The sequence below is a fragment of the Mesocricetus auratus genome, unplaced genomic scaffold, assembly GCF_017639785.1.
Source record: "Mesocricetus auratus isolate SY011 unplaced genomic scaffold, BCM_Maur_2.0 Super-Scaffold_100025, whole genome shotgun sequence".
NCBI lineage: Eukaryota > Metazoa > Chordata > Mammalia > Rodentia > Cricetidae > Mesocricetus > Mesocricetus auratus.
The window spans coordinates 2,160,001-2,403,673 of record NW_024429206.1 but is presented as its reverse complement, the minus strand read 5'-3'; the positions used below and the strand labels follow the sequence as shown (position 1 = coordinate 2,403,673).

The 243,673-nt window shown below is 47.1% G+C and overlaps 6 protein-coding genes, 1 non-coding gene and 1 pseudogene across 24 annotated transcripts in view; 5 read left to right on the top strand and 3 right to left on the bottom strand.

Annotated features, from left to right (window-relative positions):
• The first annotated feature begins 10,412 nt into the window (after positions 1-10,412).
• Ulk1 (unc-51 like autophagy activating kinase 1) lies at positions 10,413-35,560 on the top strand. Of its 3 annotated transcripts, none has more exons than XM_040731217.1 (28): positions 10,413-10,910; positions 11,285-11,377; positions 11,458-11,499; positions 20,790-20,822; positions 21,028-21,064; positions 23,560-23,733; positions 23,834-23,907; positions 24,206-24,307; positions 25,133-25,191; positions 25,272-25,354; positions 25,692-25,742; positions 26,055-26,143; positions 26,946-27,093; positions 27,547-27,607; positions 27,816-27,902; positions 28,263-28,388; positions 28,677-28,822; positions 28,950-29,036; positions 29,420-29,688; positions 30,148-30,341; positions 30,605-30,714; positions 30,789-30,932; positions 31,431-31,621; positions 31,775-31,947; positions 32,031-32,149; positions 32,402-32,559; positions 33,509-33,644; positions 33,724-35,560. In XM_040731217.1, the coding sequence occupies exons 1-28, from the start codon at positions 10,800-10,802 to the stop codon at positions 33,777-33,779; spliced, it is 3,153 nt and encodes a 1,050-aa protein (XP_040587151.1). In that variant the 5' UTR covers positions 10,413-10,799; the 3' UTR covers positions 33,780-35,560. The 3 variants fall into 3 exon arrangements, with proteins under 3 accessions (XP_040587151.1, XP_005085372.1, XP_040587152.1); XM_005085315.3 differs by having other exon boundaries at positions 27,813-27,902; XM_040731218.1 differs by lacking the exon at positions 27,816-27,902.
• Positions 35,561-45,354: 9,794 nt separating this feature from the next.
• Positions 45,355-54,912, top strand: Pus1 (pseudouridine synthase 1). 3 transcript variants are annotated; one of them, XM_005085313.4, is made up of 6 exons: positions 45,355-45,451; positions 46,090-46,300; positions 49,398-49,535; positions 51,764-51,866; positions 53,479-54,170; positions 54,602-54,912. In XM_005085313.4, exons 2-6 carry the CDS (start codon positions 46,100-46,102, stop codon positions 54,647-54,649), a joined length of 1,182 nt encoding a protein of 393 aa, XP_005085370.1. In that variant the 5' UTR covers positions 45,355-45,451; positions 46,090-46,099; the 3' UTR covers positions 54,650-54,912. The 3 variants fall into 3 exon arrangements, with proteins under 3 accessions (XP_005085370.1, XP_005085369.1, XP_040587397.1); XM_005085312.3 differs by lacking the exon at positions 45,355-45,451 and adding an exon at positions 45,458-45,770; XM_040731463.1 differs by lacking the exons at positions 45,355-45,451; positions 49,398-49,535 and adding an exon at positions 45,458-45,770.
• Positions 54,913-58,862: 3,950 nt separating this feature from the next.
• On the top strand, positions 58,863-165,978 carry Ep400 (E1A binding protein p400). 13 transcript variants are annotated; one of them, XR_005871087.1, is made up of 54 exons: positions 58,863-59,011; positions 74,779-76,145; positions 77,636-77,746; positions 90,728-90,818; positions 92,454-92,561; positions 93,075-93,460; positions 96,856-97,152; positions 98,373-98,558; positions 102,804-102,944; positions 103,455-103,533; positions 105,175-105,224; positions 105,706-105,763; positions 107,766-107,855; positions 110,089-110,196; positions 111,121-111,311; positions 111,503-111,680; positions 115,355-115,491; positions 117,232-117,401; positions 117,821-117,995; positions 118,102-118,238; positions 121,247-121,433; positions 123,171-123,337; positions 124,604-124,773; positions 125,601-125,843; positions 127,443-127,607; positions 129,138-129,296; positions 130,392-130,486; positions 130,935-131,206; positions 132,972-133,174; positions 133,268-133,437; positions 134,926-135,122; positions 139,125-139,236; positions 139,540-139,683; positions 143,222-143,380; positions 143,739-143,822; positions 144,241-144,375; positions 144,598-144,642; positions 144,734-144,887; positions 145,442-145,683; positions 145,825-145,998; positions 147,115-147,162; positions 148,431-148,567; positions 148,690-148,746; positions 151,552-151,630; positions 151,743-152,000; positions 153,411-153,456; positions 153,532-153,641; positions 154,559-154,766; positions 154,879-155,084; positions 156,888-157,109; positions 159,148-159,344; positions 160,031-160,155; positions 160,638-160,784; positions 163,647-163,724. XR_005871087.1 is itself a non-coding variant. In XM_040731688.1 (53 exons), exons 2-53 carry the CDS (start codon positions 74,814-74,816, stop codon positions 164,451-164,453), a joined length of 9,333 nt encoding a protein of 3,110 aa, XP_040587622.1. In that variant the 5' UTR covers positions 58,865-59,011; positions 74,779-74,813; the 3' UTR covers positions 164,454-165,978. The 13 variants fall into 13 exon arrangements, 1 of the variants encoding a protein (XP_040587622.1); XR_005871085.1 differs by having other exon boundaries at positions 58,864-59,011; positions 144,238-144,375; XR_005871086.1 differs by lacking the exon at positions 58,863-59,011 and adding an exon at positions 59,231-59,452 and having other exon boundaries at positions 144,238-144,375.
• Positions 134,571-134,703, top strand: LOC121134097. The gene has a single exon (XR_005871124.1). It is a non-coding gene; the product is annotated as a small nucleolar RNA SNORA49 (small nucleolar RNA).
• A 5,558-nt stretch (positions 165,979-171,536) lies between the features above and the next one.
• On the bottom strand, positions 171,537-176,186 carry Ddx51 (DEAD-box helicase 51). Its single transcript, XM_013124603.3, has 15 exons — positions 175,860-176,186; positions 175,625-175,764; positions 174,788-174,938; positions 174,388-174,533; positions 174,233-174,304; positions 173,956-174,062; positions 173,692-173,800; positions 173,456-173,601; positions 173,141-173,333; positions 172,945-173,060; positions 172,750-172,866; positions 172,534-172,635; positions 172,318-172,381; positions 172,085-172,219; positions 171,537-171,867 (listed from the first exon to the last, which is right to left on the bottom strand). Exons 1-15 carry the CDS (start codon positions 176,146-176,148, stop codon positions 171,841-171,843), a joined length of 1,914 nt encoding a protein of 637 aa, XP_012980057.1. The 5' UTR covers positions 176,149-176,186; the 3' UTR covers positions 171,537-171,840.
• A 36-nt stretch (positions 176,187-176,222) lies between these two features.
• Noc4l (nucleolar complex associated 4 homolog) lies at positions 176,223-181,079 on the top strand. The gene is made up of 15 exons (XM_005085309.4): positions 176,223-176,399; positions 176,480-176,600; positions 177,095-177,201; positions 177,889-177,996; positions 178,277-178,426; positions 178,512-178,611; positions 178,752-178,786; positions 179,092-179,142; positions 179,233-179,344; positions 179,572-179,632; positions 179,809-179,919; positions 180,029-180,189; positions 180,296-180,378; positions 180,589-180,702; positions 180,786-181,079. The coding sequence occupies exons 1-15, from the start codon at positions 176,283-176,285 to the stop codon at positions 180,903-180,905; spliced, it is 1,551 nt and encodes a 516-aa protein (XP_005085366.1). The 5' UTR covers positions 176,223-176,282; the 3' UTR covers positions 180,906-181,079.
• A 1,965-nt stretch (positions 181,080-183,044) lies between these two features.
• LOC101843720 lies at positions 183,045-183,511 on the bottom strand (annotated as a pseudogene).
• Positions 183,512-203,168: 19,657 nt separating this feature from the next.
• Galnt9 (polypeptide N-acetylgalactosaminyltransferase 9) overlaps positions 203,169-243,673 on the bottom strand; it is a 72,842-nt gene continuing 32,337 nt past the window's right edge. For both annotated transcript variants that reach the window (XM_005085308.4, XM_021236083.2), the window contains exons 3-11: positions 235,185-235,351; positions 232,893-233,067; positions 229,670-229,867; positions 223,880-223,997; positions 211,162-211,347; positions 209,357-209,494; positions 206,695-206,790; positions 205,426-205,593; positions 203,169-204,046 (exon numbers count right to left, since the gene is read on the bottom strand). In XM_005085308.4, coding sequence (XP_005085365.1) covers positions 203,900-204,046; positions 205,426-205,593; positions 206,695-206,790; positions 209,357-209,494; positions 211,162-211,347; positions 223,880-223,997; positions 229,670-229,867; positions 232,893-233,067; positions 235,185-235,351 — 1,393 coding nt within the window. In that variant the 3' untranslated portion in view covers positions 203,169-203,899. The remainder of the gene's footprint in view (positions 204,047-205,425; positions 205,594-206,694; positions 206,791-209,356; positions 209,495-211,161; positions 211,348-223,879; positions 223,998-229,669; positions 229,868-232,892; positions 233,068-235,184; positions 235,352-243,673) is intronic.

Below are 243,673 nucleotides of genomic sequence, written 5' to 3'. Positions count from 1 at the left end.
CGTCACTACTGGCTTCCTAAGAAGCCTTATTCAGAAAGTTTCCTTGATTTTTTTAAAGATTTATTTATTATGTATACAGCATTCTGTCTGCCCGACTACAACCATAAAATTAACCAAAGATCTAACAGAAAACCCAGGTCTAAAAGCAGCCTTAAACCTAACCCCAGCTAGAACGCTAACCCTGATTTAAATTCAACTCTAACCTAATCTAGAGCTTTAAGACTAACTCTAACCCTAAATAACCTTAGACTCCATATAATCCTAGCTAACCTATAACTCTTAAACCTAAATTGAGCCAAACCCAAACCTTAATCCTATCAACAAATGTAGTCTTAGCCATAATAAAACCTAAACCTAATCCCATTCTAACCTAAATCTGCCCTGTACCTAAATCAATGTTTCTCAATCTGTGGGTCATGACCTCTAAAGGGGGTCAAATGACCCTTTCACAGGGGTCACATATCAGATATCCTGCATATCAGATATTTACATTGCAGTTCATAACAGCAAAATTACAGAAATGAAGTAGCAACAAACAGCATTTTATGGCCAGGTGGTGGTGGTGCACACCTTTAATCCCAGCACTCGGGAGACAGAGGTAGGATGATCTCTGTGAGTTCAGGGCCAGCCTGGCCTACAGAGCAAGTGCCAGTATAGGCTCCAAAGTTACACAGAGAAACCCTATCTCAGAAAAAAAATTTATGGCTGGGGGTCACCACAATATGAACTGTGTTAATGGGTCACACCATCAGAAAAGTTGAGAACCAATGCCCTAAATAAAAACATAACCATAGCCGGGCGGTGGTGGCACACACCTTTAATTCCAGCACTCGGGAGGCAGAGGCAGGAGGATCTCTGTGAGTTCGAGGCCAGGCCGGACTGACAGCCTCGAAAACAATACAGAGAAACCCTGTCTCGTAAAAAACAAAAAAAACAAAAAAAAAAAAACCATAAATATAACCCAATAGCCGGGCGTTGGTGGCGCACGCCTTTAATCCCAGCACTCGGGAGGCAGAGGCAGGTGGATCTCTGTGAGTTCGAGACCAGCCTGGCCTACAAAAGATAGTTCCAGAACAGCCTCCAAAGCCACAGGGAAACCCTGTCTCGAAAAAAAAAAAACAAAACAAAAAATATATATATAACCCAATAACTAAATCTCGTCCTAATCCAAACACTAGCCTAGTCCTAGCGCTAACATCCCTACCCTCACCATAAACCAAACATTAGCACAAACCTTAACCTTATACCCAGCCATGAACTTAAGATTGATTTATTTTTTATGTATACAGTGTTCTGCCTCCATGTATACCTTCAGGCCAGAAGAGGGCACCAGATCTCATTATGGATGGTTGTGAGCCACCATGTGGTTGCTGGGAATTGAACTCAGTGCTCTTAACCTCTGATCCATCTCTCCAGCTGCCTTAGAACAAATTTTAACATTAATATTAAACCTGAATCTATGCATAATTATGTGTGGGGGTGGTCCCTGCAGGTGTCATACAGGGAAGGAAACCACATGAAGAGATAAGAGTGAAAACTTGGTGCAGATTGGCTTCATCAACCTGGATCAGACTTGGAGGAATCTAATAACAGATAGTTTATTCCCAATGTATTTAAGAACAGTATAGCTAGCCGGACGGTGGTGGCACACACCTTTAATCCCAGCACTCAGGAGGCAGAGGCAGGTGGATCTCTGTGAGTTCAAGACCAGCCTGGACTACCAAGCAAGTTCCAGGACAGCCTCCAAAGCCACAGAGAAACCCTGTCTCGGAAAAAAAAAAAAAGAACACTATAGCTTGGGGAAAAGTTTCCTGGTGTAATACAATTCTTGGTGCACAAAGAAGCATAATCACAATGAAACTCAACTCAGGTACAACTCATTTCTACATAGAAGATGGGTTCTAGAGATAGGCTACCTGTACATACTTAAGGGCCTAAGAATCTGGTCTGGTCTAGGTCACACAGATAGCATAGAGGTCATTTGGGCTGTTAGCCACCTCTGGTCCTGGTTGTAAGAGCTCAATATGACCTGATCCAACAGATAATGCAGATCACCAGGCTGTTAATCACTACCAACTCTCAGCTTTCTAGAGGGAAGAACAGGTTTTTCACCTTTCCCAGTGGAAAGACAATCCTGTGTGCTTAACATTCCTGGTTTCTCTGGAGATTTATAGATGCAAGGCTCTTCATGCTATGCTCCCAATACAATCTTTTTTTTCTTTCTTTTTCTCTTTCTTTTTTTATTTTGTTTTTTCAAGACAGGGTTTCTCTGTATTGCTTTGGAGGTTGTCCTGGAACTCCATCTGTAGACCAGGCTGTCCTGGAACTCACAGAGATCTGCCAGCCTCTGCCTCCCAAGTGCTGGGATTAAAGGTGTGCTCCACCAACGCCTGGCAAGAAGAAAGTTTTTTAAAAAACACCGGAGGCTGAAGCCAGGCAGTTGGTGGCGCATGCCTTTAATCCCAGCACTCAGGAGGCAGAGGCAGGCGGATCTCTGTGAGTTTGAAACCGGCCTGGTCTACAAAAGCTAGTTCCAGGACAGCCTCCAAAGCTACAGAGAAACCCTGTCTTGGAAAAACCAAAACAAACAACAACAACAAAAAAAAAAACCTTTCTTCTCACCTCTAACCAGTTAGAAGGGCCCTGTGATTTCTGTTGCAACAATCTAACACCACCTCTGTTTCCCTGAACAACACCTTAAATCCAGGATAGAACCTAAGCATAATCATAACCCTAAGATGAGGCACTGCCATCACACTTAGTCATCAAACTAACACTAACACTAGGCCTACTCGTAATGACAAACCTAGTCAACATCTTCAAATAATAATAACCATAACTTGGACAGTAATTTTATCCCCAGCAATGATCCTAAGCCTATACCAAGTTATATACCTAACCTTAATTTCGGTCCTGATCATAAGCATGTCTGAACATAATTGTAGCAAACTTTCTTGTCAGAATATCTTTGGATCACCAGCCCCCAAATAATGACATGGAGACTTCTTATTAATTATGAAGTTAGGCTCATTCTCAACTAGCTCTTATAAGTTCTATGTTCTGCCACGTGGCTGTTTCACCTCTCTTCCACTCTATGTGTCCAACTTGTTCTGAGTCTCGCCAGTTTCTCATGCAAGCATAGATTTATCTCCTGGGTTCCTCTCTGCCTGGAAGTCCAACCTATTCTCTCCTGCCGAGCAATTGGTCACTCAGCTCTTTATTGAACTAATAACCACCATGTATTAGTTCACACAGTGTAAACAAATATTCTTCAATGCATAAGTAATCCTAACCATAACTCAAGTACCAACCATAACTATAGTACTAGCAATCATAAACCAAAAATAACCATAAGCCTAATGATAGTCCTAACCCTAACAGAAGCCATAACATTAACCTTAGGACCAGCTCTAACCCTAACCAATATTAAGTCTAACCATAATACAAGTCCCAGCCATAAGCCTAGAAATAGGTCTAAACCGAAAACCAGCTGTAATCATAACACTAACACTAAACCTACCTCTAACCCAAACCACATCCCTAATCTTTACTCTCACCCTACCGATAGCCATAACACTGATCTTTGGCACTGGCCTAATCCTTAACATATCCCTAATTCTAACTGTAGCCCAAGTCCTAACCCAGACCTCAATGAAGTCCCGGTCAAACCTAACAATATTCCTAACACTGACTGTCTCACCCCAGCCTATACCTAACCCTAGAAAAACCCCTAATCCTAACCATAGGCCAAAAGGTAAAACTATTCCCAACCATAACACTTAACCTTAGAATTACCCATAACCCAAACCCTAACCTTAGATGTAACCCAAACACCAGCCAAAGCTCCAACAGGAACATAAGCATAAGCCACAGCCTAAACTAAATCCTACCCCTTAATCTAACCCTACCCATAGTCTTTTTTTTTTTTTTTTGGTTTTTCGAGACAGGGTTTCTCTGTGGCTTTGGAGGCTGTCCTGGAACTCACTTGGTAGTCCAGGCTGGTCTCGAACTCACAGAGATCCGCCTGCCTCTGCCTCCCGAGTGCTGGGATTAAAGGCGTGTGCCACCAACGCCCGGCTCCTACCCATAGTCTTAACCCTAAACACTGACTTAGTCCTAATCCTAAACCTCTAACAAAACCCTAAATGTTTTCCTTACTCTAATTAGTGCCCCAGCACTAATGCTAAATATAACCAAAGATCTGGCCAGAAACATTTCCCTAATCCTATCCTAAATATTACCCATAATCCCCACAATAGGGTTAACCCTAACCCAATCCCTAACATTTTTTTGTTTTTGTTTTTGTTTTTCGAGACAGGGTTTCTCTGTATTGCTTTGGAAGCTGTCCTGGAATGCGCACTGTAGACCAGGCTGGCCTCAAACTCACAGAGATCCACCTGCCTCTGCCTCCGAGTGCTGGGATTAAAGGCGTGCATCACCAATGCCCGACTCCCAATCCCTAACATTAACCCTAGCCCCAGTCTTTAACCTAACCCTATACACAGCCCTATATATAAATCCAACTGTAAACAAAGCTATTAACTATAACACTAACATTTGACAGAACCCCAACTGCAATCTATATTGTAACATAAGCCATAGCCTTAGCACTAAGCTTACCCTAAAACAAATTTAGGCCCTAATCATAGCCTGAAACCTAACCCAAACCATAACTCTAACCCCACACTTAAACATAACTGTAACCTTGAATCTAAAAGTACACAGAATCTTAACTATGCCTAATAATACAAACCCTAGCCTAAGCATTAACATTCACCCTAACCATAGTCCTAACCCTAAAACAAGTCTGCTCATACAGCTAATCCTAGTTATATGCCTAAATATCACAAAGCTCATCCTAATCATGGCCTAAACCTAAAATTGCTCCCAGTTTTATATTACAAACTCTAGACCCACTATAACCATAATCCTAACCGTTGACTAAAAACCAAATGCTAACACTTAGCCTAACTCAAATGCTAACCCCTAACTCTATCCCAAACTCAACCACTAATCCTAACCCTAGTCCTAAACCTAAACCTAGATTTAAACATATTTCTTGATCTAATGCTAATTCCAAAACCTAAACTCCTAACTCTAAATCTCTACTGCTAACACTAACCTTCTAACTGTAACTGTCTACAATTATACAACACTAACCCTACTTCCAACCCTTTGTCTAACCTGGTAATACAAATCCTAACACCATAACCCTAACTCTAATCCTAGTAACCCTAACCCTGAGCATTTAACTCTAACCTTAACACTACGTATGACAGAGATAGGAAATACATGCTTATGATCTTATACATATATACCTACATATAACCAAGCTGAAAAATACAAGTATGTGAACATGCATATATTATACACTAATATATTATGGATTTAGGAAATGAGCCAACACATATAAACCCACCCATGACAGAGTTGGAAAATTTGTGTGTCAACATGGACATACACATCTACATGCTTGTATACCTACATATGCCTGGTCTATGAAAAATATGTGTGTGGACAAGAACATGTTCATCCATGTATGACAGAATTAGGAAATACAAGTGTGTGAATATGCATATAAACACATAACAAAAAAGTTAGGAAAGGCAACCAGGTGTTGGTGGCTCATGCCTTTAGTCCCAGCACTTGGGAGGCAGAGGCAGGTGATTTCTGTGAATTCGAGGCCAGATTAGTCTACAGAGTGAGTTCCAGGACAGGCTTCAAAGCTACCCAGATTAACCCTGTCTCAGAAAAAAAAAGTTAGTAAAGGCATATGTGTGAATGTATGTGTGCATGTTCACAATGCGCTTCTTAGTTTTTCTCATATATAGCAAATATGCTCATGTTTTTATACATGTATGTATTCTGTCATATGTAGGTATAAATGTAAGTTCACACACATGTATTCCCCTGTCTCTGTCATATGTAGGTGTATATGGTCACATAAATGTATTTCCTTTTTCTTTCATATATAGGAGTATATGACCAGTTTTGTAGAACAGTCTTTTTGTACACTGTGTGAAGATGTATTGTTGTGATTGGTTTAATAAAGAGCTGGATGGCCAATAGCTAGGCAGGAGAGAACAGGCAGGGCTTCTGGGGAGAAAGAGGAATTTAGGATGAAATCTAGGGATGTGGATTCACCAGCAAGACAAGGAGGAAGTCAGACATGCATTATGGAGGAGAGGTAATGATTCAGGTGGCAAAACTTAGATTAATAGAAACAAATTAATTTAAGTTATAAGAGCTAGTTTGAAACAAGCCTAAGCTAAGGTCAAACTTTCACAATTAGGAAGTCTTTGTGTTATTATTTGGGGGCTGGTTGTACAAAGAAAGTCTGACAAGAAAGCCCAGCTACAAGCCAGTCAGTGATGGCATGTGCCTTTAATCCCAGTACTTGGGAAGCAGAGGTAGGCAATGAATCCCAGGCCAGCTTGGTCTACAGAGAGAGTCCCAGGACACAGAGAAACCCTGTCTCCAAAAACAAAAAACCAACAAAAATGTTTGTTGTATAAGCCTGATAACCTGAATCCAATCCCCAGAACAACAATGAAAGGAGAGAGAACATAGTTCTGGAAGTTGTCCTCTGATTATACACATGTGCACACTGTCACACAAATGCAATAGTAATTAAACATCAAAAACAAGTCAGGGAATGAGTGAGCATGAACAACTGTGGCCATCTGCCCTGCACTTTCCATTAACAAAACACAAGGGCCAGTCCAGTAGACGTCTGTCCCTCCCACTCTGTCCTCTGTCCTCCACCCAGATTCGAAGGCCTGTATCCTGAGACCCAGGAAATGGACTGGACGAGATCACTTCTGGGAGTGACCCACAAGGTTCCCTCTGCTCCGAGCATCAGGCCAACTGGGTTGTCTCAAGGGAAGCCCTGGCCCTGGAACCCATGGTCATGTCACTGAAGGCTGTCCTGATACATAGTCACCCACTGGTGAAAGGAACTATTTTATTTCATTCCTAAGTAAGCTCTTTCTCCTGCTGGCTGTGTGACCTTAGGGACTATTACTTACCTTCTCTGGGCCTCAATTATTCTCATCTGTAAAATGGGGATATTATAGCAAGTTTCCCAATGCAGTGGTTAATGATGCCAACTTGAGGGGATCTGGAATCAAGCAGGAGACATTTCTCTGGTCATACCCGAGAGGGTTTTTTTCCTACACTGGATTAGCTCAGGAAGTCAAATGTAGAAAGCACCATTCCATGAGCTCCAGTTCCTTCTGGACCGAATCAGAAAGAAAAAGTGAGCCCGGAAGTGGTAGCACATGCTTTTAGTCCCAGCCCTCGGGAGGCAGAGGTAGGTGGATCTCTGTGAGTTCAAGGCCAGCCTGGTCTAGAGTGAGTTCCAGGACGACCAGGGCTACACAGAGAAACCCTGTCTCGAAAACCAAAAAAAAGGTGAACCGAGCACCAGCATGCACCTCTCTCTGCTGAGGGTAGATGCAACGCGACCAGCTGCCGTAAGCTTATGTTGCCATGCTTTCCCCTTCACGATGGACAGCCTTCAGTTGTTCGTCAAAAGAAACTGTTCTTTCCTTAACATTATGTGTAAGGATTCAGGCATTATGCGGGCATGCCCCTGTCACCTGGCAGAATGCACTCAGGCAGTACTCTGGTCAGCCCAGGATGAATACTAGTCTGCACAGCACGTAAGGTGCAAAGGACCCTTTAAAACAAAGTCCCCTACTCTCTTTCCGGCTCTTCTCCCCGCCCCCTGCCCCCCCCTTCCCGGTTCTCTTGGGGCAGACATCTGCCTCTCTCTCCTGTCCTCTCCCTTTACCTCTTGTTTCTTTACCTCCCCCTTCCTCCCCTTTTTAATAAAACTTCTCACTTAAGCTCTGTCTGCCTGGTGTGTTTGTGTCCCCCCCTCCTCCCCTTCCCCCCATACTCTCCTGCCATGGAATCCACCATGGTCCCCCACTCAAGGTCCGCCTCGAGCTTTATCCTAACATTGTGTTTGTCAGATATTTTGTTATAGTAATATATATATATATATATATACATACATATATGTATATATAGTTTGTTTTGTTTTTTTTTCGAGACAGGGTTTCTCTGTATTGTTTTGGGGGCTGTCCTGGAACTCGCTTGGTAGACCAGGCTGGCCTCGAACTCACAGAGATCCTCCTGCCTCTGCCTCCCGAGTGCTGGGATTAAAGGCACGCACCACCAACGCCCGGCTTATAGTAATATATATTACAATAACAATGTACATAGTATAAAGTATATAGTTAAAGTCAGGAATACATTCTAACTGGAAAGAACACTGCTCGACTAATGGGAAGGGATGGGCTCATGCAGGTAGGTTCCAGTGGGTGTTAGGAGAGCACAGGCTCTTCCACTGGCCACAACATCAAGGATACTAACAATGGGATAGCCTGCATCTCGATTGCATTTAAAGTGGAGAGTGTTTTTTACATTTGAACATGTGAATATTTTACTTTATTAGCTGTGTCTTTATTCCTCCACGAGACAACCTATTCAACGATGTCTGGTAAAATTTCTGGTCTTTCTGAGGTTTTATTTATTTATTTATTTTCGAGACAGGGTTTCTCTGTGGCTTTGGAGGCTGTCCTGGAACTCGCTCTGTAGACCAGGCTGGCCTCGAACTCACAGAGATCCGCCTGCCTCTGCCTCCCGAGTGCTGGGATTAAAGGCGTGCACCACCAACGCCCGGCTCTTTCTGAGGTTTTAGATTAACTATTTTGGCTTATGATTTGGCACCATGGACCCGAATCTTTATTTTTTTTTATTTTTTATTTATTTTGGTTTTTCGACAGGGTTTGTCAGTAGTTATGGAGCCAGTCCTGAAACTTGCTTTGTATACCAGGTTGGCCTGAAACTCACAGAGATCTTCTGCCTGCCTAGGCCTCCAGAGTGCTGGGATTAAAGGCATGAACCACCACCACCCTGTGTGGACCGTAATCTTTAGTCTTTCTTTTGGTACTGGAAACAGAACCCAGGGCCTCAAAACCCAGGAACTAACTATTTTTGCTGGGTGGGGTTGGGGACACACTCTTACTACTGTGTGGCCATGGTTGGCCTGGAATTCACTACATGGACCATGCTTGCCTTTAACTCACAGAGATCCCTTGTTGATGGGATTAAAGGGGTGTGTACCACTATGTCTTTGTAAAGACAAGGTCCCCTGAGGCCTGGGCTGATGTCAATTTACTTATGTAACTGAATATGACCTTGGAATTCTGATTCTCCACCAACAAAGTACTGGGAGTAAAGATAGGATACCACTCTAGGCTCAGGGAAACTTTGGAGGGTCAGACAGGCAAGAACACCTGAGGTGAACTGAATGGTCACACCTATAATCCCAGGACCTGTGAAATGGAGATAGGAGAATCAGAACTTTATAAGTATCGTTAGTTACATGATGAGCTCCAGGATAACCTGGATTACATGAGCCCCTGCCTCAAAAGTCTCCCTAACAGCAAAAATTAAGTAAAATTAAAAACAATGAAAGCAAACTGGGCATGGGATGATGGGCTCCACGGGCAAAGGACATTTGCCGCCAAACTTGACAGCCTGAGTTCAATACTGAGAACCACAAGGTAGACAGAACCAACTGCTTGCAAGTCATCCCTCTGACCTCCACACAAACACGTTCCCAAGTCTCTCTTTCCACATACAAAATAGATGAATGTTAACATTAGAGAAGACCCTGTTTAAAAAACGGGAACTAGGGAGGGTATGGGGTGGGTGCTGGAGAGATGGCTCGGCGACTAAAGTGCGTTTTTCTACTGTCTCGAAGGGGACCAAGTTTGGTTCCCAGTTCCCACACACCAGTTCATAACTGCCTGTGATTCCAATTCCAGGATCCAACTTCCTCTGCTCTCCTACACACACACACACAAACATGCGCGCGCGCTGTACACATAAACTTATGTAGGCACACACATATACACGTGAATAAAAAAATAAATGAGCCGGGCGTTGGTGGCGCACGCCTTTAATCCCAGCACTCGGGAGGCAGAGGCAGGCGGATCACTGTGAGTTCGAGACCAGCCTGGTCTACCGAGCGAGTTCCAGGACAGCCTCCAAAGCCACAGGGAAACCCTGTCCCAAAAAAATAAATAAATAAAAAATAAATGAAGCAAAACAATAGGAAAAAAGCCCCCCAACCAACAAATAAACAAGAACAGCCTAGGGCAGAAGAAGTGGATAACCAAGACCTTCGCACTCCCTATCCGCTCCGGCTCCGCCCATTCCTCTGCTCCTATTCCCAGAAAGTCTCGCCCACTATTGGGCGTGCTCCCGTCCAGGCCCCGCCTTCACTAGGCCCCGCCCCACCACCCACGAGGTGTCTTCCATTCCAGGACCCGCCCCTTGCCAGCTCCACCACCTAGGAGGTCCCGCCTCCGCAGGCCCCACCCCTTGTCCCGCCTCCGCTCAGTGCGGCTGCGCGGGCGTCTCAGGCTCCCAGGCCCCGGTGCCGCGGATCTTTTGTTTCCCCCGCGGGGCTCCGAACCGCGTCGTCTGTCAGTGCGGAGTCGGAGCCGTAGTGTGACTGAGGCGAGGCCCGAGTCGGAGTGTGTCACGGCTGTCAGCGCCGGGAGGGTGCCGCGGGGGACGCTGAAGGCGCTCGCCGCTCCGTCCGCCGGCCTGTGGGACTGGGACCCGGCCCAGGCCTGCCCGATGGGGCGCGCGGCCCCGGCAATGAACCCGCGCCTCCAGCCTCGCGTACACGGCCCTCCTGCCTCCCACGCCTCCGCCTGAGGACAGCGCACCCCGGAGCACCACCCCCGGGCCCGCGCCCCCGGTCCGTGCGCGCCATGGAGCCGGGCCGCGGCGGCGTCGAGACCGTGGGCAAGTTCGAGTTCTCGCGCAAGGACCTGATTGGACACGGCGCCTTCGCGGTGGTCTTCAAGGGTCGCCACCGCGAGGTGGGTGAGGCTCCCGGGGGCCCCTACGCAGTCCGGGACCCTAGTCCAACACCTTACCTCCGGAAATCCGTAAAGGGACCCAGTTCAGGACCCCAGCCCCGGAAACCCACCTGCTACTCCAGCTACAGAAACCAGGAGACTCCAGCCCAGGATTCTCTAGCTCTGAAGAGTCAGACCAGTCCTGGGAACCTAGCCTGGGACTCCATCCTCTTAGCTTCCAGGCCCAGCTGAGAGAGCCTACCTGCCTGCCTCTGGCATCCCATCCATCCCACGACCCTTGGAACAGCCAACCTAGGCCATCAGTGTGTTCCCAACTTGGGGGGCAGAGGGAAGGGATGTTCTCAGCCCTGAAGTTCTACGTTTGGCTTTTTCAGAAGCACGACTTGGAGGTGGCCGTCAAATGCATTAACAAGAAGAACCTCGCCAAGTCCCAGACACTGCTGGGAAAGGAAATAAAAATCCTGAAGGTGAGCCAGCGCCTCGGGGGAGGGGGAGAGGGTGGGCCAGCTCTTGTCTCGCTCATGAGAAACTTGGATTTATGTCCTAGGAACTAAAGCACGAAAACATTGTGGCGCTGTATGACTTCCAGGTAAGGCCCGGAGTTTGCTGCTGTGGGGTTTGGGGGAGGGGCGGTGTCATTCTTGCTGGTGACCCATTCACCGCCTCGGGCTCTGGGTTGCCCGGGGCTGGAGCCTCCAGTGGACAGTTGATGGCTCTAGACTAGTATTGTGTAGGTGAAAGGAGCTGGGGTTCTGTGTTTGGTGTCTCTGCCTTGCCCAGCTCAAGCCCTACAGGGTCCTGGAGACCCCACCTCGGCTTCAACTTTGTCCTGGCTTTTACTACTTCTTGCAGACCATCCGCCAGCTTGCCGGCTGCCTGAGTGGGGAAAGAAGGCGGCCATAAACACTAGTTTTGGATCTCTGGCGATTGTATTGCCCTGATCGTGTGTGGTTTGGGTTTTGTGTGCCTTGGTGCTGACCCAGTGGCCCTTACTGCATCTGGTGTCCCTGGCATGCCCACCTGTCTGGGCTGGCGGGTTTGTTTGTTGACATTGCTTCAGCGGCCTGGCATTGGCCAGCCCACTCCTGCGTCAGAGACCAGGAGGGGGAGGGGCTGCTGGAGATTCCTTCTTGCCGGCAGTTGGGGCTGGGCCCACAGGATTCAGCAGCAAGATGCCGTTGTCTCAGGACTGGTAGCCTCAGCAAACAAACCATCTGACCAGTCAGTGCTGCCCTCCAGGTCCTCAGCCCAGTGGTGGCAGGGGCTGGAGGCCCTGGATGCCGCGTGTGGGCACCAGGAACCCTAGGTGCTGGTCCCTGAGCAAAATGCTGACTAATGATTTTGAAACCTGTTTACTAGGGCCACGGGACCAGCCCTTGCCGAGGGAAGTTCCCAGCAGGCAGCTGTGTTTTGGTGGCCTCCTACCCTCCCTTCCTTCCCTCCCCTGCTCCTCTTCCAGCTTTACCTTGGGGACTGTGACATGTCATGAGGTGACCTGTGGGCAGGGCCTAGGTCCAGTGTGACAGGGAGTACCTGGCAACAGCTGGAGACATTGTGTTCTGGGTCCAGAAGGTTGTCCTTGTGTGTCTGCCTTACATCCCTTCCCCAGGCTTCTCCCCCGTCCCTGGTGCTCTAGGCAGGGCCACATCAGTACAGTTGATGTGCTTGTTGGAGGCTTCAGGACTGTGTAGATGACATGACCTTCATAGGGACACACTCTGGCCCTCATTCCACCTTGTAATCCCATCCAGGTTCCCACGGTTTCATGCCTGGTCATTTCATGGCTGTCTCTCTAGAACTGAACAGATAGCTCGTTAGGTCCACTGCAGACTTGAAGCCTGTCCCACTCTGGTTCTGCTTCATCTGGTCAAGCCACCTGGTTGAGGACCTCTGCTACTTATCCCTCCAGTGTTGGCAAGGCTGTGGCTCTTTCTCTGCCCAAAGCAAGTGCTGAGAAATGTCAGTCCCTGCCCTGTCCCCAGGTTCCAGGGCCTTTCACCCCATGGCCTGGGGGTTGTTGCTATGTATCCTTGATATTTGTTTAAGATACACACTTGGGCCAGAGAAGAAGATGATTTGGCCAAGAAAGCTCTCCAATACTGTAGAAGGAACTGAACAAAATACAACAGTCTTTCTTCAGTCCCTGAGCAAATGGAGGCCTGATGCCCTTTCTCCTCCTAGGCATCCCCGCAGGTTTGGGCTGTTCCCTGGAGATGTGTACCTTTCTTACTCTATGACCACCCACACTGTCCTCTGTGGTCTCTCGGTGAAGGCCAGAAGCCTTAGTTTCTTGTCACACACTGTCTCACCTTCCCTGAAGAATCACACGTGGCTCCTTATTGGAATGACAGCTTGCAGCCAGCTCAGTGCTCAGAGCTGGCCTGCAAGGAGGCAGTTACCTGGGTGGTAGCTCTGTCAGGGCATAGGTTGAAGCACTGGGAGAACACGTGGGATTTGCTGCTGCCTCTGTTTGGTGGTTATGTAAGGCCATGTAGTGCCCAGGCCTTAGCTGCCTGTCGCTCATTTTACTAGCCTAACCCTCCTGAGGGACAGAGCTATTCTGGGATTCTGGCAAGTCAAAAATGTGGTCATGACTGTCCTTGAGCTCTTTGGCTCGGATAGATATGTAGATGGATTCCTAGAAGTTGGAGCCTGGGCAACAGTGTACATACTGTAGTTTGAGTGACTGTTGTCAAATTGCCCCCAGAGAGACAATGCCAGTCAGTGGCCATCTAAGGTTGTATTGGTTCAGACCTCATCTTCTCAATAATTCTTACTAGTGTTTTTTTGTTTTGTTTTTTTTAAGATTTCTGTATATATGTGTGAGTGTATGTCACATGTGTGCTGGTGCCTTCAGAGGGCAAAAGAGGACATCACAGCTCTTGTAGCTGGAGTTACAGGCAATTGTGAGTTGCCTGAGGAGGGTGCTGTGTCTTCTGCAAGAGCAAAATATGCCCCTCCCTTTTTTTTTTTTTTTTTGGTTTTACGAGACAGGGTTTCTCTGTATTGTTTTGGAGGCTGTCAGTCCAGCCTGGCCTCAAACTCAGAGATCCGCCTGCCTCTGCCTCCCGAGTGCTGGGATTAAAGGCGTGCGCCACCACCGGCAGCCTTGGCTGTCTTAAAAATTAGCTCTGAAGACTTGGCTAGCCTCACAGAGATTTACCTGCCTCTGCCTCTTGAGTGCTGACTGGGACTAAAGGTATACCACCATCACCCTGTTTATGCAAATGCTTTTTATGTATATGGACTTTTTTTAAAAGAAAGGAGTTCTGTGATAGGTTACACATAGGTGTGTCCTTTCCCCTTGTTTATTTTCTTTTGTTCCTTTGAGCAGAGGACCCATTCTAGCATTGGGATAGCCTGGTACTCATTGTGCATTCAGTCTGACCTCAAACACTTGGCAGAATCAGGTTAAGGGGGAAGTTTATTTTGGCTACAGGTTCATCATAGCAAGGAAGGCAGGGTGAAATTCATGGCGGTGGGAAGATGATTGAGCTCAGAGACTACAGTGTCCTGGCTATAACCTCCTCCAGCCATGCTTTTGGGGGGGGTTCTACAATACCACCAGTTGGGGACCAAGTGTACAAACATGTGAAACTATAACACCTGGCCAGATATAGGGAACACTCATCTAATCTCAGCACTTGGGAGGCAGAGACGGGCAGATCTCATGAGTTCCAGACCAGCCTGGTCTACATAGTGTATTTCAGGACAGTCAGAGCTACATAGTGAGTCAATGTCTCAAATATAAAACAAAACAAAACGCCTTAACACTGGCTTCTTTATTCTTGGTAGTTGAACCTAGGGTCCTCACACTCCCTGCACTTCTGAGTCCACCAGAAGTTTGAGGGGGTGGCTGGATGGAACACATGGTCCTCACCAAGGGTGGAATGGGCTCCTCATCCAGCATTCGATGTCTGGACTTGTTCTTGCTGTGGCAGAGTGGGCACTGCCAGAATCATAATGTCAGACCATAGAGGTAGGCCCAGTCCTTGCCCGCTTGCCAGCTTTACTATTGATGACTCCCTGGAGGCTAGTACGCTGTCTGGCAGGTTCTCTGAAGCCCTACGCCTTGCCATGTTGCCCAGAGGTGACTCACCTGGACCTTGTAGACATACCAGCTCGCTGGGTTCTTCTGTCTGGGTTAGGGGAGTGTCTGTATTCATCATTGGCCTGTGATGTGGGTTTGGTCATGACCTTCCCACCCAGAGTGGCGAGATAGTGTTTGTCATGTGGACCCAGTCAGAGATAGGCCAGGAATCAGATAAGTCTGTATCCTGTATACCTACAAAATAGAATGATCTCTCTCTCTCTCTCCCCCCCCTTTTCCTTTTGAGACAGATATCCTTGACTGGCCTGGAGCTCACTGTAAAACTAGGCTAGCCCGGAATTCACAGAATCCCAGTGCAGGGGTCAAAGACAAGTACTACCACACCCACCAGCCACCACACCCAACTCTTTGTGTTTTGAATGAGGGTCTCTTATAGCCCAAGGCTAGCTTTAAACTCCTTGCATTTTTATCTCCATCCTCTGCAAGATTAAAGGCCCAGTCTTTTCAGGTTGTAAAGACTTTTAAAGGCTTTCAGACTGGGTTTTGATATATAGCTTTAGCTGGCATTGAACTTGTCCTCCTACCTCATCCTACTAGGTGCTGGGATTACAAGTGTGCACATTATTGCCTAGCTTGTTTTTTCTATTTTAAATTATTTTATTTTCATTTCTATGGATGTTTGCCTGTGTGTATATCTGTGTACTACTTGCATGTCTGGTGACCATGATGGCCAGAAGAGGGGATTAGAGCCCCTGGAACTGGAATTACAGGTGGTTGTGATGTGGGTGTTGGAAATCAAACCCTGGTCCTCTGGAAGAGCAGCCAGTGCTCATATTAAACACTAAGCCCATCTCTCCAGTCTCATCTCTTTATTTAACACTTTTTTTGTTTTTCGAGACAGGGTTTCTCTGTGGCTTTGGAGGCTGTCCTGAAACTTGTTCTGTAGACCAGGCTGGTCTCCAAAGATCCACCTGCCTCTGTCTCCCAAGTGCTGGGATTAAAGGTGTGCACCACCACCTCCTGGCCTATTGTGTTTGTTAATGGGATGGGACATGCACATGTCACAGTGCCTATGAAGAGGTCAGAGGACAACTTTGTGGAGGTGATTCGTTCCTTCTGCTATGGTTCTGGGTACTCTGAACTTCAGATCTTCAGGCCTGGTGTAGGAAGCTTTACTCACAGGGCCATCTTGCTGAGCTCCTGCTTTATTTTTTAATTTTTATCCCCACCCAGGGTTTCTCTGTGTGCTGTCCTGGAACCAGCTCTACACCAGGCTATCCTGGAACTCACAGATATCTGGCTGCCTCTGCCTCCCAGGTGCTAGGATTAAAGGCGTGCACCACCACAGACTTTTTAAATTTTCTTTTAAAGATTTGTTTTTAGCCAGGTGTAGTGGCACACACCTTTAATCCCAGTACCCAGGAGGCAGAGGTGGGTGGATCTCTGAGTTTAAGACCAGCCTGCTCTACTTAGAGAGTTCTAAGACAACCAAGGCTACACATAAAATCCCTGTCTTGAAAGCCAAAAGGAAGAGGAAATAAAGATTTGTTTTTCTTTTGTGTGTTTTCCCTGCACGTATGTGTATGTTATGTGCATGCAGTGCCATAAGAGGGTTAGATTCCTGGAGCTGGAGTTAGAGGTGGTTTGAGTCATCAAGTACTCCAGTGTTGGAATCAAACCCTGGTCCTCTGCAAGAGCAACCAGTGATCTTAACAGATGAGCCATCTCTCTAGGTCCCTAACCCCCTCCCTACTTTATCTTTTTAAGTCCTGAATAGGGGGTTAATGTTGAACCAAGAATTGAAGAAGGCAAGACTGGAATCTTGCATTTTTATTTATTTTGTATATTGGGCAGACATGTTCACCATGTGGAAGTTAGAGGATAATTTGGCAGAAGTTGGTGTCCATTAGAATGATTGGTTGTCAGGCATGGTGACCATAAAGCCCATGGCTGTGTAAGATAAATGGCGTGTTCTAGAGGCTGCCTGCCTTCCTCTCCTTGCTCTGTGTGGCTCTAGCCTCCTGTCTGACTGGCTGGCCTATGGACTTCCTACAAGTAAGTAGATTGACTTTCTGTCTTTTGCAGGGGAGTTAGCATCACTTTTCTATGTACTATCTGTGGTGGTCAAAATTACTGTGCATAGATTACAGGAGTATGGCTTCTCAGAGAGGGGTCTGACTGTCCACAGCAGAAGTTGGTATGGCAGTAGTCATGGAAACCCACATGGACACATGGATGCCTCCTCCAAGAGGCCGTTCTAGGTTTGGAGCCTGGAACAAAGGGTGACTGCTGCAGCCCAGTGGGGTAGAGTGGACCTTCCTTATACCCTGGTACAACGAGCTGGCCTTCTTCTGTCAGCTGTTTGGAAGAGCCCAGCATTTGCTGTGGCTATAGCCCTGCTGCCTTCTACAGTCCAGAAGCCTGGCTCCTTGGGAGTTAATTGGGTCAGTGCATGTCACCCGCCTGCCAGACCCAGCTTGAGATCACCAGACCAGAGTAGAGCAGGCAGAGAGGGTGGAGAGCTGGGATCCTATTAAGCAAAATATCTCAGTGTCTGGGGCGGGGCAGCTTCCTACGTGCCCAGATGCCCGTGCAGCTTTCTTCCAAGGATGCTGGATTCCTGGGCCAGCAGTCAAGCCCGAGAGTAGCAGAACCCAGCTCCTGCAGGAGTGCTGATTCTGTTCTCCCTCTTAAGTTTTCTCTTGCCTTTCTCCCGAGTTTTTGTGCACAGGGAAGGCAGCTCAGCAAAGGGTGTCTGTCTCCATGACTTGCTTTGCCCTGTTGTCAGCTGTGACTTGTCCACTGGCCACTGTCTGCAACCTTCCTCTCTTCACTGGGTTATGGAACCTGACTGACAGAGTGGCAATATTGGGAGCCTAGGGCATTCCCCATCATGGTGAAGACTGTCTGCCACCCTGTGTGGGAGACTGTGATGGGAAAGCCATTCCTAAGAAGGGCTTCTGTCTGTTCATATCCTGGAGGGTGTACTAGGAAAAGTCTTGGCCCTTGAGGTTCCTGAGGGTCTTGAGAGGCTCCTAGAGTTTGTAGAAAAGAATTGAGCAGAGCAGAAGCTAGAGAGGTGGTTCTGGGTGAGGTCAAGGTGGGTTGGGCAGCTCTGACTGCTACAGCTGTGCTTTGGCCTCTATTCCTAGGGAGGGTAGCCTCATCTTAATGGAGGGGGACAAGTTTGGGTGGGCTGTTTCCCTTTAAAAGCTCTTGCCTGGAGGCCCTTCTTGCTTTGTGGTTTACCTCAGCTCCCTCCAGGCTAGAGACAGCATGGCTCAGCTCGGTAGGCAGGCAGTAGAGTTTCCACTTGATTGGGACTGGTTTGGGTATTGGTTTAGACGGGGAGATGGAAGATGGTATGAAAGTCAGCCTGCCTGGGCGAGCCCTGCTGCTCCACAGAGCTGGGCATGTCTCCTGGTTTCTAGGGTCTTGGCTTGCACATTTGTGAAACTGGCTTGGGAACATCCTGTGCCTGGTATCCTGTGGGGTCAGGGAAGTTGAGCACAGAGGCAGGGGAGAGTACAAGGAGCAGGTTTGAGGGCTTACCAGTGGGGGCTGAGGCCACAGCGCAGGCCTGGTGGGGGCACTCTCACTCTCAGATGGAAGCTTGCTTGTTATCTTGACAGTAGCAGATCAGAGTGGGGCAACAAGCTGGCTGTTACAAGTGGAAGTTAACCCCTCTCTACTTCTGGGTCACTTTTGGAACCCCTTCTGGGAAGGGCTGAACAGGGTCTAGCCAGGGACTGTGGTTCACTGGCAGCTCTGCCTCTAGAGAGACAGGAGGCATGGTGCTGTTTGTCAGAGAGGATAGGCTTAGAGGTGCTGACAGCAATCAGTAACCTTGGTTGGGAATTCTGGGTTAGTAGCTCTGAGGGAGGTATCCCACGTTTGTCTTTCCAGATCTTCTGTCTGTCCTTGTCACTGTCCCTGCTTGTCCTGAGTGGGTGAATGAGTTTGGGGGTCTGGACAGATCATGCCCCAGGGAGCAGAGTAATGATAAGGGCAGGCCTGAGTCTCTGCTTGCCACCCTCTGGTGTGTGAACCACAGAAAGTGGCCCCAACAGCCTCCCTTGCTTGGGCTGCAGGCTGTGTGTGTTCTTTCTTTTGGGTCTGTAGCTCTGCCACCTTTGCTGTGCCCTGAGCCCCCTCTAGCTCTTACTTCAGTCAAGCTGAAGGGGTCGCAGGCTATTCCTTCATTTTGGTTTCCATCTTACCTAGACGTTAGCCCTATTTCCTGGTCCCTGTCTCTCCATCCTGGGCCCCTAACTTCCTTCCTAGTTGTTCTCCGAGCCTCCTTTTGTGGCTCAGACTGAGGATTGTACTTCCAGAGCATCATCACCTGCCCCAGAGTATCTCTCTCCTGCAGCTGGCCTGGAAGGCAGAGGGGTGGGAATGGAGCCAAATGGGGATCAGCCAAGGCTCCTCATCTAGGACAAGGCAAGTGAGTTCAGGCAGGGACTTGGGGTCTTGGGCATACAGGCCTTGGTGAACAGCCTCCCACCTGAGCCACACCCACTTTGTCAATCTTGGAAGCACTGGAGTGAGACAGCCAGGTTGCCTGAACACACTTCTTAGCAGCCCAACTTTTCTGATGCAGTTCTGGGGCACATGGGTGGGCTCTTCACACATTCAAATCCCAGGTAGGTGTTCAGATGTTTGGTGTCTGTCACTCGTGGGGTGTTCATGTGTAAGCATTAGTCATGGGGACTGGGAGGCTGAGTAGGAATGGAGAGTCCTTGGAGTCTGAGTGCATGTTTGGGGTAGGTTGGCTCCTGTGGTGGGGTCATCTGGGGTTTAGAGTGTTTGTCCATCCAGCTCTTACAGGCTAGCAGAAGGGCAGTCTCTTCTCTGTCCAGGCCCTGGAAGAGATTTGAGGAACCTCCTAAATCTCTCCATCAGCAGCTGAGTCCCTGAGGATCAGGGAGTGCTATGGGAATGGGGCGGGGCCTTTGCTTTTTGCTGTGAGCTATCGGAGGGAGGGCCTTTTCCCTGTGCTTCCTAAGGCCTGCTCCACCCAGCTGGCAGCTGCACTACAGGAATCATGCTGCCTGCAGAAAATTGCAGGATGCTTGGACCCAGCCTGACTGGCCTGATATCCCTAGGTCCTATGTTTCTTGTTATTGAAACAGTTGGGAATGGTGGTTGTTACAGCTTTGAGGAGTGATTTGCCATGGGAGGCACCACAGTTTGGGACTCTGCACTGTCAGATATGTGGTCCCTGTTCACCCCAGGCTGAGTTATCCTTGGGGACTTGATTACACAAGGGAACATACTGGTACCCAGGTGAGGGTCTGTTTGAGCTTGAGAGAGGTCAGTGGAGGGAGGAGACTAGGATGCCTCCTGCTGAAAGAGTCTGCTGGCCTCATCAGAACAGCTGGAGGCCTCCTTGTTGCTGACTCAGCCTGAAAGTACCAGTCTGTAATCTGCTGGCATTGTGGATTCCAGAGCTGGGCATTCTTGGGCCTAAGAGTCACTGGACAGGAGTCACCTTTATAGGTAATGGTCCACGTGCACATCAACCTTTTCCTACCGGAACCTTAGGGAGATCCTCAGACCTGGGGTCTAAGACACTGAGGCCATGAAACAAGTACCCATCTCATCTCCCAAGCCACTTTCCACAGATGTCCTGACCCCTAGACTGAGTCTTGGCCACAGAAGATGTCTAGGCCTGGCCATGTTCATTTTACTTCAAGCCTTGTAGGTAGATGACATGTTGAGGGTGCCTGTTGTGGTCCCAAGTGTCCAGGCCTCTTCCAGGTAATGTCCAATGAAAGAATATGCAAGGTACCCTCCCATCTCAGATGGCTTGTTCTGTCTTACAGGAAATGGCCAATTCTGTCTACCTGGTCATGGAGGTGAGTTACCATGGGACGAGGACAAGCACAAGGCCCAGAGGGATGGGCAGAGGGACAGGGGTGGGTGAATATAACCATGCACTATTGACATTCCTAGCTGAGATTTGGGGATACCTGTATTGGACAGGTCCAAGGAACAGGTATGCAGTTAAGGAGCTGGAGTGTCTTTGGCCATGTCTGATGGTGTGTTCCTGGTCTTTTGCAGTATTGTAATGGTGGAGACCTGGCTGACTATCTGCACAGTGAGTAGGCACACCCTAACTGGGCACTGACTGCTGCTAGCATAAGATGCTGCCAGCTTGCTTTGCCCCCTGCTTGATTGTGGCATTGATCCTTCTCATATTCTCTTTGGGGCTGTGTAGAAGGGAGCCCAGCTCTTTGAGGTCCTTAGGCCTCACCACCCTCAGCTATTTATGGAGTGTCTCCCACATGCTGGGTGGGTGGCTTAAGCAGAATAGAAAGGTGCTGCTATTTTGGGGGATGAGGACACAAGCAGGGTAGGTGGGTTGGAGCAAGCACAGGGAAGGGTGTACCTTTTTCATGGTAGGGCAGTGGGGCATCTTAGTGTATGTGTGGATCTCTGGGTGCAGACTAATGAGAGGTGCTTCCAGCAGAGCAAGGAAGCTTCAGGCAGCAAGAGAGCTCAGGACTCACTGAAAGAGAGCAGGTGGGTGGGTTTTGATGAACAGAGTGAAGGGACATTGTATCTCTCCCATGGAGGGTGCTGGGGGCCTGAGAGACTCAAGTGGTGACAATGCAGGGGCATTGGCCCAAGGCCTGGAAGGATGCAGTGGCTACCCATGATTGTAGTTCAGCATGTTTCACTTTGGCAAACACAAAGCAGGAAACAGGGATTGATGGCTCAAAGCAGCCTGTCTCAGATATATATGCCTTCTGCCTCAGACCGTAAAAGAAGTGACAGCACTCACTTGGTCTTCCTTTCAGAGTGGGGTCTCCAGGACCTGAGCACCTCCTGAGCATTCCCCAGAGGGATAGAGGCATTTAGAACAGACTTCTGTCCTTTGCAAAGGTCCTCCTTCTGCTGGAGCCTCTGGACAAGAAAGACCCTAAACTGGGATGCCAGCTTCTTGTTGAGCCATCAGAACAGACCCTGGGTCTAGGAGGGCTCTGGGAGGTCTGCTGGGATGAGTCAGCTGTGGAGTAGGTGTGGGGGTGCTCCTGGCCTTAGACGCAGTGGCCTGTCAGCTCACTGCATGCTCAAGTTCACGTGGCTGAGCCGTGCTTGGCTTTGCCTGCCCAATATTTGCTCTTGTCTCCTGGGGCAGCCTGCTGTACCCGTGACCTTCAGGAGTTGAGTGGTTCCTGGCAAGTTTCCAGGCTCCACAGGTGTTAGGTTGGCCCCAAATCAGCCTCAGATGTCACCTGTCTGTGGAGGAGGAAAGGGTGAGCCGGCCAGCACAGGGCTGACTTGTAACTTTGAGTGCCTCGGGTGCTCATAGACCCCTATGCATGTGTGTGTTTGAACTTGTGTAGGCTCCCTAACTAGCCACCTGTCATGTGACTGGGCTGTGGTGAACTGCTGTCCCAACAAAAGAGGTTGTATGGTCCAGGCTGGATCTGAAGTGAATGTTCTGTTGGTATGTGCCAAGTGTGTATGTCTAAGGTGTACATGTTTCGGTGTCTGCCTGCCGGGCTCTAGATGGGTGGTCCTTGCACTCTCCCTTTTCAGACCTGGTTACCAGCGATGTCCTGCCTGCTATGGTTCCTACTGAGATGGCTCAGTGGCTAAAAGCACTGACTGCTCTTCCATGGGACCCAGGTTCAATTCCCAGCACCCACATGGCAGTAACAGTCTGTAACTCCAAGATCTGACACTCTAAGACATACAGGCAAAGCACCAATGCACAAATAAAAGAACAGCAGAGTCAAGGTTTCAGGGCTGGAGAGCACAGAGCACTTATAAGTACAATGGATAAAGCCTGAAGGGAGTAGGGTAGGAGTCAATTGACATGAAAAAGAAAAACAAAACAAAACAAAAAAAAATAGCCAAATGGTGATGGTGCACACCTATAATCCCAGCGCTCTTGGAAGGCAGAGGCATACTTATCTCTGTGAGTTCAAAGTCAGCCTCTCTACAGACAGCCAGTGCTACACAGAGAAACCCTTTCTTGAGAACCAAAACAACAAACAAAACTTTGAATTTATTTTTATGTGTGTGAATGTTGTTTCGTATGTATGTATGTGAACCACATACATACCTCACAGGTTTCCAGAGCCCCCTGGGTGGGACTGGAGTTACAGGTGGTTGTGAGCAACAATGTGGGTAATGGGGACCAAACCCAGGTTCTCTGCAAGAACAGCAAGCGCTCTTAACTGCTGAGCCATCTCTCCAGTCCATGTCCCAGCATTTACTTTTTGGAGGCTACTGTGGACTAGGAGGCAAAAGATCTATCCCAGAACTAGGGACAAAAACCTAGCATAGTAGTTGCTTGCCTGCCACAGGGAGGTGTCAGTGGAGAAGTAGAAACCAAGAAGAGCAGAGTGCCTTCAGAAGCACCAAGAGCTAGCGGTTAGGCGTTGATGTGGAGGGGCTCCTGCAAGGATGTGTGCTAAGAGGGGTAGGTGGGCATTAATTAGGGTTTAAATAAGAAAGGTTGCAAGACAAGTTGGCCATGGTGCCCAGTGGCTTGCATGCAGAATGGGTTGGTCCTGTGTGCTGGAGGGTCTGGGGAGTGGAGTGGTATTGTTGCTAGGCTGAGCTTGTCTTTCCACACAGCCATGCGCACATTGAGTGAAGACACCGTCAGGCTGTTCCTACAGCAGATTGCTGGCGCCATGCAGCTGTTACACAGCAAGGGCATCATCCACCGCGATTTGAAGCCCCAGAACATTCTGCTGTCCAATCCCGGGGGTCGCCGGGCCAACCCTAGTAACATCCGAGTCAAGATTGGTGAGACTTGTTGGGGTGGTGGCTCCCCAAGAGACTGCAGCAGGGAACCCTGCCCAGAGCAATATCAGCTCAGGCCATCTGGGTGCTTTTTTTCCTGCAGCTGACTTTGGATTTGCCCGATACCTCCAGAGCAACATGATGGCAGCCACACTCTGTGGTTCTCCTATGTACATGGTACGTGCCCATTCATGATCCAGGACTGCTGGGCTGGGCTGGGCTGGTGTCAGCCTCCAACTGAGACTCTTTGCAAGAATGTCAGAATCCCTAAGGATTAGCTATGGCCTCATCTTGGATTGTAGACAGTAGCAATACCATTTTGCCATATGAAAACTGGTTGGTTGTTGCTTTGGTGGGTGGTGTTGGTTGCTTGGTACCAGGCAGATATCTGTTCCAATTGACTGATGCCTGACACCTGTTATTGGTTATTGCATACTACTGTATAGTAGTGCTGATCTGCATTGTCACCCTGTAGGCACCTGAGGTCATCATGTCCCAGCACTACGATGGGAAGGCTGACCTTTGGAGTATAGGCACCATTGTCTACCAGTGTCTGACAGGGAAGGCCCCCTTTCAGGTAAGTGAGCTCCATGACATTAAGGTCTTAGTGACTCCCCAAAGCCCTAGAGGGTAGGTGTCCATTTGGGCAGTATTCAGAGTGGTGTCCCCAGCGTGGAAGAGTACAAGGTCACCAGATAGGGAATCAGTTTGAGGTTACAGGTCTGGAGCTTGGTGGCTATCCTCTAGGTGAAAGCTCTTTCCATACACTGTCCCAGGGGTCACTGAAGTATTTTCTTGAGTCAAGTAGCCTTAGGCCCTACCTAGTCACCTCTGATCTCTGCCACACAGAGCAGTCCTCTTATCTAGGGCTTAGGTCATACCTCTCTGCTATGACCCCATCAGAGGTTAGATCATGTCTCAATATGGACCTTCCACCCACCCTTGCTTCTAAAGCAGCCAAGTGTAGGTAGTCCAAACCTGGAAGTAAAATATTCATCAAGGGGAATTTGAGAACCCAAGGTTGTGTCTGCCTTGACAAGACATGGTATTGATGCCTGCAGTGACCCCAAGCTGATAAGCCTGGCATAGTTCCTACTTGCCAACATTGACTATTTAGGTTAGGAGCTGACCCATGAGGCTGCCAGCTGTGTCCCCGACAGGTGCTCAGTATACCTTGATCAGCCTGGAATATGTACCCATCCCTGCCACCCCTTTCTCATCTGGAGGGCCTGGTAACCCCCTCTTTCCCACCTGCCTTCCCCTTGTCCTTGTGTGCACATGAGCTGCCCAGTGGTCCTCACCATGGGGTGGCTGGGGACCAAGGCTAGGCAGTGGTAGGTGGCAGGGCTCAGAAGTAGTAAGTACTCCACAGCACTGAACTTTTTCATCGTTATCCCAACAGGCCAGCAGCCCTCAGGACCTGCGGCTGTTTTATGAGAAAAACAAGACACTAGTTCCTGCGTAAGCAACTCTCCATATTCCCCAGAGCAGGTCCACCCTGGCACCCCACAATTTTTGCTCAAACCCATCCTCTCTTCCAGTATCCCTCGGGAGACATCAGCTCCCCTGAGGCAGCTGCTCCTGGCTCTGTTGCAGCGCAACCACAAGGACCGCATGGACTTTGGTGAGCACAGCCACTTGGCACCTGCCCCCTTAGCCACCCTGCTTGGTCTAGGGTGTTATCTCTGGCTACCCTTATGTTAGCTGTAGTGAGCACCCAGGCACCCATGGCCTGCCATCTGCTGTCAGCCTCCAGGCCACAATGCACTGGGCTCCTCCTTAACCTCAGGTAGGCCAGCAGATTGAATCCCCCTGAAACAAGGGTCGGATGTCCTCAGGAAGCACCATCTGGGGGTACTGACACTGCCTAGGTTGCTGGGGCCTGGCTTTGACACCCAGGGCTCTGTAGTCAGGCTGCTGGGTCAGGGGCATGAAGATTAATTCACTCCTTTTATCCACAGATGAATTTTTCCACCACCCTTTTTTAGATGCCAGCACCACCATCAAGAAGTGTGAGTCTCTGAGGGTCCTGGGCACAGACAGGGCTTGTGACATGTTCTTCAATTGCTAATTTGGGGAACACCTTGGGAAGGTGGGATACCCAGTTCTGTCCTGGCTTCAGGGCATGCATACCTGGATGGCTTTGGTGTCAAATGTCAAAGGCTTGGGGGCCCCAGAGGGACCAGTGCCGAGTGGTGTAGCCTGATGCTGGCTGCTTGTCACTGGTGAGAACTGGAGTACCTGGCCAGTCAAAGGCAGCGTGTCCTCAGAGCTGTAGTGGGCTCCAGCGGTGTGTGTGCAAACTGACCGCATTCCTCTTGCAGCCCCACCTGTGCCTGTGCCCTCGTATCCAAGCTCAGGGTCTGGCAGCAGCTCTAGCAGCAGCTCTGCGTCACACCTGGCCTCCCCGCCGGTGAGTTGACTTCGTGAGTTTCTGTAAGGCCATGCAATGCAGAGTGATGGGTGTGCAAAAGTAGATCTAGCTGCCTCTGTAGCCTGTGTCCTGCATGACTAGGGACACAGTGACGGTGCTAGGTCTGTTGTTGGTCATGCCCTAGGGGCTTGAGCCCCATCTGAATGTTCACAAGTGTTCGGTCAAACAGTAATGAGCTAGTGTCTGGATTTGGCCCCACCCTTTAGGCTCTGCCATAACGGGGAGCAGATTCTGTGGTATGTGTCTGGTGGTGGGTACTCCCCTCTGGGAGTGCTCATTTCATGAAAAGTATGCCTAAGCTGTGCCAAGGGACACTGCCTCTATGTCCCCTGGTTTGTTACTGTATAGAAATGAAGAGGAGGGGTGAAGAGGAATGGATGGTAAACACTGTCCTAAAGGTAGATTCTTCATGAATGGCTAGGAGCTGCAGATTCTCAAGCAATGTGTGTATACACTCCTGACACTAACCCTAAGTAGGGGCTTGCCTTTAATATTTGAAAGAGAGTGCTGGAGAGATGGCTCAGAGGTTAAGAGCACTGGCTGCTCTTCCAGAGGCCCTGAGTTCAATTCCCAGCAACCACATAGTGGCTCACAAAGCATCCATAGTGAGATCTGGTGCCCTCTTCTGGCCTGCAGGCATACATACAGGCAGAACACTGTACATGTGATAAGCCCAGCACCTTTAGCTTAGCACCATGGGCCTGAGCTTCACTGTGGCCAGCACCATTCTTGGGGAGGTTGATTGCCTGTGGGCACTGTTAATCCCTGATCTGTCCTTCAGTCCCTGGGGGAGATGCCACAGCTGCAGAAGACCCTTACTTCCCCAGCCGATGCTGCTGGCTTTCTGCAGGGCTCCCGGGACTCTGGTGGCAGCAGCAAAGACTCCTGTGACACAGACGACTTTGTCATGGTTCCAGCCCAGTTTCCAGGTCAGGTCCCACTATACCGACAGGCAACCTCACAGTATTTGTTGGGAGTATAGGCGTGTGTCAGGCAACTGGGTACATACATGTGGGCAAGGGGTTCAGATCTGACTCCATAGGGGCAATTGGAATTGGATGGGTTTCTAGAGCCTGAGCTTGCTGGGGAGGATGTCATCATCACAGGTGTGTCTGGAGACCTGTGCCCGTTCCAGAGTATAAAAAAGGGGGGGCATGGGTGGTTCATGGGGCATATATACAACACAAAGGTGGTTCAGAAGGGCTGCCACCCCAGTATCCACTTTTGTCTTAAGAGTAGACTGTCCTTGCATGGGACCCCACAATGCCAATGTATTAGCAAATAACTGCACTGCCCAGACTGCACTCTCTGGGGGAGAAAATGGACATTGGACAGAGCACAGAGAGGGTCAAGTGAACCAAGGATGCTTTCTTCTTCCACAGGTGACCTAGTAGCTGAGGCAGCCAGTCCCAAACCCCCTCCTGACAGCCTGCTGTGTAGTGGGTGAGTCAGTCTCTCTTGACCTTTGTTCAGGGATAAATTGGGCCTTTGGTGTAGCCATTGCTATCCTGCCTGGTCCAGTCTTGGCCTGGAATAGGCTATTTGGGAAGGACGAAGGCTACTGGGCCCCCATAGGGAAGCCTGGTAAGGGAGTTTAGGGGGTCTGGATGCATCAATCTGACAGGTTTCTGCCTGTCCCTTCTACCAGAAGCTCGCTGGTGGCCTCTGCTGGCCTAGAGAGCCATGGACGCACCCCATCTCCCTCTCCCACCTGCAGCAGTTCTCCCAGCCCCTCTGGGTAAGCACACATGGGACTGAGTGTCGCTCAGCTTCACTGCCACCCTTCTTGGCAGACCTGTTGTGTCTAAAAGTCCTGTGTTCGAGCAGATCCGGCCCCGACATGGCAGTGTGGGTATCCCACTGAAGGGCTGTTGTTGATGTGTGTCTGGACCAATAAGGGGACCGACTGAGGATACTACCTAGAGTACCTTCTAGATAAGGTTAAATAAAGCAACACACGTGTGGGAGGTGTCGCACAGTGGATGGGTACAGTGTGAAAGCCAGCCTTTAGGCCTGGGCAAGGCTGAGACCCTCTTCCCTGAATCTGAGCCTGAGTCTCTTCCCAGTGCTGTCTACAGTGGTTACCTTCTCTCCACAGCCGGCCTGGCTCCTTCTCCAGCAACAGGTATGGTGCCTCGGTCCCCATTCCTGTCCCCACTCAGGTGCACAACTACCAGCGCATCGAGCAGAATTTGCAATCACCCACTCAGCACCAGACAGCCCGGTTAGTGTCTCTGACTTTAGTGACAGCCCTGTGGACAGTCATGGAGTTTGTAGAGTTGTTGTAACTACTGGGGGCTCCTGAGCTCATAAAACCCATCTTGTTGGCAAGCTATATTTGGTTGACTAAAGTAAATGTTAGGGGTTGTATGAGTATTTCATGTAACCCAAGAAGGCAACATGGGTTAGCAGTTACAATGCCTGTAAGCCAGAATAGCCACGAAACATCTGAGTCAGGTTAAGGGACCCTCATTGATGTCAATTAGACCTCATGTACCCTTGCTCTGTGCAGGTCCTCTGCCATCCGAAGGTCAGGTAGCACTAGCCCCCTGGGCTTTGCTCGGGCCAGCCCTTCACCCCCCTCCCACACTGATGGAGCCATGCTGGCCAGGAAGCTGTCATTAGGAGGTGGCCGTCCCTACACGCCCTCTCCCCAAGGTAAGTCTATATGGGGATGAGAACTAACTGGTGGGCATTCCTTTCTCATCTGTGAGTGGTTGGGGTGTGCATGATGACTGCCTTGTTTATTTGCTGTGGTCTGATCTAGCCACCCTTTTCCTACCAGTGGGAACCATCCCTGAGCGGCCTGGCTGGAGCAGAGTGCCCTCCCCACAAGGAGCTGACATGCGAGCTGGCAGGTCACCACGACCAGGTAGGTGAGGGCACAGCCAACGGCCTGAGCATCTGTACAACCGGCTTGCTTGGGGTCTCCTTCCTGTTGTTGAGGCCCCTGCTGTTAGGGAGAAAGAAGGAAGTACTGTGAAATAGTCTAGCATCAACCTTTGGGCCACAGAGGATGCTTCCTGCCACTCAATTACTTGGTGGCTTTTAACAGACTAAGCCCTTCTTCTGCTCCCATGGAGACTTCCTGAGTAAGGTAGCTGTAAGGGTTCTTGTGTTTATGGAGTGAGGTGTACAGAATGTTTGTTATGGAGACCTAGATCAGGGACGTTCCTTGTTTGGTACTTAGCCAGTGTGCTTGGTTGAGGGACCTGAGGGTATAGTATAGCAGACTATCCCTGTCCCTGCCCCCAGGCTCCTCTGTGCCTGAGCAGTCTCCACGGACCACTGGGCTGGGTTGCCGCCTGCACAGCGCCCCCAACCTGTCCGACTTCCATGTTGTGCGCCCCAAGCTGCCCAAGCCCCCAACAGACCCACTGGGAGCTACCTTCAGCCCACCGCAGGCCAGCGCACCCCAGCCATGCCCAGGACTACAGTCTTTCCGGCCACTGCGTGGTTCACCTAAGCTGCCTGACTTCCTACAGCGGAGTCCCCTTCCCCCCATCCTAGGCTCTCCCACCAAGGTAATGACTGGGCTAACTTCTAAGAACTGAGCTCTGGTAGAGGAGATGGGGTGGAGAAGGACCTGGTCTCTTGGCTGCCTGTTAGGCTTACATGGGGTTAGGGAAGGGAAATTAGAGGAGGTGGTTCTTGAAGGGATGGGTTTTCACCTTTGTTTTGTAAGACCTCACAGAATGGGGCTGCTGACTTTCCTGATAGGCCGTGTACTTCATCCTTGGGAAAAAAGCCTACCCCATCTCTCTTTACTAAGCTGACTCCTTCCCTGTGGTAGTGTGGCACCACAAGGTGCTTCCTGAGATGAGTAGGTCTGGTTCGAGTATAAGAAATACATCTCAGACTAGGCTTGGTGGCTTGGTTCTTGATTTGGAGGGATGGGTTTCCTCAGTGGGCCCCATCTTGGGCTGTGGGTTCTGAGATCAACCAGTCTGTTGGACCTTCTCAGTGCTGTCCTTCCCTCCTAGGCTGGGCCCTCATTTGACCTCCCTAAAGTCCCCAGCTCTCAGAATTTGCTGACCCTGTTGGCTCGGCAGGGTGTAGTAATGGCACCCCCTCGGAACCGAACATTGCCTGACCTCTCAGAGGCGGGTCCTTTTCAGGGCCAGCAGCTGGGCCCTGGCCTGCGGCCTGCTGAAGACACCAGGGGCCCCTTTGGCCGGTAAGTGGGGTGGGGGCGCTGTGCTCAGGAACTGTCCTCCCTACCATGTCTGACCAAAATTGTCTTGTGCCCTGGCTGCCCAATGTGGCAGGTGTTAGGAATTTGTAGTGGGCCCTTGTTTTCCTTGTGTGAAAGATAAAGTGAGTTAAAGAACTCGGCTCCTTAGGCCTGACCGAGGGGTGGTTGTGTACAGGAATAGGACCCCAGTTTCTGAGCCATAGGCCCTCCCAGCACATACTGCCTCCCCATTCCTGCCCCCTCAGGTCCTTCAGCACCAGCCGTCTAACGGATCTGCTGCTTAAGGCTGCATTTGGGACGCAGGCCTCCGACTCAGGCAGCACTGATAGCTTACAGGAGAAACCTATGGAGATTGGTATGTGAGGGGTCTCTGGGGGTGTTGTGGGAGTCTGACCCCAGCCTGGTCCCTGAGCCTGTCTTGTTCACTAGCTCCCTCTGCTGGTTTTGGAGGGACTCTGCATCCAGGAGCCCGTGCTGGAGGGGCTAGCAGCCCAGCACCTGTGGTGTTCACTGTGGGCTCCCCACCTAGTGGTACCACACCACCCCAGGGCACCCGCACCAGAATGTTCTCAGGTGAGGACTATGCCAAGTAAGAGCAACACCTGGAATGGGGATTGGGATTCTAGAATGCAAACCCTTGTTCTGTGTAGCATAGTCCTGAAGGTCTATTTATGTAAGGTCTGTAGCATAACAGCTTGTACATGGGGCAGGGATGGTACTGCCCTGAAAGACCAACCTGTGCTGGCTGGGAGTCCTGGCTAAAGAGCAGGTCCGTGAGGGTCTTGTCACTTAAGTGATGGCAGTGGTTGCCTTGTCTTACCTATCCCGCCCAGTGTTGCACGTGGCTTCACTGTCTTCTCTGAACACATGTGGGTTGAAGTATTGGGACCTAGAGTACTGGAGCCCTAGGGGTACTGGCACCTTTGACTTGTTGTGTTCCCTATTAAAGCATCAGGATGAGGAATGTGAAGTGAGGCACATCTGAACTCTAGATACGGAGTTCAGAGGGCCAGAGATTGCAGGCTGGAAAGCAGGCCTGCTGCCTATCCCTTACCAGCCATCTGCCTACAGTGGGCTCTTCCAGCTCCCTGGGCTCTGCCGGCTCCTCTTCTGCCCGCCACTTAGTACCTGGGGCCTGTGGTGAGGCCCCTGAGCTTTCTGCTCCAGGCCACTGCTGTAGCTTTGCTGACCCCCTTGCTGCCAACTTGGAGGGGGCTGTGACCTTCGAGGCTCCTGACCTCCCAGAAGAGACCCTCATGGAGGTGAGGCTTGTGGGGAAGTGGCAAAGGTGGGTGCTCCCTTCTGACTTGCCTGCTTAAACACTTGGGGGAGAGGTACCCTTCTGGCAGGTCAGCCTTTCAGCCCTGCTACACACACTTGTGTGTCCCAGGCTCTGACCTTTATTGCTTCCTCAGCAAGAGCACACGGAGACCCTACACAGTCTGCGCTTCACACTTGCGTTTGCCCAGCAAGTTCTGGAGATTGCAGCCCTGAAGGGTAGTGCCAGTGAGGCGACCGGGGGACCTGAGTACCAGCTCCAGGAAAGTGTGGTGGCCGACCAGATTAGTCAGTTGAGCCGCGAGTGGGGGTAGGTGTTGCCTAGGGCTTGAGAAGGCAGCTCCTGGGCATTGCTGGCCCTGACTTGCCTCTGACCTGTTTGTTGACCTCTAGCTTTGCAGAACAGCTGGTACTGTACTTGAAGGTGGCTGAGCTTCTGTCCGCAGGCCTACAGACGGCCATTGACCAGATCCGAGCTGGCAAGCTCTGTCTTTCGTCTACTGTGAAACAGGGTGAGCATGTGGGTTCAGGGTGGGGCTGGGGTGAGAGTGAGCAAGCCAGCCTGAGGGGGGACACCTGGGTGGGCCTGGCTTCTTGCTCAGAACGCAGAGGAGGTACGTGGGTTTACCCAGGGCAGAGCTGCTTGGGACTGATGTTGACCTTGCTACATAGGTCTGGGGAAAGCTGGGGGCTGTGCTCCAGTCTAGCCCTCTTGGGGGTGCTCTGCTCCTATGGACCTGAAATGACTGACACTTCTACCCTAGTGGTGCGCAGACTAAATGATCTGTATAAGGCCAGCGTGGTATCCTGTCAGGGCCTCAGTTTGAGGCTTCAGCGCTTCTTTTTGGACAAACAACGACTGCTGGATGGGATCCATGGTGTCACTGCTGAGCGGCTTATTCTCAGCCACGCCGTGCAGATGGTATGGGGAAGTCTGGTCTGTGTGCTTTGTCTGGTGGGGCTTGGGATATAGTTCCTAGGGTGCTGTAGGTCATTGACATAAGGCAATGCTCTACTCAGCAAGCAGCAGGGGCTTCCCATAACCTGGAATAGTGACCTTATCAGTTCAGGTAGCATCCCAGACATCCTGAGATTCAGTTTCCTGGGCTAACATGAAAGGCTACATGGGAAGACCACACCCTGAAGCAGGGCCTCTGCTCTGAGACTATTCACATATGAGGAACACATCTGCCAAAGGAAGGAACTAAGAATAAGTTGGCCTCCCTTATCTGTACTTCTTTCTAAGGTGGCAGTGACCTCACAGAAAGACACATTGCCCACAGTGCCACTCTGATTGTCCTGGGGTGGGGATTTTCTCCAGCCCAAGTAAATAGGATAGTTGCCACCATGCAGGCAGATCAGCTGGCTCTATGAGCATCTCTAACTAATTCCCTTAATTCCTTTTTGGTTTTTTGAGACAGGGTTTCTCTGTGATTTTTGCAGGCCATCCTGGAACTAGCTCTGTAGACCAGGCTGTCCTGGAACTCACAGAGATCTGCCTGCCTCTGCCTCCCAAGTGCTGGGATTAAAGGCGTGCACCACCAATGCCCGGCCCCTTAATTCCTTAGTCATCCCTAATACATTATTAGATTATTAGCATTGTTTTTTTAAAGACAAGGTTTCTTTGAAGCCCTGGTTGTCCTTGAACTTGCTCTGTAAACCAAGCTGGCCATAAACTGAGAGATCCACCTGCTTAGCCTCTTGAGTGCTGGAATTAAAGGTGTGCACCACCATCGCCTGGGGCTAATAATTAGCCATTCTTTTAATGCTCACTACAAATGAACTTGGGCCAATCCAAAGTGTGCAGTGTGCTGAATATCAGGCCATTCCTGCCTGGCCCTGGCCCTGCACAGCTCTGCCTTTGTCTATAGGTGCAGTCCGCTGCCCTGGATGAGATGTTCCAGCACCGAGAGGGCTGTGTCCCACGCTATCACAAAGCCCTGTTACTGCTGGAGGGGCTACAGCACACCCTCACGGACCAGACGGACATTGAGAACATTGCCAAGTGTGAGTGCCTTTCCCTGGCAGCCCGAGTGGGGTGGGGTGGTAGGTGTAGCCTCCCCACCTCATGTTCCCTCTTCCACAGGCAAACTGTGCATTGAGCGGAGACTCTCGGCCCTGCTGAGTGGCATCTGTGCCTGACTGCCTGCTACCAGCCTGCTGTGCCCTTGGAGCCAGTCCCCTCTGCTGCCCTGCAGGGTAGGGTCTGAGACCTGGCAGACTGTCTGTCTTGTCACTGATGTGATGGTGCTGAGACTGCTGCCAGCCAGTTCCAGCAAGGATGCTTCATGGTGGACCTGTGCAGACTGGTGCAACTCTTGCTTCCTAGGCTGCCAGTCTCTGCTAGTAGGTGGAGGTCAAAGTGCCAGGGCAGCTTCCTTGCCCACTGGGGAAGGAGTTTCTGAGCATATCCTTCCCAGCTGGTTCCCTTGGCAGGCATGTGTGGCACTGAGAGGTGGTAGTCTGGTGAGTGTGGGCACCTGCCACCTGCAGAGCCCCAGCAGCCCCATGGACAGGCAGGCAAGCCCTGAGACTGTTGCTGACTTCAAGCCAAAGCGAGCTTTCTCTCACAGCTCACTTGCCCCATTGCTCGTCCAGGAAAAAAGGGTGTGGCCTTTTGGCCTCCTGATCTCTCTCTAGGAACCTCTCCCTCTGAGGCAACCCACCCAGCTTTGTAAGTCACCGGAGCACTTTATGCAGACAGAGACTGGAGAACCTCAGCCAGCAGTTCAGACTGCTGGGAACCCATCTCCCCTTCCTGGCTCTTGCTCTCCAAGATGCTGTACAGATGCAGACCATGTCTACATGTATAAATAGCCCAGTGTGCACCTCCACCTGTGTCTGGTCTTTGGAGGAAAACACAGGCTTGCCTCCTGGGGGAGAAACAGTCCTGTTCATTAGGGACAGTCATTGTGAAGCACCATGCTTTTTAAACTCAGAACTTCCACACTTTACTCCTAAAATGTGTCACCTCAACCCCCAAACTCAGTTTTTCTTTAAAAAAGGAAAGTGCAGATGTTTAAGAATTGTAAGGGTGAGGATGGGGAAGGTAGAGAGCATTGTTACTGTTCTGGATGTTTCCCATGGAGGAAATGGCTCCAGTTGTGTTGTGTGGCTGAGGGTGAGGTGAAGCTGCCTGCTGTAATGTAGTGTGCATGTGTGAGAGTGTGGCTGGCAATCTCTACCAACTTTCCTTGTTAGATGGCAGAAAGGGCAGTGCCCAGACGCCATCCTCCCTGTGCAGTGGGCAGGTGTGGGTGGAAAGTAACATATGCAAAAATGTCCCCCGTGGAGCGCTCCTGTCAGTCTGACCTCCAGTGCTTGATGGCCTTCAGGGTCTGTGCTGAAGCTTGTCTTCCAGGCTCCAGGGTGGACACAAGCTAATACCTTCCTAACCTCCCAGGTCTGCTAGTCCTTTGTCACTGCTCTGTCCATGTGTACTTGAAAGTATCTGAGTGTCCACGAGGCAGATGTGGGGTTGCTATCCCCCAACAACATTCACAGTTATAGACCACACACACACAACACTTTTTTTAGTTTTGTGTTTGTTTATTTTTGCAATACTTGAAATATTGCCACTGTGCTTGGACAAACAAGAAAAGCAGATCTCTAAGACTAGCCTCTTCCCTAGTCAACCTAGTATCTCCCTTGCATGTTACATGTTGTATTTATTGCTTTGTGGCCAACTGGAATCCAGAGCCACCAGGGAGGCTGGTGCAGGGGTTCCTACCTACCACCTGGTTCCAAATGGCTCCTGGGTGGCTGTGTATGTGTGTGGCTGGCTGTGTATGGCGTGAGCCAAACCTGCTGTGCAAAGCAGGGCTCAGCCCCTGTCAATTTTAAGATGAGTTTTGTGTGAGTCAACCCCTTTTGCGTTTCACTGTGTTATATCAGTTTAAGGAAATAAAATTTGCAATTATTGATATGGTGTCATTGTTTGTCCTGGCCCTGCCTTTGGGGCCATCTTTGCAGGCTGCCTTTGTCATGTAGGGCTTCGCAGTGCTGATGTTGGCCTACTCAGCCCTAGGAACAAACCCCAGCTTGATCCAGGGATTATTGGGTAGATTCATTGTATATCCTAGTTAAAAAGCAGTTCACACTAGGCCAGGAGAGGGTTCAGAGAAGGTAGGTCAATTCTCCAGGCCATTTGAGATCACCAGCTTTTGGTTCCTTTGGAGATGCACCAAGTTGAAGAGTTTACATTAGGTGAGTCTCATGTTTCCTTTGAGAGACAGGGTATTAAATTCCCAGGTTCAAATGGTCTTCCACGGTCTCAGATTTAGGAATAACTGGGACTGTGGCCACTTTGTATGCCTTATTTGGAGGAATGTTCAAATCCTTTGTGCTCCCTCTACCCCCCATACTCTTATTTTAAAGCAGGGTCTCACATAACCCAGGCTGGCCTCAGACATGGTATACATCCAAAGATAACTGAATTACCAACCATCTTAAGTATATCACTATACCTAGTTTCCTTAGCCCATGTCAAACTTCAATTTTTTTTTTCTTCTCAGAAAACTAGGTTTGCTCCTATGCAGATCTACCTGGGGTTCCCTTTACCTGCCGTGGCATTGGGGTCTGTCTGTGGTTCCCTTTACCTGCTCTCCAGCTTTGGGATCTACTGGGGTTCCCTTTGTTCTGCACTGGGATCTGTCTGGGGTTCCTACTACCTACTCTGGCCTTTTTGCTGCTTGTAAGGAAGGCCTGCACTTTATTGGGTTACTAAAAAGGTTAACCACAATACTGAAAATGAAATTTCATTAAGAAGGCAGAGTTCCAGAGGAAGTGGAATGTGGAGACCTTGCTGGTTTGAGCAGGAGGGACTCAAGAGGAAAGGAGGTCTGCCTAGGAGTGGGGGTGGGGTGGTGCTGCTGCCCACAGGAATAACCAAAGGCATGACATCACATGCTCATAGAGTCCTGCAGGAGCCAATTGACAATTTTTATGCCCTTTTGAGACATTATCTCTCTGAGAAATAAATGTGGACATTTCATAAGGCATGGAGAATCTTAACTGACAAATGTCATGTGTGTATAAAATGACATTTGACATCAGAAAAACTAGAAGCACTAGAACACCTGGTATAGGAGCCTGGAAAACCCTTGCCTTTTCTATTACCTAAGGGATTTTTTACTTTACAAGAACAGGATAGAGAAAAATACACCTTTACACCTGCCACCACCGCCCGGCTCATTCTTTAGGTTTTTTTTTTTGTTTTGTTTTTTGTTTTTCAAGACAGGGTTTCTCTGTGGCTTTGGAGGCTGTCCTGGAACTCACTTTGTAGACCAGGCTGGCCTCAAATTCACAGAGATCCGCCTGCCTCTGCCTCCCGAGTGCTGGGATTAAAGGTGTGTGCCACCACCGCCCGGCTCATTCTTTGGTTTTAAAGACATATTTTTATGTGCATTAGTGTTTTGCCCGCCTGCATGTATGTGCAAGGGTGCTAGATAACCTGGAATTTGAGTTACAGACAGTTGTGAGCTGCCACGTGGGTGCTGGGAATTGAACTCAGGTCCTCAAGAAGAGCAGCCTAATTTGGGAAAGGAGGTCTGGGATGAAGTCAGGCTTATTCAATCCACTCACGATGGTACAGAAGAGAATCAGTGACACTGCTTCTGATGCAGTTGTCACTGTCTCTTCTTTCCCAAAGGAGATGAGGAAGGTCCAGAGAAGGTCACCAAGCTGTGGCTTCAGCAAGCCCCACAGTCCAAGAGAGAGTATGCAAGTCCTCACCCCAAAGTCATATCAGGTCACATATCTCCAGAGAAGAGCACAACCATTGGGCCAAGCTCCCCATACAATTGGCTATTGGATAAAATTCCCACAGTACAACCAGTGCTCTCAACCTCTGAGCCATCTTTCCAGCGCCTAACTCTCTCATCCTTGATGTTTTCCTTCTCCTGCTATCTTTATTCCTGATGTTTTCTTTCTAACTCATTTTAACTCTACCTTTATTTTTTCTCTTACAGCTTATATACCCCAGCAAAATCTTTCAGGCAATACAAAAATTACAATGTGGTTACACTCTATCTTTCAAGTGATTACAATCAATACAAGTAAAAAACCCCACGTTTTCCATATCCCTTACATGATTAAGCATTTTACTTATTACCAGTGAAAAACAAATTATTTCAAAAACTCATGTATATTCATACCCAAACAACTAGTTATGTAAACAGAATGCAACAAGCAAGGTATTCTTTCCTTTTGTTTTTGTTGTTTGCTTTTTTTTTTTTTGGTTTTTCGAGACAGGGTTTCTCTGTGGCTTTGGAGGCTGTCCTGGAACTCGCTCTGTAGACCAGGCTGGCCTCGAACTCACAGAGATCCACCTGCCTCTGCCTCCCGAGTGCTGGGCATTAATGGCTTTTTATATCAAGAGATAGAGGGCAACATGGGTATAAGGAATTAATCATCACCTTTGGTCATCAAACCAATCCTAGCAAGAAAGGCGTGTCAGTTAATGATAATCGGACTGCTTTGTTCTTGTTCCCAACCTTAACGAGTTCCTCATTCAACTATGTTCATTTCTAAAACTTCAGACTGTCTTCTTGGTTTTTCACCTCAAAACTATTTAACAAAAACATCTTAGTCTAAGTTATTTTCAAAACATTGTTTCAGCTATGATGCACTCCGAAACCATGTGAATACATCTCCCAACATTAAGATTAAAAGAATTTAAACTAGTTGGGCTACTGGGACCTAATTGTTTTTCTTTTTGGTTTTTTTGAGACAGGGTTTCTCTGTAGCTTTGGAGGCTGTTCTGGAACTTGCTCTGTAGACCAGGGTGGACTCGAACTCACAGAGTGCTGGGATTAAAGGCTTGTGCCACTACCGCCGTCCATAATTGTTTTTCTTTCTTTCTTTCTTTCTTTCTTTCTTTCTTTCTTTCTTTCTTTCTTTCTTTCTTTCTTTCTTTTTTGGTTTTTTTCAAGACAGGGTTTCTCTGTATTGTTTTGGAGGCTGTCCTGGTACTCGCTTTGTAGACCAGGCTGGCTTCGAAGTCACAGAGATCCGCCTGCCTCTGCCTCCTGAGTGCTGGGATTAAAGGCGTGTGCCACCAACGCCCGGCAATTGTTTTTCTTAATCATTAACCTAACCCACGGTCTATAAGGCTCCTAGAAACTCTAGTGTTCTAGCTGTGTGATACTTCCTTGTTTTATTTTTTATCACCAAAACTCTACTTAAAGCTGGACAGTGGTGGCACATGTCTTTCATTCCAGCACTCGGGAGGCAGAGGCATGTGGATCTCTGTGAGTTCAAGGCCAGCCTGGTCTACAAAAGCTAGTTCCAGGACAGGCTTCAAAGCTACACAGAGAAACAAAAACAATAACAAAAAACCCTTTATTTAAACTAACATTATTATTAATTAGACAGTATAGCTTAGGAAGAAATCACCGTCATAATAATCTACAGGTAAAAATGCCCAGTAGAATAGGATGTTCCATGAGATAAACACACTATATTATAGGCAGAAGGGGTCTCCCCACACCCATCCACACCATGTCAGATACCAGAGAAAGATGGCAGTGGCAAACATGTAAGGGGACATCTCCAACTTCAACTGCCACCCGCTGCTCCTCTGACATGACCACTGCCATTAAATGCTAACGAGTAAGGAACAACAGCTGTGGAGAGACCTTGGATAGTAGGAAAAATAACTGCTGAATTAAATCAGCCTGTATAGTTTAAAGATGTGTTGACCTCAGAAAAGAAACTGGGATGTGTGTTATGTTGAGGAAGACGTTTTGCCTTTGTTTTCACAGGAGAAGAAAAGCTGTGGATACTATCAAGACTGATAAAGATTATATTTGAGCAGGAAAGACCTCTTGATTAGAAGAGGTGACGGTTCATCAGATAACTTGGTCATTTAACCGAAGCCAACTTACAAAGACTAACAAATGCTGTCCATTTGACTGGGCATGAAAAAAATAAAATAATAGTAATATTTTTGAGTGATAATTTATTTACCAAAGGCATGCTTGCCTTACTGGCATGAAATGAAAAATGAGTTTTCTAAAACCATGTGTCTTAATTCCATGTTAGAATGCTAGATTGTAAATTGCCCTGTGGCCCACGCCATCTTGAACATTAGCTTTTGAGTTTTCTTCTTAAATAGAAAGGATATTTTTTTGCCTGGTATTAAAAACACAGCTAAGAGAAATTACTACAGTTCAAATTTGTTTTCTAAATCTCTAAGAGTTGGGGTGGTTTGGAGTTAAGATAAAATATTTGAGCAGGGCCAATGCCTTTAAACCCAGCAGAGACAGGCAAATCTCTATAAATTAGCTGTTTTCTAAATTCTAGAGTTACAGCAAACTAAGTGGAGGTGGTACAAGCCTTTAGTCTCACCACCCAGGGACAACACTCAGATATAGCTCCTAATTGGTGTGTGTGCACAGCAGAGAAATCAAATACCATATTTGCAGATTATTATAAAAAAAAAAAAACCTCTACAGGGTTACTAGAAAGACAAGTAATCTCCAATGGGGACAGGCACAATGGGCAGCTTTTGCGAGTGCCATTAAGCTCTTCTCCATGCATGCAACCCCGACCAGTAATGAACGAGATGATACCGTAATTACAGACATCATATTTACTGGTGAATTGGCAACTGGGGGACTCTTCATAAAGCAAAAAGGAGTCCACCAACATTTACCTGTTGGCTTCTATAGCAAAAAGTTTCCATATACAGAGAATAAATACTCTCTCTTTGAGAAACAAATATGGACATTTTATGAGGCATGGAGAATCTTATATTCAGTCATTGCAAACTATCCTATCGTCATAAGAGCGCCCCTTGCAGGCTGGAGAGATGGCTCAGCAGTTAAGAGCACTGGCTGCTCTTCTAGAGGACCTGAACTCAATTTCCAGCACCCACATGGCCACTCACAACTGTCTGTAACTCCAGTACCAGGGAACCTAACAGCCATAACAAAACACTAATGCACATAAAACAAAAATAAAGAAAAACAGCTAGGCATTGGTGGTGCACGCCTTTAATCCCAGCATTCGGGAGGCAGAGGCAGGCGAATCTTTGTGAGTTTGAGACCAGCCTGGTCTACAAGAGCTAGTTCCAGGACAGCCTCCAAAGCCACAGAGAAACCCTGTCTCGAAAAACAAAACAAAACAAAACAAAAAAACAAAAAAAAATAAATAAAGTTAAAAAAAAAAAAAAAGAAAAGAAAACCCAGAGACTGGACAAGTGAAACATCTGAAGAGAAAGGACAAAACATCAAGAGAAAATGTCCCAAGGAAAACAATAAATTGGCCAAGTGGTATTGCACACCTCCAACTGACCAGCCTGAAATCCTGGCTGGGAGCCCCAGAATAGCGTCAGCATCCATGTCACCATCGTCCTTAGAAGCTACCTACCCCTTCTTGCAGGAGAGCCACCTGATGTGGGTCAGGGGGCAAGATAACTCCCTTCTTTCTTCCTGTCTTGTGTCTGGCTGGCCAATGATGAATTCTCAAATGTTTGTCTCTGCTGCCCTCTATAGACATAAGTGGCAAGTGGTCTTTATGCAGTTCCAATTTAATTAAAAATTAAAGCTGGCTTTGGCGTTGGATCGTAACTCTCTCCTTCTCTAAACCCACGCATGCATGTTAAAGGAAAACCCAAAATCTCTTTCTCATATCAGAAGAGCCATAGGGTATGGGACAGAGGAAAACAGAAAAAAGGGACAATTCTATTGCCATTAATCTCATAATCTTTTGGTTTTCATTGACTATTTAGACAAAAGAGGGGAATGTAGGGTACTTGATCATACTCTGAACCCCAAGATTGCAATATTTACTGAAAAAAAACCTGTTTCTAGTTGTGGTGTGGCTCAGCCCTAGCACACACCTTTAATACAAGAGCTCTGTGTTTAATGTAAACAGGATTAAATAAAGTCAACCTCGGTCTATCAAGAGGCAAAGCAAGCAGTCAGTTGACAAGAAAAAAAAAGCATAGAACTAGAAAGAGTCAGGAGGATGGAGAGAGAGACACACAGGAAGTAGAAGGGACATTGAGTTGGAGGAGTCTTGTTTGAGACAGTGTAGGAGAAAGGTGTTTTCTGGGATCTCAACAGAGGAGGAAGGTTGGCTGGGTGCTTTTTCTGCCTCTCTGAGCTAGCAGGCTTTCACCCTAGCATCTGAATCCCAAGTCTTTGTTGGTAAATAGAATGATTGGATTTTAGTAAAAACAGCTTGGTGTCATAACAAAGCAGGAGCTCTGGTCGTCCTACCAAAGCCCTCTTCTACCTGAGACTCCATTACAGAGCACTGAATTTTGAGATTCATGTGGCTGGGCTTGTAGATGCCTGTGCTGAGTCGGAGACTAGCATAGCTCTAGCTGAAGGACTGAGACCATCTGTCCAGATATGATGGTCGCTGTGATCTCCACATCCAGCAGAGTGACTGTCCATGGGAGGCAAGAAGACAGTTGGGTTCAACACGACTCAGTAGCTGGTGTTGGTTCAAAAGCCTGCTCTGGATAATTTATTTTAGGCTTTTTTTTCCTGAGACAGGGTTTCTCTGTATTGTTTTGGAGGCTGTCCTGGAACCCCCTCTGTAGACCAGATTGGCCTAGAACTCACAGAGATCCTCCTGCCTCTGCCTCTCGAGTGCTGGGATTAAAGGCATACACCACCAACGCCTGGCTATTTTAGGTTTATTTATTTATTTATTTATTTTTTGGTTTTTCGAGACAGGGTTTCTCTGTGGCTTTGGAGGCTGTCCTGGAACTCGCTTGGTAGTCCAGTCTGGTCTCGAACTCACAGAGATCCGCCTGCCTCTGCCTCTCGAGTGCTGGGATTAAAGGCATACACCACCAACGCCTGGCTATTTTAGGTTTATTTATTTATTTATTTTTTTTTTGGTTTTTCGAGACAGGGTTTCTCTGTGGCTTTGGAGGCTGTCCTGGAACTCGCTTGGTAGTCCAGTCTGGTCTCGAACTCACAGAGATCCGCCTGCCTCTGCCTCCCGAGTGCTGGGATTAAAGGCGTGCGCCACCAACGCCCGGCTATTTTAGGTATATTTAAGCACGGCACAATTTGGTGAAAATTATTCTAGAGATACTTCAATCACATGTGCACAACCAAGCATACATAAGTCTCTTTGAGGAGCAAAGCAAACTAAATGCAGATCAGACGTGACTACAACAAAATTCTTTGGAAAGTCCATAAAGATAGATTCCATAGTTTGAGAAAAACAAGTTTATGATTGACAGAGAAAAACAAGTTTATGACACGGGTCTGGAGGAAGGTCCAGGGCCAGAGAAGTCTCTAGCCACACATATAGCACAAAGGTCACTGAGCCTTCTGGGCTGAAAACAGGTTTTGCATTCCTTCCCGTGAAGGAACAACCTGGTGTGTTTAACATTCTGGGTTTCTCTAGTGCTTATCTGTAAGCACAAAGACCTCCATGCATCCTATACCTAGGGACCTCTATAGTTGCTTCCATGGCATGCTCATATCAAAGGGTGAAGCCACACCTAAACAGCAGAGACAGCAAGGCTTTCTGTAGCAAGACAGGTGAGGCCGGGCGTGGTGGCACAAACCTTTAATCCCAGCACTCAGGAGGCAGAGGCAAATGGATCTCTGTGAGTTCGAGACCAGCCTGGTCTACAAAAGATAGTTCCAGGACAGCCTCCAAAGCCACAGAGAAATCCTGTCTCGAAAAACAAAAACAAAACAAAACAAAAAGATTGGTGAGGAGACACTGGGGTGGCCAAGTCCTGAGAAGGACTTTCTTGGGGTCCCTTCCTCAATACATGGAAGCAGGGCAAGGTGAACTATCTGGAAGTCTTCAGCATAAGACGCTGCCTCTTGCTGTTAGCCATTCTTCCCCAGATCCGCCTTGTCCCAACAGCCCAGTGGACTACCACTTTAGCGGTACAGTCAATAAGGCCGCTTACTCCTTTGGCTTTGTTTTTACCGTTTCCTACTACTACAAGTCATCCTTGTGGTATCTCTAAACGCAGATTCTGGAAGTGACCCTGCTGGCCCCTCCCACTCTATCTGTAGGAAGGCACAGGCGCTGAGGACAGTGTGCTACATTGTGGCACACTGCTGTCCCAGGGCCTTTGGACTGGTCCCTAGTCACCTGGAATATGTTTTACCCCTGCATACACATGGCTCCCTGACTGTCCCATTTCAAGCGGTGGTCACTTGAGTCATGGTCCTTGGCGGTGTCCAGTCCAGTTCCCCATATCACTGTGTGTGCTTTTTTTTTTTTTAAGGTTTATTTATTTATTACAGTGTTCTGTTTGCATGTATCCTTGCAGGCCAGAAGAGGGCACCAGATCTCATCACAGATGGTTGTGAGCCACCATGTGGTTGCTGGGAACTGAATTCAGGACCTCTGGAAGAGCAGCTGATGTTCTTAACCACTGAGCTACCTCACCAGGCCCTGTGTGGCTTTATATATCTGATGAAACCAAGAGTGTGAGTAAGGATGTATCCTGGGTCAGCCAGGCGGGTGAAAGAGTGACAAAGGATGCAAGTTGAGGATGGGAATGCTCAGGACGAATGTGATGGCCAGAAAATGGGGGACCAAGTCAAAGAGAAGGAACCGGGGCCTATGCACCAGGGGCTGCTTGTTCAGTATCATGTTAGCTGTGTGTCAGTCCTTGGCAAAATTAGAAAAAAATGAGAGTGATGTGCATGTGAAGCTAGACGTGGAAATTCGTGCTTGTAATCCCAGCCTTGGGAGGCTGATGTAGGAGGGTTGCCAAGTTCGGGGACAGGACCTGGGTGGGCATGGGTGTGCTTACCTTAGTCCTTGCATACATACGTACATACATACATACATACTGTTCCCAAGACAGGGTTTCTCTGTGTAGACCTAGTCCTGGAACTCACTCTATAGACCAGGATGGCCTCGAACTCACAGAGATCCGCCTGCCTCTGCCTCCCCGAGTACTGAGATTAAAGGTGTGCGCCACCATTGCCTGGCTTATATAGTTGTCTGGCTGTCCTTCCTTCCCATCTACCTATCTACCTACCTATCTATCTATCTATCTATCTATCTATCTATCTATCTATCTATCCATCCATCTACCCATCCACCTACCTATCTATGTGAGTTGCAGGCTGGTCAGGGATACATAATATCAGACTGACCTTGAACTCACAGAGATCTGCCTGCCTCTGACTCCCAAGTGTTGGGATTAAAGGCATGCGCCCCCCCATCTATCTGTGTGAGTTCCAGGCTGATAAGACTCTCAAAGGAAAAGGAAATGGAACTGAATGTAGACACCTGGCTAGATACTATTTATGTGACCCAGGACCAGAACCTGTGCCCAGCTTCATCAGTAACATGGAGACAACATGATACCCGTGGATTCATGCCATTAAACACATCAGTGTCTGGCAACTGGAGCATTTTCTGGAAACGACAAATGCTGGCATGCTTGATGGTCGGCATACCGCAAAACCAGTGGTGAAAACTGCAAGAGCAGGTGTGATCTCTCAATCAACGCCAGGGTTGATACGTTGGGCGTTCACGCAAGGGCCCACTCCGAACCACTGAGATAGTGCTGGGGTTATCTGGGCTTTAACAGTTATTGCCTGGTGATTGGCTCCCTGGTGCATTCCTAACCTGCACATTTTAATGAAGCGGTTTCACTTTTCAAGACACAGCAGCGGCCAGCCTTTAGATTCTAGGGAGAGCCGCATCTAGGCTAGCTTTGATCCTGATTGGGAAGCCCCACCCACTGGGTCCACCCCACTAGGCGCGTCCCAGAAAGACTTTTTGTCCGCCTTCGGCCGCCTTCCAACGCTGGCCCGCTTCCGCCTTCGTCCACGTGGTCGGCTCCGGGGGTCCGCGGCGCCGTGAGTGGGGCTGGCGGGACATTCCTCGCTCCGCACACGCGCCGGCTGCGCCGTCTCTGGGGAGGCGGCGGGCTGGCGGGCGGAGGGCAGGGGATCTGGGGGTGACAGGTCAACCTAGGATCAGGAGCGCCACAGGGCCGGAGCTAAGAATTCAGGAAGACAGGGCAAGGGTGTCCAGGGGTGCAGAGTTCGTCAGGGATCCGTGAGGTCGAGGGTCGCTGCTCGCCACCCTGCCGCGCATGGGCTTCCCCCGCCTGTGGGCTGCATTGCTGAGAGCCTGGGGACGGTGGACGGCGTGCCCTGGTCCGCGCGTGCCCGGGTAAAGACCCCGCGACCGGCGCCTCTGCCCTGAGTTCCCACTGCTTGCCTGCCTGCCTCTGCATGCTTACCCGTGTCTTACCTCTGCCTCGTATTGCCCTGAGTTGTCTGCCTCTGGCCTGCTTGTGTCCAACTGAGCCTCTAACTCCACCCCCGAGTTGCCACTGTTTCCCCACCCCAGCTCTGCTCTTGTCATTGATGAGCCGAGCTGATCTGTCATTCTTCAGAGACCATTGAGGCTGGAAGAGCTGGGGCCTCCCATAAGCCTCTATTCTTGGTATCCTTTACCACCTTGGTCACTCATGCCTGTTTTTTTTCAGCCTGCCCCCTATGGCTGCAAACAAGGTGCCACCAGCGCTGGCCTCACACCAACCAGACCGGAAGGTCCGAGGTGGCTGGGTCTGGGAGGAGACGCAGCATCCTCCCAAGAGGATCAAGGGCGGCGAGGATGAAGAGGCTCCACGCAAACTGCCAAAGCGCAAAATTGTGCTGCTCATGGCCTACTCCGGCAAAGGCTACCACGGCATGCAGGTGAGGAGGGCTGCGCCCGGTCGGCACCTACCTGGGCCAGCTCCGGGTTCCCTGATGTTACGTAGAGCAAGGTTGTCCCAGGAAATAGTAAACACTGAGAGTCCTCCAGACTTGGGTGGTTGTCTTCCACTGTGGATAGGCCCGCTCTGTGGCCCATATACGTGACCTTGGGAGCTGTGAGTCCTAATCATTAGGATGGCATCTGCACAGAACTTCGTGACATGGGGCAGGTTTACTGATGCCAAGAGTGGAGACCAGAGAGCTGGCAGGCGCTACCTGTCTAGCATCCTGAGGAGCAGATGCACCCTGCTGAAGAGCACTAGGGGCCCTGGGGCAAGCTGGCACCTAGGCTCTCTGTCTCTAACCCGCCAAGTTAACCTTCTGAAAGGGGCGCTGACCAGTGTGGAAGAATCTTGTTCCTTGTTGTCACTTCTGCTGTTAACAGTGTTCCCATTTCTAATTTTTCTTTTTCTTCTTTTTATTTTATTTTTATTTTTTTTGTTTTTTTCGAGACAGGGCTTCTCTGTATTGTTTTGGAGGCTGTCCTGGAACTCCACTCTGTAGACCAGGCTGGTTTTGAACTCACAACACACAGAGAGATCTGCCTCCCGAGTGCTGGGATTAAAGGGTTTGGGCGTAATTTTTCTTTTTCTTCTTTTGTTTTACGAGATTTTTCTTTTTCTTTTTTTGTTTTGGAGGCTGTCAGTCCAGCCCGGCCTCGAACTCACAGAGATCCACCTGCCTCTGCCTCCCGAGTGCTGGAATTAAAGGCATTGGGCCACCAACACCCGGCCCCGGTGTAATTTTTCTTAAAACAATTTTTTTGTTTTGTTTTTCGAGACGGGGTTTCTCTGTGTAGCCCTCTGGCTGTCCTGAAACTTGCTCTGTAGACCAGGCTGGCCTAAAACTCAAAGGGATCCGCCTGCTTCTGTATCCAGAGCACTGGGAATAAATGTGCCACCACACACCAGGGGTTGAAACAAATTTTAACTTTTATTTTTATTTTGTGTCTCTGGGTGTTTTGCCTGCTTGTATGTCTGTGTGCCATGTGCATGCATTACCTATAGAGATTAGAAGAGGGTGTAAGATCCCCTGGGATTGGAGTGACAGGCAATTGTGAGCTGTCATCTGGGAGCTGAGAATCCAACCCAGTCCTCCAGAGCTCTTAACCACTGAGTCAACTGAGTCATCGCCAGACGGTGGTGGTGTACAACATTAATCCCAGCCAGGGCTATGCAGAAAGACCCTGTCTCAAAAAAAAGAAAAGAAAAGAAAAAGAGGACGGGTGGTGGCTGCGAATTCCTTTAATCCCAGCACTGGGGAGGGCAGAGGCAGGAGGATGTCTGTGACTCAAGTCCAGCCTGGTCTACAAAGTGAATTCCAGGACAGCCAAGGCTGTTCATAGAGAAACTGTCTTGAAAAACAAAAACAAAATAAAACCCACTAACAACAAAATACCTCAGTCTTGATCCACAGGATGGAATTCATTGCTGTGATGTGTTCAACCAAAACAGTGGCTTTCAGTCATGATAATAATTTTAAGAATGGATGACAAGCAGTGCCACAGTCATGTTCTGTTTTACTTTAAAAAACATAGACAAAGCCGGGCGTTGGTGGTACGTCTTTAATCCCAGCACTCAGGAGGCAGAGGCAGGCGGATCTCTGTGAGTTCGAGGCCAGCCTGGTCTACAAGAGCTAGTTCCAGGACAGCCTCCAAAGCCACAGAGAAACCCTGTCTTGAAAAACCAAAAAAAAAAAAAAAAATCATAGACTGACTGGTATGGTGACACATGGCCTGCCATCCAGGCATTCATGAAGTTGATGCAGGAGGCTTGCAAATTCAAAATAGTCTGGGCTTCAGAGTCAGACCTTCCCCTCTCCAGTTTAAGAAAGAAAGAAAAAAAAATATATATATATTATATATAGGCTTCACAGTGAAACTCATTTTGTGAGTGGATAGTAGTGGTGACTTAAGGCTACTTTGCTGCTTTTGATCTGTACAGACTGTGACATTGGTGAGAACACAGAGTGTTCACTACTCCTGGGGTGGCTCCTCTGCTTTTTGGAGGGCAGTTCTGATTATGGGAAGTTTTTGGTTTTTTTTGGTTTTTTGAGACAGGGTTTCTCTGTAGCTTTGGAGGCTGTCCTGGAACTCACTTTGTAGACCAGGCTGGCCTCGAAGTCACAGAGATCCGCCTGCCTCTGCCTCCCGAGTGCTGGGATTAAAGGCGTGCGCCACCAACGCCCGGCAAAGTTTTTGTTTTTTAAGATTTATTTATTATGTATATAGTGTTCTATCTGTATGTGTCTCTGCAGGCCAGGAGAGGGCACTGGATTTCACTACATATGATTGTGAACTACCATGTGGTTACTGGGAATTGAACTCAGGACCTCTGGAAGAGCAGCCAGTGTTCTTAACCTCTGAGCCGTATCTCCAGTCTGGAAAGTTTTTACTGTAGGCTGTCTGAAGAATTTTGTGCCTTCCCAGTAAGATCCTGTTTGCCTCAGTTTACCCATTAGGGAAATGACAAAGTTGCCTGGCTCACAGCACTGAGTGAGGGTTGTGGTCACTTTTTTTTTTTTTTTTTGGTTTTTTTGAGACAGGGTTTCTCTGTATTGTTTTGGAGGCTGTCCTGGAATTTGCTCTGTAGACCAGGCTGGTCTCTAACTCACAGATACCCGCCTGCCTCTGGCTCCCGAGTGCTGGGATTAAAGGCATGTGCCACCAAAGCCTGGCTTACAACCTTTTTATGTGATTTGGGAAGCGTCCCTGACTTTATGGTGCCTTTTGGGGTGAACTTCAGTGGCAATGAAGGCAGACCTTGGAAAGATGTTCTTACACACTTGGCTGAGGTGCTCATAGGCCTGTTTCCCTTGGGAAGGTTTTCTCTGCGAAGCATGGATCCATTCTTTTTTTGGGAACTGGTAGGATGTATCTGATGTGTCTGAGCTTGTATGGTCCCACACACCCTGGACCACGGTTAGCGCAGGCTGAGAGGTGTAGCATTGGAGCTGATTCCAGAAATGACGCTCAGCTTCCTGGCATGCATATATTCCCAAGAGCTCATGAAAACAGGATGTCCATTTTTTTCTTTAGAGGAATCTGGGGTCCTCTCAGTTCAGGACCATTGAAGATGATTTGGTATCTGCCCTAGTCCAGGCAGGTTGTATCCCTGAAAACCATGGCACAGACATGAGGAAGATGTCCTTTCAGCGATGTGCTCGCACAGACAAGGTATGTGCCCCATTTGCCTGCAGCTTTCACTTGTCCTGTCCCCTCAGGGTCCGCCTGTCAGAAGGGATCCTAGCCAGAGGCTATGCCTGATGAGGCATGATAGCAATTTTGATAATAGTGACATGGTTTGTGATCTGTTTTACTTAGAAAATACAAAATAACATAGGTTGACTGAGTTGGTGGTGCTTGTCTATCATGCTAGTATTTATTTGGGGGAAAGAACACTTTGTTTTGTTGTAGGGAGGGCCAGGAGCGTGGACTGCTAAGCTGGTGCTGGGTCCCAGATGGGCTGCATAAGACTCTGTCTTTACTGGCCTTTGCTATTTTGGACAGCTCTATCTCAGGCCAAAGGCAGCAAATGGTGGTACATCTTTGTCTTACAGCCATGTACAATAGCCCCCCCCCAAAGTGGATATGATTATTAGGGTGACTGCATTGTTTAGGTGGGTGGATTTTTTTTTTTTTTTTTTTTTTTTTTTTGCTTTTTCGAGACAGGGATTCTCTGTATTGTTTTTTGGACCATGTCCTGGAACTCGCTCGGTAGACCAGGCTGGTCTCGAACTCACAGAGATCCGCCTGCCTCTGCCTCCCGAGTGCTAGTGCTGGGATTAAAGGTGTGCACTACCACCGCCCGGCAGATGGGTGGATTTTTTTCCCCCCTTAATTTTGGTTTTGATTTTTTTTTTTAAATCTGAAACAACAAAAGAGATGATTATTGGGTTAGAGAGAAGATTTAGCATTTAAGAGCATTTACTGTTCTTCTAGAGGACTAGAATTTGGTTCCTACATCTGGTGGCTTATACCTCCCATAACTCCAGGGCAAAGACCAACACAGGCTGGTTTGGTTCTAAACAAGGCAGGTCTCATAGGCTGTCTTTGTGATTGGATGGTGATGGGATTTCAGTCTTCAAAAGAAACAAATTATGAACAGTTGCCTGCAGTGCAACAACTTATACCATTTATGCCATCTGCACAGCCAAGATGTGTTCATTGCAACATACAGTCTGTGAGCATCTACCAGTGGGACATGTCTTCCCCTCCCTATGTGGGTACTAGGACTTTTTATTATTGTTATTGTGTGTGAGTATGGGTGTGTACATGTGGAAGTCTGGACAACTTCTGAGTAGTCATTTCTAGCATGGGCTCACTCTGGGAATCAGGTAGTCAGACTTGCATAGCAATTGCTATCACTACTCAGCCATCTCTCCTGCCCAGGTGAGAGGTCTTGAACAACATTGTGTACCCATGTGATAAGCATATTGCCACAGTGGCTCATCCCACAGAAGAGGCTGAATGTAGCTATGGCCTAGCTTTTGTACTGCAAATCACAAGGTTAAATACTGCTGTCTCTGATTGGCTTGGAATCAATTCCTGGTTGATGGTGGCACTTGAGGGCATACCTTGATAGGCTGCATCACATTCCCAGGCCTGGGACATATAAACACATGGCTGGGCCTAGGTCTTTATGATTGGATTGACCTCCAGAGGAACCTGCTGTGTGTAGGTTGGGTTGGTAGGGCTTGAAAGCATTTATGTGTTCTATAACACAACCAGGCTATACATATACATATACATACACACACATATACATACATATATATGGTCCTAGAAGTTGTGAGGCTAAGGCAGAAGGATTTTTTTTCTTTTTGTTTTTTTGAGACAGGGTTTCTCTGTATTGTTTTGGAGGCTGTTCTGTAACTAGCTCTGTAGACCAGACTGTTCTCAAACTCAGAGAGATCTGCCTGCCTCTGTCTCCTGAGTGCTGGGATTAAAGGCATGGGCCACCAACGCCCGGCTGGTAGAAGGATTTCAAGTTCAGAGATAGCCTAGGCTACAGAGTTGAAGGCTTTATAGCAGGACTCTGTCTCAAAACAAACAAGAGAACTCTTGGTCTACTTATACACATTTGTCATCCCAGCAGAGGAGGAGGCATTGCGGGAAGACTGTTACAAGTTTGAGGTCAGCTTGGTGTACCTAGTGAGTTACAGGCCAGCTAGGATTACTTGGGGAGACCCATTCCCCAAAGCGTCCCCCAAACAAACAACAAGAACAAGCACAGTGAGAACAAGATGCTGCTATAACTGCTTGTCGCCTGTGCAGGACCAGAATGGGGTGCTGCTGGCTGAGCTGGAGTGTTGGCTGCTTCTGCCTCAGGACCAGGGTACAAGGGTTGTGCTGGAGGACAAGACCCCCTAACCCACCTCTCCTCTGCTCTGCTTTCTTTGCAGGGTGTTTCTGCAGCTGGGCAGGTAGTATCCCTAAAGGTGTGGCTAATTGATGACATTCTGGACAAGATCAACAGCCACCTTCCATCCAACATTCGGATTCTAGGTAAGCTTCCCTCCCTGTGCAAGCACCTGAGTGGCCCGCCTCATGTGGATAGAGGCTGTGCTTGCCCTGCCACTTCTGGCCAAGCCCTTTGGGAATGAAATGGAGAATCTTGCAGGTGCTCGGCAGGTGGTGGGGTGCTGTGAATGTTCATTGTTACTCCCTTAGGGTTAGCTAGTTGAGTGCACAGTTCCTTTCTCATGATGGTTGTGGCCATGTAGGCAGATGGTTAAAACAAGGCCAGCTGTGCTCTTTTATAATGGGATCGGCAAATGAACTTTTAGAATCTGGAGCCTTATGCTTGTTCCAACCCATATTTCTAGCCCCTTTTAAGTTTTTTTAAAATTGTTTATTTTATTTCACATGCATTGTTGTTTTGCCTGTGTGTATGTCTGTGTTAGGGTATCAGGTCCTCTAGAACTGTGAGATACAGAGAGCTGTAATCTGACATGTGGGTGCTAGGAAATGAACCCAAGTTCTCAGGAAAAACAGCCAGTGCTCTTAACCATTGAGCCATTTCTCCTGTCCCAACCCCCTTTAACTTCTTTAATTTTTTTTGTTTGTTTGTTTGTTTTTTTTGAGACAGAGTTTCTCTTTGTAACAGCCCCAGCTGTCCTGGAACTCTGTAGACCAGGCTGGTCTCAAAGTCACAAAGATCCACCTGCCTCTGTCTCCAAAGTGCTAAGATTAAAGGAGAGTACCACTACCTCCCAGCTTTGCTTTGTTTCTTGAAACAGAGTCTCAGTATGTAGCCTTGGCTATCCTGGAACTCACTATATAGACCAGGCCGGCCTCCACCTCCTGAGTGTGGGGGAAGGCATTTGCCATTGTGTTCAGCCCAGGCATTTTTTTTTTTAATGGTTAGAGAATTTCTTACGTGTTTTGATCAAAATCTACCCCCATTCCCTCCCTTCCAATTCTTGTCTCCTCTCCTCCCTAGTGCCTTTCCCTCCTACTTACCACTGCTTGTATGTGCATTGGTGTAGGACCATCTACTGGAGCACAGGTAACCTCTTAGGGGCTGTACACTGAAGAAAAACAACTTTCTTTGCAGCCGTAAGTTTGCCAAAGCTCCTCAGCTAGGGGTGAGAACCTCAGTTTTGCCCAATAGTTGGCATTTTCTTGCTATTGAAATCTCCTGCTGTACTGTAGAAAGACTTCGCTTTCTAGGGTCTAGCTGCCCCCTTCAGGTGGCTCATGACCCAAGGTCTGGTCAAAAGCTGCTGCAGAGCCGGCGGTGGTGGCGCACGCCTTTAATCCCAGCACTCGGGAGGCAGAGGCAGGCGGATCTCTGTGAGTTCGAGGCCAGGCTAAACCGACAGCCTCCAAAACAATACAGAGAAACCCTGTCTCGTAAAAACCAAAAAAAAAAAAAACAAAAAAATTCTGGTTTATAGCCTGGGCTTGGCATGTTTGCCAGCTCCAGTCCCAGCAGAACCTTAAGTTTTTGTCATCTGTGTTTATTTCAATCTGGGTTTCAGCACTGTGTGGATTCTGAGTTCAGAGTCAGAACTGGGTACCTGTCCTGGGCAAGTGGTGCCAGAATCATGCTGTCAGGATGTCCCACCCTGGAAGTGTTCCTACTCACCTGGGTTTCTTACGTGCTGCCCTGTAGGATTGAAGAGGGTCACGGGTGGCTTCAATTCCAAGAACAAGTGTGATGCCAGGACCTACTGCTACATGCTGCCCACCTTTGCCTTTGCCCACAAAGACCGGGATGTACAGGATGAGAGTTATCGCTTAAGTGCGGAGACCCTGCAGCAGGTCAACCGGCTTCTGGCCTGCTACAAGGGCACCCATAACTTCCACAACTTCACCTCACAGAAGGGGCCAAAAGAGCCCAGTGCACGGCGCTACATTCTGGAAATGTACTGTGAAGAGCCCTTTGTACGGGAGGGCCTGGAGTTTGCTGTGATCAAGGTGAAGGGCCAGAGCTTCATGATGCACCAGATCCGGAAGATGGTTGGCCTGGTGGTAGCCATTGTGAAGGGTTATGCCCCTGAGAGTGTGCTGGAACGCAGCTGGGGCGAGGAGAAGGTGGATGTGCCCAAGGCTCCGGGGCTTGGCCTAGTCCTGGAGAGGGTGCACTTTGAGAAGTACAATCAGCGTTTTGGTAGCGATGGGCTCCATGAACCCCTGGACTGGGCGCAGGAGGAAGGGAAGGTGGCTGCTTTCAAGGAGCAACACATCTATCCTACCATCGTCAGCACCGAGCGGGATGAGCGATCCATGGCCCAGTGGCTCAGCACTCTGCCTATCCACAACTTCAATGCCACTGCCCGTGGAGCAGCCGGCACAGGTGCCAAGGTGGGAGCCTGGTCTACAGGGTGCTCGTGTGTACATACTGGGGCTGGGTGGGCTGGGTAAACACTTGTCTTCAGCCCCAGTTGTAGAGAGTAAGCTGAGTCACAGGGAATCCCCAGTCACACAGCCCCTGGAGCAATGGGTTGTGTGGTCCCTGGACTACCTCCTGTTCCTGCCCCACTCTGTGACCTCTAGGCAAGGCTTGCTCATGGGCTGGCATTGGGCTGAAGCTGCTGAGTAGTCTGTCTGGTCACCATTAAAGGTGTAGGCTGCCTGTGCCTACCTGTTCAGTTGTAGTCGGTTTCTGTCCCTCTGGTGGCTTAGCTCAGGCACTTGGCACTATGCCCAGGATTCCATTGTTTCCCCCATGCCCCACACATGGCAGTGCCTACAAGTTGGGTCTCACAGTCCTTTTCTTGTCTCCCTTCCTACAGGTCCCCAGTTCCCTGGAGGGCAGCGAAGGGGACGGAGACACTGACTGAAACTACAGCTGCTGGCCACTGCTGTGAGGGTTGAGGCTGGAGTCTCTGCACTTGCCTGTCTCTCGGGACACGGAAGCCAAGAATTTTGGGACCAGCTTGTGGATGTAGCCTGGCTTCACAACCTCAGGATATTACATTTCTCATCCCAGGAATCAGTTGCCTCTTTCGGCCCATGCATTGTGTGTATACACCTTAGCATGAAAGGACACTTTTTTAAAAAAAGAAGTGATTTTTTTCCTATTAAATATGTTTTGCTTAGTGAATTATTCTTCCCGTTTCCGTGTCTGGCTGTGAGATGGCTGGGGACGCCGCTGTGTGAGGGGTCGCTGACGGGCACAAAGGGTCAGCGTGAGGGTGTGACTGACAGGCGGGCAGGCAGGCAGTAGATGTAGGTGGGTGCAGTGGTGTGTTCTGCATGTCCTGCTGCATGCCACCCACCTGTGCCTTTGCTCACTCACTGCTCAGCTGGGAGCTGCCTGAGGGTGCTCCCAACAGCTACCTGTACCCCCTGTCTTCCATCCTGGCCTGCTCTTTGTGTCCAGTCCCATTTTCTTTGAGGTGGCTACCTTGGTAATCTGAGCTCTTGGCTGTGACTTCATGCTACTTTGGAGAGACCTCAAGTGGGGTGCTCCCATGTCCTGGTGTTCTTTACCTCTTTTGGGTCTCCTTTTTAAAACTGCATGATTGTTCATGCCCTTCGGCAGGTGGCGGCTCCCACCTGAGCAGTGGAGCCGTGAAATGGAACTTTGGTTTTTTTCATTTTCTGGTCTTAGGACATTCCCCCTGTCCATTCTGTCCCTGAGACACCAACACAAATTTGGAAGCCTGACTTCCACCTGCCTGCACAGAGCTTGGGTTTGAAGCTTACCCCTCAATGCACACCCACTGTCACTAAACTACCTCAGCAATAGACCTGGAACGCCCCCTTCAGTCCAGTGTTATCCTCCCAGAACCTCCCTTGCCTTTTATGGGTGAGGCATACTCAAATTTCTAGCACATTCAGCCTTTAGGCCTGCACAGATGTCTTCATCCCACAACCTGAGTTTTTTAGTTTGTTTAGAATGGCAAGTAAGTACTTATAGTCCAGGGCCTGGTGAGAGGAGACGTCTTAACAGCTAAGAGCATTTTGCTTAAAGAGGATCTGGGTTTGATTTCCAGCATCTATATGGTGGTTCACAACTATATGCAACTTCGGATCCAACAGGCTGCAGGCAGGCAGGAAGGCAAAACATTTATACGCAAGATGTAAAATAGATAAGTCAAAAAAATTTTTTTTAATTTTATTTTTTTTTTAATTTTTTTTTTTTTTTGGTTTTACGAGACAGGTTTCTCTGTATTGTTTTGGAGGCTGTTGGTCCAGCCTGGCCTCGAACTCACAGAGATCCGCTTGCCTCTGCCTCCCGAGTGCTGGGATTGAAGGTGTGTGCCACCACCGCCCGGCTTAAATTTTATTTTAAGGGTTGGTGAGATGACTCAGTAGATACGAGTTCCTGCCACTCTTGCTGAGGACCCATGTTCAATTCCCAGGACCCCTACTGGGCAGTTTATATATGACTATACCTCTAGCTCCAGAGGGTTCAGTCCCCTCTTCTGGTCTCTGAGGGCACTGCATTCATGTGCACATACCCACACATAAGACACACATACACACACCTAATTAACAAATAAAATCTTGACAGTAAAGAATGGAAATCTCGCAGGGCGTTGGTGGCGCACGCCTTTAATCCCAGCACTCAGGAGGCAGAGGCAGGTGGATCTCTGTGAGTTTGAGGCCAGCCTGGTCTACAAAGTGAGTTCCAGGACAGCCTCCAAAGCTACAGAGAAACCCTGTCTCAAAAAAAAAAAAAAAAAAAAGAATGGAAATCTCAGGTCAGCAGTGGTGGCACACAACTTTAATCCCAGCACCCAGGAGAGAAAGGCAAGTAGATCTCTGGAAGTGAGGCCAGCCTGGTCTACAAAGCAAGTAGGACTGTCAGGACTGTTACACTGAGAAACCCTGTCTCAAAAAACAAACAAACCAACAAAAAACAACAAAATAAAATCTTTAATCCCAGCACTGAGGAGGCAGAAGGCAGATCTCTGTGAGTTTGAGGCCATTGTGGTCTACAGAGTGAATTCCAGAATAGCCAAGGTTGAACCTCTATCTGGAAAAAATGTGTGTGTACAGGTAAGCTCCCTGATGTGGGTGCTACGAACCTAACTCTGGTCTTCTGTTAGAGCAGTAGTGCCCAGTCCCTCTTGTTTTGTTTTTGTTTTTTTAAATTATTCTACTATTTACTTGTGTGTGTAAATGCCTTTGGAAGCCAGAAGAAAGTGCCAGATTTTCTGGAGCTAGTTACAAATGGTTGTGGACCACCTGATTGTGGGTTCTGGGAACTGAATTCAGGACCTTCTGAAGATCCCTAAATGCTCTTAAGAGCTAAACCATCTTTCCAGCTGCCCCAACTCCTTGTTGGGTTTTAAAAAGATAATTTATTATTTGACTGTTTCATGCAGGTTTATTTTGATCACATTCACCTTCCCTTTCCTTTATCTTGTACACCTTCCTCTGGACCCTTCTTCCTAACACATTTCCTTCCTGTTTTTGTGAGACAGAGTCTCGAGTATTCCAGGACACCCTTGAACATGCTTTGTGGATGAGGCTAGCCCTGAATCCCAGATCTTCTTCCTTCAGGCTCTTAAGTGCTGGTATTAACACTGCAGTGCTTTTCAACCTTCCTAACTGCAACCCTTTTATATAGTTCCTCATGTTGTGGTGACCCCCCCAACCATAAATTATTTTGTCCCTACTTTGTAACTAACTTGTTGCTGTTAGAAATCATAAATTAAACATTTGCTATACAAAATATCTTACATGTGACTCCAAAGGAGTCACCGGTTTGTGCCACCATGCTTGGCTAATTTTCTTTTTTAAAATGTGTTTTAGCTGGCAATGCTGGGTGGCTATGCTCTTTTAATCTTAGCAGCGGAGGCAGAGGCAGGAGGATCTCTGTGAGTTCGAGGCCAGACTGATCTGCAAAGCGAGTTCCAAGACAGCAGGATTGTTACATAGAGAAACCCTGTCCAAACAAACAAACAAACAAACAAACAAACAAACAAACAAACAAGTCTCACTCTCCAGTCCAGGTTGGCCCCAAACTTGCACAGCAATGAATCCTACCTCAGCCTTCGTCTCGGTTTTCACTTGCATTTCTCTGCTGCTTAATGATGACCCTGGATGTGTTTTCACACTTCTGCTCACCTCACCGCCTCCTCTCTGTGAAACCCAGCGATACTGGGGCTAGTCCCTTAGTCCCCAGGAAGACAACGCTACTACCCAGAGGACGCGATCAGGTCCGCCGAGCTTTTCCTAACTAGTCTTGGGCTCCCAGAATGGTGAGTCCCCGCCCTCCAGAATGCGTAACGGAGGGAAACATCAGGCTCCACCTCGTACTGACGAGGCCACGCCCGAGCTTGCCAGAACGTCCCCAAACTTTGAGGCTCCGCCTTGTACTGGTGACATCACGCCCCGAGCTTGCCTGAACTTCCCCTAGCGTTGAGGCTCCTCGTACTGACGGGGTCGCCCCTAGCGGCCACCTGCTGAGCCAACGGCTCTTCCCTGCTTCCGCGCTGACGCCCTCCGTATTGACCGAAACAGTCTTTTTTGCTTTTGTTTTGCTTTTCGAGACAGGGTTTCTCTGTGTAGCTTTGGAGCCCATCCTGGCACTCACTCTGTAGACCAGGCTGGCTTCGAACTCACAGAGATCCGTCTGCCTCTGCCTCTCGAGTGCTGGGATTAAAGGCGTGCGCCACCAATGCCGGGCGCGGACCGAAACAGTCTTTTTTTTTTTTTTTTTTTTTTTTGGTTTTTCGAGACAGGGTTTCTCTGTATTGTTTTGGAGGCTGTCCTGGAACTAGCTCTTGTCGACCAGGCTGGCTTCGAACTCACAGAGATCCGCCTGCCTCTGCCTCCCGAGTGCTGGGATTCGGGATTAAAGGCGTGCTCCACCAACGCCCGGCCGAAACAGTCTTAACTCGCTTCGCTCGCTGAGGCCTTTCAGAGGCGACTCTGAGGTAGCCCTCAGCGCTCTGGATCCCGCCCGGACCGCCCAACGCGCCGCCTATATGTAGCCCCGCCCCTTGCCTCCCCGCCCCTTGCCTCTGCCATCTGGAGCCGGCGACCTCGCGCGGCTGTGACCAGCGTTGCAGGACTTGTAGCCGTTAGTCCCTCGCCGCTTGCCGTAACCCCGGCGCTGCTGTTTCGTGCGCCCGTGGACCCGGATGCGCCGAGCGGCGGCGGCGGCGGCGCGCTCGGGCCTCCCGGCTGTCCTGACGAGCGGAGCGCGGTTCGAGGTGTAGGGTGACTGGAACGGCGACAGCGGGGTGAGAGGCCGGGTTGGTAGGCAGCTGGCGGCGGTGGCGTGCCGGGCGGGTCGCCTTCGGCGGTGCTGCCGCCCGCGTCGCGTCAGGCCCAGGCCGCGGCGGCGCTTTGTCGTGGGCGGGCGGGGCCGAGGGGCCGGGCGGCGCGGAGAGGGACCGGCGGCCGGGCTTGGCGCGTGGTCCGGCCTCGGGAAGGCCCTTCCCTCGTCTGCACTCCCGCGAGCCGCGTTCTCGGCAGGCGCGCGGCTGCCAGTTCGGAGCGGCCGGGAAGGCGGGGCTCTCAACGCCCCCGGCACCGTTGGTCGGCGGTGGGTGCGCGGCTTCCTTCTCGGCGTAGAGCTGGGAGCTGAGGTAGAGCGAGCGGCAAGGACGCCGGGCACCCGGGACCTCCCCGGGCCGGCGCCCCGAGGTGCACTGTCAGCTTCCGAGCCGCTGTCCCCGCAGGTCTGTCCCCAGGTCTAGCACCTGGGAGCCCCGCGACTTTGACGAATTGGGGGTTGCGCTCATCCCTGGCAGGATGTTTGCATTCTCTGTGTTTTGGGATTTTGACGTGTGAGAAAAACGGTTCTTGTTTTGTTTCGGGTTTTGTTTTTAAAGACAGGGTATCACCCCGGAGCCCGGGCTGGTCTTTTAACTTGCTGTTTAGACCAGGCTGGCCTTGATCTTACAAGAATCCGTGATTCTTGTACATTTTGCGTGTGTGTGGTATCTGTATAGTATGAATGGCCAGGAAAGGCAAACTACGTGTTAACTTTAAAATGTCTGTTCACTTATGTAGGTTTTTCTGAAACGAAGTCCGAGTCAGTCTGTGTGGAACTAAGTACCCCCAGCTGGCCTGTAGTTCGTAGTAATACAGCTGCCTCAGCCACCGTTCTGGGGTTAGGAGTCATTACACCTGGCTGTTTCATTTACTTGTTTTTCAGGTGAACCCTTACTTTGTGTCCCAGGATGGCCTGGGTTCAGGTTATCCTCTTACCTCAGTGTCCTTCCGTCCGTCCCCCACTTCCTCCCTCCCTCCCCTCCATCCCTCCCTCCCTCTTCCCTCTCCCTACCCCCCCCCCAGTTGTTTTCTGGCCACCTTATCCACACCTACAATAGTAATCTTTTCAGTTGACCCTGTCACGTCTCAGCTACCTTGTATACCGGGGTGGGAGAGAAATTTTGTGTGCTTCCTTTATTTTTCTCTGTAGCAATTTTTCTTGGGCTTTTGATCATCTTCCCTCTCATCTGATTAGGCTCCACCGTTTGTGAAGTCTTTGTTCTGGTTGTTCAAGAAACTTTTTGTTTATTTGTTTTTTGAGACAGGGTTTCTCTGTGATTTTTGCAGGCCATCCTGGAACTCACTCTGTAGACCAGGCTGTCCTGGAACTCACAGTCACAGAGATCCGCCTGCCTCTGCCTCCCGAGTGCTGGGATTAAAGGCGTGCGCCACCATTGCCCGACAGCTTTTATTTGTGTGTGTTCATGTGTTTGTCTCCTTGTGTGAGTAACTGCAGAGACAAGAGGTTGTCCGATCTACTGGTGGTTGTGAGCTACCCAACGTGGGTGCTGGAATTCAGACCCTGGTCCTCTGGAAGAGCAGCAGCATCCCTTTTTTATTTTAGGTGTATAGGTGTTTTGCTTTCTCTGTACCACTTGATTGCCTGATTCCAACAGAGGCCAGAGGAGGGAATCAGATACCTGGGAACTGAAGTTACAGAGGATAGTTAGTCACTGTGTGGGTGATGGGAATTGAACCTAGGTCTTCTGGAAGAGCAGCCAGTGTGCTCAACTGCTGAGCCCTCTCTAGCTCCTCCTGCTGATGAGTTTTTTGAGACTGTTAAAAAGAAACAGTGAAAGCACTGTCTTCTTTATTTTAATTTTTTATTATTTGGTCACTTAGCCATGGCTGGCCTTGAATACTTTGTAGATCTGTCTGGGCTTGAACTTGTGATACTCATGCTTCTGTCTTCTGAGTGCTTCCATTGCAGGCATGTGCCACCATACTTTGCTGAAAGCATCATTTTTCATACGTTTAATCTCTCTGTGAATGTATATGGTACTGGGGATCAAATTCAGGGTCTTGCTTATGCTAAGGAAGCACTTAACCATTGAGTTACATCCCTACCCCTTATGCTTCTGAAACATTTAGTGTTGTTTTTAACACCCTCTGCTTCTGGGATTTGATCCCATCTGGGTCCTGGCTCTCACTGAGTTGTCTTCATATAAGATAGAGACCAGTTAACCAGTACCAACGGCTAACTCCTCAAACCTGCTCTTTATGGACCAGTGGCTACTTAGTAGGACCATGTCTCAAGAAAATAAATAAAAGTAAAATTAGAGTTTAAACTGAGTTAAAATATCTCATTGGGGACATGTGAATTTAAATCATAGTTAGATGTAGTCTTATCCCAGTTAGTTAAAGTGGCAGTTAACAAAAAGACATAACATGTTGGTGAGGTTGTGGAAAAGGGAACTGTGGTATGTAGTTGGGGGGAATGTAAATTAATACTGCCAAAATGGACCCAGAATGTGAGAACCTCAATAACTAAAAAATGGGACTATTTATGACTCAGTAGTCCCACACCTGGGTATGTATCTAAATGAATTTGCAGTCAGCATACAGAAGAGACACCTGCACAGCCATGTTTCTTGTAGTACTGTTCATAACAGCCAAGATAGAGAATCAGTTCAGGTGCCTGTCTGGGAATGAGTAGGAAAGAATGTGATACACACACACACACACACACACACACACACACACACACACACACACACACACAGGGGTTCTGGGAATGAGTAGAAAAGAAAGTGTAGTTGGATGTTTTCTGTCCTGCCTGTTAGTTCCCATAGACACTTATTAAATAATCACTCAAAGGCTAATATTAAATACAATTGCTTGACCAATGGCTCAGGCATATCTCCGACTAGCTCTTACAATTAAATCAATCCATTTCTTTTTTTTTTTTTTTTTTTTTTTTTGGTTTTTCGAGACAGGGTTTCTCTGTGGCTTTGGAGGCTGTCCTGGAACTCACTTTGTAGACCAGGCTGGCCTCGAACTCACAGAGATCCGCCTGCCTCTGCCTCCCGAGTGCTGGGATTAAAGGCGTGCGCCACCACCGCCCGGCTAATCCATTTCTTTCTTAAAAAACTAATTGATTTAACTTTATTTTATGTGCATTGGTGTGAGGGTGTCAGATACCCTGGAACTGGAGTTACAGACACTTGTGAGCTGCCATGTGGGTGCTGGGTATTGAACCTACGTCCTTTGGAAGAACAGCCAGTCCTCTTAACCACTGAGCCATCTTTCCTGCCCAAATTAAACCATTTCTTTTTACTTTTTCTATTTTTTGGGGGGTGATGGGGGAGTTTGAGACAGGGTTTCTCTGTAGCTTTGGAGCCTGTCCTGGAACTCTCTGTAAATCAGGCTGGCCTCGAACTCACAGAGATCCACCTGCGTCTGCCTCCTGAGTGCTGGGATTAAAGGCGTGCACCACCACCGTCTGGCAAATAAACCCATTTCTAATACTTTGTATTTTACCACTAAGCTTGTGGCTTGTTACCTCACATCTTGCTTCTCTGGTGGCTACGTGGCATCTTCCTGATTCTGCCTTCTTTTATTCTTCTCTGTTTAGATTTTCCTCCTGGAAGCTATATTCTGCTTGGCTATTGGTCAGGCCAGCTTTATTTTCAACCAATAAAAGAAACACATATTTGCAGCATACAGAAGAATATCCCAAATCAAGAATGTGATGTATAGCTGGGTGTTGGTGGCGCACACCTTTAATCCCAGCACTCGGGAGGCAGAGGCAGGTGGATCTCTGTGAGTTCGAGACCAAGCCTGGTCTATTGAGCGAGTTCCAGGACAGGCTTCAAAACAATACAGAGAGACCCTGTCTCGAAAAAAACCAAAACCAAAACCAAACCAAGCAAAAAAACATTAGCTGGTCTTTCAGAGGTCCTGAGTTGAATTCCCAGCAACCATAGGTGGCTCACAACCATCTGTAATGAGATCTGATGCCCTCTTCTGGCTTACAGGGACACATGCAGACAAAACACTATATACATAATAAATAAATTTTAAAAATGTGATGTATATACACAATGGAGGATTCTGAGAATAAGTGGGGAAGAATGTGATATGTACACATTATACACATTGTGCACAGTGGAGGACTGGGTTCTAAAGAGAATGAAGTCACATCATTTACCACACATTTTATGGAATTAGAGACATTATGTAAAGTGAAACAAGCCAACATACAGTACACTGGTTACTTTTGTGGTTGCTGTGAGAAAATATCTGAGAGAAGTAACTTGAGAAGAAAATTTTATCTCGATTCACAGTTTAGAAGATACAGTCATGGTGACTGTGAGGGCTTGGTCTCTGATGGTTGGAGCACATGGTATACATAGTTCACATCTCAGTGCATTAGGTACAAAGCTTGGGCTGTAATTAGAAGTGGAGATACCACCTTCAAGCCCGACTCCAGCAACCTACTGCTAGCTAAGTCATACTTCCTGAAGATCCTATAACAGTGCCACCAGTTGGAGATGAAATATTCATCAAACATATGAGGGTGGAGGATATTTTAATAAACAGTAATATTCTGCCATTGTTCCCCAAAGACTTAGGACATTTCATAGTGCAGGATGTATTCACTCTGACTGTACAAGCCCATGGTCTTAACCATCTCAATACTGTTCAGAGTTCAAAGAGTATTTTGAGACTTAAGGCAAGGTCATAGCTGTGAACCCTTGTTAAAAACAAAACAAAAAATGATTAAGTACGCCAGCCGATGGTGGCGCACGCCTTTAATCCCAGCACTCGGGAGGCAGAGGCAGGTGGATCTCTGTGAGTTCGAGACCAGTCTGGACTACCAAGAGAGTTCCAGGACAGCCTCCAAAGCCACAGAGAAACCCTGTCTGGAAAAACCAAAAAAAAAAAAAAAAAAAAAAACAAAAAAACAAAAAAAACCCCAAAACCCAAAAAAACAAAATGATTAAGTACTTTCCCAATATACACTGAGTAAACATTGCTATTCTAAAATGGAAGAATGTGAGATAGCAAAGAAAGACCAGACTAAAGCAAGTCTGAAGCCCAGCAGAGCAAATACCAAACCTGTAACTTCGTATCCAGCATCTGGGACTCGTGGTATCATGTGATTCAACAGCCTTGGTCAGCCTTATGTATTCTATGGATTCTTTCTTGAGACAGCTCCTTTTGGTGCCTGCTATTTTCCTTGGAAAATGCTCCATATTCTGGGCATCTCCAACATCCTGGAATTGCTTTTTCAGCTTAGGCTTCACCTTCAGTTCTTAACCCCAAACCTATCCCGTGTGTTATACACATTGCTTTTTCTTTTCTGCTTCCCCCCTGGAACCTTGGATTAAACTTCTGTGACTCTTTAGCTTTTTTTTTTTTTTTTTAACCCCCTGGTTTCAAGACAGGGTTTCTCTGTGTAGCCCTGGCCATCTCAGAACTCACTCTGTAGACAAGGCTGGCTTCGAACTCAGAGATCTACCTGCTTCTGCCTCCCAAGTGCTAGGATTAAAGGCATGCACCACCACTGCCTAACTGACCCTTAACACTCTTTTACCTTATTTCTGCATGCCTACAAAATTTGCAGGGTCTTAGCCCAAGCTCATAAGGCTGAGCTGGGTCCAAGGAAGGGTAAGTGCACTGAGAGCCGGTTCCCTGGCCTCTCAGGATCCAGGAGACAATCAGATGCAGCTGGGAGTCTAGTCAAGCAGGAACTCATTTATTGTCCCACAGCAAGCATTTTTTTAAAGCAAAAAACTGCAGAGCAGGACAACAGCTAGCCAGTGGTTTTAAAGATCAGCCTATCATGCGCCTAGGTGCCCTATGCTTTACGTAGTGAACACAGCCAGTGATCTCATGTGGTTCGATCTTGGCGACCAATCACCTTTTTTTTTGTAAACATCTCAGGACTCACCCTCCTGACTTCCCCTCTGCACAGTCTTTAACTGGCTCGTGTGCCATTGACAAAACTAACAGTGCACAGGAGGATTGTGAGTTCAAGGCCTTTCTGAGATACATAGGTCAGCCTGGGCTACATAATTAGACTGTCTCCTAAAAACAAAACGCTGAGTCAAAATTCGAAATACAAAGCTGGGTGATAGTGACTTACTCCTTCAATTATAGCACTAGGGAGGCAGGCAGGTGGATCTCTGAATTCATGACCAGCCTGGTGTACAGAGTGAGTACAGGACAGCCAGGACAGAAACTCTATCTCCAAAAGCAAAACAAGATAAAACAACACCAAAAAAGAAAAGAAACACAGGCAGTTTTGCTGTTGGTGGTCCCTGCTGTCTGTTGGGGTATCTATACTTTATTTTGCGAGGCACTTTATTTTTCATTTAAAAATGTTTTGTGGCTGGGCGTTGGTGGCGCACGCCTTTAATCCCAGCACTCGGGAGGCAGAGGCAGGCGGATCTCTGTGAGTTCGAGGCCAGCCTGGTCTACAAGAGCTAGTTCCAGGACAGCCTCCAAAGCCACAGAGAAACCCTGTCTCGAAAAACCAAAAAAAAAAAAAAATTAAAATAAAAAATAAAAAATTGTGGACTCTGGGGATCTGACCTCAGTTTTGTGTTATATTTCCCTTTTTTTTTTTTTTTTTTGGTTTTACGAGACAGGGTTTCTCTGTTTTGGAGGCTGTCGGTCCAGCCTGGCCTCGAACTCACAGAGATCCGCCTGCCTCTGCCTCCCGAGTGCTGGGATTAAAGGCGTGTGCCACCACCGCCCGGCTTATATTTCCCATTTTTTAATATGTTCTCCATCTACAACTTGAACATTGTTTTTGTTTGCGTTTTACCTTTTTGGTATTATGTGATAATTATTATTTTTTAAATTACATTTAAAAATTTAATGTCCGTGTGTATGTTATGTGTCAAAGTAACTTTTGGGAGTTAGTTCTCTCCTTTTGCTATGTGGGTCCTGTTTGTTGAACTCAGGTTGTCAAGCTGATAGATTTGCTTACCTGGTAAATAATCTTGTGGGCTAATTTTTTTTAAAAGACTTATTTTTATTTTATTTGTATGGATGTTTTGTCTGCATGTATGTTTATATGCCATGTGCATGCTGGAGGAGGCCAGAAGAGGACACCAGAGTTCGTGGAACTGGAGTTACACATGGTTGTGAGCCACTATATGGATTCTGGGAATCGAATCTTGGTCCTCTGGAGGAACAGCCACTGCCCTTAAAACCATTAAGCCATATCTTGAAGCCTGTGGGTCAGATTTTTAAGCAGAAATGTTAAATTAATAGGTCAGTTTTCTTAAGACAAATTCTAGAAATAAGACTCACTTCCAAGCCCTTTCCACTTTGACACTGCCCTGTAAATTCACTCCCATGGGGGCGTTTTGTGGGTTAAGGACCATCTGAGATCTTCTGTCCTCCCACTTTACTTCACAGACCCCTTTCAGCACTATGTGTAGTTGTCTGCCACTTGCGTGGTTTAGGGCTTGCTGCAGGCTTGTTTTAGTTTATCTTGCTTTTGTAAGTGGTAAGTTGTTAAGCAGATGTTCAATTTTCTCTTTAGTGGCTCTGTTGTCTTTCATAAGTATATTTTGTAGTGCTGGTCATAGCCCTTTGTAGTAGTATACTCAGATGTCCTTTCTGAGATGCACTGTTTCCAGGGCCTTGTGCATGATAGGCAAGTGCTGCTGTTACCCAGCTGTATCTTTGAGACCCTACTTTTGATTTTTTAACACTTTCTTACTTATCTTCTAACCTCTACTTTTGAGTTTTTAACGTTTTTATTGTTTACTTAGTTGTTTTTATTTGTTTTTTTTTTTGAGACGGAGTCTCTCTGTGTAGCCTTAACTATCCTAGAACTCACTCTGTAGACCAGGCTAGCCTTAAACTCACAGAGATTTGCCTGCCTCTGCCTCCTGAGTGTTGGGATTAAAGGCATGCACCACCACCAACTATCCTTATTTATTTTTGAGAAGGGTCTCATCATATATGTGTGGATGGCTTGAAACTTGCTCTGTAGACCAGGCTGGCCATGAATTTACAGAGATCCACCTGCCTTTGCCTGTTGAGTGTTGGGATTAAAGGTGTGTACCTCTATTCCTGGTATTTAACATTTTAAAATTGTATAGGGGTGTGTGTGTGTGTGTGTGTGTGTGTGTGTGTGTGTGTGTTGTTGTTGTTGTTGTTGTTGTGTGTGTTGTTGTTGTTGTTGTTGTTGTTGATGATGATGATGATGATGATGATGGAAGTTTCTGTCCCTCTGGTCCTGCAGTCATTCAGTCCCAAATAAACACACAGAGGCTTATATTAATTATAAACTATTTAGCCAATGGTTCAGGCTTCTTGTTGGCTAGCTCTCTCTTAATTATTAACCCATTTATATTAATCTGTGTATCTCCACATGGTCTTGGCTTACCAGTGAAGTCCAGGTCTCTTTCTTCCTTGGCAGCTACATGGCATCTCACTGGCAACTCACTCTCTGCCACTCTTCCCAGCATTCTTCTTGTCTGGTAGCCCTGTCTATACTTCCTGCCTGGCTACATCCTGCTTGTCCATTGGTCAAAACAGCTTTATTCATCAACCAATAAGAGAAACATATTCACGACATACAGGACATCATTCCCCATCAGTGTGTGGTGTGTATGATGTGTGCTCTCTTTTGTATATGTGCATGTTTGAATGTGGATGCTATGTGGTGGTCAGAAGACAATATCTAGTGTTCATTTTTGCCTTCCACTTTGTTTGAGATAGGGTGTCTTCAAACCTATATATACCAGGTTAGGTGGCTAGTGGCCTTCTGGGCATTTTCCTGTCTCTTGTTTCCCGTTTCAGTGTAGGAGCCTAGGGATTACAGACATGCTCTACTGTGTCCTGGTTTTACATAGGTCCTGAGAATTGACAGTCAGGTCCTCTTACTTGTGCAGCAAACACTTTTAACAACTAAACTATCTCCCTAGCCTGCAATCCTCTCAAATCCTGCTATTGCTCCAGCTAAAACTTTATTACTTAGGGGATTACGATTACAAAATTGAATTACCTTCAGGGATTAATACATTTTTTAGATTTCTGTTTTATGTCTTTTACATTTAATGTAAAACTGAGTGTTAGCTGATAAAAATGCTTAATTATTTGATACATGCTTTTTGATGAGTTTGTGTTGACCTTTCTCATTGTGTCATTATAACTTTTTATTCCTGTCTCTTTCTCTGGTTTTGTGTCTTGTTTTATTTGATATTGTTTCTGAAGCTAGGGCACCGTCTCTTTGTAGCTGCCTTGAATTCATAGCCCCTTTGCCCTGAACTCTGGATAGTGGTGGGATCATGGCCACTATGTCCAGATTATGAATTCCTGTAAGTGGAGGAACTTTCTGCTCCTCTGTTTTGTTACCTTGACATTCTGGGATTTTGTTTTGTTCTTTTATTTTTATTTTTTATTTTTTTGAGACAGGGTTTCTCTGTATTGCTTTGGAGGTCCTGGAATCACTTTGTAGACCAGGCTGGCCTTGAACTCACAGAGATCCACTTGCCTCTGCCCCCTGAGTGCTGGGATTATAAGGTAAGCGCCACCAACACTTTTGTTTTGATCTTTTTTGCTTTTCTTTATTTTTGTTTTATGTGCATTGGTGGTTTGCTGTGGTTGTTGGCTTCCCTGGTACTGGAGTTACAGACAGTTGTGAGCTGCCATGTGGGTGCTGGATATTGAACCCTGGTCGTCTGGAAGAGCAGTCAGTGTTCTTAACCGCTGAGCCATCTGTCCAGCCCTGTTTGTTTGTTTGTTCGTTTTACAAGACAGTGTTTCTTTATGTAGCCCTGGTTGTACTGGAACTGGCTCCATAGATCAGGCTGTCCCCAATTCATTGGAGATCTGTAGTTGGAGTTTTCCTGTGCTGGCAGCCACTCTCAAATAATAGCTCAGAAACCTAATATTAACCGTAAGTGCTTGGTCTATAGCTCAGGCTTATTACTATCTCTTACAAGTTAAATTCTATTAATCTATGTATTGCCGTTTGGCTCATGGCTTTACATGTCCTCCCGCATGTCTTCCTCCCTCTGTGTCTCTTGGTGACTCCACTGACTCTGCTCTTCTTCCTTCTAGCATTCTTAGTTTGGTTGTCCTGCCTATACTTCCTGCCCAGCTACTGACCAGTCAATTAGTTACTAACTGATGAGAGTAATACATATTCACAGTGTGCAGAAGAATTATTCCACAGCAGATATCTGCCTACTTCTGCCTTCTAAGTGCTGGGGTTAAAGGAATGGGTTACCACCACCCAGCTGACTTTCTAGGGTTTTTCTAGGAAGATCATCCTTATATACTTTGTATATATATTTGCTTTTGTACCCCCATAATACTTGTCCAAAAAATCATAAACCCTTACTAGCTTTCTGTTACTCTGAAACAAATTAACTGAAAAGTGGAAAGTTTGATTTTTGGCTCATGTTTCAGGTACAGTTCATGGTTCATGAGTCCATTGTTTTTGGGTGGTGGTGAAGCAGAGCAGAGCAGCAGGGAGGGTGTGCAGAAACAAACTGCTCATTTCTTTGGCTATCAGGAACAGATGAATAAGGCAAGAAGGGACTTGGGATAAGACATTCTCTTGTATCTTTAGTCCCAACACTCAAGAGGCAAAGTTCTAGAATAGCCAGGGCTATACAGGGAAACCTCGTCTTGGAGGAAAAGGGAGACATATCCTCAAACCACACTCTCGGTGACCTACTTCCTCTATTTAGGTCCCATCTTTGGGTTTCCACTAGCTCTTAACTGTGCCACCAGCTGGGGACTAAGTCCTTCTTAGTACATGACCTTTGGAGAACTTTTCATAGTCAAACAGTTGCAGTTATCATAGCTTGTTTTGAAAGTACATTGTGGCTCGAAGCTCCCCCTGTATATTCATAAGTGATTCATATTCTCATTCTCACTTCATTTCTTTTCCTTCTCTTTTCCCCCCATTTTTTTGTTTTTCAAGACAGGATTGCAATATAATATACTTTTTTGTTGGAACCACTAGCCCACAAATAACAATATGGAGAGTTATTATGAAAGCTTGGCCTTTAGTTTAGGATTGTTTCAACTAGCTTTTATAACTTAAATTAACCCATGTTTTTAATCTACTTTTTGCCACATGGCATTACCTCTCTTCCATCTAGCACCTCCTGTCTCCTTTCCATATTTGGCTGGTGACTCCTGGGTGCCTAGATTCCTCTTTCTCTTTCTCTCCCTGAAGATTCTGCCTATACTGCCTGCCTAGCTATTGGTCGTTGAGCTTTTTATTGCACCAATCACAGCAATACACCTTCACACTGTATACAAAAATGTCTCAACACAGGGGTTTTCCGTGTAGCCCTGGCTATCTTGGAACTTAGTCTACAGACTAGATGGGCCTGAATTTAGAGATTTTCCTGCCTCTGCCTCTGCCTCTGCCTCTGCCTCTGCCTCTGCCTCTGCCTCTGCCTCTGCCTCTGCCTCTGCCTCTGCCTCTGCCTCTGCCTCTGCCTCTGCCTCTGCCTCTGCCTCTGCCTCTGCCTCTGCCTCTGCCTCTGCCTCTGCCTCTGCCTCTGCCTCTGCCTCTGCCTCTGCCTCTGCCTCTGCCTCTGCCTCTGCCTCTGCCTCTGCCTCTGCCTCTGCCTCTGCCTCTGCCTCTGCCTCTGCCTCTGCCTCTGCCTCTGCCTCTGCCTCTGCCTCTGCCTCTGCCTCTGCCTCTGCCTCTGCCTCTGCCTCTGCCTCTGCCTCTGCCTCTGCCTCTGCCTCTGCCTCTGCCTCTGCCTCTGCCTCTGCCTCTGCCTCTGCCTCTGCCTCTGCCTCTGCCTCTGCCTCTGCCTCTGCCTCTGCCTCTGCCTCTGCCTCTGCCTCTGCCTCTGCCTCTGCCTCTGCCTCTGCCTCTGCCTCTGCCTCTGCCTCTGCCTCTGCCTCTGCCTCTGCCTCTGCCTCTGCCTCTGCCTCTGCCTCTGCCTCTGCCTCTGCCTCTGCCTCTGCCTCTGCCTCTGCCTCTGCCTCTGCCTCTGCCTCTGCCTCTGCCTCTGCCTCTGCCTCTGCCTCTGCCTCTGCCTCTGCCTCTGCCTCTGCCTCTGCCTCTGCCTCTGCCTCTGCCTCTGCCTCTGCCTCTGCCTCTGCCTCTGCCTCTGCCTCTGCCTCTGCCTCTGCCTCTGCCTCTGCCTCTGCCTCTGCCTCTGCCTCTGCCTCTGCCTCTGCCTCTGCCTCTGCCTCCTGCCTCTGCCTCTGCCTCTGCCTCTGCCTCTGCCTCTGCCTCTGCCTCTGCCTCTGCCTCTGCCTCTGCCTCTGCCTCTGCCTCTGCCTCTGCCTCTGCCTCTGCCTCTGCCTCTGCCTCTGCCTCTGCCTCTGCCTCTGCCTCTGCCTCTGCCTCTGCCTCTGCCTCTGCCTCTGCCTCTGCCTCTGCCTCTGCCTCTGCCTCTGCCTCTGCCTCTGCCTCTGCCTCTGCCTCTGCCTCTGCCTCTGCCTCTGCCTCTGCCTCTGCCTCTGCCTCTGCCTCTGCCTCTGCCTCTGCCTCTGCCTCTGCCTCTGCCTCTGCCTCTGCCTCTGCCTCTGCCTCTGCCTCTGCCTCTGCCTCTGCCTCTGCCTCTGCCTCTGCCTCTGCCTCTGCCTCTGCCTCTGCCTCTGCCTCTGCCTCTGCCTCTGCCTCTGCCTCTGCCTCTGCCTCTGCCTCTGCTCCTCTGCCTCTGCCTCTGCCTCTGCCTCTGCCTCTGCCTCTGCCTCTGCCTCTGCCTCTGCCTCTGCCTCTGCCTCTGCCTCTGCCTCTGCCTCTGCCTCTGCCTCTGCCTCTGCCTCTGCCTCTGCCTCTGCCTCTGCCTCTGCCTCTGCCTCTGCCTCTGCCTCTGCCTCTGCCTCTGCCTCTGCCTCTGCCTCTGCCTCTGCCTCTGCCTCTGCCTCTGCCTCTGCCTCTGCCTCTGCCTCTGCCTCTGCCTCTGCCTCTGCCTCCTGCCTCTGCCTCTGCCTCTGCCTCTGCCTCTGCCTCTGCCTCTGCCTCTGCCTCTGCCTCTGCCTCTGCCTCTGCCTCTGCCTCTGCCTCTCTGCCTCTGCCTCTGCCTCTGCCTCTGCCTCTGCCTCTGCCTCTGCCTCTGCCTCTGCCTCTGCCTCTGCCTCTGCCTCTGCCTCTGCCTCTGCCTCTGCCTCTGCCTCTGCCTCTGCCTCTGCCTCTGCCTCTGCCTCTGCCTCTGCCTCTGCCTCTGCCTCTGCCTCTGCCTCTGCCTCTGCCTCTGCCTCTGCCTCTGCCTCTGCCTCTGCCTCTGCCTCTGCCTCTGCCTCTGCCTCTGCCTCTGCCTCTGCCTCTGCCTCTGCCTCTGCCTCTGCCTCTGCCTCTGCCTCTGCCTCTGCCTCTGCCTCTGCCTCTGCCTCTGCCTCTGCCTCTGCCTCCTGCCTCTGCCTCTGCCTCTGCCTCTGCCTCTGCCTCTGCCTCTGCCTCTGCCTCTGCCTCTGCCTCTGCCTCTGCCTCTGCCTCTGCCTCTGCCTCTGCCTCTGCCTCTGCCTCTGCCTCTGCCTCTGCCTCTGCCTCTGCCTCTGCCTCTGCCTCTGCCTCTGCCTCTGCCTCTGCCTCTGCCTCTGCCTCTGCCTCTGCCTCTGCCTCTGCCTCTGCCTCTGCCTCTGCCTCTGCCTCTGCCTCTGCCTCTGCCTCTGCCTCTGCCTCTGCCTCTGCCTCTGCCTCTGCCTCTGCCTCTGCCTCTGCCTCTGCCTCTGCCTCTGCCTCTGCCTCTGCCTCTGCCTCTGCCTCTGCCTCTGCCTCTGCCTCTGCCTCTGCCTCTGCCTCTGCCTCTGCCTCTGCCTCTGCCTCTGCCTCTGCCTCTGCCTCTGCCTCTGCCTCTGCCTCTGCCTCTGCCTCTGCCTCTGCCTCTGCCTCTGCCTCTGCCTCTGCCTCTGCCTCTGCCTCTGCCTCTGCCTCTGCCTCTGCCTCTGCCTCTGCCTCTGCCTCTGCCTCTGCCTCTGCCTCTGCCTCTGCCTCTGCCTCCTCTGCCTTTGCCTCCTCTGCCTTTGCCTCTCAGGTGCTGCAATTTAAAGGCATGTGCCACCACTGCCTGGCTTTTTTCTTTTTTTCTGGTCCCATTTCTTTTTTGAGATAGGGTCTTGCTATGTAGTTACTGCGTAGCCTTGAACTTGCAGCAGCACTCCTGATTCAGCCTCTGGTGGGCTGGGGTTGAGTGTGTGCTACCACTCTGGCTTGGTGATATATTTTTTATTTGAAAGTTGTATAAATTTTGTAAGTTTTTCAGGTTCATGGCATAGCTTCTTTTTCATTTTCTGATAGAGATTAGCAGTGATAGCCTTGATGAGACTGTTGCTTATCTTGGTAGCAAAATTATGCCCTTAAGTTAATTAGATACTTGTATGTGTATACATTCATGTGCTGTGATGTGTGTGTATAGATGGTAAGAGGACAATTTGGGCCTCTCCTTCCACCACATGTGACCTGGGGATTGAACTCAGATTCTGAGGCTTGGTAGCAGGTGTACCTTTACTCTCATTGCCATGACTTGGGGGCACTGTCCTGTGGTTCCTCTTATAACCTATCTTGAGCTGAATGTCAGGTGCTATGGATTTGCACCATTGTTTTTCTGAGTAAGAAGATATTCTGTGTTTGCAGTGCACCATGGTAGAAAATAGGCAGACTGAGAGGCTGAGCTGACACCTGAATTGTGCTTCTCTGTTTAGTCTTCTCTTTCCTTCTAAAGCCTGCATTCCTCCCCAAGTCTCCTGCTGTTTCATCACTGTCTGTAGCCAGCTCAGCTTAGCCTTCCTTTTTTTTTTTTTGGTTTTTCGAGACAGGGTTTCTCTGTAGCTTTGGAGGCTGTCCTGGAACTCACTTTGTAGACCAGGCTGGCCTCGAACTCACAGAGACCCCCCTGCCTCTGCCTCCCGAGTGCTGGGATTAAAGGCGTGCGCCACCAACGCCCAGCTGCCTTCCTTTTGGTTATGCCATCGGGGGACCCTTTTGTTGCCGTACATGATTGGCAGGAAGACTGCCACACATTGGGATCCATGTATAATCATCACCAGTTGAGCTCTCCTCACAGTGATGACACTGTTGACTTGTGGTCTCTTAATGGGAACATACTTTTTGCTCCCAGCTTCCTTCTTTGGATCAGTAGTGTAACTACTCTGGTCTGTTCTTGGGAGGCAGATGTAGCTGTTTGGCATATAAGGCCTGGCTAAACTAGTGAATCCTAAGAGCCACTTATAGAGTGTTTTGGCACTATGGCCAATTACAGGGTCATTTACAAAGTAGCCACTGTCTCTTTGGGCTGAATCTGCTGTGTAGTGTCATAGTTCTTAGTTCTTTCTTTCTTTCTTTCTTTCTTTCTTTCTTTCTTTCTTTCTTTCTTTCTTTTTTTTTTTTTTTTTTGGTGTTTACGAGACAGGGTTTCTCTGTATTGTTTTGGAGGCTATCGGTCCAGCCCGGCCTCGAACTCACAGAGATCCGCCTGCCTCTGCCTCCTGAGTGCTGGGATTAAAGGCGTGTGCCACCACTGCCCGGCTCTTAGTTCTTTCTTAATGGACTTCTACTTCTATATGATGGCAGGGCCTAGGGAGACCCTTCTTCCCTTTGTCTTCTTTCCTTTGGAATCTTAGGTGGAGGAAAAGAGATGGGGAAGGGAGTTATAGGTAACATGTAAGTGGCCACCTATTCTTTTATGTAAAGTAATGAAAAGAGCTCTTGTTTGAATCAGACCAGTGGGAACCTATGTTGAAGTATCATTTCAGTGCTACTAAGTGGTAACTATATTAAGTGGTAATCAAATGATGGTATTTGCCTTCCAATGTCTTGATTTTAATTTTGATTTTCTAGGGGAATATTACATTGGATAGAAAAGGGAGGTGATAATGCACCATGGCAGTGGTCCTCAGAATGTCCAGCATCAGCTGCAGAGGTCTAGGTCCTTCACTGGAAGTGAAGAGGAGCAGCCAACCCATCCCAACTTACCCCCATCGCCTGCAGCGCCTTTTGCTCCATCAGCCAGCCCATCTGCACCCCAGTCCCCTGGGTACCAGATACAGCAGCTAATGAGCAGAAGTCCTGTGGCTGGGCAGAATGTGAACATCACACTACAGAATGTTGGCCCTGTTGTGGGAGGAAACCAGCAGATCACACTGGCCCCTCTGCCACTGCCCAACCCCACCTCTCCAGGTTTTCAGTTTGGTGCACAGCAGAGGCGCTTTGAACATGGCTCTCCATCGTACATTCAAGTTACTTCTCCCCTGTCGCAGCAGGTCCAGACTCAAAGCCCTACACAGCCTAGCCCTGGGCCAGGGCAGGCTCTGCAGAATGTTCGTGCAGGTGCCCCAGGTCCTGGGCTGGGCATCTGCAGCAGCAGCCCCACTGGAGGCTTTGTGGATGCCAGTGTGCTTGTGAGGCAAATCAGCTTAAGCCCCTCAAGTGGTGGTCACTTTGTATTTCAGGAGGCACCAGGCCTGACGCAGATGGCCCAGGGAGCTCAGGTTCAACTCCAGCATTCAGGAGCCCCCATCGCTGTCCGAGAACGGAGACTCTCCCAACCTCATGCACAGTCGGGAGGCACTATCCACCATCTAGGGCCTCAGAGTCCTGCAGCTGCAGGAGGCACTGGATTGCAACCTTTGGCCAGCCCAAACCACATCACCACGGCCAGCCTGCCACCCCAAATCAGCAGCATTATTCAGGGCCAGTTGATACAGCAACAGCAGCAGGTGCTTCAGGGACAGCCACTGAACAGATCTCTGGGATTTGAGAGGCCACCAGGTGTGCTGCTCCCTGGCGTTGGGGGGCCTTCAGCATTTGGGATGACATCCCCACCAACACCTACCAGTCCATCCAGAACCACCATGCCTCCAGGCCTTTCTAGTGTGCCTCTCACATCTTTGGGAAGCTCAGGAATGAAGAAGGCTCCCAAGAAGTTGGAGGAGATCCCTCCAGCTTCCCAGGAGATGGCACAGATGAGGAAGCAGTGCCTGGACTACCACTACAAGGAGATGGAGGCACTTAAGGAAGTCTTCAAGGAGTACCTGATCGAACTGTTCTTCTTGCAACATCTTCAGGGGAACATGATGGATTTCTTGGCTTTTAAAAAGAAGCACTATGCCCCTTTACAAGCATATCTTAGGCAGAATGATTTGGATATTGAAGAGGAGGAGGAGGAAGAGGAGGAAGAAGAGAAATCTGAAGTTATCAATGATGAGGTAAGAAACAGCAGTTCAGTACTCTAGAAAGGCTATGTAAAGCAAAGTAAATGGTGTGCAACAGTAGACGGAAAATGCGTGAGCTCGGGGTAATTTAGGGTTTGGGTGTCATAGGATCCAAACAGGAATAAAGTGTGTGATTTCCTTCTTTCTTCATGTAGAGGAAGAACTGTTCAGTGTAGCTGTCTGGTGAGGAAGATGAAGGACTGGAATTGTGACTGATCCCTTTTCAGAGCTAGGTGTTGTCACTGAGAACCAGAACCCATCCTGGGCAGAGAGCTCAGCTAGTGCTATCTAGGCTTCTCACTTCTGTCTGTGTATGTGGTCCTTAGCCAACATGACACTGTTGCCTGTCCTTTGGCAGCCCCCAGGAAAGCTTAACTCTTTCCCCCGGCTTCTGATTTCACGATATGTTTGTGTAGATCTGTTCATAAAAACAAGGTTTTTAAACAAGGGATTTAAATCACTAGCTGTATTTTTGTGTGGGATGTTCACAATTATAGTGTCAAACAACTATAAGAAATTTAATTTTTTTTTAGGTTTTAGATGTAGTGTTAGATGTGAAATTGTATTTTAAGCTCACACTTTGCAAATACCTATGGGGTAATATTTGAGGCAGAAGCTTTTGTAGACTTTTTTTTTTGGGGTCCTAGAATGCTGCACAGTAAGTACTCATAACAGCATAGCAGTTCTGCAGTTCTCTGAGGTATACTGGGATCTTAGCGGCCTGTACTGTGATGCACTGTCTTTTGTGCTTTTGTCTTGTGTAGTGTTTATTATGTTGGTGGAGCTTATTTTGTTCTATGATAGAGCTAAAATAATTTAAACTGCTGTCAGCCTTTTGGCAATGAAACCTGCTTTTGATGAGCAAAAGTTTGCCTTTGCTCCAGAGTCCCACTAGCATCTGTGGATGTCTCTGTGTGGCTTGGCCATCTGTGTCTTCTTCAACACTGGACCTAGGCTGTACCATCTTTGTTATTCAGAAGGTCTCAATGACTTTGAAGACCACCACTAGTGCCCTGGAACAGTGAAACTGAGTTTTCTTTGTGTCTGTAACCAATGTTGTCTGTATGCTGAGCCTCCTTATCTGTACTTTTGAAGAAACATACATCCTCTCACAGCTTCTACTAAAAACAGTTTTGCTGTGTGACCCATGTGGTAGGCAATAGAACATTATTGCAGTGCAGATCTTTCAAGAAACCAGTTGTGGAACACTGATTCCTGAGTGTCTGCCACTCTCATTTTACAGTTGGATGTTGCAGAATCTAAAATGTTGCCTGTGATCTAGACTGGAGTTCTGAAGATTGGCAGCTGTGAGATTGTTATGCTATGAACCTGTCAGTTAGCTCAGTGTCCCTTTACAGGTTTCGATGCAAAAAACATTCTGTTTTTAAGCACCTAAATTAGTGAGCTGTCAGCAATGAAATTCTAATAATTTTGAGCAGTCTTAAAAATTATGTTACCTTTTTTTCTCAAAATATTTCTCTCAGGTAAAGGTTGTGACAGGCAAGGATGGGCAGACTGGGACTCCCGTTGCTATAGCAACCCAGCTTCCGCCAAATGTTTCTGCTGCTTTTTCATCCCAGCAGCAACTGTTTCAGGTACTTTTTGATGGTTCTAAATTGTAGTCTCATCCCAAACGTTTCTTTCATCCAGATATTTTAACCTTCAATTTACTATTTGCTCTTCGGCATTTTTTTTTCCAGAGCCCATTTCTTATTTTAAACAGTAAAAGTCTTTCTGCATATACAGTTCTGAAATTCAGTTGCATGAATGAATGACAACACGGACCTTACTGCATTGTTTTCTGTGACTTGCAATGTGGTGGTAGCTTGTAGTGTGCATGTCCTTTAACATTCAAAGTCCTGTTATTGTATGCTTAGGGTTCCTTGTGTGCTGTGTTTAATGTTTGTTCTTGTGTCTTTTATCTGTATTTTGAAAACAGTGCAAAACAGAGCAAGTGGAAAGACATAGTAGGTATTTTCCTTAGCTGGAAGAAATATTGGTGTGAGTCACCTATAGGTAGGTCATCAGGACTAACATTTCTTAATAGAGGAGAGCAGAATGCATTCGTGACTCTGGGATTCACACACATGCTAAATTCTAGGAGCTTTGGAGAGAGTGTGCTGGTTTTTGAAAGCAGTTTTGTCCTTGGTGATATTTTTGTTTTTGTTTTTAATTTTAATATAATTTCAAACATGAAAGTTGCTGTAGTCATAGAAGAAGACCCTGTACCTTTTCTGATCCACTGCTGTTATCTTTTGCTCAGTTGCATGCCATTCTACGATTATATAGTACCATATGGTATCATGACCCTTGTCCCTAAAAACTTCAACTGGTAGAAAAGGGCAGGTCCTTCAAGTCAGGAAATGCCACAGTAACCTGGTGCTGCTTTATGAGTGGCAACTGAAATTCAGATTCCATCTCTGGTACTACAGAGGTCCTTTGCAGTTTTTCCCCTAGCCCCGGACTTCATCCAGGATATCCATATTCCTTACTTGTAATGCCTCTCTGACTTTCTTTAATCTAGACTGGTTTATTGGTCTTTCGTGATGTTTCTGAAGCATACAGACCAGTTATTTTGTAGAGTGTTCTGTTGTATGGGTTGGTTTGACATACCGTAGTATCATATTCAAATCAGGTAGATTTTAGAGGAATGTCACAGAAATAGCAGTGTGTTCATCTCAGTGTCTTGTGTCACCAGGTCATGGTGTTGCCTAGTCCCAACTGGTGATGTTAATTTGAAGCATCTGAGGTGGTGTCCACCAGGCCTGTTCAGTGGACATTAATTTTCCTTCCATAAATGAGGATGTAAGTTATGGAAATGTCCTCAAACCCACTATTTCAAACATCTATTGATGAATCACTCTAAATCGGTTACTATTATAAAGCTCCACAGTGGATTACCTCCCTGTCTCTTCATTTTCTTCCTTTCCCTTATTTTTATTTATTTTAAATCATCTTTTGGTTTTTCGAGACAGGGTTTTTTTGTGTGACAGCCCTGACTGTCTGGGAATTCACTCTGTAGACCAGGTTGGCCTCAAACTCACAAAGATTCTTCCGACTCTGCCTCCTGAGTGCTGGGATTAAAGACTTGTACCACCATGTCTGGCCTTAATCCTCTCGATTTATTATTTATTTATTTATTTGTTTATGCCTTTCCCTTCTTATCTTTTTGAGGCAGATTTTTAGTCTACCCCAGACTAACTTGGAATTTATTCTGTAGCTTAGGCCAACCTCAAATTTACAGCATTTCTCCTACCTTTCTCCCCAAGTGCTGGTAGGATTATAGTTATGAATCACTAAGACTTGCTTTTTTTTTTTTGTTTGTTTGTTTTTTGAATCAGGGTTTTTTTCTGTAGTTTTTGGAGACTGTCCTGGAACTATTTGAAGACCAGGCTGTCCTAGAACTCAGAGACCCGCCTGCCTCTGCCTCCCTCCTGAGTGCTGGGATTAAAGGCATGTGCCACCAATGCTGGGCATAAAGACAGGATCTTAGTCTCAGACTCATTACATAGCCTAAGAAGACCTTGAACTCCTCTGGTCCTCCCTCTTCTTCCTATAACACCTCCGAAGTGGGGTTTCTTTTTCTTAATGTTTTTGTTTGTTTTTTATTTTTTGTTTCGAGACAGTATTTCTCTATGTAGCTTGGCTGTCCTGGAACTCTCTCTGTAGACTTGCCTGGCCTCAAATTCCCAGAGATCCACCTGCGTCTTCCTCCAGAGTGCTGGGATTAAAGGCGTGTGCCACCACCGCCCGGCCCAAATGAGGTTTCTATTTCCTATATTCCTTCTGCATTAGCTAATCACTGTTACATTCATTCATATGTAGATAGATACCCATTTTAATCAGTGAGTTACATGACACTTTAAGTACTTCTTTGGTTTTGTTTATTTAATATTCACTGATACTCACTTTTCTTTGGGCTATAGTTGTGTGAATGTTGACAACCATAGAGTTGTACACTTCACAACACAGTTTAAAAAAAGGTTTTGTTTCCACTAAACAGTCCTTTATGCATTCTTGTATGTTCTGACCTTTCATGTCCTCTGGCCAAGTGCTCTTGGAGTTGCCGAAGAATACTGTTACTGCTTCCTAATACTTGGGACCATATCTTGTCATCACAGGTTCCCTGTATTCCAAAAGAAATTAGGAAATAGAAATTGGTAAAGGGAAGCAGATTTGTTTACAGTTTGGCCAAACTGGAGAAAGAACCTAATTTTTCTTCATCAAGACTGTGTCAGTCTTCATACTTTATTGAAACAAAGGCCACAAAGCTTATAGATTGAGATGGTCTAACCCATTCTTTCTTAGAAGGAAGGCAGCATACCCAGGTTGCTTTTCCTATCTGTCTCCCTTCGTGGCAGGCATCCTTAGTATGGAGAATCTGGTATGTTTACAATTTTTTATTAGTTTTATTTTATGTGTTCCAATTGTGCCTGATGCCTGTGGAAATCAGAAGAGGGCATCAGATCTTTTGGAACTGGAGTTAGACAGTTGTGAGCAGGTACTTGGAATAAAACCCATGTTCTCTGCAAAACCTTTAAGACACTAAGTCTGTGTAGCCTCATGTTTTTACAAGGTAGACTGTTGTCTCATGGTGTTCTCAGAGAGCAGTTTTACCTTTTTATTTTGGTGGGATGTTGACTATTTCTGTTTTAGGGAGTCACAAAGAAAACTGCTCTAATTCTTACAGATAACATTTTGTATGTACATGGGTGCTCATTTCATCTACACGAATACTTACTAGTTAGAGTCAAATTACTGAGTCTTATGTGGAGTGTATGCTTAGCTTTATAGGAGAGGACTATATTTTTTTTTCCTGTGCTTTTGTGTTCCCCACTCCCCACTTCATCACAATCTAAGCCATAGCCCTTTTTCCAGGTAGTGATAGGTATGAGGCAATTTTCAGCCTGATGATCTTGAGTATTTTTTCTGTGTTTTTTGGCAGATCATTTTGGTGAAGTGTTGATCTGACTCATTTTTTTCATTTAGTTGTTGGTTTGTTGTTGAATTTAGAAGTTTTTTTTTTTTTGCATGATATAGATACCAAATTTTTGGTACAAGAGTACTGTGCTAGTTGCAGTTTTTTTCTTCTTGACTATCATTTACAGAGAAAGTATTTAAAATTTTGATGAAGTATAGTTTTTTTTTAATAGATTGTGCTTGTACTTGGTCGTAGCCAAAGACTGAAAAATGATGTACTGTACTTCTGATATCATTCCTAAGAATTCTGTTCAAGTCACAGAGATCTGTGTTTCTGTCTGGAAGTTCAGTAATGTGATATTTAGGCCTATGATCCATTTCCAGTGAAGTTCTGTATGGTGTGACAGATGTTTGTGGGTGCTAGTTTATTACATATTGGTGTTTGATTGTGCTGGTGCCAGGGCAGTCTCTGTCTCTGTCTCTCTCTGTTTCTCTCTGTCTCTCTCTGTCTCTGTCTGTCTGTCTGTCTGTCTGTCTGTCTGTCTGTCTGTCTGTCTGTCTCTCTCTCCCCCCTCTCCCTCTCCCTTTCTCCCTCTTCCACCCTCAGTATAGGCGTGTGTGTATGTGTGTGTATTTCTGTTCAGGCATGTGCATATCATGATGGATGTCAGAGGATTACTTGCAAGGGTCTGTTCTTTCCTTCCACCATGATCCTGAAGTTTAGTTTAAGTGATCAGTATTGGTCATCAGGCTTTACCCACTGAGCCATCTCACTGGCCCAGGTACCATACATTCTCACCTTGGTTCTATTTTCTTTGTTGTTTTGTTTTGGTTCTTCTGTTTTCTATCCTGTTTCAGAATAGACTTGATATTTTGCTTGGGTTTGACAGGGATTGCATTGCATCTGTTAAAACCAGTTAGGGGAGAACTGGTAGCCCTGCTGTACTGTCTGTCCTTCAGTTCTTGAATATGACTCTTCTCCCTGCATTAGGTCTTTGGTTTCTTTGATTGGTGCTTTGTAATTTTCAGAATGCTAATGCTGTGTTCTAACTTGTTAGATTTATGTTAAAGTGTATCATTTTTTTGTTGTCGTTGTTATAAATTGTATTTAAAAACAGTTCCTAGCTGTTGATTGCAGACACATAGAAATACATTTGGCTATTTTTAAGCTATATTCTGCACCCTTGCTGAACGCATTAATTCATTTTTGGAGCTTTGTTACAGATGTCATGGGGTTTTCTGCATAGAGAATCATTTCTTTTTCAAGATTTTATTTATTTATTACGTATACAATGTTCTACATGTATGCTTGCACACCAGAAGAGGGCACCAGATCTCATTATAGATGGTTGTGAGCCACCATGTGGTTGCTGGGAATTGAACTCAGGACCTCTGGAAGAGCAGTCAATACTGTTAACCACTGAGCCATCTCTCAAGCCCAGAGAATCATTTCTACAAATAGAAAGTCCTACTTTTTCTAATTTTGTTTTAGATTTATTTTTATTTTATGTGTTTTGCCTGCATGTATGTCTGAGCACTATGTGCAATCAGTGCTCAGGGAGATCAGAAGAGGGCATCAGATCCCCCTGGAACTAGAGTTCAGATGGTTATGAACTACTACTCGGAATTGAACCCCAGTCCTCTAGAAGAGCAATCAGTGCTCTTAGCCGCTTCATCATCTCTCTATCCATTGCTCTGCTATGCTGTATAGGTCAAGACTTCAGTGTGATAGTGTTTTATAGTGATGGAAACCCTGAAAATCTTGTTCTTTGGACCTTTCTCTGCAGGATGAGGGTGGGAGCCATCAGTTTATAGACGTCTTTTTTTCAGGTTGGAGGAAATTCCCTTCATCAGTGGATACTGAATTTTTTTCAAGTGATGCTTCTATGTCTAATAATGTGATTTTTGATTTCTCTTGAGTCTAAATATGGTGTTTTACCTTAAATTGTAGAATATTTTATAACATTTATAACAGGGAGCATATCATTGGCAGTCTGAAATGTTTAACAGGCTCACACTCTGGTATAACCCACATGTTGGTCACTGTGTCCACTTTTTTCACCCTAAGTTTCTCTTTCTTTCTTTCTTTCTTTCTTTCTTTCTTTCTTTCTTTCTTCCTTCCTTCCTTCCTTCCTTCCTTCCTTTCTTTCTTTTTTTTTTTGCCAAGCAACTACCCAGCCCCTTTCTACAGCTCTCACTTTTTTTTTCCAATTCTCAGGATGTTTGTAATTGGCTGCCTGAGGCCTCTTTAAGTTGACTCTAGTGTACGTTTGATACGTCCCTACAGAATGTTTAAAATTCATCTATTGTGCTGTAATTTCATTTCTGTAATTTCAGTGCTTAGGAATCAAGAGGCAGGGAAATTGTTGCAAATTTGAGACTAGCTTAGTCTACACAGTGAGTTCTAAGTCAGGCAGAGCTACCTAGTGAGAACCTGCACCATAAATAGAATACATCTCTTTTGTTCCTTGATCCAGCCTTGAGGTCAGCCATTTTCTCAGAGAGCATGATCATTTTTGTGGGGAGCAGTAACCTGATTCTGCTATTTGTGAATACATTATAATGAGCTCAGAAATAGATAAATCTTGTTTTTAAAGGTTTTAATTTCATCACATTTATTTATTTATTTATTTATTTATGTGTGTATGCACGCGCGCACACACACACACGCACGTATGTGTATTGCATTGATACAGAGGCTGTCTGATCCTTTGGAACTGGAGTTACAGGTGATTATGAGCTACCTGGTGTGGGTACTGGGAATTGTGTTCTTAAGTGCAGAGCCATCTCTCCAGGCACTGAAGATGAATCTTAAACTAGAAAGTTTCAAACAATTCAGTTAGGTGTAGTGGCACATGCCTTTAATCACAGCACTCTGGAGACAGGCAGGCAGATCTCTGAGTTCCAGAACAGTCGGAGCTACATAGTAACACTCTGTCTTGAAACATACAACAGCAACAAAACAAAAAGAAAATTTATGGGTGGAATCCTCGTCTGTATTTGCAGAAATGCGATGTATTAATGCATTTGTATGTCATACAGAGGCCTGTCTATGTAAGAGCAGTGGGACTGTGGAAGGTACAGAGTACCTACAAATATATGAAAATGTGTTCAGTATAGATTAAGCCATTCAGATTCACAATTAAACATACTTGATGACCCTAGATGAAATTGGATGGCATGCGTTCATAAGAGTGTGTGTGATTCTCACCCTCTTTTGGAGAAGTGAGCTTGATCTAGGCATATGGAAACATTTTTGTTTCAGCTGGAAAAGGTTGGGTGATGATCACATCCCAGACCCAGCAATGTATGCCTGAGAATTTTTTTAAATTTTGTGCATACCATAACATAGGTATAGTAGTAATGTTCTTAAGTAGAATTGTGGGTAACTGCCCTTGGAAAGAACCAACGATGCTTTGATAGCAGCATGGGCAATGGCTATGTGTATCCATGCAGAAGAGTATCAACCAGAGTGCTCTGTGGCTAAGTGAGGGCTGTGCCACAAATATAAAACTCAGCAGAAAGCAGAACTCTGGAGATAGACAAAAGTGTGTCTTCAAAAGTGAGGACCTTGGTAAGGAAGGAGAAGTATTCAAAATTTTCATAAATGTGTGGTCAGTGCTTGATTATTGGTCTTTTATTATTAATTTTTAGACAGAGTTTTGCCATGTAGTCCTGACTAGCCTGGAATTTTTTATGTAGATCAGGTTGGTTTCAAACTCCTTTGCCTCCTGAGTGCTGGGATTAAAGGTGTGAACACCATGCCAGCCTAGCCCATTAAAAATATTTGTTTAGTGTGTGTGTGTGTGGGGGGGTGGTCAGAGGACAACTTTTGAGAGTCACTACTTTTTTTGTTTGTTTGTTTGTTTTTTGAGACTGTATAGTCCTGTTTAGCCTGAAACTTGTTGTATAGACTGGCTGGCTTGGAGTTCTGCTTCTGCTTCCCAAGTACTGGGATTAAAGGTGTGTACCACTGTGTCTGGTGGGAGTCATTGTTTTATGTTCACCTACCATCTCACCATAGAAATGCTGGGATTATAGATGGACATCACTATATACAACTTTTTCTGTGGATTGTGGGGATCAGGCTCAGGCCATTTAGGCTTGCACACTATTTTTTTTAGTCATTGAACCATGTCTTGAGTACTATTAATGGTATTTTAAATGCAATGCAATGACTTTCTCTATTTTTCTTTTCAATGGTTTATTGTGAAAAAGAATTCAGATGTACAGAATTAGAATGGGTTATTCAATATTTGATACCTATTTAAATATATGATTAGTTAAAGTTACATGTACATATGGGGATCAAAGAACAACTGACCTTGAACTGCAGCAGTCCTCCTGTCTCTGCTTCCAAACTGCTAGCATTACAGTGTGGCTTGCTTCTTTATGTTAGTGCTTATAACTCTGCTTATAGCGGCTGCTCATATTTATCAGTTTGAGAGCTGTAGTCTATTCAGCTGGTGTTCGGGTTTGGGCTTTTGGTCCCCGCTAGGAAAGTACTCTTAGGGGTGTAGAATTTGTGAGTCAGAAGAGGTTAGCTTATAGAGCCTGACATGTGTTATATCATGTTTAGCCAAGAATATTGATGGATATATCTGAATGTTCCAGCCTTCCTGTTCTCATATATATTGTCCTGACAGCTACACTAAGCTGTTGGTGGACTTTCTGTCCTACCAGGTCCTAAAGCCCTTTAGTCCCAAGTAAATACTTAGAGGCTTTTATTAATTATAAAATGTTTGGCTGATGGCTCAGGCTATTTACTGGCTAGCTCTCTCATAATTATTAAACCATTTCTATTAAACTGTGTATTGCCACGAGGCTGTGGCTTACCTGTAATGTTCTAGCATGTTACTCCTTTGGCGGCTACATGATATCTCCCTCTGCTGACTGCTTCCCCGCCTTTCCCATCCCCAGAATCTGGTAGCCCTGCCTATACTTCCTACCTGACTACTGGTCAGTCAGCATTTATTCATCAACCAATAAGAGAAACATATAGTCACAGCATAAAGAAGGACATCCCCCATCACTAAGCATTCTAAAAAGAATTTCAGGGTGGATTTTTGTTGTTTGCAGCTAATGTTTGTGCTAGTCAGAATACAGAGCTTTCTGTGAATCAGCTGTTTCCCAGAGCTGCTGAGGAGGGTCTTCCTGCAACCCCCCATTTTGTTTTTTTGTTTTTGAGACAGGGTTTCTCTTTAGCTTTGAAGCCTGTCCTATAACTTGCTTTGTAGACCAGGATGGCCTTGAACTCACAAAAATGAACCTGTCTCTGCTTCCCAAGTGCTGGGATTAAATGCGTGTGCTGCCATCATCTAACTATGGGCAAAACTCTATCTATCTATCTATCTATCTATCTATCTATCTATCTATCTATCTATCATCTATATGTATAGTGTTCTGCCTGCATGTATTCCTGCAAGCCAGAAGAGGGCGCCAGAATCCCATTACTGATGGTTATGAGCCACCATGTAGGTGCTTGGAATTGAACTCAGGTCCTCTGGAAGAGTATTATTTTGCCTTTTTCTTTTTGGGGGGGGGAAGAGGGGAGAGTGGCCTCACTATATAAAACCTCCCTGACCTCAAACTTGTGCTGGGATTTTTAAAGGTGTGCTCCACCAAGTCTGGCTTTTTATGTTTTTGTTTTTCTTAAGATTTTTATTTTATGCAAATGAGTGTTTCACTTGCATGTATGTATGTGTACCACATTCATTTGGTGCCTTTGAGACCAGAAAAGAGCATTGGAATCACTAGAACCAGAGTTACAGAAGCTTGTTAGCCATCATGTGGGTGCTGGGAACAAAACTCTGGTCTACAAGAGCAGAAAATTCTTTTAACCATGGATTCACCCCTCCGGTCCCACTGTATATACTTTTGAAAAGAAGGTTCAGGTAGGTTTTGTATTTGTGTTGTCTATACCAAATCCTGGTGTCAGAAAGACTGAATTAAGAGATGAAAGGTGGCCGGGCGTTGGTGATGCACGCCTTTAATCCCAGCACTCGGGAGGCAGAGGCAGGCGGATCTCTGTGAGTTCGAGGCCGGGCTGGACCGATAGCCTCCGAAACAATACAGAGAAACCCTGTCTTGTAAAATCCAAAAAAAAAAAAAAAAAAAGATGAAAGGTTAGTGAGTCTCTTCCTCTAACAGGAAGGTTTTTTTCATCTCCCTTGACCCCATTCTACCTTTAATTACAATGCCAGTCTTAGAAACTGTGGTCTAGCCATTTAGCCATTTTATTACTTATTTAAAGAGCTGCAGGTTCCTGATGATGTAAGTCTTTCTCCAGAATGAGGTGAGTGCATTCTTGAATAGACAGCAGTCGTTTTGAGTTAGATTCTCTGTAAGCTACTTTGTTTATTTTAAAGAGTTATTTATTATGTATGCAGTGTTCTGCCTGCGTGTATGTGTACATGGATATGTGTGTAGGTCAGAGAACGACTTAGGGAACTTAATTTCTCTCCTTCTTCCATGTATTTATCAGGTTATCAGGCATGGTGGCAAACATCATTACCTGCTGAGACGTCTTACTGTTCCCTAGGTAACAGGGTTTCCAGCTGGTCTACAAACTTAGTTCCAGGACAGCCAAGGCTACATAGAAACCCTGTCTAGAAAAACAACAACAACAACAGACAAGATTTTCTTATGCAGTCCAGGCTGGACTTGTATTTGCATTCCCCTGCCTTAGTTTCCTGAGTGTTAGGAATGTGGCCTACCATGGTTGGCTACTGTGTTCCAGCTGCATATTTTTCTCTCCCTTAAGGCAGGTAGCACTTAACTTTTTAGTTTCTTATGTTGACCTCTGTATGCTGCCTGAGTGTCTTTCTGCATGTGGTTGAGGTCAGCCAGACTCCTAATATCTGCCAGTCAGACCTAGGTAGGGGAGACAGGGCCTCTTCTTTCCAGCAGTCTCTGCTTTCTCTGTCTTCCTTCCACAGATTGTAGTTTGGGGACTGCCCTCATGCCACCTGGCAGCTTTGGGAAACTTGCTAGGCTCCTTTCTCTTCTGTATCACCTGCTACCTCTTCTTTGTTCTGATGTTTCACCTAGAACTTATGGTTATTTGGAGTATGTTTCATCTAATACATAGTACTTTGTCACTCCTGGATGCAAGCTACTTAACTTTTCACTAAAAAAATAACTGTCTTGGATATATAAGTGACACCCATTTATTTCAGAGTATTTGGAAAACTGAGAAAAGTACACATACATGAATTAAAAGTTATCTATAATCCCATTCACAGAAAAGCCACTGTTAACATGTTTTGATTTTTCAGACCATTCCTTTATTTCCTCCCTCTCTGTCTTAGTTTAGGGTTTCTATTGCTGCCATGAAACACCATGACCAAAATGCAAATTGGTGAGGAAGGAGTTTATTTGGCTTACACTTCCACATTGCAGTCCATCACTGAAGGAAGTCAGGACAGGAACTCAAACAGGACAGGAACCTGGAGGCAGGGGCTGATGCAGAGGTCATGGAGGGTGCTGCTTACCTGCTTGCTCCTCCTGACTTGCTTGCTCAGCCTGTTTTCTTATAGAATGCAGGTCAAGCAATCCAGGGCTGGGCCCTTCCCCATCAATCACTAAGAAAAGAACCTTACAGCTGGATCTTTTTTCAAAAATTATTTTTCTTTCTTTTTCTTTTTTTTTTTTTAGGTTACAACTGGATTTTACAAAGGCTTTTTGTGTTTGTTTTGTTTCCTTGAGACAAGGTTTCTTTATAACAGCACTGGCTGTCCCGGAGCTCTTTGTAGACCAGGCTGACCCTGAATTCATGAGCTCCAACTACCTCTGCCTCCCAAGTGCTGAGATTAAAGGTGTGTGCCGCCACAGCCTGGCTACAGAAGCATTTCTTAATTGAGGTTCCCTCTTTTCAGATAGCTCTAGCTTGTGTTAAGCTGACATAAGACCAGCCAGCCCACTCTTCTTTGTTTCCTGCTCTCTCCTATCTTCCTCTTGTCTTTGTTAAATATGAACAGGACACGTCTGTGTTCACTGTGCCACCTGCTATTGGTGAGCCTGTACTTCGTGGTGTGGGTTGCGGGGCTAAACTCTGTGTCTTTCTAGGCCTCGAGGTACTTAGTTCATTAGCCATGTATGTGACATAGTCTTTTGATTAGTGCCAGTAACTTTGGTGTTTAAAGTGCCCGACCAAGGAGATTGGAAGAGTCAAGTCCTTGAGATTAATTTCATATACCTACTGGGCAGCATTGCTGTTAGGGACCTGCCAAGATGGCAGGGACAGTGCTCAGATGGAGAAGTCTTTACTGACCAAAATTCAGTTAATTGCTCTTTTTGTAAAGTGACATGTCAGTAGCTTTTTAGGTAATTATGCTTTTATGGTTTTTGATTTTTATTTATTTTTTTGAGGGTCTTACTGTGTACCCCTAGCAGGCCTCCAATTCAGAGATCCTTTTGCTTCTGCTTCTTGAGTGCTTGGATTATAGGCAAAAGTTGCTCCACCCAACTTAAAGGTCTTCTAAAAATTTATTTTTATTTTTATTTTTTGCTTTTGTTTTTTGAGGCAGGTTTTCTCTGTGTAGCCCTAGCTGTCCTAGAACTTGCTCTGTAGACCAGGCTGCCTTCAAACTCACAGAGATCTGCCTGCCTCTCACTCCTGAGTGCTGGAATTAAAGGCGTCCACACAAATAATTTTAGTGCAGCTTTTGGTGTATAGCAGAGCAGAAATAAGGTACCAAGATTATCTAAATCCCCGTTCCCTGTCTTTGTATATGTGTAGCCTTACTCCTGTTGACACTGCCCACATCGGTTCACTTGTTTAACTGATCCTACATGGATATGATTGTCATACAGGGTTTATAGTATATACCAGGGCTCCCTCTTGTTGCTGTGCTTATTATAGGTTTAGACTGCCATGACGATCATATTCCCCCAACCCCACCCCTTCCACCCACTTCTTTTAATTGCTGACCATCTTCTGTACTCATAGTTCTACCTTTTCTAGACTGTCAAATGCAGCTAGTTGAAACCATGTAGCTCATACAGATTGAGTTCCTCTGCTTTATTTAAACCTTATTTAAGTAACATACGTATTTCATTTACATATAGACACATATATGTCTACATACATATATGTGTGTGTATATATGTATATATAGACACACACATATGGAGAGAGGAAGGGAGGGGCGGTAATAAAAAAATATCATCTTGAAGATTCCAGATAGATTGTTGTTAATTAGGGTTTTCATATTGTTCCCCAGTAGGAAGGCATCTATATTTTTCCTTTTGTTACTGAGTTTTTGGTTTGAAATTGGGCTATAGCCTCAGAACTAAAGTAAGGTTTTCCAGTTCAGCCCTTTTGTTGTCATTCAGTAGTTAAGATAGTTTTTGAAGCTTGTAGATTGGGGATGATTTAAAATTCCATTTAAAACCAGAATAATAGGTCTTTACTAGTCCTTTTTTTTTTTCTCCTAAGAGGTAAGTTAGAATCTCACAATATTTCTGATACATAAATGTGCATTGTGTGTGTGTGTGTGTGTGAGAGAGAGAGAGAAGACATTGGGTAGGTAGTAGCAGCCTCATTACTAAAAGGAGAGAGGTCAATGTTTAGAATAGGTATGGTAGTTGTAGTATGTGTCATTCTTCTGATTGCTGTAACAATAAGAATCTTATTGCTTTTCATTTTTTTTTAGCACCAAGCCCTGACTGGGAGTCTAGTGGTGGGGGCTGGCAGTGCCACAGAAGCCGACCCCTTTAAGAGGCAGCAGGTGATGCCACCTACAGGTATGCCCAACATGGCCAACAGTGCAACGCTGGTTTAGTTTCCACATGTTACTAAAGAACTTAATTTCTGCTTTCTAAGTTAATTTTTCTTTTGGTTATTATCAACTCAAATATTTGCATAAGTTTTTATCTGTATTGAAGCTGATTCTGTACATTTCATCTGCTTTTCCACGAGCAACCACTAGGGTATGATTTACTGTTAGCACTGTGTAGTCACCTTTGGAAGCTGTTTTTTAAACTGCCATACCACCCACCACCCCCAATAATTTGATGACACTTTTTTTGTTTGTTTGTTTTTCAAGACAGGGTTTCTCTGTGTATCACTGGCTGACCTGGAACTCACAGAAATCCTCCTGCCTCTGCCTCCCCAGTGCTGGGATTAATAGTGGGTACCACCACTGTCCACTTTTTTCTTTTTCTTTTTCTTTTTTTTAATGTGAGAGGCTCAAGTAGTTCAGAAGGTAACACATAGCTGCCTCTGATTTGATGACAGCAGGGGCCACTGTCAATATTTTGTGATTGTCATAGATCTTCTTTTGTACATACCCAAACTTCTATACATATGAGTTATTCTGAAAAAAAAAAAAGATGTAAACACACAGATACAGAGTTGCTTTTTAAAAAATTATGACCGTAATAGGTCACTTTCCCAGTCAATGCATCTAAATCTTCTGGTGTTTGCACCATGTTCCACTGTGTGGATTGGCATTGTTTTGGTTTTTGGTTTTTTTTTTTCCATTTTTTTTTTTTTAAAGATACTGTCTCATGAGACCTGGCTGGCTTGCAATTCTCAATGTAGCTCAGACTGGCTTTGAACTTGGAGGGAACCTCCTGCCTCTGGCTCTCCAGTGCTGGGTTTACAGGTGTGTGCCACTACACATGGCTGTGGACAATTGATTTTTATCAGTCTTTGCTAGTCTTCCCTGTTTATTACTACTTTTTTGTTTTGTTTTGTTTTGCTTTGCTTTTCTGCCAGAATGAGCAGAGACTTGACATATAGCCTGAAATGTTCATTTGCCATATCTGGTAGCTGATTTGAAGGAACAGCCTCTTGAATGAACCAACAGGTCCCAGAGAAGTGAGATGTAGTGCTGCTCTCTCAAACTGCCTGCCAGCAGGCATGTCCAATTCCACCACTGTCAACAGTTTCTGGCTTTCTTACATTTGTCCATTTTCCTTATTGATAAATCTTGTAATCTTTGGTGGTCTGCCCTAAAGGTGAAATTGCACCTCTTGTTTTGATGTGGATGTCTGATTCTGAGTAAGGTTGCACAGGAGCTTTTATTGCTCAACCGTTTGTGAATCTATTCCTGGCTCGCTGTTGATGCTCTCTGTCAAGTGTCCTGGGCATTGAAACTTCTCATGTTATTTGTGAGTGCTTGGAGAATGTTTAAGTGGGCCTCTGCCGGTCATGTGTTGTAATGTTGCTCAGTTGTTGCTTCTCCTTTGATCTTTGTATGATGCTTTTCTTTGTATTTTCAAATTTTTAATGAAACTGTATCAGTCTTATCCCTTATAGCATAGAAGGGCTTCCCTTTTCAGAGTTCATAAAAACACTTACATATGTTTTTTTTCCTGCTACTTCTGTGGTCTTATTTTTACATGAAACAACACCTTTCTTGAAAATTATTCTAGAGCAGTCTAAGAGACCTCGTCTTGAAGTGGGTCATCCAGGGGTAGTTTTCCAGCATCCAGGGGTGAATGCAGGAGTCCCTCTGCAGCAGTTAATGCCGACAGTCCAAGGTAAGACCCAGCAGTAGAGCAGCACTCCTAGTTTGTTGTGAGGGAATGCCCAAAACTTAGCGCCAGGCTCAGATTGGGGCCATGCAGTCAAGGGAGTGTACTGGACATGGAATTTTCCATGTGGGGACATATCTCTGTACCTCCGTTAATTCAGTATTGAGAAAGCCCCTGGAGACAGGTTCTTGCCATTCTAGTGGGAGCCAGTGGGAGCCACACATTTCCACGTTGTGCTTTCCAGTGATTTTATTTCTGTGTTCCTTATTGCTACTGTTGTCAGGTGCCCTGTGGTTATTTCATGCTTGTTTTGCTTAGTACTAACTTGCAATAGTTGGGTGCATTCTTTACTTCTTTGTGTGCTCATCCTGACTTTAGGTCTGCTCTAGGACACTCCCATTTTGAGTGTAACAGTTCTCATGTGAACAACAGCATGTCCAGTGTGTGTTCTTGTGAGTCATTTGATGGAAACTGCCATGCACTGAGATCATTGCTTTGGGCTCTTTTTTTATTTTGCAGGAGGGATGCCCCCAACTCCTCAGGCTACACAGCTCACTGGACAGAAGCAGAGCCAGCAACAGTATGACCCTTCCACAGGGCCTCCTGTGCAGAATGCTGCCAGCTTGCATACCCCACCGCCACAGCTCCCTGCGAGGCTGCCCCCGGCCAGTGTCCCAGCCACAGCCCTCCCTTCCACCTTACAGTTTTCACAGCAGTCACAGATGGTGGAAGCTCCAACTCAGCTGCAAATCCCAGTGAAGACTCAACAGCTGAATGCCCCTATCCCTGCCCCCCTGCCCAGCCAGCTTGCTGCTCCTCCTCCACAGCCTGCTCAGCCAGCCCTCCACGTTCCGATGCCCGGGAAGGCGCAGATGCAGACCTCTCAACTTTCTTCCCAGACCCAGGTACTCTGTGGACATTGGCTGTTTTGACTAGTGAGGTGCAGAAGAAAAGAGGAAACGGTCTGCAAAGGTGGCTTGCCATTTAGGTATTTAGTAGTATGATCTGCACTGAACCCACACATTCCTGGGAGCAGCTTAATTGCTCTCTTAGCACAGTTGGTTATTGTAGCAGTTGAAAATTATTTCTATTTGGCTCTGTAATAACAATCATTAAAGTAATAGAAAATCATTATTATTGTTGCACTTAGTAGAGGGAGCCTCGACCTGTTGAGTCACATGCTGTATGGAGCGCGTTGTATTCGTCACCCCATTTGGTATTCTGGGAGCCCTGAGATAGTGACTAATTTTGCCAGTCTTGAAAGTTGTTGGACTGACTCAAAATGACATGGATGAAGTGGTAATTCAGAGTTGACTCTAGCTTTGTTCAAGGGTGAGGCCAGGATCTTCCCCATCAGCTAGGTTTTCTCCTTTGCCACCTCCTTTCCCCTTTTTCCAATATGAGGAAGTCCACCAGCGTGGATGGCACTGTGACTGTTGTCGTGTTGAGGATGCTGCTCCTCTTCACTCACTTTACACCTGTGTGGGTTTATGAGCACTGACACCAGTTCCTTGGGTCCAGTGAGACTGTGTAGCATTGTAGATGCATCAGCTTTAGAGCTCATACGGGAGGCAGTGAGTGCTGGGCCCCTCTGCTCTTACCTCCCTTATATTAATAAGGGAGCTACTCAAGAGAGCTTTAAGTTATAGTTAGGATTTATAGCAAAGATTTAAAACGTGGGCACAGAAAAGGAAAAACAATCTATATTAAGTACCGTGTGCTTTGGTGGGGACTTCAACTTTGTGAAGTGGGATTTACTATTCCCATTTTATGAGAAGTTCAGGTCACAAGGTTAAAATCTTGACATGTCATCAACTAAGTAGTAAGTACCTTGGATTATTCTAGAGCTTTGAGGCAGGCAGGTATGAAAAACTCCTACACACTTGGTTAGGGTAGGAGAGTGATTGCCCCCAGGGCCATTAAACTCTGTCCCCATGATTTGCTTTTTTTTCCCCCTTGAGACAGTTTCTCTGTATAACAGACTTGGCTGTCCTGGAACTCATTTTGTAGGCCAGGCTGGCCTTGAACTCATAGAGATCCACCTGTTTCTCCTGAGTGCTGGGATTAAAGGTGTATACCACTATGCCAGGTTCCCTGTGCCAAATGGCTGTGCATTCAAGAGAGTGATCTTTTTTCTCTTGGAGTCACAGTCCTTACTTAGAACAACAGCACTGTGGTTTTCTTATCTTTGTTTCATGCTTTTGTTGTTAAAAGGATCAACTATGCCAGCATGGTCTATAGAGGGTGTTTCAGGTCAGCTGAGGCTACGCAGAGAAACCCTGTCTTGAAAAAAACCAATCCCCCCTCAAAAAAACCTCCCAAAACAAAAACAAAACGAAAAGAATCAGCTATAGTAAGTGACTTTTAAGAAACTGTACAGGGCTTGAGAGATGCTGTAGTGGTTAAGAGCACATAGTCTTGCAGAGGAATTGGGTAGTTTACAACTACTTGTAAGACCAGTACCAGGGATTCTGACATCCTCTTGTGACTTCCAGGGGCACCTATACCCATGTGCACATACATACCCACACAGAAACACATGCATGTACATGTAATTTAAAATCTAAAAAAAACAAAATAAAACCATAAATCTATAGAAACCCATTACTACTTGGACCTCATAGCACAGGTCTGCAATCCCAGCTACTTGGGAGATTGGAATAGGACGATTGCAAATTCAAGGCTGTCTTGGCCAGTTTAGAAGATCCCATTGTGAAAAGTGAAAAGAAAGCTGAGTAGACTGTGTACCTAGCATATCTGAGGCCCTAGGGTCAATCCCCAGTATGGTGGGAGAGACCCTTATTTCTTATGGGGTGGGTTGGGATTAGCCCTTGTTTGTGTAAAGGACCATGGGAGAAATTTTCTGGTTTTGCAGGCCATTCTGCTTCTGTTGGTCCCTCAGCCTTGTTCCTGAAAACATAGCTGCAGATAATTTATGAACAAATAAAGGTTGCTATCCTCCCATAAAACTTTATTTCTGAATGTATGTACCTACTGTGACTTCTGGGCCCCTGAAGGTAGATACCTGCTGTGGGTCATTGTTAAATCTTGAGACTATGTCTGCTGAGTCTTCCTTGCCGTAGTGGTCCTGACTGGCCTTCCTGCCAGTCTCTCCCTGGCCTTCAACCTCTCTTTAAGTGACTTCCTCTCTGGGCCCATGGGAGAACTTCACACAGCCTTGCTGGGGTTGAGGCCCCTTTTGTGAGCATGACTTCTGGACAGTACAGAAAGGTTTTCTACCTCTCAAGCCTTCTTGCCACAAGAGACATACATGGATCTGTTAAAAAGATGCAAGATGCCAAGCTGGGATGTGGTGGAGCTGAATTATAGAATCCAGGCACTCAAGAAGCTGAGGCAGGAGGATGGAGAAGTCAAGGCCAGCCTGAGCTACACTACTGAGTTCTTGTCTCTAAAAAGTATACATCAAAATAGTAAGCTCACCTGACATTTGAGTGATGTTGTTACATGAAAATATAATACAAATAAAAATCTAGCTTAGCATTGTATTATTCATTTTTCTACAGCTAAAACAGTCCTGTGTGGTTTTTATTTTACTTTGAATTAAGGGATGAAGGAACTCTGGCTCATGGTTTAAGGGTACAACCCAATTTGATGGGGAAGGTATCTGGTCACATTGTACATGCAGTCAGTGATCAGAGAGAGATGAATGCAGGTGCTCAGTCCTATGGATTTTATCTAGCTTCCTTTTCTTATGACTTCATGATCAAAGCAACTGCCTATCCTTCCTTATATGCTTCTAAATAACAAATTTTAATTCTGCATAAATGAAAAATAAAACTTGCCAATCCAGATCTGAAAGCATTACAAGAGATTAAAACAACACCACCTTCCAAAATGCAAGGAAAAAAGCTGCATATGATGGTGTGTGTGTATAACCCTAGCCATCAGAAGACTGAAGCAGGAAGATACAGTTCAAGGCTTACTTAAGCTATATAATCAAGGTTTTTTGTTGTGTTTTACTTTTTAAAAGTAAGAGAAAAAAACTGAAGAAGAGGAAAAGCTTCCATGAGGTCTGAGATAATATAGCAGGGTACTAAAGTGCGGTTTATAATAGAGGTTTTGTTAGGCTCTTTGCAGTACAGTTTAATCTTTGGACATTATCTAGCTTGTGGTTCTGAGTTGTGGTTTGTGATGGGATTAATTTTGTGTGCGCATGTTGCCATGGAGAGGAAGGCACTGACTGTGCTGGCCTGTGTCAGTTGAACTCTTTGGCATTTGGGCACTCTGAACCTGTGGAAGCCTTGTCCTGACCCTGATTCACTTGTCTTCTGCCCACTAGACAGTAGCATCGACCAGGCCCCCTCTGGACTCTACCCAGCCCTGCCAGCGGTCTCTGTCCACTTCCTCTTCTTCCTCATCCCTTGTACCTGTGAGTGGCTCAGGCCCTGGACCCTCGCCTGCTCGTTCTTCACCAGTGAACAGACCCTCTTCTGCTACCAGCAAGGCTCTGTCTCCCATCACTTCCCGGTCTCCAGGGGCAGCAGTGTCAGCTCCCCCCAAGCCACAGAGTCCTGCTCAGAATGCAGCCTCATCCCAGGATGGTTCTCAGGATAAGCTGGCAGAACAAATAACACTGGTAAGTGTGCTTAGGCAAATACAGAGCATATTTGTTTGATTTCTTTGTTTGGGCGAGTCTTCTTGTTTTCTAGACTAGTCTCCCATTCCTGGGTTTGGGAGATCTTGCTCCCAACTTGGCTAAGGGAGTAGCTGAACAAAATAAAGAGGTATGTTGTCATATAACACAGTCAAAATTCAGCTTCTATTCTGGTTTGTGATTTACATTTCATTTTATTATTTATTTATTTATTTGTTTGTTTGTTTGTTTATTTTTGGGTTTTTCGAGACAGGGTTTCTCTGTGGCTTTGGAGGCTGTCCTGGAACTCGCTTGGTAGTCCAGGCTGGTCTCGAACTCACAGAGATCCGCCTGCCTCTGCCTCCTGAGTGCTGGGATTAAAGGTGTGTGCCACCACCGCCCGGCTTCATTATATTATTTTAAGGCTGTGATAGTTTAAAACTGATCATTAGAAACCAGAACTGGGACGAAGTGATGCAGCCCTTTCTGCTCTAAGCAGACTCATGGACATCTTTACCTTGTGGTAAAATTGACAAGTCATGGCTGTAGGTGGGAGTCAGGCAGTAATGACAGACTGGAACCCCATCCTCAAGAGGCAATGCTTAGTACTTAGTTCTTGTTGGATGACTGTTTTGTTCAACTTCATCAGGGATTTAAAATAAGCATGCATTACATTTGATTGACATAAACAAGTGTTTTGTAGCTTTGTAGACCAGGTTGGCCTCGAACTTACAGAAATATACCTGCCTCTCCCTCCGGAGTGCTGGGACCACTGCCCAGCTTCTTCCTGGTTGTTTTAAAGCAAATTCCTGGCATGGTTGTTTCCCTTGTACACACTTTGATTCTTTGATGTAAACATTGGTCCTTTTGGTTTCATTCTAACTTTTTTTCTTTTTCTAGTGGTGCTGAGGGCTTGAACCCAGACAGAGCCTTCGGATGCTAAGAGTTGCTTTACCACTGAGTTTTACATCTGGGCCGTTTTCTTTTGCTGTTTAGAGACAGCAGGATCACTACTGCTTGTCTTCCTTGAGTCTAGGAGAATTTGGAAGAGACTAACTTTATTGTATTCTTCTAGAGCCACTTGACCTGTGTGCACATTTATCTTAAACTGGGGCCTCTTTGAGTCTCTCTTTTTCAGTTCCTGAGCCTTGACACAATAAAGTTTAGCAGAGTACATTTAATTACATGTTTACCCTTATCCCTCACATTCATGTTCCTTATAGGAAAACCAGATCCATCAGCGAATAGCAGATTTAAGGAAGGAAGGCTTGTGGTCCCTAAGGCGGCTGCCAAAGCTTCAAGAGGCTCCTCGCCCTAAGTCTCATTGGGATTATCTGCTGGAAGAGATGCAGTGGATGGCCACAGACTTTGCCCAGGAGCGGAGGTGGAAGTTGGCTGCTGCTAAGAAGGTAGATTTGAGACAGGAGTGGTCATTCATGCTTTGTGTCTTTTGGAGTAGTTGGGCTTTAAATTGCTGTAAGTGAGCCAGGCACATGCCTTAAATAGTGGTGGTGCACAGCTTGAATGCCAGCACTTGGGAGGCAGGAGAAGCTCTGTGAGTTCTGTGTGTCTTAGTCTACATAGTGAGTTCCAGGACAACCAGAGCTATACAGAGAAACCCTGTCTTGAAAAAAATAAAAAAAATTTCTGGAAGTGGCAATGGATAGGACTCTTGCCCCATTCGCTAAAGACTTTTGAATCCTAATTTGTAATGAAAGCATCTTCTGTTATGTAGGTAGAAACTCAGAGTCTGAGGTTGGGTTCCTTTTCCTTCCAGTTTGCTTGCCAGTTAGGATTACGATGCTCTCAGGACACCCAGAGCTGGTCAGGTGATTGCAAAGGCTAGGAGTTAGGAATGCCAGGTATAAGATGATAGGCAGTATGCTCATCCTCTGTGTTGTTCTTTTGTTTCAGGTATGAGTAGAGTAGATGGAACAGGAAACCATGCTTCAGTCACGGGTAGATGAAAACATGAACCATGAGACTTAACAAATCCATGTGGAGTTTACTGGGGGAAGGGGTGAGGGGATAAAATGGTGGGGGGCAGAAACGGAGAAGGGAGAGAGAGAGAGAGAGAGACAGACAGACAGACAGAGACAGAGACAGAGAGAGGAGAGAACACGTGGAGGTGCATGCTTAAAAGGGGGAAGCTTGCACATGTGCACTGAATCCTTAAGCAGGAGTTAGGCATGGCAGGCTAAGGGAATAAGGGTGTCGAGTACTCAAGACTGCTTCCTGCTGAACTGGAGGCCTTTATACCTTAAAAAATCTTTTTAGACAAAGGAATGGTAAGAAGTTATACTGAAGCCTACCAGCCATCAAACTGTATCAGAGTTCTTGAGAAGGATAAAAGTATTTCCTCAATTATTGATTAGAGAGTAACGGAGACTTTTACTAGCTGGCTGCATGGACAGTCAGCCCCAGGTCCTCCACAATTGTTGAGGTCAGAGGCTTTAGGGACACCTACCTTTTGCTGATAGAGTGAGACCTGTGGATTAGGAGCCCTAGGAAGAATTGTCTACCATTGACCCAAGTAACATGGAGATTCCACTGTTGGCTTGTCCACGGTCTGAAGAGTCCTTTGTTGTAATTGAGGTGGAAGGCAGGATCGCTCAATGGCTAGCATTGCCACTTTTGTGGGTGGAGTTTCTTCAGTGTCCAGTCTTCTTGGAGGAAATGGGGTGGGGCCAGCAGTTGGCCTGTCTGTCTGTTACAAAAAGCTTTTTAATAAAACATTTGAGCATTTGAGGGCTGTCTGTTTAGTATATCTCAGCAGACAAAATTTGTCTTTTTTAAATTAGTTGGCAGGCACGAGAGTTTTAGCATGCTGGGAAGAGGGGGGGAAACAGACAAGTTTAAGGAAAGAGATTGTTTAGCAGAGAGGTACAAGAAAACTTGGATATATGGTAACTTCTTGCGTTTGACTGTCCACTGACAGTAATTGGAAAGGTTCCATAAAATATCAGGATCTAAAAAGCCGTTAAGCAGCCAATTTGACTTATATTTCCCATGGGTGAGGCTGAAAATGGCACAAGTCACTCTTACAGCTTGTCAGCTCAGGAGCGAGGGCCAGGGGGCAAAGCTGATAGGACTCCGTAGTCCGAGAGAAGGCAGTAATCCGTAACTGCTGAAGGTATGAAGCCAAAACTCGTGAACTCACTGCTCAGAGAGGGTGGTGCTAGATCTTGCCCTTGGAAATCTACCAGAGGTGATGGTCAGTGAGAGGGAAACAGATGAGTGAAAAAGAACAGAGGCCACACTTCCAACTATGGATGGATCACTGGTAAAATGTAGGTTGCCAATAAACAGGCACATGGTTCATGGTTTGATATGGGGGAGATCAGTTTCCATGAGTGAGGTAGAGAAGATCCAAAGCCTATAATCTCAAATGTCCCAGAGACTAAGGGAGGATAGGATATGGAAGGCACTGACTGATTTTGTAGTCCATTGAGCACAAATCAAGGGCCAGGGCTCCTGGAACCTGAGAGACAGGTGGTCGCCCAGTACTGGGATTTTTGAGAGACCACAGTCTTGATAAAAGTCCTAACTCATGGAAGCATGGGCAGTGGAAGAGAGAGAATGAGGGGTGAGCTTACCAGACATGGCAGTGGTGGATGGAAGAATCCAGAGATCCTTAGTTGAAAAAGTGACTGAATTGAAGGTTACAGGATCCTGGCATATCTCAGACTGCCACAGGCAGGTGCAAATGCCAGGAAAACCTGCCGAGTCATGTGCACCAAAATGTTATTCTTTTGATTCAGTTACATGCAGGTAGAGTAGATAGAACAGGAAACCATACTTCAGTCACTGGGTAGATGAAAACACAAACCATCAGACTCAACAAACCCATGTAGAGTTTATTGGAGGAAGGGGGTGAGGGGATGGGGGATGGGGTGGGAGCAGAAGCAGAGAAGAGAGAGGGGGGAGGAGAGGGAGATATGGAGGTGCTCGTTTAAAAGGGGAAGCTTGTATGTGCGTACTGAGTTCTTAGGCAGTCCCCATAATGGGTGATGTAGCCATGACATGGCCACGCAACACAGAGCTCTTGGAGCTGCCTACGTATGTGCCTGAATGCATGTCCCACCCATTGTCAAGGGTTAGGGTCAGCATAATGTTGGTGTCCAACACTCTGCCTTTTCTGCCTGCCCCTGGTATATCACTGCTTAACTGTGTGGTTGAGCTGTCTCTAGTTCTGGTGGAGACTTTGTTCCTTTTATTGTTCCCACGGCAGGCACAGTCCTTCAGAAACTTGGGAAGTGGTACTATTTACTCTACAAAAATGAAAATAAGAAGACAGGTTTCTGGAAAACTTTGGACTCTGGGTGGAACTTAGCTATCCTTTCATTATGTAGGCAACTACACTTACTATCACACATCATGGACCATTGTTTTCACACCCAGACCTTGGATATTTTTTTCACCTTCTTTGAACTCAGGATTGGGTAGATCCTTTTTCTGCTGACCTGTGCATATCCATCTTTGAACTCCCCTCTTTCCTAATCTGGTTTAAGAAGGGAAAACCTGAGACAAAGGGTTTCAGAGTGGATCCATGGACATTAAAAAAAAAAAAAAGTTCAAAGCTTCTTAAATATTTGTTACAAAGGAAAAAGATTCTGGACATGTGAATACCAACCTGGATAGGCTGGATATGTAGCCAGTAGGAGGAACATGTGATAATAGGATGGACACATGGACTGGTATGGACAAGGTGGAGTTTGTATTCCAGGTTGGGCAGACAAGAACTGGCTGGTGGGGTAAAGTAGGTAGGCTGAAGAACAGCACAGAATTCATAGGCCATAATGAGGGACCAGCTCTGCTCATTAAGCCTACATCACTTCCTTCTCACTGGGACAGGGAGAAACAGACACCATCTCCAAAGAGAGCTTTTAATGAAGCTCTCTTAATGAGAGAGTTGTCGAGAGATTAGTGCCTGGTGTCATTGTAGTCAAGTGTGTTTGTATCTCAGATAAGGTATATTGTGGTATGTGCTCTGTACTGAATGAGTTTTTTTTGTTTTTTTGTTTTTGGTTTTATGAGACAGGGTTTCTCTGTATTGTTTTGGAGGCTGTTGGTCCAGCCTGGCCTCGAACTTACAGAGATCCGCCTGCCTCTGCCTCCCGAGTGCTAGGATTAAAGGCGTGCACCACCACCGCCCATCTCTGAATGAGTTCTTACCTTCAATTGTTCTCCCTACTTTCTGGAGTTGCTACTGGCAACATAGAGTATTCCCATTGGGAACACAGACTGATAGGTTAAAAATAGAATCTTGGTCTGGAGAGATGGTTTAGTGGTTAAGAGCATTTGTTGCTCTTTCAGAGGCTTTAGATTGAGTTCCCAAATCTAAATCAGAGTCTTTTGCCTTCTCCTCCTCTTTTGATGGGGGTACAAAAAGACTGTACACAATAAACATGGGTGGTTCAATATTCACTGGATGCCCTCGTGCCTCTTATATCTTATCTTTTGTCTATTCCTTTCCACGACCCACACTCCTCACTCAAGCACAAACAACTTGTGGGAGTTGACTCTTTCCTTCCATTCCACGTGGCTCTTGGGGAATCAAACTCAAGTCATTAGGCTTTGTACCAAATGCCTTTACTTGGCTGACTCATCTTGCCAGTCTGAGTACAACACATTCTCAAACTTTTCTTCACCAGCTTGTCAGAACTGTAGCCCGACATCATGAGGAAAGGAAACTTCGTGAGGAAAGAGGGAAGAAGGAAGAACAGAGCAGACTGAGACGCATTGCTGCTACCACTGCCCGTGAAATAGAATATTTTTGGTCAAATATTGAACAGGTAATTCAGTGGGGTCTAAAAAAAAATCAAATGTGTCCAAGCTGTGAGGCTGCGTGCCAGGGAACACAGCCGCTCCAGCATTCATGCCTTGTGCTCACTTGCCCCTTTTTGTTGTTAGTCTTCTGCAAGTTTTAGGATGAGGCCATTCCAACCTCTTTGTTTACTTTTGTACCCGTGGAAGCCACAGCTTTGAAATGAGAATGTAGTGAAAGCCTGTCAGGCTGTTAATTGGTATGCTGTGGCCATGAAAGGCAAAGTCTTTAGGATATCTGTTCCCAACTGTACACTCTTTCTCTTTTAAGAACTTTGAAATTTTTACTAACCTAATAGACTTTGAGTAGGATAGACTAGGATACAAAATAAAGAGGAAAGCACCAAACTGAGTTTTTTTCCTTAAATATTTTGAATGAGGTTGGCTGTTTGTGTGAGTTTAATGTGTTATATGTAGAATTGTATGGTTTACATCCTTAATGACTTGCTTATCTTGTCATCCTATTTTTTCTATTTTAGGTTGTGGAAATAAAACTACAAGTAGAATTAGAAGAGAAAAGGAAAAAAGCCTTAAATTTACAGAAAGTTTCCAAAAGAGGTATAGTATTGAAATTTTTTATTACATTTATTTATTTAGTGTGGGATGGGGGAAGACACATGTGCACCATGTCATGTGTGGAAGTCAGAGGACAGCTTTCTAGAGATGGTTCTCTTCTTCTATCACATGGGTTCTAAGGATCAGACTCAGGTGGTCAGGCTCGGCAGTAAGGGTCTTATCTTCTGACCTCTTTGGCCCAGAAAGATAGGTTAGAAGGTAGAGACCCTTACATAGGTATAACATGTGTGTGTGTGTGTGTGTGTGTGTGTGTGTGTGTGTGTGTGTGTGTGTGTGTAAAAGTGTATACATATGTGTACTTTTGTTTTTCAAGACAGTCTTGAACTTGCTTTGTATATCAGACTGGCGTTGAACTCAGAGATCCACCTGCCACTGCCTCCCCAGTGCTGGTATTAAAGGTGTGCGCCACCACTGCCCAGCATTTAAAAAAATTTTTTTTTGGTTTTATGAGACAGGGTTTCTCTATATTGTTTTGGAGGCTGTCCGTCCAGCCCGGCCTGGAACTCACAGAGATCCGCCTGCCTCTGCCTCCCGAGTGCTGGGATTAAAGCCATGTGCTACCAACGCCTGACTAAGGATAGTCTTAATGATTATCCAGTATAGAGTACTTATCTAACATTTGTGAGACCTTGCATTTACCTTACAGGTTATGTGCACACAGGCTTCTCATTTTTCATATTTTGTGCAGCTTCCTGGTTTTGGCCAGAGAGCTCATTAGTCAGGGAGATCATGTGCATGCATTTGTTTTGCTTAATTGTTTTATTTTGTGTACACAGAGACATGAAGGGGGTGGACATTAGGGGAGAATAGGATCTCACTTTGTAGCTCTTATTGGTCTGAAACTCAGGAAAGATTGACCTCCAGTACCTGAGTGTTGGGATTAAGAGATGTGCATCACCAGGTCCAGCAACAGCTTAGTTCTTTATCTCAGTTCTTTTGCTCTTTTTACTATATATCAGTAACCCAAAGTTGGTCCATCCTAAATGCTTTCAGAATTTAAGTCCTGTTTCTGGACAGTAAACAAAGCAGTTGATTTATCTTTTAGGGATTGGACTGGTGCAATGCCTTTGCACAACTGAGATATTTTTGCAGTAGTTTTCCCCCAATCTTTGAATACTTAGGTACATGTGAGACACCAACACAAGTGACACTCACTGTCTTCTAAAGTCCTTAGAATGTTCCAGGAGCCCTCATACCTCTCATATTATTGATGAGGCTGAGAGGTGGCCATTGCTAAAGTTGTAGAATTGTAAAAAGAAAGCTAGACCCTATCAACTGAGAGCTAGACAAAGTGGTAGAACTTTGAATCCCAATGCTTAGTAGTTAGAGGCAGGTGTTTGTGAATTTGAAGCTAGTCTGAATTCAGTCAGCTAGACTGTGACTCAAAAAACAAACAATAAGCATTAAAAAACAAAAAACTACAAGATGGAAACAGTTCTGGGTTACCAAGAGGAATAAGGCTGTGTTTATTATGTAGGGGAGGAGGTGGAATTTGCACTCCCTGTCCTTGAGTGTTGATAGCCATAGGACCTCAGCTTGTATAAGCAGACAATACTTGCTGAGGTAAAAAAGCATCATCTTGCCACAGTTTTAGTGATAATACTGTATTTCTTGTCTTTTTAGGGAAAGAATCCAGACTAAAGGGATTTGATACATCACCAGAACACTTCCTGGTAAGTAAGGGGTTGTTGCTCTCTGACATGAGTGGGCTTGTGAAATCAGTCTGCTTTGGAAATACAAAATGGTGTTGGATGGTGGTTGTGCATATTGTTAATCCCAACACTTGGAAGGCAAAAGGGAGGCAGATCTCTGTGAGTTTGAGGCCAGGCTGGTGTGCAAAATGAGTTCCAGGACAGCCAGGGCTGCACAGTGAAATTATGTCTTGAAAAGCAGAACAACAAAAAGAGAAAATGCAGTGGCACTTAATAGTCGTAGTTTCACGTGGAGTATGACTCTGGGAATTTGAGAGGATGCAGTTGTATACAGTAATTAAGGATTTGTATCCTCACTCCTCTTCTCCTTGGTGTGTATACTGTGATTGTCTAGCACATGCCTTGATGTTCTCCTGTGGGCAACTGCTAAATAGACACTTCTGCTGTGACATCCCATTCTGTGTTGTTAAATCTCACATTTCTGACTTTTATTTTGTTTCAGGATCTAGGACTACCTGGGAGGAAAAGAAAAGCTAGCACATCTTTGACTGACGATGAAGGTTCGTTTCCTACTCTGCTGATGCTTTATTGGGGCCTTGAGATCACAAGCCTTAGGGGTACACAGATGATTCAGGACCAGGACTGTTTACGTCCTCAAGGAGTGACCTTAGTAAATCAGGGTAGATGTGCCTATTGAAGGAAGACATGCTCAATGCCACCACAGTCACCAGGCTGGGATCTTTGGGAGGAGCCCCTGTCATGTTTAAATTTGGCATTTGGTTCAGAGTAGAACACAGATACAATTTTGGTGTGAGTGGCTTGAGATCAGCCTGTGTCCATGACTTCTGACCTGTTTGCAAACAAATGCGTCCTGGCTCTCAGTTCTAGAAAGGAAACAGGGATAGAGTATTAAAGGAAACACATGACAATCTGTGATGTAACAGATGCTGGATGAGTGAGACCCCAGTGGTCTCAGCAGCTCTGTAACTTTACTGGCTTGACTGGCAGTGTGTAAACTTCCAGACTTTTGAAAGTTTGAGGTTTTAGTATGGGTTGATTCTTGTTTGGGAGAGTTTAGCCAGGTTATTAGTGTGGTAGCTGTCTGGATTGTTTCACTCCAAAAGATAAATGAGTGACAGTGGCTCACAGGAGCTAGGAGCTTGGGTACCATTGGCCAGAACTGACATAGCAACTTGGTGTTCTTCAAAGTGCCCTTGTTTCTCCCATTTGTTCCTTTGTCCTGGTTGTCTGTATCTTCTTTTATCTATTCTCCCTGTGGTTCAGCTACTCTCACAGAGCTCTGACTGATGGCACTGAAGCTGGAGAAAGGTGCTAGAGGTCAGAAACAATTCTGGTACCCCCAGCCAAACAAATGTCCTCTTGGAAGGATTTAGGTTACGTTCTTATCTTTTTCTCCTTTGCTACCTGTTGCTGTTGGGAGGCTAGGATATGTTTATCAGTGCAGCTAGCAATAGATTTGTGTTTTTTTTGTTTTTTTCCAGTTGGCATCTAGCCTTGTGTAGTGATTTTAGATGATTTTCTTTGTAGACTATAAATGTGACTGACTGATTTTGGGCATCCCTTTGTTAGGTAGTGGTTAGTTTAGGGAAATTAGACGCAGTAGGAGCTGCTTTGCTGGATAGGTATCTGATAATGTTGTCACCTTGAATACTGTGTTTTTGTGTCACAGCCTTACATAGTCCCAGGCTGTTCTCCAGTTTGATGTCAGCATGGCCACTGCACATTTTCACTTTTCTTTCTCCTAAGCCATCTACTCTGTTAAGCAAGTTCAGGAGAAATGGCAGAATGAAATTCCAAGACAGGTCTGGCTTGTCTTGTAAAGTTGTACCAGGCTATTTATGTCTAGTACTAGATGTGTCCAGGGCCCAGGTATCTGGTGTCTTGTTGAATTTGGTGTATGGTAGAGGTTTTGTAATGAAGTACTGAGGAATTTGAGGACGTACCAGAGATAATGGGCAGAGTGTGCATGTGCATGCTCCTGTGCTCGAGTGCATGTGTGTGTTTGTGTGTGTGCACGTGCATACATGTGCACATGTATTTTGGAAGAGTTAGGTCATCTTACAGTGAGACTGAGAAGAAGCCAGCTGAAGAACTGCTGCTGAGGAGGGTGCAGTTTTTCTGGCCAGCCCTCTTACCTCTGAGAGGCTAGGACTGAAAGAGTATAAGCTGTTCTGAGTTAATGACTTTTGAAGCACAGGAGTGCTAAGGGGAGGACACACACTTGGTTTGGGTTGTGGCCCTTCATTGTAGTAGGCAGTGATGAGTTCCTATGAAGTATGCATGTTTTTCTGTGGTGGGCTCTGCAGTGGGTGGAAACTTTAACAGCATTCTGAACTAGTGAAGAAACAGGCTGTGAATGGCAGACTGAAGTGAAAGGGATTCCCATTTGTTGCTTGTTTAACCATGGTTTCCAGAATCAACCTGAAAAAAATTAAGTTCTTTAATAGCTATAAAACAGTTTAGAAGTCTTATACTACTTAGCGATGTTGAGAAGTTCAAGTGAAGTTTTGCATGTCCCTGACCTGATGATAACCATTTTAGTGGAAGATGAAGAAGAGACCATCGAAGAGGAGGAAGCACATGAAGGGCTTGTAGACCACCACACAGAACTTTCTAATCTGGCCAAAGAAGGTAGGCTGTCACTATTTTACTGAAAATATTTTCATTAAACGTTAAATAGACACATAGGAACGTTTGGAAATAATGTCAGATACAAATTACAGCAGTGCATGGGGCATAATGTAGTTGGCATTTTATTTGGGCTGCTAACCAGTTCCCAATAAAGACATGGAGACATATTATTAATTATGAATGCTTGGCCTTAGCTTAGGCTTGTCCCACTAGTTCTTTTAACTTTATTTAACCTGTTTCTATTCATCTACATTTTGCCTTAGGGCTTTTTACCTTTCTCTTTCTTTCCTTCTTTCCTTCTTTCCTTCTTTCCTTCTTCCCTCCCTCCCTCCCTCCCTCCCTCCCTCCCTCCCTCCCTCCCTCCCTCCCTCCCTCTCTCTCTCTCTCTCTCTCTCTCTCTCTCTCTCTCTCTCTCTTTCTTTCTTTCTTTCTTTCTTTCTTTCTTTCTTTCTTTCTTTCTTTCTTTCTTTCTTTCTTTCTCTTTCTGTGTGTTCTATTTTCCTGCTTCCTCCATGTCTGTCTGTCTGGTCCCTGGTATCTCTCTGTCTTTTTTCTTTCTTCCCCTGAGCCTAAATTCCTCCTCCTACTTACAGTCTCTGCCTGGAAGTTCCACCTATACCTCCTCCTCTTCACTATTTGCCATTCAGCTTTTTATTAGACTAATCATGCCTTAGGCAGGCAAGGCAAAGCATCAACACATCTTTGCATGATTAAACAAATACTGAAACAGCATAGTACTGTCGACTTCAAGGAAGCAGATCTGTGGTATTGAGTTTCTTTTGTCCTTGTGATCACAGCTGACCTAGACTTTTTGTGGCTCACTTCCTGAACTCTCCTCTCCCACCTCTGTGAGTCTCCCTAGCCACTGTTGAGACTGAAGCAGAATTCCTTGACAACGGGATTGTAAGATGTGACTTGTTCTTCCTGTCTAGTGGTTCTGCTTAGTAGTTTCATCCAGATTGTTATTGCTGTTAATACCTCAACTCTATACACCATTTCACATATAAATATGTTGTTGGTTACTTTGATTCCAACAGTGCTGTTGTTGGTATTCTCTTGTTTTATGGTGTTTGTACATATACTTAGGTTTGGAACATGGTTGGCCTGCAGAATCATGTATCATGTACAGTTGGCTGTACCAAGCTGCATGCTGTACTGGTATTAGCCTTGGAGCTGGTGGTGAAGATAGAGCCCCTGGTGACTTTGAGTAATTCTCTCACAGTGAGGTGCATTTTCTCATGTCTGTTTAGCTCATTTGACTGTTAGGTTTTATTTTCCTTAACTGACTTACTGAGTTCCTTATGTATTCTGGATATAAATTCTTGTTTTGTTTTTATTATTCTTTTGATTTTTCAAGACAGGGTTTCTCTGTGTAACAGCCCTGGCTGTCCTGGAACTCACTCTGTAGACCAGGCTGGCCTCAAACTCACAGAGATCCACCTGTCTGTGCCTCCCCAGTGCTGGAATTAAAAGCATACACCACCACTGCCTGGTATTTTTATTATTCTTAATTTTGTGTAGATGTGTGTCTGCATGAGTGTATATGCATGAGTTCCAATGACCACAGAGGCATTGAATCCTTTGAATGAAGCTGGAATTACAGATGATTGAGAGCTGTCTGACATGGATATTAGGAACAAGCTTCTATAGAAGAGAAGCAAGTGGTCTTAGGTGCTATGCCTTCTCTCCACTCCAGGGGACATGAATTAGACTTTGATCATAACAATGGCTTTCTATAGTGTCTGAGCTGGAGAAATGGTTCAGAGGTCACTGGCTGCTCTTCCAGAGATCCTGAGTTCAGTTTCCAGAAACCACATGGTGGCTTACAACCATGTATAATAAGATTTGGTACCCTCTTTTGTCTGGCCTGTAGGCATACTATATACATAATAAATAAATCTTTTCAAAAATTTTAAAAATGTACTTTTAGAATTTGCAAGTTGTAGATTACTGATCTAAAAATCCAGAATCCAAAATGCTTAAAAATCCAAAACTTTTTGAGCATTAAGGAAATGGTGTTCTGAAGTCTCAGATTTCAGAGTATTTTTGATTTTGGATTTTCAGATGCTTGCAGAGCTATGAATATGTCTAGTCTTAGACCTGCATCAGCTGTTTTAGGAAGAGGAGTGTGTGATGGCTTTTTGCTATGCCTTTCTGAGTGTTCTTTTTTTCTTTTGCAGCTAAGTGACAGTTGTCATAAAATGATCTTGTTTCTTCCTGTCATCCTTTCCAGCTGAATTGCCCTTAATTGATTTGATGAAGTTGTATGAAGGTGCCTTTCTGCCAAATTTTCAGTGGCCACAGCCTGAGCTTGATCATGAAGAGTCAAGCGGGGAAGAGGGTATGTTTTTAGTGTTGTAAAGAATCCATGTTTAAAATGAAAGACAAAATAAAGACATTAAATAAGGTTTAAGAAATTGGAAGTATTGGACCCAAGGAGAAGTTCTTCAGTTCATGTTAGTTGTGGCAGGGACTTGGGGCTTTGGATAGGATAAGAATTTGAGCCAGGAAAAAAAAAAAAAGAAGTGTATTTTATATGCAGTTTTCCTGTTGAATAATCTTTACCAACTTGGTGCATTTATCAGAGTACTGGGTGATTGTGGAGGGAATAAAAGTGTTTTCTCTAGATGTGCGTTGTGGTTTATGGACTTATGCATTGCCTTGTTTTTCTAGGTTCTTCTGCGCTTGCTTGTTAACTTGCAGGGTTTCAGCGGTTGATTCCAGACAGATACACAGAATACAGCGTGTCTCATGCTAATTCTTTTGCTTATTAGATAGATACAAGAGCATGTGAGAGGGAAGACAGGAACATCAGGTCATGAGACAGTTGTCGGAGGGTCTCCTGTGGAATTCAGGACCTCTCACAGTCCCCTTCTGTAGCAAGACGTAGGGTCAGAGACAAAGACTTCTTCCTTGTTTCCAAACTTGGGTGATGTTTCCAATTTTTCCTTTTTTGATGGTAGTAAAAGGGAGACCATTAAACCTAAGATACTTGTAATTCTGCCCACATTATTGACTCCCAATCAACACAGCCATTTCCTGAACAGCAGTCTGTTGGGGCAGATTATGCTTTGAGTCCCAGATATAGTTGATTATGATGTTCCCTAAGAGTCACTCATGTTATTGTGGATTTATAAAATGGATTTCAATGAAAAAAAAAAAGTATCAATTCTGTATTCTTCCTGGTCATTTGTTGTCCACCCCCTTCTGTGTTTAGGCTCATAAAACTTACAGCTGTCCTACCTCTTTTTCATTGTTGTTCTAGATGTGGATGACTGTCCTAGTGACAGGGAGAGCCGCAGGGACTCAGTTCTCATTGACTCACTCTTCATAATGGATCAGTTTAAAGCTGCGGAGAGAATGAACATTGGAAAATCCAACACCAAGGACATCACAGAAGTTACTGCTGTGGCTGAAGCCATTCTCCCTAAGGGCAGTGCCCGGGTCACAACTGCGGTGAGGAAATCTTCCCTGCCTCACAACAGGCTCCATAACAATTGCTAGAAAAGGCAGTTGCTCTTCTTCTGTTGTGTAAATCATTTGGGACTGTACTATAGGTGTGTTATATGGCCTCTAGATTTAGGCTCTGAGAAGGTGTGCTGATGGCTTAATCATTCTTTGGCTGGTCTGTCTGTCTGTCACTATAGGTGAAGTTTAGTGCTCCATCTTTGCTTTATGGTGCTCTCCGAGACTATCAGAAGATAGGCCTTGACTGGTTGGCCAAGCTATACCGGAAGAATCTCAATGGCATATTAGCTGATGAAGCTGGGCTTGGGAAAACTGTGCAGATCATTGCTTTCTTTGCTCATCTTGCATGTAATGAAGGTAAGAGTCTCTCGGTTTTCACCTGCAGAGTGTGTTGCCTTTGAGGAAGAAAATTTCTTCATCCTCTTATGTTCCTCTTCTTTTACCTGAGCCAGGCAAAACACTGAAAATACTGTCAGGCAGTTGGGTATGGTGGTGTAGTCCTGTAGTGCCAGCACTCAGGAGGTTGAATTTTAACACTTATTCAAAATGTAGCACCCACAGACTGTTTCTCAGGTTTAAGACTGTAGCTGTTACCCTGGTGTGGAATGGCTTCCATTCTGCTTCTAGGATAATTCAAACCCCTCCCCCAGGTGTGTATATGTGTGCGTGCATGCCTGCCTGCCTGTCTGCCTTGTCTGTCTTGTCTGTCTGTCTGTTGATCGGTCGCCTAGCAGTGGGAGTTTGGGGTGAGAGGGATGAGTATTTTTTTCTATGGATGTCTATCTTATATTTTGAGGCAGTATCTCATTGAATCTGGAAGTTGTCTTTGGCTACACTGCCTAGCCAGTGAGTTCTGGGTATCTCTTTCTCCCTCCCCTAGAATTGCAGACACACGCTATCACAACTGGCTTGTCCATTTTGCTGATGGCTGCTGATTTCAGAAGGAATAGACTTTGTGGAGTCTGGTGTGCAGAGAGAGGTGTGGCTTGACTCAGAAGGACACATGGAGGAGGAGGAGCTTGCTGAACTTGCTACTTTTTGCTCTGCCTTGCCCCTGGGAAAAAGAGTAGATGCTCCTTGCTTGGGCTTTTCCTGCTGTCCTATAGTCTCCCATTTTTCCAGCCCAAATTAATGTCTGTTGGGCTTTTCCTTGTCCTAGAAACCCACCAGTTCTCCACAAATAGTGTTTATTTTTTATTTATTGATTGATGTTTGGTTTTTCGAGATGGTGTTTCTCTGTATAGCCGTGGCTATTCTGGAACTAGTTCTGTTGACTAGGCCAGCCCTGAAGGAAGACCCATGTGCCTCTGTTTCCTGAGCTCTGGAATTAAAGATGTGAACCATCACACCCAGTGTTTATGACTTGGAATTGAAGTTTGGAAACGCTGAGAAATGTACACAAGACAAGAGTTGATTATTAACCTTACATTGTTTTCTTTTTTAAAGAAAAAAGTAGAACTGGACCTGCCTTGAAACCTGAAGACATGAGTTCAGTCACCCAGACCCACATAGTAGACAGAGAACTGACTCCTGCAAGTTGTCCTCTCCCCTCCTTATACTTGATTTGGTGCACACACCCCTACCTGTGTCACCCCAAACAAATACATAGAGAGATAATTGCAATTTAAAAAACAAGACAGTAGTCTTCCTATTTCCTTCCCCTGGCTGTGACTATGGGATAGCCTGGTGTGTCTTTTCTAGCTTTTACATACATGGACACAACCACATTTCCCTTTCCAGGAATGGAATTTTGTGTTACATGTTTGGAGTTTAAAAAAAATATTTTTAGAAAATTTCATTGTTTTGGATGTGGTGGTGCATGTGTGTTTAATCCTAGCACTTGGGACAGAGACAGGCTGATCACTGAGTTTGGGGCCATACTGATCTATATAGCTAGTTTCAGGCCAGCCAGGGTGATGTAGAAAGACTGTAAAAAAAAAACAAAAACAAAAAAACAAAAAAGAAAAAAAGATTTTCATTGTACTCGTTCATGGTACTGTTACATAAGGACATTTTGATATAAGGATATATTTATATTATACATTGAATTTACCTTTTTTTTTTTTTAAAGACTTATTCTTATGTTCGTCTTTCTCTGTCTGAAGAGAGTGTTGGATCCCCTGGAGCTGGAGTTGTAGGTGGTTGTGAGTCACCTGGCATCAGTGCTAGGAACTAAACTCTGCTTCTCTGCAAGGGCATCATGTCCTCTTAGCCACTGAGCTACCTTTCCAACCCCATTTGTTCGTTTGTTTATGCAGGGGGTTGAGTTCAGGACCTTGTGTGTGCTAGGCAAGTTCTTTGCTGTATCCCACATGCTCAACTCTACCCATTATTTTTTTTTTTTATATGTATGAGTGTTTTACCTATATGAATGTCTGTATACTACCACATGAATGCCTGGTGTCCATAGAGGCCAGGAGAAGCATTGAATTCCCTGGAACTGGAGTTAAAATCAGCTGTGAGCTGCCTTGTGGATGCTGGGTCCTCTATAAGAACAGTAGTGCTCCTAACTGCTGAGACATCACTTTAGCTTTTTAATCCTATTTTACTTTCTGGAGAGAAAGCCATTTTGGGTTTGGTCATGTTTCCTTACTTGTAAGATTGTATGTTTAGAGTTTAAAGATTGTATTTTTACTTTTTAAATTATGTATAAATGTGTGTTTAAGTGTGGTATGTATGTTTGTGTGTGAGTGCCTATCAAGGCTAGAGGGGTTAGATACTCCTGGAGCTGCAGATACAGGCAGTTGTGAGCTGCCAGATACACATACTGGGAATCACACTTAGGTCTTCTGAAAGTGCCATCTCTTCAGCCTGGTGTCTAGAGAGAACCTGGCCTGATCCCTAGCAGTACTACCAAAAGGGGAAAAAAGTTTCTTGACTTTTAAGTATTTTCTCTGAAACATCTCTTGAAATGATGATTAATTTTTCTATTGAGCAGTTCGTTTTCAGAATCAGTAGCCATGCTTCAACGGTGGCAACAGATATGTGAAGTGCAGCTTTATCTTAAAATCAGCTGTAACGTAGTCTTCCCCCAGCTGCCTGAACCCACAAATAACACACAGGACACTATATTATGAAGCTGTTGGCCGTTTGCTATGATTTCTTACTGGCTAGCTCTGACTTAATTGTTAACCCATAACTGCTAATTACGTATTTCTCTTACTGGAGAAAAGGGTCCAGACCTCTTACTCCTTTGGTGGCCTATATCATGACTGCCTGTGCCTCTCTTTCCCAGAATCCGTCTGAACTCCTAGTCCCACCTATCTTGCTTCCCTATTAGCCAACAGTGCTTTGTTCAATAATCAATAAGATAAGCACATACACAGGACTTCCCCCCATCAATCATCCATTTCTGTTTTTGACCCTTAATTCCATTCATTTTATTTATGGCACAGAATTTGAAATTTGCTTTCTGAGTTACACCTACTGACTTGTAAAATACTGTTTTCGGACTAAGGTTGATCACTGGGTCAAATTGAATATTCTCTACATAGAAGTGGGTTTAAGGAGGTGCCTGCCTGTTTGGGCTGCAAGCATTTGCTACTGGGAAGGGTTATTCAGGGTGTGAGGTCCCAGGTGAGCAGCTTTCTTGTCTTGGGGGATTGTTTGCCATAGACAGAAGTTCTTTTTTTGTTGTCAGTAGTTTGTTTTTTTTAAATAATGTTTCACTGTGCAGTTTTGGCTGACCTGGAACTCATAAAGCTCTGCCTGCCACTGCCTCCCAAGTGGGCATGCACCACCATACCTGCAATAGACAAAGAGTTCTTTCTCATGATAAAAAGTTCATATGGTTGTCAGTGGGTCTTGGTTTTATTTTTGTCTGTTCTTTTCAGCAGTGTTTCTGGAGAGCCTGGCCCTGTCCTAGTGCATCAGGGACACACCTTCTCCTGTTCTGTGCAGTGTATTTATGGTAGAGAATAGCTTTTGTTTCCTTGGTGTCTGTTTTTCCCATGGGCCACATACTTAATAAGCTTCTGATCAAACTCAGCTTTAGGTTCCTGGATCTCACAGATTTTTTTTTTCTTTTATAGGTAATTGGGGCCCTCATCTTGTTGTCATGAGGAGTTGTAACATACTCAAGTGGGAGCTTGAGTTGAAACGCTGGTGTCCTGGCCTCAAAACTCTTTCTTATGTTGGCAGCCACAGAGAACTCAAAGCAAAGAGACAGGTAGTGCTACCCCCCCCCCCCCCCACTTCTTTTACTTTCGGTTGCACTGCTGGGAATGCACTCAAGTTTCATGTATCCTAGACAAGAGGTGTGCCAATGAACACCCTTAGCCATGCATCTTTTAAATATGATATATAGGAGCAGAAGAGATGGCACAGCAGAGAAAAGCACTTGTTGCACAAGCCTGAAAACTTAGTTTTGATCCCTAAGAAGCCATGTGAAGGTATAGAGGAGAAAACCAACTTCATAAAGTTGTCCTCTGACCCTGATATGTGTGTTGTGGTGTACACATGTCTATGCAGACATAGCTCACACATGTCCCACAATAATTAAGCATGAAATAAAGCTAGACATCTTAATTTTCTTAACATAGAATCTCCTTATGTAGCTCAGGCTGGCTTAAACCATTCGATCCTCCTGCTCCAGCCATGTGAATATTGTACATGCTGTTTAGTGTGATTATTTTGTATCAGTGACATTATTTGTAAGCTACCAAACGCATACTCGGTTCTAGATATTGAGCCCCTTAAAGCACAGAGGACACAGGACAAATGCCCAGTTTCCTGGGAGAAAGCTGTTTAGGCTTTAGGCTCCATTTCCCCTCTGGCCTGCATATGTAGTAGAGTGCTTTCTTGGCTTGTGTGGGTTGAGTTCAGTTCCTAGTACTGCAAGGAAAATAGTTCAGAGCCGAGTTCTTGTCCAGAGAGAGAGAGTGGTGCATCCTACCTCAAGACTGCTGATTTCCATTAGCTTAATGGAATGTGTAAAGTCTCCTGAGTTGCTGGGTGGTGGTGGCGGAGGCGGCGGCGGGGGGCGGCGGCGGGGTGGCCGCTGAATGATTTCTGTGGATTATTCACAGAAATATTTGTGACAGATACAAGTTTCCTTTGACCCCCAGTGCTTAATAGTGCCAGGTCCCAAGTGAATGTGTGTAAACCATCATGTGAAATTTTGGCTCAGTGTTAAGACACTATGTCAAAATTTACTAAGGGTGGGTCTTGAGGTTGAGGTACATTTTTCTCTTTTACCCTCTGGCTTGGTCTTTTTCTCCTGCTATAAAAATATAAAACCAAATAACCCTCCCCCCCCACCAAAAAAAAAACACCCCAAAGAAGATAAAGAGCAGAAATGTGCTTCTTGGAGTTCTAGAGATTGGAAGTCTAAGACCATGTCCCAGATAGGTTTGGTTTCTGACAAGAACCTGGTTTCGGTTTCTAAGATGATACTTTTCTTGCTATGTGCTTACTTCGGGCAGAAGGGTTTCATATGAATCTTTGCTATCTTTTCATAAAGCACTGACTCATTCTTAGGTACTGAGAAGGTTCAAGTCTTAATGCTGCCACAGTGGAGGTCAGTTCACTCTGTGTTGTAGAGGGGATGCATTAAACCATAGCTCATTCTCAAGTTGCACTAAAAATCTGTTGTAGTTACTTACAATGTAGGCATCTGCCTTCCTTACCTTCCTGGTTTAGATTATACACTATAAAAGCCAGGGGTTGTGTCTGGTAATCTGTTTTCCCTGTGATAATTTCCAGTGCCTCTAAAGCAGCCTGATTTGTCAATGAAAGTCCATTGGGCTCTGGAAGAACAGAGAAGGATATCTTGGACTTTTTCTTATGTAGTTGTTGTAAAGAATGGGTTGGATTGTTGGTGATGTGTGTAGCTTGACTGAGTGTGATTGCCCAGAAATGCCCTACAGATGGTTTCGGGGAAGACAGAGGCCTTCGTTCTGTATTGCAGGAGTGGACTGAGCCCAACAGCTTCCACATCTGCATCACATCCTATAAGCAGTTCTTCAGGGGCTACACTGCCTTCTCAAGGGTGCACTGGAAATGCCTTGTCATTGATGAAATGCAGCGAGTGAAGGGTATGACTGAGCGGCATTGGGACGCCATCTTCAAATTGCAGAGGTATGATCTCAATCAAGTGTTCTTTGTACTTACCTAAGAATTTTTCTTAAATTTAAATAATTGCATACATGTACCAATGTAGTGAAAAGGAATTTCCATCTCCTTTGTCACAGCATGATGGACCTAAGAGACGCACAGAGTCTCTTTGTTCAATCCTTTTCTTTAAGACAAGGTCTCACTGTGTAGTCTTGGCTAGCCCGGAGCTCTCTATGTAAACCAGGCTGGCCTTGAATTTAGAGGTCTGTCTGCCTCTGACCCTACTCCGTTCTCCAAGTGCTGTGTGTGTCACTGTGCCTGTCCATTCCCTGAAGACATATGTAGAGTTCTGTCTTCACTTTCCTCACACGTTGCCATAGAGAAGAGTTATGAAGCCTCCTTATGTGTTTCAGAGTTCCAACATAGTCCCATTTTGTTTGTAGCCAGCAACGCCTGCTTCTGATCGACGTGCCTCTGCACAACACTTTCCTGGAGCTCTGGACCATGGTACACTTTCTCATTCCTGGTATCTCCAGGCCTTACCTGAGCTTCCCCCTGAAGGCTCCCAACGAGGAAAACCAGGATTACTATCACAAAATGGTCATAAGATTACACAGGGTATGTTTGCTTCAGTGATTGCAGCTGACTCATTTAAAGCATATCTGCCTTTTGCTAAATACACCATGGCATTATTTGGGAAGAAAATGGCTATTATTTTCTCTAGGTCACACAGCCATTTATTTTGAGGAGAACCAAGAGAGATGTGGAGAAACAGCTGACCAGGAAGTATGAGCATGTTTTAAAGTGCCGCCTTTCTAGTCGGCAAAAGGCCTTGTATGAGGATGTCATCCTACAACCTAGGTAAGTGCTGGTTTACCCCACCTGCCCCTTGGCAATGAGAAGCAGATGCACCCTGTTGTCTGAGTGAGTGTGCGTATCAGTGAAGCAACCAGGAACTCTGCAGTCTCCAGAACTTACTCAGTCTGCTTCCTGCTTACTAAGTCTTTAGATATGCTTTATCTGCAAACCTGCCATTTGTATGTGTATGCTGCCTGCTGCTGTTGCTTGCATTAGCTTGGGTGGTTAGTGTGAACTCAACTGATTGACCAGCTTACTCTTTGAAAGTAACCACTGCTCCGCCAGGTCAGTATGGTCTTCCTGGAAGGAAATCAGTAGGGTCTAATATCCATGTCATGTTATAACATCCTGTGACCTAAATAGGTCATCTCCCAGCTCTTGCCTGGTAGCCCCACATGTCATTCAGTGGGTTCAACTTGGATCCTCTGAATCCTCTCCATGACTTTTCTATGGTGTGTTATATTTAAAACAAATTCAAGAACTGTAGAAATAAAATTCAAATAGATTTTAATTTTAAACTTGGTAGTTCTCAGGACTTAAACACTACTCTCTCTACTCTAAAGGCAACTTAACTGAGAAGAATTACATGTGTGCTTATTAAGAACTCACATGGTAGCAGTCTCTGGCATGTGGACCTAATCCATATTCCCCAGTCTCATTCATTTGGTTTACAGGTTCCCACTTGGTAGGAACATAATGTGGTGCTATGGGTCACTCTGTGGACCAGGCATACCCAAAGCTGTCTTGTAAGCACTTACCTTAGCTGTAGGCAGAGGCCTTAGCCATGGGCAGAGATGGTGTAGCCTGTACCAAAGTTGGGAGGCAGTTAGGCACAAGGCCCATTCATGACAAGCAAGTAGAACCTGGCCAGCCTCCTGCTACGTTTTGTTTGCTGAACACAGGGTTTATGTGATTCTCTAAGAAAAAGTAGTATATGTCTGAAGTTTTTGCAGTAGTGTGTAGCTCCCTTGATGCCTTCAAGAAATAATTTGGTATTGCTGCAGCATGTGAGTATAAGAATGAATGGCTGCTCGTTTACAGGCTGTTTCCTAGGTAGTTCTTGCCAAGCTGGTAATGAGATACTCAGCCTATCATCTAATGTGGAAGAGGAACAAGTGAATGCACCGTCAAAGTATTCACTGTGACTAACCCTCCAAGTACTGTGGAAGCTACTTGAGCAGCAATGAGTTAGCCATGTTGCTACAGCACTGGTTTCTGTCATATATATATATATGGTTTTTTGAGACAGGGTTTCTCTGTATTGTTTTGGATGCTGTCCTGGAACTCACTCTGTAGACCAGGCTGGCTTTGAACTCTCAGAGATCCACCTGCCTCTGCCTCCCAAGTGCTGGGATTAAAGGCATGCGCCACCAAGGCCCAGCCAATGTTGACATCTTTTGTTGAGCTTAACGATGCACTAGTTCTAGTTAGAAGTAATTTTGTGTAAGGGAATGGAGCTTCTGTGGAGGTCAGGTACCAGCAGACAGAGGAAACATGGCTCAGTTACCCTTAAGTTAATTAGGTTGCTCTCCATTAGGAGTGCTAACGAATCATTGTTCAGGGAATTTAACTTGTTATGTGACTGTGCCCGTGCCCACAGGGCAGTGAGGTGCTTGTATTTGGGAGTGATGTCATTTTTCTTAGAGGTGTAAGAGGTTATAGCATGCAATCCAGCACATCTTGTCTTAATGATCTTTGATTGATTCTGTGACACCTGCTCTGAGTAGAATGACAGTCAGACCTTTTCATATTTCCTTTTCTGTGAGCCACAACTCAAGTGTTAGTTTGTTAAGCTTTTGTGCATCTTGGCCCCATTTTTGCACTTGGGAACTAGGTTTCTGGATACCATTAGGTGTTCAAACTGCCAGACAAAAAACCTGAGGTAGGTCCTCATTTTTGTATTGCGCTGTCCTGATGCACTGGACCACCATATCAGACACATTCTGTCTCCCTGGTGGTGTCTGGCTTTCTAAGTAGCATCCTTTCTGCTCCTACCTGCTTGCGCATGTCCTTTCCCTGGCAACATCTATCATTATTGGACTCAGGGAAGTAGATCCCAATCTTAGCCCACTCAAAGTTAAACTTGGCAAACTGTTTTAAATCATCATGTTCCACTTCTGTTTTCCTAAGCTAGATGGATACTCTGTCTTGCTTATTCTATTTTTGTGCCTAGCCCTGTGCAGAGACCCTTATTACAGGACTCAGAGCTGGCTGTGACTGACTTTCCTGTTGTCCAAACTAGGTTTGCTGTGGCATCCCCTCCTGGCAGTGTTTTTCAGGATTCCCACTTTTCTCTGTTGTACACCCGATTTGTTCCTGGAGTAACAGTCTGGCATTTCTTTCAAGGACTTCAGGCTGCTTCCTGAGCCCAGTTCTTTCTAGACACTTTTTAGATGAGTTGCTTGGGTTGGAAATGTGCAGTCATCTCACCATGGTTCTACATCTCTCTCTCTAGCTCTCCAGATGCCATTCTTCACTACCTGCCCTAGGAGCCCCCTTATTCAAGAGCTCTGTTCCATACTGCAGCTCCCTGGTCCTGGTGCACCTTGTAGGTCTCTGTTTGCCTGATACTGCAGCAGGCTCTGGCTTGTGACCTGCTCAGCATCTCATCTACCACTGTGCACTCTCCTTGCAGGATCAGGGGATGTGCTTTCTGGGGTACTCTGATCTTGCCTTCTGGCTTAATGATTCTTTTCATACATCTAACTGTACCTTGGATGCCTCTAGTCCTCTGTTAGGGCATTTACTCTGATGTTACTGAAACATGGCTCCTTTACAAACGAACAGTCCTTCTGTGTGATTTGGACTATCCTTACCCAAACAACTCTGGCTCTCTGGAGTGACTTAGTAGAGACCTGTGTGCGAATACAGACTTGAATGTGAAGTATAATTAATTTACTAACTCAGTTCCTGTGTTTTTTGAGATTAGGAAAGTCACTGATGATGAAACTGAATGATAAGCATACATTTGCCCTTGATACCGAACTCTTATGCCTCTTCTCCATGAGCAGGACTCAGGAAGCTCTGAAGAGTGGGCACTTTGTCAGTGTCTTGAGTGTCTTGACACGACTACAGCGGATCTGTAACCATCCTGGACTGGTAGAGCCACGGGTACCAGGCTCCTCCTATGCAGCAGGCTCTCTGCAGTATCGGTCAGCCTCTCTAGTTCTCAGAGTTCTGGAGAGAGAGTTCTGGAAGGTAAGAAAGAGGATTTAGAAGAGTAGTACAGGACTTGTAGTACTTTCTTTCTTTCTTTTTTTTTTTTGGTTTCACGAGACAGGGTTTCTCTGTATTGTTTTGGAGGCTGTCCGTCCAGGCCGGCCTCGAACTCACAGAGATCTGCCTGCCTCTGCCTCCCAAGTGCTGGGATTAAAGGCGTGCGCCACCACCGCCCGGCCCATGTAGTACTTTCTAGATAGAGTCCATATAGTTATATGGATCAATTTCCAGCTCCTCGTCTCTCTAGTGGTTCTCAACATTACTAATGCTGTGACCCTTCAGTACAGTTCCTCATGTTATGGTGACCCACAGCCATTAAAAAAAATTATTATTATTATTTTGTTTGTTTTTCCAAGACAAGATTTCTCTGTGTTATAGCACTGGTTTTCCTGGAATTCACTTGTTCACAGACATCCTCCTGCCTCTGCCTCCTGAGTGTTGGAATTAAAGGCTTGCACCACCACCACCACCCGGCCATAAAGTTATTTTTGTTGCTAGTTTATAACTGTAATTTTGCTGCTGTTATGAATCGTAATGTAAATATCTGTGTTTTCTGATGGTTTTAGGTGACATCTGTGAAAGGATCATTTAACACCCTCAAAAGGTTTAAGACCCATTGTCCTAGCTCCTTCTGTCTAGTTTATGTCTGTCTACTTACCTGGTATTTCGTAGCTTACAGAATTGTCTCTGGATTCTTAGAGTATTTTCAAGGTTCATCCTTATTGCAGTATGTCAGATTGTTACTCCTGTTAAGGGCTGGGTAGCATTCTGTTATGAAAGGCCATATTTTGTTTGTTCTTTCATCAGTTGATAGATGCATAGGTGGTTTCTGTCTTTGGCTATTGTTAGTATTGCTGATGAGAACATTCCTAATAGCTGGCTTTTCATTGTTCTTCTGAGTGCACTTCAAGTCAAGCTTCTGGCTCACATAGCCACTCTATAAAGTAGTGCCTGCTGAGCCAGGTGGTGACAGCACACACCTTTAATTCCAGCACTCAGGAAATAGAGGCAGGCGGTTCTCTGTGAGCTCGAGGCTAGACTAGTCTACACAGAGAAACCCTGCCTTGAAAGATTTAAAAAAAAAAAGGAAGTGCCAGCCGTGCCACTGCAGCTGAACCACCTGACTTGCTCTAGCAGCATGGAGGTTTCCATGACTTTCTTTTTGTCTTTCATCCTCTTCAATGTGATGATGTTTCTTGTTATTTCAAGTTCTAAGAAATATACATTGGTTATGCTGTAGAAAGCAGGGTACTTGCTCCTGCTAGAGCTATGACCATAAATCTGACCAGTTCCACTCTGTGTAGCACTGAGTAGTCTCTCCAATAAGCCTTATAGGGGTTGCTCCCACGCCCTGATCAGCATGGAGCCCACACCTGCCCCTCCTCTTTCCTGGGGATGACTCCTGCTTGTCTGCACACTATTCAGGTGATGATTGGTTGCATATGCTCTTCTGTAGCTCCATGTTCTCAGTATAGGCACATGACACTGGGGAAGGCCAAACAGCTGGTGTCCCATTGTGAAAAGGACATCTGGCCCTTTGAGGAGAGATGATCTTACCTAGCCTAAGCGTGAGAGGGCTTGACATATCATGTGAAACAGAGCTCAGCTGACTCCTACCTTGGAGCAGATTTTGACTCTTGGTCTGGTGTTTTCCTTTGCCACCTATTACAGAATGTTTCTTTTCTTTTTTATTTTCTCATTTCTTTTTCTTCTTAGGAAACCGATCTTTCTATATTTGATCTCATTGGGCTAGAAAATAAAATCACTCGCCATGAGGCTGAATTACTGTGTAAGAAAAAAGTGACTCGGAAACTCATGGAGGAAGTCTTTGCTTCACCACCTCCAACAGCCCGGCCAGCAGCCATGAAGCTCAAGGCCAGCAGGTACGAGGATGGGTTAGAAGCAGCATCTGACATGTCCACTACTCCAAGGACTTCTTGCTGATTGGAAGTCAAGTGCCTGGGCCATAAGCAGTCCCTTCCTCTAGCTTACCATAGACTGTCAGTGGTGATAAGAAAAGCTGTGTTCTAGACAGTGTCCTGAATGTCCTTGGCTTCAGTGAGCACTAGATTAACAAGATTCACTAATTGAGTCAGTATACCCTGAGAGTCACATTTTTTGGTGGTCTTTAAAAGTAAGATTTAGGATTTGGGGAGATGTCAGGGCTGAGAACAGTCTGCTGTCTGATTTGTCAGTAATTAGTGGGCAAGAGCAAGGGCAGACATGAGGTCCACTCAACAGCAGTAAAGTCATTGCTCTTACAAGTGACACGACAATGATGTCAATAATGATTTGGGGTGAGGGAGATCATGAGGCAGGAGAGATAGGTGGTAAAAATCAGAGTGTAAATGCTTCTGAACATACTAAATACAGTGATGAGAAAGAAGCAGAGTCCTATGCTTGGGGTGTAAAAGGAAAACAGAAAATAGTTATTTTTTTTTTAGAACTAGAGAGGGCGTTTGTACAGGTCAGAAGCCCATTCAAGCTTTTTTCAGACTTGACTTCCTTGGGACTGTGACCTGTTTGCCATCCTTGGCACCTCAGCTCAAGCCTGACATACCCATACAGGAAACCTATAGCCATGTAAAGACAGACAAGGCCTTCTACTTGTACTTACTGGGCTTTGTTGAAAGGCTTCTATGGCTGGCTCCTTGTTTGTCCTTCTGTTTTTTAGGTCAGAGAACTCATACCTCCATGATCAAACTATTATCAGCTGCCTTACCGGGCCCTTTGTGCACCTTCCCAGCTCCTGTTGTTTCTGTCCATTTCATAAGCTGTCTTGTCCCATGTACTAGTAGAGAATTTGCTTTTTCTTTGCTTTTAATCTACACTGTAGTTATCATGTGGATGTTACATGCCAGAGGTGTTTTTCTCTTAACATACTTTGACATATACCTAACAATTGAGATTAAACAGTATCCTTGTGTTACTGATTGAGATATCTGCCCTTTGAGTACAGAGTTTGTCAGCAGTTCCCACAGGCTTGATGCAAGCTTCTTGCCAACTGTTATTTGGAGCTACCTTGCTCCTGCTCCATGCCTCTTTAACCTGCCTTTCCAGCTGGTCTTTGAGGGACGGCCCTCTAGAACCCATGCTGTCTGCGCTGTGGTGATATTGTGTGTCTTCTGCTTGGGCCAATGGGCATCTAGGTTATTTCAGCCTGTGCAGTACGGCCAGAAGCCCGAGGGTCGCACCGTGGCATTCCCCAGCACACATCCACCTCGGATGGCAACCACCAATGCAGCCACTGCTGCCCCACAGGGCCAGGTTCGAGGACGGCCACCGATTGCTACCTTTTCTGCCAACCCAGATGCAAAAGGTATCTTACATAATCAATCAGTTCTCTCTTGTGGAAGACTGTGGGAAAGCTGCTGGCACTCTCTGTTTCTGGCCTACCTAGTGTTATAGCCATTGCTGTAGGGCCTGCAAAAATACTGCCTGCAAATCTTGATGAGTTGAAGATACTTTTCTTTTCTTTTCTTTTTTTACCTAAGACAGAATCTTACTATGTAGCCCAGGATGGTCTAGAGCTCACATTTTTTCTGCTTCCAGTCCCGATTGCTGGGATTTCCAGGCATGCAACACTGCCTGGATGTAGAGTTTGTTTCCTAGTCTGGGTTTTCCCTGTAGCAGAAAGTTCACCTTAGCTGAGCAAATTGTTTTTCTTAAAGTATGTCAAGGTTGTTCAGGAAAGTTCTGAGCCTTCCTGCTGCATCTGGTGCTATTGTTTCAGCTTCACTTATGGTGAAGAGGCAGGGAAAGACCTAGAAGTGGTCTTGTTACCTCATCTGAAAACAGCAGTGCAAAGGTTTCTGTAACACTGCTGAGTGTGGGTGCTTCTTTGTGTTTACAGAGTGCTTTCTAACAGCTGGGACCATTTGATGGCTCGTTTCTAGTTCAAGATGTTTACCCTGTGTGTTCTGTCAGCTTCCAGGGAGCCCTGCTGATTGGCAACAGGCAGAGCCTTACGTTTCTCTCAACCTAAGGATTGTACAGCCCCTCCATGTGTGTTTCCTCAGAGTGGGCTTCTCATTTGAGAGACTGTGAAATAATGTTTATGTAATTTCTTTAACATTCGGTTGTAAAATACTGCATGTTATAAAGAACCTCTAACAGCTTTGCACAAAACAACCTTATTGATTACAGCAGCAGCAGCCCCGTTTCAGAACTCTCAGGCTTCCATCGGTGCGCCTCGACACCAACCCACCTCGACCTCCAGCACAGCAGCAGGCCCAGCCCATCCTTCGAAACTGCGGGCTCAGACCGCTGTCCAGGCCTCCACCCCAGGCCCACCCCTGCCCCCGCCCCAGGCCCCCTCGCTGGTGGCCGGGCAGAGCGCACCGCCCCAGCGGCTGGTGCTTACCTCGCAGGCCCAGGCCCGCTTGCCCAGTAAGTGGCCTTACTGTCCAGAGTCTGCTCTCACTGCCTTGGAGCAGTGTGTCAGGAACACGGGATGTCTGAAGAGCCTTTGCTGTCCACTGCCTCTGTCTGTCCCTCAGTCCAGGCCTGGAGCGTGATGCCTGTCATGGTGGGGCCTTGCCAGAGGTCATTGTCCAGGGCCTTGCTCTGTTCTACTCTTTCTTCTCCCCCGTTTAACCAGCTCTGCTTTCCTCCTGTGCTGCACTGGTGTTCAGGCCTAGCACCTCCACTTAGCCTTAGCTATAGTTCTGTTCCATCAGTGCCAGGGTCCACTCTGGGGGGCAGGTGGTGAGACTACATGAACTAGCATTAGGTTTCTAGATACTATTAGTTCTTTTTGGTTTGTCACATATTTCCAAGTTTAACCTTGGCATGAATATTTTGTCAACAAAGACATTTCTCAATAATTCAGTGACTAAAACAGCTAATTGTTACTAATTTTTTCCTAACTCAGAATTTTGTGCTGCCGGCAATGGGATTAGCAGGTTTCCAGGTCTTCTACAGACCATTACCCAGCCTACTATGGAAATTATGCCAACTTAAAGTATAGATCATAAAATGTTTCTTATTTACAATGTAACAGAGTCACATTGAGGCCTTTTTGGAAAACTGGGGAGGGGGAAACGTCAGGGGAGACTGGGAATCTCTTCTGTGGCCAGCAGTGGGGAGTGGTTGTCCTAGGCAGTCACACAAGAGGAGGAAGCTACGTGTGCCTCATGTTTCTGTAGGTGACGAGATTTACATTAGTATGGGAGGACTTACATGTAGTAGTGTGTGAACAGAGTGATTCAACTGACCTTACCCATCTAGGAGGGCTGATGGGAGATTCAAGTGTCTCTGTATGAATCTATCTCTGATTTTCATTTCCCCTTCCTTGTGCACAGTTATTCTGTGTGCAAGATATCTTCAAGCAGTTTGCTAGTCTTTTACTAACTGTTCTCCTTACGGCACCTTTACTAACCCTGGCGTGGATTTTCTTGGGAGAGAAGCATTTGAATTTGGATAGCACCCTTTGGGTAAAAAGCCTTTAAGCTTCTGATCATTTGCTATGAACTCATTTGAGTTAGTATAAACTCAGAGTTTTAGGTCTGACCTACTTATTTTAGCTTTCCTAGACTAAAAGCATGTGCAATTAAGTTTGTTGTTTTATGTCAGTGATATTACCTTGTTTTCTGGACACACACTTTTTCAAATTTTGTAAGTTCTCTGAAGAGTTCCCAATTTAATGCAAGTAGACTTATGATATTTTTGATATTTACTGTTTTTTCCCTTTTATTATTTGTAGAGAAAAGTAAATTATTCTTTGTTTGATGAGTAGTAGTTGATACTGAAAGTCCCTGCCAGTTGTGATTAAGTAGATTAACCACTAAAGTCTGATATTTAATAGTATTTTTTCTTTTGTCTTAAAATGACTTTTTTTAAATGATAGAAAGCAATACCTGACTAGTGTTTTGATGATACTTGAGCATAGTATAGGCAGTCATTATTTATAGTAAATGATTGTTGTGTAATGGTCAATAACTTCACTCCAAGTGATGTTAGTTCAGCTTTTATTCTGTGTTTTGACAGGTGGGGAAGTAGTGAAAATAGCTCAGCTGGCATCCATTGCAGGGCCACAGAGCCGTGTTGCCCAGCCAGAGACACCTGTGACACTGCAGTTCCAGGGAAACAAGTTCACCTTGTCACATAGCCAGCTGCGGCAGCTAACAGCAGGCCAACCTCTGCAGCTGCAAGGTAAGAGACAACCAGCTGATACTAAAGTTGACAAGGACAGAGGAATGCCACTGTTAGTACTACACTTGAAATCCTGTCTGGGTGGCAGGGTAACTTGTTACTGTGTGCTGGGTTCCTCATCCAGGAGTGATGGTAACAAGTCAGTCTCTTGTTGGGTTGTTGAGGACTGATGAGATGACATTCATGAGTCACCTTGGCAGCGCCCTAAATAATTGATAGTCATTTTTTTAAAATCAGTACCATCTGCTCTTTGAGAGGAGTTTCCTTTCCTCTTTTGTAAGTCAGTAGAAATGTTTGTTGCCTTTTTTTTTTTTTTTTTTTTTTTTTGGGACAGGGTTTCTCCTAACTGTCCTGGAGGGAACTCACTCTGTAGACCATGCTGGCCTTGAACTCAGAGAGATCCACCTTCCTCTGCTTCCCAAGTGCTGGGATTAAAGACTTGTGCCATCATTGCCTACTCTGCTTTCTAATATGAATGTGCCATAAGACTGGCAATTTATGTAAGAGAAATGCTCTACCTACCTACCACCTACCTACCTACCTACCTACCTACCTACCTACCTACCTACCTACCTGTCAGTTGGGTTCTTACTATGTTGCCTACGCTGACCTGTGACTTCTGATATCAAACCATCCTTCTGTCTCAACCTCATAAGTAGACCTTAAGATTTGTGCCAGATTAAAGTTTTAATTTTAACCCTTGGATCCAAACATCTCATACCTTTGGCTAAGAATATGTAGTTATTGCTTTCAAAAGAATGGAGGTAGTAAAACTTGAGTAGTTCCTTAAAATTAATCTTCAGTATTTTGTGGCAACAATTGCAGCTTCTTTGGCTAAATCCAGTGCCATGTGATGATTGACTACTTACCTTCAGGCTAACGTGTCACAGGTATCTATGGCAGCACTAGCTTCTCTGTACCCCACCCCAGCAGCCACTCCAAAAGACTCTGCCCTGGGTTCTGACTGGATGACTGCTTCTCGTGATACTTTAATGCGTGTCTCCACAGGGCTTGGAATCTAAGACTCATGGCCATCTGTGAATGTAGTTGGTAGTTGTTTGTTCTCTTGTCACACATTTGGTAAGAAGATTTGGACACACATAATAGAAAAGTGACAGACTGTTAAAGAACAGCAACATAGTCATCATGGGTACCTGGCTAAGCCCAGGTCTTTCTGGTAGTTTTTCATCTCTTTGGCAATGGCTACATGAGTCTGTGAGTGTTTCTGTGACCTTCATAGCCTTAGGACAACTGTGGTTCTCAGTGGATATGTACCTGTCTATGTGCAGGATTAGTGGTCTTTTCTTGATGTGGTATAAAGCAAACTCCCCTCAGATGGTTTTCTGTCTCTGTCTGGGATTTTCAAAATATTCCTCCTTTGTCAGAGTTACTGAGCTGTGGATATATTTGCTTGTATAAATGTGACTGTGTATGTGCAGTATACTGACTCATTTGTTACTGTACCATTTGGAAGTGGCTAGCATGTACACACATCTGTTACTGATGCCCCTGGTGGACGTGTGATTGCAGGTAGTGTACTCCAGATCGTGTCAGCCCCTGGGCAGCCCTACCTGCGAGCCCCTGGCCCCGTGGTGATGCAGACCGTGTCTCAGGCAGGCGCTGTGCATGGCGCCCTGGGAAGCAAGCCCCCAACCAGTGGCCCTAGCCCCGCACCCTTGACCCCACAAGGTAGGGTGTTCTGAACAGGAGGAGGGCTTGGTGAGAACTTCTTCCTGACTTTTCTTTGGAGTGACTGGGAGGGGCCATGCACCTTAGGCCATGGGCCTTCTTGCATGTCAAACCTTATTTGTGATAGTCTGGTTTCCACAAGTGTCATGGCATAAACTTTTTATTTCTTTTGCTCCCAAATGTACTAGTTGAATATGACCAAACCCCACTGTCATGTTCTAATAAAAATTCTGGGGATCAAAGAGTTGACTCATCAGTTAAGAGTACTTGTTGCTTTGCAGAGGACTTGGGTTTGTTTCCTTGCACCCTCACAGTGGCTCACAGACATCTGTGACTCTAGTCCCAGGGGATCTGTCACCCTCTTCTGACCTCTGCAGACAGACAGACAGACAGACAGGCAGGCAGACAGACAGACAGACAGACAGACACACACACACACACACACACACACACAATTTCTTTTTTAAAGATAGAAACCTTAGGAACCAAAAAATATTTAGTAGCTGTGCCCAGAACTCCCTGAGAGTAGAAAGAGTCATGTACTTGGTAGTGCAGGATTTGCACACTGCTCTAGCTGGCCCATGCCCAAATGCTGCTGGGTTCCCAGCTTCTGACCTTTTCTTTGCCAGCTTCTCTAAAGCCTAACCCTTGCCTGGAACTGCTCGGTATTATAGAACTGGTGGGTGGTTTTGATTCATGGGCAAACAAGGAGCCATTACCCACTATATGCTGATGACCTGTGGTTTTTCACCAGTATAGGACAAAGGAAGGTATGAGGCTGGCTTGGACAGGGACAGGTATGTGATCTGTTTCAGAACAGTCCTCATCCTGTACATAGCTTTGATGCAGTAGACTCTTAGACTCCTTTTATCATCTTGAAATTTCAGGAACTAACTGCTATACCTTTACCAGGCACCTTTGGGAATGGAAAGCATATTGGTTTTCCTTTTCTGGTTTTTTTTGTTTGTTTGTTTTGCTTTTGGGGACAAGGAGCACACAGGTTTTAGGGATTGAATTCCTCAAGTATTCTGGGCAAGTGCTCTACCATTAAACTACACCCTCATCCCCTTCAGCTGTTTGCTTTTACATTTGTAGTTGGTGTTCCGGGTCGAGTAGCAGTGAGTGCTATGGCTGTTGGAGAACCTGGGCTAGCTTCCAAACCAGCGTCTCCTGCTGCAGGGCCCACCCAGGTAAGGCTTAGTTAGGCACAGGGGCACACAATGGCAAATTCACAGTCCTGAAGTGGGCAATTTTCAGGAGCTTTTCTGTGGCTGCCAAGAGTCCATTGGGTCCTTTTCAGTTTATGAGTTTCAGAGATGCACATGCTCCTTGAATTAGAACCTTGATTTAACACTTATTCCCAGTGAAAGAAATTGACCTGGGCCTCTGACTGCAGATATCAAGGTCTTTATTCCTTTTGTCTTGTCTTTTCCTCGGTTATAAATGTCCTCTATGTTTTGAGAAAGTTCTCTGCCTTTTCATTTTTTTTCCTACTAATAGTTTCATAGAAGTAGGTCATAGATGAATGTGTGTGTAACAGTTCCCAAAGCATTTGGTGAAATGACTTTCTCAGATTGTTTCTCAAATAACCGTTTTTTGTTTTGTTTTGGGCATGCTCTTCTGACATTTTTGGTGAAGGAGGAAAAAAACAGACTTTTGAAGGAACGGTTGGACCAGATGCATTTTGTCAATGACCGGCGCTGTTCCCAAGCTCCAGTGTATGGGAGAGACTTGCTGAGGATTTGTTCCCTGCCTGGCAGAAGGAAGAGGCCTTTGTGCTGGTCTTTGGATAGCAACCTGGGGAAGGGTTCCAGAGCAGCAAACTGTTACTCATCAGCCTCAAAAAGCAAAGGAGATCTGATTGTGACATTGAGTCAGCGTCAAGAATCTCTTCAGGATGTTCTTGACAGGTGAGTTGTGTATTCAGGAAAATATTTTTATCCTTTGGTGTTTGTTCCTTCACTCTGCTTCACACCAGAAATTTTCTTTTTTTCTTTGTAATGTTGGTTCTCATGTAGTGCGGGCTGGCTTCCAATCCATGTTGCTAGCCTAAGCTTTTCTTGAGCTCCTCTGGATGCTCATGTCTTCTCCTCTTGAGTGCTGGTGTGAGTCACCACATCCTGTAGTTCTTCATTCCTTGGACTTTTTTTTTTTTTTTTGAGACAGGGTTTCTCTGTAGCTTTGGAGATTGTCCTGGAACTCACTCTGTAGACAAGGCTGACATCAAAGTCATAGAGATCTACCTGCTAGTGCCTCCCTAGTCCTGAGATTAAAGGCGTAAGGCACCACTTACCTGGCTTGAACTTTTTTTTTTTTTAATATTCTTTATTTCCAATTGCTTTCCCCCAGGTTGTTCTTTTGAGTTTCTTGGGGTTTTAAAGTAGTTTGGAGTATCTATCTTTGGAACCAGAGAGCCTGATTATTAGGTTATTAGCTGGCTGGTTTAGAAAACTGATCCACAAAACTAGCCATATGCTAGTCAGGATCATTTTCTTTGTCTAGCTGAATCACATTGTTAATCTCTGTCCGAGGGAAGGCCCTGATCATCCAGTGCTTGAGCATCAGCATTCAGAGCTTGCCTTTTAGGTCTCAAGTCAGTGAGTGAATCAGTAAAGAAAAGGGCAGGGAGTCCTTCTTAGACTGAGACACCCGTGCCAGGTCTTCCCAGGCTGTGTGGTTGATTTGTAACAATTTGTTCTCATGCCCTTGTTTGTCTTTGAAATGCTGGTCATGTTTATACATCACAGAGTAAACCACCAAGACCTAGCTTCAGGAGCTGGAGAGACAACTAAGCAGTTAAGAGCCCATATTACTTCTGCTGAGAACCCTAGTTTGGTTCCTAGCCCCCACATTAAGGAGTTCACAAGTTCCTTAAGCTCAGGGGATCTGACATCTTCTGGCCTCTGTAGGCACTGCATGCATGTGTACAAACCCTTACATAGACACACATGCATGAACATGACTAAAAATGTCATGGGCATTATAGTACAACCTTTAATCCCAGCTCTTGGGAGACAGAGGCAGGCAGATAGGCATCTATGAACTCCAGGCCAGCCAAAGTTGCCTAGTGACTGGCTGTCCTGGAGCTATTGTTTTAACCCATCTAAGTTAAGTTAAAAAAAAAATCCATCTGTCCATCCATCCATCCATCCATACATACACACACATATATATATTAAGTAAATAAGTGAATAAATAAAAATGTAAAAATTAAACTGAGCTTCAGCTAATGCCTAGGGGAAGACTTTCTGGTGTAGATGACTGGAGGTTAGCTGGTAGTATCAAGTTGGCCATGCCCTTGCTGTTCTGCCTGCCTGCAGGGTGTTCTGGGTCTGACCCCTCTCAGTTACATGTCACCGGCAGCATTTAGAAGGTTTGCATCCAGAGGCAATTTGCTTCTGTCTCAAGAGTCCCAGCAAGAATATCTGAGTCAATGGCTATGGTTTGGAGAATGTTCTGTGCTTATCTTTAGATCTGTCCTCATAGAAGTTGTCTTTGGGTGGTGTCCTTTAGCTGTGAAAGATGATGCTACCTTGCAGTGATAGAATCAGGAGCTCAGGCTGCTTGTCTGGCAATATACACTGTCAGAGGTTTCTGTCCTTGTCTTAGAAGCCTCATGGCTGCCAGAGGTTCCATGGTGCCACATAATGACCACACATGATTTCTGCTCCTCAGGGTGGCCTGTGTGATTCCTCCAGTAGTGGCTACACCACCCTCCCTGTGGGTGGCGAGGCCACCCTCACTGTATAGCAACAGGTTGCAAGCTCTGAGGCAGTGCTTGAGGGAGCACACCCGCCCCTACCACCGGCAGCTGCAGCAGCTCACAACGCTACGCTCACTGCAGTTCCCAGAGCTGAGGCTGGTACAGTTCGACTCAGGTATGACAGACCCTGTTGGCACGGATAATGAAGTGAGGAACACTTGTTCTGAATTACAAGACTCCTGCTCTTTCTTGCTGTTTTTTTTTAAAGGGAAGTTAGAAGCTTTAGCAATCCTGCTACAGAAACTGAAATCTGAAGGACGTCGAGTGTTGATTTTATCGCAGATGGTTCTTATGCTGGACATTTTAGAGATGTTCTTGAACTTCCATTATCTCACCTATGTACGGATTGATGAAAATGCCAACAGTGAACAACGGCAGGTAAGAAATAATCTTCCTGTTATGATTCCGTGGTGTGACCCGGAATCATAGGATCCAGGCCTCATTTCCTACAGCTGTGAGGTCAGTGTCCCGTACCCCTTCTAGAATTTAGGCACATCTAAGCTCCATACTGACTCTTTTCTTGATGTTTTGTCTCCCCTCCCCCAAACAAGCGTGTCTCAGAACAAATAAATAGGGGTAATCTGTAGTCACATTGTGTTAGTACTGACATACTTTAAGATTTAAGAGGTGACTATGTAGCAAATATATGAGTGCTTTTTAGACTGACTTAAAAGAAATACAAATTGGGGGCTGGAGAGATGACTCAGACGTTAAGAGCGCTGGCTGCTCTTTCAGAGTAGTGAGTTCAATTCCCGGCAACCACATGGTGGCTCACAACCATCTAAAATAGGATCTCATGTCCTTTCTGGCCTGCAGCCATATATGCAGGACACTCATATACATAAAATATAAATAAAATTAAAAAAAGAAATACAAATTGAAAAGTATAGCCTGTTTTGCTTGCCATATTTGCTAATTTTTAACATTTGCTTTATAGACAGTGCTGGTAGGAGCCTCCTTAGCATAACTTTCCAGAAAGCAGCATGATTGCCAACCTCAGAGATGGATAGACACTTGATCTAGTGCTCCCTGTACAGGGCTTCTACACAGCAGCAATAATGCCTCACTACATTATTGGTATATAAAATTGTTTACTGTAGAAATGTACATGATGAATTGTGATCAGTAATAGAGAGAATAGTCAACATAAGAAAGTACACAAAGAAAGAAGAAGGTCTGTACCTTGGTGGGGAACCATAATTGTCTTCATAGCATCATGTGACAGACTAGAAAAAGGTCTTTACCAGAAGTATCTCAGTACAAACCTGAGTGAAAAAGGGGAGGGGTTGCTAGACCAAGACCAAGTTGCCCTTTTTATATTCCATAGCAAATAGAAGAAGGTTCCTACATAATATAGATGGAAATAGAAAAGAGCCTGTTTTGTTGGTAATAGTGTAGAAAATTGGGTTGTTATTTGAAGGGAGAGGATTGGTCAACTTTTTTACAGAAGAGAAGTATTCACATTTTCATCACAATTCATTGTCCCAAATGGCTAGAGAGATCTTTTTGTACTTCCTCAGCCTTACTCCAGGGGCTTCTTGCCTGTAGAGTGCCCTGGCATTGCCTGAGGATAGAGGAGAAAGCACAGCTCCCTCCCTAGCAAGACTCTACTTTCTTGTGGGGCCTACAGATTGGGCTGACAGCAAGTGCCAGATAGGGCATGCTATCTTATGTACATGATGCCTGTATTCTCAAAACACAACACTCAGGTGCTTGTGGATGGAAGGAACTGCATGCATTCAGGAGAACCAGGGTAAGATGTTATACATGGGACAAATCAGACAGTTACAAAACAGATCATAGAAAGTATCAAAGCTCTCCCAGTGTTCTCAGAAAGGTTAACCCGAGCACTTTGTTTCCTCTCAGGAGCTGATGAGGAGTTTCAACAGAGACAGGAGGATTTTCTGTGCCCTTCTCTCTACCCATAGCCGTGCCACTGGCATAAACCTTGTTGAGGCTGACACCGTGGTATTTTATGACAATGACCTAAATCCTGTTATGGATGCCAAAGCCCAGGAGTGGTGTGATAGAATTGGAAGGTGCAAGGACATCCATATATACAGGTGATGACCATCCTGGCCAATTTATAGAATTGTACATAATGAACTTTGTAGAGGGCGTGGGTGCAGGAATTCAGTATAAAGTAGAGCCAAATGTAATATGTTGCCATTGAATTTTACAGGTTCCTACATAACTGAGGTTTACTTTCCTTTTAGTCATGTTTCTAGTGCTGCTGTTCTGTCTGGTCTTTGTACTTGACATTTGCTTGAATTTGTAATCAGTTGGGTAGCTTAGGTCTGGTTGTTGTTGGCTTGCTGGTTTTCAGTGCTCACATTTTGCATCTCTTTTAGAATAACTGGAGAGCACAGCTCATATTTGTGTTGGTTTAAGAATTATAAAATACAAAGTATCTTTGAAAAACTTTAGCTAGATCTCATTATCTTCAAGCATATAAATTATAGCTGGCCATTCACAGTTAATTGAGAAGGCAGAAGGGTCCATGACTCACTTTTAAATTTCTGGTTGTTATTCTAATATAGTGCTAATCTGTGATTGTGTTAGACCTTTAATTTGTCTAAGTGAGAGCATGGGGCTGGTCACTCTTTCCTGCGTAGGAACACAACATAGTCTAGATAGGCAACAGATGGATGGGCTCCATGTTGACTATTGAAGGAAAATATAATAAACAAATTAAACAAGTAGATGATAAGAGTGGAGGGAATGGCTTATAGTTCTTAAGTCAAAAGTCAGATTAGTTTCATAAGTTGAAAACTAAGGTGTTCTTATTTAAAAGTGGAGATAAAGCTCTCTATCCTGAGGAGTATAAATACTCAATTCCAAGTGTCACAGTCTGAAAAAGAGCTTGCTGTGGGGTAGCTTGATACTCAGGTTAAACATGCAGTATCTCTTCAGTATATACAGACAGGCAGCATATCAAGAGGAGCTGAGTGTAATAATGGAAGCTTCTGTGTGTTTGGGACACAGGGATTGCCTCAGCTCTTCTGAAAGCAGCATGAGAAGACTTGCTGAATTAAAATTTGTGGCCTTTATCCTGTCATAACCACACTGAGGTTGTTCATTGCAGCAGGAATGGGGAGTACCCATTAGGGTGCAGCCATACACCTGTTGCAGACAGAAGGAAAGCATGTTCATAGGGAGCTTCTTCATGCCTCTTAGCAAAGGGAGCAAATGTGGGTTAGCATGTCACGACAGACAGGATTTGCCTCATGCTACACACATCAAAGACCTGTTGGGGAACACCCAGTCTAATAGCATTTTGCTAATAGCCTTTGCATTGGCTGCCTTGAGGAAGGGGTTGAAAAGGTAAACAGTGATAAAAACATGTATAGCAAGAATTCCTTCCCATCTGCCTCCTTACAAGGAAGGCCTCAAAGACAAGCCAAGTTTGATATCACTAAAGCCTAATTTGGGAAACATTGCAATAAGTTTATTGGGCTTACTTACAGAGCAAGAGTGGTTTCTTACAGGAGTGTGGGTAATATCAAACCGTGACTGCACTCTAGAATGGATGGCACTGCACTCTAGAATGGATGGCGGCTTCTGTATAGCTGCGTAGATGGAATTCAGCATAGCTGCATAGATGGAATCCCTACTTCCCGTCTTCCCTGGGCCTGTATACTCTAGCCCCTCTACAGTGCAGAATTACATACAAAGATGAGAGTCCTGTGGCCCTCCCCTAGTCCATCTTTCTGAGAGAATAACAGTAGTTGATAGGTCCACTGATGGTGGTCTGTTGTAGGCAGGCACAGCTGATCTGATGAATATGGCTGCCTATTTTACTTCAACCACATTGTACAAAGGTCTGTTAAAAAGTCACCCACAGGACCCATGTGCTCAGCTGGTTAAATCATTTACCGCCAGGCCTGACGATCTTCAGGACTTACAGGGTAGAAGGAGCACTGCCACTATTAGTGACAATAGTGATAATCTCTGACTTCCACATATGAGTCATGTGGCACATACATGCCTGTATGCTTGTATTCTGTCTTCTCTCTCTCTCCCCTCCCCTCCCTCCCTCCCTCCCTCCCTCCCCCCCCATTCAGGAGACTTAAACAAGGAAGATCATGAGTTTGAAGCTAGCCTGGGCTACATAGTGATATCTTGTCTTTGCAAAGCTAACCCACCTCATGTATGTGCTATTATTACATGAATGTAAAGTGGTACTTGTAACAGTTTTTTCTAATTGATTTTAATAATAAAAACCTGGAGTCAGATATAGGGGTAAATGCTGAAAGATCAGAGAGACAAAGGAGCAAGCCACAGCCATACCTTACCTCGCCAACTTCTCAGCCTAAAAGAGAGAGAGGGAACTTCTGTCTCGTCCCGCCTCTCTCTGCCCAACCATATCTCTTCCTGTCTCTACCTCTCTAGTGCTGGGATTAAAGGTGTGAGCCACCAATGCATGGCTCTATTTCTCTTTTAGATTGCATCAATCTCGTGTAGACCATACCTTGAACTCGCAAAGATCGGTTCTGCTCCTGAGTGCTGGGATTAAAGGTGTGTGCCACTACTGCCTGGCCTCTATGGCTAACTAGTGGCTTAGTTCTGCACTCTGATCTTCAGGCAAGCTTTATTTGTTAGAGCACAAACAAAATATCACCACGGTACCATCTTGTTCTGTGCATGCAGGGTGTTGATGTGCTTATAAACCAAAGGTGAACAGAAATAAAATTGTTTTAGTGGTGATCTCAGATTAGAATATGACTTTTCCCTGTTTCTCATGCTCATACATAATCAAACTGTGTATACTGAACTTGCATTAATGATGAAACAGCAGTACTTGATTGGTCACTTTTTAAAAAGATACTTTATTTTTATTTTTATGTCCGTTGGTGCTTTGGGTCCCCTGAAACTGGAGTTACAGACAGGTGTGAGCTGCCTTGTGGATGCTGGAAATTGAACCCAGATCCTCTGAAAGAGCAGTCAGTGCTTTTAACTGCTGAGCCATCTCTCCATTCCCCAATTGGTCACTTTTTCCTATGTTTCCTATTTGGAGCTTTTTTTCTCTTGGAAAATTCTCATTTGTTCTTTTCATCCCCGTGAAAACTTTTGTTTAAATTGTTTAATTTAAGCGTTCTTGAGTTTTATCATTTAACATCCTAAAAGCAAGTAAACAGAACTGAAGAGATGGCTGCTCTTCCGGAGGACTCAAGTTCAATTTCCAGCACCCATATAGCAGCTCACCAACTGTCTGTAACTCCAGTCTCAGGGAATCTAGTGCCACCCTCTGGCCTTTAGAGGCACCAGGCATGCAAATGGTACACAGACATACATGCAGGTGAAACACCCATATATATATTGTTTTAAAAGTATATTTTAAAACAAAGCAGTGAACGTTATACAAAATAAGACTGGGTGATGGGACCTGCTTGGGGCACTACCCTGAAACTGTCTATTCCACTGTCTGTTAAGTGAGGACAACAACCATGGTACTCTTCTTAGAGCACCCTCTGTTGGCCTAGCAGCTTGCAGGAGACATAGGAAACTGTTGACACTTAAGTTAGAATGTGACATCTCGGGCTGGAGAGATGGCTCAGAGATTAGGAGCACTGACTGCTTTTCCAGAGGTCCTGAGTTCAATTCCCAGCAACCACATGGTGGCTCACAACCATCTACAATTCAATCTGGTGCCCTCTTCTGGCATGTAGGCAGAACACTGTATATGTAATAAATAAATAAATCTTTAAAAAAAAAAAAAGAATGTGACATCTCTTAAGCCTCTCACTAGGCAAGTCAGAAAATCACTCTGCCTGTTGTGGTCAGAGAGTGTCAAAGAGAACAGACAGTAAGGATGAGTATGGAACGGTGTGAGACATGTCTAAGTAGATTAAGGTGGGAGAAACATTGGCAAGCAGAGGGATGGACCAAAGACTCCAGAGCTTACTAAGCTGAGGGTGGAGAGATTGACAGACAGGTGTTGATCAGCATGTGAGGCATCTGCTGCTTCCCTGGATACCATCTGGACACCTATGCCTGGTATTGGCTTGTATTTCTAGGTGACTTAACTGAATATGTATACATTTTCTTTCTCTTCTCTTTTGTAGGCTTGTCAGTGGCAATTCTATTGAAGAGAAATTGTTGAAAAATGGAACTAAAGATTTGATACGGGAAGTAGCTGCTCAGGGAAATGACTACTCGATGGCATTCTTGACTCAGGTAGCTTAGCTTACATTTGTTAAGAATTCTCAGTGACTAGGCATCGTAGCACTGTAGTTTAGCACTCAGGATTTTGAGGCAGGAGGATAATACTTTCAGAATCAGCCTGGCGTACATAGGGAGACCCTGTCTCACCTCCCAGCTTCCCTCAGTGAGGAATGCCACATTGAACAGGACCATCTTATTTTGAATTCACTAATGAGGGATGTTTTTATGATGGAGTTTTTATGATGCCCAAAGCTCAGGTCAGGTATAGGATTGTGTCTGTTCCTAGAAATGACTGTACTTATTGCTTGTGTTCAGCGAACTATCCAGGAGCTGTTTGAAGTATATTCACCCATGGATGATGCCGGCTTTCCTGTGAAAGCTGAAGAATTCGTGGTGCTTTCTCAGGAACCCTCTGTCAGCGAAACCATCGCACCCAAGATTGCGAGACCTTTCATAGAGGTGAGGAGAAATATGGTCAACCATTAGATTTGTTTTCCTCTTTTTTTTTTTTTTTTTTGGTTTTTCGAGACAGGGTTTCTCTGTATTGCTTTGGAGCCTGTCCTGGAACTAGCTTTGTAGACCAGACTGGTCTCGAACTCACAGAGATCCGCCTGCCTCTGCCTCCCGAGTGCTGGGATTAAAAGTGTGCGCCACCAACGCCTGGCCAACCATTAGATTTGTTTGACAATGAATGTTTCACTTGAGTCTTGACTATGTGTGCTTTCCTAGTATGGATGTATGATTTCACTCACCTGGCCTCTGAGTACTCAGTCCTTACTCGTATTTGATTCTCCCCTCCCTTGATCTTTAGCCTTCCTGCCGTCCTTCATCCTTTGTCTCAGCTGTAAAGAGGTGTTGAGGGAGTGGAGGAGAAGATGGCAGCCTTTGTCTTCTTTCCTTTAGGACTGTCTGAGCCGAATTTGATTTTTAGTATTGAGCTGTCTTATGTCTTCCTCCCCTGACTCAAAGAGTTACCAGTCCCCTGTGGCCCCCAAGCACTAGAAACACTGCCCACCTGGGTTGAATGCACTGTCCCTGTAAGACACATAGCTGAGTTTGAAGACTGAGACAAGACCCTGGAATGTCTCTCTTTAGCATCTCTCATGTTGATGCCTTTTTAGGATGTAATGTTTTGGATTCATATGAGAGATATTACTGTTTCAGTGTAGGCACTGGGAGATTTGGAGTTGCACATGGGTCCTGTGCAGTGGATATCTGTATAGGAACATAGCAGATACCTGTCCGGGCTACTTATATCCCCTCCTTCCTGCTACTGGCTTGACCTTACTTGCCCCTCGATTGCTGAATACCCCTTCTCTACCACAGCCTCAAGTGAAGGGAACGGGTTCCTTCCTCCCCAGACCCTGCCCTCCGTGCCTTCTTTGAGTGTCCTCCACACCTCCCATTTTGCTGTTTAACTAAGGTGGTGACCACTGACTTATTGTTTGCTTTTTTGCAAAAGACATGAATGATGGCATGTGTCAATGCTGTGGTTTGCTATTGGCCTGTGCTCCATGCTGTCATAGCTTGTCTTTACCAACAGTGGTGATGGCCAGTTACTTTCTGATTCTAAAAGTGAACTATTCAGAAAGTTCCTCTTCCTTTAGCCACTACTCCCTTCCAAAAGTGACTACTCTTGTGGCATATTACTACATTTGCCTATCTTGAGCTGGATTGAATAGAATTCTGTACTTTAGGTCTGTCTGCTCTTTGTTTCATGTGGCAGTAAATATATCTGTCTTCATTCTGGATTATGATATTTATGAACTTACCACATTGCTCACGGACCTGTGTATAGATGACTATTTTGAAGTGTGCTTTTGCAGTGACTCATGTGAGCATGTATATGCATTCCTACTGAATGTAGACCTTCAAGTTTTGAAGTTGAGTCTCTGGCCAGCATATCTTGAACACATGACTAGTGGGTGGAGCTAAACGGAGTACCTCAGTGGTACCTGAGTGCTGCAGCTGCTGTGCATTGCCCAGGGCTTCAGCTGGGTGGCTTCTCTAAGGCTCACAGTCTCATGTGGTAGCTTTATTTTTGAATCTGAACACCATTTCATGGGTTTGCTGCCATGAAGGTCTTCTCTCTTGCCCTAGTGTCAGGGATGAAAACCTGGGTTTCCTGTAAACCTCTACTACTGAGCCTCACCCCCAGTCCCTGGATAATTTTTTTAAATAGCCTGGTCAAGTAGTTTTCTGGATTTTGGAGTTTTTTTGGGGTGTCTGTGTGTGTGTGTGGGTATGTGGTATGTGTTATTTTGTGATTGTGTATGTGCACATGAGTGTGAGTGGCTGCAGAGATAAGAAAAGGGAATCAGTTTCCTTGGAACTGGAGTTTCAGGCTATTGTGAACCCCCAATGTAGGCACTGGAACTTAACCCAGGTTCTCTGAAAGAGAAGCAAGTGCTTCTTAACTGTTGAACCATTTCTTCAGCCCAATATTTCTAACGGGGGAGAGAGAGAGAGAGGGAAGGGAGGGAGGGAGGGAGGGAGGGAGAGAGGGGGGGGAGGGAGAGAGGGAGGGAGGGGAGAGAGAGAATGAGAGTAACTTGCAAGAGTCAGTACCGGTTCTGGGAATTGAACTCAGGTTGTCAATCTTGGTGACACAACCTTTACCTGATGATCCATCTTACTGTGTCTGTTCCCTGGTGAAGGTTATTTTGTTTTCTCCTCTTTTTCCTACTGTCCTTTTGGATGCTTTATGTCTTATGTTCTTGATCTTGCTAAACAGAGATTCCTATATGTGTGGTCCTCATCAGGCTTTCTGTACCTAGCTTTAAAGATTCTCCAGGTCACCATGCTGCCTCCTTTTTTGTCTTTTGGAAGTGATGTTGGGGTTCTTATACAGTATGATCATCTTTTTAAACTGCAGGTTTTGCCAAATACTCTGAAAACTGGTTGCATGAGTTTTTTGTTTTTATTTTTTGACCATAGCTATATTGTCTCATATGCTACCACCTCTTTTTACATCCCCAGCCATGATCAGATGTGTGCTTCTGGGAGCTTAGGAGGTGAACAGTGACAGCATTTTTTTGCTTTTTTATGAGACAGAGTTTTCTGTGTAGCTCTGGTTGTCCTGGAACTTACTAAGTAGACCAAGCTGGCGTCGAACTCAGAGATCTGCCTCCTCTGCCTCCCAGGTGCTGGAATTAAAGGAATCAGTGCCAGCTTTTTAATGTACATGCCTCATGTTATAATAAAGTTAGCTGTCCTGTATGTTCTGGGCACCTGTGCTACAGTTTTCTGTGGTCTTGCTTTTGTATTTGGGCTATCAACAGGTCTCTGTTCTTCCCTGTGTCAACAGCTCTGGTTAGTACCATATACTAGATGTAAGGTGAATCTCCATGGTCCCTTCTCATTCCTAGAGTCTGTAATTTTTGGTGGCTTCATTTTCCAGTTTCTTTTAGCATGTTACTGTAGCAATCTTGGGCTACAACACTTCTCAAGGACGTGGGCCAGGGCCTGAGGATAGAAATGAAGACAAACAACAGCGACTCATTCTTGTAAGGGGAATGGTGTTTATTGTAACAAGAGGGGAGCATTATATACCAGTTAGCAGGCACAGTGGAAAACTACCAAAGTCAGAAGTTCATGTTCCCAGGGCCCTCCGGCAATAAGGATGGGCAGATAACAGGTACTTGAATTCAGACAATAAGGATGGGCAGAAAACAGGAACTTGCATACAGGCCTAATTGGAAGGAAGGGAACAGGATAAGCTCACTACTAGTTATAAGCTGGTCAGCAATCCCTATGGGGGAAGGGTCCAACATGTTACCGTCAGTGTTTTGTTCTTCCATGGAGCTTGATAGTAATTTTAGAAGTTGTAGATCCATCCATAGCTCCCATCGCTGGAATGCCTGTCATCAGCATGTGTATAAGAGTCTTAAAAGAAGGAAAGTACCTCTGGAGGCTTGCTGGTTGTTCACAATACAGGTATCTACTTTAACAGTATAAACTCCTTCGTTTGCCAAGTCTCAGTGCACATTCTCTGTAGGCCCTCAAGAGCATTGAGTATCTGGAGGAAGACGCCCAGAGGTCCACAGCAGAAGCTATGCCTGGATCCAGCACTGGAGTTGTGTCCTCAGACTCAGACAGTCCTAGATATGAGGAGGAGCCATCCCAGCTGGAAGAGCTGGCTGACTTTATGGAACAGGTTTGGGAATTTTTTTTTCTTTAAAGCTAAGAATTTTAGCATTTGAACCCTTTTGTAAAATTTTTTTTTGTTTGCTTTGACTAAGAACAGTTACTTTTTAAATTAAATGTTTGTGCGAGGATTTTTTTTTTTTTTTCGAGACAGGGTTTCTCTGTATTGTTTTGGAGGCTGTCCTGGAACTCGATTTATAGACCAGGCTAGCCTTGAACTCACAGAGATCTGCCTGCCTCTGCCTCCTGAGTGCTGGGATTAAAGGTGTGTGCCACCAATGCCCGGCCAAGAAGATTTTTTTTGAGGAATTTTATTGAACTCTATTAAGTTGCTACTAACCCAATTCAAAAATGTGTCTTTGAAATAGCTTACACCAATTGAAAAATATGCATTGAATTACTTGGAATTGTTCCATACGACCATTGAACAAGAAAAAGAGAGAAGCAGTGAGGTAAGAGAATCAAGTTTTGGTCAGTTTAACATATAAAAAGTAAAAAATTTCAGTGCTGCATTTGATTTGAGGTGACTATGACTCCATGGAATTAAAGGGATGAAGCCAAATCCTAGCAGTGCAGTCCTTAGTGAGAATGTGATCTTGGAAGCCCCGTGCAGGCAGCTGGATTGCTTTCTTTTCACCTTGATGTCATTGCATGTGTTTTTGAAGTAGTTTGGAGCTGATACAGGCTTACGTGTTGAGGGGCAGAGCATGTGCAGCAGTAAGAACTGAGACATCCCTTTAGGGAGATGGATAGGGCTTGGCCATGTGCACAGTGGCTATAGAGTTGACCACTAGAAAGAGATCAGAAGCAACCTGCCTACATGCCTGCCTTGATCTTGAAAGTTCTTTCCCCGATGCTTTCTCTTAGCAGGATTTGGTGATGGCATCAGTGAGGGACTGGGAATTCCGCAATGCTAGGGCCCTACAGGAAAGGGAGGTCCAGCTGCAGCTTGAACAGGAAGAGGCAGAGCTTCTCACCTACACTCGGGAGGACGCCTACAGCATGGTATAAATTAGCACTCATCTCCTTTTCTCACCTAACTGCTGTTATAACATGTTGAGGTCTTAACTGATACTGATTTAACCCTCGGTGGGTGATATTTCTGGAATTTAGATAAATCCACGCTTTTAAATCCACAGTCATGTTTGAATATTGATGAAAGTATGTAATTTTTGGCATGTATCATGAAGTAAAGCCTTTGTTGTATTTTAAACTTCTGTTCCATAGGAGTATGTTTATGAAGATGCTGATGGGCAGACAGAAGTCATGCCGGTACGTGAGCTGACCCTTCTCCCTGAATGCCTGAGCAAAGGCTAACCTTCCCATAACTTGGCAGCTTATGGAACCTGCTTTCTCTGTGCAGCTCTGGACACCACCCACTCCTCCTCAGGATGACAATGACATCTACATTGACTCAGTTATGTGTCTCATGTATGAGACCACACCTATCCCAGAAGCTAAGCTGCCTCCTGTTTATGTGAGGAAGGAGCGCAAGCGACACAAAACAGATCCATCAGGTGTGTATTGCTGTGCTGGAATAGGAGGCGGGTTCCATCTATTGTCTCCTGTACCATGTTCCTGGGTCCTGCCATTTCATAGGAAGACCCTTGATGATTATGGTTGTTAGTATAGAAGACCACTAAGAGGCTGGGTGCATGGCATACACCTGTATTCCCAGCGCATGGGATGTTGAGGCAGAAGGATCATAAGAGTTCATGGCTAGCCTGTGCTAAATAGTGAGACTGTTTTGAAACTCCCAAATAGATAAATAGTAAACACAAGAAAGTGGTTTTAGCCGGGCGGTAGTGGCTCACGCCTTTAATCCCAGCACTCGGGAGGCAGAGGCAGGCGGATCTCTGTGAGTTCGAGGCCGGGCTGGACCGACAGCCTCCAAAACAATACAGGGAAACCCTGTCTCCTAAAAAAAAAAAAGAAAGTAGTTTTACTTTTAGCAGTTGTTTCCATAGCCCCTTGGTCTATATGCCTTTTGTGTGCTTTCTTCCCCTTTTCTCACCCCACTGGTGAGGAAATCTCTCATTGTCCTATACTGCTGAACCCCACCTCTATTCAGCTGCAGGCAGGAAGAAGAAGCAGCGGCATGGTGAGGCAGTAGTCCCACCACGATCTTTGTTTGACCGGGCGACACCTGGCATGTTGAAAATCCGACGTGAAGGCAAGGAGCAGAAGAAGAACCTGCTGCTGAAGCAGCAGACACCCTTCGCCAAGCCTCTGCCTACCTATGTCAAGTCCTCAGGGGAGCCTGCCCAGGACAGTCCCGACTGGCTCATTGGCGAGGACTGGGCCCTGCTACAGGTGAGTGACTATGTTGTCTTTGCATTGAGCATTCCCATGGTTTGTTTGCTCCCCCACATTGGTGATTCACAGTGCATGGAAAGACAGCACCAGTAAATTTGAAGTGTGTTGATCTGTGTGCTCTGAAACCTCGTCCTCCAGGCTGTAAAGCAGTTACTTGAGCTGCCATTGAACCTCACGATTGTGTCACCTGCCCACACTCCTAATTGGGACCTTGTCAGTGACGTTGTCAATTCCTGTAGCCGAATCTACCGCTCTTCTAAGCAGTGCCGGAATCGTTATGAGAACGTCATCATTCCCAGAGAAGAGGGGAAGGTGAGCTTATACCCCTTGGTTTCCCTGGGAAGAATTGGCTTCTTCAGTAGCCAGGTCTTGCTGTGTATTGATGGGCAGTGTAGCTGTCCCTGTAGACTATGGTGAAGTCAGCCTTCTTCATCAGTGAGGCCTACGTCTACACAATACCTGGCACATAATGGACATTCGTGGGGAGTCAATAACCTTGCCCTTCATCATGGTTGGTGTTAGCCTATGAACCAGATGCCAGCCTCTGGTGTGGCAGCAGTGTGGAATACTATGCCATTGAGGTTTCAGATGAGTAAGGGAAGGACTCTTCTTTGACTTGTTACCACCTCACTTAAAAAAGAGTCTGTTCATGCTTTCTGTGCCACTTTCAAGCACAGTAGTGGTTTGACAAGCAGTCTCTGTTTCTGGGTTAACGTTGAGCGTTGAAAGTGTTTATAGTATGGCCAAACCATTGTGCCTTTCATTCAGGAAGCCAGCTATGGTTTGCATCCTGGACCAAAATGAGTCTATGCTGCTGCTCAGGGATATGCAGGCCTCTACTCAGCTTTTCCCCTACCTGGTTGGAGTTTGTCTACTATTTCCATTTCTCCATTTGGCTTTCTTTACACAGCTCCCTCTTTTTTTGCCATTTGACAGCTAGTTTTTCTTCAGTGTCCACAGGCCATGTCACACCAGCATTTACAAATGTTCAGCCCTGATGCCAAGGCAGGTGTACAGAGAATACTGCCTTTCTGACCACATCAGTATGTCCATTAGCATAGGAGCAACAGTGATGTTGGCAAGACAGGCATCTAGTCCTTATTTTGGTACAGTTTGTGAAAACTACCTTGGTGTTGAGAGCCACATGTGCCCTCAGGATGAGGTTGCCACACTCACCTTACTTTTGTGACCACTCTTTGAACCATCTCTTGTCATTTCTAAAACACTCGTCTCAGAACAAAGCATTTGTTTGCTTTTTTTTAATAAAAAAGCAAGCCTTCCTCATGATACCATTCTGTGGTTCCTCCACCATAAAACCTCCTGAAATCTCACATTCACTCTTTTGTGTTCTGGAAGCATTTATAATAATAGCAGCCATTACCTTAATATTGAAAAAAAATTAAGCTAAAATATTTTCTTCTCTTATAGCTGATTTGTGAAGCTAATCCAAAGAAAAAGGCACAAAATATTTATAAGGTACGAGGAGGTGTTCTGAATGAGATGGAAAGCTTTCTGTAAGTGCCTGTGAAAAAGAGCACAATGAGGTTCAGACTGATCCCGGACTGTAGTAGCAAAAACACAGCACTTAGGGTTTTCTCAAGTGCCTTTTATTCCTATGCTTAGAGGTTTTCCTTTTTCACCTGAAGGAACCACACAGTGACTCATTGAGTCCGTCAGGGACATTCAGAGCCTCCCTGTTGTTCACACCCTGTTGAGGCCTGTGATGTGGTGGCTAGATGCCAGTTAAGCTAACCAGACTTAGCCCTGGAGCTATTGTTGTTCATAGTTAGGACCAGCCAGGGCTTTATTGCTGAACACATGTCCTTCCTGCCTTTGGCCTTGTCTTACTTTCACTCTGGTGGTGGGTGTGATACACTGGCTCTTACTCTCCCTTCTTCCTGCTTCCCTTTGTTTAGTTTTGTTGTTGTTGTTTTAAAATAGGAGGATGCTTATATAGGGGGCAGTGTTCAAGAAGCAGATCTGTGTAACCGTGCACATTGGTTTTTTAGTTCTGACTGTCCTTGGCATTCTCTCTGAACTTAAGGCATTCTTCCAGCAACAGATGTGTATTTGCCTAAGTATACTGGGTATACATCACTGACTGCAGTAATGGGGTTGGTCAGGGTTTAGAGATACTGAAGGGCAGAGAGAGCCAGCCCTGGGCTAGGTAGAGCTGTGAGCTTTTGTCCCACCTGTGACCTCGCACAGACTATTTTTGGGCTTTCTATATCTGAGGGGGAGTGTTTAGATGTCTTGGTAGCAAGTAGACAACTGTTGAATTTTCGTTTACCTGTGGCATTTATAAGCAGGAAGGCTAACTAGGTACAAATGTGTCACAGCCCCCATGGAATGCAGTTTTAGACATCCATGTTACCCTCACTGTCCACTCTGGGTAGAAGGTGTCTGTGTGTGATTCCCACTGCCTCATCTGTCCATGGTATTAGACTTAACAGTTGAAGACTGTGTATTAACCTCAGAGTGTGTCCTTGAATATTTTGTACAACCTTTCTCTCCTCAGTGAAGGGGAGGCTCAACTGAGCAAAGTTCCTAAGGATTGGGGATGTTGCCAGCTACCAGCAAATGATGGCCATTCAGTGTTGCAAATGTATTATATTATCCCAGAAGGAAAGGAAGGGAATGGGACTTGGGTGCAGCCGTTGGAACTTAGCCACAGACTAAGTTTCCAGAGTAGTATGGTAGGTTTATGGTCTAAACTTGATGAGCTCCTGTCAATTTTGTTTCAGAGTAAAAACAACCGTCCACTCCGCACCAGCCAGATTTATGCCCAGGATGAGAACGCCACTCACACCCAGCTGTATACAAGCCACTTTGACCTGATGAAAATGACAGCTGGCAAGAGAAGCCCCCCAATCAAGCCTCTGTATGTTCCCTGGGCTCGTATTTCGTTACTGTGATTGCATCAGCTAAGAGGCTAGTAATTGATACTTGCTCTTGATTATGTTTTCCTCTTGTTTGGTAACCAGTCTTGTTTCTGTGTTGCAGGCTTGGCATGAATCCGTTTCAGAAGAACCCCAAGCATGCCTCTGTGCTGGCAGAAAGGTACTTCTATGGATCAAACACATTTTAAACCTTTGAAATGAGTTTGTGTCGTCACTTTAAGTTCAGTAGAATAATGAACTATAATATAAAACAACATGATATGTAAGCTTTGGCTATGATGATATAGACCCTGAACTTGAGAAACCTTGAAGTCCTTTGAGGAGAGTATGTCTATGGTAGCCCCAGACAGACAGACAGACAGACAGACAGACACACACACACACACACACACACACACACACACACACACACACACAGTCTTGTCCTGCATTTGTAAAGAGCTCTCATCTCCTATTGCTTTGTGCAGCAGCTTTGTCCTATGGTACAGAACAAAGGCTAAGAGAGTAATTGTTCTGCGCTGCAGACACAACTTTTGTTGGTTGTACCATAGGAGGTTATTAAGTTTAGAGGTGAATGCACTTGATTATTTTTTAATGAAGGAAAAATGAACTAGTGTGTGAGTGGATTGTGAAATGGGAAGATGGGAGAATGTGAGCATTCTCTTTGGAGCTAAGCTCTGGGCTAGATGCTGGCAGTGCTGGAGATCTGCTCAGGTGAACAGTCACTGCTCTGTTTTCATCACTGCGCACATGCACACTGGTTGCTTCCTGTCCAGCCCCTGCTTTCCTGTTAAATGCTGTGTATCCCCTTGTCACATAGCTATGGGAGTGGTCCTTGCCAAATAGTCAATTCATGACACATTTACTAAGAGCCCAATAGCACTGCTGTGCTTCCTTTAGCAGTGCCCTGTGTGACCTGGGATTTTCATCTCATGATATCAAGGTGTCCCATCTCCTGGGGCTGGACCCCATGTGGAAACTTGAAGCCCCACCCTGCTGTGGTTTTTGTTTAATTTTGTTTGTCCTAGGGATTACCTTCAGAGATGCCCTATATTACTTAAATTTGTTACCTGCACCTGTGCAGCAGTGCTTATTGATTGAGTGGAATGATGAGTTAATCAAGTTAGTATTTGTTAGTAGGTTAAGGGCTGTCATGGCACATAGTGCTTACGAAGGATACTGGCATGCCTTCCAGAGAGATGTGTAGCATGAAAGAGGGAGGAGAGAAGGGTCTTCACAGATGGCTATGTTCTGAGTACACTGCAGGACATAAAGGAGGATCCTTGGGGTTTGGGAAGAGTAGTTTCAGGTGCTAGGGTAGGGGGTGTTCCATCACCTCCCTGGGAAGGTGGAATGTGAGCTGGGCCTTGAGAAGAAGCTGAGGACAAGAGACTCAAAACCACCAGACCTGTATAGGTAAAAACAGACTGTACTGAAAGGACTGTGAGACTTTTGTGGGCTATGGGCATTAATAAAGTCACTCAGGCCTATCATGTAATGATAGTTGAATGAAAACCTTAGAGCAAGGGGGTTGTGTCTGTTTAGCCAGGGGTAGGGGGTGGGGTGGTATTTGTCCAGGGTATGGCTTTGGGTAGGTTCTAGGTTCTTTGGTAGCTGTGGGATACTTGTGGTGGTATGTCTGGGCAGACCCAGAGAGTTTATAGAGTACTGCCTGTTAGTAGACTCCTGAAATTGCAGAAAGTACTGAATGTCAAGTACCTGGGAGTTTTGTTTGTATTGTTTTCTTCTTAAGACAAGGCTTTAGTACAGGCTGGCCTTGAATTTGTGGTAATCCTTTATCTAGCCTCAGCCTCCAGAGTGCTGAGAATCCTTTACACAGGTGTGAGCTACTGTGATCTGTATATTGTGTTTTCTAAAGTAAAAACCTTTCACTTAAGCATCACATGATTTCTTTTTGTTATAATCACATTATCAGCATTAATTTTTTTTGTACATTATTAAGTCAAATCTGGTTTTGTTGTTTATTTGTGGCATTATTTTTTTCCCTTCAAGACAGGATTTCTCTGTGTAATAGTCCTAACTGTCCTGGAACTTGATTTGTAGGCCAGGCTGGCCTCAAACTCACAGATATCCTCCTGTTTCTGCCTCCAAGTGCCACCACACCTGGCTGTTTGTTTTTTTAACACAAGCCTGAAATATAGTCAGTCTGGTAGCTGAGACTGTGATACCGTGTCTAATAGATGAGTAGTGTATACAGTATGGACACCCTGGAACAAAACACAGCTCACATCCTGGGCTGGAATGAATGAGACAGTGTATGTTTTCATCAAACTATTCAGGACAATGTGTAATTTAAAACTAGTGAATTATGGGCCTGGAGAATGGGGCTCAGCAGTTAAGAGTTTGTTTTCTAGCGCCCATGTCAGATGGTTCACAACCACCTGTTACTTCAGTTTCCCAGAATCTTCTGGCCTCTATAGATACCTATATTCACACATATAAGCTCAAACACATACACATAGTTAAAAAATTAAATCTATTAAAAAAACAAAACAAACAAGCAAAAACAAATGGGGATTGGAGAGATGGCTCAGAGGTTAAGAGCACTGTCTGTTCTTCCAAAGGTCATGAGTTCAATTCCAAGCATGGACCACATCATGGCTCACAACCATCTACAAGGTTTGGTGCCCCCTTCTGGCATGTAGGCATTCATGCAAGAACAGTGTATATGTAATAAATCTTTAAAACAAACAAAGGAATTGTTTATAGAATTTTCTGAGTAATTTTTTTTTTTCGAGGCAGGGTTTCTCTGTATTGTTTTGGAGGCTGCCCTGGAACTTGCTCTGTAGACCAGGCTAGTCTCGAACTCACAAAGATCCTCCTGCCTCTGCCTCCCAAAGGCATGCACCACCAACGTCCGGCCCCTGAGTAGTAGTTTTTTTTTTTTTTTTTTACCATGACTGATATGTGTAAGCGAAGCAAGCTTTGACTTTTTATCTTATAGTGGAATCAACTATGACAAGCCATTGCCTCCCATTCAAGTTGCTTCTCTCCGTGCAGAGCGAATTGCAAAAGAGAAAAAGGTATGGTACCCTAGACCCTGGGTCCTCTCAGAAACATGCTTCTGTGGCATGATGTCACCCTGGGTTGGGTCCAGCTCCTTTAGCAGCTTCTCTTCCCATTTGACCCTTCTAGGCTTTGGCTGATCAGCAGAAGGCACAGCAGCCACCAGTGACACAGCCGCCCCCACAGCAGCAGCAGCAACAGCAACCCCCACCACCTCCACAGCAGCCACCACCACCACTGCCACAGCCACAGGCAACAGGCAGCCAGCCACCAGCAGGACAGCCTGCTGTCCAACCCCAGCCCCAGGTCCAGGCCCAGCCACAGCCTGTGCAGGCACAGTCAAAGGGGCAACCTACGATGACAACTGTAGGCAGTGCTGCTGTGCTGGTGAGAGCCTCTAAACCCACAGTCTATGAACCTTACTCTGTGGGAATGCAGGATGCTCCCTGGGGATAGTCTGTGTTTTTGCCTGACTATGCCATCCTCTAAGGCTGGTGAACATCTCACTGGGCTGGGAGGGTAAAGCTACTCTTTGGTACAAGGACCAGGGCTAAGGAGAACCTGGGTTCTAAAGATGAGTATAGTTGCATATACTTTTAATCTCAGCTTGAGGGGGATTGAAACAGGAATATCTTGAGTATGAGTTCAGCCTGAGCTGTAAAACAAGACTGTTGACTCAAAAAAACAAAAAAAGAAGCTGGACTATGTAGAATAAGACAGATGAGCTTGTTCATTTCCTTTAGGTGGATAGAGCAGCACCTTCTGTGTCAGTGTGCATGCACAGCCACCACCAAAGATGTTCCACTTGTGCCCACCCACATTCTCAAGCCATAAGCACATAAATATCCAAAGGAAAATCAGAGCTGTGGCCCTGAAGGACATGATGACATATATACTTCAATTTTCTGTGGTGTTTGTCACACGGACATTGAAACCACACTCAAAGAGAACAGGCTCTCTCTGCCCTTTCCAGTGCACATGAATGCTGGTTTGGGTAGTTTTCTGAGGAGCCATCCACTTTGTTTTTTGAGATGGTCCTTCACCTTTCAGATTTGGTTAAGTAGGGTGGCCAGTTGACCATGGGGATCCTTGTCTACATTTGACCAGTGCAAGGGTTACAAGCACACACCACTACTTTCAGTTTTTTACATGAGTGCTAGGAGTCAAACTTAAGTCTTCATATTTGTAAACCCAGCACTTTACCAACTGAGATGTCTTCTCATACCCTGAATCATTACATTGAGCTGTGGTGGGATTTTGTAGGTGGTTGGGCATCATTCTTTCTTCACTGAGATGGTATATTTACTAAACCCTGTATGGTGTGGGAACTTCCACAGGAAGGCTGATGGGCAGTGTCTCCTACTCACTGAAGTTTGCCTTCCTATGTGGAATAATGATCACAGAAAGAAACTGGACACTTGTTTGTTGGCAGAAAGATTCTTTCTGAAGAGGTGGCATTTGAAAGTTAAGGCCTGAATGACATGAAGGCATTCATGAGAAGAATGGAAGCGTGCATGCGCCTGTGTGTGTGTGTGTGTGTGTGTGTGTGTGTGTGTGTGTGTGTGTGTGTGTTGGGGGGTACTTAAGTCTGGAGGTAATACATGTGGTAAGAGGAAGCATGGGAAGGGAAAGCTAATGTGGAAATAGCCCAGGTGCTGAGTAGCAGCAGGCTGGAGTCTGAAGGCAGTCTAGGTAATATGCTTGGGAATTTTCATTAGCTAATTATAGTTGCTTTTGCAGAGTTTGTGCAGCAAAAGGCCTGACCTGAAGTTGACCTGAATTTCTGTTTTTCAATAGGCAGGAACCATTAAGACATCAGTCACTGGAACAAGCATCCCAACAGGTGAGGAGGGTGCAGAGGGTTTGAAAATGGAGCTCAGTCTGTCTCCTCTGGCCTCACCCACATCTTGCTCTCTAGGCACTGTGAGTGGAAATGTGATTGTGAACACAATAGCGGGTGTACCTGCCGCTACCTTCCAGTCCATTAACAAGCGTCTGGCATCACCTGTGGCTCCTGGAGCTTTGACTGTGAGTTGTTCCCGTGCTCAGAGAGCTTACCATGACTTGCATTTGGGAAGATTATTTGCTTTTTTTTTTAAATGTTCCACAGATGAGAAAAATAACTGGTCTCCTTTGAATTTCATAAAATAAGTAGCTTATCAGTTTGGGACCCCTCAAGTTTTAGGAAACTGTCCTCTTTTGTATTACTAGGGAAGGGTGAATTTCCCCATAGGACAAGTTTTCAGAGAGGAGAGAGGTGGTATATGAAGATATGGCCTGGTCCCCCTTACCCAGGTTCCCCTTACCTCTGCCTCATTGGATCGGTAGGAAGCAGAGGTGAGGTTGTTGCCTTGGTAGATAGAGTGCTGTTCTGGAGTGTGGAGCACATTGCCATATGAAGTGATCAAGCAACCTGGCTTCCTGGGGTGAGGGCAACTGGACAGAGAGAGAGCCATCACAAAAGCATGAAGGTAGAGGTCAGCTGGGGGAATATGGTCCCCAGGAAGGAAAGGAAATGCCCTCTGTGGCATAACACAGAACGTGTGGTCAGAAGGTTTTCCTAGTGTCGACCACCTGTTTTCCTTTCATAGCTCACAGTCAGAATAAAGCACATTGCGTTAGAATTGCTGTTCTCATACCCAAAGGTGACATATCTCCTGTATAAGAAGTGACACTTCCAAGCTCTAATGCTGGGGTTTAGAGAATGTCTTTACTAGGAAGATGTGGTTTCTCTGATAACCTACAGAGGTAGACACACAAAAGGATGGAGTTGTTGGGGATGAAGATTAAAGGCATACACTACCATGCCCAGCTGAAATCACACTTCTTATATGTAATACTGAAACATTGGGCTTCTGGGGGGAAACATAGTAGGAAATCTTTGCTACTTGAGTTTGGGTAGATGTGCCAAGTACTGTGATAACATTCCTATGTTATCTTTCTAGACATCTGGAGGTTCTGCTCCTGCTCAGGTGGTCCACACCCAGCAACGAGCAGTTGGTTCCCCAGCCACTGCCACCACTGACCTGGTGTCCATGACAACAACTCAGGGTGTTCGAGCAGTCACTTCCGTGACAGCCTCAGCTGTGGTCACTACCAACCTGACTCCAGTACAGACCCCAACCCGGTCTTTAGTGACCCAAGTGTCCCAAGGTGAGAGGCTTGGTATTTCCCTGAGCCAGTATCTGCTGTTAGTACTTTAGCTTGCAGGTATTGTCCAGGACAGCTAAGGTTGCCAAGATCTAACAAGCCAACCTCTTTACAGCCACAGGAGTTCAACTACCTGGAAAAACCATCACTCCTGCTGCCCATTTCCAGCTTCTTAGGCAGCAGCAGCAACAGCAGCAGCAGCAGCAGCAACAGCAGCAACAGCAGCAGCAGCAGCAGCAGACCTCCCAGGTGCAAGTTCCACAGCTCCAGGGCCAGGCCCAGTCCCCTGCACAGATCAAAGCTGTGGGCAAGCTGGCACCGGTGAGCATATACTTCACCATAACATCACAGGCATTCCTTGCTTGTCTGTAGTTCAGAACCTATTTTACAAAAATGTATCATCTTTAGGTAGAGAGCCTGCTTTCTTGCACTTAACACAACTTTCCATCCAGTAAGTGTGAATCATGCCTCTGAGAAGCATTAGGAGACCTTAGCTTCCTGCCAGCAGGTCCATCTTCTATGCACTGTATTGCCACGGCTCATTTTCCAGAGGACTAAAAAGCCTGTGTGCAGCATTCTTGGACGATAGTGTGAAGATGCTCCTCAGTGCTCTTCTTCAGGAGCAGATAGGTCAACGTATGCTGCTCTTTGTTGCTTGTTTGAAAATTTATGTTCCTAGTTTTGTCCGTCTGTCATTTTGCTGTCTTTTGTGCTAATGTGTTTACTTTAGGAGGAAATGTCCTTGCAACAAACGCAGAGTCACAGGCGTGTAGCATCAAAAGGAGCCAGAAAAGCAGATGGCAATGTGAACAGACTGACTACTAGGTCTGACTTTGTGAGCTGCTGGTCAGAGGCTTGACTGACTAGAGCTGAGCTGACCTGAGGCCACCTCTGTGAGGCTTGGGAAGGACCCAGAGATGGATCAATTGTCCTGTGTTTCTTTTGTGACAGTGTTGGTATTCTCTTGGGACCTCCAGAGTGTGTTTTTGGCCACCTTGTTCCTTTTGAGAAGTGGTGGTAAGGTACCTCAGATGAAAACTACTCAGCTGTGTGTGGCTACTATACACATGTTTTAAATCGTTCAAAATGCCACAAATTATGACATTCAGCTCTTCATTCAGTGGTTATGTTTCAGGGCTCCAAAACCACCCCCCCTAGGCTGTGGCTACTGAATTAGACAGCCCTTTTTCTTCCAGTTGACCAGAGTAATTGTTCTCACTACTCTCAGGCCAGCAGGGGGAAATTGTCTGTTAGTTCTCCAGCATTGAGACTGCTCCAGTCAGCACTTCTCATCCAGTCCAGCTGACAGGAGTCCTGCCCACCTTCTTGTTCCTTTATTCTTCACCCACATTCTCCTAATTCAGTTTCAAAGCCATTGTCAATTCTGATATATCCAGAGAGATCTGATAGTTATGAATAACTCACATATTTGTGAGAGGGGGGAGTCGTGTTTTTTTTTTTTTTTTAATGTTTTCTTGATAACTTTGTTTTTGTTTTTGAGTCAGGTAGTATCATGTAGCTGGCATTGGCCTGGAACACCAGGTCCTTCCATTTACTTCCATTGTGCTAGAACTATACACTTAAGCCACCATGCCCAGTTCATTATCTTGTTACCTTCATAGGGTTTATTACCAAGTTATTACTATTAATGGAATTTAGTAACAAAATATTACTCTTTTTTAATAATTTATTTATTTTTATTTTTTATACATTGGTGTTTTGCCTACATGAATGTCTGTATGAGGGCGTCAGATCCCTTGAAACAGTAGTAAGAGACAGTTGTGAACTGCCATGTGGGTACTGAGAATCCAACCCAGGTCCTCTGGAGAGCAGTTAGTGCTCTTAACTGCTGAGCCACCTCTCCAGTCCCCCAAAATATTACTCTCTATTAAAACTTATCTCTTTTGAGAGATAAGAACTTGGAAAGCCTCCTCTGAACTTAGTGATCTGTCATAGTTGCTGTCCCCCATTTCCTTGGTGAAATGCTGATTTTCATTAAGTGCCCAGTTGGTTGTGAGGATGGTTCACATTCTGCATATCAACTAATGTACATGAATTCTCAGTAGAGATGGAGGGGGGGCATATGGTTAGTTCATGCAAAGAACACCCTTATTTGGATTTCAGGAACATATCATCAAGATGCAGAAACAGAAGATGCAGCTGCCACCACAGCCCCCAACACCGCAAGCCCAGCAAGGTCCCCCACAGCAGCCGGCACAAGTGCAAGTGCAGACCCCACAGCCCCCACAGCAGCAACAGAGTCCTCAGCTCACCACTGTCACAGCCCCACGGCCTGGGGCTTTACTCACGGGCACCACCGTGGCCAACCTCCAGGTGGCCCGGCTTGTAAGTTCCAGTTCATATATTTATTGTTCAAAAGTACCATCTTTGCATTTACCCAAAGTTTGTTTTTTAAATTGTGAGGAGGCAGGGCACATGCCATAGCATGTGTATGAGGTTGGACAACTTTGTAGGGTTGGTTTGTTTTCTTTCATCTTCATGTGTTAGGCTTGTACAACAGGCACCTTTACCTGCTGAGCTGTCTCAACAGACACTGCATTTCAGTCAGGCTTTTGTAGCTTGCTCAGGGGCACATTAGGTCTTGTGGCAGACTTAGATGTGAGGCAGATTTGGTCCTTACAGAGGATAAGACATTAGACTTGTGGCAAGTTGTGCTAGCATTACTTATAGAACCAGTGAAGTGTCACCAGGCCTATTAGGGAATGAATGGTTGGGGGTAGCAGAAAGTTAATAGTAAGGGGTAAGCACAGCACACCGGTTATCCTGTTCTTGGCAGTGGAAGGGTAGGGGCAGTGCCAGTGTGGCTAGAGCACAGAACTAGTGTACCCCAGGTTCCATGACCAGCTCACTAATGCCCACTTGGCAGCAGGGAGAGCCTTTGAAGGTTTGAAGGAAGGAACATAGCAAGATAGTGGTGTCTGAGGAGATGTACAGACTGAAGTCAGTGTGGATCTTCGGTGTCACAGCAGCCAGTGATGGGTACCCCTTGGAGGGCTTGCCCAACCAGTGCTGCCCTCGGAGCTCTGTACCAGTCTTCTTGTGTTTTGTATCATGAGCTACCTTTAACAAGTGTGAAGGAACTGCATGGTACATGGATTAATTATCTGTTCAGATCCTTTACTTGGAAACTATAACTTGAGCTAGGACTGAGGTCCCAGGTACTTGGGCTTTGCTCTGTGTGTAGGTCTTTGTAAGAGCCCCTTGCCCCCCACCAAAGAGGGAGTCTGAGGATGATTTATTTATAAAACTAGCCTGTTGTGCCTGTGTTTACAAAACTGAGTCAGGAGAATGGTGACAGCTAGTAGGTAGGAGTTTAATGAGCTGTTGCAGAGTAGATTCTAGTAATTAGGCCACAAACCTTACATGCTAGTTAATACAGTAGTGCTCTTGTCTCCTACAGAAATAGTGGGGCTGTTACAAAGCTTTTGTCAGTGATAATGAGGAGTTCAAATGACTAAATGTTCACTAAATGGATCTAAAAGGTAGGCTAGCAACTGGATTAGTTACTTTTGTTTTTCATGGAGGCAAGTTGTGGTAGTGTGAAAAAAAGAGACATGTGACCGACTACACTCAGGAAGCAGAGAGACAAATGCAACTTCCTTCCAGACTTTCCAAGAGGATTGTCTCCTGGGCAGTTCTAAATCCAGTCAGATTGACAATGAAGGTTAACCTTTCATCAAGCAACTTTGAAAGTGACTGTTGTAAAGGGAAGAGGCTATAAAATACAGGTGACTCGTTCTACTACTGCATTTTTGCACAGATGGAAAAGATGCCTAGCAGGCTGAATGTCATTTACAGTCCCCTTGTCTGTGGGCACTTTAGGACTTGTTGGTAGCTCTTACTTTCTTAGGTTTATGTGTATGTTTGGATAATCTCTATATATACACAAAACTTTGCCTTTTGTAAAATGTAATTTAGGGAGAAAATGCTTGCTAGCATTGTGGAAAATTTGTAGGATCAGGAAACCTTGGGTGTGTTTTCAGATAGGTGCTTATGGCAGTGATCTTAGAGAAAAGAGTGGTGGGAGCCAGAGGATGGAGAGTAAGTGGCATAGAACCAGGAGCGGAGATGAGTGTTTGGAATCTTATGAACATCAGAACATGGCATCACGGCAGACAAGCCCCAAAAGTCTTGTACAGATTCTGTCCCTATGTGTCTGCAAAAGTGACAAGTAAAAGTCCCTGGATTGGCCTCATGAGTCTAGATTTTCCTTTAATGTCACTGCCCCTTTCCATGTAGTCTATCTGTGTAAATTCTCTTGACCTCTGGTCACAAAAATGTTTTTTGTTTTTTTTTAAAAATAGGAAAGACAAGTACACACAATGTCTGAATTTCTCTGGATTCTCCTGTTTTCACTGTTTAGACCCGGGTCCCTACTTCTCAGCTGCAGGCACAAGGGCAGATGCAAACTCAGACGCCTCAACCTGCTCAGGTGGCTTTGGCAAAACCTCCAGTGGTATCTGTCCCAGCAGCTGTGGTCTCCTCACCAGGGGTCACGACCCTGCCTATGAATGTTGCAGGGATCAGCGTGGCAATTGGACAGCCACAAAAAAACAGCAGGTACCTTCATGCCGCTTCTTCTTGCTGCATGCCTTTCCCAGGTGGCCATGTGATACACAGGGAACCCTTTCTGGTGGAGGTGGTCACTGCCTTGCTCTGTCCTAACTCCTGCTTCACATATCAGTTGTCCTAGTGCTTAATGTAAATTCTCTTAGGTTTCACAGTACTCCGTTTTGGTCCTCAGTTTAACCATTAACATTCTGACATTTCCCATGTTTGTTACTTATGAAATAGAAACAGTATGCCGGTTGTGGTGGTGGTGGTGGTGGTGGTGGTGGTGGTGGCGGCGGTGGAGGCGGCAGCAGCAGCAGCAGCAGCAGCAGCAGCACTGGAGGTGCATGCTTTCAATCCCAGCACTTGGGAGGCAGAGTTAGGCAAATTTATGAGTTCAAGGACAGCCAGGGTTACATAAAGAAACTCTGCTACAAAAAAAAAAAAAAAAAAGAAGAAGAAGAAGAAGCACAATGTCTATTTAGGGCCTGATTAATTTGCCTTAGGACAGGATTTTTTTTTTTTTTTAATTTTCAAGACAGGGTTTCTCTGTATAGCTTTGTAGACCAGGCTGGCCTTGAACTCACAGAGATCCTTCTGCCTCTGCCTCCCAAGGAGGATCTATTCTTTTTTGAACAGAACCTGGATAAGCAGGGAGCCCTTGCCAGGACCTAACTGACTTGGTGTTCTCATAGGGCAGACTGTCGTGGCCCAACCTGTGCATGTTCAGCAGCTGCTGAAGCTCAAGCAGCAGGCAGTACAGCAGCAAAAGGCCATCCAGCCACAAGTTGCCCAGGGCCAGGCTGCTGTCCAGCAGAAGGTATGGGTTTCTTGTGTGAGGTTTCACTTCAGTGCAGCTTTTTGCTGGGGAAGGGGTTCCAGAGTCAATGAGCTGTATTAGGCTATAAGCCTCACAGGGGTGTGGGCTTGAGGGTTGAGGTGCTAGTGTGGTCAGTGTCCCTTGTTTTCCTTTCTTTTTGATATGAATGCTTATGTAACTGATGGTAGGGTGGGTGGTCTCAAGCTGGATGCTAGGTGTGGATTTACCAGACTGGAAGGGACCCAAAAAGATTAGGAAAGCAGGAATGGTTCATCATATGGAGTCCACTGGGACTGTGGTTTCAGGGCAGGGCACACTGCCTTCTCTAGTGGGCAATGCTAGAATCTTGGGATGATCTTGACCATATTGTCCAGAAGGTGCTGTGATGGGGTCAAATGGTGAAGGCTCATGGTGGCTGCTGAGGGTTTGAGTAGGGAACCTGATCTTCACCTGGCTCTAATCCTCTGCTGTCTTTTCTTCAGCTAACCACCCAACAGATCACTGCTCAGGGCCCACAGCAGAAGGTTGCCTATGCTGCCCAACCAGCCCTTAAAACCCAGTTTCTGACCACACCCATCTCTCAAGCCCAGAAACTGGCTGGGACTCAACAGGTGCAGACACAAATCCAGGTAAGCATGCTACTGTATGCAACTCATTGCAGATGGCAGGGTCCGTGGGAAAGTAATGAGAGTTCTTGAGTCCTACAGGCTGAGGAAGAGTACTAGCACCCAGCCAGCCAGTGTGGCTACCACTGCCTGACCTTTTCTGTAAGACTCTTTCTGGATAGTAGGCATGGAGCCTTCCAGAACATAGGGAAGTCTCATGAGTGAGGTCTCAGACTCATGCTGTTGTATACCAACTTAGCATGCATTTGTGTAGTCCCTTAGCAGTTCTGGCCACTGTGTTCACAGATGGGCAGTTGGCATCACCTGGCTCTGGGTCTGTACAGTTCCACTTGGATTCCAGAGAGGTTAACCCTTTAATGTTCCGCTTGCAATTTTGACATTTGAGCTCCCTGTCTGGTGGGTGGGAAAAGAAGAAACTTGGTTACTTGATGTTTTGGATAATTGATGAGAGTCCATTCTTTGACTTTCAAGTTTTTACAATCTAGAACTAAGTTGCTATGGTAACATTTGTGTATGGCTTCTCTTCCCACTTAACAGTATAGTATCTTTAGATGAGCCACTGGAATATCCAGTCTTTTTCTGGCTAAAGTTTTGCTTAAGAAGACTAGCTTGGAAGCTAGAGAGGTGGCTTAGCAGTTAAGCTTTTATAGAGGATCCAAGTTCAGCTCCTAATAACCACATTGGGTGACTCATGATTGCCTGTAACTCCAGCTTCAGGGGACCCAGTGCCTCTATAGTACCTGCACTCAATATGCCCTGATGGAATATACATATGTGAATGCCTATTATTTATTTTCACGGTTGCTTATTAAAAATGTCTATCCTATCCTCCACTTCATTCTATGGGTTCCATCATGCCCTGTCTAGTGCTTATTGCCTGTGCCACTGTGACAGGCATGTTCTTCTGCTCTTAGGACTGTCTTAACTGTTTTTGGCTCTGCACTGTAAAATTGATGATTTTGGAGTCAGTTTGTTAGAACTGCATGGATTCGGTAGTAAAAGACTTGTAGTCTATGATCTTGGCTTTAATTCGCCAGGATAATACATCTTGTGTTATGTGTATCTAAAGGGCCTTATAAATTGTGTTAGATGTATTTATTGTGGTATTGAGGATTAAACCCAGAACCTTATGTAAGTATGCTCTGCTGCTGAGCCACATCCCCAGCCCTTTAAAAAAAAATCAACTGTTTTGCTAAGCTGCTAGACAGTTTGTAACCCAAGTAGATCATGATCTTCTGCTTCCTGCCTTAGCCTCCCAAGCAGCTAGGATTATAGGCAGCTGTGAACTTCCATGTAGGTGCTGGGACTCAAAGCCAGGCCCTCTAGGTAAGCTCTCAGCTGTTGAGCCATCTCTCCAGTCCTCTTCTGCTATTTTGCAGTTTGTGTTTTATTTTCTTTTGTGAAGCACTAATATATTTAGACTTTATTCTTTAGGTAAACATTTTAAATGCTGTTCTGCAATAATTTAAATATTAAATTAAGTCCCAGCACTTGGGAGGCAGTTGAATCTCTGAATTCAAGGCTACTCTGGTTTGCACAGTTCCAGGACAGCCAGAGCTACACACAGAGAGACCCTGTCTCCAAAAACCAAAGAAAAGAAAATACAAGTATGTTTCTATAGATAATGGTAATCTTGTATACAGTGGTAATCTTGTATACAATCTTGTTCTCTTATCCAAAACCAAGCCTCTCTGGTACTTATATTTATATCATTTTCATATTTTCAATGCATAATATTTTTAAGAAAATGTCTCCAATGTATTTTGATCATATTCTTTACCCTATCACAACTCCTGGCAGATCCCTAGACAGAAAGCCAACTTCATGCATATGTTCTGAAAAAAACAAAACAAAAAAAACCCATGGAATCCATTTGGCCAACTATTACTGGGCATGGGGTCTGCCCAGTGTAATCTCAGCAACACCACATTGAAGAACCAGGATTTTTTTCTTTCCCAGCAAATAGCTTCTTGGTTAGGGGTAGGCAGGATTTTGTTAACTTCCCCTGTGTTTACATTCCTGTCTTCTGGCTTTAGCTGTTAATTCTATTCTATTCTATTTTATTTTATTTTATTTTATTTTATTTTTTGGTTGTCCTGGAACTCACTCTGTAGACCAGGCTGGCCTTGAACTCAGAGATCCACCTGCCTCTGCCTCACGAGTGCTGGGATTAAAGGTGTGAGCCACCAACGCCCAGCAAAATTTTTAAAAATAATTGGTGTGTTTCACACACTCTTGAATTCCAGACTCATGATCCTTGCTTCCACAGGTTTTAGGGTCTCCTCTGTGCATGCTTGAGGTTACAGAAATCTGACTATAAAACAGTCAGCTAGTTGGGGAGGGCTTACTATTTCTCAGGCTGGCCTTGAACATGCCGTGTAGTCCACTCTGACCTCAAACTTCACCGCCATACACCACAGCCTTTATGTGGAAGTTTTGTAGCTTTTGTGATTCTGAGAATTCAACCTAGGGCTTCATGAATGCTACAGAGAGTTTCATTACTTGCTTCAGTGTAGCAAGAGATCTCTGCAACAAAATATCTTTAGGAAGTGAACACAGGGTAGAAAGTTTTGCTTTTATAGATGGTGAGCTCACAGTTATGATGGAGGAAACCATTGGGACTTGTTGATATCTGTCTTGGTGAGGCCTCCTGAGCTTGCCTGACCAGAGCCACTAAGTGAGTCCTCTTGTCATTGAGTTACTTCTGAAAGTGAGTCAGTTGCTCTGCTCCTCATCCTCCTAGGATCCTGGCCGGCATACTTGAGGTTGTTTCCTCCATGTTACTTGCCATCATTTGTTTGCTTAAAAACAAGATAAAAGATGTCCATGTATTTTGAATCCTCTCCTTGCCTTGTTTTGTCAAAGGTTGCAAAACTTCCTCAAGTTGTGCAGCAACAAACACCTGTGGCTAGCATCCAGCAGGTCGCATCAGCTTCTCAGCAGGTAGAGTACAAAGAGGACCTGGGGGTAGGGCGCACAATTTGTTTCAGAAGCAGAATACTAGGGGACTAAAGAGTTATTTTTGGTTTTCATAATGTACAAGAAAAACATGAGCTTTCAGGGAAAATGACCAACTGACTAGGGGATTTTCCAGAGAAGGACCAGACTTGTGCCTCAACCTGCTTTCAACAGACATCCTTGGGGAGTGTAGGCAGCATGGGATTCAGATGGAGGCAAGCTGGCTTCTGCTTTTACTTAGGGTGCACTAGTATTTGGTGACATGGCTTTCACTTTAAGCTGCCCGTGGACTTGAAGAAACCAATTAACCTTAAATTGGTCCACATCCTTTGCCGTTTTACTGAGGCCACTGGGTATATGTGATAGTTTTCTGTCAGAGGGACAGGCTTGCTAGGGCTGTTCTCTGATGACCTGGACCTGTGTGTTCTCATCCTGGCTCAGGCTTCTCCACAGACAGTGACACTCACACAGGCAACAGCAGCAGGACAACAGGTGCAGATGATCCCAACCGTAACTGCAACAGCCCAGGTGGTGCAGCAGAAGCTCATTCAGCAGCAGGTCGTAACTACAGCCTCTGCCTCACTGCAGACCCCTGGTGGTCCAAGCCCAGCACAGCTTCCAGCCAGCTCCGACAGCCCAAGCCAGCAGCCCAAGTTGCAGATGCGAGTCCCTGCTGTGAGGTTGAAGACACCCACCAAGCCTCCATGCCAATAGGAAGGAAACTGGTTGGTACTGTGGCAAGACTGTTTTATCAGAATGTTATACTGTTTCTGGACTTTGGGATCTGCTGCCTCGGTTGGCCCAAGTTGTTTGACTTTCTCCTATGTGTATGGGCTAGCTGACAGTTGCAGTCTTTAGTGGTTTCACTGTTTGGTGAGTGCCCGCCATCAGTCTTTTTAAAAGCCCTTTAGAGTTTAATAGTGCACACTACTTAGTACGTGGTAGGGGCAGCATGTCCTACATCAGGCTCTAGCTCAGATATGGTCTTTGGTGCCATTGTTCAGGGAGACACAACATAGGCTTTCAGCAAGAGAGATGACAGCAGACCACCAGAGCCTCTCCTTTGGTCCGGTAGGGCACGAAGTCCTGGATTGCATCATCAGCACCCATCTTGCCCCAGTGAGCAATTGCTTTCCTTTGACTGAGGCTCTGGGACTGACACCATCTCTGTATAGCCCTTTTACAGTATTCTTGTGGCAAGCTAGTGTGGCTCTCAGGTACTGAACACATGTATATATGTGGCAGGTGAGGCAGCCTGGGGTAGTTGGTGCCAAGGTTAGCTGTTCCCTTACTGTTGTTCTCTAGTCTGGAGAACTTAATTCTCCTTAGGAAAGCATCTGTTGTGCCATCCCCCAGCAGCTCTTTATGGGTTTTAGATGTCTTGACTAAGCAACAACTAGTATGCCTGGTTGTACCTATCATGGCTGTTGCAGTGACAGGCCTGCAGTTTAAGGAGAAAGGGTTAGAATGGAATTCAGGCCTATGTTCACTCTTCTTACCACTGTAAGGTGACTTGTGTGGCATATGGGCATAACAGGCTGATTGTGCCTTCTTACCTGCCAGAGTTTAAGGTTCATGTTCCACATCAGTGCCTGTTTTATGGCCTGAAGTTACAGCAGCCTTGAAGACAGAGTTGTTTATTGTTTGAGTATTCTTCCCTGTCATGTCCATCCCGCCTTTTGTGTGCTGTGTGAGCAGGAATATGACAATACATCCTGAAGCCCACCTAGAACTCACTTTTGAGGTCTTAATGTGAAAGTAGCAATTAGGTGTTGAAAAACCTGAAGAGGTTTAATATTTCCTGAACTATAAACCTGTCCTATATGTGATCTACAAGCAACAATCCCATCATTTTGGCTTGGTGTGTGCTGTTGAGGGAAGAACCTTTGGAGTTCCCTGGCTTCCAGCAGCAATTCCTGTTCCCCATAGTCTTCAGACAGAACTGAGTTCAATGGAGTCCTCTCTCAACATCACACTCACCCTTCTCCATCCTTCCCACTGTTGTGACAGCACACCTTAGTGTGCCCAAGCCAAGTGGTTGATGGGAGTCTTCATTTTTGGCAGTTACTTTCATTCATTTTTCAACCAGATAGCTTGTTTGTTTTGTTTTTTTTTTAATGTAAGAAACAGGACTGAAATTGTAAATACTTTGTAAACACAAGCATTTGTACTTGAATAGGATTTTAAAAGGACACTGATGTCCTACCAAGCAAAGGCTAATAAAAGTGACCTTTCTACACCCTTTCGTTCTGTCCTTTATAGACCAGTGTTTGAGCTAAGGATGTTTTTCCATTTGCAAGGTGAAAAAACAAAAGTAGCAATGTTTGCACTAAAGGCTTTCTGTGCATACATCGCTCCAAAGCTGTAGGAGCAGGGCTTGCATGCCCAAGGTCTTCCTCTTTTGCTCCTTGGCCTTGAACCCACTTTGTAAAACTATACCTAGGTTGCTGTGTGGCTTCCTACCGTTGGTTCCGTTTCTACTCAGGCCCCTTTTTCTAGTCCCAGTAGCTGCCGCTGCCTCCTTTTGGCCTTTTTTTTTTTTTTTTTTTTTTTTTTTTTTGGTTTTTCGAGACAGGGTTTCTCTGTGGCTTTGGAGGCTGTCCTGGAACTCACTTGGTAGTCCAGGCTTGTCTCGAACTCACAGAGATCCGCCTGCCTCTGCCTCCTGATTAAAGGCGTGTGCCACTAACACCCAGCTCCTTTCGGCCTTCTAAGTGACTAGGTGACCTTGCCTTTACTCCAGTATACAGCCATATAAAAACCCTCTCTGAGGCACCTTCCATTATAACACCAGAAAAACCATGTTGGATTTCTATTTAGAGCTGTCATGCAAAAATCAGCCCTCAAAACCCCTTCCTCTCTTAAAGGTTCACCTTATGCAGACAGATCCCCAGGTGGCCTGCTGCCTAGTTGGTCTCATGATCTCCACCTCTTCTGCCATGTCCACCACCTTCACCAGATAAGCCTTTAATGACTCAGGACAGTAGATGTGATCATTTCTGACACTGCCCATAAAAAATGGCTGGCCCTCAAGGTGTGGCACACACCCTGAATCCCCAACAGAGAAGCAAAGGTAGATCAAACTAGCCAGTTGGTTTCACAGAGGGAGAATGGAAAAAAAGGACCCATTTTCCACTCACCTGCCTGCCTATCAGTCACCCCACCCATTGCACATCTGTAAGGCTATGTAGTGTCTGACCCCAAACCCATTCAGCCTGCCTATTAAGTCATCCCACCCACCATGTTACTCAGCATTATATGGAGTTCGACCTAGAATTCCAGGTAGACACACCCAGGCCAGTCTACCACACCATACACCAAGACACCATGGAAATGACCAGTGTACTGATCCCAGGTGAGGACCCGCAGTTTGGCATCCTGCATCCCACCTTCAGAGCACTTCCACTGTGACTCAAGCCCCTGCTACCCAAGGACCACCTACAGAACACAGTGAGGCTCCGGCAAACTTCTGAAAATGGGCATTAACAATCTAAGCCTGAAAAGTTTATTCTTAGACTCAGAGGTATACTTACCTCTCACTCGCAATTCCTGATACCTAGATACAAACATTATATATCTAACAGACATTCTACCCAAACACTATAAAGAATAATTCACTTCTCAGCAGCCTATGGAACTTTCTCTAAAGAACCATATATTAGTATACAAAGCAAGTCTCAGCCCTACATTCCATTTGGCTACAGAGGAACAACAAAAAGCACAAAAACTCATGGAAGCTAACACACTACTAGATGAAAATCCAGTCAAGGGAAGAATCAAGAGGCAATTAGGCTGGGCGGTGGTGGCGCACGCCTTTAATCCCAGCACTCAGGAGGCAGAGGCAGGTGGAGTTCGAGACCAAGCCTGGTCTACGGAGTGAGTTCCAGGACAGGCTCCAAAACAATACAGAAAAACCCTGTCTTGAAAAAAACCAAAAAAAAAAAAAAAGAAAGAGGGCAATTAAATTCCTAGGATTAATGAAAATACTTGGTACTCAGGAAGCAGAGGCAGGCCGAGCTCTGAGTTCAAGGCCAGCCAGGGCTACACAGAAAAATCCTGTCTCGTCTCAAACAAAAGAATGGAAACAATATACATTTACACAATGGAATTTTCAGCTATATGAAATAAAAAAAAAATTGCAAGTAAATGAATGCAACTGGAATCAAACATCTTGAGTAAGATAACTCAGACCAGAAAGACAAACACTACTTACTCTGAATGTTAGCCTTGAATTTTTAGATGTTTCATCTGGAATACTCATAAAAGTTCACACTAAGGGGGCAGGGAAGCAGTTAGGTTCTTTCAGGGTAGGGGAAGCAGAATACAATTGCATAAAAGGAAGGAAGGGGATAATGGAACCGGAGGGATTAAATGAAATCAGGAGATGAGAACAGGGTAGAGAAGAGAATATTTGGGGTGGGATAACTGTGGTTCGTATGTATTAGTGATTAGCTTTAAGTCAGGGTTGTATTAGGAAAGAAAAAGCATTTCCCAGAAGTGGGAGGTCAATGCAATATGAAATATTTATTTACATACAAGCTAGGGTACAGCAAGCATGGCAGGCTTCCAGAGGAAAAAAGAGCTTCCTTTTCTCTTTCACTTTCTTTTATCCTCATCTATGCTAAATTTCCCTATCTCCGCCCTTATGGGTGTTAAGAGTTTTGTGAGCTAACCCCTACCTACATTTCCCAATTTAGCCAGGAGCCAGTTCAGATTTGAATTCTCTTTGTGATCCCTGTCTTCTCTTCCATGAATATGAATCTGTGCCACCACACCTGTGTCTGTCCCTCACTAAGGCTTCACCCTGTCTTTATTGAACAGCACAGAAAGCATCACAGGGCAGAGGAAGGGGCTACTTTACAGAGTTCTACAAGGGATTAAGTCACTGGGTCCAATAGATGCCAACTGACCCAGATAAGAGACAATTATTTCTCAGCCAACCATAAATGGATGTTCCCAGTCTCTGGTAGATTTTAGGAAGTTGCTTTCAACTCTTTATTTGCTGCTTAAAAAAAAAAAAGATAGACGTGCACTATCTGGGTTAGGACACGGAAGAGTGCCTAACTTAAAATTACAGCTGAGGTTGACTGCTACACTATTCTATTAAAGGCAGGTTAAACAACTTGACCCACAGTAAGAGAGCACTCATAAGGGACTTTTAACTTTGCCACCGATTAACTAATACTTTCAAAAAACCTATACTGGAAAGATACACTCTAATATATACATACTAGTTTAAATGAAGTTACTGTATGTTGGGGTTCAGGGTGCACAATATCCCAATCATATAACACCTGTTAGCAAATAAACCCTGAACCAGGAATGGGTTACCCTTTTCAGTTGTTGGCCAATTGGGTCTGACTGACCCCCAAACATTGCAGACTTTGCCAATGTTCTGTTTCCCTTCAGAACAAAATTTAGATACTCAACCTGGATACTTCTTCCCTACTGGCTAGTTTGCTGGAGTAGAAAATAATCCCCCCTCCCCTGCTGTGAATCCTGTGAAGTACAGTATATACCCTGACAAGATACGTCCACTGGTAGTGGACATGTGTTAAGAGACAGGGTTTCTCTTTGTAGCCCTGGTTGTCCTGGAACTCACTCTGTAGACCAGGCTGGCCTCAAACTCAGATCTACCTGTATGTGCCTCCCAAGTACTGGGATTAAAGGTGTGTTGCACCAGGCCAAGCACCAACTGCTTTCTTTAAAAAAATAAAAAAAAATAAAAAATAATAATAATAAAAAAATATATATACACACATATATATATATTCTTTCTTCCAATATGTCTGTGTACCATGTATGTGCCTGGTGTCCTTGGAGGGCATTAGAGCCTCTGTAACTGCAATTGCAGGCAGTTGTAAGCTGTCATGTGGGTACTACGAACCAAACCCAGGTCCTCAGCAACACAGAAAGATGCTCTTAACTGCTAATTCTTCTTTAGCCCTTCAACCACTTTCTGATTAGGTCTAAGGCCTGCTCTGAGATGTAACCCATACTAGGTACTGACAATGGTGCCAAGAACCTGTAGCTAGATAGACCATAGGCTCGAGAACCAAATACTGTCGTTCTGTTAAATGGGCATAGTCTTAAAATGACTTTTGATAACACTGCTGTATGCATAGATAAGCATCCTTTCGGCTCGAATCACAAAGGCTGCTTGCAGTAGATGGCAGCTGCTCAACTGGCACAAAGTAAGAGACTGTGTCTGGTGTATTCAGCCCTAAAAGGACCATCTCATACCTTTCTCTCCAAGACCCAGGGATCTTCAAGGAAGAGAGCACAGAAAAAATATAAGAGTCAGAAGTGGTACATAACTTTAAGGAAAACTGCCTTCCACATACAATAAGCGTATGAACTCATAGCAGTTGTGACAGCATGCATAAGACCTGGGTAAGTTCAGTCAGACAAAATCCCACTACTGGCTGAGGAGGAGCTACTGGCATTTCGCTGCTGGGAGTCAGTTTTCTTTGGTCCTGTGAACCCCTTGTAGGCAATACACTCAACAGTAAACAATACAAATCAACTCAATAGGTTTAAAAACATAACAAGAAACCTTAGAGTTAGGTGTGGGGGAGGTGAAAGACTGGAAGAGACACATCTAGGAGAAAATGCAAGAGGGGAGTGAATATGATCAGATTTCATTGTATGAAATGTTCAAAGCATTAGTAATATTAACAAAATGTTATACTAAAGGAAGTAACCCTCAGACTAGGTTCTTGCTAGCAGATTCTGCAGGGTTAGTCAGAAAGATTAATCTCATCAGCAGAATCTTTCAGTTTTGGTCTGTGAAAATCCAAACTCTAGTAACTCACTTTAGGACCAGCTTCATCAGTCGTGGTGGTGCAGTCTTTAATACCAGCACTCAAGAGGCAGAGGAAGAAGCAGTCAATCTCTTGAGTTCTAGACTGTCTCTACAGTTCTAGGACTGTCAAGTTACATAGAAGAAACCCTGTCTTTTATTTAGTTTAAAAATAAAAATATGGGGCCGGGCATTGGTGGCACACGCCTTTAATCCCAGCACTCAGGAGGCAGAGGCAGGCGGATCTCTGTGAGTTCGAGACCAGCCTGGACTACCAAGCGAGTTCCAGGACAGCTTCCAAAGCTACAGAGAAACCCTGTCTCGAAAAACCTAAAATAAATAAATAAATAAATAAAATAAAATAAAAAGATGGGGAGAAGGGGAAGTTTGTGGTCAGAATATAAAACAGATGAATAAAGTTAGGTGAATACCCGCCCAGCTGTTGATCACTCCTAGCCTGGGCTGCTTTCTAGGGCTGGCCTAGGTGTCAGAGTTAGAGGGGTAGCTAAGTGTTCCAGTGTTGAATTTGCATGGGTTCAGGTGATCTGTTTATTTTTTCACAACATAAATGAAAACAGTTTATCTTAATAGTTTTTTTTCCCTCAAAAAGAGGTTTTTTGTTTTGTTTTTCAAGACAGGGTTTCTTTGTATTGTTTTGGAGGCTTCCTGAAACTCGTTCTATAGACCAGATCTCGATCACAGAGATCTGCCTGCCTCTGTCTCCTGAGTGCTGGGACTAAAGGTGTGTGCCACCAACACCGGCTAAAAAGAGGACTTCTTATAAGCATAGATAAGTGCTAAATCTCCTTGACTATGTTCAGGCAAGGACTCTCCCACCATTTAAGTTTATACTAGAGTAGTGGCTAATTATAAAGTATTATCTTGGAGACTAGTAGCCATGGAAACATTTCCAAGGCTGCCACCAGTCTATCCCTGGACTATAATATTAGACTTGTCTGGGACAGGCTCACCATAGTCTCTCTGTAGACATGAGATGCTAATATTAGAGCACTTTATTTAACCTGCAGTCACTGTAAAGCTGACCATAGTTTTTCCTCACACTCCTGCAGGCACCCTTCAGCTTTACCTGAGCTTATTTCCATAGACCAACTGGAACCCAGCAGTACAAACCAAAGGGTCATTACTTTTCAGAACTAAGTCACCACCTTGGGTGCCTGGCCCAAGATGACCATGGTGCTTGAGGGGAAGGGTTCCCATTGGAACCCCAAGGAACTGTGTCTTCTGTTTATATACAACATTCTTTTCAGCTGGGTGCTTCCTCCAGGCCCTTGTTCCCATCTAGGCCATCTTCAGCTTTTGCTCTTCCTGTGGAGAAAACAGAGCTTTGCATTGCTGCATCCTTACCTGCTGTCTGCAGGTCCCTTGCCCTACCACTGGGAGACAATGGGTGCCATGCTCAGGAGGCCTCTCCCAGGGCATGAGGCTGCTTCCAGCTTGCCTCCCTTTCCTAGAGTATGTGATGATGCTACCAGAGCAGAGGCTGGACTTCAAGAAGTCCCACCTGGGCCCAAAAGCCCCTCACCTTGACAGTCTTCTCCAGCTGAGACAAGGCTATCTCATAACGGGCAACCAGCGGCTGCAGGAGCTCCCTGGGGATCTCATGGCATGCCAGCTCAGGCACCCCAGCTTCTGATACCATCTTGAGGAACTTCCTTTCCTAGAGGGAAGGGGTTTCATGGGAGAGGGTTGAGACCAGGTGCATCTGTAGCAACATGGATCGATCCATGACATCTGCTGGGAACCACATGGTCTTACCTGCACTTTCAACAGAAGTGTGAAGGCTTGTCCTGTTTTTCCAGCTCGGGCTGTTCTCCCGACCCTGAAACCAAGCATGAGTGTTTTCTAACAGTGGCCCTGGCCCTGGAGACACTCTTGGCCACACTGCACACAAGCCATTATGCAAGGTGATCACAAGTATAATGACCAGGAGCTTATAAGCCCCACAAATGGCCACTGCTGACTGGCCCTTACCTATGCACATAGGTCCTCAGGTACTGGGGGGCATCGTAGTTGATTACCAGCTCCACACCCTGCACATCAATGCCTCGAGCAGTAGCATCTGTGCTGATGAGGCTGAGGAGACACAGGTACAGGGGCTCAGAGAGCCAGAGACTGACATCCACACCTGAGCCCAACCTGCCAGGGGCCCAATAACACCGCAACTCTACATAGCTAGGTCTTACTCACAGTTGGATCTTTCCCTGTTCAAACTGCTTCAAGATTTTCTTCCTTTGGCCAGGGCCATATCGAGAGGAGAATTCAGCCACACTCACACCCCCAAAAGCTTGTGCTAACAGGAAGAGCCTGGTAGGGAAAAAAATAGAAGCCAGGTGGTGCCAGGGTCTAGTCTGTATTAGATACACCTACCTTGATCCAGCTTACCTGTGGGAATGCTCCCGAGAGTTGGTGAAGCAAAGGGCCCTTGAGAAGTTCATCCCAAGGATCAGGTGTAAGACAATGAGTGGCTTCGAGCTGAGTCTACAGGGCACATAGTGGTGCTGTGGGGAATGGACAGCAGGGGCTAGCCAGAAGCCCTGGGCCTGGCCACCAGCCTACCCCACAGGCCCTATTTGCTCACCGTGAGCCCCACAGGGAAGGTGTACTTCCCCAAGTTTTCGTCCACCTCCACTGTGTCTTTAGGGCCTTTGTGCCCCGGCCTTGTGGAGAAAAGCCTGGGCTGATAGAGGCCAAGTCGCTGCAGCTTCTCAGGGTTCTGGGTCAGTGTGGCTGAGAACAGCAGCTTCTGTAGAGGCACCTGGGGAAGGCAGGTGCTGGAAAAGGAAGGGCACGGGAACAGGGTGAAGGACATATTAGCCGGACAGGTTTCCTCAAGCCACCCTGACTCCTGCCTTAGGGCCAGCGAGGGGAGCTGAGAAAGGGAACAGCAGGATACCTGGCAGTAGTCACAGCCTGGGGCTGTGTCCTCTGGAGCAGGGCACAGGAACCTGAGGGGCCTTCGCTGTGGAAGGCTGCTGCCACCACTCGGGGCAGCCAGGACTGGTGCATGCTGTCTATCATCCGGTCAGCCTCATCAATTATCTAACAGGAGACAGGAAGCAAGGGTCAACTGAAGACTCCCTGCTGAGATCACCCCAGCTCAGAAGTCCAGGTGTCCAGAAAGTAGCCTACCAGGAAGCGAAGCTGCTGGAGGCTGAATCCTGGGGTCTGGTCAATGTGGTCCACCAGGCGGCCAGGTGTGGCCACCAAAATGTCAGCCAGGCAATGGTAACCATCTACTCTACAAACCAGAAAGACTCAAAGAAAGGAAATGTCTCCCAGGGCCATTTAACAGTGAACCCTCATACACAAAGCACTGCTGCCACCACCCCAGCCAAAGGACACCGCTGGGCTGGGGAAGGACCTCCTGAAGAACCCACCACCTGGCACACCTACGTCTTCTGGACAAGGCTCTCCTGCTCCTTGGCCAGTGACTTCTGCCCAGTCACCAAAGCAACCCTCAGAGGTGTGGCATCCGTGTAGATGTTGAATACTTTGCTCACCTGGAAAAGGAGTCTGTCACTGGCCTAAGATAGACGGTGGCCCCTGATACTACAACAAAGACTCTTAATTTAATTTAATACAAGTGGTCAAGGGATAAGTACCATGTACATCCAGCAGGGCAACTAAAGCTGGAGATAGAGACTTCTAGATGCAGACTTGGCATGCATACCTGTTGGGCCAGCTCCTTAGTAGGGAGCACAACCAGTGCACGGATGTGGCAGACCACTCGATGCAACAGGGCCTGCAAGAACAGACAGCATCTGTGCCATCAGGACTCTCCCAGTTGTAGCAGCTCTAGCTAGAAATTTCTACTCTTATACTCACCTGTACCACGGGTATGACGAAGGCCAGTGTTTTCCCGCTGCCCGTTGGGGCAGAAACACAGAGGTCGCTGGGTTGGTAGCCACCTCTGCCTACCAGAAACCCACTGTCTGCACTCTCCAGGAGGGCAGGAATCACAGCTGCCTGGACTGCAACAAAGGAAGGAATGGCACAGGTCAACTATATGCCAGAATATACTACTTCACCCAGGACACCTCCTGGTCACAGATGGCACCAGGACCTAAGAATCACCAGGAGCCTGAGCCCAAGGACACAGGAGCTCACGGGTCTGGGGTGCAATAGGGGCCCCTAAACCACAGCCCTTACACTGGAGCACTCACTGACAGCCCAGGGAAGGCTGCCTCGAGGAGTTCACCCCAGCATCCGCCCAGAGCTGAAGCACCTGGAAAGTAGGAAGAGATGCCATTAGCCCTCAGCTGCTTCTGCAAGTCAGGGTGAACCCCAGGGATGTCCTCAATCGGAGTAAGATCCTCAGTGACACTCTTCTTGACACAGTTTGGCTCTGCCAGCCATGTCGGCAGGAAAGGCTGGATCTGAAAAAGGAAAACCACAAGAGTTTTGCAGAGCCCTCCAGGCTCGTAGAGCAACACCAGTCATTAGGAACCAGGAGCTATAGAAAAGACCCTAACAGCTTCTGTAGAGGCACCTGGGGAGAGCAGGTGCTGGAAAAGGAAGGGCTCGGGAGCAGGGTGAAGGACATGTTAGCAGGACAGGTTTCCTCAAGCCGCTGCTGTTTAGGGCCAGCAAGGGGATCTAACAAAGGGAGTAGCACGCATATAGAACATCAACCTTTCATCACCACCTACCCTTGCAGCCTTCAGACAAGACGCCCAGAAAAGCAATTGCCCCTGCACCTAGAAATGCTGTGGGGGGCTGCCAAGTACACCGTGGGACTTATCCCAGTAGCTTTTGCACAACTCTGGATTTCAGTTTCAAGAGCGACCACACAACCCAAAGGAACTCCATAAGCCTCCCTTTATTCTGCAGTTAGTAGGGCCACGTAATGGCAGAACACAAGCAAAACCCACAAACAAGCAAAAATCTCCCGAAAAGACTGAAGGGTAGCAGGCAGACTGTCACATACCCAACGGAACTCCATAAACCTCCCGCTATCCCGCAGTCTGGGCCACATAATGGCAAAACAACAACAAAAAACCCACCAACAAAAATCTCCCCGATGAGACTGAAGAGTAGCAGGCAGAAGGCCAGACTCACTCACCTTCGGTGTCTTCCTCCTTGCAAAGTTCCCCAGCACCGGGCCTGGAGCCGGGGATCTCGGGGCCTCCTCTGGGGGCCTCTCACCTGAGTCCTCTGAGGCGGTGTTAAGCTCCCCAAGCGCCTCCTCGCCGCTCTCTGAGCCTGAGCGACACAACACAGCATAGCGAACATCAACCCCGGAACGCACCCAGGGAGCAGCCTCCACGCCTCGTCCACATCTCGGACGCACGGCCCACCTGAATCCGCGTTGACGTCTGCTTTCTGCCGCTTGGCCCTAGGAGCCTCCGGGCACTGAGACACCGAGCCGCCTACTCCACGCCGCCGCCGGGGCCGTCGACGCCGCCTGCCGGTCGCTTCCGCGGTCGCCTCGGCGGACTCAGGCTTCGGCTCCCGCTGCTGCCGCTCACGGGCTCGGCTCTGCAGGCGCTCGAGGAGCACTCGTGCCCGGCTGCCAGCCTCGGCCTCTGTATCCCCGAGCCCGGACGCCTCGGGGTCCGGATAGCGTGCTACATGGAAGAGCGCCATAGTCGCCACGCGCAGTTGCTCCACCTCGGCGCTTCTTGATGACGGAACCAGTGCGACCTAGCATGTGCTGGTGACGTCACAAGCGCGACTAAGCTAGGTTCAGACATCCTTTGGTTGGAGCAGCTAGCGGCATCATGGATCCTCTGCCGGCTTCGGCGGGCTCCCGCGGGGAGCTGGGCCGCCTACTCCAGGCGGTGCTAACGAGCCGCGGCCAGGCCAACGCGGTGTTTGACATCCTGGCGGTGCTTCAGGTGAGTCGCGCGGGCGGCGGCGGCGGCAAGTGGGAGTCACATCTGGGCCCAGCATCACCCTGTCTGGCCTCCCCCCTCAGTCCGAGGACCCTGAGGATATCCAGGAAGGAGTGCGCACGTGCAGCCGACTCTTCGGTACCTTGCTGGAGCGGGAAGAGCTGTTCGTGGGATCGCTGCCGCGGGAGGACACGGTCCTGGCAGGTGAGTGACCTGGAGGCCTTGGGGTGCTCTGCGCCAGGCCGCCCCAGTGGGACGCCGTATCATATCAACACCACCAGGAGGAACATGCCAAAACCAGGACCGTGTCATAGACTCTGCGCTGTAGAAGCACTCAGTCAATCCACTCTAGCTCAGGAAGTGAGATCCGTGGACCGGCCAGGTCTACATGAACTCGTATACTTAGCAGTTTTGGTTTTCCTCTCGCGTTTTAATTGTGCCACTTGCAAAGTTTGGTGCTATCACTGCCCTGGTGTTTGGGAGATCTAGATTCTGAGGAGAAGTGAGAGGAACTGTTTCAGTCGTCTCTCCTCCCACTTTGCAGAGCTCACAAATCGTCTTTTCCAAATCCTGGTCCGGGTTCAGGTTTACAGCTGTGAAAATGGGAGACACACCGGGAAGGCGGGGCTGGCTTTAGGACCTTGGGCTGGCTTGGCACAGGTCAACATCAGTGTGAGCTGGCTCTCCTCTGTCTTCAGGGTCCCAGGAAGCCACACAAAAATACAAGGTGTGGATGAGACACCGCTACCACAGCTGCTGTAACCGCCTGGAGGAGCTACTGAGCCATCCCTCCTTCCAGGTCAAGGTGAGTCTTGATGTCATTGGCCCAGCTAACCCCCCTCACCTCTAAAATACTTCACAAAGCAGAGGTAGGGGCCGGAGATGGGAACATCTCTTTCCCGAGCTGGGAGAAGCTTTTCTACCTACATGTCTTCGCCACTGCTCTTTGTCTTCCCACAGCTGCTTCACTGTGGGGTGTGTATGACTCACCTGGTCCTGAAGACATGCAGTCTGTCACCCTAGTTCTGAGCACCATATCTGCTCTGTGTACTGAGTGTGTTGTGGTGTCTTCAAAACTGCGTCCCAAGAGAGCAATTAGGTGGCTTCCCCTGCAAGCCAAATTCTATGAAGAGTTCTTTCCCAGGATAACCAGAGCGTGTCACTGTCACCACAGGTGTATATATAACATGCAGCAAAAGAAACTGGCTCCTAGCCGGGCCGGGCGTTGGTGGCACACGCCTTTAATCCCAGCACTCGGGAGGCAGAGGCAGGCGGATCTCTGTGAGATCCGAGGCCGGGCTGGACCGACAGCCTCCAAAACAATACAGAGAAACCCTGTCCCGTAAAACAAAAAAAAGAAACTGGGTCCTCCTTTCTCTCCTGCTTCTTGGTCCAGGCATAATCCTGGTTGTGAGAGAGCCTGAGTCTAGGTGAGCTATGGGAGACCGTCTGGAGGGTGGGGACATCATGGTCACTCTTCTCTGCTTCCCAGGAGCTGGCCCTCAAGACACTCATGAAGTTTGTGCAGCTGGAAGGAGGGAAACCCCTTGAGAAGCCCCAGTGGGAAAGTCACTACCTCTTCCCCCGTACACTCTTCAGGGTGAGGCCTTGGTGGGACCTGGAAGACTGTGGTGACCATAGCCGAAGACGGTTCCATGAGTTAGCTGCCTGAACAGATAGGGGCATGGGGGATATTATGTTCCTGTTCTGCCTTGACCTGGGAGCTGAGCAAGGCTTACTGCTCATGGGTCTCTGTCTTATGAGTTGGAGAGGAAATAGACAGCCTGGTGTGGAGCTTGGGGGGTGGTGATACCCTTTTTGGCAACGATAGGACCACTGTGTGGGAGAAAGTCATTCATTCACCTTCTCTCTATCCCCAGTCAGTGGTAGGCGGCCTGCTCATACCCGAGGATGACCAGAGCCTGCTTATCTCCCAATTCTGTGAGTACTTGGAATATGATGACATCCGGTACCACACAATGCAGGTGGCCACAAGCACTGTGGCCAGAGCCACCAGCCAGCAACCTGAGGTAAACGGTTGGGTCCCATCACCATCCTGTGTCGTAGTACCTCAGAGAGGCAAATGGACAGTCGCTCAGGTTAGACTTCCTACAGGTGTCACTCACCTTCTGGAACAATGCCTTCATGTTGCTATCTGCCGTGAGCCTGCCCCTCCAGGAGCGTGACCTCACCAACTTCTATGTGCAGCATGCAGGTGAGTTCTGGGCAGGTTAAGACCCACCAGAGCCCACTCCCTGGTAGGAGGGTTCCTCAACACAGTCCAGATCTGTCAGCCCGGCTAGCCACTGGTTTCCCCTCTTGCAAATCAGTGACCCCTTTTTGCTGCTATTACAGAGACGTCAGACAAGTGGAAGGTCATTCACTTGAAGGTGAGATGCTTTCAGTGACTTGAAGACCTTCCTTGGCATGGCCTTCTCCTCTCCGGGTAGACATAGGTGATAGGGTGTACTCCACTGTCTCAAGCAATGCCACTCTTATGTGTCCCTATAACCAGCTTCAGACCCAAGTCCCTCTGTTCCATGTCCCTCCTTGTCTGAGACATGGCATCACAGACTAGCATGGGGCTGTCAGGGTCAAAGGCCCACAGTTGACTGCAGAAGGGCCGGGTGGGTGGGTGTTGGCAAGGAGGGGCTGGGGTGTGTCGGGATACATGGACTGTGTGGTCCCATTGCAGGAGCACAGAAAAGCGTTCCAGGAGATGTGGCTTGGTTTCCTCAAGCATAAGGTAGGCTTTGGTGTGTGGGTGGAAACGCCGCTCTTGGTATGAGGAGTGGGGGTGAGGGGAGTAGCTCCATGACTGCCATGATCTCTGCAGCTGCCCCTCAGCCTCTACAAGAAGGTACTGGTGACTATGCATGACTCCATCCTGCCTCACCTGGCTCAGCCCACCCTCATGATTGACTTCCTCACAAGTGCCTGTGATGTGGGTGAGTGGGACTTCCACCTAGGCTATATTTGGCAGGGACACTCACTGTGCATGGGTCCAGCTGCCATCTCCTGCCTGACAGACCTGAGCTAAACTCCATAACCTTCCTGGATGTGGCCTTTTGTAGTCACCCTATAGGCTTGCCACCTGCAGCTATGCCTGTCTGTCCCTTACCTGCTCAGGCCCACGGTGAACAAGGCACAGTCTCATGTGTTTGTGTTTCTGCAGGTGGTGCCATCAGCCTCCTGGCCTTGAATGGGCTTTTCAGCCTGGTCCACAAACATAACCTGTGAGTGTCCGACAGGCCCACACTGGTCTGCTCCCTAGTTTCTCTCAAGAGCCTGAGTTACTCACCTGGAGGAGGTTAATACAGAGGAGGTGCAGGAGGAGCAGCCTTGGTTGCCTGGGGTTCTGTCCCTTTAACCCTGTCACCTCCTGTATTTGTCTGGTCCTTTCCCTTCCCAGGGAATATCCTGATTTCTACCAGAAGCTCTATGGCCTCCTGGATCCATCCATCTTTCATGTCAAGTACCGAGCCCGTTTCTTTCACTTGGCCGACCTCTTCCTTTCCTCTTCGTGAGTGTTGGGGAGATCCAGCTCCTTGGTCTGGGGGCTACAGTTCTGGTTAGCGAGGAGGTGGAAGGATGTTTGGGGACCTATTTTCTTATACCTGTTGCCTTCCCAGCCACCTCCCTGCATACCTGGTGGCTGCCTTTGCAAAACGCCTGGCCCGGCTGGCCCTAACAGCACCTCCTGAGGCTCTGCTCATGGTCCTGCCCTTCATTTGCAACCTGTTGCGTAGACACCCTGCCTGCCGAGTTATGGTGCACCGTCCACAGGGCCCTGGTGAGCATGAGTATCTGGGCATTGGGGCACACCCTGGCAAGAAGCCTACCTGGCTCCTGTGGCCCAAAAGGCCATGTGGCAAATGGAGTCCTAACCCTGTTTGTAGAGCTCAGTGCTGACCCATATGACCCACTGGAGAAGGACCCTGCCAGGAGCCAGGCATTGGAAAGCTGCTTGTGGGAGCTGCAGGTGAGTCACCAGCCTGTCCAGATTCTAGAAGGCATCAGAGTCTCCACTGACACATCTCCAGTAGCCCCCAGGGATCTGGGTCACATGGGGTGCCATGCCATGCCACAGTGTTACTGGCAACCCCACACCGGCTCAGGGCTTCAGGCTCCATCCTAAGGTCCTGCTGGTGTGTCATGAAGTTTCTGTTGACATCATTGTTGCTACCCCTAGACTCTCCAGCAGCACTACCATCCTGAGGTGTCCAGAGCTGCCAGTGTCATCAACCAGGTGCTGTCTGACCCCGAGGTTAGCATTGCATCGCTTCTGGAACTTACTGCATATGAGGTAAGGGCCGCGCATGGGGCTTTCGGGGTGCAGGTCACAGGACCTACTGCATCCAGCCCAAGGCCACTGTCTGTCCTTTGCAGATCTTTGAGCGGGACCTGAAGAAGAAAACAGCTGGGTCAGTGCCTCTGGAGTTCATCCCAGCCAAAGGCCTGCTGGGCAGACAGGATGACCTCTGTGCCCAGTTCTTCACTCTCAGCTGACCTGGCTGTTGCCTAATCTAAGGATTTTCTTTTTGTGTCTGAGACAGGATCTCACTGTGTAGCCCAAGCTGGCCTGTAACTTGTGGGCCTCCTGCCTCAGTTTCCCCAGTGCTGAGGTTACAAGGATACACCACCATGCCATGCCTGGGTTGAAATAAATGGTTTTTTAAGGGAGTATATCTGGCCAGTTGGGTCTTGGGCAGGGCTGGATCTTTGGGCCAGGCTCACATCCCTGCTAGGCAGAGAGAGGCTGCCATCGTCCTCTGCCTTTCTTGTAGCCTGGATGCTTCCCCAGGGACCCTGATGGAGGTGGCACAGGGTCATTGGACCCACTTTATATTGGGGCAGCGTTGCTGTATCTAGCTATGTTTAGCTTAGACTCGGGTGAGGCAGGGTATCCAAGTGGTGTCCTGGGGACACAGATCTGCCCCCATTCTCTAGGCTGCTGGAAGTTTAGTGGCTTGTCTACTTGCTCTTTACCACAGAGAGCCTGGTGTCTACTGAAGTCAAGGACCCTCAGTTTCATCTCAGGGTTCAAAGAGAGATGTCTTGGAGCTGTGGTGACACAAGCCAATGAGTGTACTGCCCTGTTTCCATACCAGTTTGGCTGTTTGGCTTCTGTGTGAACCCATTTGCAAGGGGTTGGCCAACAGGCCCCACTGTACATGGCTTGCAAGAGACTTGGAGGAAAATAATGGTGGATTTGTCTGCCACTTGCATGATTTGGGGCCGGGGAGAGGGGTGGAATGGGACACAGGGCTCCCTTCCATGTGTCATCTCCTTAGCCACACTGCTCGCCTCTAGTCAGTCTGGAGGGTATATCTGCTGGCCTAAGGGTATTAATGCTGGGCAGTGGTAGCACACACCTTTTAATCCCAGCACTGGGGAGGTAGAGGCAGTTGGATCTCTGAGTTTGAAGTCAGTCTGGTCTATAAATAGAATTCTAGGACAGGCTCCAAAGCAATACAAAGAAACCCAGTCTGGGGGTGGGGGGATCCAGTGTCGAGAGGTGGTGGTGGTGGTACACCATTAATCCTGTCAGAGGCATACAGATCTTTGTGAGGTTGAGGTTGAGGTCAGTCTGGTCTACAGAGGGAGTTCCAAGACAGCCAGAGGTACATAGATAAGCCTGTCTTGAAAAAACAAAACAAGGAGTGGAGAGATGACTAAGCAGGTAAGAACACTGACTTCTTTTCCTGAGGTCCTGAGTTCAGTTCCCAGCAACCATATGGTGACTCACAACCATTTATAATGATAGTGCCCTCTTGGCCTGCAGGCGTACATGCAGGCAAAACACTGTATACATAATAAATCGTGTGTGTGTGTGTGTGTGTGTGTGTGTGTGTGTGTGTGTGTGTGTGTTCAGGTTTCATCTCTTCATTAGCTCCTTTAAGGACATCCTAAACACATCAGACACAACAGAATATCTTTTCTTCCAGTATTAAAAGAATGACATTCACAAACATTTTGAAGAAGCTCTTCTATAGGATCGACAGTGATCTTGAATAAAAACAATCTCTAGGTAATCATCATTTTGATTCAGATTGCTTATACATTCAGAAATCACTTTCTGGCTATGATGAACATTGTATACAAGTTTTTAAAATGTCCTTAAATACACATTAATTTAAAAAACATTAGCCTGGCCACAGTTTTTTTGGGCCAGAAACAATCCTAAAGGCTAAACAAAAATTAGTAAAAGAGAAAATATTGGTACCATAACCAATGTCTTAAAATTTGTCTTTAGTGGGGCGTTGGTGGCGCATGCCTTTAATCCCAGCACTCGGGAGGCAGAGGCAGGCGGATCTCTGTGAGTTCGAGACCAGCCTGGACTACCAAGCGAGTTCCAGGACAGCCTCCAAAGCCACAGAGAAACCCTGTCTCGGAAAACCAAAAAAAAAAAAAAAAAAAAAAAAAAAAAATTGTCATTAAAGGGAAAAAAAATGTTTAAAGAACACATGGAGCTTTCTAAATGGTCTTTAACAAACTACCTTGGGAGCTCAATTCGAAAATAGAACTCGATGTACTAAAACATGTTTCAGCGCAGCTCCAAAAGTCTTTATAAATACGACAATTTGGAAGGACTCTCCTGGATCAGAAGTGTTATTCCTTGTGTATATTATGTGTGCATGCCCCATCTCAGCTGTCACAATTGCCTCTGTAATTTCCTCCTGAGTAGTGATTATAACTACCCTGACTTCTGCCACTATTGTCTCTAGACGGGCCATGTTCATATCCATATCCTCCAGGTCGACTGTCAAGTCTTCCGCTTCCATAGCCCTGGTCTCCACCACCTCTTGAGTAGCTTCAACTACGCTTATGGGCCCCAAAGGCACCCCCTCTGGTTCCCTGGGCAGACTCGCCTGCATAGTCCACACAAATCTGGGGCCCATCCCGGGACTCTCCATGGCTGTCATGGCATCTGAGGCATGCTCTGGGTTGGTGTGGGTGATGAAGCCAAAACCCTGGTATCTTTGAGTTTCCTGGTCCTTCACAACAATCACCTCAGATATAGACACAAAGCAACTGAAGTGGTCTTCAAGTGCCTGCTCATAGGTGTTGAAGTTGAGCCCGCCCACGAAGAGCCTCCCTGCTTCAGAAGACATGGCAGAATACAAATTCCGGACATACCTGTTTGTATTCAAAAGGCTGGAGTCACCTCGAGCTCTAAAGAACCAGGAGAACCATAAATCAATCTTGAAAAAACAACTTAAAAAAAAATCCAGCCAGGCGGTGGTGGCGCACGCCTTTAATCCCAGCACTCGGGAGGCAGAGGCAGGCGGATGCCTGTGAGTTCAAGGCGGGGCTGGACCGACAGCCTCCAAAACAATACAGAGAAACCCTGTCTTCATAAAAACAAAAACAAAAAACAAAAAAAACCGGTCTTTAAAAATCCAAGTTCTCTGTAAAACTCCAAGATCTCCTTTAAAACAAACAAACAAAAATAATGTCAACTGTGGGCTCCTGAAAAATCAAAAACAAGCACTTATTATGAGAGAGAAGAACCAGGGCACAGTCAGAATCTGAACAGAGCAAAACCAAACTCTTAACTGTGTGAATAACTCAATGTGCAATGTCCAGGGTTCACTATCTTGGGGGCCTGAGTCAGTTCTCTGGCTCTGCCCTCTGCAGCACACATAGCTTGTCTTCTAGACTGTGGTTAGCTCTACTCCACACTCGCTGCTGCTCTTGTGGTTATGATACGGTACTGGGATCTCCAAAATGCTGGGTCTCTGCTGCAATTGGACTGAACTTTCCATGTATATCTTCTTCTGAACTCTCTTCAGGGTCTCCAGCCCTGCCAAACAGTGCCAAGCCTCAGCTGCTGTCCATGGCCCCTTCAGGCCTGCAAAACCAGTAACACCTGGGTGACTCTTAACATCACTGAGTTCAGCTGCCAGCATGAGGTACAACCTTGGCGGTTTCTGAAACACAGCTCCTGTGGTCTTTCCAAGATGGTGGGTGTAAGTTTACTGCCAGCACTGACCGTGGAAGTCTCTGCTTGTCTCCAGCAAAAAAAACAGAGCCCACCCGAGAAAGATGCTGCTACCCTATGTAATGTCTAGTTTTCCTGCCCGCCCCCTGGTTCCTGTTGCTTCTTTCAGCCCCCAAATAACACAAGACACTATATTAATTATGAAGCTGTTGGCTGTTTTCTCGGTTTCTTATTGGCTAGCTCTGACTTGATTATTAACCTATAATTACTAATATATATTTTATAAGGACTTATCTTTACGAGGACATACTCCTGCTGTGTCTGTTCCTCCCAGGAGATCACATGGCGACCAGTCTCTTCACTATATTTCCCAGAATCCTCCTAGACTCCTAGTCCCACCTACCTTACTTCCCTATTGGCCAACAGTGCTTTATTGACATATACACACAATTTCCCCTATCACTGTCATTTCTTTTTCTGTCTTCCCCTGAGCCTAATTCCTCTTCCTACTTACTCTCCCTGTCTAGAAGTTCCATCTATACCTCCTCCTTGCTATTGGCAATTCCGCTTTTTATTAGACCAATCAGCTGCCTTAGGCAGGCAAGGTAAATCAGCAACACATCTTTACATAATTAAGCAATGCAACACATATTTACATAAACTAATATTCCTCAATGCAAACAAATGCAGCACGTCTTTGCATAGTTCAATGCATGTTCTACAGCATCCCTCTGGGATGCTCATCTGCCCCTAGTGTTTCCAGGGTCTCGCCCTCTGAGTCAGTAGCTGCTAGGAAGTGCCACTCACGTTCATCACACAGCACCCAAGCTGCTAGTTCAGGAGATGGCTTGTGTCTGTCTATCCTCAGCTATTCCATTGCTGTGTCCACACAGCAAGAGGCTTTGGAACTCAATGCACAAGGCATTTGTTCTACAGCTGGACTGGCTCGGAGGGGCAACTGACTCTCTCCACTCAATAGCTGCACAGCTCATGGCTGGGCTTTCCTATCTGCAGAAGCTGCTGTGGGAACAGAGCTGGAGTGACAGCCACAAATAAACCTTGCAAGCATCAAAAGGGGCTGGTCACTTACATGCAGTGATGCTGCAGATCAGGTAAGACCCATCAAAAGGGGACCTTAGTGGCATGGAGTAAAGTGGCTCTACTGTGTTCTTTCACACAGAGCCTCATCACAGCATCACACAAAGAGGGGGATGAAGGCCCAGGGGTAAACCCAGGGTGTTTTCTTTGGAAATAACACTGTTGAGCCCATCACCGGGTGCCAGGTGTGGACATTCAGGTTCTGTGGGCCACATTGTTCCTGCTGCATGTACTCAACTCTACCCTGTAACATGGAGGCCACCCTAGATCTCAAAAAGCTGGCACCCCACCAAGGGGATCAGGTTTTAGCCAATGACTGTTACCCAAACCTATCCCCTCTCTGGTGAGAACTTCTACCTCTGCTTATGTCTTTTGGGTTTCTGTCCCCCTGAAGTCCCAGCATCTTCCCATACCTCCTTATCATCTGTTACTCTGCGTTGTGATGAGAATGAGTAAGGCTGACAACCCCTAGGCCTATGCAAGCCATCTTGTGGCTACTGATTCAGGATGGACACTGGTGCCTTGCAATTTACAGTGTGTGCTTTGGGATCCCCCTTTGAGTTATTAGACCATCCCACTGTTTCCCTCATCAGCCACAGGATTGAGGCTCTTTCCTGGTGTTCACTTATCTGTATTGAAGCTTTGATCTTGCCTCTGTAAAAACACTCCTTTGCTTGCATATGCATCTCAGGCTGGCAGGTGTCCAGTCCCCACCCAGGACTCTTTTTTTTTATTCCAAAGTCCTCTACTTGAGTCAAACAAAGTAACTGGGGGTTCCCTCTGTCACTCCTGTCCCTTACTCTTTGGTAGGCTACCGGTAATGTCCACTTTCCTCACTGCCAGGCATGTGTAGCTGCCACTCGCCTGTCCCCTGATATCGGTCACTGCTTTATTGATTTCATTTTGATCCCATGGGCAAGCATTTGCTTCACTTCCTGGAGCCTAGGCTGTTCCTTTCTAGTTTATTGGAAACAAGATTCTTGGACCCCAATTGAATGATAAACATGTGACAAGGTGTTTCTAGCACTCCATGGCCTACAGGCGCTGACACAGGCACAGGCCAGGGGTCAGGGCTGTCAGGGCCTCGCTCAGTGGAGGAAGCATAGAGATTTGGAGAGGGGACCCCCAGTGCTTTCCCCAAAGGCCTGCTTAATTGAATTGGTCCTACCTAAAAGCTTGGATTTTGCTCCTCCATCCAATGTCCATATGCTTCTATAGAAAAACATGTTTTGGCCGGGCGGTGGTGGCACACGCCTTTAATCCCAGCACTCGGGAGGCAGAGGCAGGCGGATCTCTGTGAGTTCGAGGCCAGCCTGGTCTACAAAGTGAGTTCCAGGACAGCATCCAAAGCCACAGAGAAACTCTGTCTCGAAAAACCAAAAAAAAAAAAAAAAAAAAAAAAAAAAAGAAAAAGAAAAACATGTTTTGCCACGTGCGGCTTGTCTGTGTAAGTGTATGCAGCTTGTCTGTATAAGTGTATGCAGCTTGCACTCGTGAGAACTTTACTCATGTGACTTTTCTTTTCTTGGGGGTGGGGTGTTTCAAGACAGGGTCTCTCTGGGTAGCCCCGGCTGTCCTGGAACTCTCTCTCTGTAGACCAGGCTGACCTCGAACTCACAGAGATCCACCTGCCTCTGCCTCCCGAGTGCTGGGATTAAAGGCATGCGCCACCACCCAACTTCATGTGACTTTTTCTTAACCATCAGAGTATAAATTGTCGGAGGATCTAAATAAAGTTGGCTTTTGCATCCGCCTCATTTATCTGCTCCATTCCCCCAGGTCCCACTGCCTCTAGAGCAGTGACTGCTCTACACACTGGCACAAGCCACAGGCTGTTGGGAAGACAATTAACATGTCCCTGCCTTTGTTGGCTCAGGGTAGACAGCCCACAGCAAATTCAAGGGACAAACAGCTCTAATCACACATGGCCCTCCTCTTTAGATGGATGAGAAGTAACTGGGCCTCCAGAATAGACTCAGAACTGTTGGTTCCAGATTTGGGTACCATATTCTCTGAGGCTAAGGTGAGAGGAAGGGAAATAGGCTGCATCCATGTGAGCAGCCGTTATGCCTGTCCTTTGCTGGGTGGCTGGAGTGATAGGCCGGCCTTCCTGGTGTTCTGGAGATTTTTTTTTTATTTTTCGAGACAGAGTTTCTCTGTATCGTTTTGGAGGCTGTCCTGGAACTCTATCTGTAGACCAGGCTGATCACGAACTCACAGAGATCCGCCTGCTTCTGCCTCCCAAGTCCCGGCATTAAAGGCGTGTGCCACCAAAATCAAAACAATCATTATTAGGAAAACTATTTGGGACAGTTAGGCCTTATTGGCTTCTGTAGTCATAAGTCTTGGCGTTGGCCCAGCATGACCAGACAGGGATGGGTACTGTCCAATGGCACCCAAAGCTTTGCTATCCAGTGCTCTCATGGTAGTATGGAGACCGAAGAAGTCAAGACTCCATCCTCCTAGTCAGATGACACCACGGTGAGAGCCAGGTTCTCAAGCACTCCAACAAAGACCTGGGGTATGTCCAACTAACTAGCACAGGTCCCGCAGACACTGAGCCAGCAGAGTGGTGGGAGACGGGGGGACTCTCAGTATAGACACACATTGATATCAATCATTTCAATATTAGCTAGAGAAACTTCCTCCTCACAAGCTGTTCCAAGGGTCAGACTGACCAAACAGGGCATCCTCCCCGTTGTGTAAAAGCTCAGACCAAGACGCATTTAGTTACTTCTGCTTTCTGAACACTAGGTGGCTCTCAAGACCTACGTTGACCTCAGTTTTGAGCAGCCTTCAGGACCTTTATAAGTAAAAACCAGAGACTTGATACGTGGGAGAGACTGGTGACACGGGGAGAGTGCAGCAATTGGTAGCTGTCCTTAACCCTGTTACATTTACTTAATTTGCCAAGCTGGACTTGTGTCATTCTCTGACTGGGCAATTGGCCCAGGGAGTTTCTTTTTCATCTGCTTAAGGAAGTTGGGCAAAAAGCAAGGACTCTTCTGGATACAGTCCTTGTCTACTGGACAGCCAAGGCCAAGCCCAGCCCCGTCTGCCCCTTCATGAGGTTCTAAGACTCGAAGGATGTGCTCGTCTAACCAGCCACGGACATCTCCTCTCAGATCATCGTGCCCCTCACTGAGCCTCAGCAAGCCATGTTCTGCTGGTACACCCTTGTGTCCCATCTGCATGGGGTGCCAGTGTCACATCTGCCCCAGTTCAGGGACATGCCCACACAGAGCTAAGAGACAGCAGAGGAGATGTGGGATATAGAAGAGGGATAAGTGACAGTCCATTTCCTTTGAAGTGAATGACCATCTATCATGCACAAACATGTGGAAAGCTTCTTTGGGAACAAACAGGTATCACTGGAGGCCACACCTGCATTTGATCATGGACTTCTGTGGTGTTTGTGATATGTTTGCATGTGCATAGGTGTGCATGTGTGGTGTGTGAGCATGTGTGTGGGTGCTCATGTGGTGTGTGTGATATGTGGGCATGTGTGGGGGTACACATGTGGTGTGTGGGTGGGTGTACATTCACCTAGGTAGTTTGTGAGTATGTGTGTGTGTGATTGTGTATGAGTGTGAGTGTGTGTGTGTGTGTATGCACATCTGTCGTGTACTGCTGCATCTGTTTAGACAGCCTGATGACCTGAGTTTTATCCCCAGAATCCATGTGATGGAAGGACAGACTGGACTACCATAAGATAGATGTATGTCCTCTGACCTCCACCGTCAGGCTGTAGCATCTATATGCACCACACACACAAAATACAAACATATGTACATTAAAACATATTTTTTCGTTTTTTGAGACAGGGCTTCTCTGCATAGCTTTGGAGCCTGTCCTGGATCTCACTGTGTAGACCAGGCTGGCCTTGAACTCACGGAGATTCGCCTGCCTCTGCCTCCTGAGTGCTGGGATTAAAGGTGTGTGCCACCACCGCCCTGTTTAAAACAATTTTTTGAAAGGAAAAAATTACAGGCAAGGTAGCTCTTTGCCTTGGACCTGCCTCCTCTGGACCTGGTTGGAACTGTGTCAGAATCTTGCACTTGAGAGACGGAAGCAGGAGGATTGGGGCAGTTTGAGGCCAGGCTAGGCTACATAGTGAGATTCTGTGTCACCTCCACCCAGAAAACAGAGGTTTCCCTTTACCAGCAACTTCATGAGTCCTGGTCCTACCCTGAAGTGCATTCCATGGGATGGGTCAGGGAAGAAGTGGGGTCAGGAGCGGAGCTTTGATCTTGCAGGATACACATATATGTCCTGATCCTTATGGGTGTGATGGGTGGACAGTGTTTGCTGAGAATCTCATACCTGCTGATACTCCTTCTGGGCACTGGTTGGGGTCATCCCATGACAGGTCCCAGAGTTGATGTCATGTGAGGCAGAGCAGTGGGGACAGTGGCTGAGAGGCAGGGTGCAGCCCAGATATCTGTGGTGCCGCCATCCTATCCCGGGACTAATGACTGCTGGTACCGCTTCTGGGGTATTGGTGGGAACGGGAATGGTGGGACCTGGCTTGGGGAGGGTGGGTGGAAGGCCTGGCTCTCCAGGCAGGTTTGTGCCTGCCATTTCTGAGAACTTCAGCCACTGTGATGGAGGGATCCTAACGGATGGAGAACTCCAGCGGTAGGATTATCTTTCAACGTAGTGGTGGTGGCAATCTTACTCAGACCTTGCTATAAACTGGATTTCAGATTACGTTGCTTCTTTCATCTAGATCTAAAGATGCGAACCAGTTCCAGTCAGACAAAACAAGTGACTAAGCCCCCTCCCTCCCGCCTGCTGCTGCGTCCTTGCTGTCCATGGGGCTCAGCCCTTCCCGTACTACCCCAAGTGACATTAGCTAGCCTTCTTGATAGTTACAGGAATCTTTAACTGACCATCTGATTCCTTGCTCTGCATCCCCCAACTCCCAAACCACATAGAGCTTCACAATCAATGGTGGAATTACACAAAATGCAATTTATTGACCTAATGAGCAGACAAGTAAATAACTCAGCCAAGCAGAAGATCAATTCCTTGGTCTGATTTTCCCTATCTGCACATGGGGATCCATCCTCCTCAAAGGAGAGGCACAGGCATGGACCTGGCCCATTTTTTTCCTGAAGGCTAAGGCCCTGCCCATCCCCACTGCACCCCTCCTCTCCTGATCTGGTTGCCTGGGGCTGCAGACAACCCTTTAAGGCTAGTCCCTTCACTACCTAAAACATCACAGTTGGAGCTGGATAGCTCAGAGCATTTGATGCTCTTGCAAAGGACCTGAGTTAGGTTCCCAGCAAGGCTGTGAGGTGGCTCACAACATGACTTATAACTCCAGCCCCAGGGCATGACAAGTGAGATCTTATGACCCCCAAATGCACGCTCGTGCATGCATGTACACACATACATACACACACACGTGCACAGATGCACATGCATGCACGTGTACACACACACCCCAGCAAATGAAAATAATTTTTAAAAATGTCACAGTATTCTGTCCTGTAGGTCAGCAGTCCATGGCAGGCTAGCGCTAGTTCCTTGTGGAGACTCAGTGGACAGTCCGTCCCATCCTTCCCAGTTCTAGAGGTCTGACATTCCTGGGCTTGGATCCACCCTCCATCCTCAACTGGATTCTCTTAGTGTCTCTCGTCAGGCTGCCTCCCCTCTGTCTGGCCCTCTGTGTCTGTAGTTCTTCTTTGTGGTGTTCAGGGTGTAACTCAGGGCTTCAAGCGTGCGGTCTACCAGTTGGACCACACACCCAGCACCCTGAATTCTTCTAATAAAGACTCTGCCTTGGTTTCTATTGCTGTCATAAAAATACCATGACCAAAAGCAACTTGGGGCATCACAGATTTGGCCACAGGCCACTCTAGTGGAGGAATTTTCTCAATTGAGGTTCCCTCCTCAAAAATTACTCTAGCTTGTGTGAAATTGACATAAAACTAGCTAGCCCAGGCTCTTAGGCATAAGCTCTGGGCCCACTGGTAACCCAAGACTCTTTACCTGCAAAGCTTCTTTGTAGGTCTCCACAATGCCTCACAAGACATGTGCCCAGCACTATTCAACCTCCACCCCACCCTGTACAACCCCAGCCCCGCCTTTAGGGCTGCACACCATGCCCTTGGCAGAATGGGTTGGATAGTAGATTTTGCCTGGAACAGGGTGTTGGCAGACGTTAAGAACTCATGCTTACAGTAAGTACAGAATTCCCTAATGCAATTACAGTCCATGTCAGATGGGGAATTAAATCAGAGCATGGCGGGAAGAGGCTGTTCAGAGCAGGGAGGAAGAGGACAGCTGCTGGGTTTCAGAGGAGCATGCTTACTTAACTCCAGTAGAGAACTCACTCACCATGAGGATCATGGCCTTCAGCTTGTCCATCTGCGTGGGGCCTGACCAGAGCAGGGTGGGGCATGGGGTGGTGACAACAGGGGTTTTGTTTGCTGTTTTAGATTTCCTATTCTTTGTTTTGTGCATATGCTTATTTTGCTTCCATGTATGTAGAAGCCAGAAGAGAGCTGGATCCCCTAGAACTGGAGTTATGGACAGCTGTGAGCCACCATGTGGGTGCTAAGTATGGAACCCAGGCCCACTAAGAACAAGTACTCTTGACCACTGCGCCATCTTTCCAGTCCCGACAGGGTGTTCAACTCACCTCTGCCCTCTGAACCTCTGGACAGGTGACTAATTCCCAAAGCCAAGCTTTCCTGACTTAAGGCGGGTGGGCATTAGAAACCCCGGTGAGCATAGGACTCAAGGCGAGGGGTCCTGCACCCAGCCAGAGCCCTGTCACAGCCAGAGCCCTGTGTCCTGGTTGCTTTTTAGGGCTCCTTTGGCCCAGTAGAGACTCCTGGACTTTATCCCACTCTTCATTCACTTAAACTCCACCCACCCTTACCCTTTTGAACTTCTTTTTTCTTAAGGTAGGGTCTGCTAAGTAGCCCAGGCTTCAACCTTACTATGTTAATCAGTCTGGCTTCAAACTAATGCTGTAGTGCAGGCTGACCCCAAACTCCTAGCATTTCTCCTGCCTCAGCCTCCTGAATGCTGAACTAATCAACATTATGTGATGATGTAAGCCATGATACCAAGCTATTTTTTTGAGATACGGTTTAAATGTGTAGTCCTGGCTGTCCTGGAACTCTCTCTGTAGACCAGGCTGGCCTCAAACTCACAAAGATCCACCTGCCTCTGCCTACTAAGGACTGGGATTAAAGGTGTGGGATATCTGCCTGTCATATTTATTCCATATTTGGTTTAGTTTAGTTTTTTGGGTGGAGGGAGGGAAGGAGTTTTCAGGCAGCAACTCTTGTTCCAGGGCTGGCCTCGAGTACACTGTGCAGCGGAGAAGGGTCTTGAACTTATCACTCTCCTGCCTTATTTAATATTCATCACATCCGTGCTGAGGATTGGGCCTAGAGCTTCATGCTAGGAAAGCACTCTCCAGAGCCCCACCCTAGCCTAAGCAACTCCCCGTTTTAAAATGTCTTCCTATTCCAGAATAACCACGTAAGGTGTGATTCTAACATGAGAGTAACTGATACAGTTGCTAACGATACTACCATGTAGTTATTAATTATAATGACAATCCTAATTGTGGGAAGATGATGGAAATCCCAGAAGCAAAATGAAGCTGTGAGAAATCTCTCGAAAAGTCACAAGGGAGGCATACCCAAGGGGATGATCCCAAACCTCCCCCCCCCCCAACATGTATGACATGCCTTATTTATGTTGTACATTCTTTGTGTATGTTTTGAGCAGAACTGCAGGCAAGACTTACGTATATATACTAAGTGTGCTTTAATTTTGTCTCAGCTTTTTGATTGTCCTCATTTTGAATGACTGGTACCACTACAAGTACCTCTGCCCGGTAGATTCCAGGGATTTGAACTCGGGTTGTTGAATTTGGAGGCAAACACCTCACCCGCTTAGTCATCTTGTGGGCTCCTGTGATGGCTAATCTTGGTTGTCAACTTGCCTACGTCTGGAATCAACTAAAACCCAAACAATTGAGCACACTGTGGAAGGAAAGATCCCCACCCCCAAGTCTAGGCCACGTTTTCTGGATTTGAAGAAGGAAGCTAGTTGCCTGCTTGCCCTCACTCTCACGGGCAAGCTCATCTATTCTGTTGCTGAGGCATTTCCTTCACTGGTATTAGAGCCCACTTCTTCAGGATCCCAATGCAGCAGAAGACCAGCAGCTCTCTAGGAATTTTCTGAGATTTCAGCAGCAGACTGGGACTGCTGAGACATTCTGTCTTGTGCACTGAACAACTATTGGATTCTTAGCTTCTCTGTCCAGATACTACCATAGTTGGACTACCTGATCACAGTCTATAAGGCATTTGGACAAATCCCTTTTAATATATGCCTATCCTTACATACATAGCTACAGGTATATTCAGATAAATAGCTGTACATAGATTCTTTTTTTTTTTTTTTTTTTTTGGTTTTTCGAGACAGGGTTTCTCTGTGGCTTTGGAGGCTGTCCTGGAACTCGCTTGGTAGTCCAGGCTGGTCTCGAACTTACAGAGATCTGCCTGCCTCTGCCTCCCGAGTGCTGGGATTAAAGTCATGCGCCACCAACGCCCGGCTGAACATAGATTCTTTTGTTGTTGTTTTTGAGACAGGGTCTCTCTGTGTAGCCCTGGAACTCACTCCATAGACCAGGCTAACCCTGAGATGCATCTGCCTCTGCTTCCTGGGTGATGGGATTAAAGGTGTGCACAACTACCTCCCCGCTAGATATATTCGTTTTATCAGTTATATTCCTTTAGAAAACACTAACGTAGGCCAGGCGGTGGTGGTGCATGCCTTTAATCCCAGCACTTGGGAGGCAGAGGCAGGCGGATATCTGTGAGTTCGAGGCCAGGCTGGACCGGCAGCCTCCAAAACAATACAGAGAAACCCTGTCTCATAAAAACCAAAACCAAAAAAAAAAAAAAAGCCACTAACATAGCCCCTTAAACTATCTTTGTTTTCCCTGAAGGTATGTGTGTGCGAGCACTTATGCATACTGTTTGGGAGCAAAAGGACAGCCTTGAGCGTCATTCCTTGGGAGCCATTTTTGAAACAGGCTCTCTCAGTGACCTGATTATCTAGCCAGTCAGTGAGCCTCAGGGATCCTCCTGTCTCCACCTTCCCAGGACTGGGATTACAAGTTTAAATTACTGTCTTAGTCATGGCTTCTATTGCTGCAATGAAACATCATGACCAAAAGCGAGTTGGGGAGGAAAGGGTTTGCTTGGCTTACACTTTCACATCATACTCCATCACTGGAGGAAGCCAGGACAGGAACTCAAGCAGGGCAGGGATCGGGAGGCAGGAGCTGATGCAGAGGCCATGGAGGGTGCTGCTTAACCTCTTGCTCCTCATGCCTTGCTCAGCCTGCTTGCTTATAGAACTCACGGACGGCACCACCCACTATAGCTGGGCCCTCCAACATGAATCACTAATCAAGAAAATGTTCTACCGATTTGCCTATAGTCCAGTCTTATGGAGGCATTTTCTCAACTGGGGTTATGTCCTCTTAGGCGATTCTAGCCTGTGTCAAATTGACACAAAGTTAGCCCGCACATTAGCCCCTTGCCAACTTTGCACATATTTTTAAAAACATAACCTTTACTATTTTAGTTCATTCCCAAGATCTCAGATTAATACATATCACAACTGTAAAACATATTACAAACTTAAAAGCCCCAGAGTCTTTACCAATTCAAACACTGTAAAATTTTAGTCTAGCCAGGCAGTGGTGGCGCACGCCTTTGATCCCAGCACTCAGGAGGCAGAGGCAGGCAGATCTCTGTGAGTTTAGGTCAGCCTGGTCTACAAAGCTACACAGAGAAACCCTGTCCCAAAAACCAAAACAAAAAGTTTAGTCTCTGTAAATAATCCACAGTTTTAGCTGGCATAGTGGCACACAAGTGGATATCTCTGAGTTCGAAACTAGCCTGTTCTTCAGAATGAGTTCCAGAACAGCCAGGACTGTTGCACAGAGAAACCCTCTCTTGAAAAAAGAAAAAAAATCCAAGGTCTCTTTTAAAATCCAAAACCTCTTTTAAAAATTCAAAGTCTCTCAACTGTGGGCGTCTATAAAATCAAAAATAAGTTAAATAATTTCATACTTAAAGAAGGAAGAACCAGGGCACAGTAACAATCCAAACAAAGCAAAAGCACACTCCAACAGTGCAAAGAGTCCAATGCACAAGATTTGGAATCGATTGTACTCACAAGCAAGTGCTCGGGTCACGTCTCCAGCTCCCCAGTCTTCAGCATGCACAGACTGTCTTCTCTGCTCCACCCCACCACTGCCGCTGTTCTTAGCAGTCATCCCATGGTCCTGGCATCTCCAAAAACTGAGGTCTCTACTGCAACTGGGCTGCAGCTTCACCAACAGCCTCTCCTGGACTCTCTTCAGGGACTCCTGCTCTCCATGGCCCCTTCAGGACTGCAAAACCAGTAACACCTGGTTGGCCTTACGCTACCGAGTTCAGCTGCCAGCACGAGGTGCAGCCTTGGCGGTTCTGGAACACAGCTTCTGAGTGCTGACCCTCAGGACACACTTCCCAGAAGACTTCACCTCAGTGATGCTGGTCTCTTCTTTATCACAGCTGATTCTTCAGCCCCAGCTGGCCAGCATCCACTGTCCCAGCAAAACAAAGGTTTCGCTTCTGTGGTTCTGGTTTCTCGTTAATCACAGCCAATTCTTCAGCTCCAGATGACCAGATACCACAGATTCTTCACACAAATGGCCCAGTAGAGCCTTGGCTCCCCTCTATACTTCACAAGCCGGGCCCCCATCATCTGCACCGCTCTGAACATTCTTACCTTCCAAGCTCCTACAGAACAGCTCACTGAGCCCTCAACACTCAGTGGCATTTCCAGTCCAAAAGGTTGTGAAGTCCTTCCACAATCCTTCCCAAAGCAGCATGGTGAGGTCTGTCACAGCAATGCCAGGTAATGTCCTGGTACCAACTTGTTTTAGTCAGGGTTTCTATTGCTGCCATGAAACACCATGACCAAGGCAACGTGGGGAGAAAGGGTTTGTTTGGCTCACATTTCCACACCATACTCCACACCTGCCTCTGCCTCCCCAGTGCTGGGGTCAAAGGCGTGCACCACCAGCGCCAGCGAGAGTCTTTCTTTAACTCTGCAACCTGTTTTTATCCCCTCCTCTGAGCTCTTTTTCAGAATTCTACCCACACAAGTTATCCAAAGACGTTTCTTCACTTCTGTGGGGTGTGTTTTCTTCCGGTCAGGCTTTTCCTCCGTCTTTTGTCCGCATCCGCCACCGTCGCTCCTGACCTTGCTTTACTCCCCTTTTCCTCTCTCTCTCCCTCTTCTTTTTTCTTTTGCTGAAGAGGATTCAGATCACTGTGTTGGTACGATACCACCTGAAGTGAAATATGCCCCTCCCACCCCCGCACTGTCCTAGCCCCTCAGCAGGGCGCCACAGATGTGTCTGGACTAGCAGTCCACCACACCTGTTGACTGAGGTACATGGGACAGGGTCAGGGAGCAATCGGTGCAAACTGCACCCACATGCAAATCCGTCTCAGAGCTGCAAGTTGTCCAGCATCTTCCTGCTGCCTTGACCTGACGGGGGCGGGGACTGGGACTGCTCGTGGGTCACTGAGACACAACTGGCTCTAGTCACCTAAGTACACTGCCCTCCGCCCGTCCGACCCCTCCCACCCGCCTCCCTTGAATTCGGTGTGAGCGAGCGCGCACATGCGCACGCAGGCACATGGTGGTGGCTGGTGTGGGGCCTGTGAGGAGAGAGGGTTTCTCATGCTGGGATCAGCGGGAGGAGGCACCAGCCCGGGTGGCGTGTGCAGCTGCCATATTCTCCTGAGTCGAGAGCTCATCCTCCCAGGAAAGCAAGGGCGACTCTGGGTGACAGTGCAGCGACAGTCTCGGGAAGCCCTTAGTACTCCTGGCGTCGCACTGCCCTGACTCTGCAAGCTACAAAGGGGGCATTCTCGGTGGTGAAAAGATGAATGAAATCCCTACTGCCGAAGTTACCGACACCAAAAGCTTTCTACTGGGGAGAATTTTGTCAGTGTTTAGAAAGTAGAATCCTTCCCAGCACTCGGGAGGCAGAGGCAGGTTGATCTCTGTGAATTCAAGGTCAGTCTGGTCTACAGAGTGAGTTCCAGAACAGCCTCCAAAACAATACAGAGAAACCCTGTCTCAAAAAACAACAAAAAACAAACAAACAAAAAAAAGAAAGTAGCATCCTACATTCAGTGTCACCAGATCTTTTGGTTGCTATTGCAGATTCAAACTTTACTTGTTCTTCAAATCAGTTATTGCAATGTGTTAAATGATTCTTTCCTCCCTTTCTTCTGCCCTTGTCCAATGTAATAAATGGTTTGGATTTGTTTGTCTTCCTCCTAATAAATTACAGTGTGTGTGTGTGTGTGTGTGTGTGTGTGTGTGTGTGTGTGTGTGTTTGGGGGAAACAGACTCTCTTATCTTATGTGAGGACATATGTCTCCATAGAGCATAGAGCAGACTGGCTGTCCTGTTATGGAACCACTCCATGGAAGGCTGAGAGGAGAAAATGTCATCCCACAGAACTGTGACCTTTGAGGGGAGAAATGCACTGGACTTTGGAATTTGTCATTCAAAACTGGTAAACACGGCCTGGCCAAGCTGTGCTTCCATGACGAATGTTGGCAGTCACGGCCGGCCAGCACCACTCAGCCGCTGAAGAAAGATGGCCTGTCGGTTTGTGTTAGCACAGATAAGCCATTTAATTTAATTTTAAAAATGACTATCAGGTGCTTAAAAGACCAAGAAGAAATAACAAACAAGCCTTCTCATCTTATTTTTCCCCAGGCAGTTAACTGAAGGACTTAGCGAGATTGTGAACTTAATTAACTCTGGCCATGTGGAAGCCATCAGAAGCAGGAAGAGGCCGCACCACGCACCACTGTGCAGGCACCAAGTCCTAAGATGCCTGCGCCGGTAGCTTCTCTAGGGGTATTCGGGGTTTTGGGGAGCCCTGCCTCAGGTGCAGCCTGATGTTGCTTCTTCCCAGCCCCACCCTCGGATTCCTGTCTTCCGGCTCTGCCTGCTGCCGTGAGACCCCAAAATACACAGGTGTCAGTCCCCAACCTTAAGGCTTCCTGCAAGCCACTTACTTGGGAAACACCACCGTGTTTCTTTAAATTCTTTTTTTTAAAGAGATTTATTTATTATGTATATAGTGTCCTGCCTGCATGTGTCCCTGCAGGCCAGAAGAGGGCACCAGATCTCATTATGGATGGTTGTGAGCCACCATGTGGTTGCTGGGAATTGAACTCAGGTCCTCTGGAAGAGTAGTCAGTGCTCTTAACCTCTGAGCTATCTCTCCAGCCCCCTTTAAATTCTTAACTTGTGGCACCCAGTCCTCTACACAGTCCTCTACAGCTCCACCTGGGAGCTTCCTCCATGCAGTCCAGGGTCCCAGCTCCAGCCTCCATTCACCAAGGACTCTCAGGGCTGGGCAGTGACAGTGCCCCCAGGCTGGCCCTCTGCAGCTGTTAGCTTGGGCAGGTGCGTTATCATCTCACAACCCCAGAGTGATGCTTTGGGTTCCTCGCTGTCAGCCGTGATGACACTTTAGAGTCACCATGAACACCACAGCAGTGGAATTAGATGTTCTTGGGGACACACAGGGTTCTTGCAAGTCTACGGTCACCACAGAGGTCATACAATCACGGATGCTGGTTTTGTTTGGTTGAGACAGGGTTTCTCTGTGTAACCCTGGCTGTCCTGCAACTCACTCTGCAGACCAGAGATCTCTGCCTGCCTCTGCCTCCCGAGTGCTGGTAGTAAAGGTGTATGCCATCACTGCCTGGCTAACAGCCCTCCTTTTTTTTTTCCGAGACAGGGTTTCTCTGTGGCTTTGGAGGCTGTCCTGGAACTCACTCTGTAGACCAGGCTGGTCTGGAACTCACAGAGATCCGCCAGCCTCTGCCTCCCGAGTGCTGGGATTAAAGGCGTGCGCCACCAACACCCGGCAACAGGCCTCCTTTTAAGACAGAGTCTCACTAAGTTGCCCAAGTTGGTCTTGAACTTTCCATCATTCTATCTCAGTCTCCTTGGAAGTTGGGGTACAGGTTTGGGGCACCAGGGCCAGAGCATGAAGCCAGTCCACTCAACTCATGGCCCTGCTACTACTTGGTTCCTCTGTGGGGTCAGGAAAGTTTCTGGGTTTTTCCAAAATGAGAACATAAACATGCTGTCTTCCCAAAACTATTCTCTAGTGCCTTGGGATAACACCTTACTTAGACATAGGATCTTTTCAAATGTGATATGAGTGGGTCAAACGGGAGCAACATAGCTAGGGGCTTATGACAGGACAGACACAGGCCCAGGGAGACAGAGAGACTATGGTGATGGAGGCAGAGTCTCGAGTGAGACTAGCCAAGAGGGTCCATGACCTCTGGAAGTAGGAAGAGATGGAATCCTGCCTGAAGGCTCTAGTGGTGCTTGGTCCTTCCCATCCCTTCATAGGCTCCTGGCCTTTGGAACAGAGAGAGGCCACGTTTTTGTTGCTTTGATTCCACAATAGTTGGACGTTTTGGTGGAAGGAGGCATAGAGGCTCTTGAGTTGGTCTCTGTGGGAGAGGAGCATGTGGTAGGTACAGGTACAAATTGGAGGGAAGAAGATGGGCACCAGGGACTGGGAATGCCGCCTGGATGCCACCTCAATGCCAGGTGCTAGGTGGGATTTCTCACTGCTATTCCCTTGTGCTCACCCTGAATCTGGTTGCTTCCCATGGGGCCCAGTCCCAAAGACAGTCTGAGCCATCAGAGACTCTTTGCTGGAAAGTTGAACATGTTTATCAGGCAGCACTAAATTCTGATGCATTGTGCCTACCAAAAGCAGAGGAGAACAGCAGCGCCCTGCACGTAAGGGCTTTCCCCAGGGAGTCCTCCCAGGTCTGTCTCCCAGAGCAGCCGGAGCTCTGGCTACAATTAGCTGTCTTCTGCCCAAACAACATGGATTCTTTTGCATTGGCTGTCAAGCCAGTTTATAATTGGATTAGTGAAAGAAACAGACTCATTCAGTCTTATTCAATTCTATTTGTTTGGTTATTACCATTTAAAACATGATTGCTGTCTCAGAGAGAGAGACAGAGAGACAGAGAGGACAGAGAGAGACACACACACACACACACACACACAGAGAGAGAGAGAGACAGAGAGAGAGACAGAGAGAGAGAGAGAGAGAGAGAGAGAGAGAGAGAGAGAGAGAGAGAGAGAGAGAGAGAGAGAGAGAGACTACATGAGGCAGCCAGGCAGGGTGGAAGGAACCCAGGAACCCAGTTAGGTATGGAGAAGTGCACCCCATGTACCCTGTGACTATGGCCTTCTTGTACACAGTCACTTTCTTCCTCCCAGCCTCTGCCTGGCCAGCCAAAAAGTGTGGTCAGATGTTTTCAGTGCTACTTTAATATATATAGAGATCTCATAACTATATAAACGGCGTCCTTCCTCTCTCTTCTCTTTCTCTCTCCCCTTTCTCCTTTTTTCTCTCTCTTCTTTCTCCCTCTGGATGGCTTTAGCACTGCCCACAGTGGTATTCTATGTTATTCTGAGTTCAAGATGTATGACTGAAGAATCAACACACATTCACGCCACATGTCACCATGAATTCAAGACCCGAAAGGGGGTCCCAGCATGGAACATCTCTGGGACAGACAGGGTCTAGGCAAGCAAGTACATCCTGCTGGCCATGGGCAGTACTGTCAACAGCAAAACGACGGAAGCGCTAAGCTCTCCAACAGATCCCCACCCCCACACAGTCTTTCTCCATCTTTGGCTTGAATTGTCCCTAGCATTCCTGGGCAGGTAGGTATGGGGAAAGTATGGACTCATTTTTGAGTAGGTGAAGGTTGTTAGGGATGAATGCATCTCACAAAATAGGTGCTCTCTTATGTCTGTGCAATAGCAGATGGAGGGCATGGATGCCTTAGCCCCTGCCTCACAGCCCCTTCCAGGCCAGGACGATGCTGAGGAAGACAGGTGTGTGTGGTTTTCCAAGGTTTGAAAATGTTTTTCTGGTGAGATCTTCTACAGCTATAGCTTGGTGGCCTCACCTGACTGCCAGTTTGCCCAGTGAGTACACATCAAGACAGCTCTGTGGTGATTTGTTTGTATACTAACAAATAAAGCTTGCCTGAACATCAGAGAGACAAAGGGACAAGCCACCGCACACCTTACTTCGCCAACTTCCCAGCCAAAAGCAGAGCGAGCTCCTACTCCTCCTGCCTTATACCCTTCTCTTTGCCCAGCCACATTACTTCCGGTCTGTCTCCACAGACCTCCAGACTTCTATGGTTAACTAGTGGCTGGCTCTGCCCTCTGATCTTCAGGCAAGCTCTATTTGTTAGAGTACAAACAGGATACCGCTGCACAGCTCTGAGTCTATGAACCTGCAATGTTTTCCATGGGAGAGCATATCGGCCCCTCACCATGTGAACATCAGGTCTGTGGAGTTCTTCCTGTGTCCTCCTATGGGAACTCTGCAAAGAGCTAGGCCAGAAGGAGGTGCTCCTGTGGTTGAGGGTAGTGAGAGTCCCGTTGAGAATGAGAAAATGAATCCCACAGCTTCTCACAGGAGGGGAGGAACTCAGGCAATGTGCTGTGGCCCCAGCTTTGGAAGGAGAATGGGACACGGGACCTGTGTCTCCCCCATAATAAGAGAGCATCATGGTATACTGCTGGGAATAGCCCCATATCGTCCTTCCAAAGGCCAGGAGTCTGGACTGTGGAACTCGGCTCACATCAGGGCAGCATGTTTGGTGGGTGTGTGTGCGTCCTGCTGTTTGCTGGCCTGTGTAGCAGTTTCCTTTGTGAATCTGGTGTCCTAGCAGGATGACGTAGTGACACCTCCTACCCTGGAAAGAAGTATGTTGGGAAAGGGACTGCTAGGCCCATGGCCCCTCTGAAGTCTGGACTGCTCAGCTAAAATGGGTGTGGACAGGGCTGTGACAGATGGGGGCTGACCCTATGGAGGGGCACAGGGAGCCAACAGTGGCCCATGGTTCTACCTCTGTGAGACCAGCAGAGGGGTCAGGAGGCCTCTGTGTGGACAGAGCTGGCTGACCTTCAGCAACCAGCGGTGAGCAGTGACTTCCAGTATTTCATGAGCGCAAAGGGCCAGCCAGTTTCCCTCCTAGCAAGGAGCAAGCTGCTCTTACCGCTTTCAGTTAGAAAGGATGGCTGCTAAGACCAGTTTGGCAGCCCTGGAATGGCCAGAGTTTTAGGGTAGTGGCCACAGCCAGAAGCTCACCCGACGCACAGCTACCTCCGCTACTGTCCGTGGTGGCTGGTCAATGTCCACGGGAGTCAGTTGACTGCAAATAGATGAGCCAGTGTGTCCTGAGGTAACTGTCAGTGAGGGCATTGGCCATGCTCGTATAACTCTCCTGCCTTATGTCTTAGAAACAACGGTTTTCAGCTGCAAGAGCGACTTCCCACTGATAGGCCACATTGCCAGCTCTGACCAGGGATGATAACAGAGGCAGACAGCTCCAAAGGCCAATGCCTCCATGTTTATCACCCCCCCCCACCAGCTGGGCAACAACACGGTGAGCCTGGACTACAAGAGTAGACATGCCGTAGCGAGGACATCTGGAAGTGTTCCCTAAAACTCAAGACATAAAGAGTGTTTGACTTTGCTAGCCATGTGCTGTGTCTCAAACACTGTAGCCACAGTTTATCTCAGACAACAGGTGTGTGGCTGTGTGCCGATAAAACTTTATTTATAAAACAAGTGAGGGGGCAGAGGGATCATTTGGCGATGCCCACTGCAGAAATGGCAGAGCAACAAGAGACTTACTTCCCAGGCTGAGACCCATGCCCCATGACCGCCAAGCTGACCCGCAGGAAGAAAGGTACAGGTGTTGTTCACTGGGTCTGTCTGTCCATGTGGTCTCTTCCCATTGCCTTGTTACCAGAGCACGAGGCGGGCCATCCTCTGAGTTTGCCTTCGATTACGGTGACGTTGAGCGGGTGAGCAAGGGGCAGCTGGGCTGGGAGGCCTGAACCTGTTGGGAGGACAGGGTGCTTGGTGTGAGGATGCACCCGCCCTCAACACTGAGTAACTGAGCTTCTTTCCATGTGGGATGTGTACAGGGGACTTAGCGCATGCGTGGAGGCTGTCCTCGCAGTCAGTTGGGGAACACTGTAGAAAAGGCACGTGATTTGGCGTGGGTGTGCGCTGTCCTCAAGATGTCCTCCCTCAGGCAGAGCTGCCTGTCCCAGGAAGTCTGGTTCCTAATGCAGACTGAAGCTGCTGTTCCCAGGAGACAGGGCCCAGCCCTGAGTTGTGCAGGGCCCACATTGCTCTGGGTCTGTGGGGGTGGGCAAGAAGTGTCCATCCTGGCTCCAGTCCAGGATCTCCTGAGTCTCGGGGCACTCAAGAGTCCAAGGGCCCGAGTGTGTGGAGGGGGGGGGTGGGCAGGGGTCAGTGCTTGGCGTGCTTGACCCAGTTTCGGATCATCCACTTCTGCCCCGAGCAGCGCTGTACCACCAACCGCAGCCCAAAGTTGGCGTCTTTAGACATCTCTACCTCCAGACACCGGCCTGTGTCTCGGCTCACGATGGGGCCGCTCTGTAGGACAGGAGAGACAGAGTCAGCTGGGGAGGCCAGGATGCAGTCCTGATAAGGGGTGAGCATAGCACTATCACCATGAAGACCTAGGGCCTGTTTCCTTGGATTATGTGCATTTCTCTCCCCCCACCCCAGCTGGGCTAGCCGTTCTGTTCAAGTCTCTGGGTTCAAAGAGGTTCTAAGAACATATCTAGGGCCTCCAAGACTGTCCTTTTCTTAGGTGCCCTTTGGTCCCCTTAATTATTTGGTATCTCTGTGGTCCCCAAACTTCATGGACCCTGGTGACTTTGGAGCCATCTCTAATAGGTTCTTCCATGCTGGCCCTCCTTGTCCACCTGGCCAGCCTCCTGAGAACCTTAGGCGCAACAGTGACAACTCGAGAGGGATCCTCTGCGTGGGATCCCTGGAGGCTAGGGGGCAGGAGAAGATCACAGGATATGTGATCCATAGAGGCTGCTGCTGAGTGGATTGCAAGGGGGCTGGACCTGGATCAGGGCCCAGAGACCAGAAGAGTGGGGCTTGAGGTAAGTGGGAGGCAGCAGGGAAATGGCCAGAGCTCCATCTTCTCTGCCTGAGTCCGGCGCTGGAGCCATGCCTCTCTCTTTTTGTGTGACTCTAGACCAGTTTTATAAAATTACTGTGTCACGGGCCATGAGGTGATCAATCTTGACTATCAACCTGATTTGACTGAGAAGTGCCTAGGGTAATAACGCATACCTCTGGGTGTGTCTGTGTGGGTATGTGCAGAAGGTTAACTAAATAGACCAGGCCACTCTGGCTGTGTCAGTAAGGGTGTCTGCAGAGACTTAACTAGACAAGGGTGTTGGGGAAGTCCTGTGTATATGTCAATAAAGCACTGTTGGCCAGTAAGGAAGCAAGATAGGTGGGACTAGGAGTCGAGGAGGACTCTGGGTAGGAGAAACACAGGGAGTCACGATGTAACCGCCATAGGGATAAGAAGTCTGGAAATTACTCCGATAAGAGAAATACTTAGATTAGCAATTATGGGATAAATATTTAAGTCAGAGCTAGCCAGTAAGAAACAAGCAAGGCCAACAGCTTCATAATTAATATAGCCTCCTGTGTGTTTATTTGGTACTGATGTGGCTCTGGAACCAGGCTGGCGGGAAGGCATCTCTTTACACAAGCATACCCCACGGGCTGGGGGTCCACATGGAATGAAAGACGAAAGGATGACGTCAGCTGGAATAGGCTCCCTCCCCTCCTCCTGTCATGGTGTGGGCTGCCCCGCTCTGCCACTATGGTAAACCCTCCGAAACCAGGAACAAAGAGTAAATCTTTCCCTTTAGCTGTTCCTCTCGCTATTTGCTGCAGCCATCAAGTCTGAGTTTCCAGGACTGTCAGTCCCATCCACTGACCTGGGTGAAGTCCCATAGCCTCTGTGTAGGCCTGGCTACATCCTCACACTTCTTCAGGGTGGGCATGCGTCCCCGCCCGTCATCTACCAGACACTTGGAGTCTGGCAGAAAGGCAGTGGAGCCCAGGGGGCCCAGCTGCAGGAGGCCATCAGCACTGTAGCGCACCAGCTGGGGAGACAGTAGGCGGTGTAAGTGCGATATAGGTTCAAGCTCGAGGTACCCCATCCTGTCTAGGCCAGGCCTTTCATCCATATCCAGACCCATAGCCTTTCTCTCTAGCAGGACAATGCGGTGTTGCTGTGGCCATGTCCACCACAGTCATGGGGCACCTGTCAGGTGCCCAGGTCCCACTAGCACATGCTCGCTCATCTTTGACCTGAGAAAATGGTGCCAGCCAGGGGCCGAGCCACAAGTGTTGACAAGACCAGAGGGACAAGCATTTACAACTCTACTGCTAGCCCCCTTTGCCCTCAGTCAGAGGTCATTGTCCTGAAAACCCACCGGGAGAGGTCAGCCCAGAAAGCTTAACTCTCCCAGAGGCCACCACAGTGGATGGCCAAGAGGACAGCAATCTCCCACGCACTGGGCCACTATGTCAAAGCAGGCCCTTTGCAGCCTGAAATTAAGATGCACTCAGCAGACACTGGCTATCTCTATCCCATGTTGGAGGCTGCAAAACCATGAGCTCTCAGGAACCCAGGTCTACCCCGATGGATGTTGATGAGTGAGGCTCAGGTTCAGAGAAGGCAGGCGCTGAGCTCAGCACCTGCTGGGGAGATGTCAATCAACAGCAGCAGAATGGGGTTCACTTGGGGCTGGGATCAGCCACCTGAGGTATGACCAACCCCAGCCCTGAGCTGCACAAGGCACTTAAGCCTGGCAATCATCTCTCTGAGTGACTCGGGCTTACAAGCACAAGGCAGGGCTTACCTATCAATAACAGAATGGAAAACATAACTTTTCCCCTCCATCATGTTTAGACCAGGCAACACTTCACCATGACTTCCATTAATCTACAAGACCACCCAGGAAAATACATACGGCCTCTGTCCCATTTAAGTGATGGGGAAACCAAGGCATGGGGACAGTTCATGACTTGGCAAGGCACATTTGACCCAAAGCATTTGTTCTGAACTTAATGGCACCAGCTGCTTTCAGAGTCCCAAGCTGTTCCAGGCTCTTCTGAACTTGGCCCCAGCAGCCAGGATGCTCTCCATGACCCATCCCATACTCACCCTCCCTTCGCTATGAGGTCTCGGTGTTGCCTACCTGTGAGGACATGCCATGGCATGGGTAGAGGATGGCCCGGTCATCATCTTCTGCTCCCTGGTCCAAGCAGTAACCACTGGCTTTGCTGTTTCTTACCTATATCCAGGATCAACAGAGAAACTGTAGGTCACCGAGGAGGGTCCCAGGGCCTGAGGGAAAGCTTCCAGGAACTCTCCCACCCTGTCTCCCTCTTAGGAACAGAGGGGACCACTTTGTAGCTGCCTGTGGGCTGCCTGTGATGAGACAGTATGAACTTCACGTCCAGAATTCCTCCCTTGGGATAAAACCCTGGGGCCTAGCATCCGCCTGGGGCAGGGCAGGAGGTGTGATATAGTGTGGGTCCACAGGAAGGAGGTGGAAAAGTCGAACAGATGAGGCAACTGTGGTGCCCTGGGCAGCCTGGCAAGAGACATAAACGTGTTGTGAGTGTGTGGAGAGGTAGCCGGTCCCCAGCAGGAGAGGCTGGATTTGGTCAACAGGATGGCTTGTGTTACTAGCTTAGGGACATCCCTATGCTGGCATCTCCTCCTATGCAGATGCAGAGGCTGTCCTGCTTCCAACACACTTTGGCCAAGGGCTGCAGTAAAAGCGGCTGTGCGTAGCCCTGGGCTCAGGAGACAGTTGTAGGTTCCCCCAAAGCACACGCTTGGACTGCTCACTCCAGTTCCCAGCTGGTGGAGAAGTGACATGGCCCAACCATCAGCCAGCTGGTCTCTAATGTATGTGAGAAGCACAGGGGTCACCCACTCTGCAGCCCCCAGTAACAGTAGCGACCTCAGACTCTGACCCACAAGAGTTATGCTCTGTTTCACCCCACTGGGTTTCAGGCGGCGGAGTCTGAAATAAGTCAATCACAGAGCACAGCTCCCTAAAAGGGCCCATGGCCTGACCCTAGGGCAGGAAAAGTCTGAGGGTCTCAGCAGCTAGAGTTGGGTATGGATCCCATGGTGGGCAGATGTAGGAGGGACAACACAGGAAAACAGAACAGTTGCTTCCCTCACACCTGCGCTTCCAGGAAAGCTTCGTGCCTGCAGGCTGGATCTGACCAAGGGGTGGCCAGGGTCCAGAGCTGATGGGTCTGCAAGGACTGCCCACCGGGCCCCTCAGCCCTATCCTGGGTGCTGTCCCAGGGCCGTCTGTATACCGCCTCCCCATATGGAAGCTGGACTGCCCTCATGCAGTCGAGAAGCTGGGAACAGGAGGCTGTTGCTGTCTGCGGGGATGTCCACCCCTCTTCCTGCCAGTTCTGTGGTGGAATACCTGACGTTCCACACTCGGGCCAAGGCAGGAACACAGTGCCTTCTCCTGGGCTTTGGGGAGGGGGTCTGTGCACAGCTGTGCACTCTGGAACTCAGCTGAAACACGGGTCCTGGTACAGCTGATGTGTGACACTCGAGTACACGTGTTGCTACATACACTTATAATGCATGCACGCCTCTAATCCCAGCACTCGGGAGGCAGAGGCAGGTGGATCTCTGTGAGTTTGAGGCCAGCCTGGTCTACAGAGAGAGTTCCAGAACAGGCTCCAAACCATACAGAGAAACCCTGTCTCAAAAAAAAATGCATGCATGGTGGTGTGAATGTAGCTCTGTGGAGTGGTGTACAAATGCATGCACTTCTGTGTGGGGTGGAAGCTTCTGCACATGGGTGAAAGTGTTTGGGGTGCTCCGTGTACATGAACAGTAACAGTGTGCATGTGTGTGTGTGTGTGTACATGTACCTATAGGAGCAGACAGACATGCTTCAGTATGTGTTTGTATGATCTCATGCACAGATATGCATGTGATGAACATATATATATATGCATTTGAGCGATTGAGCACTGGTTACATACATGTCTATGCATAAGTTCATGTATTCAGACATGTATGAATGCATGTTCATGTGTAATAATGCATTTGTGCACACATGCATCATGGTATGAATGCATGGGAATATATACACAGATGTGAGCCGATGTGTGAACATGTGTGAGGGGCATGCAAGCTTATGCATTTGTCAGTATGTGTGTGATTGCATGTGTAAGCATGCATGAATGTCTGTTTATACATATGCGTGTATACACAAACCTATCTGTTGTGGTATATTTCTTTTAAAACATTGTGTATTTCTGCCAGATACAGTGGTGTGCACTTTTAATCCCAGACACAGTGGTGTGCACTTTTAATCCCAGCAGGGGCATCTTTATGAGATGTCTACAGAAGAACCAGGGACTGTGTCTGCAAAAAAAACCAATTAGCGTTTATTTTGTGTATGGCTGCACGCTTGTCGTGGTGTGCATGAGGAAGTCAGAGGACAACTTGAAGGAGTTGGTTTTCTGCTTCTACCATGTAGGTCCCAGGGATCAAACCCAAGTCATCAGACTTGGCTGGCAGCAAGCATCTTCGCCTGCCAAGCCACCTTGCTCACCCATTTATTTGGGTGCATTTCTGTAGGTACGTTTCCTTGTGGGCTCAATGGTGGTGCTGTCCATGAAGAGGGGCCGTACCCATGTTATTTGGGGCCTCAGCGTCCAAGAACGCATGGGGACATACACAATTGTATGGGTGAGTTTCTGGTGGTTGGGCACAGGATGCTGAGGTGTGTGATCCTGGGGCATAGGTGCTGAGGTGTTGGACACCTCAACCACAACCCCAGCAGGGCCCTGGTGCAGAGGCGGTACCTCTCCGTACGTGAGGGTGTTGTTGTAGATCCTCATCTCGGGGTACACGTTCTCCAGGTACCACTTAAAGCTGCGGCATTTTAACTTCTGGCGCAGGGCCAGCCTCTCAGACACATCCCCGAAGTCCACTCCTGGGTTCTGTGGGGCACAGGCATGCAGGAGAGTGTAAGTGTTGCAGATCCATGCTACCCTATGCTTTCCCACGTCCGAGACTCCAGGGGCCTGGGTTCCTTGCCCTTAAGAGTGGCCCTGGTTGCAGCCTTGGGTCACCAGGGCCTCATCTTGGCCCCCTGACCTGTAACTCACAGAGGGCTCTGGATGTGGGAGCAGACTGGGCCTGTCCACACCTGCCCTGCTCTGGGGAAAAAGACCTGAGCGCTGCTCTTCCTGCCTGACCTGTCCACTTAGTAGGATGTCATGTGTCAGCACTAAGAAGGATCAGGAGGGGATCATGGTGCTGTGAATTCATGCGTCTCCACCCTGGCTATGCCTGCACAGCAGATCTGCTTAGTCTTACTAGTGAACTGTGGAGCTTGGGTTGCTGTGGGGCCTGGAACCCTGTGTGGGCCCTGAGGTATCAAGTCATGAGGTGAGGTGGGTCAGGAACTTCTGCCCTATCCAAGGCCCTCTGAGGCTTCATCTCCCCACAGGTCTAGGGTTAGAGCAGGCTCACACCTGAGCTAGTTTGAGTCCTGTCACTTTCCAGGTGTGCCCTTAGAATGGTCTTTTACCCTGATCATGCCTCAGTTTCCTGACTTGCAGGCAATACTAGACACATCTATTGCCTTGTTCTGAGGATTAAGTTAGTCTTAGTACTCATGCTTGACCCTGGGATCACAGGCCACACAAAGGCAAATCACATTAGAGGCATGTATTTCCCTCCAGCGTGACTGAGTGGATCTGGGGCTGGTGAACCTAATGTGTGGCCCCCATGACTGGCTATGATGTCCAATGTTGCTTTCCAATGTTAACAGGGATATAGCTGTATATTCTCCAAATCATCCTGTGTTACGGACCACAGGATCCTCAGGTTTTGCCTCTACTCTGTTAATATTGTCCATTTAATGGAGTCCTGATCCATGAGGCTGGAGGGAAGCCTGGAAGGGGACCTTGCAGGTCCTGGGTTAAGGAGGTCAGTCTTGTGCATCTCGACAGGGCTGTGAGGGATGGGGTGGTATGGTCCAGACGGCTCATATGATTATCCAAATGCCAGGTGTGCGTCCTCAGTGGTGGTAAGACAATTTAAGAGGATTAAGAGAGCTATTTAGAAAGGTTAAGTCGGCCAGGCATGGTGAGTCACATCTGTGAGCCCAGCACAAGGGAGGAAGAGGCAGACTATAGTGAGTCAAGGTCAAATGGGGCTGCAGAGTGAGACCCCATTTAAAATGAACACATAAACACAATGAGACCCCATTTAAAATGAACACATAAATACAAGAAAGCACACATGTGCTCTGAATCAGGATATAAGGCTTGGTTCTGACGACGGGACATGGGGGAAAAAAGGGGCTGTTTCTAAGAGGCTGGGCCAGCTGGAGAAAAGAACACTGGGCTGAGGTTTAGGGCTTGGCTGACCTTTACTTACAACCTTCGGCGGCTACTTGTAGCCTGGAACAGTTACCTATGTTAAGGGGAAGGGTGTGACCACTGTGGCTGTACCAATGAGAAGAATCCTTTTCCTACATGGCCTATCCTGTAGGGGAGGTTGCCTGGATGTGGCCCAGTGTTCCAGAGTCACCCCAATTCCCTCCCTAGAGTCTGCAAGCTTCCCTGTATCTGTCCACCCCACCCAGTACCCGCCTTACTGTCATGGGGATATTCCATGCCATGTACACATGGGACTTGAAATCATCCATCCACACCTCGGCAGCCCTCAGTGCATTACGCTTGGCATAGTAGTCAATGTCGTTGTTGTATGGCTTCTTAGTACGCTCAATGTGGGCCACACGGGAGCAGGGGAGTACCTCCATGCTGCCACCACACTGCCACACCTGGAGGGAGAGGAATGGACTTGGTTAGAGGCTAAGGAGCCACCTGACATGCCAAGTAACCCAGCATCCATGGGAGGGTCCTCTCAAGTCGGAATTTCCCAGGGGCCTGGACACTTTGGGTTTATTAGAGGAAGTGTCTAAGCAGACGCCATGGACTATAGGCTGTATCCACTTGGCAAGAGGCTGCCTCCCTTTTAGGATTTCCTGTCATGCCTGATTTCTCTTCCACACTATATGAATGTGGCTTTGGAGCCCATCTACCCCAGTCAACACTCTGGGTAGAGACTCTTAACAACCACCTTCCTAGCCTGGTTTGTCAGAATCAACCTATAGCTGATTTGGGTTTATTAAAAAAGGTGCTGGACTCTTAGGGGAGTGCCTGGACCCTACCCTGAGTGAAATGACAGACTCTAGATATCCCCTATGTGGAAGGAATTGGCAATAGGGTGGGAGGATGGGGGGTATGATGGGGAGGTGCGGGAGGAGGGGAGGGAGAGGGAACTGGGATTGACATGTAAAACAAGCTATTTAAAATTAAAATAATAAAAAAATAAAAAAGGTGCCGGTTTCTCAATGGCAACTGAATTGGAAGCCCCAACCCCCGCCCCACTCCCTACCCCAGCTCATTTTTAGATGTTTTCTTCCCAGTGTGTGGTGCTGTTTTGATAGCCTGTGAAAACACTAAGAGAAGGGACTGGGCTGCAGGAAATAAGTCACCGGGGTGGAGCCTGCATCCTGTCACACTCTGCTTCACAGTAACCACGATGTGAACACCCACCTCATGTTCCCGCCACCACAGATACACCTGCTTCTGCTGTCATGCCTTCCCAGCCAGGCCAGACTGAGACTCTAAAACCACACACCCAAGCAAGTGTTTCCTTACCTAAGTTGTTGCTGTTGGGTGCTTTGGGCACAGTGAAGAAAACTAACACACGCAGCCTCTGGTACCCTAAGCAAACACACGATCCCAGTAGAAGGCAGAATAGCTTGCTTTCTCAGCAAACAAACACTGAAGGCCCTCACCATCTGCGGCTCTGCAGTAGGAAAGGATTTCACACTCTGGTTCCTAAGCACAGGGTTGTTACAGTCATTTCAATTATGTTTAGCTCTCCCCAGCTATAGGGCAAATCTCCATGATCATCTCAAGCTGAGTTAGTAAGTGGCTCATTTTTTATGTTGCCTTCCTCTCTGCCCAGGAATGGGATGTTTGACCAAGTGTTATTTGGAGTGTACTGAGTGCTACGAAGCACCTGCATGTTAAGTAGGCCAGAGAAGATGCTGACTGGGAGAGGAGTTTGCTCTCAGTCTGTGCCTGGGGCTGGCCTGAATCATGTCAACATTTTGAACTGGGACTTGCACTCTTAGATCTCTGAGCTCCTGGTGCTGACACAGACCTTGAGGGCGTCTCAGCATCCATAACTGTGAGATGGCTTCTAGGTCCACCTAGGTGTCTTTCTGGTCTGTTTCTCAGGATAACTGTTATAGAAAATTATTTTAACTATGTAAAGATGTGTTACATTAAACCATGTAAATATGGGTTACATTTGTTTGTGCTGCGGAATATTACTTTAACGGTGAAAAGGTGTGTTACATTTGTTTATGCTGTGGACTATTACACAGTTTAACTGTGTAAAGGTGGGTTACATTTGTTTATGCTGCCTTTGTTAATGATGTAAAGATGTGTTACATTTGTTTCTTTTTTCAACTTTCCTGCCTAAGGGCACCTGATTGATCTAATAAAGAGCTGAATGGCCAATAGCTAGGCACAGAGAGGGATAGGTGGGGCTAGTGGGCAGACAGAATAAATAGGAGGAGAAATCCAGGCTTGAATAGAAAGAGAGTAAAAAAAGAAGAGAATGAGGGGAAAAGAAAGGGACACACCCAAGGCCAGAAGCCAGGGAGCTGCCAGACAGACAGGAGAAGCAGGAAAGACAGATATGCAGAAGGAAAGAAAGTTTAAAAGCCCCAAGGGAAAATGTAGATAAAGACAAATAGGTTAAATTATAAGAGCTAGCAAGAAATAAGCATAAGCCTGAACATTCAAAACAATAATAAGTCTCTGTGTCATGATTTGGCAGCTGGTTGGTGGCCCAAAGGCAAAAGCCTGCTACAGAGAACTCTGGCCAATCCCCTTTGTCCTGTGCCAGTCCCAACTTGCATCAAAATAGTGTTCTGTGACCCACACAAACACATGATACCACATGCATTCAACTACAACAGGTGTGATGGGATTGTTTTGTTGTTTGTTTTTCGAGACAAGGTTTCTCTGTGTAACAGCCCTGGTTGTCCTGGAACTCTCTTTGTAGACCAGATCTGGAACTCACAGAGATCCACCTGCCTCAACCTCCCCAGTGCTAGGATTAAAGGTGTGCATCACCACACTCACCACAATGGAATGCTTTTTAAAGCACTGACAAACTTCACAGGCATAGTGACAATGCCTGAGAGAAACATCTTCAAGAAGGGATAATCATCCCCCATGGCCTCAGAGGTTATAGTGCAGGTATTTGCCTCTACTGCTGTGGGCATGAGGCGAGGCTGAACAGCATGATGGGAGCAAAGCTGCTTGCCTTGTAGACAGGGAGACACGGGAAGGAGCCTAGGGCATGATGTGCCTCCTGCCAAGGCTCTGTCTCCTGTGACCTATGGCCTCCAGCATGGAGCCACCTCCTTAAAGCTCCCATTACCTCCCCAAACAGCACCACTAGCTGGGGACCAAGCCTTCAATTTAGAAACCCATGGGGGACATTTCTTTTTCAAACCATGGCACAGGAATGAAAACAAGAAAATAGCCAAGAAATTCTAGACAGATAATGAGGACATATTTAGTTGCCAGACATAAAGTATTTTATAAAACAATGAGGTAATGGCTGAAAGTAGAAAGCTCAATACAGACACTACATATATATGAACACATATACACACATACATACATACATACATACGTACGTACGTACATACATACATATCACTCACAACAACACATACATGCAATTACCAACACACACTGACACATGCACACACACCAACGCACACTTGCACACACACAGAGGCTGTTGTTCTTGTGGCAAAGGATGGGGGCTCTGTTTTATAACAGTGTGAAGGCAGTTAGGACTCATTTCTCTATAAGCACTCACTGCACACTGACCAAGCTCTTGCAGTGGAAACATTGTGGCACCAACAGGAAAGTACTTAAAGGGCTGCTGGCTTCAGTCTGTCCCTCCAGAAAACACCAGGAAAAGCCCCGTGCCCAGAGTGGAAGCCAAATGCAACAGGAAGGGGCTTCCCAACCACACAGGGAGCTGATATCCCTGAGGGCAGAACAGCTCTTCAACCAGCCAGAGAAGGAGGGGCAAGCAAGGAAAACCAGCCAGGGAGAGAAAAGCATATGGTGAGCATATGTACACCGAGTGCTCACCTTCATTCAAAACCACAAAGCTACATCCTCAGTGTCTGTTATATTTGCAGAAGTTAAAACATGACAGTTTAGGCCAGGTGTTGGTGGCGGTGGTGCACACCTTTAATCCCAGCATTCGGGAGGCAGAGGCAGGCGGATCTCTGTGAGTTCGAGGCCAGCCTGGTCTACAAGAGTGAGTTCCAGGACAATAGAGAGAAACCCTGTCTCAAAAAAACCAAAAAGAAAATGACAGTTTATCAGCCCCCGCATGCCACAAGGCCTGGACAATGGCTTCCCTCAGGCATCACTGACAAAAATTCCACATATACTGTACTCACATATACACACACATACAGACCACACACACATACACACATGACACATTCCACACATGTACACCAAGACCACACATACACATATATCTTAATGTGTGCACATACCACACACATACATATATATGCACATGCACACATATAACACACATACATGTATGCACAAAGACCACACATATACCATACACATGCACACACATATACACACATATACCACATGAATGCACAAACACATCACTCATGTATATACACAACACACATACATACACAATACTACACTCATTCCACACATGTACACACCACACTCACATAGACATATAGATTACATATTGTAGGGGTGAGCCCACAATACTGTCCATGCCCCTTTTACCCCTACAACCCTACAACATATTCATATATATATGTATATGTATCACATGCATGCACACACATGAGTACATATATACACAACACATAAATACATACACAGATACACATCACATGCACATATACCACACATCACATTCATATATATGCATTCACAGATACACACATACAGATACTCACCATGAAATATACCACACACACATAGTCTTTTGGGGGCAGAAAGGGGACCTAGAATTTGCATGAAAAGCTGTATGAACATAAGCCTCATCTGGCTGGGAGACTCCATTTCCAGGGACACATCATAAGGGGTAAACTGATCTGTGTGGTGTAGCCAGACCAAGCCATCACTTCATGTCTGGTGACGCAGAGAAGCCACAAGTGCCTGCCAGGTAGGTAGCAGAGCCCATGAGTCTGCGGATGTGAAAGGCGGCAGGAACTCACGGATACATGTCGGCAGCAGACTTGCGGCTCCAGCAGGGTCACCTCAAGGATAGCTGCAGGACCACACCTAAGGTGCAGACATAAACAACACATGGCGGTGCTCATCACACATGACCTACTGCACGCAAGTGCACACGCATACCCGCAAGCAGACCCTGAGCAGGGCACGCCTGACACTGACAAACCATGGGCAATTTCAATTCTATTTGAGTCATTGTGTCCCACCTCCCCATTTACATCAGGGCGATTTCATCAAGGGAGTGAAACAGTGGGCAAGCATCTATCACAGCCACCTCGAGCTCCCACTGCATTTAATATTTGCACAGTTCCAGGAGTTAGTTCTCATGTGCTCCTCTACAATGCACAGGGAAACTGAGGCTGAGACAGTGGTGCAAAACAAAGCAAAAAGAGCAAGCAGAGGCAAGCTTGAATGCAGGTCTCAGGGATGCTTGAATGCAGGTCTCAGGGATGCTTGAATGCAGGTCTCAGGGATGCTTGAATGCAGGTCTCAGGGATCTTTGAAGACATGGTGCCTGTGATGCTGCTTCTACACACGAGGCAGCAGATCTCTCCACCCTCTTCCTCCGCCAACGCCTGCTCCCCACAGCTGGGGCTCATTCATATGTTGACAGTTGGCAAGTAAGGAGGCTCAGGAGGATCAGCTTGCGGCCACTCTTGTCCAACACCCAGAAAACAAGGGGCCCCTCTGACCTGTCTCACACAGGCATTCTCAGTGAGGACTGTGGCTACATGACAGCCATAGTGTGGTCCATCTGATGTGCCCAGGCTAGCCCTGCTGCCTGCTGCTTGCCCTATAGAGCTGTTTGGGCTGTGTAGCCAATGCCCCTAAAAAAAACTCTTGGCAGCCTGCAACAGTTAACGTCAGAGCTGTTGGAAGCAGGCTGCTTCTAGGCCACCCACTTGCAGGGGGCAGCTGAGACACCCCAGTATAAGCAGCATCAGTGTGGCAATGACCTCAGATCTGACACACAACTCAAAGGTGCTGTCTCAGCCCTCCTCACCTTGGGCTCAGAGCAGATACCCTCCTGGGGCTCAAATATCCTCCTGGGGAACAGCCTGCTCCCTGTCTCACACACCTTAGTAGTACTCATCAAATTAACTGCTCACTTTTAGCTTCCTGTCGTCCCCTCTCCTCCCTCTTCTACTAGAATTTTGTTCTCATAAGGCCTGGAGATACAGTCAGCGTAGAACATTTGTATCGCCCCGATTCTAAAGGTCGTCGGTGCCACCATGGAGCATGGAGGGGCTGAGGGATTCCCATGAGGAAAGCTGGGGAGATTGGGGGGCTCTCAGCATGACACCTGAGCGGACAGACATGAAGGAATAGTGGGAGTCAGCCAAGCTGTGAGGTTTGTAGGGTGAAGTGTCCCTGGGAGAGGGACAGCAGTGCAGAGGCTTTGGGGTGTGTGTACCTATTCAGGATGCTGGTTAGCAGCCACGGGCCCATACTCTGCTAGTGGTTCCCTGTTCCCACCATTGCTGACCTGAGATTAACACGATGGCCCACACAGCCTTTCTAATCAACTCAACCCAATTAGAGAAACTCTGTGGCCTCGAGGTCAATTTTCATTCCTGTGATTGTAGGAAAGCCATCTGCGCGTCCCCTAATGAGGCAAGTCCCGGAGCCAATTGGGGGGAAATGACTCTGTCTTGTCCATTAGGTTTAATAAAGGTCAGGACAAAATCTAACAAAGTCTGGCCTGGAGAGCCAGCTGCAGAGGAGAAACTCAAGCTCTTGCTCCTGTATAGTAAACTGCCTGCAGCCTGAGGAGCAGGGCTTTTCCGTCCTATACTGAAAATCACGGCTGGACAAGGGCCCGCCCCATGGGGACTTGCCTTAGCCTTCCTTGGAACTGACTTTTACAAGGGAAGATGAAGAAGAGCCTGTTCTTATTCTGCAGAGCCACTTTCAGAAAATGTGTTCTAGAGCCTGGAGAGATGGCTCAGCAGTTAAGAGCACCACACAAGCAGAAGGATTGTGACAGGAGCAAGTATCATTATCCATTTGCACAGTGGACGTCTGATTGGTGCAAGGGGAGTTTTGCCGTGGCTGGCGCAAACACGGCCCATCAATTTGTACAAAGGACTGCAGTTAATTGGCACAAACGCCCTGGTCATACCCACTTTCTGGCTATAAAAGCAAGCTGTTCAACTCACTTTGGGAGCCACTGGGAGACTCCCTTTTGTGCTGTCCCCCAGATGTGACAGTAACAGGCTGAACCAGCAACATGAGGAAAAGACTATTGGGACAGCAATGGCTGCAGTGGTGACAAGAGGTAGCAAGAGTTCCATGGAGGGACGGGGCAAAGTGACAAGGAGCAGAAACAACACCGAGAGCAGATGGAGAGTTGGGACTGGAAGAAAGGAAGAAAGAAGAGAGCCACAGATGAGGAAGTGTGGACCCTGGTGGCTGGAAGAATCTACAGGGGGCGGCAAAGCCTTTAGGGCTAAAAATCCTGACATCCACAGCCCGAGAACTGTGACTCTTGTCACTCTAGAAGGTAAGGCTTTCTTGAGAGCTGCAGCACTAGAAGTTGACACCTTCAGCTACTCTGCAGCACTCTGTCTGCTGCCACTATATATTTCTACCAGAAGCTGAGGGTCACAAGAGCTGCCAAGTGCGTGGGCTGCTGGCAGTTAAGGACCAGGGCAACGAGCCTCCATCTGGAGTGTCCGGAGAAATTCGGTTCTGCCTTCTGAAGGGCCTGGAGCCATAAGCCTCTGTGTCTGCCAGTCCAGTGCCCTGGCCTCGGGTAACACAGGGCCCAGAACTGCCGGCCCCGGAGGAGCATCTCTTTTCTACTCAGGACGCCTGAGCAGCTGTTGCCAACACTGAACTTTCCCATGTGTGTGTCCATGCACATGTTCCCCATCGCCTCCAGGACGGGGCTGCCGTTAAAGGCCAGACAAGCATTTCAATCGTGAGGTGTTACATCCCTCCCCAGCATGGATCTCAGCCCCAGTGGTCGATCACACCAGAACCCACAAATACATTCACTGTGACAGGACAAGAGGTCCTTGGAAACACTGTAGCCACATCCAAGTTCTCACGGTGGGTCGGGGCATGGGTCCTGGGACAGGCAGAGGCATCAGTCATCCAGTGGGGAAGGCTGTAATGTCAGGTAATTGTTTTTGTCTCTCTTAACCTCAGGTTAGTATGTTCAGGCCCCTCATTGGGCGCCATTTTGTGACTAGGTTTGTTTTCTCCTAGCTGCTCCGGCTGCCGCTTCAGCCCCAAATGAACACACGGATGCTATATTAGTTATAAATCTGTGGGCCGGTGACTAGGGTTTCTTATTGGATAGCTCTGTCTTAATTATTAACCCATTTCTATTAATCTATGTATTCCCACATGGTCTTGGCTTATGGGAGAATGCTGGACCTGCAACTCCTTTGCCTGCTACGTGATGACTGCTCAGTGTCTCCACAGAGAAGAGAGCGATTTCTTGTTGGTCCCTGCTTATATCCTGATTCTGTCCAGTTATGTCACTTCCTGTCTGGCCAACCAGCCAATCAGTGTTTTATTCATTAACCAATAAGAGAAACATATACAGAATAACATCTCCCATCAGAAGGCTCTGGGACTTGGGGGTACAATGGTTAATCTGGATTGTCAACTTAATAAAACTTAGAATCACCATGGAAACACCTCTGGGTCTGTCTGTGAAGAGACTTCTAGACTGGGTTAGCTGAGGAGGGAATGAACCCACCATGAATGCGGGCAGCACCGCTGCACAGGTTGAGGGCCCAGGCTGAATAGCAGAGAACAGCAGCTGAGCACCAGTGTCTGTCTCTCTCTACTTCCTGACCACGGACACAGTGGGATCAGCTGCCTCGCGTTCCTGCTGCCCTGACTTCCCCACCGTGATAGGCGCATAAACCTTTCTTTCCTTCTTTTCATGAGTTGTTTTTATTGGGTATTCAGTTACAGCAATGAGAAGAGGGACTAAGACTGGAGGCCAGTGACATGTGAGTTCACTAAGACCCCAAGGCCTGGGCACGGAGCTGCTCTCACCAAAGATGGCAAAAAGCCAGCTCTCCTGAGTCACCGGGGAGATGGGTTCCAGACCTGGCGTCCTCCCTGCTTGCTCCTGACTGCCTTTGTCTTTATTTCCAGGTCCCCAGTAACAGCTTCTGTCCTGAGAAAGCCACTCTATATCTACATGCTTAAAGGATGAGGAGATACAGAAGACCATGACCCTCACCCCACAGGCAGATCCCGACAGCCACTCTGCCCCCTCTTAACCACCTCTGTGCCATCTGTACCCTCTCCAGTCTAAGCCACAGGCGCCCTGTAAAGTGACAGCCAGCAGTGGTGGCTTAGCTACCACTGTCACCCCCCACCCCGCCCCTGCTGCCTTCTGCTGTCTCTAGCTTGGGTTGGTCCTGACTCCTTGTTTGTTTCCTGACCATCCAGGCACGATGAGCGGGGGTGGAGGGGGAGTGGGGGGCGGGGTGGGGGTGGAGGAGTGGGGGGCGGGGGTGATGAACTGCAGCTGCCTAAATTCCAGGGTGCCCCGACTTTCCCTGCTTGCAAGTCCCCTTTGTCCACACACATTTGCTGGACCCGGTGGTCAGCCCAGGGTCATTCTGGCGAACAGGAGCATAGCCTGAAGGGTCAGATAGATCTACACTGACCTAGGCAAAACTGCTTCCATGATTGCTACCGACTACAGAGATGTTCCCTTCTCTGGCAATCTCTGGAACCACATCACACGGGTGGCTCTTGGAGGAGCCATCTTAAACCAATGACTCTTTAATGCTAGGGCAATACCAGAGAACATTCACATTCAGAAGACCCGAGACTCCTGTGGACTCTCTAAGAAAAAGTGCCTCAGCCAGGGGCTGCCCCCACATGGGGCCACACAGGTGTCAGAGGAATCAAATTGGGTACTTGGGGGAGGGGAGGTCACCTTGTTTCCTCTCCATAGGCCAGACCTGGAGAGGCAGTCCTGTAGGCTCCTGGTTTGGGGGTTCTCCTAGGACTCTGGATCCCTGGATAAATAGAGTTTAATCCCTGCAGGAGCCTTAGGAATTCAGACTCCAATCTTTAACAATGAGAACAGAGGATCTGGGGCTCAGCCTCGAGAGTCTTAGTAGGGAGGGGAAGCCTGGCTCAGAGAAGTTCTGGCCTTCCTCCTGCCCAGCTCCACAGGGTTTTGTAAGTACGCAGTGTTAGCCCATCCCACCTCCCTTTCCTTCTCTGCCCTTTCCCTTTCTTCTTCGTTCTTCTATGATTTATTTTATCTTGCTGGAACTGTTTCAACGCAAGCTCCCCTAAATGCAGTCATAAATGAAAATAGAATGTACGCATTAGGCTCACTTGTGTGCCGTACACATGACAACATGCTGTCTACCTACCAGTGATTGCACCCTCTTGAATTCTGTGTGCAGGTCTCTGCAAAGAATAAGATCTACCTCTAGGTGGAGCCATGACCTTGCCTTGTCCCTTAGGGGTTAATCCTGTGGGGCAGGTCAGGACCACCCCTAGGAAGGTGGGTTCACCTTAAGATAATGTACGATTCCTGATGTAGAAGAAAAAAACAACATCAAAGTAATAGAATTGCTGTTTTACAGGATTTGTCAATAGATTTTCTTAGGAGACATAAAAATCACACAAAGTAGAATTTAGTTAGGGGAGCGCTGCCCCCACAAATACCCCAAAGATAAGTAGTATGCTAGTCAGGCCTGTTAGAGATGAATTCACAACGCTAGGATGTAAATGTCCACTAAGATAGACCAGCCATTAGACTCATCCCCAAAGAACGTGCCTCTGACATGCTCAAGGGGGCAGTGCAGGGCCACAACCAATGTTCATTTCTGGCCTGCCATAAAGCCCCCAGTTCTCTTCTCAAGAAAAGCATAATTCTGCCAGTTGGGCAAGATGAACCTAGGTAGCATCTATTTGAGAAGAGCAACACAGGTGTGCTTAAGAAATTACTCCGGCAATGTTTGCCGAGAATCATCTGCCCAAGTGGCCAGACTTGCAGTCTCTTTCCTGTCACTGCTTAAATTGTCCCAAGTATAACCTGGGACCAGGACCTAAGAGAGATTTAAGGGTGACAGCATCTGTAAAATGCATGAGCCTAAGTTATACTAAGTTGGTAAAGTCTGTTAGCTGCCAACCCGTATTTGGCCATTAGCCCCGGCTGGCTGGGCGCTTTAGTAAAGAGACACTCCTTCATCCCTAAGTGTGCAGAGATTTCTCAATGAAAAGGATTATTATTTCTGTAACATTCCTTCCGAGAATTTCAGCCCCCTAGTGCTGTCCCTGTAAGCCACTGGGTTCTCCTGGGTCTGCCCACCTTTGCATCCCGATTCAGAAGGATTCAAAGATTCCCTTTCTCCTCCTTTTTATCTGGGATGCATTTCAACTCCCCAGTGCAAGCTTCCGGTCCCCACAGCCTGGCTGCCTGCCACCATGTGGCTGACCTTAACCTCCGTGCCTGCTTATCTTCTCCAGTCTCCTCCTTCCACCAGTGGTGACATTCACAGCTTTCCTGTGCTTAGGTTTTCCTGATAAATTCCAAATTGACCTCAAGCTTTCATCCGAGTCTTCTTTGTCTTCCAGGATGTCAAGAGCCTAGCACAGGCCTGCCACACACAGTCTCTGCCCCTGAGCCTTACCAGCATAAGCAGAATCCTGACCACCAGTCTCCAAATCCAACCTGATTTTTTTTTCTTTTTCAAGATAAAACAAAGCATTGAATAACTGTTTTCTCTACAAAACACTTGGAACTGAGGCTTGGGATGAGGCTGAATCCCAGGCCCTTCTGGCTTGGCCTCAGGCTGCAGTAAGGTTTTTCTCAGAGTGACAAGACTGCATGAATGCTGAACTTGGAAGGGACTTCAGGATCTGTGGGATGTACCCACCGCCAGCCCCAATGCCTCTGAGATACTTCTGTCCTTCTAGATGCTCAAGACCAATACGGCAGGGAAACTGTTTTCCACCTCTCCCTCCGCTGCCCGCCACCTCCATCTCAATTCTTCTCTCAGTCATGTCTTGTCCTCTTTGTCTATTCTCTTCCATCCTACAAGCCAAAGGGATCCTGGAAGAGGTCAGGAGCCTTGGGGTCTGGTGCTATATTGTCTTACTTCACAGACAAGTGTGTACCCTCTCTAGGTGAGGCCACACAAACCTCGGGGGCACATGTGCTGCCTTAGAGCCTTGCACTGGCCAATCCTTGCCAGCCACACCCTGACTTGCTGTCCAGGACCCTGTGTCTTCATTGTGAGTAGTGCCACCACCTCGGCCCCTCCCTGTTTCATTTCCTGCCGTCTTCCCCTCTAAGGGACACTCTTTCTTTAATCTAGTCATTTCCCTCTCTATAAGCCAGGATGTGGGAAGGCCAGCCATCCTCTCCTGTTCCCTCTGTAGCCATAAAACCCAGCCATGAGGTGTTTAGCACATCTGTTGCTAATGGTTCCAAGAGGCCCAGTGTCCTAAGGATATGGAGAGGCGGAGGCTCAGGGTAAGGGCTGTGCCCATGTCTGACTCAACAGGGGTTGCATAAGGGCTCATGGCTGCTTGATCTCAATTCCTCAGCCTCTCTGTTGGAGGTCAAGGTCCACGCTTTGCAACAAGGCACCAACCCCTCCGTCAATGCTCTGCCTTTCCCCCTCTAACCAAGGTGGTAGGTGTGTTGAGCTGTATCCAGTTAGCAGAAGGACCAAGGTTTTCCCTGCTGTGTCTACCTGGGCCCCCTGTCCTGAGGATGAGACTTTCCCAGGCAACCCCACCAGTCAACGTGCATAACACAGGAAATGACAGTTTGCAGCGCTAACAGACAAACGTGCTCCATCTGCTTTGACTGGCTCACAGGCAGAGCTTCACTTTTAAAAGTGCTGGCAAGAACTCCCACTGGGCCGTTGTCTTAGCTGGGCTAACAAAACCTTCCAAGCAGCTCGGGGCCTCAGGCCCACCCTTGTAGGTAGTCTTGGCTCCCCAGAGCCTGGCAGCCCTGCACCCACTCACCCGCATTCCCAACTCAATGTTCTCTGCGCCATACACCTCCATGCCTGGGTCCAGCAGGCCAATGTCCCTGAAGTACTCCCGGTCCACCACAAATGAGCAGCCAATCATGGCAGGTGTCCTGGGGAAGGAGAGATACTGAGTGAGAGGTACCACCATGGTGTGGCCCAGAGCCCCATCTGCCTGTGAGATCACGGCTGAGTCTGCCACTTCATATCCCCATGCTTCTTGTCCCCACAGACATCAATGTGCCCCGGGTGTAGTGAGAAGCCATTTCCCCAGCAGCCATGGACCTGTTTAATGCCGTAGGCCCTGAAGGAACAGCACAGACCAGAGTCTAAGAACTTGGCTTTGGTGTGTGACTCCTAACAGATGACAGTGTCTTGGACTCTGTTTTCCACATGTCACTCCTCAGCGTCTGGTCTTATCGGTGTATAAAGATCCAGGGCTACATGGAGCTTACATGTACAAGCTGCACACTACTCAGCTCCATGAACCTTTGCTGATATCAGTCTGAATGTACACAACTATGCAGCTGTAGTTAACAGACTGCCAACTGCCACGTAATATCTCAACTTAAACCCACAAACTTAAAAATGGCAGCAAAAAAAAAAACCCTTTGGCTTTTGTTGAAATCGTGAATGGATATGCTAATTATCTAGGTACCATAAATCCATCCATGTCAGCCAGGCAGTGGTGGTACATGCCTTTAATCCCAGCAGCACTTGGGTGGATGTCTGAGTTTGAGGCTAGCCTGGTCTACCCAGTAAGTTCCAAGACAGCCAGGGCTACACAGAAAAACCCCGTCTTTGAAACCAAAACAACCCATCAATGTGCATACCCCGGAAGTGGTAGTGTGGGAAGGCAAAGATCAATAGAGGGCCAGGTGGGGGTGGAGAGTGAGTGGCCACCATCTTGATGACACTTTGCAAGTGTGGATGGATTGGCCCAGGGTGGAGTGTGCTAACCCTGCCAGGCAGGATGAAAAGGCAGGGCCTATGTACACACCATAAGACACATGTGGACTGCGAGCCACAGGCCACTCTTTGACCTTCTAGGTTCTGCATGAAAGATTTTGCCTCAGAACAAAGGCAACCCTGGGCACTGAGCGCTTAGTCTCACCCAGGCCATGGCTTACTGACGGGCTTGTCATGGTCTTCCATGGCTCCTAATGCTGAAGCCAGTGGAGGCTGCTCAGGGCTCCTGGCCCCCAGTGCAAATCTTTCCAACAACAAGAATGAAAAGACATTGGTCTGCATCAAATTTAACAGTAGCACTCTGCTCTCTCTGCCTTTCCAGGCAGTGGTAAACATCATCTGAAAACACAGTGGTATTAAAAAGCAGTGGTCCTTTCATTTGTGCAATGATACAATTTCTTTTTGTTCACAAAGCTAACAGTAGCAAAATGTTAATATCACTTCTGATTTTTAATAGCAAGAACTTGATTGGCTAAGATATGATCCCAATGTACAAATAGGTGTCTCTCTCATCTTCTTAACAACAGTAACAATCTCTAACGAAGAGAGGTGCCAAATCCCCCACCACCAAGGCTATTATAGCCAGTAATGACTTTTTATTATTGCCTGGCTCCAAAACCAACACAAACTCATCATGAGGCCACAGTACGAGTCAGATGCTCTGATTTTATTTGCATGCGAAACTCTTGCTGTGATCACAGAAGAGTAGAACCAAGCGATGCCTCAGATTGGGGGATGTGCCCTGGTCATTATAGGGATGACCCCCACTTGTGCAACATTCAGAGGACAGTAAGACGGACACAGCAACAGGTCTCTGAGGGTCCTGGTCTGGGAATCTGTTCGTCCCAACCAAATCTCTGGACTCTAAACCTGTCTTCTGGGCCTTTGGGATACACTAGACCCTGGATGTTTCTATTGTACCATAAAAAGTGGATCAGCCCAAACGGTCTGTGGATGACTAGATAGACAAACAATGGTTTGTGCACAGCATGGAATATACAGGAGTATATCAGGCCACCAAGAGTCAGGCCACACCAAGGAAGAAACTGGCTTTTGGGGCCCTGGTTCACAGGATCCTTCGTCTTGCCACACTTTTCTCCTTCATGTCTCTCTCACTTCTGGGAGTTCTATTATTTGTGCAAAACTCGACTCTACTATTCTATTCCAGTCTCATATTTGGAAACAGAGAAGTGATTCTGGAGCCCCACCGGAGCCGTTTGGGGATAATGAGCCAGGAGCGATATTCCGTGGGCACCCGACTTGCAGAGCTGTGGCTCTGCGGGGAGGTCATAAGCAGTCAGTTCAGAACCAGTGCTTAAAACTGCAAAAGTTCTGCTCTTTCTCATTCCCAATCTGTTAAGTGACCTTCAGCTCTTCATGGGAGGCTACAGAGGACGGGCGCCACCACTGACTGTGTGGGGAGGGAGCTTTCTAATCAGGAGCCGGTCAGTTTTTTTTTTTAAGTTTGAAGATAATTTTGTTAGAGTTTTAAAAGATAAACCTCAGGACAGACAATGCCCTTAATCCCAGGACTGGGGGAGCAGAAGCAGGTAGTCACAGATCTCTGTGACTATGAGGCCATCCCAGACTCCATGTCAAGTTCCAGACCATCCAAAGCTGCATAGTGAGAGCCTGTCTCAAAGTGGGCGGGACGGTGGTCGTGTTATCTTGTCATTTGAGTTAAGACAGCTTGGCAGAGAAGCAGCCACCTGGTAGGGAGGAGGGCTTCAGAGGGAGAGCTAAATGGTCCAAAATGTTAGGGAGAGCACACCTAGATTTGGGCCAGTATCAGAAAGAAAGAGACAGAAAAAAAAAGTTACAGGGGTGGGGAGGCTACCTAAACCTCATGGTAGCTCTGTTACGACTACATCAGGGGCAGGCTTTCCAGGAAGGAAAGGCACATTATCCTGTCTTTTTGGCATGGTGTTAGGTGAGTCTGCCTTCCCGAAGGGCACTCTCTTTAGCTAGGTCACTGGCTGGCCCAGCTGATTTAAGCAAGGAAGGAGATGATGGCAAGTCTCCCCACAGGCAGAGTCCATTCCTTTGCTGGTCACACTTATGAGGAGTCAGCACAGATGTCTTCGTGTGAGAGGAAGTAATCTTGGTGAGGAGCAACAATCATTCCAGATCCTCGAGCTGTAAGAGAAGCCGAGCTCGATGGGGGTTTTGCCCATGGTTCCTGCTAACACCAAGGAGGTGCTGTCTGGTGGCGATCTGTCTTTAATTCCCAATCCTCCAAGCGAGAAGGGCGACGTGAGTCAGGGTTTGCCAGTTATTCCAGATGTTATAGAGTGAGGGAGGTGGCAGCCAACAGGGTTCTCCCTCCTCTGCTGCCCCTGAACCAGCATCATGAGGGAGGGGATGCTGCTCCCACCATCTCTCATGTGAGGGAGAGGTGATACCTGACGGGATTCCCCTCTGTTGCTCCTCATCTAAAACTTCGAGGCAGGTGACACCTGGCAGGATTCTCCCCCACATTTCCTCATATTCCAGCGTGAGGGAGGTAACGGAGGTCTGCATTCTCCAGTCTCTCCTCATACGCCAGGGGGAGGGAGGCCATGATGAAATCCTCCACCATCGTTCCTCCTGGTACTCCAGAGTTTAGGGACATGATGCCCTACTGGATTCTCCCTTGGACTCACAGGCAGGGGAGAAAATGGTACCAAGACAGTGGTGCACACCAGACGTACCAAAACATCTCCAAGGGCAAATCCATGAGGAAGGCTGTGTTTGTTAGGATCTCCTCTGTGGCTCCTGGTGCTCCAGAGTGAGCCATGTCAGTCAGGACTCTCCTGGTCAAATACTTGGCTTGAGTCTGTTATCTTAAAAATTGCCCTTACAGGTCCTTGTACATAAGCCTTTTTATGGATTGTGCTTTCATGTATTTTGAAAAGCCTGCCAAGAATAGGACGTCCAGATTACACAGGAAGTTCCTGAGTCCTTACAAGAGACTGCCAGTTCTCCAAAGTGGCTTCTACTGGGCAGACATGAGCTTCTGTGTGCACTACCCACTTAAAAGAATTGTCCGTCTTCATTTCAGTGGTCCTCTTGGGTACATAGCGGCGTCTCTGCCGGTTTCAACTTGCATCTTCTCAACTGGGGTTTCTGCCTAGCATCTTTCCAGTGCTTAACCACCTGCTGTCTTTTTTTTTTTTTTTAATGTGGTATCTGTTAAGTCAGCCCCATCATTTAGCTGGTTTGGGGCAGCAAAGTTAACAGCTCCTGGGTGATTCTAATAAACGTGTTTGGGAACCACCACCCCACAAGACTCAATCAGACCAGCAAGCTTGTTCCCTACTGTCTCTTGGGCATCCAGAGTCTGCCACAAACCGTGGGAGATGCTTCCCGTTGGGCCTCTGAGTTCCACCGACTTCGAAAATGTCACACACAGAGCATTTATCTTGCTGCTAATTGGGATCATGAAATGAATCTCGAATGAAGAAGAATAACCTTCAGACTGTCACTCTCTGCTTCAATGAGCCCCTTGGGACCCATCTGTGAGCCTGTGCTTCAGGAAGCTCTGTGCTCTGGTCTTGCTGTAAAGCCCAGAGCCCAGACTCCTGCTCAGCAAATTACTGCAGGCCGGGCCAACTCCCAGACTCTTGGTCCCCCTCTGAGGAACTGCCGTGTGGAGCTGGGAGGGTGCTTTGCAAACTTTGGAAGCTCGGAGTTTTAGTGTTGTGAAACCACTTCCTCTGGGGTGATTTTATTCTCCTTTTGTGCCAAATGATTTCATCTGGACTTAGCACCAATAGCTCTTCCCCAGTGGAGAGAGGAGCACGGTGTTTCACTCAACTAGTTCTACAGTCTGCAGGGTGGAGCTGTGCGCCAGCCTGGAAGGCCCCCAGGAGACCCTCATCTAGGACAGACGGTGGACTGACAATACTCTCAGCATTCTACCAGAATGCAACGTTGTCACCAGGAGGCCAGGAGGTGGTCCTACCAAGACCCACTGCCCTTCGGGGACATAGGGTACGGTAGGCAACAGCACCCTGGGCCCAGAAGCACCTGGAGATGTTCGTTCATTCCAAAGACAGTTCTGGAACCCAGGAGGGTCCCCAGGAGAAAGAGGAACAAGTTACCAGATGTGAAGGTACAGATTCCCCAGGGACTCATCAGGTGGTGTGGTGGGAGGGGCTGTTCTGCATGTTTCTGCGGAAACATGGGAGTGACAACACAGGCAGGTGAAAGAAACTGACCAGGTGACATGACAGAGAGTGGCAGGGTCTCTCACAAACAAACAAGCTCCCATGGCCCCTGGTGGCCAGGCCCAGAATTCTTTTGGATGGATGTGGCCTGTGCTCAGGGATTCTCCACTGCTGCCTCCTCTGCTCTCTCTGTGGTTCTGTCTTTGTTTATACGTATCTGACCTTTAACCTTTACCTCCCATTCTTTCTGTCTCCTGTCACTGTCTGTTTGTCTTGTCTTTTTCTGTTTCTCACTCAGCCTATCCCCGTCTCTCCATCTTTGACCCCCCCCCCCACACACACTCTGTTGCTGTCTCTTTTGGTCTCCCTCATTCTCTGTGTTTCTGCCTCTCCTCCTTCCAACCTCAAACAATCAGACCATAACCTAATCCGCCCCGGTCATCATTCTAGTGGACTTGGATCTGAGCCAACCCTGTCCAGGTTCCCCGGCCATGGCTACTCTGTAGTCTTGGCAGTCCCTACCCCTGTAAGGCGCACATTTTTTCATCTGAGGCCAGGCTGGGGTTTCTTCAAGGAAACGACCCTCCCACTGGTCCTGAACCATCTTTGGTGGCACCTCCCCCCACCCCACCCCCACCCCTCCCCACCCCACACCGGTCCTGGCTCACCTGATGGGTGCGGACTCATCCCCGCGGTCCAGCCAGTCTTGCGGAGGGATGATGTACATGCACCACAGGCCCCAGTTGTAGCCGTGGGCGGCGCTGGCATACTGCTGTACCTCAAACGTGCTGTACTTGATGTTGTCGATGGCTGGCAGGATGATGCGCCGGCGGTCCTCCTGGATCCGCGCGAGGGCGGGTTCAGCCCTGCAGAAGGCACTGGCCATGAACAAGAGCAATCCCAGAACCCTCAGCAACCCAAGGAAGGAGACCGTCAGCTAGGCCCGGTATCTAAGCTTGGTTGCTGCAGGACCCAGCAGCTCGACTGGTCAGTGCTAGGCTCAGGGACATCTGAATTTTCTTCAAGGGTCCACCAGGGCCCTGGGGTTGTACAGAGAGCTTTCTTAGCCTGATCTTACTCTCCCCTCTATTCCTGCACCTGTGGTAGGTACATCCATTTGCAAAAGCTAACTGAAGGCCACGCTTGTAGCAGATTGTGTTCGTAAGAAGGAAAAATACCCATATGCCTCCTGGCGCGTACATATACTGTCTGCAATGCACAGCCTACATAACAGGCTGTGGCTAAGGGGAGCGAGGATGATGAGGTTGGAGTAGAGGATGCGTGGGAGGTGAAAGGCATTACGAAAAGCGGGAAGCAGTGAGTGGGGTGAGCTCTGCAGCTCCAGATGGTATCCAGCGCGGAGTGCTCTGGGCACCGAGGGGGAGGATGCTAGGGTGCGGGATGGAAGTCTACACTGGCAGAGCAGCTTGACCAACCATTGGCACATGCTCGGTATGCGAGGGGGCAGGGGGGCAGGAGGCCATGGGGAAGATGGGCAAGAGAGGCTCTAAAGGCAGAAGCAAGGGGTCAGAACAGCAGGGTTTCTTTCCATGTCATCAGCTGGGCCGATGCCTGGCTATCTTGGAGGTAGCAGGGACAGACCTGACCTTTGGGGTCACACTGTCTACCACAGGACTGCATCCAAACTGGGGTTCACCTAATATCTGAGACTGAGGTGACTAGCGGGCTGAGGGTCTGTGTGCTCCCTCTGGGAGCCTCTCTTGTCCTACCTCCTCATCAATGAATGAGAGACTGCGGATGCCCTGACTGCTAACAGGTAGGCTCTGCAATGAAGCCAGGAGGGTGCTGTTCGCAGATAACGGGCTTTCCAATTGAGTGAGAACGAGAGTTATACAGTCTTTAGCAAAAATCGCCTTCTGACTGATAAATTCAGTTCTCCCAAGTGCCCAATGTCCCTCAGGGAGCTGATGGCAAACAGAGTGTTCGTTGTGGTACAGTGTCCAACGCACGCCACAGTGTGGGGTGATCCTGGTAGGAGGATACACAATGGCACATAATGGATGATACAGGATTCAAGGAGGTGACAGAATAATGGAAACAGAAGTCTTGTCACAGAGTGGCAGAGGAGGGAGGCATGGGAGTGTGAGGAGCAGAAGGAAGCCAGATCTGTCAAACACTTGTTGAGCATAGCCACTAGCCTGAGCCTGCAGAAGGAATCCACAGAGCCTGCCAGGGTCCACGGTGAGGACCCACCCAGGACCAGGTCATTAGAGAATGTCCAGCTGTCCGTTTCGCCCCATTTTCAAGAGAGACCGAAACTCAGGGGTTTTATATCACTTCTCCCACCTCTTTCAAAGAAATTTAAGTTACATTTTATTTATTGTGCATGCAATAACTAAACTGTGCATGCCACAGCGTATGTGAGGAGGTCCGAGGACGACTTGGATGGATTGATTCTCTCCTTCTACCGTGTGGGTCCCAGAGATCAAAGTCAGGCTTGGCAGCAAGCACCTCTCCCCTCTCCCCTCCAAACCGTCTTCACCAGCCCACTAACTCAATGTTTAAACTGAGAAGTTGGTCATGGTGTCAACCTGTGGGTCGGAGCACTGAGGGCTACAAAGGGCTCAGTGCACAACAGTGTGTAACAATCCACTCGTTGGTACAGGGACCTTCTGAGCTCCTGGCTGTTGTACCACATTTCCTGGTTCACCCTGTTTGGCCTCTCAGACAGGTGTGGCTTGGAGGCAGCTTCTCTTGTATAGCTACTGTTATACTTCAGCTATCTCAACAGGTTTGGTACAGGGACTTTCTGGATGAGCCAGTGACCAGGGTTCTGATAAGGGAAAGGAGGCCATGTGAAGGCCAGCGGAGGAGGAGAGTACAGCCACACACTGAGGGACACCTAGCCACCATGAGCTGGCGAGAGGGAAACACCCTCTCTAGAGCCTCAGAGGGATGCAGCCCCAAAATGCCTTGGCCCAGGTGCCCTAGCTGGGAGAGGACAAATCCCAGCTCTCTCCGTCAGCTGGTGACGGGTTTGGTCATGGTGGTCTCAGGACAGTACTATTCCAGGCCACTTTTCCTCTGCTCTCTGGACCCTGTGGTGCCCACTCTGACTTCCCATCCACATCAGCCTAAAGTGGCTTAAGGTCCCAGTTGTTCATGGGACACGCGCATATGTGATGGCAGGTGCCACTCTGCAGTCTTGATAGACACACAGACACTGAGTTCCAGAGGAGAGCCACAGGTAGGGCTTCTAATGCCCCCTTCTCCGTATGAGAAACAAAGATCATAGGTGACCAGTCCCAGTCACACCTATAGGTACAGCAAACCCTGCATAGAGTAATAGCCAGAATCCTGGTCATCCATGGGACAAGGAGCCAGATCTGATCCCAAGCCTCTGACATGGCTTCCCCAGTATGGGCCACTTGCTGGACAAAAGATACTGTTCTCCAAGGCATCCTTTGCTGAACAAACATGAGAAAGCCCAGGACAGACTCTGGGGCACTCAGCCCTTGTGAATGATGTCTTGAGCTTACACAGATCTGCCCTGGTCTGAGAAGTATGCAGTGATAGGTCCCTGCCTCCACGAACCACAGGACAGAAAGGGATGGATAGATTGCTCCTATAATGGATATCTTGCACACCTGGTGGACTGTGACCCTGGAATGGGGATGCTTCTTCACTTCCCGGTCACAGGGTCTCCTCGGTTTCCCAATCCTTCTCCTGAATGAGAAGTAGTATCTAGCATTTCTTGATCTAGAACTTCCCACAAGGTCAAGAAAAGTCTCCCTCTTATGCCAAAATGGCTAGGCTGCCAGCAGAGCCCATCTCTGGGAACCTCCAGAACCACAGTCCCACCTCGCCTTACATACTCTCTGATCTGAATTCCCAGAGGCTGTCCCTGTGTTCAGAGACCCCAGCCCTTACCAGCCAGTGTTGAACTCCACGTGGGCGTCAAAGAAGCCAACAATGGGAGCGGTGGCCACCTTCCAGCCTTGCAGCCGGGCACGGATCAGACCTTCCCGACGGCTGTTGCGCACAACCTTCACGAGGCCTGGGTACCTTTTGTGAACATATTGGTCCAGGTTGAACTTGAGTTCCACTAAAGGGGAAAGATATGTGTGTTAGCATGCTACACCGGCAAGAACCTGGGCCACGACTGAGACCTTTGAGTCCCGCTCCCAAATGGGAGTTTCAAAAAGGTACTGTGAGGCCACGTTAGGTTGGCAGGACTATGAGAGGACAGAATCCCAGTCCTATGATGCTGGTACCTCCTGGAAAGGTAGCAAGGGGAAAAACAAGCACAACTCAGACCAAAGCTATAGAGGCAGTGTAGGCAGCAGAACCAGCCACTGAGCTACAAACAAGAATGAGGACCTCTGCAGATGAGGGAATGTCCAGCCAGGTCCTTACAAACAGGCATGAAGTCCTGTGCTGTAAGCATGAGTTTTCTGGCCTGGCAGGTCCCTCGGCCCTTGAACCCCAAATGAACACACAGACGCTAAATCAATTATGAAACTATTGGCTGATGACTAGGGCTTCTTATTGGCTAGCTCTGACTTAATTACTAACCCATTTCTATCGATCTATATATTGTCACGAGGTTGTGGCTTACCCAGTAATGCCCAGCATGGTGTTACTCCTCTGGCAGCCATCGTGACTCAGGCTCTGCCTACACCTCCCAGAATTCTCCTCCTCTCCTAGTCCCACCTATCTTACTGCCTCATTGGCCATTGACCCAACGGTGTTTTATTCATCAACCAATAAGAGAAACATGTACAAAAGGACATCCCCATCACCATGCAGATGAGGGGGCAGCCAGCAAGGTCCCTCCACACTAGGGAGTCACTCAGTCATAATGAGATAGGACCCTCTGATACTGCTGCAATATGGAGGGACTGTAACAGAGCGCTCGGTGACACATGCCAGCCACGCACAGATGAATGCAGTTTGACTGTCTTCATGAAATGCCTATAGGTGTCAACTCCACAGAGGGACCCTAGGGAGGTGCCGGCAGCTGGGACAGGTCAAGACCTGGTTTCTGTGAGAACACATGGTGGCTCACACCTGTGATCCCAGAGCTCAAGCAGGTGAGGCAGAAGGAGCTCTGTGAGTCTGAGATCAGCTTAGGCTATGTGATAAGTCCCAAGCTAGGCTGGGCTATAGAACGAGGCTCCAAAGCCCCGACCTCCACACACAAAAAAATTCTAAGGTAGAAGTGGCAGTTGCCCAATATGGGTATCTCAGTATCATTGGACCACACACTTGAAAATGGTTAAAATGATAAAGGAGAGTGTTTTTAGGTTGGGTTAGTTGAGAGGGAGGCCCATCCTGACTGTGGGCAGCACCGCCCATGGGGAGGAGTCCTGGACTAAATAAAACAGGAGAGATTGAGCCAAGCACCAGCATTCATTTTTTTCTGCTTTCTGAATGTGGGCGGGACTAGCTGCCTTATGCTCCTTCTGCCACGCCTTCCCCTCCATGACGAACTATGCGCTTAACCTGTGAACCGGAGCAGACCCTTCCTTAAGTTGATTCTGTCAGACATAAGTAACTAACGCAGGCCCACTGGTAGTGGCCTTGAGAAGAAAAGGCACGAAGAACTGCACCCCAACAACACAGAGACAGAGCCAAGGGTTATAGCCCAGAGCCCCACGCATTGCTGCCAGTCACAGAAGATGGGCGGACACTCGGCAAGGTGCCTCCCCTAGCTGCACCTCCAGGTTGTTGCCTCAAAGCTTAGCAAGTCAATACTATGACTTCAAGACCCTAGTTAGAAGCCCTTGGCTGGGGCAGCCTGAAGATGGCGGTTTTTGTCCCGCAGCCGATTAATCCTAAATAAACACAAAAAGACATATTAATTTATAAACTACTTGGCCAATAGCTAGGGCTTTTTACTGGCTAGCTCTTAATTATTAACCCATTTCTATTTATCTAAGTATTTCCACCTGGTCTTATCTTACCGGAGAAAGGTGCGGACCTGTTACTCCTTCTTCTGCTACATGGCGTCTCCCCGCGGCCTCTCTCTGCCTTCTGCTCCCCAGCCTTCTCCTCGTCTCCTAGCCCCGCTTCTTTGACCCCCAGACAGGCTTTATTTGTGCAGGAAAGGTGTCACCACAACAGGAAAGATGCACAACCACTACATACCCCGAGAGCTGGCCCACAACTGCAAAGCTGTGTGCTTGACATCACTGCCCTTAAGGTGTGGTACCCACTCACCATTGTCACTGTTGTCATCCACCAAGATGACTTCCTTCAGGAGCTGGGAGGGTGTATGGTTGACCACGCTGTGTACCGAGCGCAGGATGACTGAGAGTGCCTCGTTGACAAAGATGAAGACCACAGAGATCTGGGGAAGGTCTTCAGGGTGTGCTATCTGTTTGCACCTGTGGAGGCATGGTGCTCATCAGGGTGGGCAGCTGGGATTGGGGTGGCCCCTCAGTGCTGGGCTATACCTGGGAGTGTAAGAGGGAGTAAACTCTCCCACCCCCACCCCCCAAGGTACTTTTGGTCACAGCAACAGAAACTCTAAGATACTGGGACACATAAGACCCTGTCTCAAAAACAAAACATAACCCAGGGGCTGGAGAGATGGCTCAGTAGTTAAGGACACTGGATGCTCTTCCAGAGGACCCAGGTCCAATTCCCAGAACCCACGTGGTGGCTCACAACCATCTGTAACTCTAGCTCCAGGTGGACCTGACACCCTCTTCTGGACTTCAAAAAATACCAGGAATGCATGTGGTTCACGGGCATATACATATGTACATGCATATATGCACACATGTGGAAGCAAAACATCCATATAAAATAAAATAAAATCCAAATAAGAAAGGAAAGGGTAAAGGGAGGGAGACTGGTTGGTTAGGTGACTTATACTTGTAATCCCAGCACTCAGGAGGATGAGGCAGGAGGATCACTGTGAGTTTGAGGCTAGCCTGGATACATTGTGAGTTCCGGGTCAACCTGGGATAGAATGACACCCTATCTCAAAACAACAAAGAAGAAATGGATAAAAGGGGAAACAAAACTTGGGGATGAAAACAAGGGATGGGACCCATTGAAGGCTGTTGGATGCTATACCAAAGTAAAAAAAATGTTTCCTTCCTCAAAAATGGAAAAAGCTGTTCAGTTAAACATTTGTGCAACACAGAATGCTACAGGAGAGATACGCTGGGTGGGTGGCACCTGACCCCTTCAGACGCAGGAGTGTGAATGAATACCGAAGGCAGACAGAGGTGGGACAACGCTGGGCATGAGGGTAGACAGTACTGAGGGAAACAAAGTTACACAAGACGCTGGGCATGAGGATAGACAGTACTGAGGGAAACAAAGTTACAGACAGAGGTGGGACAACGCTGGGCATGAGGGTAGACAGTACTGAGGGAAACAAAGTTACAAGTCTTTATTATGAAGGGGAGAGGCTGGAGAAGGACTAGGGGATCTGACCAGGATACAGCATCAGCATCCAGGACAGCACTGGGGGCGGAGTCTGCAGGAATTACACATGTCCATAATGCTTCCAGGGAATGGTTCCATTTTGTTCCAGTGCTCAACGGCTGAAGGCACTTGACAAATCTGGTAACATGAGTTCAATCCCCCAGACCCACAGACTGGAAGGGAAGAAATGATTTTTGCAAGTTGCCCACTGACTTCCAGACATGTGCTGTGGCACGCATGACCCCCAAGCCCACAAATCAACAGACTAATAAATAATGTAACTTAAGATTTTGAAGACATAAGAAAATCACAGGGGTGCACAAACAGGCAGCCTCCTATCCAGTTTCTGCCTCTTCACAGTCACACGGGGCTTGGGAGTCTCTCTTTAACTAATCGTGTCCACAGTAGCTCTGCTTCCAAGTGAAGTTCTGAAGCCCTGTAGGTTAATATTTCAATGTGAATCTGGGGGGGCACAGATTAGTCTGTGACACCAGAAGCAGCAATGTTCTAGAGTCCAAGGGGTTTTTGTGTCTCTTGAGAACAGGGACAGCATTTGCTCACCGTCCACTCTTTGTGCCTTTTCAGTCAAGAGCCCCCGATTATCCTGTTAGAGATGGCACCCTTTCCCTCCAGCATCAGGAGCAGAGAACAGGTGGGTGTCCTGAAGGACCTGGCCTCCCCCAGAAGTCACCTCCTTCGTGGTCAGTCTGCATACCTCCTGAGCTGCCTCTGTGTGACTTTCAAGGGACAACTGCTGCCTAGCGCCACATTGATATGGACCGCGTGTGCTTAGCCATGGAGATTTCATCACTCAGACAAACGCTTCCTGACAAGAAGACCTCAGTCCATTTATCCGTGGAGGGAGAAAGTTGGAACATATAATTTCATGAACTTGCGAAGCATGTAAAACAGAAAACATCAGCGGGCTTGCGGGAACTGCAGTCACACTAAAGGAACCCCATACTCTATGGGGGAGGGGTGCAGTTGTTCTCTGCACCCTACCTACAGGCCACTGTGTCGCTGGTCCATAACTGGGGTCCCTTGTCCATGGTTTATGCCTGCTATTGCTAAAGTTCCTTCCTGGAGGAGGGATGCAAATAATGTTTACTTCTCCTCCTAAGACCCCAACAACAAACAAGCACAATTCCACCAGAGTTCACTCTGGGGAACTCTGTGTCGTCTACCAGGGTCTTCTCCCCACTAGTCCTTCATGAGAAGATGACGGCGGACATATAGGCCAATACCATTTGAGCGTCTGCAAATCCCTGCCTGGCTGGGTCAGGAAGGACTGTACCAATTGTTTCTATTTCTGGGTTAGTTGGATGTAAGCCCATGAACTTGGCCACTGGGCACATGCACTTGTTCCAAAGAAACCTCCACTATCAAGAACTGGTTCATTAGGGTGTGTGCTTTGAGAGTGCCCTGTCTGTGGCCCTCAGTCTAGCAAGGGCTGTTGAGAGGGAGAGCTCCCGCCTCCTCAGTCCTCGGTCCCCTGGGCTCAGCCTCTCCTCACTGCTTCCATATGGCATGTTGGTTGCTTTCCCTTTCTCGTTGTAGAAACCTTCCTCTTACAACACATGGCCTTCACTGAGAAGGCCGGGCTTTCCTCATAGTCACCATGCACTGGTCTAGGAAGTGGGCATAGGCCCCTGGACTCCTGGTCACCTGCAGAAGAGCCAGGGTCTCCCAGGAGTGGAGGGATAATGGCCCCCCTCGGAAATATCAGTGTTTGCCCAGCAGAAGCACAGCATGAGATGGTATGCAGGAGAAGACAGCGTCCCCACTTGCTAGAACCTGGCCTCACGGTTAGGAGACCCCAGAAAAAGATGGTGGGAAATAACTTCATTCTGTAATTATCTCCAAGTAAGACAGGGTCGGAGAGAAAGCCAAGCTAACTAGAGAGACACACAAAGACCGAAAGAGACAATGGGAATGCAGAGAAATAAAAACAGAATAGTGTCACATAGTCCTTTAAACACCTGACAAATACAGAAACGAGTAGCTGCTGGCTCACACCTCACATCCTTACACACACACACATACACACACACACACACACACACACACACACACACGCACCCCTGAGCTTTTGCTATTTGTCTAATCTCCCAACTTCCCTAGCCCACTTTGAATCGAGGTTTGCTTTTTTTTTCTTCACCAAGAAAGGTCATAAGATGTCCTCTTCAGCAAGCTTAGATACAGCACAGGGCTGAACCCATTCCACCCCCAGTTCTGTTCACTCCTTAGGGGCACTGACGTAGGTCTGACAAATATCCTTGCTACTCTCTATGTGTTACAGAGAGTTATATGTTACATATAACTGTTCAATATGGAGTCAGTGTGGTGCTCTGGGCTGAATGTGTAAAGTGCTCATGAGGTGATGAATCTTGCCACCCTGTGCCCCCTTTAACCTTGGGTTCCCTAGAGGTGCTGTGTGGGCTGAGATAATGCTTGTGACCACTCAAGACCCCTGGGACCCAGCATCACAGAGGAAAAGAATAAACTGCTATTCCACGGCCCCAAAGTAACTCAGTGTACCAGAGCCGTAGGTTCCTCCCAGCATCGCTAGCATCCATCATGTCCATCAGAGAGGGGATAAACCAGATCTCGGCTTTTCTTATGGCTGGTCACACTGCCTTTCTGGCTTGCGGTGCACCTGCAGGTGGTTGCTATGTCTTGTTCCCAAGCCTGGGCAGCGTGTAGTCCTGTGTCCAAGCAGAATAAAGCAGCATGTCCAACCATGAGGACTGATAGGCAGCAACCAACCAACTAGTGCTCCCCAAAGTTGGGCCCACATGGGTTTACTGTGGACACTGCCCCCTCCCATTGCTGGCGTACAGTGGGGTTTCTGGAAACACACGGTTGAGCATGAGCTGAAAGAGGAGGATTGAGGCTGAGCCTGGGACCACATGCTGCAGAGGTCCCTTCTCACAACAGGGAGATGGGGGACCCCTGCCGCAGAACCCGGCCGAGAACCTGAGCACCCCTCCTCAGATGCCCAGACCATCGGTGCTAATGGAAATGTATGGGGCTTCCCTTTGTACTCTGGAAAAATAAGTGTACGATGACAAGAAGTGAAGTGGTGGCATGTCCCTGAGAGCCACTCGCATGAGGCAACAGGACACACGTCTCACGCTGAGCTGGAAGTCAGCAGACAGAAAGCCGCTCGTTTGGAAACTATGCCTTCATTTCTGGACATATTGTATGGGGAGGTTCTTAGAAGGCAGGTCCGTCCCCAGGGACAGTGCTGCCGCCATGCTGCATGGCAGTGTTCCGCCTTGCTGTGAAACACACGATCATCCATGCAGAGCACACATGAGTTCAAAATCCTCAACTAGACAGTCACCTTGCTCCTGCCTGCCCACCGCCATCAAAGAAGCAGGGGAGTAGGGACTTCCATTAGCCAAAGCAACGAGACACTACGGATACAGAAACTAGGATGTCCCTCCTGTACCAAATTGTCTTTCACACACTGAATTCATCCGTACATCCATGTTGCTGGAGGCAAGACTTCCCTGCAATATTCCCACACATACGCATACACACACAGGCGCACGCACACACACATTTGCACAGATGAGCATATACATGTGCACACTTGCACGGCCACACTCACAGATGTGCATATAGTATTTTGCCTGAATACACAGACACATCCCACAAGGACACCTCCAACTGGCATGTCACTGACCTGTGGAGGCACATACATTTACACAGTGCCTGTCCCTAGAGTTATGGACACACACATTCCACAGACATAAGCAAACACAAAAAGTCATAAGAACCAAAAGCTGAAGGCATGCCCCTACATACGCACATACAAACTCCCTTTTGGAGACATAGACACACCCTCTACCATATATATATATATATATATATATATATATATATATGTCAGAAGCAAGAAACACAAATATACATAGATACATGCAGGGCTCATGCCACCAACTCTTGAAGGGAGACAGGAAGGGACCTTAAACTGGTCAGAGGGTCACCACCTGAGTGAACCAAACACTCAGAGACAGGCAGCTTCCTCTAGCCCCACAGGGCTATAGGTATATACATCCCCTGTCCTCCAGGTAGTGACAATCTTCAGACCATTGCTGGGTCACTGGTGGTGGCAGATCTCCCAGGTCCAGGTGACACATTACACTCTGGGCCAGCTCAGCTGTTGGTGTCCTCTGCCGACTTTCAGCAGCTGTGCCAAGCTCGTGTGCTAGAAGGATTCAGGCATTCTGCTGGCCTGCCCCATCACCTGGCAGAATGCACTCAGGCAGTACCCTGGCCAGCCCAGGGTTCCATGGAGGTGCAAAGGACCCCATTAAGAGAAAGGAGCCACCCACTTTTTTTTTCAAGACAGGGTTTCTCTTATTGTTTTGGAGCCTATCCTGGAACTCACTCAGTAGACCAGGCTGGTCTCGAACTCACAGAGATCCAGTTGCCTCTGCCTCCCAAGTGCTGGGATTAAAGGCATGTGTCATCAACACCCTGCCCAGCACCACCCACTTAAGTCTTTCTGCCTGCTCATCTCTTTTCTGCTCTTTTCCCTTTCTGCTCCTCTTTTCCTGCTGTCCCCCTGGGGCAGACAGGACTTTCCCTGTCTCCCTCTTCTCTCCTGTCCTCTCTCTCTGTCTCTGTGTCTCTTTATCTCTTTCCTCTTCCCTTTCCCCTTCCATCTCTGTCCCTGTTTGGCCAACACCTACCCCTGCCTCTGCTCCCTTTCCCAATAAACTGCATGTGGGTTTATTGAAGTTTTGTGGTTCATGTTTCGTCTCTTGCAGCAGCTACAGCAAAGCAACAGCATGTGCTGTCATAGCCTAGGACGCCCTACAGGGGCTGCGGGTGCTCAGTGGGCCCCGGTCAGAGGCCACACAGCAGGAAAGGGGAAGGCTGGACTGCAGGCCTATGGAGGTTGAGAGCATACTACGGCTAATGTACTCTGTGTCCTGCTCTGCCTGCTGAGAGGCCCAGGCCAGCCCTGTGCTCTGTGGACCCTCCCCCAGCTCCAGTGGTCCACATTTAAAGATGCAAGGATGGTGGCTTTGGTGTCAGGGACAGGACTGGAGCTCCAGAGAACGGGTGTTGTGCTGGCTCGTCTGCAGGACCTTTGACCATCTCTACCAGAGTAGGACTAGCTGTGCAGCCAGGACAAGGCCTTGCTGTCCTCAGCTCCACTCCTAGTAAAAAACCAGGGCCAGGAGTGGAAGCACATAACTCTCATCCCAGTACTCAGGAGGCTGAGGCAAGAGGATTGTCAATTTCAGGCCAGCCTGGAATACATGAGGAGACCCTCCAGAAAACCAACAGCCAGACAAAGCAAACGGGAAAAGCCATGGCGCTGCAGAACACGGGTCGTGGGTCATGTCTTCAGGGAACCTCAATTTCCCTGGGATCTTCAGTGTCCAAAACTCCTGCAGTACTCATCACAAGGACCAAGAGCACAAGGGGATGGGGTACAGTTAGTCCAGTGGGCAGTGCAGCTCTCCGCCAGCCTGGATCAAGGAGCCGGCTCAGCCTTCCATTTGCCACACACTCAGTCTGCACTTACCGGGCTGACAGCCAAGCTGTTCCCAGCTGAGACGATGACTATGCATGGAGATGCAAACATGAGACAAGGGACATGGCTGTGGCTTCTGGGGAAGGTTGTTCGTTTTGATGACACTGTTTAATTTGGATTCACCGGCTTCCTTTCATCATCCCAGGGGCAGGCTTAGTAATCAGCATCTATGTGATACACTTTGTGCCGTAATTAAAGCTGCCGCTTAATTAGAAAAGCTGTCCACCCCCAGACAAAAGGGGTCCGAGGACGGCTCTGACAAGGAAGCATGAGAACTCATTTGAGTGGATGGTGCTGCCTGTGGGTACTGGGACACACACACACACACACACACACTGTCACACACATACGCAATGCACGCACGCACACTCACGCACACATGCACACACTCACACACACACACATACTTACACACACTCCTGCAGCCCAACTTCTGATGGCCATGTCTGCCAGTCCTGCAGGCAGATTCTGGCTGTGATAGGGGTGAAGCCCTTGAGGAAATCACAGCAAGAAAGCTTTGAGAGAGCCTAGACTGAGCTCGCAATGGTCAGCTTTCCCACTTAGCTACCCACAGACACCTTCACTAAACACCAGGCGTTTGTTTGCTGAGTAGGCAATACTCACAGACACCACTGACATCACCGCCCACGTGTTCACCTTGGCATTCTTCACCAGATGTCCAAATGCTGACTGCACACAATACTCATTTCTTGCCATGGTTTTGGGGCTGGGGAGGAATTTGGATGCTTCTACCAAGATTCTAGGTTGAGGACTGTCATGTGGTGGTCATATAGGGTCCCTGGGAGGTATGGGTAAGTCTCTCCAAGCATCATTTCAGAGCCTGCCCACTTCACTTCGCCCATTGGCCTGTAAGCTCGGATGTCTCTCTTATTCCTTTTTTATTTCTCGACAGCTCTAACATGTTCCTGGTGCAGTCTCTCTGGGTTGGTTCCCATCATGCTTGCCCTCGGATTGGCCAGGCCTGGCACACATGCCTCACCTAGCATGGAGCTTCTGCCATACCTCATGACCTCATACCAGACATGGGGAGAAATGGTCTAAGAGCTGAGTGATGAAGTGTTGAATATACTCGTCCTCAGTTTACTCACTGGGAAGGGAGAGCTCACTGCTCCTTGGCAAGACCTGGGTGACACTCTGATGCAGGTGGACTGTCCACATCAGAACCCTACCCACACTCTCCACCACTCTCCCTCACCCTCCCAACCTGGATCAGGAGGCTGTGAGAAAGGCTATAACAGGTCTCACCAGGTTCCATCACGGCATGTCAGAAACCTTTGTGCAACCCCAAATTTGAAGGCAGCAGCTAGCTCCCTGGGTCTGTCTCATGATGTAAATAATTCAACTTTTGAATTTCAGAAAATGCCCAAAAATAAAGAATCAGGCATGAAAAATACAGGTTATTTTGGGGACTTAAAAAAATAGCACAGCTGCGAGGATATCACCGGAGCTGCAGTCTCTGCTCCATGTTCAAGCACAGCCCCGGAGAACTGTTCCAGATTTTGGGCCTTCACAGCCACCTGGGACTCTGGGCTTTTGCTATCTTATGACCGAAGCCCAAGCACAGAGCAAGGCGGCAGAGGACAGTGAAGACTTCAAAAGCAGCCTGAAGAGGTGGGGGGGGTGGGGGGGGGCCACTCCTCTTTTCTCCATCACTGTACCCAACGCTCATGAGGCACCTCCCTGAGCTTCC

Bases quoted from the DNA above. Each gene is read 5' to 3' on its own strand.
- Ddx51 (XM_013124603.3), bottom strand. From the start codon at position 176,148: ATGGCGCTCTTCCATGTAGCACGCTATCCGGACCCCGAGGCGTCCGGG. The intron at 174,939-175,624 runs GTGAGTGAGTCT...TTCCTTTTTCAG, and splicing joins CAAGGAGGAAGACACCGAAG to ATCCAGCCTTTCCTGCCGAC. The intron at 174,534-174,787 runs GTGCTTCAGCTC...CCTTTGTTGCAG, and splicing joins CATCTCTTCCTACTTTCCAG to TCCAGGCAGCTGTGATTCCT.
- Ep400 (XM_040731688.1), top strand. From the start codon at position 74,814: ATGCACCATGGCAGTGGTCCTCAGAATGTCCAGCATCAGCTGCAGAGG. The intron at 139,237-139,539 runs GTAGCTTAGCTT...GCTTGTGTTCAG, and splicing joins CGATGGCATTCTTGACTCAG to CGAACTATCCAGGAGCTGTT. The intron at 143,381-143,738 runs GTTTGGGAATTT...TCTTTGAAATAG, and splicing joins TGGCTGACTTTATGGAACAG to CTTACACCAATTGAAAAATA.
- Noc4l (XM_005085309.4), top strand. From the start codon at position 176,283: ATGGATCCTCTGCCGGCTTCGGCGGGCTCCCGCGGGGAGCTGGGCCGC. The intron at 179,345-179,571 runs GTGAGTGGGACT...GTGTTTCTGCAG, and splicing joins CACAAGTGCCTGTGATGTGG to GTGGTGCCATCAGCCTCCTG. The intron at 180,703-180,785 runs GTAAGGGCCGCG...TGTCCTTTGCAG, and splicing joins TGGAACTTACTGCATATGAG to ATCTTTGAGCGGGACCTGAA.
- Pus1 (XM_005085312.3), top strand. From the start codon at position 45,691: ATGGGCTTCCCCCGCCTGTGGGCTGCATTGCTGAGAGCCTGGGGACGG. The intron at 45,771-46,089 runs GTAAAGACCCCG...GTTTTTTTTCAG, and splicing joins CCTGGTCCGCGCGTGCCCGG to CCTGCCCCCTATGGCTGCAA. The intron at 49,536-51,763 runs GTATGTGCCCCA...CTTTCTTTGCAG, and splicing joins GATGTGCTCGCACAGACAAG to GGTGTTTCTGCAGCTGGGCA.
- Ulk1 (XM_005085315.3), top strand. From the start codon at position 10,800: ATGGAGCCGGGCCGCGGCGGCGTCGAGACCGTGGGCAAGTTCGAGTTC. The intron at 11,378-11,457 runs GTGAGCCAGCGC...TTTATGTCCTAG, and splicing joins AGGAAATAAAAATCCTGAAG to GAACTAAAGCACGAAAACAT. The intron at 30,342-30,604 runs GTAAGTGGGGTG...CTGCCCCCTCAG, and splicing joins ACCAGGGGCCCCTTTGGCCG to GTCCTTCAGCACCAGCCGTC.